This window comes from Pan troglodytes, chromosome 9 (genome assembly GCF_028858775.2).
Source record: "Pan troglodytes isolate AG18354 chromosome 9, NHGRI_mPanTro3-v2.0_pri, whole genome shotgun sequence".
In the NCBI taxonomy this organism is placed as follows: domain Eukaryota; kingdom Metazoa; phylum Chordata; class Mammalia; order Primates; family Hominidae; genus Pan; species Pan troglodytes.
This window is the reverse complement of record NC_072407.2, coordinates 49,075,833-49,364,190: the sequence shown is the minus strand read 5'-3', so window position 1 is coordinate 49,364,190 and position 288,358 is coordinate 49,075,833. Positions and strand designations below refer to the sequence as shown.

The following is a 288,358-nucleotide window of genomic DNA, read 5'->3' as shown; positions in this document are numbered from 1 at the left end:
AAAGTGGAACAAGAGGCCAGCTTTAAAAATGCATCAGGGCTTCTGCTTCCAGGAAAATGGAGTAAATGTACTTTCTCTTCTTCCTCCCACAAAGTGCAACTAAAACCCCTGGGCATTATACAAAAAACAAACATAAGACTTAGAAAGGTGGAATGACTAGGAACCTTGTGATCTAAGGAGCACCATGCTGGCAAATTTTCTGGGTTTTCCTTTGCCTCATATATTCCAAACCTAGAGCTGAGGAAGCCAGTGACCCAGTAATGCTAACGGCATCAGACAAAAAAAAAAAAAAAAAAAAAAAAAGAAGTCCCAAGAAAAGCCACCTTTCTTAAGATAAAGGACTAAGAATGGGGCAACTTAGCAAGACAGAAGGCTTTTGGACAATAACTGCTTGACTCCAGCCAAAGACCACCAACAAAACAAACAAAAAAGTACTTCCCCTGTATCTGCTGATATCTATCTAAATGTTTGTAGAGGAAATATTTGAGACAATTATAAGTGGGAGAAGGTAAAGGGATATAGAGGATGGTAAAAATTTCTCCACTGCATTCAAATTGGTAAAATGATGACCCCAGAGAATGCGATATTATGTATATATTAAATGAAATACCTAGAGCAACCACTAAAAAGAATATACAGAAAGACACTCAAAAACACTAGATAAATAAAAATGAGATTCAACAAAAAAGTTAAAATAACTCACAGGAAGGCAAGAAAGAGAAAACAGAAATGAGAATAGAAAATACAAAATGGTAGACTTAAACCTTAACATATCAATAATTACATTAAATGTCAATGGTCTAAATACACCAATTAAAACACACAGATTGGCAGAGTAGATGAAAATGATGACCTAGCTACATGCCACCTGTAAGAAATTCTCACTTCAAATTTAACAATATAGGCAGATTGAAAGTGAAAGGATGGAAAAAATATATCATGCAAACAATCAAAGTGGGAGTAGCTATATTAGCATCAGATAAGGTAAATTTCAGGGCAAAGAAAATTACCAGAGATAGAGAGCAATGTGACAAAATGATAAAAGGGTCAATCCATCAAGAAGAAATATCAACCCTAAATGTGTACACACCAAATAACAGCTGCAAAATATGTGAAGCAAAAAATAGATACGTTAAAAGGAGAACTGGACAAACCCACACCCCTCTCTCAATAATTAATGGGACAACTAGACAGAAAATCAGCAAGGATATAGAAAAATTCAGCAACACTATCAATCAAAATGATCTTATCAGCATTCATAGAATGCTCCACCTGACAACAGAAGGTATGTTCTTTTTAAGTGCCCAGGGAACATACTCCAAAAATAGACCACATTCTGGGCTATGAAACAGACTTTAACGCATTTGAAAGAGTTAAAATCATACCAAGTGTGTTCTCTGACCACTGTGGAATCAAATTAGAGAACGGCAACAGAAAGATGACAGTAAACTCACCCAAACAGGTGGAAACTAAGCAACACATTTCTAAATATTCCGTGGGTCAAAGTGGAAGTCTCAAGGGAAACAAAAGAATATGCTGTACTGGATGAAAATGAAAATAAGCATATCAAAATTTGTAGAAGAGAGCTAAGCAGTGCTGAGGGAAATTTATAGCACTAAATGCATAGCATACATTAGAATAAAGGACAACTCTCATCAACAATCTTAGCTCCCAACTACAGTACCTAGAAAAAGAAAAGCAAATTAAACCCATAACAAGCTGAAAGAAAGAAATAATAAAGAGCAAAGTCAAGAAATAGAAAGCAATAAAACTATTAAAGCAACTAAAAAAAAAGAGCTGGTTTTTTGAAAATATTTTTTAAAGGATAAAACTCTAGCAAGACAGACAAAAAAGAAGAATATTAGGTAACATTCTAATATCACCAATATTAGGAATGAAACAGAGGATATTACTACAGGTTCTCCAGAATAAGCAAGATAATAAAGGAATACAGTTGACCCTCTTCAGGAGGATGAAGGCACACACTCTCAAGTCAGGCTGCCAGATGAGCCATTACAACATGGCATGTTGTAATGAGGTAACATTTGGGAATGATGGATATATTCATTATCTGGATTATGGTAATGGTTTCATGAGAGTATACATATGCCAAAACTTATTAAATTGTATGTTTTTAAATGTTCAGCTTATTGTAGGTCACTTAAATAAAGGTTAAAAGAAAGCATTATCAAATCTTAATCTTTGCCATATGTATTTATTTCAGATTCTCCACTTACAAACACAGATCATTTTTTTATCCCAAACCTATTTTCCCCCATTTCCTATATATAAGCACTAGGAAATTGAATTTGGTGTTTTTGATCCCCACGCATAATTTTCTATATTACTGCAGAAGTCTTTATAAACATTATATAACATAGTTTTGTATTACTTAATATTGTACATAAATGAAGTATCTATCATTCTGTAATTTGCTTTCTTTGTTTCACATATTTATGAATAAATTACATAACTTTAACAAAAACTTAAGGGAGGTATTATTACCATTTTACAGATGGAGAGAGAAACTGAGGTTCACCCTGATTAGGTGAACCATTTCTTGCCAAAGGTGATTATGAAGCCAGGACTGAGCCAGGTCTGACCTGGGTCAAAGCCAGAGCTTTAAACAGTGACCACAGGTACTTTGGGGGAGATTTCCCTCAAGGGCTCTCTTGTTTGTGCTTCCTGGGATTGTCGTGAGCAGCACCCTTCCAGGAAATTTGCTCTTCTAGACTGTTCTAGACCACACTGGTTTGTCTGGCTACCTGGCATTCAGGTTGGGTCAGGCATTGCCTTGCCATATCCAGCTGTACTTTGCCGGGATCAAAGCATAGTACCTTTGCCCTGCCTTGCTCCTTCTATTAATACTTCTCCCTGGTCTAAATAAGGCCTGCCTTTTTGTGTCTAGATAGGGCTTCTTAACCTCTTTCATGTCAGGGATACTCTGGCAGGGAAGCCTAGGGGCACCTTGGAATAAAACTTTTTAAATGCTGAAGACACATATGATTACAGCCTTATTGAAATACAAAATATATTTTTAAATGGTGATTGAATCATACATATGCTCCTTTTTTTTTTTTTTTTTTTGAGATGGAGTCTCCCTCTGTCACCCAAGCTGGAGTGCAGTGTTGCGATCTCAGCTCACTGCAACCTCTGCCTCCTGGGTTCAAGTGATTCTCCTGCTTCAGCCTCCAGAGTAGCTGTGATTACAGGTTCCTGCCACCATGTCTGGCTAATTTTTGTATTTTTAGTTGAGACAGGGTTTCACCATGTTGACTAGACTGGTCTCGAACTCCTGACCTCAAGTGATCTGCCTGCTTCAGCATCCCAAAATGCTGGGACTACAGGCGTGAGCCACCACACCTGGCCGATATATGCTTCTTTATTTATGCTTTTATGTTACAAGGTCTAATAGTGGATCTAATTGCCAATTTTGCTGCACAGATGAGCCTGAGCTTGATTTCAACATATCTGTAGCAACTGTAATACATGAAAATGTTGGTGATTTCTATTGGTGACAATGAGGACTGATAACATTACTATGGTTTGTTGCCTGCTTTCCAAACCAAAGTGCTATATTTCGGTTGGAAGTTAGCAAACATAGATATATTTTTCCTCATTTGAGTTCACAGACCCCTGAATTCCCTCCACAAACATGTTAGGGGTCCGTGGACCCCTGGATAAAAGTCACTGGACTAGCACCTTCCCAGAGAACCAGGAATTAGAGGGGCTTGGAAGCAGCTGGTTTTTGGGGCAGACAGAAAGCTGGTCCCAGGGTTCCATGTTTTATGTTAATGACAATCATCTCTCCATTTTCCTGATTAAGAGCTGCTGTGGAGCCTCATGCACTATTTGACTTAGCCAGGAACTTCAAAAGCAGATGCCTGACAAGAATAACTCTTTACTCTTAGATTTAGGGCAGAGCATGATAACAAAGTCCTGAGCAAAGCTTTGCAAATGTTCAGTTTTCAGTGATGTAGTATAATTCTGCGGGGCATTTGTTACAAACACATTTTTTTCCAAAGAAAATTGTTTTATGGCTTAATGTGAAAGCAACTCTCCTAGCGGACTCTCGCCTGCCTCACCAAAGCCCCTTGCAGGGCCCCTCTGGTTCCCGACCTCAAAGAATGCCCTGCAGTTTGTGAGGAGCCCACGAGATCTGCTTTAAAAAGGTCAGGCACTATATTTTGTCATTTGTGAAGCTTACCATGTTTGCAATCCTGCTCTCAGCCTCCCTGTGGCTCAATTAACTGCTGATGATACCTTCCAGTGTGGCAAGGCCCAAGGCCTTCTCTCTGCCTCATTATTTTATACATTTTGAAACGCTGGCTTTTTAAGTTAGAGATTAATTTTCCTGCACCGAGGGGGGTGTTAGTGGAAGGAAGCATGCTTGTACTTGGCAGGAAAAAAAAATCCTCCAACATGGTCATACCAATTTATATCATACTAGCGATATGTAAGAATTTCAGTTGTTTCATCTTTGTCAGCATTTGATATTTTTCCATCATTTTCATTTCAGCCATTATGTTTTAATTTGCATGTAATGTATTCATTGGCCATTTGGACACCTTGTTTTCTAAAATGCCTGTTCAAATATTTCACATATTTTTCTATTGAGTTTTATTCCTTTTTTAAAAAATTGATTCACAGGAATTTGTTATATATCCTAAATATAAGTCCACTGTTTGGCTATATGAATTGCAAATATCTTTTCCAAATCTGTAGTTTGCTGTTTTACCCTATTAGTAGTGTCTTTTGATAGGCAAAAGAGCTAATTTTAATAAAGTTCAGTTTACTTATTTCCTTTGTGGGTGGTGCTACTGTTAAGATTTTTTTTTTTAAGAAGTTGGGTAGCCTCGCTGACGTTAAGATGCATTGGTGCAGTGTTTTCGCTGCTTAGCCTGTCCTGTGGAGGGCTTGTGTTCACACGCCAGACCTGTGTACCCCTGGGAAGGCACCATGCTTAGAGTAGCACTGTACAAGAAATATATGATGCAAGCCATGTGTGTTATTCAGATTTTTCTAGTAGCCACATTTACAAAAGCAAAAAGTAAAACATGAAATTAATTTTGATAGTATATTTTGTTTAACTAAACATATCTAGTACTCAGGCCATTTCAATGCTTAAAAATTCACTCTGCTCTTTGGGAGACCAAGGCGGGCGGATCATGAGGTCAAGAGATCAAGACCATCCTGGTCAACATGATGAAACCCCATCTCTACTGAAAATACAAAAAATTAGCCCAGCGTGGTGGTGCAAGCCTGTAGTCACCGCTACTCAGGAGGCTGAAGCAGGGGAGGGGGGCTTGAACCTGGGAGGCGGAGATAGCAGTGAGCCGAGATCGTGCCACTGCACTCCAGCCTGGTGACAGAGGGAGACTCCATCTCAAACAAACAAACAAACAAATTACTGTGCTTTGGTTTTGAAATGAGATTTAAGTTTTAGTCACACTAGCCACGTACACATGGTAAGTAGTCACATCTCTCTGACTGTTATCATATTGGACAGTACAGGTTTAAAAGTTGACAATCAGCTCTGGAGGCAAATGACCTGGGTTCTAATATGGCTGTGTCCCTTTATAACAATAGCTAACACCTATGGACTGCTTCCTCCTTAGCAGGCTCTGTCCATAAGAAAATAAAGACACTGAGGGCCTCAGGCATACCAAGTACTGTGCATGATTTATATTATTTAATCCTTCCAAACCATGCGAGGTAGGTAATGTTCTTACCCCCAGTCGTGGTTAATTTTATGTGTCAATGTGGTAGATTGTAGCACCCAGTTGCTAGGTCAAGCACCAGTCCAGATGTTGCTGGGAAGGTATTTTTTTTAGGTGATTTTAGGTGATTAACATTTGAATCAGTAGACTTTGAGTAAAGTACATTACCCTCTTTAATGTGAGTAGGTCTCCTCCAATCAGTTGAAGGCCTTAAGAAAAAAGATTGAGGTCCCGCCAGGAGGACAGTACTCTGCCTCCAGACTGCCTTTGGACTCAAAACTGCAACAATCAACTTCTGCTGGAATTTCCAGACTGCCAGTCACCACTGCAAAGTTTGCATTTTCCAGCCCCCACAATTGCATGAACCAATTCCCTAACATAAAGTCTCTCTCTCTCCCACACTGCTTCCCCTCAGCGCCCCCACACCCACATCCTATTAGTTCTATTTCTCTAGAGAACACTGTCAAATACACTACCCATCCCAATTTCCCTCAATAGGGAAACTGAGGCAGCTTGGCTCCAGAGCTCATGCTTTTAACCTCTGTGCTGCCTCCAGCCATTTGGAAAACTCCTTAACTTATTTAGGTCTCAATTTTGTTATTGGCAAACTAAGATGAGTAGTGCCTACGCAATAGGTTTGTTGTGAGGACTGTTTGAGATGACATAAAGCACCTGGCATGTAGTAAGTACTCAATGCAAAGTATTGTTGCTTGTTGATGTTTTCCATCTTAAGACACTCAAAGCAGAACATATTACTGGTTATACTGTAGATATCAAAGAATTAAAGAGAAGGAAGGGCAAAGTTTAGAAAAGTCTATTGTATGAGATTCACTGATGATCTTTATCACAGGCACTTTAAATTTTTGCCATGCCCATGTCAATAATAATGGCTATTTTTAAGTGAGTCCCTGCCATCTGCACAACATTTGAATTCCATCATCTCATGAAATCCTCACATGAATCCTACTGGGGAATCATCATTGTCATTTCCCAATTCCCAGTTTAAAGATGAGAAACTGAGGCCGCAAGTGAATCAGAAACTTATCCAGCTTCTAAATGACAATCTCTCAGGGAAATAATTTCCCAGTACCTTCATGTTGTCAAACCATCAGATTATTTGTTTTCTTTATTAATCCTTTACAAAGAGGCTTGTAAGTGAATTGAAATTAACATCAAGTCATTGTAGGGAAATTGAAAACTTAATCATTCCCGTATTCTCCTTCATTTTTATCTGCTGCTGGGTGCATACATTTGTAATTCAGCTTTGAAACTGTCATATAATCTTACAATTTTTTTTTCTTTTGCAATTTTGTGCAGGTAATCCTGAGGGGGATTTTTCATATATTGTAGATGATTAAAATTGAATGTAGCTTATAAAAAAATGAATTGTTAATGACTGAGAAAGCCTTGTGTTCTTTGAAAATATTTGTTGTTAAATGAAAAGAGACTTCAGAATGTCAATATATTTCGCTTTGTTTGTTTTCCCCCTCTTCCTACTTGTATTCTTCCCATACATTTTAAATTGGTGTAATCCACAGATTAATTTTTAGGTATTTCTTTGAGTTATGTTCATAAATGTCAGGTTTTATAGAAAGATTATTTTTTGCAAGTTTTAATACTTTTTTTCTCCTTCATTCTCCTTTCTTTGATGTCAGGGATGAATAAATCCAGTTTAATATGATTTTCATTTGTGAGGCTTAACATAGAAACCATTGTAAGGCTAAACCAAACCTCCTTCTGTTTTTCAATGATTATCTTTCTCTGTCAAAATGAACCAAGCCCTCTAGTCTGAGGATTTGAAAGAAACAAGTCCTAAGAATAGTCAGAAATCAAAGCTTGCAGGGTGAGCTCAGATTGTAACTAAGTGTTCCTTTATCTTCACCCACACTTCTTTGAAGTGCTTTCCCTAAGCTGGTTACGTTGGATATTGAAGGGAGGGTGTGGATTCCCAAGGGGCAATTCCATCATGTTTATTGGGAGGTTGGATATTATGATAATTATTTTCTCCATGGTCTTTTACCTCTAAGCCATGATACTTCTATGTACACGACTTTTGCCTGGTATGGTTACATTGGGATGGTTTAAATAATTTAGACTCTAATTTATGTTGGAGTAGAAATGTTCATAAGTGGGCCATTAACACCTATATTTCAGTGAAAGTGCTGTGTAATGACCTAGGGTATTATTAAATGGCACACTCCCCTGAGATATTGTTCCACTTTCTTTTCATCATCCCTTACCTTTCTCTCATTTTTATGAACAATTCTTTACTCTGTCTCTTGGAGGGCTAACAGCAGACAGAAGAACTGCAGATAGTGTGCTTGAAAGAGTCTGGATTTATTATGCTCAAATTACAATCTATGCATATTTAATCAGCTCCTATTATATGCAATGCTTTGCTCTAGACCCTGCATATAAAGATCAGCATTGTCCCTGGGGACAATAGCCATCCCTGGGGTATAATTTATCACTACTTTTCCTGAGGTTAGTGAAGCAATGTGCATCAAAGCCTTAAAAATGTGCATATCCTTTGATGAGGTAATCCTACCTTTGGAAATGTAACCCAGGTAAGAAAATGAGAATGTGGATAAGTAATTATGCAAAAGGATGTTCGTCACAGTTGTTTAGAATAGTGAAAATTGGAAAACAGCCTAAATGTCCAATAGTAAGGGATTGGTAAATTAAAGTACTTGCATGCCCATACAATGGAATATTACATAATCATTAAAACCCAGATTGTAGAGTATTGACATGAAAAGATATTAATGATATAATGCCAATTGAGTTTTTAAAAGGTTATATAGGTATGTGGTATAAAATTTAATTTTATTAAATGATGCTATAAATATATTGCACTCCTAGGAAAAAGCCGGATGGACACTGAACAAGTATAAAGAGCAGTTACTGGCTGGGTGCGGTGGCTCACACCTGAAATCCTAGCACTTTGGGAGGCCAAGGAAGGTGGATTGCCTGAGGTCAGGAGTTTGAGACCAGCCTGGGCAACATGGTGAAACCCTGTCTCTACTAAAATACAAAAAATTAGCAGGGTATGATGGTGTGCACCTGTAGTCCTAGCTACTTGGGAGGCTGAGGCAGAAGAATCGCTTGAACCCGGGAGGCAGAGGTTGCAGTGAGCCTAGATCAGCGACAGAATGAGACTTCATCTCCAAAAAAGAAAAAAGAGTAGTTATTGCTCGGGATTAGGATAGTGGATGTATTTTTATTTTCTTCTCTTTGCTTTGCTTGTCTACATTTTCTAATTTTTCTCCAGAGACCAGATATTGCTTTTAAAATCAAAACATTCTATAAAAGTCATTTTTAATGAAAAATAAACTAGAGAGCCTGTCCCTGGACCACTACAGGGCAGCAGGCTGTGCAAGAGAACACAACCCAGTGCACAGTCAGTGTTCATGGGGTCAGCTCCGGGAGCCCTGCCTGTGCCTGCCTTGCTGTGACCCTCTGACCTCCCTCATCTGGACCCTTCCTGCCTTGGCCGTGGCTTTATTTCCTGGCTTCAGAAAGCCATCCTTCCCTCTTGCTCAGTGCAAATAACAGAAGAGCCAGCTCAACATGGGCTCAAACAAATCTGGGTTTGTTTTTCCTCTTGCAACAAGAATTCCAGAACCTCATAACTGATTCTAGATTCCTGGACCCGGTCTTACGGTGAAACCTCAGCTAAGCAGGATTCAAGATGAAAGGCAGCCCCCGAGCCCTAGAAACTCAGAGGACACGGGGACATAGACAGCATCAACAACTCTGGAATATAAAGTCATGGTTCTCTCACCTGCAGCGCAACTCCCCTTCCAGCTCCTTAATGTGCACTAGGGCAGGGCGCGGTGGCTCATGCCTGTAATCCCAGCACTTTGGGAGGCCGAGGTGGGTGGATCACCTGAGGTCAGGAGCTCGAGACCAGCCTGCCCAACATGGCGAAACCCCATCTCTACTAAAAAAAAAAAAAAAAAAAAAAAAAAAAAAAAATTAGCCAGGCATGTTGGCAGACGCCTGCAATCCCAGTTACTCGGGAGGCTGAGGCAGGAGAATCGCCTGAACCCGGGAGGCGGAGGTTGCAGTGAGCTGAGATCGTGCCACTGCACTCCAGCCTGGGCGACAAGAGCAAAACTCCATCTCAAAAAAAATAAACTATGCACGGGTTCGTGTTCAGCATTGTCCTGGCAGGCCTTCCCTCCAGCAACACCCTCTTTCCCATCCTGGTAATAAAAATTGCTAGCATGTATCAACTTCTTTCTGTGTATGAATCACTATTACAAGCACTTAACAGGTCTTTTCTCATGTAATCTTCACAACTCTTTGAAGCTGATTGCTTACGATTCCATTTTCATGTGAGAAAATGCAGGCACAGCAAGGTTATCTAGCTTACCCAAGGTTAGCTAGAAAATGGCAGAGCCAGAACGTAAACCCAGACTGTGACATGCCGAGGCCCTCGCCATAACCACCAGGTGTCCTACCCCACAAGCGACAGCCCTGCCCAGCTGCTTGCATCTATTCAGTTCTCCCGCTAACCCCTGGCAACCATTGATCTTTTTGCTGTTTGTATAGTTTTGCCTCTTCCAGAATGTCATGTAGTTGGAATCATACAGTATGTAGCCATTTCAGACTGGCTTCTTTCACTCAGTAATATGCATTTAAAGTTCTTCCATGTCTTTTTAGCACTGAATAATATTCCATTGTCTGAATATATCACAGTTTGCCCATTTACTCATTGAAGGACATCAATTGTTTCCATGTTTTGATCGTTATGAATAAAGCTGCTATAAATATTTGCATGCAGGCTTTGTGTGCACAAGTTTTTAACTCCTTTGGATAAATACAAGGAGGGAGATTGCTGAATCATATGGTAGGGGTATGTTTAAGAAACCACCAAACTGTCTTCTAAAATGGCAGTACCACTTTGCATTCCCATCAGCAATACATGAAAGTTCCTGTTGCTCCACATCCTCACTAGCATTCGGTTTTGTCAGCGTTTTGGATTTTAGGCATAGAATGTTTCTTATTGTTGCTTTTAATTTGCAATTAATTTGCAATGACATACAATGTTGAGCATCTTTTCATATAGTTAATTCCCATCTATATATCTTCTTTGGTGAGGTGTCTGTCCAGATCTTTTGCTCATTTTTAATTGGGTTGTTTGTTTTCTTATCGTTGAGTTTTAAGGCTTCTTTGTATGTTTTAGATACCAATTCTTTATCCAACGTGCTTTGCAACTATTTTTTCCCCAGTCTGTGGCTTGTCTTTTCATTCTTTTAACAGGGAAATTCAAATTTTATTGTCCATAAATAAACTTTTAGTGGAACACAGACATGCTTATTCATTTACAGATCGTCTGTGGCTAATTGCACGCTATTTCAGCAGTTTCAACAGGGCCTGAGAACCCGCAAAGCATAAAATATGTGCTAGCTGTCCCTTTACAGATAAGTTTGCCGACCCTTGATTTAGGACATCGTCTCTCTTCCCTCCTTAATGAGCCTGTCATTCCCAGAAAACCAATTCTCATGGGCAGCAATTACTGATCAAAAATTCCCTTCTGGGGTCGCTGAGTTGAAGTGTCTAATTCTGGCCCAGCAAGGTTCTTTTTTTACGGTTCCTCTTCCAAGGCTTGGTTTCCACTCCAGCTGGCCTTGCTCAAGTCCTGCTGAGTGAAGGGAGCGCCTCTTGGGGCAGCCTGAGCGGGTCCGGAGCTGCCCCTCCGGTGTGGCTGGATTTCTCTTCTCCTTCCTCTGAATGGGGCCAGCCCTGTGCCTCTCATTTTGCCCCGCCCCTCCCTACAGCCACGTCTTCCTGGTGCGAGACGTTGGTCGCCCCCTGGTGGCGCGTGTTGTCATTACAGGGCTATCAACGAGAGGCTATCAACGAGAGGCTATCAACGAGAGGCGAGGCTGGCTTTCTCTCCCACGAGGGCATCTCCCAGCCCTTCCCTCACTTCGGTGTTTGGGATTGAATTTCCCTCTGAAGTCTGCATGATCACACTTTGCCGATCCATTTTCTCCTCCCAACAGCAGTAATCAATTCCAGTTCGGGGGTGTCAGATCATTAAAACAGGCTGCACGTCATTTGCATGTTTCCGTTCCCACGGAGCTGCCAGTCTGATTCCCCTCCCCCTCAAATTTCTTGCTTTTTAATTTTTTTTTCATGCTTTTAACATTTGGTCCTATTTTTTTTCACTTTCCAATAAGTGAAAAGGATGTAAATCTAGAAATCCGTGGGCAGACGTATGCTCTTTTTCTTGTGAAGTGTTCACTCTTTAACTGTAATAGTGTGACAACAAGCGAAGGGAATCAGAGATACATGCTCTGCCTGGTCTCTCCTCTCCTGCCAGTTATTTTTGACGGCTTGGCATCTGATGTGGATCAATTTTTTTCCAACTCGCATATTCTGCCTCCCACAGGGCATGGGCGCGCAGGAGGGACATAACCTGCCTGGTCCCTGGATATTAATAAAATGTATTATTGTTATGCATTGAGCACCTACTATGTGCCAGCACTTTGCTAAGTGCTTTCACATTTAGAGGCATTGAAAAGAAGACATGCTAGGTGGTTTTCTTTCCTGCCTGTATTCCCTTGCCATCCCTGGAATAGGTGATTGATAAGCCTGGCCTCTGACATCATATACCCTGGGTTCAAATCCTGTCTCTGCTGCCTATGAGCTATGTGACCTTCGGCCTGCCCCCTCATCTTTTGGAATCTCAGTTTCCCTACCTGTAAAATGAGGATTTATAATAGCACTTATTTCCTAGGGCTGTTCTGAGGATTACGTGTGTTAATATTGGTAGGCCACTTTGAACAGCATGTGGCACATGGCAAGGACCCTGTAAGTGCAGATGTTAGCAAACAGTATAATGGGTGAGCCTATGCCGATTTGGCCAGAGATGAGTACTACTCCACCCCTCTGCTCCCTGCTCAACCTGCTGGGCACTGGAACATTCTAGTGAGAGAGGATGAGAGTAGGTGAATCTGCTAGCTGAAAAAACACACACACGCATGTGAAGAGCACACACACAGCACACAGGAAGCACACACAGGGCTTTTATATAGGAAGTGCATTTGGGCTAATGTCTAAGTGTTGCCACTTCTGTAGAACTGGCTCAGTCATTCCAGACAGTATGCAGGGGTTTAAGCTTCCTCAGCCTCTCCTGCCTCTGCATCTCACCACTGCCTAATCAGCCCAGCAGCAGTCCCTTCAATCCTTCCCCTACAATGTATCCAGAATGGTCCACATCTCACCATCTTTACCCTCTAAGTTCGGGCTACCCTCATCACCCGTGTGGACTCCTAGAGTTACCTTTTCCCTGCTCGCCCGTGCTTTTTTGCCCTCTTATAATCAACCATTTTTCTATAATTAAAATGATTTTCTTAAAATGCAAATAACTTCTCTACTTCAATCTTCTAGGGTTTAACAAAACAATCCACAGCTTCCATGCATGCTAAAAGGGTGCTGCGAAATCTGGCCCAGTGACCCATTGAGGTCATCTTTGCTCACTCTCTTTTCACCATTCAATAAACCCGCTGGCCTTCTTTCTTATCTGTGACCAAGGCCAAGCTCATTTCTTTCTCGGGGCTCTTGCTCTTGCTGTTCCATTTGGAGGCATTGACCTGATCCCTCTCCGGGGGATTCTTCTTGGCACTTAGATCAGGGTTCAAATGTCTACCAGGCCTTCCTGGATATCTGACTCAATGCAGCACTACTGCAAGACCATTCTCTGGATGGCTGTGGACCGACCCAGTTCTCCCCCTTTTCTCTCATAGCTCCCAAGAATCGCTGTGTAATGTGCTGGAAATGCAACATCTGGAATAGGGCGGGACTGGTCTGAGCAGCCCAGGCTCTGTTTCAGTCACTATTAGAAACAAGGTGTCCTTCAATGCTTTGACCCAGCAAGTCCTGTACCCCGTGGTCTAAAACCCAGGGCTGGTTGCCTTCAGGGCTCCGCAGCTGTGGTGCAAGTGGGGCATGTGCAGACAAGACTCCATCTGGGCAGCTTTCCTGAGGCTTGGAGACTGATACTCATGAATTCTAGGCTGCTGCTGTCCCTTGCTGACTATCTATAAGTAATAAACTCTCTTCATGTAACTTGTGTATTTCAGTGTTCTGTTTCACAGAACTTGGGCAAGTAGTGAACGTGCAACCCAAGATCGAGTGGGTTGAAGTGGTAACTAGCGCACAGTGAGTCTGTTTCATAACTACCCCTTCCCGCTGCCCAGCGCTCTGTCTCTTTACCCCTTTTTATACTCAGTATAAAATTGATACTCAGAATTTTATACTCAATATAAAATACTTTGCTGGAATATTGAATATAAAGTATACTTTATACTTAATACTCCAGCAAAGCATTCGCTCTATTGAAAATAAATAGGTGGCTGGGCACCACAGCTCACACGTGTAATACCAGCACTTTGGGAGGCCAAGGCTAAAGAATCACTTGAGGTTAGGAGTTTGAGACCAGCCTGGGCAACAGAACAAGACCCCATCTCTACACAATATAAAATAAAATAAGATAAAATAAAATAAAATAAAATAAAAGTTATCCAAGTGTGGTGGCACATACCTGTAGTCCTAGCTGATTGGGAGGCTGAGGGAGGAGGATGGCTTGAGCCCAGGAGTTCAAGGCTATGAGTGAACTATATGATGATGCCATTCCCTGTACTCCAGCCTGGGTGAAGGAGTGAGACCCTGTCTCAAAAAAAAAAAAAAAAAAAAAAAGAAAAGAAAGAAAAGAATTAGGCAATTGATGGCCGTCTGTAATCCCAGCACTTTGGTAGGCCAAGGCGGGCAGATCACGAGGTCAGGAGATCAAGACCATCCTGGCTAACACGGTGAAACCTTGTCTCTACTAAAAAAAATACAAAAAATTAGCCAGGCGTGTTGGCGGGCACCTGTAGTCCCAGCTACTCAGGAGGCTGAGGCAGGAGAATGGCATGAACCCGGGAGGCGGAACTTGTAGTGAGCCGAGATAGCGCCACTGCACTACAGCCTGGGCGGCAGAGCGAGACTCTGTCTCAAAAAAAAAAAAAAAAAAAAAAAGAAATTAGGCGATTGACTTTTGCATGTGATTATCGCCCATCTCCCCAACTAGAAGGCAACTGTCTGTCTGTCCGTACAACCCAGAGAGTGTCTGCCCCCCAGCAAGTGTTCCAACAATATTTGGTGAAGAAATTCTTGAATACATTTAGAAAAAGCCAGGACTTTGTTCTTGAGAAGAAAACATGTTTTTTAAGGTAAAAAGGTAGTCTGGGGGACTGACAGCATAGATTTTATACCACACCATAGAGTAGGAAAGAATATTCAATAGTAAATGAATAAAGTTCCTACTCAAAAGGAGACGAAAGTTCAGTTTTGGGAAGTGGAAGAAGGAGGATCGAAGGGTTGGAACTAGAACCCACAGGTGCCAGGGACCTGTGACAAAGCCTGGGATGCGGGTGGGTGGGAGACAGTGAAGCAGAGGAGACCTGCTCCTCTCTGCCCAGGAAAAGCTGTGGTGGACACTGTGCCACCACACTGTGCCAGGTGAGGACTCCTGTGATGGACCTGTTACTGAGAGGGCCTCAAACACTCACATCCCCAAATCCTCAGGGAGGGATAGAAATGGCAGAAAGCTGGTGGGTGAACTTGGAGAGGTCTAGCAATGGGACGCAGGGGGTGCAGACGCTTAGGTACCTGATAAGGGAAGACAGAGTGGCAGTGGCTGTGACAGCAGTGAATGCAGATGATATCAGACATCAACACACAGGCCTGGCAAATTACATCAACCTCGGACGCTCCGTAGGAGGGAACTAGATGAGGGGAAGGGGAGTGCCCCTCACACCACCAATGCCTGGAGAGGACAGAGGGGAAGGAGCCTTAATTGACAGAGCTTGAGAGCACCTGACAGTGACAGTTTACCTTGAGTTGGCAGGATTGAGTTTTGCGCTCCCAGGGGAGAGTAATGTGCGCGTTCACTTCCTTTTGAAAGAAATTTATGAACTCTAACACCTGTGCTTGCTAAATAAGAGCAGATGTACCATCTCTTTGTAGAGCATTCAAATAATACAGAATGGTAGCTAATGTATAGTGAGGATTTGCCACGTGCCAGGAACTGATCTAATGCTTTATGTGTGGTTAAGGCCAAGGTCCTTGGTTGCAGGCAACAGAGTCCACATTAGCAAGTTCATGCTGACAGAGATCTATTAAAATGTATTTATTAAATACTTAAAGGACTTTTTTGGGGGACCAACAGAATCAAGCTTAAATGGTACTCAGACCAGGACAGACCTGGACAACAGAGTCAGCCAAGCCCTTAAAATGCCCCCACTCTCTGCAGAGCTGTTCACAGAGAGCCCTCTGCTGCTTCCACCTGTTAACTGACACTCATGATGTTTGGGACTGAAGTCAAAACTCCTCCCAATTTCCCAGAACACCCAGCACCCCTGCCTCTGTGCCTTCCAGCAGGTCCAGGCTCCCAGCCTTCTTGCACCACTCACTTCCACATTCAAGTCCTGAATGAGTGTAACTGGTTGGTGGAAAGCAGGCCATGTGCCTGCACTCTAGCTGCAAAGGAGTTTCAAATTTGGTTTTCAGTTTTGCAGTTTCTAGAGTGCAGGAAGGTAGTCTAGAAGGAATTGGAATGTGTGCCCAACTGAGTCACACAGGCACTAATTTCTCTTTTACAGATGCAGAAACTAAGGTACAGAGGGTTGCATCTTTTCATTCTCTTTGAATCTTGATTGTTAGGAATGAGCGACCCCACTCTGGTTTAGGGGAACTCGAATTCATTTTCCTATTTTTCCTTAGCACAAAAAAAGACCTCAGGTACAGAATGTTCAAAAAGCACCCTCCATCAGGAAATCCACCCCAAAATTAAGAAGAGGTCATAATTCAAGGACAGTCCTTTCCAGAAACACTGTGGCCTGCCATCTCTTTCCGCATTTTCCTTCTAAGCTGCCATCTGCTTCTCGGATAGAGGATGTGTATTAGGATTTTGCTTCTCTCTTGGGGCCTCTGATCCTGTATTAAATTTTCTGCGTGGGCCCTTTTGGCTTTCCTTCCATTTTTGTGCTGTTTTCCTTTGTGTCTGTAACTGCAACTCCCTCACTTTCTAACAACAAGGAGGCTATGATTTCGGATTTAAGTCCTTATTAAATTTCTTTTCAAGTCATCTACAAAATTATTTCCATTTGGCACTTGAAGCTCTGCTCCCTCTTCTATTAACTCAAGCGAACAGTAGCTGCATTGCTGGATGCATTTCCACATTTCCTCCAATGCCTTTCAGACTGGTACATGACTGAAAAACAGTCCACGAGGTTGCCTCCTCAGCTTTCAGTGCCCAAACAGGATTTCAGTCTAACCGTCCCGGTGAATGCCTCATCTGTTTTGCCACTGCCAGGAGCAGGCCCGGCTGTGCTGAAGCCCTGGAACGTTCTACCACCTCCCGCCTCCTACTCAACCTTCTCACACATGGAGGCAGAGGTGAGGTCAAAATTAAGGACTGGTATGGAGAAACATCATGAACAGCAACATCTCAAATCAAACAACTTAAGGAAGGGGCCGGGCGCGGTGGTTCATGCCTGTAATTCTAGCACTTTGGGAGGCCGAGGTGGGTGGATCACCTGAGGTCAGGAGTTCAAGAACCAGACTGGCCAACATGGTGAAACCCCGTCTCTACTAAAAATACAAAAATTAGCTGGGCATGGTGGTGGGTGCCTGTAATCTCAGCTACTCGGGAGGCTGAGGCAGGAGAATTGCTTGAACCCGGGGCTGGTGATTGCCGTGAGCCGAGATCGCACCACTGCACTCCAGCCTGGGCAAAAGAGCAAGATTCCATCTCAAAAAAATGAACAAATAAATAAATATAAATAAGGAAGCCCAAATAAAAAAAATTATAAATGAAGAAAATCGCTCAGAAATACATCCTGAGTTCCAGAGAGAGGATTGAAGTGGAGAAAATATGTCAACGAAAAGCTTTCAAATTTAAGTTCTGAAAAGGCTCATGCAACTGGAACCTGGAGATGCTATTAGGCAAGGGGTCTTAATGATTTTGGTCGGCACGTGCCCCCTGCCCCCTTTCTTTCATGCTAACAGAGCCCTGGTTTTTGTTTCTGTTAAAAGGCCAGATCCCTTCATCTCAGGAAGGGTAGGTCCTTTGCAGGCATTGGTCCAGGGTCCACCATGTGACCTCATTCCGGCCAATGAGATAGGAGAAGCCTCCTGCAGGGCTTCGGGGAAATATTTTCTTTCTGGGCACAGGAATCACGGCAGGAGAACGTCTTTTCTCTCCCCCTGCTCCTTACTTCCTGTCTTAAATGTAGGCTGTGTGTAGATGTGACTCATGGAATCGAGGCTGCCATCTTGTGATCAGGAGAGAAGACCAAGAGAACAGCGGGAATGTTATGGTTATGTGAGACAACTAAATATCTTTATTAGTGAAGTCGGAGGTCAGCAAACTTGTTCTATAAATGGCCACATAGTAAATATTTTCAGCTTTCCAAGCCGCAACCACTCAACTCTGACATTGTCACGGGAAAAGAGCCCTAGATAAGTACATAAACAAATGAGTGTGGCTGGGTTCCAACAGAACTTTATTTATAGAAACTGAAATTTGAATTTCATATAATGTTCATGTGTCACAAAATATTATTTATTCTTTTGATTTTTTTCAACAATTTAAATTGTAAAAATCATTCTTAGCCCACAGGCAGCACGAAAACAGATTTGGCAAGTGGGTTGTCGTTTGCCGACCCTGGATCTAGTCACCGTCAGTTGTGTTTTCTGTTTCCTGAAGCTGAGTGCCTTCTGGATGATGCTGTCATTTAACCTTCTGTTTCCCAGATGACAACGCTGAGGTCCAGAGAGGCGACAGACAGAACGTTCCCAGGGTCACAGAGCTTGTTAGTGTCAGAGCTCATAAATCTAAATCTCAAAGCTCCTAACATCAAGTCAAGGATGTTTCCCCGGTACATAAACCCGTTTCCTACTCATTTACACACATTTCTTGATTTTTCTTCTAGGTTATAACATTTTCCTTTGTGTCTGTGACTGCGTTTCATTCATACAAAGTGTATAGAGAGCCAAGAGGCTACCAACCTTGATTAAGGACCTACCACATGCCAGACACTTTACATTACTTAATCCTACAACAGTTGTGAGGTAGATGTTATTATGCCCACTGCACAGATGGGGAAATAGAGGCTCCGAGAGGACAGAACCACGCCCAACTTCACCCAGGGAGTAGGTGGTGGTCCCAGTCCCACCAGTGCCCTTTCTGCTGAATCTAGCTGTCTCCCACGCTTCACTGCTCGACTCTGGGTGTACCCTAATGAAGAAGACATGGCTCCTTTTCTCTGGCCACTGAATATTTTCCTTTCTGAAGTGGTTCTTGGCAGGGCTAATTTATTAGAAACAGTGGCGGGAGAGTGGGGGCGGCGGTGGGGATGATAAAGTGCCATTCACCATCTCGTCCACTAGAGGGCAGAAAGAGGCCATGTTTCTGTAGCAATTCTGCACCTTAACTCCCTGGTTCCGTTGAATTCATTCACAGGTTCATGGGAAACTTAGGGGAAATAATATGTTTCAGCCTTTTATTCCAACCTCCTCATTTTTCTGATGAGAAAAACGGAATCCCACAAGTGTCGTGTTGTTTACCCAGGGTCAGACATCGCGACTCATTAAATCAACAAATGTTAATTGAATGTTCATTGAGTCAATCCATGTCACTGCACAATCACTCATGGGTGATGGAGACACAAGAGTGGCAGGAGAGACGTGGCCCCTTCCCACACCAAGCCTGCAGGTGAGTGGAGCACAGGGACAATGAGAAGTGATCAGATCAACACAATTATCAGCAATTGTGGGGAGGGGGTTAAGAGATGGAGGGACAGGGACAAGAGCTGTGTGGAGGTGGCATTTCCCCCGAGCCTGAAGATGAAGAGCAGCCAGGCTTTCAAGGAGCTGGGGGCCAAGAATTCCAGGAATAAGGAAGCACAAGAGGGAGACTTCTTGGCTTGTGCTAGAGCCTGGCAGACAAGGACCAGCAGCGTGACTTGGTTGAGTCAGGGAAGGAAGGGGGTGTAAGAGACCTAATGTCATGATAATCATCAGCACTGAAGCTTCACTATGTACCGAGCTCTACGGAGCCGGTGCATTTGCTCATGCATCCTCCTCACAAATCTCTGCTTTGCAAACACAATTACTCCCATTTTACAGCCTCAGAGGGGTTGAGCCACTTGGCCAAGGCCATGCAGCCTGAAAGTGGTCTAGCTGGGACTTGAACCTGCACCTGTCTGACTCCAGCACCCAAACTCATCCTCACTATTCCAATTAAAGGCAGAGCTAATACTAAACCCCTGAGATCCCGTCTCGTGGCCAGGACTCTCTCCATAACCCTGTCCTTCTCTTGCCTTTGAGGAAAGCATACTTCACTGTCAGTTCTTCAGCCTGGGTGGCAGGGATGAAGGCAGAAGTTAAATCATAAAGAGGAAAAGTTTTTTTTCTAGAAATGAATGACTAAAGACTGGGAAGAGAATTCCTAAAACTCAAGTCAAGGACTGTCTCCTTTCAAAAACAGTGTGTACGAGAACATACGGCTCTCTGACCATCCACACAGACTCATGAGAAGGAGAGGAAGGACACCTCTCACTTCTGAACACTGCCTTAAAGCTTAGAGAAGTCAGATGTGACTCCCGAAGCTGAGCCGACATTCCAGGGCTCCTGGGAAATGTATCAAATTGTGTGCAGTAGCATGGCTGCCCCACTATCTTCTGACTTTTGATGCATGGCCTGCCATTAGGGCACAGGCCTGTAGTGTTATCATTGGGGGCTGGGGTTTGGGGTACATGGAGAGCTTCAGGAAGAGGGAGGATGAAGAGCAAATCTGGGTTTCCTTCCTTAGCCTTGGTTCCCAGCCTCCCTCCTGCCTCTAGACCCTGGCATCCCCATGCTGGGTGTCAGTTTATCTCTTCTGTCCTGTTTCCTTCACCTGTCCAAACCCTTCTAGTCATCAAGGCATACCACCCCCAACCCCAGTCTCAAAGCTGCCACCAACATTCTCTCCAGGCCTCACAGTGTCTCTCTGCCCTCCACCCATTTGCTCATATAGTCTGGAGATAACAGAGGTCAGCATTTGTTCAGCAGAGGGAAAACACAGGCTTTGGCATTAGAAAACCCAGGCTTGAGTCCCTGGTCTCATGTTGGCAGGCTGCATGATCTTGGATGAATGACCACGCCTCCCTGAGCTACCTCAGCCAGGCTCAGGGCTAGCTCAGGGTAGCAATGGTGAACAGTCCCTCCCTCAAAGAGCTACTGTTTTATTCTTCCCATCTGGAAGATGGACGTTGTAACAACCACTTCTCTGGCTGGTTGTGAGCATGAAGAAAAGAGGCATACAAGGAACTACTTTTGAATTTCAATGTTCCATCCCAGTTTTATTTTCCCCAACAGTTCCTTCACGGTTGCCTTGTTTTTCTCATCTGCAAAATGGGGACAAATGCCTACTTATTTTAGGCACATTCCAGCAGTCTAGCAGAGCAGGAGGCATCACAGACTGTAGCTGGGAGGATGGTCTCTGGGGTCATTCTAACTGGTTTTTCATCTTGGTGCTGCTTTTTCCTGCCTTTGGGACCCTGGACAAGTTATCCAAGCCCTGTGCCTCAGTTTCCTAATCTATAAAATGGAAGATGACTGTGTCTATTTTCCAGAGTTGATGGGAGACTCCTCTGTTTCCTTTGGGTGGTGTAACAAATTACTATAAACTGGGTGGCTTATAACAACAGAAAATTACACACTCACAGTTCTAGAGGCTAGAAGTCTGAAATCAGGGTGTCGGCAGGGCTGCACTCCCTCCAAACGCTATAGAGAAAATCTAGGCTGGGTGTGGTGGCTCACACCTGTGATCCCAGCACATTGAGAGGCCAAGGCGGGTGGATCACCTGAGGTCAGGGGTTCGAGACCAGCCTGACCAATATGGGGAAACCCCATCCCTACTAAAAATACAAAAATTAACTGGGCGTGGTGACGTGCACCTGTAGTCCCAGCTACTTGGGATGCTGAGACAGCAGAATTGCTTGAACCCGGGAGGCGGAGGTTGCAGTGAGCTGAGATCGTGCCGCTGCATTCCAGCGTGGGCGACACGCTGTCTCGAAAAAGCAGCGAGACTCTGTCTTGAAAAAGCAGCGAGACTCTGTCTCGAAAAAAAAAAAAGAAAAAGAGAAAAGAAAATCTATTCTTGCCTCTTTGTTTTCCTTGGGTTGTGGCTGCAGAACTCCAATCTTTGTCCCTCTGTCTCTTCTTCATGGATCCCTTATAAAGGCACTTGTCATTGGATAGAGAGCCCACCTAGATAACACAGGATGACTCCAACCCAGGATTCTTAATTATATCACCAAAGATCAATTTTCCAAATATGATCATATTCACAGGTTCTGGGCATTAGGACACAGATGTATCTTTTGGGGGCCACCATTCTACCCACTCTAGAAGCCAAATAATGAATCCATGTAATAGGGTCAGCACAGAGCCAGGCACACTGGAAGTGCTCCATTGATAAGAGCTACTACTGTTGCACATCTAGAAATTGTGCCTGAAATTTAACTCTAGAAATTGGACCCACACAAGAACAGAAACCCAAGTGTAGAAAGATTGGGTCCTTCTGTCCCTGTGGGCCTCTAGGGCTGTTGGCCCGACTTGTAGCACTGCATTTCCCAACTTAACCAGACTGATTTCAGCTTTGAGATTCCTCAAATTCTCTCTCTGTTCTGAACAGGCTTTTGTTGAAGCCCCTTATTATTGCAAAGCTTGCGTTTTGCTCCATTAAAAGCAGTCTGAAGGTGACAGCCAGTCAGAGGTTGAGAACAGGGTACCTGGCAGGAGGGAGAGAAATGTCCAGCCAAGGCAGTCCTGATGGCTCAGCCTCATGTTGGATCTCAGGCTGAAGTCAGTTTGGTTGCATCAGGGAATGCCAAGCATCAGGTTTAAGGGTCAAGGTAGGTTTTCACTGAAAAGAAAGGAGACTGCTTTCATCCTGAGTGGGAGTCAGTTCTGTGGCCGAGCTGGATGGGGTGTGTACAGGTGTTGGGGTGACGTCTGGTTGGAGAAAGGATAGGAAAAAGAATGGCCTGGGTCAAGGAGAAGGGCAAGGAGGCTGCAAAGGTGGAGAGAGACCGAGGGAGCCCAGACTTTTCTTCAGACTTTACAGCAGCTTTGTGGAAGAGAAGGACCACAGGACTGCTCAGAGCCTCAGTTTTCTCAGCTGTGAAATGGGATCACAGTGGGACCTGTGCCTTCAGGACTTAGCACATTGCAAGTACACAGGCAGTGCTAAGTGATACCTATTGATACTCCCACCAGCACCAAAAGGAACAAAAGGGCAGCCAAGGCCCTTTAGGGGTGACTGGTTCAGATCTAGGCAGCAGAAGGACCTGATCTCCAAGCTTGACCTGCCTGTGTCTGGGCTGGAAATGAAGCCAGAGGGGCAAACTTACGGTGTGCGGAAAGCAGAGAGGGGAGGTCTTTGTGCTGATGGAGAGTTGGTTCTTAAACCCCACAAAGCGTGTTCTGTTCCACAGTTTAAGGGCTGGCAGTATAATTAGAAGGGTAATATTTTATAACTGTTTTGTGACCCTGTTTTTACCCCCAGAGAATCCCAGAAATAACTAGTGGTCAGGTCCTTGCCAGAAGCAACATCAATATGGTGTCATTGTCCCTGGACTGATGGAGCTGGGTGGTCACCCTGGGATGGAGCACTTTTCCCCAGTATTCCCCAGCTCTGCACAAAACTGACCCGACAGAGAGGAAAGTCCACACCACCTTCCCCAGGCTGGAGGCCATTACCACACCAGCTTCTGAGACTCTCCTCCCCTTGAGGCCAATCTTGGCTGGTCTGGGCTTTATTTTTCAACAAAGCTGTTTGCTCACCAAGATGAAGAAAGAATCCTTGAGTTAAGAAGCAAGTATAATTTTAACAGCTCTTCCTCTTGTTCCATGAGTTCAGAATGACTTTGGTAGCTCCCTTTTCTGGAAAACTTCCCGCTTGATCCAGTGTAATTATCTTTTTTTTTTTAAGTTGAGAGGCTCAGATCACTCTCACAGCAACCTCTTAGTTCAATCACAGTGAACCTGCAGAACTCAAAACACAAAGAGAATGTCTTAAAGCAATCAGGGAGAATAGAAGATCATTTTAAAGGAATGACAATTCGATTGGGACCTAACCTTTCTCAAACCCTAATGGAAGCCTGAAGACAATAGCATGGTGTCTTAAAAGTGCTAAAAGAACATAACTGTCCAACTAGAATTCTACAGCCAGTGAAACTGTCAAGCACAAATGCATAAAACAAGAGAGAACACTCATTATCAACAGGCCCCCAGCACAAGCATAGAGATAGTTTTACATCTTCTTTTCTGATTTGGATGCCTTTGATTTTTTCTAGCCAAACTAATTACTCTGGCTGGAAATTCCAGTGCAGTGTTGAAAGTGGCAAAAGCGGGAACTCTTTTCTTGTTCTTGGTCTCAGGGGGCAAGCTTTCAGTGTCTCCTTAAATATCATGTTAGCTGTGAGTTTTACATACATGCTCCTTATCAGTTTCAGGAATTCCCTCATATTCCTAGTTGCTGAGTTTTTTTTAAATCATGAAATGTGTTGGATTTTGCCAATTTTTCTTTGGCACCAATGGAGACAACAATGTGGCTTTCTTTCTTTATTATTTTAATGTATTACCCTGATCAGTTTTCACGTGTTGAACCAACCTTGCATTCCTGAGATAAATCCCCCCTGGATAATAGTGTGTATTACTTTTAATATGCTACTGGATTTGGCTTGCTATATTTTGTTGAGGATTTTTTCATCTATATTCATAAGGAATATTGCTCTGTAGTTTCTTTTCTTGTGATGTCTGTGCCTGGCTCTAGTTTCAGGTTAATATTAGCCTTATGGAAAAGTTAAGACGTGTTCACTCCTCTTCTAATTTTTGGAATTGGACTGAGATTGCTGAAAGATATTAAAGGAGAATTAAATGAATGGAAGGCTCTCCGTGTTCATGGATTGGAAGACTTAACATTGTTAAGATGGCAATAATCTCCAAAGTGACCTACAGATTCTATGCAATTGCTATCAAAATTTCAGCTGCCTTTTTTTTTTTTTTTTACAGAAATAGGAAACCTTATTCTGAAACTCAAATGAAATTCCAGAAGTTCTCATATAGGCAGAAAAATTTGAAAAAGAACAAGATAGGAGGACTCACATTTCCCGGTTCCCAAAGTTATTACCAAGTTATGTTAGTCAAAAAGTCGAAACGGTGTGATATTGGCATAGGGATAGACATATAGATCAATGTAATAGAATTGAGAGTATAGAAATAAACTAATGTATCTATGATAAGTCGATTTTCCACAAGGGTGGTCAAAACCATTTATGGAGAAAAAAAGCATTTCTTCAACAAGTGCTGCTGAGACAACTGGATGTCTGCATGCAAAAGAGTGAAGCTGGACTCTTACCTCACATCATATACAAAAATTAACTCAAAATGGATCAATGACCTAAATATACAAGTTAAAACTATAAATCTCCTAACAGAAATCATATGAGTAAACCTTCATGACCTTGGATTTGGCAATGGTTTCTTGGATATGACACCTAATGCACAAGCAACAAAAGAATGTATGAATTGGACTCTATCAAAATTAAAAACTTGTGTGGATCAAAGGACACTTTCAAAAAGAGAGTGAAAAGATGGCCTCCAGAATGGGAAAAATATTTACAAATCATATAGTATCCAGCATATGTACAGAACTCTTACAGCATAACAAAATAAATTAGAAAATGGGTGAAAGACTTAATAGACATGTGCCCAAGGAAGACATACAAATGGCCAGTAAGCTCATGAAAAGATATTCAATGTCATTAGTCATTAGGGAAATGCAAATCAAAATCACAATGAGATGCCATTTCATGCCCACTAGGATGGTATAATAAAAACAAAACAGAAAATAACAAGTGCTGGTGAAGATGTGGAGAAACTGGAACATTTATACATTACTGGTAGGAATGTAAAATGGTGCAGTCGCTGTGGAAAATGGATTAGTGGTTCCTCAATAAATTAAAAATAGAATACCATATGACCCAGCAATCCCACTCCTAGATATATAACCAAAACATTGATAACAGATGTTCAAACAAAAACCTGTACATGAATATTTATAGCCACACTATTCACAATAGCCAAAAGGTGAAAACAACTCAAGTATCCATCAATAGATGAATGAATTTGTTTAAAAGGTGGGGTATCTATACAAGGGGACATTATTTAGCCATGAAAAGAGAAGTACCGATCCATGCCTTGACATGGAGGAGCCCTGAAGATGTTATGTTAAGTGAAAGAAGCCAGGCCAAAGGCCACATGTTGTATAATTCCGTTCATATGAAATGTCCAGAATAGGAAAATCCATAGAGATGGAAAGCAGCTTAGTGGTTGCCAGGGGCTGGGGGGAGCGAGGAGTGGGAAGTAACTACTTCATGGGCACAGAGTTTCCTTGATAGATGAAGGTAAAGTCCTGGAACCAGGTAGTTGTGATGATTGCACAATGCTGGGAATGTATTTAATGCCACTGAATTGTATGCTTTAAAAAATGGTAAATTTTATTACTTTTTTACCACCAAAAATTTCCAATAACTTAATTGAGTACTTATTTTTTTCTTTAATATATGCATCTACGTTGACATAACTGGTTCATGTTTTTTAGAAGAATGATTTGGCTTTGAAATAAAATCATAAAGGTTTCAAATGATGTCCAAGATAAGTAAATTCATTAACTCTTGTGACAACTCAATATATTAACATTGAATTCTAAGAAATATGGCAAACTCTAAATTTGTCAATGTCAACAAGGTATTCTTAATATTTTTCTTGTGCAACCCTAACTACCCCTACAGCTATTTTAGATGAGAAAGTTCTGTGTAAGCCACATCTCGGGGTGGGGTGTACTGGATTTTCTAACTTTGACTAACCTATTAGTGTTTTTAATACTAATTTTAGCTTTTGTATGTTTTTCAATGACTCTTATGAAAAATTTAAGTGTTTTTTGTTTTTTGTTTTTGTTTGTTTGTTTGTTTTTGAGACCGAGCATCGCTCTGTTGCCCAGGCTGGAGTGCAGTGGTGCGATCTTGGCTCACTGCAACCTCCACCTCCTGGGTTCAAGGGATTTTTGTGCCTCAGCCTCCTGAGGAGCTGAGATTACAGGCACGTGCCACCACGACTGGCTAATTCTTGTATTTTTAGTAGGGATGGGGTTTTGCCATTTTGGCCAGGCTGATTTCAAACTCCTGACCTCGAGTGATCCACCCATCTTGGCCTCCCAAAGTTCTGGGATTATGGGCGTGAGCCACTGTATCTGGCCCAGTGTTTTTAAAATAGGACATATGAGTAGGTGCAAATGAAGGAAATCACAAAAGTGGTTAGGTGTGAAACCTCTCTCCATGAACTCAGCCATTTTTTTAGAAGCCAAAGCAGGCACTCAGTAAGAGCTGAAGCTGGCTCTGACTTCCTCTAAGCTCAAGCCCCTCGGATACTATAAACCTATGTTCCAAACACAGCACAGATGGAAGACACCACTCTCCTATGAGAAGAAAACAGCTGCATGGGGAAGAATCTCTATGTTTCATTCTGAGAAAGAGAGGCCACCCTCTTCAGAGGATGCGTGATGGCATGAGACTTGCAGATCTTCTCTAAATAGATTGATACTTTTCCTTTGAAACTTTCTTCCTAGAAGAGGATGGAGGAGGACATTCTTGCTGAGTAGAAGACATGCCGCCTGACAGACAGAGCCTGTGGCAGTAGATGGAGTGGCCAGAGGTTCTTGGCATCCTTGGCCCATGCTATTGGGTGCAGGCTGGGGACACAGGCTCCCTGGTGGACTTGAAACGAGGAATCCAGACACAGTTGCTGCCCTTTGCACCTCTCAGATTTCCAGGCATGTCTGTCCTGGTCGGGGCCTGATCCACCCATCCCTGCTGGGGCAACTCAAGCCCTCTGAGCCTGCTAGGCAGCTGCAGGATGAGGCGCTTGTCTCAATCCTTGCTCAGGGTAGCACGGAGCCCTGTTGTTGCAGGAATGCTCATCTGCAGGCTCTGCCCAGACCTTGAGTTCTTCCTCTTGCTGACTTCCCTCCCATACACCAAGTCCCTACCTAAGGCTCAGGTTCTCTAGGAGGAGGCTGAGGGTTGCATGTCCACCTGCACCCCAGGGTACCCACCGCCCAGGAAGACAGCTCTGGTTTCCATTGGCCTGGGATCTGCCCAGAGGCTGACACTGACTTGGCTTTTCCAGAAGCCCCATGTCTGTCTCATCCAAAACCATATCCTACAGACTTCTCACACCTGCCCAGGGCCTGGATCAAGGAAGGAAAACTCCCACGAGGGAGGCAGGTGACGTTCCTGAGCACCAAGGGCACCAAGCTTCCAGCTTCCAAGTGCATCATGAGTAGTGGGCAGGGACTCAGCCCGGATCAACTTGCCCCAGCTTTGTTTTCCAGTTGCTTCTGGAACTGGAGTGAGCCTTTTGATGAATCCTTCTCCGAGTTGCTCACCAAATCCCTTTTTGTCTCCTTCTCAGAGTCAGCTGCCAGGCCCTGTGTGGGAAACTTTCCAAGGCCCTTGGAAAATGAGCTCAGCTGCCAGGCCCTGCATGGGAAACTTTCTGAGGCCCCTGGAAAGTGAGCTCTAGGGCCCTCCTCAGAGTGTCCCCCAGGCCCTTCCCTGGATCCCACCCTAACAGAAACTTAGCTGGACCCCTTCATGAAGCCTCCTGGTCCCTCAATGCAATCTTCCCTTGATTCTTTCTCCTTGGCCTGTAAACACAGAGGGCCACCCGAGGCCATGTTCACCCTTTGGCTGGGATGTCCCGGGTTGTGTCTTGAGGTTGCATCGTGGCAGAGGCTCCTGGATCCTGTGTTGGATAACTCTGTTTTGAAGGTGGTGCCCCAGGTGCTTCGAGATGTCATTCTGGATAGAAGGTTCTCCAGGAGGGATGGAGACTGGCACCTAGAACAGGGACGCCAGGCTCGCTGGGGAAGGTAGGGGCTGGAGGGCTACAGGTTTGCTGAACTCTTGAGACCACAGAGGGTGAACCTCACAAACTTTCCAGCTGCTTCTCCAGCCAGTGCCATTGCAGGTATTGAATGTATTGAATGTCAGCCAAGGTGCGAGACTGAACCTCACTCTGGACTCTAAGGGAAGGCATCCCACTGGCCTTAGTCTAGGGTGAAGGAGAGGGCAGTGGGAATGGGAGAGAGAACTGAAGGGGGTCTGGGGCTGCACTTGGGCCTGCAGTAGAGCTGCAATTGGCACAAGGCTCCAGGAAAGGATTGGGGCTGGGTCTTGGGGTATGCCAGAGCCTGGGGTGGAGGATTCTTTAGCTTGAAATTGGATCTGGAGAAATAAAGGAAAACTCTAGTGGGAACTACTACCAGAAACTAGGACAGTAGCCACCAGGACTTGCTTTTTAGAAAGAGGAGACCCCAAAAGAGCTGGCTCCATTTCCACTGCAAACAGTCCCACAAGATGGCATGGTGTGGGGGCTGCCAAGGACAGTGCCCTTCTCTGGTTTGCCCTTGGTGCTCCAGAAGCACTGAGGGACTCTGGGACCCTGTTGGTCAGCAAAGGACTCCAAGGATGTCCCAGAATCTAGCTTGCAGTCTGGCTTCAGTTTTTTGGGAAATGGTCCTGCCCTCTCTTCTTTCTTCTCCCAAATCTGGAGATCCACTCTTTCTCTGACTCATATCTCCAGGAGCTCCTGGATATCAGGACTGAGGAAGAAGATGTCACCGGCCTCCAAATGCCTGGCTGCAGAATGTCCAAGAGAGAGGCTTCTTGTGGACAGGGAAGGAAGCACGTTGAGAGGCAGACAGGAATGCGCCCTTAGCAGACGTCTACACTGAGAAGGCCAACATGAGCAGGTGCTTTCAAACGTGCCTGGGATTTGTTTTAATCAGGTGTGGTAAAACACATAGACCTAGAAATGACTGTCACAAAGGGAGATGTTTTTATATTCAGAGATCCCTAGAACAGGAGGCACTGCACACCACACAGAGCCACGTGGGGAAGCACCAGTTGCAGTCAGGAGATAGAAGGAGAGAGGAGGGCATGGACTGGAGCCCTTGCTGGAGTTTTGTGGACAGACATGGGCACAGCAGGGTCATCAGGCTCAGCAGGTTCGGAGTTGACTAGTTGGAATCATTTCGGTGGACTCCAGGGTATAGGGGCTGTCCTGAGTTGTTTGGTACCTGGCCCTGGGGTGACGAGGACAGGGGAATATTGGCTTAACCCATGAGAGCTCGATTAAGGAGGCAGGGGGCAGGTATGGGCTGTGGATTGGATGGTTTGTATATGAAAAGGGTGCTCACAGGCAATCATGTGCTACCTCTAAGAACTGGCTAGCCCTGACCAGTGAGGCTAGAGCATCAGGAATACAGAAAGTGAGAAAATATAGTTAATACTACAGGAGGGAGTGGTCCCTGCCTGGGGGTCCAGCGAGAAGGTGGAGGCCAGAGACAAAGAGGGTCTGGCCGGGGAATAGACTCTAGGATCTGAGTGTGCTCCAAGGGAGGAGGGGGGAAGTCAAGTCACGGGGGTGAAGAATGTGGGGTCCTGAGCTAGAAGGGCTCTGGCGGAAGAGAGGCATCAAGGGGTAGGAGAGAACAAAACAGAGTGGAAGCTGGCTGGGCCCGGGGAGGGGGTGGAACCTGGAGGAAAAGAGGACAGCGCTTGTGCAGGCTCAGGCCAAGGAGCAGCGGAAGCCACCAGGGACCCAGGAGGAGCAGCCTCATCCCAGGCTCCCCCAACAGCAGACAGTCACATATCATAACCTGCAGCAGTGAGCTTGCTGCAACTGTTGCAAAAAGCCGCCCTCCCAAAGGAGCTTGCCTTATGCCTGCAGGAGACAGGCCTCACACTAAGTTGGGGCCAGGATCAGCATGGGGTCCAGCAGGGGATGGGCAGGGCCACATCCCACATCCCTGGCTCTTCAGCAACCCTTATATCCCTCACCCCTAGATTTTCCTTCACATCACCTTTCCTGTGGGTTTCACCTCCCACATCGCCCTGTCTTGGACCCTAGACTTGCATAGATCATGCTAGGAAGAAGGACCAGGAAAGAAGGAGAAATACACCACCTTTTCCTAAGAGAAAGCAGGTGCCATGCTGCCTCAGCTTCTCCAGACCAGCTATGCAAGCCAGAGCCTGGGTTAGGCATGGGTAGGAAACTGAGGAGAATGTTCCTTTCAGGGGAGACCCTTTAAGATTAGGCCCTAAGAACACTAGGAATTAGGGAGTATAATGGCCAGTGACAATAATGGTAAGGCTCTTGCATGTATAGCACTGTGTCATTTACAAAGTGTGTTTCCATGCAGTATCCCTGGGAGCCTGGTAGGGGATGCAGACCAGATGCCACCTCAAAGGGGAAGTTGAGATGTGTCCTCCAAAACCAACCACTAGTCCTTCCTCCACCTCTCACAGTGCCACCCCGCTGCAAGGCCCCCTGCCAGCTCTGTGGTTCTTTCACCCCTCTGGATGGGCAGAGCAGAGTCTAGAGTCACTTCTTGGGAACCTCCCCTTTGAAGGTGTTGCTAGAGCATCTAATGAGAGGCTTTCACAGGTCCAGCATTGTCTCCAGATCAGTCTTAATGCAAAAGAAAGGCTCGACACAGACACACCTGAGATGCAAAGGTGATTATGAGCAAGAGTGGTGGGACTCTGTCCCATGCAGGTGTCCTAAACTCTCTTAATAATCCAATCTATGGTCTGGGGGTGGTGGCTCACACCTGTAATCCAGCACTTTGGGAGGCCGAGGTGAGCAGATCACTTGAGATCAGGAGTTCGAGGCCAGCCTGGCCAACATGGCAAAACCCCATCTCTACTAAAAATACAAAATTAGTCGAGCATGGTGCTGTGTGCCTGTAATCCCAGCTACTCGGGAGGCTGAGGCAAGAGAATCGCTTGAGCTTGGGAAGCAAAGGTTACAGTGAGTCAAGATTGTGCCACTGCACTGCAGCCTGGGTGACAGAGCAAGATTCTGACTAATAATAATAATAATAATAAAATAATAATAATAATAATCCAATCTATGATCACTGAATCACCCATTTTGGCGTCTTACCCTGGGGCTTTCTGCCATCCTCAGATGTAGTCTGTGAGACTCAGTAGAAGCTCACAGCTTCTATTGCCAACCCCTGCCCTGCCCTGCCCTGCCTGTTCCTTAGAATATTGTTCTGTTCTTTCCTGAGAGTTCCAATCCCAGATGTTTCTCTGCACCAAATAATTTCAAAAAGTAGGAAGAAAAATGAAATCACCTCTGCAAAACTATGACACTAAGGGAAATCTGACATAGCTGACTCCAGCTTGCTTCTAACATCTAAGCCATCCCTGTTCGTTCCTGGGTGTAGGCCAAGCTAACTTCGGGAGGAATTTAGTTTATAGTTTACCCTTAAAGTAAGGATGAAAATGGCCCTTCCCAAAACTACCCCCTCCTCGTTCAGGGATGAAAACTGCCTTTATAAAAACTAATAAAAAGTCTATAAGATTAGGATCATGAGAGGGGCCTGAATTCTGCTAAGATGTAGGCATATTAAACCAGCCTTTGTTCCAGAGGTCACAAGATTTGTAACTTTCCCAATTACTTCTACAAATAACACACTATTGTAGAACCTAAGATTGGTCTTTTGAGATGTTTTTCAGACTTTTGCATTTCTGGTGACTAGCTGACTCTCACCTGGACCCGTGACTTGTGACTCATCTGGTCCTGTGGCCCTACCCAGAGGCTGACTCAGTGCACAAGGACTGCTCTCCATGCCCCCATGGTTTCAGCCCCAATCAATCAGCAGCACCTGTTCCCTAGTCCCCTGCACACCAAATTATCCTTAACCCCAGTCTCTGAATATTCAGGGGAGGCTGATTTGAGAAATAAACTCCTGTCCTTTATGTAGCTAGCTTTGCATTAATTAAACCCTTTCTTTACTGCAATACAGCTATCTCAGTGAATCAGCTGTATCTGTGCAGTGGGCAAGAAGAGCCCATTGGCTGATTACAAGGACAAGATTCATTCTTTGCTGGGATTGGACCTTGGCTTTCTATGTCTCCAATTTTCTTCAATAGTGATCGAAATAGATTCCTCTGTAGGACGTAGAGAAACAGAAGGAGGAGTTCACCCCATAAGAAGTAAAAGATAGAATTGGTGCTCCGGGAAGTCAGACTTGACCTCAGCATGAGACTCTAGGCCTCTTCAGAAAAAGAGAGAGATTCCTCCCATCACTTCAAGCCCACTCCTCCCTCAGGCAGCTGGGCCCCGGGCATGTACACTGGAGACTAGAGTTGTGGCCAGCATCGCAGAGCTGTGGCCCAGCTACAAAGGGTTCTCATGAGGGCTGGGAGTGGCAGAAGAGACACAGAGAGGAGGTGAGCCCACAGCTCCTACCACCACCATCCAGCCTAGCAGATCCTACTAAGTAAGCCCAGGGCTTCCTGGGCTTACTGCATCCCTCCATTCATCTCTGGGCGGCCGTATTTGACAAAGCCATCATGATTTTCTATTTATTTCACATATAACCCCCATATTAACTGTGCTCACCTCTCAACCTGCCCTGGCTCAGAAAGAATGGTCTATGTAATTGAAAAGAGCCTAGATTCAGAGTCAGGATTCCTGCTCTGGCCATCAGTGAATAGGGAACCTTAAGCAAGTCCTTCCTTGCTCGAGGCTCAGATCTTTCGTCTGTAAAATAAGAGGGTTGGGCTGGAAAAAGTTTTCCAAATTGAGTCCTATGGAACACGGAAGATGGTAAACCCAAAAGTCCCAGAGTCAAAGAGATTCTGATTGCAACCCTCTCTGTGCCATTTAAAGACACATGCCAAATAAAATCAGGGTATTCAGAGCCCTGGAAAGTCCTGTGGTCAAGAAGCCTCTTCAATTTTCTTTAATCTGGCATTCCTGAACTGTCTTAACCACAGAACCTTCCCCTCCTTTTTCAGTGGAAAATCAGTTAAGATCTTGAGGCATATAATCTTCAATGGATTAATCTCAGAAATGATGAATGAGCTATTGCTAAAATCCCCTCCTGTTAAACTCATCACATTTTGAAAAAAAAAAAGAAGACTTAAATTAGGAGATAAAATCTCCATTAAAAATTAACTCTCTAAAAGAGAAATGAGCCAGTTGATAAAACAGAACAAGCATCAGTGAAGACCCCAGACTAGAGCAGTCCAACAGGTGGTAAAAGGAGCCCAGCCCATCTGAGGCAGAACCGGAACAAGCCCACGTCATTCCCAGTTCCTTTCCCAGGACCCTCCCCCAGAACAGTGTCCTCATCTCAAGCAGGATCTGGACAAGGCAAATGAGAATGAGAGAAAGAGCTGCTTTCATTTCTGCCCAGTGCCCCAGAATGTGACCTCCTTTCATCATCACAAGAATATTGTTATAAAAGACACCTCCTTTATTTCAAAGGTGATTTTACAGAAAGGACCTCAGTTGGGCATGTACTTAGTTGCATTTCTTTTCCCAATGGAGACAGCTATTCTCCATGGATGTGTAAAATAAACTTCTGTCATTCCATTTGTCCCGTAGCCTCTTGTGTTGTTGATTCTATTTATTTCTTCCTTCTGCAAGCAGATGCTACACCTGCCAGGCTTTGGGCCTGAGGCCTGAACAGACACCAGAGAGACTAGTCTAGAGTTGGATGTTTTAGTCTGTGCTTTAGTCTTTCCCTCTCTATGTGCATTTATAGCTCTTCAAATATATTGTAAGCTCATTGGAGCAAAGCCTGGTTCTCTGATCTCTGACAGTGGCTCCACAGTGACATATGAAGACCAACACTGGGCACCCCACACATACCTGCTGGCTGAGTGAAAGAATGAATGAATGACCAGGCTCTAGCAGACAGGTGGGCTGGGCTTTGAGATGAAATCCGTGTTCCAAGAGATGCCAAAGCAAATCTTCTATTTTAAGCAGAGTGAAGATTTGACTATTACTTATTTAACAGTAGTCTTAAAGACTCAAAAAAAAAAGTGAGGCTGAGAAGGGATCCAAAATAATAGGAAATGGGTTCTCAGATTCCCACATGACCTTATGGGCATGGCACATGGAAGACCAGGGATAAAACGGCTGGCTGCTCTGAACTTGTGATCTTGGGCACGATATTTCATTTTGCTATCCTTCTCTTCCTTAACCGACAATGAAGATATCAATAATCCCTTCCTAGAGCTTGTTGTGAGAATTAAAGAAAATCGTATACGGAGGACTTAGCATATTGCTTGTAAAGAAGCATATTCATTCTGCAATTTCAACTACATGTGCATAGAAAAAATATTTTTAGACTGGGCGCGGTGGCTCATGTCTGTAATTCCAGCACTTTGGGAGGTCTACTAAAAATGTGAAAAAAAAAATAGCTGGGCATAGTGGCGGGCGCCTGTAGTCCCACCTACTCAGGAGGCTGAGGCAGGCAAATCGCTTGAACCCGGGAGGTTGAGGTTGCAGTGAGCCGAGATCTTGCCACTGCTCTCCAGCCTGCGCTACAAGAGCGAGACTCCATCTCAAAAAGAAAAAATATTTTTAAAAGAGAAGATTAAAAGAAAAATCCTTCTTAAATTAGCATGAAGTATAATGTAAAAATGTAACAATATGATATAATTCTCCTTGGAATAGGAAAAATAATTTTAAAATTCAGATGGAAGAATAAATATTCAAGAATTGCCAAGAAAATTTTTGAAAAGTATTAGTGAGGAGAAACTTGCCCCAGAAAATAATTAAAACTTTGGTCTAAAGGTATTAGAAGAAAAATAAGTCTAATTTTGACACCAAAATACACAAATATATCTTTGGCCCAAGAAAGAGAGTCCAAAAATAGACCTAAAATATGTGAGAATGTAATCATAACAAAGGTGATGTTTCAGCTCAGTGGGTTGAGCCGTTTATTTACTAAATTGGCTCTGCATCTGGATTGAATAAAGTTAGATCTTTTCTATACAGTGTGCACATTAACAATTTTCAGATGTTTTAAAGACTTAATATAACAACTAAAACTCTAAAAAGATAAAATGTAGAAGTGGGAAATACCTTATTAGGTAAGGTATGACACACAAGCCATAAAGACAAAATGGACAGATTTAATTTCATAAGTATTAACATTTTCTCTCTAAAAATGACACCACAAACAAAGTCAAAAGACAAAGTCCATTCGAGGAGGACATAGTATAAAACAAATGATGAGTAAATGGGTAATATCCCTAAGAGAAAGAGATCTTATCAATATAAATTGATAAGAATATGACAAACAGCCCAGCTGGGGAACGGACAAAGAAGAGGCTTCCATTTTCAGAAATATTTTGGAATGAGTTTTCCAAGAAACTCTTCTCCATACAGAAAGATCTAAAAATGCTTAAGAGAGTAGAAGTAAAATATTTTTCAAAAGCCCGATTGAGCTGGCATGAAAGTCAGGGAAACAATCATAGGGCAGAAATGACAAGAGATGCTGACTAGAAGGGCAAGAAATTGCTGGAGTTGATGTTTGCTCTAAAGACATCTTTTCATCCCTGGTGGCCAATTGGGTTTTAACAGCGCAGGAGGTGTCCAAGACAGGACATAGAGCCTGGGACCAGGGCAGTAGGGAGGTCACCCTAAAGATACTCACATGAAGCCAGAATTTTAAAAGGGAGTTTGTGATCTAGGATATACTTTAAACATAAGAAGAAACCTTAAATGAATTGAAAAGGTTACATTTTGCAAATACAAACCAAATAAACACTGAGGTAACCATATATCTAAGACTACATGTCAGACAAAGTGTACTTTGCAGAAAGAAGCATTACTAGAGAGAGGGGAAATAAATAAGGATGCAGGTGTGTAAATGCACCAGAAAGATATCACAGTTCTAAATCTGCATGCCCCCAGTATCATAATGTGAAAATATTTAAAGCACAAATTGGTAAGACTTAAAAAATAAAAGAAAGATGCAAAGCCTCAATCATAGCAGGGGACTTTAATGTGACTTATTTAATTGCTGATAGAACAATCAGACAAAAAACATGCAGAATATAGACATGCAAAAAAACCTTAAACTTGACCCAGTTAATGTATATTCACACACACACACACACACACACAACATTGCAAATTGCCAGGTGTGGTGGCTCATGCCTGTAATCCCAGCACTTCAGGAAGCCGAAGTGGGAGGATCACTTGAGCTCAGGAGTTGGAGGCCAGCCTGGACAACATAATGAGAACACATCTCTACAAAAAAAAAATATTAGCCAGTCATGGTGGCACTCACCTGTAGTCCCAGCTACTCAGGAGACTGAGGAGGGAGGATTGCTTGAGCCTCGGAAGCAGAAGTTGCAGTGAGCTGAGATCATGCCACGCACTCCAGCCTTGGCAGTGGAGTGAGGTCCTGTCTCAAAAACAAAACAAAACAAAACAAAAAACACCACTGCAACTGACAACTGTGTATGAGATAGAAAAAAACTAAACTTTTGTTTCTACTTTTAACACAGCACAAAGCACTTCTGGTTACCAAAATGTGCTTGGGGTTTTCCCCACACACTAACCGGTTCTCCAGTGAACACCAACACGGTGTCCTACAATGTAACCAGATTCTGACACCATCTACCTGGAGTTACAGTGAGATCCCACAGGTGAAGGGCTCAGTTTCACAAGACTGCCCCTCACTTCAGATATCACTTCCGAGTGGTAGGTTACCCACAACTTCTGTTCAACTTGGCTACAAACTGGAGGTTTCCCAGACCCCCTTCTCAGGTTCAATTACTTTTCAAGACCAACTCACAGCAGTCAGAGAAACACATTTGCTGGTTTATTATATTATTAATGGATATGATAAAGATTTCTAATGAACAGACAGTTGAAGGGATACAAAGGATGAAGTCTGGAAGGATCCCAAGTGCAGGAGCCTCTGTCCCCAGGGAGCTGGCACGCACCACTCTCTTGCCACATGGATGTGCTTATTTAGAAGCTCTCCAAACCCCAGAGTGAAGAGATTGTGATGGAGGCTTCATCACTTGGGCATGATGGGTTATTAACTCAATCTCCAGCCCCTCTCCCAATCCCAGAGAATGTGAGGTGGGCCTGGAAGCTCCAAGCTTCTAATCATGGCTTCTATCTCTGGTGACCAGCTCCCATTCAGGAACCAGCAAGAGACAAGTCGTTAGAGCAAAAGATGCAAAAGACTTCACAAATTCCAGGGAATTAAAAGCTGTGTGTTAGGAACCAGGGTAAAAGACCAAATAGTAGAGCAAAAGAGGCTCCTGGCACCCCTACTGCTCAGGAAATTACAAGGGTTTTAGGAGTTCTGTGCCAAGAACCAGGGACAAAGACTGAAATAGATATTTTTTATTGTAAATCACAGTATCACAGTGACAAAATCCACACATTTTTCAAGTGCACATGGCATGTTTACCAAATTTACCACATGCCAGTCTATTTTTAAAAGTCTCAAAAAAGAATTCAGCAGATTAGAAGCATTCAGAGTATATTCTCTGATAACTAGAATTAAGCTAGCAATTAATATCAAAAAGACAACTAGAAGATTACCAACTGCCTGGAAGTTAAACAATGTATGTTTAAAAATCCATATGTCAAAAAAAGAAATTACAATAGAAATTAGAAAACAATTTGAAATAAATGACAATAAAGATAAGACATATAAAATATGTGGGATAAAGCCAAAGCATTGCTTAGGGAAAAACTTACAGTCTTTGGTACATACACTAGAAATAAAAAAAAAAAGAAGTCAATAGTTTAAATTCCTATCTCAATAAGATCAAAAAAATCCTAAGCTAATTAAATCCAATGAAAGTAGAAAGAGGAAAATAATAAAGATAAAAATCAGAAATCAGTGCAATACAAAGCATGCAATAGAGACAAATCAATAAAGCCTAATGTTAGTTCTTTGAAAAGATTAGTAAAATAAACCTCTGTCAATACTGACCAAGAACAAAGAGATAAAACTCAAATTATTAATATAAGGAGGACGTCACTACAGATCTTAGACAGAAGTGTATAAGAAGAAGACATTATAAACAATTTTATTTTAAAAAATTTAAAAATTTTGATAAAATGGACAACTTTCTTTTAAAAAGAAATAGACTTGGCAAATGATGAAGGAAAATATAGTAAATTTAAATTTTCTTACACCTGTTAAGTAAATTGAATCTGTTTATAAAAATATTCCCACAAAGAAAATTTTGGGCTCAAATGGCTTCACTGGAGAATTCTTCCGTACATTTAAGGAAGAAATAATACAAATTTGCATAAATTCTTCCAAAGAGTGGAAAAAGAGAGGATACTTCCCAACTCATTTGATGAGACCAGTATAGCTTGCATATCAGAACTTGAAAAGAACATTATAGGGAAAAATTATAGATAATTCTTTTTGTAAATATTTATACAAAAATCTTCAAGTAGTAGGAGATCAAGTACAGCAATATATAAAGGAATATCACATCACAACACAAAAAGTTAATCAATGTAGATCACCACATTGATAGATGAAAGGAGAAAAAACCATATGATTACTTTGACACATTAAAATTCATTTGACAAAAATTAATAACCATTTATAATAAAAAAGAAAACTCTTAGCAAGCTAGGACTGGAAGGGAACTGCCTAAATTTGATAAAGAATAGCTACAAAAAAACCCTACAGCAAACATTATACTTAATGCTGAATTGTTAAAATCTTTTCCCTCTGAGATTGGGAATAAGACAAGGATGGCTACTATAATGACACTTATTAACATCATATTGAAGGTTCTAGCCAATGGCATAAGGCAAGTAAATGAAATAAATAGTGTTAGTATGAGGAAAGAAATAAAACTGCCATTATTTGTAAAAGATGTGATTGTGTATGTAGAGAATTCCAAAGAATCTACAGAGAAACTATTGGAATTTCTAAGCAAGTTTAGCAAGGCCACTAGATTCAAAGCTAACATAAAAACTTAATTGTATTTCTATGTTCCAGCAACAATACATAGAAAACAAAAATTTTAAAATGAATCCTTTTACTGTACCACGGACCATCAAACATCTAGGGATAAACTTAATGAAAGTTGGGCAAGACCTCATCACTTAAAAATGTAAAATATTATTGGAATAGATTAAAGAAGACCTAAATATTGCAAAGATGTAAATTTTTCCCAACTTGATCATAGACATGTGAAAAGGTGTTCAACTATTTTTTTTTTTTTTTTTTTTTTTGAGACAGGTTCTTGCTCTGTAATCCTGGCTGGAGTACAATGGTGTGTGATCTCGGCTCATTGCAACAGCGGCCTCCCCAGCTCAAGCAATTCTCCCACCTCAGCCTCCTGAGTAGCTGGAACTACAGGCATGCGCCACCATGCCCAGCTACTTTTTGGCCTATTTTGTAGAGTCGGGATTTTGCTGTGTTGCTCAGGCTGGTCTTAAACTCCCAGGCTCAGGCAATCCACCCACTTTGGCCTCCCAAAGTGCTGGGATTATAGGCGTGAGCCATTGTGCCAGGCCAGATATTTGACTTTTATTCATTACTAGGGAATGCAAAATAAAAGCACAATAAGAAACCATAACTAACCTACCAGAATGGACAGAATTTAAAAGATTCAATACCCATTGGAGCAAACAGAACATTTATACATTGCTAGTGGGAGAATACATTGGTAGAAATACTTTGAAAAGCTCTGTCTCTAATAAAGCCAAACATGTGCCCATCCAATAACCCAGTGATGATGCCCCATTTGGGTAAATACATGTGTTCACCAGGAGATGTACACAAGAATATTATTATCAGCACTATTAATAACAACAAAATACTAGAGATTACCCAACTGCTCACCAAGAGTAGAAAAAGTAAATAAATTGTAATGGGTTCACACACCATAAAATATTATACTGCAATGAGAATAAATGAACTCTTGTTACATGTTGTTAGTATGGATGAAATTCTTAATATAATGTTTATTTGAAAGAAGCTAAATCAAACACAAAAGAAGATGGGGGAAACTGTTCTAAATTGGAGGAGATCAAAGACACATAAGGGCATATGTTTGGAAGATAACTGAGGAAATTTGTACATAGACCATATGTTGGATAAAGTAATTGAATTATTGGCCTAGATATGGTAATGATAATGAGTTTGTGTGGGGAAATGCTTCCATTCGTAGGGGAAGCATACTGAAGTGTTTAGGGGTGAATATCATGATAATTGTAGATTATTTTGAATGATTTGATGAGAGGAAAGTGTGTGTATTTAAAAAGAGAGAGACAGAACCAACATGGCAAAATATTAAAGGTTGGTGAATATAGGTGAGGAGGTACACTTTCTACTTTTCTAGGAGCTTAAAATTTTTTTCTAAAGAAAATTAAAGGGACAGACACATGAAAAAATGCTCATCATCACTGGCCATCAGAGAAATGCAAATCAAAACCACAATGAGATACCATCTCACACCAGTTAGAACGGCGATCATTAAAAAGTCAGGAAACAACAGGTGCTGGAGAAGATGTGGAGAAATAGGAACACTTTTACACTGTTAGTAGGACTGTAAACTGGTTCAACCATTTGTGGAAGACAGTGTGGCAATTCCTCAAGGATCTAGAACTAGAAATACCATTTGACCCAGCCATCCCAGTACTGGGTATACACCCAAAGGATTATAAATCATGCTGCTATAAAGACACTTGCACCCGTATGTTTATTGCGGCCCTATTCACAATAGCAAAGACTTGGAACCAACCCAAATGTCCATCAATGATAGACAGGATTAAGAAAATGTGGCACATATGCACCATGGAATACTATGCAGCCATAAAAAAGGATGGGTTCATGTCCTTTGTAGGGACGTGAATGAAGCTGGAAACCATCATTCTCAGCAAACTATCACAGGGACAAAAAACCAAACACTGTATGTTCTCACTCATAGGTGGGAATTGAACAATGAGAACACTTGGACACAGGGTGGGGAACATCACACACCAGGGCCTGTTGTGGGGTGGGGTGAAGGGGGAGGGACAGCATTAGGAGATATACCTAATGTAAATGATGAGTTAATGGGTGCAGCAAACCACCATGGCACATGTATACATATTTAACAAACCTGCACGTTGTGCACATGTACCCTTGAATTTAAAGTATAATAAAATAATAATAATAATAATAAAGAAAATAAAAGGGAAAATAAAAGTAATGCACACCAATTAGAGAAAATTTGTAAAATAAAATATAAAGAAGAGGAAAAAGATATAGAAAATCCAAATAGATTCTCCTTTAAAAAACATTGACTCCATTGAGAATATCTGCTATTTCTGCTTTTATTCAATATTGATTTGGAGCTCCTGGTAGCACAGTAATAAAAGAAAAAGAAATGAGTAAGGATGGAACAGAAAGAAAAAATTATCCACATGGAAGACCCAAGAGTATCTACAGACAGATTATAACTAAGAGAGTTTGCAAGGTTGCTGCATATAAAATAAATAAGCAAAGATAAGGCTGGCGAGGTGGCTCATGCTTCTAATCCCAATACTTTGGGAGGCCGAGGTGGGTGGAACACTTGAGGTCAGGAGTTCGAGACCAGCCTAGTCAACATGGTGAAACTCCGTCTCTACTAAAAATACAAAAATTAGCTGGACGTGGTAAGGCTGAGGCAGGGAGAATCGCTTGAACCTGGGAGGCAGAGGTTGCAGTGAGCCAAGATTGTGCCACTGCACTCCAGCCTGGGCGACAGAGTGAGATTCCATCTCAAAACAAAAGAAAAAAATAAAAGACAAATAAACAAAGATAAAATTCACTTTTTACATTCTAGCATCATAGAGCTAGTAAAGGTAATTTTTAAAAGATTTCATTTAAATATAACAACAAAATAATTAAAGACTACAAAAGATATACAAGATCTTTAGGTAGCAAACAATAAAACTTAATTGAAAGACATTCAAGAAGGCCACAGTGATGGAGAGATAAGCTATGTTCATAGTCGGGAAGATTTAACCACATAAATATATCAATTCACCCCAAATCAATTTCTAAATTCAATTCCAGTCCAAATCCCCAAGATGCTTTTTATTGAACTTGACAAATGGATTCTAAATATATAGAGATATGAAAAAGCAAGAATAGCCAAGACAATTTTGCAGTTAGTGAAGCTTGTCTTGGCAGGTATTAGGATTTTAATAGAAACCCAGTGTGATCGAGAACAAGGAAGGACATATGGATTAACGGAACAGAATAGGGAGTCCAGAAACACAGATGAAAATATTATATTCCCACATGAATAAGGAAACTTTATACTTGCCAAAGATGGCATTGCAAATCAATGTGAAAAGGATGGACTCGTCAATCAACCACGTACAGAAGACTGATTATGGAAAAAGTAAAATTAGCTCCCTACCTCCAACCGAACACAGAAAAAATTCCCACACAGATTAATGACTTAATGTGAAAAACAGAAGTTTAAAACTTTCAGAATAAAATATAGAATATTTTTATTATTTCAAATAGAGAAGAATTGTTTAAAACACAAAAAGCACAGCTATGAAAGAAAAAATGGATAGATTTGATTATCTTCACACTAAAAGTGTTTGTGTAGCAAAAGTCACCATAAACAATGAGAAGACATGAGTCACTAATTGGGAGAGGAAATCTTCCGTATAAATGACAAAGAACTAGGATCAGTGTTATATAAAGAATTTCTACGAAGCAAAGAAGAAAAAGATAACAGTAAAATTTGGCAAAAACCATAAAAAGACGTTTCTCAGAAGCAGCAGTATGAAACGTATCTATGAAAAGATGATCAGTATCCTTCATAATTAGGGAAATACAAATCAATCTCATTATGAGTTTTTATTTTACCCCCATTATTGGCAAAAGTTAAAAGTCAGATAACACCAAGTGATGGTAAAGATAAGGAACAGTGAAAACTCTCTCTTTCAATGCTAGAGGGTGCAGCTTGGTTTATGATAACTTAAGGTGTGCATCTCTTACAACCTTGCCATCCACTCCTGGGTACATTCTAGAGCAAACTCTGGCACAGAAAGAGGACATATAAGAATACTCAATTCAACATTGTTTATGACAGTAAAAATTGGAAACAACTTTTATTACCCATCAGCAGGAGAACAAATAACTACTTATGGTATATCTGAATAATATTAATAACATACTATATACCACTGGGAGTGAGTAAACTAGAGCTATAGACATGACATGGATAAATCCCACCAACATAAAATTGGAAAGACTGCATACAATAAAGAATGCATACAATTAATATATAGAATTTAAAAATATGAAAAACACAGTATATAAAAACACACATATGTGTTTAAAACACAAAACACACATGAAAATAAATAACCGGCAAATTCCAGACTTCCCAGGTTACCTCTAGAGAGAAGAAAAAGATGGCAGAGAGGAGGGGCTTTAAGCTATATCTATAATGGTTTCTTTCTTATCCTGGGTGGTGGGAGCCCAGATACCCACTGTATTAAATATTATCCTCTCTACTGTTTTTTTGCTATGTCAAAATATTTCATAATTTAAAAAGGAGGAACATAAAATAAAATACAAAGCATGATAGAAAACAAGCAGAGCTACTTGTAAATACCAGAGACTGGGCCCACCAGGAAGGAAATGGAGAGGGTGCTCCTGGATGACTGGCCCCACCTCAAGTAGCATGGGGGCTCCAGGAAGTGGTGTTGAGCTCACACCCTTTATCTGATGTGGGTGTTTGATGGGTGTGACAATGGCTGACCAGAGTCCTGGGGACTGTGGAAAACTTGTCCTACACCATAGTTCAGACACCTGCCAGAGATCATGGAAAGACCGAAGTCTTCCCTGGACCATCCCAGCCACAGAGAATCTCCACCAGTCAGTTATTCAAGATTATGACAAGTATTTATTGACTACTCACTATGTGCTAAAGAAACTAGAGAAACAATAGTGAATGAAATGGACTTGGTTCCTGCCATCATCGAGATGACAAGCTGGAGGAGGAGATGGGCCTTAATCTCATGATCACAGAGAGAAGTATGTGTCTCCAGGTTGTGACAAGTGCTGTGAAGGAAAACCACAGGGTGCTAAGGGAAGATGCAAGTCACCCAGCTGGAGTTTGGAGTCAGGAAAGTTGGTGGAGGGAGAAGCATTGAAGTTTGTAGGTTGAGAAGGGGGCTACCCAGCAAAGAGCAGAGTCAGAGGGGAGGAGAAACCTCGCACTTTCCCCCAGGATCCTGGGGGTCCTGGGGTTGGGGTGATGGGGCTGGGGCATAGTCACAAAGGGGCATAGCAAGACTGTGCCGGGCCTCCTGGCACACCGAAAGAGCCTCAGCCTGAGAGCAATAAAAAGGCATTGAATCATTCTGACTTAAGCAGATTGCATCTTTAGAAGTTCACTCTGTTGACAACACCAAGCACTGACCAGGCTGCAGAGCACCTAGAACACTCCTCCACTGATGGTGGGAATGCAAAACACTACAGCCACTCTGGAAAACAGCTCGACACTTTCTTATAAAGTTAAACATGCATACGACCCAGCAGGAATGAAAGCTTATGTTCACACAAAATCCTGGACGTTATTGTTTTGTTCATAATCACTAAGCACTGGAAGCAATCCAGATGTCCTTGGATTGGTGAATAGATAAACAATCTGGGTACATACACATAGAGCAAATAAAATACAATAAAAAATCAGTCTCCTGCTCTAGACAACAACATGAATATATCTCACACATTTTGCTAGATTAAAGAAATGGGATGCATAGGGCTTCCTTCTGTTTGACTCCATTCGTGTGACATTGTGGAAAAGGCAGAAAACAGACCAGTGGTTTCCAGGGGCTGAGGCTGTGGGGAAGAGGTGATTACAAAGGGGCACTGGGGAATATTTTGGAGCTGTTCTCTATCTCGACTGTGGTAGGAACTACCTGGTAGTATGCATTTATTGAAACTTACAGAACCGCATGCCCCAAAGGGTGAATTTTACTGTTTATGAATCATGCCTCAATTTAAAAAAAGAAATAAATTTAAAAAATCACTTTGGCTGCTCAAGGAGAAGTGATTAGAGACAGCTCTGGTCAATATGGTGGCCTGAATTCCCATTTGGAACTCTGCTCCCACATCAAACACCTAGAGTGCTAGATAAAGACATCCTCTTCCCATCTCTGAGGAATACAGAGCTGAAATTGAGAGCAAGAAAGGAAGAGTCTCAGGTGTCTGAGTTAAAGGTGTTGGAAGTCGGGGAGGTTACCAAGAGCTGATGCTGTGGGTCTCATGGGGATACCTAAAGACATCCCAGCGTTTCTCACTGCTAGTTACCAGACCTGCAGGGGCTGCTGGTTCAATCCTAGCCACTCGAGAGGCAGAGATTTAGGGTCTTCCCAGAACCACCTTGGGACCTATGCTTGGTGAAAGAATGTGTGTGCAAAGAAAGCCTGCCCTGAACAACTTGCTTTCTTGTCGGGAAAAGGCTATCTGGACACCTTGGTGAGATGCCATGAGATACACTCAACATGCATTACTTCCAAGTAGCAGGAATAGTCGCATACCAGTTCACAAGACTCACAAATGCAGCTTGAGAGGCTGGGTGCACGACAAGGATAGGAGAATGTGTCCTGGCATGGCCACCTGTTTGTCTGTAGATGGAAATTACCCATCGAACACATCAGCCTTGTAAAAAAGCCCACCCACTTGCCAGAATGAGGGTCCAAGAAAGACAATGAAAGAGAATGAGTCCACTGATTTTGCCATTGTTGGCTATAGAGCATAAGAGAGGCCCCTGGGGCCCCACAGGAGTCACCTTGACTGGCTTTGAGAATGAAACCAAAAGCTGGGGTTCTAGAGAGCAGGGCTGTTGCATGTGGTGGAGGCAGGCTCTGAACTTCAGGCACAGCTCCTTTCAAACCCTGTGATGTGGGTGGTACCCTTGGAGCAATGTTGGGGCCCTGCACCTGCGGGTACCTCTGCTTCTGCAGAGCTCCTGGCTCCTCTGGACTGGGTGTACAACTCGTGGCAGGCACACACTGACCTCTGCGGACTTCATGTCTCACTGCTGTGAAGACCCGTAGGGTTTCAGGTGGAACTGCCTCACCAGTCCCTGGGCTTCCTGCCTCCCCAGTCCCTGAGCTTCCTGCCTCCCCTCTGGCTATGACACAAGCACAGCCATCTGGCCATCCATTTATCCACAAAACCCCGAGGTGCCCTTAGTCCCTGGGGTGACAGGGCAGATGCAGGGCAGTTGTGCCCACACCTGAGTCCCACATGTGAAGTCGGGAGGCCTGACTCTGCAAGCAGTTCTAGACTGCAAGTGATGAAAGGGGGCTTAAGCCTGTCAAGGCCAACCTCTCTCCTGGAAGAAACCCTGGTGCAGCTTCCTCACAGGTGCTTATGGTTGTGTCTGCTGCTCCCGTCTGCTCGCCACTCCTTGTCCCTTCTGACTAGTGAAGACAAAAAACATGGGTTTGGTTCTGCCACCAGCCCGCGTCTTTCATGAGGAGGCCAACTGCACCTCTGCCTCCCTCAGGCCCCTGTGATCAGTCCAAGGGGCAGATGCACCACCCAAGCTGGGCCAATCGGGCACCCCCCCAGAATTTTATATTTATCAATGTTGGAAAAGAGGAGAACTTTCTCTCTAGTTAAACCATAAGCTTCAGGATAGGCCCCAGGAGCTGCCGGAGGATACTGAAAGAACAAGAGGTCAAGATGAAACCTACAGAGACGGAGAGAAAGGAACTTGGCCAAGCTTGAGTCCTGCATCCAGCGGACCTTGGGATCATCTGGCCCTCACCTTTCCTTGGTTTGGGTGGGTGTGCTAACAATTTTTCTGGATTGCTTAAACTAGGTTAAGTTGGGTTTCTGTCCCTTGTCTCGTAAAACAACAGGGAACTCACTGCCCACAGGTAGACAGTGTCCTGTTAGATGGCTGCTCAGATTGTAGGAAATTTCCTCAGGCTGAATGAGGCAGAATCTGCCTCCCTCATCACTTTCTCCCAACCCCTCTGGAGGCGAATGGAGAAAATCTTATCTATCTCTCACCCTCGGGAAAGGCTGACACAGACAGCTGCAGGAGCATCCCGGTGGACACAGGGACCCTGAAAGTCCACGTGGCTCCAACTGTCTGGACCACTAGGCCCCCAGCTTCCTCTTCTTCCCACTCTGCAAGCCTAATTCTCAACGTTCCTCATGTCCTCTGGCTTCCGCTACCTGCCTTCTCATTACTGTCAGGACACTGGCTGGTGCTATGTGTGCAAAAAGATATTGGTGGCAGGTCTCCGAGGGTCTGCAAGAATTCAAAGATGATTTTGCTCATCCCAGCTGCCCAGGTAGGAGGCTCTATAGGCCTATCACACACCTACTGCCCCATTCCCCTACATTGTCCAGTTATCTCTACTGCTAGTATTACTGGCTACTACTGTTTGAGTGCTAACCACAGGATACGTCATGGGCTAAGAGTTTTTCATACATTTTCTCCTTTGATCCTGACAACAATTTTGTGAAATAGATATTATTCCATTCTATAGATGAGGAAACTGAGGTTCAAAGAAAAGCTTCTTGCTAGGGTCCCACAGCTGGTAAGGGGTGGAGATGGACTTAATCCAGGTCTGCCTGACTCCAAAGCCAAAGTGCTCCAAACTGCTCCACTGGGCTCTGGGCAGTGATGGGATGAGGGCCATCTCCAGGTTCAGAAACCTTTCCAGTTCAGACTCTTCCCTGCTTCTCTTCCTCCTTGTCTTTTGTCCTTTCTCCATCTGTTTCTTCCTCAGAAAGGCACGGAGCCCTTGGTCCAGGCCTGGCCCTGTGTGAGGTACACAGAGGTGCAGAGATGAACATGACATGCTCACCGCCTGTAAGGTACCCTCCATCCAGCAGCAGGAGACAGGTAAACCACGGGAACCTAAATCAGGCCTCTGGTGAGGCAGGAATATAGGGTCTGGAGGCAGGGAACCTAAGGCCGATTCACACCTTCCTAGAACTAAATCGAAGGGAAAACCCCAACGTTCCACACCTAAGTAACGAAAGGACTGGAGGCTACTCTCTGTGCAAACCACCCCCTAACCTTTTCTGCGTTGCAGATGGAAAACTGAAAGGACCTCTAATTGGTTGCTTTCCTCAGCCAGTCAGACTGATTGCGGGCCAAATCTTTCTTTGCATGGAAGTGCAACGTTGTAATTTCACTTTAGCCTCTGATTGGTTGCTTCCCACAACCAATCAAAGGCTAAATACGCTGGTATAGGGTGTAACCTTTGTAACTTCACTTCAGCCTCTGATTGGTTGCAGGCCAACTAATCGGACTGATTGTGAGCCACTACTTCATTTACATAGGGTGTACACCAAGTGGCCAATGGGAAACCTCTAAAGGGTATTTAAACCCCAGAAAATTTTATAACAGGGCTCTTGAGGCTCTATGTTCAGCCCGAAAGTGGAGGCCCAGCTTCTGAGCCCTTTCACCGCAATGGCAATGGGCCCTCCTAGACTGAGGCCGTCAGCTGCAGCCTCGGCAAGGCCTAGTCCATTGGGAGGAGGTGTTTACTGGGGTTGGGGCTCCTGCTCTCCCTTTGCCCTGAGATGGGCCCCTTGAGCTTCGTGTGCTCAGGGGAGAAGATTGATGCTCCACTTTTAGGGCCAGGCACATCAGGCCTTTGGGACCACTGGCTCCCAGCCCAGACCCTTTGCCTTTCGTGGGGTACAGGGCTGCTGCTCCAGCCATTGCTCAGTGGCAAAGCCAGGCCTTTGGAGGCGCCAGGTGGGGAGCAGGTCAGAGGAACTAGTGAGGCAAAAAGGAGGGGAGGAAAGAACTGTCCAGGAGGCCTTGGCTTCATGCTTATTAACCAGCTCCACAGGTGCTGCGAATGGAGCCTGGTGACCAGGGGGTGTTTATGGGCTGCTGCAAATGGTTATTTTATGGCTGGGGGTGCAGGCAGGAAATTGGGGTTTTATGGCTTACTAAACATCAATAACAAGCTCAGTTAGAGACTCCACCGCCCTCCATAGGCCAAAGCACTAAACAAATATTAGGTAAGGAAGTCATCCATTTCCCCTGCCTCCCAGAGAAGTGTCTCCACCACACGCTCTGACCTAAGTCCCTTCCTGATTGCAGGAGTGGCAAAGCCTAAGTTAGGTTCATTTGGTTTTGTTAGTTTTTGCTTTCCAAGGAAACGAGGATTTAGTGATTCTTTTGCTCAGGAAAAAAAGATGAGGAAAGATATGCCCTACTAAAGGGGTTAAATAAAAGAATGGATTATTACAATATCAATTGTTTAAATTTTATAGGTACATGGGAAGGGATTTATTAGGGGAATTGGCTCATATGATTATGGAGACTGAGAAGACCCACGACAGGCCACTTGCAAGCTGGAGAACCAGGGAAGGCAGCAGGGTGGTTCTGTCCAAGACCAAAGGCCTCAGAACCAGGGAAGCCAATGGATGTGGGGCCAGAGTCAGGGAGTTGCTGGAATTTGCTGATGTGGACCTTCTTCTGAAAATTGCAGAAATGCTGGGACTGGGACATAGCATTTTCCAGGGCAGGGAATGATCACCTTAAAAAAGGAGATGCAAGGGAATTGCATTATTGGCCCTGAAATAACAATTATTTTGTTGTCAACAGACCCTCAAAGGATTTACTCTAAGTGCTTTGCAGCCCCCACCAAAATGACTCAAAATCGCTGATGACAAACTATCCTGGCTGAGTCAGGTACAAACAAAGTACCTGACTCCCAGATACCTGTGGTCCGGAGGGCTCCCATGGTCTCTGACTCCAAGAGACATTGAGGGGAGTATCCACTCTTGACGGCTGCTGGCCGAGTTTTCTGATTGCTTTCCTGGAATGGTATGCCTGGTGTGTACTGCATGATCCTGCAATCCACCATCCAGCCCCCAGAGAGGCCCTGTATCCTGGATCTCACCCAGCCTTGGGAACCTCTCTCCAAGGTTCAGTGATTCTTCAGGCAGGGAAACAGATCCACAGCCAAACCCTGTGCTCACCCAGCTCCACGGATGTCTCTACCTTTGAAGAATCTTGATTATCACTCATTCATGTCAATCACTCATTCATTCAGCAAGTATTTCTTGAGGACCAAGCACTCTGCTATGGTCAGGGGATACAGCAGTGAACAGAAGAATAATGCACACTGCTCTCGTGGAGCTTCTTTTCTAACCAGGGTAGACTTTCTTAACCTTGGCACTACTGACATTTGGGGGTGGATGATTCTGTGCTGGTTTGAAGACACTGTCTTGTGCACTGTAGAATGTTTAGCAGCATCTCTGTCCTTCGCCAACTAGATGCCAGTGATAACTCCCCCTCTCTTAGTTTTGGCAATCAAAATTCTTTCCAGATGTTGCCAAATGTCCCCTGGAGAGCAGCATTATCCCTAGGTGAGAACCTCTGAACCGGGAGACACACGCATGCACACACACACCCCTTAACATACAGTTAACAGGGAGCTCACTGAAGGGAGTGCCTTGGACAAGCTCTGGGCTCTTGTATTTGCCATCAGGACCCCACCTAACTAGGGCCAATATTATTTTGTTGCCAGGCAAGTTAGATGACCTAACTTATTCCTTATAACATAGCTATTCCCTTCTGCCCCCCTCCCATAGTACAGATGAGGAAACTGAGACTTAAAAGAAATCCAGCAAATTGCCATGGCTATTAAGTGGAGTGGCTGGCATTGGAACCCAGGCAGTCGGAAGCCAGACTCAGCCCTATTAGCCAGGATGCACGCTATAACTCTGTAGGTGTGTTTGCCTCACCTGTGCCTCCAGAATGCCAATCAAGAAGATGTAATGAGATGCTTCATTGGGAAGCATGGGGAGCTGTCTAGAGAGATATGCAATTTAAAGCCGAGCATCTCAAACAGGGGTGCTGGGCCTGCAACAGGAACCTTAGAAACAAACCTAGGACCAATTTTTGTTTTTCCTCCTTGTGTGACTTAAAACACTTTATTTCAGGGCTGATAAAATCTATGGTGGAAGCCGGGCGCGATGGCTCACGCCTGTAATCCCAGCACTCTGGGAGGCCGAGGCGGGTGGATCACGAAGTCAAGATATCAAGACCATCCTGGCCAACATGGTGAAACCCTGTCTCTATTAAAAATACAAAAATTAGAATTAAAAGGAATATTAAATAATGACACGTGCTAAGGGTTTGAAAAAGTAAGGCGATGGGGAACAGGGAGTTATGGGGCAATGGGTGGAGAGCTGGTAATTTTACATAAAGGGCAAAGAAGGCCTCACAGGGAGAGGTAAAGATCTGGGAGTCAGCCAGGCATGGTGGCTCATGCCTGTAATCCCAGCAGCTTGGGAGGCCAAGGTGGGTGGATCACCTGAGGTCAGGAGTTCAAGGTCAACCTGGCCAATATGGTGAAACCCTGTCTCTACTATAAAAATACAAAATTAGCTGGGGGTTGTGGCAGGCGCCTGTAATCCCAGCTACTCGGGAGGCTGAGGCAGGAGAATCACTTGAACCGTGGAGACAGAGGTTGCAGTGAGCCGAGATTGCGCCACTGCACTCCAGCCTGGCGACAGAGCGAGAAGCTGTCTCGAAAAAAAAATCTATGGTGGAGGAGAATACAAAATCAGACTCATTTTGTTAAAATGGTAAAACTATAGAGACTTACAAGAAAGTGCATGTTCACTACTATCACTTCGTGCCCTCAGGCCCTTACTAGATATGGTGGGAAAGGCGGAAAAACTCTGATTAACAACCACAATAACAAGTATTCATAGGCCCTTTCACATGCAATGGCTGCTGTTCTAAGCACTTTGCCTGTGTTAACACAATCCTTACAAAAGCCCTATGGGGTTAATTAAGGCAACCGGGGCCCCTAGAGGGGAAGTAACTTTGCTGAGGTCCCATGGGAGGCTTGTCTGCAGAGCCAGGGCTGGTTCAGGGTCACCTGCACACCACAGAGCCTCGGAGTTCAGTCGGGAGAGTTTCTGCAGGGCAGGTAGGTGTCGCTAGAAAGTTGGTTCGGGGGAAGCAAAAAAAGAACTCAGGGCCCTGCCCTCCTCTTGAGGCACAGCCAAATTATTGATGCTTCTCAAACTGTGCTCCATGGCCCATCCACACCAGCAGCATGTGGGAAGTTTGTTAAAAAACGTCGATTTCCCATCTTAATTTAAAGACAAAACAAAAAGCAAAAAAAACCCTCCTCATTTATTTATTAAAATAAGAAGTCTAACAGAGCCAAAGGCTTTTCTCCCTGATCATGTATGTGAAAGAAGAGAGTCCAATAGTCCTGCCCTGATTTGACAGAGCATCTTACTATATATATCTATATCTATATATCTATATATCTATATAATGAGACGGAGTTTTGCTCTTGTAGTCTGGGCTGGAGTGCAATGGCACGATCTTGGCTCACTGCAACCTCCCACCTCCTGGGTTCAAGTGATTCTCCTGCCTCAGCCTCCTGAGTAGCTGGGAGTACAGGTGCCTGCCACCATGCCCAACTAATTTTTGTATTTTTAGTAGAGACGGGGTTTCACCACATTGGCCAGACTGGTCTTGAACTCCTGACCTCAGGTGATCTGCCTGCTTCAGCCTCCCAAAGTGTTGGGGTTACAGACGTGAGCCACCACGCCCATCCAATATTTATACTTTTTAAGAATACCAAGATGTCCTTTATAGCATTATTGCTAGGGAAATGGCTGGTCAGAATTGCAGGTTTTTCTTTGAGGGTTATTTTCCCAGGACATAGCAATAATCTCTAAAGTCTTAGGAATTTTACAAGACCCTTTCATTCAGATTATTTTCCTGCAGATAGATTTATATCAACAGAAGACAGAATAAACTGGCAACAGGGACATAAATATTGACACGTTTTGGTAATGGATGTATTGACTGTCCCAAAACTTAGTGGTTTACAACTATAATGTGTAATTACCTCATGATTTTGAGGATTGACTGGGCTCATCCAGGCAGTTTTCATTTGGAGTCTCTCAGACAGTTGTATTCAAATAGTGGCAGGGGTTGGTGTCATCTGAAGGCTAGAGTGGGCTGTATGTACCAGATGGCTCATTCATAAGGCAGTTAGTGGGGGCTGTTGGCTAGAAGTTCAGCTGAGGCTGTCAACTGAAGCTTCTATACAAGACCTCACCATGTACTTGGCCTTCTGAGAACATAGAAGCTGAGTTCCTGCAATCAACAAAATGAAGACACAACCCACAGAATGGGAGAAGATAGTTGCAAACTACCCATCTGACAAGGGGTTAATAACCAGAATATATAAGGAGCTCAAACAACTCTGTAGGAAAAAAACAAAAAACAAAAAACAAAACAAAACAAAACACCAAAAGCCTAATAATCTGATCAAACAATGGGCAAAAATTTGAATAGACATTTTAGACATTTTTCAAAAGAAGGCATACAAATGGCATTCAGGCATATGAAAAGGCACTCAACATCACTGATCATCAGAGAAATGCAAACCAAAACTACAATGGGATATCATCTCACCCCAGTTACAATGGCTTATATCCAAAAGACAGGCAATAACAAATGCTGGTGAGGATGTGGAGAAAGGGAACCCTTCTACACTGTTGATGGGGATGTAAATTAGTACAACCACTATGGAGAACAGTTTGGAGGTGTCTTAAAAAACTAAAAATTGAGCTATCATATGATCCAGCAATCCCACTGCTGGGTATATATCCAAAAGAAAGGAAATTAGTATATGGAAGAGATATCTGCACTCCTATGTTTGTTGCAGCACTGTTCACAGCACTAAGATTTGGAAGCAACCTAAGGATCCATCAACAGATGAATGGATAAAGAAAATGTGGTACATATACACAATGCAGTACTATTCAGCCATAAAAAAGAATGAGATCCTGTCATTTACATGGATGGAACTGGAGATCATTATGGTTAAGTGAAATAAACCAGGCACAGAAAGACAAACATGGCATGTTTTCATTTATTTGTGGTATCCAAAAATCAAAACAATTGAACTCATGGAGACAGAGTAAAAGGATTGTTACCAGAGGCTGGGAAGGGTAGTGGGGGATTAAGGAGATGGGGATGGTTAATGGGTACATAAAAAGTAGAAAGAATGAATAAGACCTACTATCTGATAGCACAACAGGGTGAGTATAGTGAATAATAACTTAATAGCACATTTTAAAATAACTTACGGAACATAATTGGATTGTTTCTAACTGAAAGCATAAATGCTTGATGGGATGAATACCCCATTCTCCATGATGTTCTTATTTCATATTGCATGCTTGTATTCTATCAAAACATCTTATTTACTCCATAAATATATACACCTAATATTTACCCACAAAAAATAAAAATAAAAATAAAAATTTTTAAAAAGAAGCTGAACTCTGAGAAAGAACACACAGAGTGAGGGTGCCAGTGGGGTCAGGCAGGCAGAAGCTGAGAGGCTTCCTATGAACTAGTTTAGAAAGTTTCAGAACGTCACTTCTACCACACTCTGTTGGCCAAGCAAATCACCAAGGCCAGTTCACACCAAAAGTGAGGGAAATTGGGCACTGCCTCTCCATGTAAAGGGAGTGAAGGAATCCACGGTCATCCCTGAAGACAGTCAGCCACATTCCACATGTCTCTATCTTGCACAGAAACTAAGATGGATGTTCTCACAAATGATCTCAGTTTTATACTGCATCTAATCAGATTGTTTGCAAAAATAAAAAATGAAAAGACCTTACTCTCACTGTAGCTGTCAAAGAGAGGGAATGTTGCCTTTGTTCATTCCTGAGACACTTATGTTAATTATGAACACTTGAAAGTTTGAGGCCAAGACTTGAAATGTAGTTAGTGTTATGAGCAATAAATAAATAACTCAGTTTTTATGACAGAACTGGAGCAAAGGATGAAGGTTCAGATTTTATTAATCTTCAACACTAGACCCATGGGTGATCCCTGAATCAGCCTCTCTTGAGTTGGGGCCCGGAAATCAGCATTTTGCGGACCACTCCAGGTAATGTTTATTCATGGTGTTGAATCTCTTCCTAATTAGAATTAACTTCCAGGCCGGTTGATTAACATAAAGTGTAATGATGATATGGATTACAATAAACATCTTGTCATTTATCTAGCACTTAAGCAATCTTCAAAGTACTTTTCACTGATTATTTGATTCTGTTTTCACAATAATTCCCCAACTGCCTCTGGTATCTGCTCCATGACACCACATTGGCCCTGGCTTTGCCTATAAGGTTCCACAAATTCACCAGTTTGATTTTGGCTCCGAGATTCCTTCTCCAACATGCTATTAAGTCTTTGTCAAAAGTCTCCCAAATTCCTCCTGCTCCATCTGGAAGCCCACCCTGATTTGAGTAAGGTGAAAAGAGCTCACTTTCCCCTTGGGCCCTTCACTAACCAGCTAAGAAATAAACCCATGAATGGCTTGGGAAGTAGCAGAGAGCCTGAAGTGAACCCTAGACAGAGTCAGGAGGCCTGGGAGCCAGCTCAGCAATCTCCTCTCTTGACCTTGGTGTTCTCATCTGTAAAACGAGGCTGTAGATCACCATCGGTGGTCTCACACTGCTTTGGGGGTGGCTCTGACTGTCCCTAGAGGCTGATGGTGTGTACAATGGGGAGGAGGGCTCGGGGATGCAGTGATCCCAGGGGATTCTTTCCCCCACCTTCTTTCCATCACAGCACCCTGTCTTTTATTCTGAATTCCCACATAAAACTATAGCGGAGTTTTCAAATAACAATGAAAAGTGCCTCTCCTGGACTATAGGACCTTGAGGTTTCCTTTCAGCCCTAACCCTTCAAAATAGTGGTAATCATTTCCAATAGTACAGTGCCAACCACATGCCAGGCATTGTGTGAACCACATCATGCCCATTGTATCACTTCATTCTCTCCATTTAATGGATGGCAAAACTGAGCCTCACCAAGATAAAGTGCGTTGTCAGAGGCCACCCAGCTGGTTCCTTTGTGGAACTCGAATTCACTGGAGGGTAGACTGATCTGGCTTAACCACGACACGGTGAGACTTTCCAGCTTGCCTGCCACTAGCTCAGGCTATGACACAGGATAGAGTGGCCAGGGGCTCTGGCCACGGCTCCTCCCATTTCAGCCCTGGAGCAGTTTACACAGTGCCAGGGGTTTCTGGACTCTCCCTTTGCCCCCCACCCCACCACCACAAGGTATGGGGAGAAGGGGAGCAGTGGTGTGAGCTTGCAAAGGGGCTATGCGTGAAGGTGCAGTGAAGCCTCAGGGTTTGGGTTAGGGCCCACAGGGCAGGGCTGTGGGTCAGGGACAGGGCTCCTGTCTGTCCACTTGACATATGTATTGAAGTGCTGTGATGTGCCAGGCACTGCTCTAGGGCTGGAGATACACTGCTAGACAACTCAGGCCCTACGCCTGCCTTCCTAGGGCCTCTGTTCCAGAAGAGGAACTCAGATCATCAGCAAGATAAATTAGACACGTAAGGAGAATTAGAAGGAATATTAAATAATGACACGTGCTAAGGGTTTGAAAAAGTAAGGCGATGGGGAACAGGGAGCGATGGGACAATGGGTGGAGAGCTGGTAATTTTACATAAAGGGCAAAGAAGGCCTCATAGGGAGAGGTAAAGGTCTGGGAGTCGTCCGGGCATGGTGGCTCACGCCTATAATCCCAGCAGTTTGGGAGGCCAAGGTGGGTGGATCACCTGAGGTCAGGAGTTCAAGGTCAACCTGGCCAATATGGTGAAACCCTGTCTCTACTGAAAATACAAAATTAGCTGGGGGTGGTGGCGGGCGCCTGTAATCCCAGTTACTTGGGAGGCTGAGGCAGGAGGTTTGCTTGAACCCAGGAGGTGGAGGTTGCAGTGAGCCAAGATCGTGCCACTGCACTCACTCCAGCCTGGGCAATAAAGCCAGACTCCGTCTCAAAAAAAAAAAAAAAAAAAAAAAAAAAAGGGACTGGGAGTCAAGACCTAGGGGAGGATTCATTTCCCTCTACATCCTCCGGGTGGCAGCATCTTCCAATTCGTGGGGCAGTGCTGGTGGTTCCTCCTCCCCGCCATAGAGTATTCTTGCTCAGTCTATCTAAAAATGCCGTTTAAAATGGGGGAATCCTAGAAACAAAACATGGAGAATTTGGGGGATGTGATTATTATTATATTTTTTGATCTGGGCGCTGGGTAAACAGATGAGTTCACATTTTGAAAATCCACCATGCTATGCTTATGACCTATGCACTTTTCATCTGTAGGTTATACTTCTGTAAGTTCAAAATGACACACACTTTAAACATTGTATTTTAATCTAAATCATAGTTTGCATTAGTTTCCCCAAATTTTGATGATTAGACTCTGTGTCAAACCGTTTTAAATTTTTAAATACATTAGTACAGACAAAATGCTCAGAGCCAAGCCTGATGTGTAGGAAGCACTTAATAAACGTTAGCACTGTTACCTTGTGTGCATAGCCATGATGCCTCATTTATGATTTCCAGTCCTGCATTCTCTGCAGTAGAGGAAGAACTTGGAGACACTTTCCTGGCAATCTGATGGCAGCGTCCTTCTAGAATTTTGTGAGTTGTCCCAACCTTTTACAGATAACTTGCTCATATCTATTTTAACAGCAGTTCTAAAAGCAACTTACCCTAATGGGTCTTTGCAAAGCACTCACCTTAGTTCTCACAGAACTAACTTTCCTTTATACTTCTATGTCATTAGTTTACATATCAGTTAATTAAAATTTATAAATCAATAATGAGATCAACTGGCATAAAAAGATACTGAGACAAACACAACTAACTCTTTGAGTGAGTAGACGACTCCATTGGAGGGGGAAAAAGAGCAATGAGAGAAGAGGCTGTGGGCATCAGGCAGCAAGTTCTCCAGAAGGAGTGGATAGCTTGGGCCAATCTGGAAAGTTGGTTGAGTGGAGGTTGGTTCAGAGAACTAATTTTGTACCCTTCTCAAGTGTTGGAGTCTATAAGATTGATTCTTGTACAATTGTTAATGAGCTGGTGTATCTATTAGGCATTGCTGGAAGTACTGCCTTTGGGAACCACGAATGATAATCCAAGCCATTTGTTGTGCAGCTTCCATGTGCCAGGCCCTATGCTTACAGAAATTAGCGCTACGTATTTTCACAGCAATCCTGTCAAGGAGACTATCATCTCCCCATTTGTATCAGCTCTTGACACATAACACTCTAAAATTTAGTGGCTTAAAACGACTTATAATTTTAATTTAGCTCATTTTTCTGTGGGTTGGCTCTTTGGCTGGGCTCAGCGGGGTGGCTTTTCTAGTTTTATCTGGATTCAGTCATGAGCTCTGATTCCGGGAACTGGCTTGCGTTGGGGTCATGGGAATAACAAGCTCACTTAATCTCTCATCCTCCTACAAGATAGTTTGGGCTTCTTTACATGGTGGCTGGGCAGGATTCTATGACGGAGAATGGAATCTTCCAGGATCTCTCAAGACCTAGGCTTAGAATTTGGCACAATGTGACTTCCACCACAGTCAATTAGCCAAAACAAATCACAAGGCCAGCCCAGATTAAGAAGTGGATCAATAGACTCAACCTCTTTGCAAAGTCACATTGCAAAAGGGTGTGGACACAGGAAAGGGAATAATTGCAACCACATTTCCAAATCATTTATCACCCACTTTCTGCAAATAAATGAAAGTTTAATCAGTTTAAGCTAATTGGTCCATCCAGAGACTCCCAGCTAATAAGCAATAGAGCTAGAATAACACATACCTGTGGGACTTCAATACCCACTATTTTCACTAAGCCAAGATGCTTTATTAAGAAATTAGAGGGTCAGGAACAAATGAGATCATTTGAATTTTAAAATTAACATTAATTGAGAATCCTCTGTTATTTGTACAGCACTACGCTTTAGGCCATCCTCACAACATCCCTATAAAGTAGAGATGACTGCCCCTATTTTACCAATAAGAAAAGTAAGGCTCCAAAATATCGAGGTTACTTTGCCAATGAATCACACCGCTTAGTACACACAGAGACAAAGGATTTGAACCCATTTCTTCTTATTTCAAGTCCACTCTTCTTTCAACCACTCTAGAGACTTCTAATCTGCGGTTCAAGGCATCATATGATCCTTGAACAATTTAGAGTTACATACGAAATTATATATATATAATATTCAGACATTCTTCTGGAAAAGAGAATTGCTTTTATTATATTCACATGAGCCCCACCAGGTTAAGCACCTCATTTCTGAAAAAAAAAAAAAAATGCTAACCTTCCTTCTCATATGGCAGGCAAAATCCTTCAGACGATGTCTTGTAATTGTTGTACACTCCAGAAGCCTAGAACCAACGGGAGCCTTTAGATTAGCTTCAGAATAAATGGAAGGGAATCAAGGAGCCATGCCCATGAGCACTAGAACGTGTGGCTTTATCTTGTGCTGAGATGGAATTAGGATTTGAAAGAATCCTGCATTGTTGAAAAGTCCATGCCAGGGCAGCTGGTTACCTAGTGGTTAATACAGTAACACTGTAATTTGCTCCAACACCAGAAGAGTTTCCTGCTATTCAAAGACTTGAATTTCTGGATCTGGCCCCCCCAGTCCCTTTCTCCCCTTTCTCCTTTGTGCCTTAAGATACAGCCCAGAATTGCTCAGAGTCAGCAACAGGAGTCCTGGGAGCGGACCTCACACCTGGGTCTGGACTGAGCTGTGCTACTTACTCTCCTCACTGTCAGTATCTCTTTTCTCCTGGGCTCTGCAAGACCTGCTGTGGGGCTCAGAATTTCCACCCCTTATCCCAGGCAACTTCCTCCTGCACATCTCACCTTTAGCAAGGGACTTGGGCTTGGGGAACACCCAGTCAGTCATGGTCCAGCTTGGAGAACCTGCAAAGTCATCAAATGAGAGAGCTAGCAGCACAGAGATGAAAACTGGGGGCCAGAGAGGAGAAGTAACTTGCCCACACTGTACCTGCCCTCTCCTTCTGCTGTCAACAATTTCAGCCTGCCATGAACTCCTCATTCCTGAAGGGAAGCATGGCCTCTCTCCCTGGGTGCCTGCTATGCCTTCCTCTTTAGTCCACCAGCACCCACTTTGTCACTTTGTTCCTCCCCAATCCTTCCAACACTTTAGCCAGAGGAATCTTTTTTTTTTTTTTTTTTAGAGACAGGGTTTCCCCATGTTACCCAGGGTGATACTGAACTCCTGGACTCAAGCAATCTGCCCACCTCAGCCTCCCAAAGTGCTGGGATTATAGACGTGAGCCACTGCACCTGGCCAGGAATCTTTTAAAAACACAATTCTGATTATATCACACTCCTTTGCCTAAAAACATGCAATGGCTTTCCACTATGGCCTCTGAGCCCTGTTGTCTGGCCCCTGTTTCTTCCTTCAGGCTCAGTCACACTCTCCTAGTTGTGTGCTGAAACTGGCTCCTCCAAGCTCACAAGAGCCAATGGGAAATATTCAGGAATTTGTTGGTAGCTGGAAATCGACCATGGTGGGGTTACTTTATACCAGAAAAATCAACAAATGCTAAAAATCCTATTTTTTTTTTCTGGAGAGCTGATTGGTCAGTCCACCGCTGCTCCATCCCCACTGTGCTGTTCCATCACAGGACCGCTGAAGATGCTGTTGTTCTGCCTGGCACGCTCTCCCCTCTTTCTTTGCTGAGTTAACTCTATTCTTCAACACCTCAGCTCAATTCTTACTTCTTCCAGGAAGCCTTCTGTGATATTTCTGAACAAGTCAAGTCTCTAACATTCACCTTTTCTTCTTAGCCTGTATCACATTTGTAATTTGACATGTGTGATGAATGATGAGCACCCGTCTTCCCCATGGGAATATAAACTTTCCATGGCAAGAGAGACCATGCCTGGTTTTACTCACTCTCTTTGCTGTATCACCCGGCACAGTACCTGGTCATAGAAACTCACATCTGCTGAATGAGTGAATAAATTAGAGAAATATACACTAGACAAGGCTCTGGCTTCTGTGGCAGGAGTACTTTTGCTCACACATCTCCACATTCTCCTCTGCATTTCCCAGCCTCTCTTGCTGTTACGTTTGTCCTGTTACCAAATTCTGGCCAGTGGAATGGGGTGCTCTGTGTCCTCCATTTCCAGCCATGTCCTCTAGAATGCCACAAGTAGTCCTCAAGTCTCTTTCTCTTCCCTGCATGGCTGGAAGTGAAGGAATCACAAGACAGAAGCAGCCCAGATTCCTGAGTCACCAACTGGAGAAGAGCTGACCAAATGAGTCATCTGACCCTCCTTCAATTGAGAAAGGAGGGAGATGTATGCTTTTATTGAGTTCATCTCTGACATTTTGAGTTATTTGTTACTGCAGCAGAATCCAGTTTACCCTGACCTAAAACACCATCCCAGTTGTCATTAACTCCTACTCTTTGGGCAAGCCATGATGTCTCTGAATCTCCATTTCCTTATTGGTAAAATAAAAGGATTCCTCAGGTGATATCTGAAATCGTTGCAATGTTAAAATTCAGTTATTCCGCTGGTATATTTTCGTCCCTCCTGCATAGCACCATATGTAGACACCACAAATGTTTGCTAAATAAGAGAACCTCCTATATTTGAAATTCTTTTCTCCAGATAAAAGCATTTTAGTACCTTAGAAGTTCAGAGTGATTATTCAGAATATTTAAACATCTAACATGTACAATATTGATCAAAATAACAATGGGAACATTTCATCAAGAGGCTGGGGAACCTTCAAAGATCCATCCCTCAGCCTCGTAGATGCCTCCTAAGCATCTTGTTCTGGCTGCTCTTAGAAATGTGGCCTCAGCACTTCCAATTATTTGTGGGTCCCAGCCTCAGACTGTCTTAACTGATCCACTCAGCTGACTCAGTTAACTGCCTTTCCCAATAGGCATACTCTCATTTTTCAAAGGAATCTAGTGATGCCTTTTTTCTGTGGGTTGTCATTAAAGGCCACTGTCTGCATATCAGTAGCCAAGAAGCAAACATCATATCTTTGATGAGATATATGAGGGTGACTGGTTGGGTAGCAAAGGTAGCCCAGAGTCCTGATCACTCAACTGGGCTTCAGATCCCCTGGGGTCTATTCCTAGCTCTGCCATAGGTTCACTATGTGTGAAAGAGGCACAAGGCAAGCTCTTCTTCTTGGGCTGGGGTCCCTCTTCCTGTTATAAATGAAGGCCACTGCAGCTGCTGTCATCCCAGTAACCATAGTAACAATGGATCACGTGACAGGTGTCTAATTCCCCATCAGACATTTTCTGATATTAAGTGTTCTTCATCCTTCCCCTTTAACCCCACCCCAGATCCTGTTATGAGTAGTGGCATTGATGGTCTCCCAGGGCAGCCGTTTGAGCATGGGAGACCTGGAGCTGACAGCATTAATTAAACCTCTATTTCCACAAAACATTTTGCATTGCCAGGCCCCGGAGCCAAGAAAACCTCCCAGGGCAGCTCTTATGTGAGAGATTGCTAAGGCTGTCACCAGGGACTGCAGTGCTTCAGCTCTACAGTTTGCAGCAAATGGGGATCAGTAGGAAAATGTGCCTGGCATACAGCAGGCACACAATAAATACTTGTGGAAAAGTCAGTTTACTAAAATGGAGCTCATATCACAAACAGGATTCCTTCAAAACACTGGAAATTCTGCATAAGATGATCATATGAATTATTCCACGGTTACTGAGTGCCTGCTATATGCACCCATGGGTGATAACATGGAGACTCTAAAGATGTTAGCTTGTTGAAGGAATCCCAAGTCCATGGGGTGGCTGAGGCTCAGGGGCACATTGGGAAGTGTGTAGAGAGGAGTCTGGAAGGCTTAGCAGGGGCCACATCACAAAGGGATTTGGATAAAGGTTGAGTCTCTTGGGTTTATTCTTGGAGAACCTTTGAGAGCTGTGAGTGACATGATCAGCTTTGTATTTTGGACACCTCCTTTTGATGTCACTGAAGGAAAGAACTAGAGGGAGACTATTGTTTTGATCAAATAGTGTTCTAGAATTTCTGAACCCAGGCCTTAAGACAACTGGCAGCTTCTGCTTCATTCCTCTTAGAATCCAGCCAGCATGCTGTGAGCAGCTCCAGCACCATGGAGAGGTGACATAGAGGACAACCAAAATGCACCAGCTGACAGCCCCATTGTGATCCCAGTGGCAGCCAGCACCTACTGCTCACCACGTGAGTTCACCATTGCACCATCTGCAATGGTGTCTGGAGAGCTGATGTCCTAGTCCAGCTGAACCCCTAGATGACTGCAGTCCCAGAAGACAACATGTTGAGCAGGAAAACCACCCAACTGAGCCCAGCCAACCCATGAAATCATGACAAGTAACACAATAACTGGTCTAAGCCAGTAAGTCATCGGTGGGTTTTTATGCAAGTGTAGATAGCTGAAAAACTGGAGGACGGGTGGGTTCCCAGGTGGTGGTCACAGCTACAGCTCAGAAGAAAAGATCTGGCTGGAAAGGCTATAGATTTAGGAGACATTGGCTCATAGAAATGTGAAAGCTCTGTTGTGGATGAAATCACCTACATCCCTTTTCACACATGCCCAGCACACCTAGAGCACAGCCAACCCACAGCAAATATCTGCTGAATTAAATTCAACACTCCATATAATGAAGAACACTAAAAAGCCACTGTTTTCTTGAGCTAAGACAGTCCTCATGCCCGGAATTCTAATTTCCCCTTGTTCTAAGCATAGTTTTATGCTCACCCTCTCTGAATCAAGTGTGTACTCCTAGCTGCTGCGTTTTATCTTCTTTATCCTCCTAAGACAAGTCCGTTTGAGTGTGGACTTGGAATCTGCAAACATAAGCTTGGGTTCAGGGTGATGATTTTTCTACCTGTGCACCTCTCTTCTGAGCCTCGGCTTCCTCAACTATATATAAAGGTGAGAATACCTGCTGATTAGGTAATAAAGGTGAACTCTTGGGCAACCCTAAGGGGATACAGCTGTATTGTCCATCTTCAGCAGGACACAGGTACAGCCTCAACCCAAACATCCCATCTGTTCCCTCTACCTGTGGCCTGTTCCTCTTCCCTGTAAGAACCATCTCCCAGGTTGGGGAGCTGGGAAATCTCCAGCTTTGTGTTTGAAAAAGCTCCCGGAAGACCCAATTTTACAGCCAGCTTGGCCAGCTGCTGGGGTAGAAGGGTGAGCAAGGAGCTAGTAGTCTGGGGTAGTGACTCCTAGAGTCGCAGATCTGGTTGGAGCCCAGGTTTGTCCTCTAACACAGTGTGACCTCCGCAAGCTCCAGCACTTCTTGGGCCCAGTTGTCCCCTGTTGTACACAAAGCATTAAGAATGGCCTGAAACAACCCCAAGGCTCCTTCCACCTGGAAGGCTCCGGCTCCTGTTGGGGTGGGGGTCCGGTCACGTGTTGGCGGGGAGGGGGTTGCCGGTTGACGTGGCTGCGGGTCCAGCCTCCTCTGACGTCCTCGCAGCCGTCCTCCCTCCCTCCGTCCCCGCCCCTCTGGCGGCGGGAGAGCTGCTGGCTCGCCCGGATCCCGGGAGCTGCCTGGAGGCGGGCCCGGCCCGGGGAAGGTGAGCTGCTGCCGGACCCAGCCCCTCGCCAGGAGCGGGCACCATGGTGCTGTCGGTGCCTGTGATCGCGCTGGGCGCCACGCTGGGCACGGCCACCAGCATCCTCGCCTTGTGCGGGGTCACCTGCCTGTGTCGGCACATGCACCCCAAGAAGGGGCTGCTGCCGCGGGACCAGGACCCCGACCTGGAGAAGGCGAAGCCCAGCTTGCTCGGGTCTGCACAACAGGTGAGCGGGGGCGGCGCGCGGGCCCTTCCCGGGCAAGGCGGGGTTGCCGGGCAGCTGCAGAGGGGGAAATGGGGTGGGAGGCGGTCGTGGATCTTTGCGCGACAAAGCTTGGCGGGGAGGGGACAGCAGACGAGTTGGAGGACAGGTCAAGGAGTCAAAAAGGTAGGGGGATGGGGGAGGCTAGGGGATGGGGGAGACGAGACGTGAAGGAGAATTAGGGAGCGGCGAGCTTGTGGGGACTGAGAGAAGAATGGGGGCCAGCAGCGAGACCTAAAGGGAGGGGACAGGAAAGGGGACCTGGATAAGAATTAGGGCTGGGAAGGGTAAGAGGAGAGGGAGGCTGGGAGGGGAATCGCCAGGGTTAGGGAAGACCCTGAGAGGTACCAGACAATGAGGAGTTTGCAGAATTGGGAAGAGGACTGGGGTCTGTGAGAGGGAGGTGGGTGGTGTTTGTGGAGCCAGGGTAGGGCAAGTCCTGCCAGAGCTGAGAAGAGGTAATGCCTGCAAAGCCAGAGGGGAGGTGGCCGCGGTCCCGCAGGAGCTGGGAAGCTAGCGGGGTCTAGAGAGCTGAATCCCGGAGGAACCTGAAGGACTCTTCCCCACCCCCTAGCAGCTCTGAGCTCCAGCCAGTCAGAGGGGGTTGGTATGGCCTCCCCCAAGATGTCTCTGCAGATGTCCCTGGAGACAGGAGGGCTTTTATCCCATGCATTTGCTCATGGCCAGAGCCCCTTCGTGCAGGAAATAGCCGGTGCTCCCATTGTAAAGAGCAGAAGGGGTCTGGGGAAGCAGTTTGGAAGGATTTCCCTGCATAGGCTGTGACCTCCAGGATGCATTTCCAAAGTACAGAATGCAGAATGTTCTCTGGAGAACCAGGAGGCAAAGAGTCCTGCTAGAGTGATTTGAGGAAGGATGGCCCTGGGGCAGGGGCATGACTTAAAGGACCTCCTAAAGGCCCTCTAGATCCCTTATAGACTGTATGGTTCCAGGAGTGGCACTAAAATGCTGTGACTCCATCTTCCTTTTTCCAATCAATAATTCAAAAGCTCAGAGGACGCAGTTGTGTGGGGCCTGTGTCAGTCACTGTACAGTGAGAGTGGAAAGGAAATGGCTGCTGTCCTTGAGGCACTTATAATCCAAGAACAGTGACATTGACAGTGGCTAAATAGGAGCCAGCTGCACAGCAGAATGTGGGACTTGGGACGATCTGGAAAAGGGGAATAGTGGGCTTTCCACTGGCCAGGGGTTGGGAGTCCTTCTCCACAAGTCGTGGTCGGCCGCCTCTCAACCTTCTTTCCTGCCCAACACACTTGAGGAACAGCCACTCTTCTGCCTTTCAGTGATGTCTCTCCAGGCACCGCCCCCTCCCCTTCCTAGAGAGAACCACTGGGAAACTAGTTGGTGTAAATGACCTCTAGGGTCTCTTCCAACTCTTTGTCTTATTGATGACCAGTAGCCCACAGAACGGCTGATCATCTGTTAAAGAAAAACCAGGTTGTGTCTCTCCCCTGCTTCAAATCCTCCACAACTTCTCACTGAGCTTGGAAGAGGTCATAGCAAACCATGACATAGCATACACTGTGTGCCAGGTGCACTGTTCAGAGTACACTAATTAATGTGTTTCTTGACCCAGTGAGGGAGCCATAGAATGATCCTAACTTAAAGATGAGGAAACTGAGGCTTAGAGAAGGTAACTGACTTGCCTAGAACTGCACAGCTAGAGAAGTTTTAGAGCCAGACTCTAGCTGAGCTTGTCTGATTCTGGAGGCCACACTATTAGCCACTCCTCTCCACCCACTCACCTGCTTTAACAAGGAAGGTGCCTGCCTCTCCAGCCAAGCTCATGCCAGTTTCTTTCTTCATCAGCAGTCTTGGCCTCCCTGGATTTACGATCATTCTTTTAAAACACCAAGCCCTTTTCTGCCCCTTCATTTTTCTCTGACCTTTCATACAAATGGCTCCTTCTCATCCTTCAGGTCTTTTTCCATTTGAAGTCTCAGGGAGGATTTTGCCTACTGACACATAAAACAAAACACCCTCTTCCTGTTATTCTCTCCCATATTGTTTCTAACAAATCCTTTTATGGCACTCTTTACATTAGGATGCAATCTTTCATATTCATTTACTGGTGTAATATTTATTCCCAGACCCTCTCAGTGCCTGGAAAGTAGTAGGTGTCCAATAAGAAATTGTAGATGAATAAAGTCATCTCAGGGGTCATCCAATGGGGACTATCACCTTCAAATACTGGTGCATGCACCATGTCTTTGTAACCAAGTGCAAGCTCAATAGGGGCACAATAAATATTTGTTGATACATGATACCTGCCCATCCACATTCCCTTACCTGGTTCCCTCAGTGACAAAGATGTGGGCAACTTGGGGCTGAATCTATGGGTGTGAATGTGTTGAAGCTGAGATCTCACAATGACTTGGTTGCCGTTGTTCTCAGATTCATTCAGCCACTGGCCCAGAAGAAGTAAATAGAGAAAAGACAACCAATTGACATTTCAAAGCAAGTAAAGAGGGTGGCAACCATTAGCGGTGACAGATGACAGGAGGGTGATGTACATGGCACCTATTGACAAGTAGGACAAGAGCCAGGGAAGCTCTCTGAGGATGTTCCTTGAGGAAAGAAGGTATGGGGGCTGGAAAATAGGGGTCTAGATGACTGTAATCACAACAGAGGTGTCCAAGGCCTAATAGCCAGTGTCTCTGTAACTCACTAGTTTTGGCTGCTGAAAAAATTCTTTGGGTTTGGAGGCTATTCCTAGAAATATGATTTCTGACCCTGAATGGCTGGATGAAGTTGAAGTTTGTAGTGATTTTGAAAAGAAATTTGGAGTTTTCCCAGGGGTTTTGTTTATTTTTTACATAGGGTCTGACTCCATCACACAGGCTGGAGTGCAGTGGTGTGATCACAGCTCACTGAAGTCTCGACTTCCTGGGCTCAGGTGATCCTCCCACCTCAGCCTCCCATGTAGCTGGGAATACAGGCACGTGCCACCACGCCTGACTAATTTTTTTTATGTTTTGTAGAGACAAGGCTCAACATGTTGCCTAGGCTGGTCTCAAACTCCTGGGTTCAAGCAATTTGCCTGCCTCAGCCTCTCAAACTGTTAGGGTTACAGGCATGAACCACTGTGCTTTGCCCCCAGGGATTCTTAATCTGGGTCCACAAACCTCCCACCAAAGGGTCTGTAGATAGCATTAAAAGGTTCGTGGTCTTGGATAGGAAAAAAATGACATCATTATTTTCACTTACCTCTAACTGAAGCAGTATTTTCTGTAATTAGGAATAGCAACAAAAACCATAGTGTATCATCCATACCTGTGACTTTGTCCCCAAGGGAAATCACAGATAGCTTGGTAGCACATTACAGCTGTTGCAGATGGTTCACATTAGATTTACGCTCATCTCTCATTCTAAATTATGGTACTTATTAAATCTCCTGCTAGACTCTGTTATTTAATGAATTAATAAAGAAGCAAACATATAGCTACTTCACAATTTGGTTTTATTAGACAGTCCTTTGCAGCCCTGTGTCTTTTATTTTCTGCTTTTTCCAACAATTCAGAGGAAGTGTCCCTAGGCAGCCCTCGGCCATTCATTACCTCTCATGCTTCCAGCTGTTTTCAAGTCACAGTTCTTTGCTTTTCTGAAATATACACTCTGGACCCTTTATCCTGCCTTCTTAGACAGTGCCTCACTCTTAATGTGCAGCCCTTCCAGGCATGCAAGGAATTCAGTTTTACTATGCCGCCCACTCCTGGCCTGGCAGGTCACCTGGGACCTCTCTGTCATCAGCCTACCTCTAGAAGCTTGATCATTAGGCAGTGACCTGGCAGCTTGAGCAAGGAGAAAGAGCCAGGGAAGCAAAGCGAGAATGATGGTTTCTCCTTCACCATTACTTCTGAATCTATTAGTGAGCGGCGGCCAGACCCATGGGTTCCTGCCTCTGAATTTCCTCATCACCCTTGTCCGCACAGGCTGCCACTCAGCCCACTTCTGGGTCCTTTCATAGAAAGTCCTCCTTTCGCCCAACCTAAAGAATTGGGAGTAAGAAAGGAGAGCTGCTCTTTTCCCCTTGCCCCACGGCTCAGTCCTGTACCCCTACCACTTGGCAGGCACCCGCCTCCTGTTTTCAGAAAGCCTTCTTTTTCATGGCCTAGTTTTCTCCCAACACAGTGTCTACCTTGCTGTGCACTTAAGTGAGTCTTTTCAAATGCCAGAGAGGTCCCCTGCGTGACCCCAGTGCTGTACCTTTGAAGCTAACACATGGCCAAAGGCTTTATTGAAATTGCTTGGCCCTCAGCAGGAGTTCCCACACCAATTTTTTTTTTTTTTTTTTTTTTTTGAGGCAGAGTCTCACTCTGTCGCCCAGGATGGAGTACAGTGGCATGATCTCGGCTCACTGCAACCTCCACCTCCTGGGCTCAAGTGATTCTCCTGCCTCAGCCTCCTGAGTAGCTGAGATTATAGGTGTGCACCACAACGCCTAGCAATTTTTTTGTATTTTTGGTAGAGGCGAGGCTTTGCCATGTTGGCTAGGCTGGTCTCAAATTCCTGAGCTCATGTAATCTTCCCACCTCGGCCTCCCAAAGTGCTGGGGTTACAGGTGTGAGCCACTGCGTCTGGCCCCAAGCCCCTTCTGTCCATATCCCCAGCCACCCACTGTCACATGTGATCAAACTCTACAATCCCATCCTCTTTCCAGCAGAGTCGGGATCACTGAAGTGGCTTTCAGTGGAACCCTAGTAGATTAGTTCTAAGGTTTTACAAAATAATATAAATAAGTGCTGAATTTCTTTCTTTTTTTTTTTTGAGACAGAGTCTTGCTCTGTCATCCAGAATGGAGTGCAATGGTGCAATCTCAGCTGACTGCAACCTCTGCCTCCTGGGTTCAAGCAATTCTCTTGCCTCAGCCTTCCAAGTAGCTGGGATTACAGGCACCTACCACCATGCCCGGCTAATCTTTTGTATTTTTAGTAGAGATGGGGTTTCACCATGTTGGCCAGGCTGGTCTCAAACTCCTGACCTCAGGTGATCCGCCCATCTCGGCCTCTCAAAATGCTAGGATTACAGGCGTGAGCCAGCCCTCATGGCCTGAATTTCTATCAAACAATATATGTGTAGTGGAGCCTTCTCCTTAAGATCAGAGAATTTTTCCTTCATTTTCCTTGTATTCTTGACAATGTCTGGTATGGTGCTGAGCACATGGCAGTGTTTTGAATTAAATCATTATCTTGTAACCTAACACTGAATAAGAGAGGGAAGACACAAAGGAGTGCATATTCTTAGGGCTCCACTGACACAGGATTTGAAGCCAGCACAGTTTATTTATGGTGTTATCCTGGGGGACAGGAAATGACTGCAGCGGGTAGGAGAGCTTCTGGGCTTTGTTCATGCTCTGCCTCTTGACGTGGGTGCTGGTTACAGAGGTGTGTTTACTTTGTGAAGATGCATCCAGCTGTACATTTATGATTTATATACTTTTCTGTCTGCAGTTATACGTCAGTAAGGTTTTTATTAAAAAGTGTCATATTGTGACATGTTTGTGAACATTAATTGAGTACCAGGCCAGTATTTTTTTATTGCCAGGAGGACTTTGGGGCCATATTCAAGAGACATGAGCCTCCTTTTTGTGTTTTTTTAAATAAATTGCTTCTTCGGCCCTGTTTGCTTTCTGCTGTTTCTCCCATGGCCACCTCCTGTGTGCTGCATAAAGGATTCCCCCTGGGGATTGGGACCTTAAGACCATCAGTGTGGTCCTATTAGGCCTCCTACCTCTTCTCCTCTTCCTTAGTCCTCTAGAGCAACGCCTTCTCTGATTGTTTGTTTTAATTCACACATGTAAGAGTGAGGATGGACAGATGCTGCATTTCATTAGTTAAATAGTTCATTCATCAAAGATTAATGAGCACATGCTAGGCCTTGGGATATGGCAATGGAAAGACAGACATATGCTTTTCTTGATAAATGGGGAGACAGACAATAAAACAAGCAATTGCCATGATCAGGGAAGCACAGGGTGCCATGGGAAACCCAGGGTGGGGGGTATTACTTCCGTCTTCAGCCTAAAGTAGAATTTTCTCCAGTGCAGGTTGTTTTTTCTCCTGAAGTCTCCCCTGTACCTTAATGATGATAGGATGCCCCATGAATTGCTAACCCCACTCCTGGAACTGATTCAACTCTGGAAGGCTGTAAGGTCTGACCTCCATGGATTCTCAGACTTTTACAGGACTCATTTTCTAGCTTACTATTAGCTCATCTCTTGCCTGGTGAACTCACCCATTCATATAAACCACCACCACCACAATGAAGTATTTCCATAGAGTAATAAATAACAGTGATAGAATAGCTAACATTTATCAAGTTCTTTATATGTGCCAATCACTGTTCTAAGCATTTTAACCATATTAAAATGTTTTTTGAGACAGAGTCTCACTTTGCCACCCAGGCTGGAGTGCGGTGGCATGGTCATGGCTCACTGCTGCCTCGATCTTCTGAGCTCAAGTGATCCTCCCACCTCAGCCTCCCAAGTAGCTGGGAATACAGTCATGTGCCACCGTACCTGGCTAATTTCTTTTAAATTTATTTTTTGTAGAGAGGGTCTCACTATGTTGCCCAGGCTGGTCTTGCACTCTTGGGCTCAGGCCATCCTCCTGACTTGTCCTCCTAAAGTGCTAGAATTACAGGTGTGATCCACTGCACCTGGCCATAACCATATTAATTTTAATTATCACAATAGCCCTATGAAATATGCATAATTATTATTTTTCATTTTGCAGAAGAAAAGTAAGACACAGAAAGCTTAAGTAACATATTCAGTGGGAGAGCTGGGAATCAAATTTACAAAATTTGGCTTCAGAGCCCACACTTTTGACGACTAGGTTGAAGATTAGCAGAAAAAAAGTAGTCAAAATTTTATTTGAGCCATTGTGTTTCCCCAGATATGGCATAAAAGTGTCTATAAATACACATCTTTGTAGATCAACTTCAGAAACCTTTCCCAATGCTTTTGATTGCTTTGCTGCCGCCATCACACTTCAGGCATTGGGTGCAGCCCGGGGCCCTCCACAGAAATTTTACACAGTAAACATGTTTGGGCTGGTTGCTTAGCAACGTGGAAGACAGTATGAATTTTTCATCAAGAAATTAGCATAGATTCTTTCAGGGAGATGAGCACATACCCGCTGGAAATACTCTTCAAAGCACTCACATGTGGACCCCTAAGCCTGTGTCCCTCAGTCTTTTTTCCAGTGACAGGTCTGACCTGTCCCATCTCCCTTCCTCCCCTAGTTCCTTCTTTGGGTACAGTTTGTAGATAATTCAGATACATGGCTCTTCTCTTCATGGAATTGACGATTCACTAGCACCTTTTGTTAATTCTAGCAGAAAACAGTGCTGCATCCTTTCCAGATTTTCAGATACTAGTCAAGTTGTGAGGAGGTACCTGGGGCACAGGAGGAGGGATAGAGAGGCCATTGGATTATGACGAAGGAAACACCTGAAAGACAAACCAGAGGGGGCCCAAGCAAAGGCAGAAGGAAGAGAAGAGACCAGCAGGAGAGGGAAGCATCAGACCCAGAAGACAAAGAGGAGAAAAAATAAGACACAACCATTCCACGATCAAAGACCTACGAGAGCAATCCGAATATGTGGAGACAGTCCCTTTGTTGTCCACACTGACCTACAATCTCCCAATAACCAGCAGCACTTCACCTCCTGCTTCCACCTTCTTCTTACTGTATTCAGTACTCCCAGGGCTTATTTCTTGCTAAGAAACAATGGGAAAATCTGCTTTGAGGATGGAGGAGAATAGCTTCATAGAAGCAAGTTTTAAGAACTAAGAGATTCTATACGTATGTATCAGAATCAACACACGTGCACACAAAGGGTCCCCTATAACTAATTTGATAAGAAATAATGGAACTAATAGAGTTATAAAGGAAAACAGGTGAAAAAGGTGGGTTCCTCCCTCTTTTTCTTCCTTGGTTGTGTTTATTGAACAACTGTGTGCCAGGTACTGTGCTAGGAAGTGAGGATACAGTGGTAACTACCCTCTTCCCAATGACACAGTGACCCATCTTCAGCCCTCACAAAGCTTATGGTATAATGGGGCAAACCAGAGTTTATAGAAGAAGAGGGCAAATAAATGAAAATGTGTGCTGGTGGTAGGTAACCTGAACAGAAGGTTCTGGTGCTTTGTAAGTGTAAGATGAAGAGCTTTTACAAGAGTACCTTACAAGATGAAAGCTTTCCTAAAGAGTGATGGCCAAACTGCGAGCTAGAGTTGGAGAAGATCTTAACCAGGGCAAAAGGGAAGGATGTTGGGGGCTCCACACAGAGAAATGAGCCTGTGCAAAGGTCCTGTGGCAGGAGGAAGCCTAACATTTACGAGGGCCTGGGGAAAAGCCAGTGTGGCTGAAGAGTAGAGAGAAAGGGAGATCCTGGTGAACAATGAGGCTGGGGAAATAGGAAGGGACCTGGATGAGCAGGGCATTGTAGACCATGGACAGATTTATTTATTCATGCATTCATAAATCAAACTTTTATTAATGTCTCCAGGAGGGGCATTGAGCTACCTACTGATAAGGTGAAGGTTACCATTATTTTCAAAGCTTTTTTTATTCAGGTGAAATTCACATGACATTAATCACTTTAAAGTGTAGGATCAATGCCATTTAGTATATTCACATTGTTGTGCAGCCACTACCTCCACCTAGTTCTAAAACATTTTCCTCACCTCAGAAGAAAACCCCTCATCCATTAAACAGTCACTATTCCGCCCTCCTCCAATCTGTTTTCTGTCTTTATGGATTTGCCTATTCTGGACACTGCATATAAATAAAATCATATGATATGTGGTCTTTTGTGACTGGCTTCTTTCACTTAGCATCATGTTTTCAAGGTTCATCCACATCATAGAATGTATCAGTACTTTATTTTTTTATGGCTGAAAAATATTCTGTTGTATGGGTACATGGCATTTTGTTTATCCATTCACCCATTGATGGACATTTGGATTGGTTCTACCTTTTGGCCATTGTGAATAGTACTGCTAAGTACATTCCTGTAGAAATATTTGAGTAACTGTTTTCAATTCTTTCAAGTATATACCTAGGAGTGAGATTGCTGGGTCATATGGTACTTCTATATTTAACATTTTGAGGAACCGCTAAACTGCTTTCCACAACAACTGCACCATTTTAATCTCCACCAGCAATGTATGACAGTTCCCATTTCTCCACCTCCTTGCTAGCAGTTGGTATTTTCATTTTTATTTATTTTATTTTATTTTTTTTAAAAAAAGTCATCCTACTGGGTGCAAAGTAGTATCTCTTTGCGGTATTTTCTGAGCTTTTAATATCTAAAAAAAACCCCAAATTCTCACTTTTAAAATATTCATCAGTAGCTGGCAAGTTTTTTTTAAAAAATTTTTATTATAAGTTCTGGGATACATGTGCAGAACGTGCAGGTTTGTTACATAGATATACATGTGCCATGATGGTTTGCTGCACTCATCAACCTGTCATCTACCTTGGGTATTTCTCCTAATGGTATCCCTCCCCTAGTCCCCCACCCACTGACAGGCCCCGGTGTGTAATGTTCCTCTCTCTGTGTCCATGTGTTCTCATTGTTCAACTCTCACTTATGAGTGAGAACATGTGGTGTTTGGTTTTCAGTTCCTGTGTTAGTTTGCTGAGAGTGATAGTTTCCAGCTTCATCCATATCCCTGCAAAGGACATGAACTCATCCTTTTTTATGGCTACATAGTATTCCATGGTGTATATGTGCCACATATTCTTTATTCAGTCTATCATTGCTGAGCATTGGGTTGGTTCCAAGTCTTTGCTATTGTGAACAGTGCTGCAATAAACATACATGTGCATGTGTCTTTATAGAAGAATGATTTACAATCCTTTCGGTATATATCCAAAAACCACAGTAGTTGGCGAGTTTTTAACAAACATTTGCTGTCTGTATTGAGCAACTATTAAAATGAGTCCACATGGGCAACCCGTAAAAACATTTCATTGTTCATGAGTCTCGTGAGAGGAATGGAGTGTGTGTGCAGTAGTCCTGGCTGCCCTGTTCTTCCAGCAAGTTTGCACCTGCTGCTCTGTCCTTCAAATATGTTATTATTGTCATCTTTCCCATTCTGTTCCCCCAAGCTTTAGCCCCTCATGGGTCCCACTCAAATTCCCCCCAATACCCAGGCCCTGCAAACCCCGTCTAATTGAGGCATTATTTAGGGTCTTTCAATATTTCCTTACCAGGCCAGTGTGATGCCTGGAGGAGCCTTGCCCCTCTCCAGGGCCAGTTGCTGCCCACACAATGAACCTTCAGGAGGAGTTCAATAAGTCCCAATGCATTAGATAAAGGGTGCTGTAATTGCCTTATGTTATAGAAAAGTCCTGGGAGATTTTTGCACACTGCTTAAGAATGTTACAATGATATTTGGGGAAGTTGATTGTGGTTTTGGGGTAGACTTGGAATGCATTATAATTTTTCCCTTAAAATAATGGAGTACCAGTGCCTACTTTCTGAAATCCGCTAATCAGCATGTTTTTAGGAACACATCAGAGTCAAATAATGAGGGCGAGTTGCATAAATGAATATGAATGAAAACAAGCGTAAAGGAGAGAGGGGTCCTGTGAGAATTCTGCGAAATTGAGTCAGTCCATCTGGCATAGACCCTAGAGTATTTTGACATATTTCATTGATTCCTCTCCCTATCCCCACCTCCACTCATTAAGTCCAAGACATGCTTTTTCTCTCACAGAAAGTTGAGCAGGACTTAGCATATGGCAAAGAGAAGTGAGGAGACATGTTGAATGACTGAATACATTGATGAATGGATGGGTAGACAAATGAGGAGGTAGGGATCTGTGGGGCTGCCACCTCTGCTTGTAGCCAAAATGAAAACCACAGGCACAGAGAAGCAGGGGAGGGTGCTGAGTTCACCGAAGGATCTCTATGCTTGCCTTTAGTGATATATCAAGAAATCAAGACCAGCAGGAAGCATGTGGCAACTTCACTTTTTACAGATTTCTCTCCTTTCAGGTCTCTGTTCATCTGGCTAACGTTAGAGAGAGTTTTTTAAATCTTCACCTGCAAGGCCAATGAGGTAATACCCAGGGAGATGTTTTATTTGGAAGAGCATTATAAACCACACAGGTTGGACTCTCTGGTAAGAACAGCACGATGTAAAGGCTGTAGGTTTATTGAGGCAGGATTGCAAAGACTTTGCTTTTCAAATAGAATTAAGAAGGATGTTTTGGAAAAGATGGTGTTTGAAGATGCAGATAAGGTTGGGTAAAAGCGGTTTGGTAAGGCAACTGGAAGAGTTGATTGAAACAGCTGCAAGTGTAGAATATCTTCTGTTTGCTTTAAGCTTATTCTGCATTTCTGAATGCCCCCTGCACTCTGCTTCTCAGAGCATATCGTGGAGCATCTTAAAATACACTTTCATTTCCAGCACAGTCACTTCACATAGAGGAAAGGGGAAGCTATCAGAGAGGAATACAGTGAAGGCAGTGATGTGACATGAGGAGAAAATATTCACATGATTTGGAGGGTTTCTTTGCACATTCTTTGCAATGCATCATCTAATGATCTCGTCTCTTACTTACTAACAAATGGAGCAGATTCTTTAAGTGGCAAAATGACTATCACCCTTTGCAAAACAGCCTCCATACAAAACACATAGAGACAAAGAACAGAAAGGAATGAACGTGAGGTTAGGTGCCTAGCCTAATCCCACCACATTGTAGCCTTGCATTTGATTTTTGGGTACCCATTGGAGTTAATTTTAGGTAACAATCTTTGAGACTACTCGAAAGAAAAAATTAACTCAGAATGAAAATGTTCACTTTTATAATCAAGATGCTGAGCTAAAATGGGAATCAAATGAGACTCAAAAACCTGAGTTTGAATTCAGACTCCACGATCTCCTAGCCAAATCACCACGGCCATTCTGAATCCCACTTTGCTCATTCATGAAACAGGGATTCTACAAGGTTCTCTAAGGTCATATGGAAGAATGAATGAGATGACACGTATGAAAGCACCCAACAGATTCAGCACTTGCTGTTGATCAAAGGATATTTTTAAGAATCTGTGAATTATTTTCTTATTTATCCTTTACCAAAGCAATGACTTGTCTATTCACCATGCGGGAAAGAAAAAATTCATTAACAGTATTCCAGACGTGATAAATGAAACGTGTCTGTTAGAATGAAAAGGGGAACATGAACATTCCACTTCTAGGATGATTATTCATTCAATAAATATGTCTTGCATACCTGCTATGTGCAAGGCACTGAGTTAGTCCTCGGGACAGTGCAGTGACAAGGCAGAACCCATCCCTGACCTCATGTCGTTAATATTCTAGAGGGAGAGATGTTCATCACACAGTTATACACAGAATGTAGTAAGTGCTAGAAGTCATCTCCTTGTGCCTCCAGAACCCCCTAAATGCTCCCCCGTCAACCCCAAACCTACTTCTTCCCCACCCCCTGCTCCAAGCCTATCCCCATTTTCTCCCCCTCCACACCCTGGCCCCAGAAGGCCCCCACCTATCAGCTGCATTGACCAACTCCTCTGCCTTTTGGCATCAGGTGGAGTTGGCCCAAAGGAGATCTGAGGACAAGAGGAGTGTGAGGGGCCTTCATAACCCCTGCTCCCTCCCTGCTAGGTGCCTGGGGGCTGGCTACATCCTCAGCTGAAGGGCTCAGATCCTGTCAGGCCACTGTCTCCCTTTGGCACCCTGTCCTGTTTCCAGTGACCTCTCCTGCTTCTTGCCCCTTCAGGCCTAGGGATGGTAAGAGTGCCCAGCTCTCCCAGCCCCTACATACTCGCCATTCCTTGTTGCTTTCCTTAACCCTCCATACATTTGTAAATACCTGCTTTATGAAACTCTCCTCAATTACCCAGTTATAATGTGCCATCTCTTCCTGCAAAAACCCTTATTGATAGCATACTCAAACCAAGTTAGCTATTATTACCAACCCTAATGATTAATAATAATAAAGGAAGAGTCTGTGAGTCAGAGGAAGTGTGCCAATGAAATTGGCAAAACTCAGGACCAACAGTGATAACACCCTCTATTTGCACAAGGTTCTATTGTTTAGAAGCCACTTTCATTTTCCCATTTGATTCAGCATCTAGCCTGATGCTTTGTGCGTCTTGAAGCCTTTAATATCTGCTTGCCAAACAGACACACCTGCAGGTAGGAAGCTCTGGGGCTGTTATTCTCATTTCAAAAAGCCTGGAGTGAGCTGAGGAAAAATAGTTCTCATTTATAGTAATTTGGAGCCAGGTACTCTGATATCACTGACCTTCCATGATCAAATCATATTTTGGGACATTTTGTAGACTGTTTGATTGTCAGCCCATGTAACACAGAAGGAAATCTATTAGGTTTGCATCTCATTTAAAATAAGGAACAGCTAGATCTATGGATGATACTGACTGGCTTTGAATCTGCCAAAATGTCAGCTGGTGGAAGAATGTTAGAAGCAGCACCTTAATGGCCATCCCTTGAAATCTGCTTCCTGACTAGTCATGAAATTCACACAGAAGAATCACTTTGTCGCCCAAACATGGCAGAGACTGCAGACATCCAGTGACACACAGGGGTTCTGCATTTTTCTTTCTTTCTTTCTTTTTTGTTATACTTTAATTTCTGGGATACATGCGCAGGACATGCAGGTTTGTTACATAGGTATACACATGCCACAGTGGTTTGCTGCACCCATCAACTCATCACCTATATTAGATATTTCTCCTAATGCTATCCCTCCCCAACCACCCCACCCCTGACAGGCCCTGGTGTGTGATGTTCCCCTCCCTGTGTCCATGTGTCCTCATTGTTCAACTTCCACTTATGGGTGAGAACATGCAGTGTTTGGTTTTCTGTTCTTGTGTTAGTTTGCTGAGAATGATGGTTCCCAGCTTCATCCATGTCCCTGCAAAGGACATGATCTCATTCCTTTTTTATGGCTGCATAGTATTCCATGCTGTATATGTGCCACATATTCTTTATTCAGTCTATCATTCATGGGCACTTGGGTTAATTCCAAGTCTTTGCTATTGTGAACAGTGCTGCAATAAACATACGTGTGCAGGTGTCTTTTTTGGAAAGGGAAGCCTGAGAAGTTATAGTTGAAGTGTATTTTTCTTGAGGCAGCTCTCACTCTTGGATTCCTCCCTTTCCCCAGCACGTGGTTCCCCCAACCTGGGTTACCCTCACTGTGTCTCTGTGTCTCCAGGTTGGTTTTCTCACCTAGTTTCCTCCACATCTGTCCATCCCTCCTGTATGTACCTGCTGGTTTCATTTACTGAAAACACTGTTTTGCTCATGTCATTCTCCTACTCACAAACTGTCAACGTTTCTCCATTGTTTATAAGATAGAATTTAAGATTTTTTTGCTTGGCATTCAAGGCCCTTTATGACCTAGCCTCACCATTCCTTTCCAACTCCATTTCTCCAACCCCAGCCTTCCTCTCCAGCTGACTCACCATGTCCTAAGCATGCTCCCCTCTGGATGCACACTGCTGCTGTCCTCCCCATTTGAGATGCCTCTCTCTCTCACACATTGTTAATCATCCTTGAATGCTGCATTGAAGCCCCTCGTCCAGGAAGCCTTCTCTGATCACATCAACAATGAAGAGTTCCTCCTTAGGTCTTATGTAGCCTACAGTCCAGGTATTTGGCTTTTTAAGACTGTCTTCTATTTTTATCTATCTTTTCATAAGTTTGAATCAGGAATAGCAAATGTCTTTCATCTTCCATATCAATTCCTATTAATGGATAGTAGCTTCCTGGAGCCCTAAGCTGAACAAACACCCTGTGTCTGAGCTCAGCAGGAAAGAATGCTTCGATCAATTAGCTGAATCTGCCTTGAGCACAGGGTAGGAGAATTGTAGCATAAGCACCTAGTATCTCCTCTTTATGGAATATCTCATCTCTACCATGGGATGGTAAACTCTCTGAGGGTGGGGACTTACTCCTGTGTCTCCCATGGTATGTAGGGTGGGTGAACAGGTGATTGGCAGGCAACAAGTATGTTCTGATTTCTGTTTGACAGCAATATAATGTGGAGCGGTTTGACTTAAAACCAATATATAAGGAGAATCTAGTTAAAACAGCCTCTGTCTTGGTTTTGAAATTGCACTTTATAACTCGGCTGTTTTTTCAACTTCCAGGTTAGAGACTGATGTGCTTTTCAAGTGTCTGCATATAAGTGGATGGATGTCTTAGATTAGTGGTTCCCTGCACTTTTTTTCTACACTGCATCACCTCTAACGGGTGATAGTCACATGGGTTTGATGGTTTTGTAGATTTACCTCCTTTCTCTTCCATGAAGAAAAGCTTATCAAAATGCGAAAGTGTGAAAGAGGTCTTATTATAAGGATAACCTTGAATATATGTTAATCAATTTTTAAATGGGTACAAACTCAAATTTTTGTACTTTATTATTTATAATATATTGGCACAATAATGGTTATAGCAGTTGCCCTAGTTAATGGTTTCATCAATTGTCTGAACACCATAGAATCATGTAATCATATAGCTTCTCTGAAAGAACACCCTAATTTCAATGCCAAGGAAACTGACATAAAAACAAACTTTTCAGCCTTTAATACAAAAGTGACTGTCTTGGGAAAAGAACATTAAATTAGAAACACAAATTAGAAACTAAGAAAAAAAAGTCTAAAGGATTCAAATGAACCAATATTAAACAATTATGTTCCTATCTGACAGAAGTTTTCAATTATGCAGAGCTGAGATGCTTCTATACACAGACTCAGTTTAACAGGAAAAATGTGAGCCCCTAGTAAACCAGTACAGTGGGACAGGAGAGGGGGCAGAAGTGGAAATTTTGGAAAGGAAACTCAAATTTTGGGAGTCACAGAGACCATGCTCTGAGGTGAAACACATTGCTGACAGCCTTGTTGTGGCCACTGGAGATGGGAAAATAAGGGTAGGGTGGCTGGAGTGAAAAGGCTGTGTTCAAGTCCAGATTACTGACCTTTTAAAATATATCAGTTTATGAGTGTTGATGAGATTACAACATGGTCTTGACATTGCCTTTGTTCAGGGCACAAATGAAACACATTTCCCACACAAAGAATGTCAAACCCAGATTCAGAGCTAAGAACAATACCAAAGCTGATGCCCAAACATCCAGGCAGTCATGAAAACAACCAGACCACTGGCAGGGGAAAGAGGGAGTGGATGGGGCCACCAGCCTCATGATGTGACACCTGCCAGAAAAGCAAAAGCAATGATTCAAACTTTTCCATTTTCAACTGTGTAGTTGTTATCCAGAGACACAACCCCAAGAAACCACACACAGTATAGTATACAGGTTAGTAGCACTGGCTTTGGGGTGGACAAAGGTTCAAAGCCCAATGTTTTCATATATTAGCTATGTGACCTTGGATATGTTTCAATCTCTCTGAGCCTCAGTTTCCTTCTCTGTAGTAAAAATAATTAGGTTATTTTTTATTTGTTAATATTAGGGTATATAGAATAGAGAAAATATTAGGCACTTATCTATAGTTGCGTGAAGATTAAATACAATAAAGTTTGTGTTGTGCATTGCAGAGCATCTGTTACATAGGAAGTTTACAGAGGTGGTGGCCAAAGGGCTTTGTGATGTGACTGCTGAAATAATGCAGGGGCCACCTACAAGAAGGAAATCTCTAGGTAGGATCTTGCCATCTTGGGGTTTCCAGTCCCACGGAGTTTTTTGTTTGTTTGTTTTGTTTTTTTGTTTGTTTTTTTTTAATAATTCTGTTTTTAAATTTAGTTTCCGCCAGAAATGTTGGGATTGCAGCAACATTCACCCTCCTCCTCTCATTGGGTTTTAGCTGTATTGCACCCGCGGACTGACTGTACTCTGGACACAGTGCAAACTTTCCTTCTGCCATCTTGGCGGAATGCCCCTCTCCAATTTCTCTACCTGTCAGACTTCAGGGGTGCCCAACCCAAAGTCAGCGTCTCTATGAAACCTCCTGCAGCTCTCCCTTTTTCCCTTCCTTCTCCTACCACCCTCCCCTTCTCCAGGCAAAGCTTGGTTTGCTTCTACAGACTCTGCCTGGTGTTTTACTGTTCTCCATCATAGTTATTACTCTAATAATCCCCCTCCTCCCCACTCCCTGCAACCAGCACACATACAGACTGTGCGTGGGGGTAGCAATCAGTGTTGGCCATGCCTCTTATCCCATAAAAGGCTCTTAATGTTGAATGATGATTGATGGAGTGAATGAGTGAATGGCTAGGCTAGGAGGGTAGAGATGGGACATCCTTCCTCCAGCCCCACTGGCTTCTCCTTATATCTACTCAAGACCTGGGAATGACAACAGACCATTGTGTCTTCCCAGGAAGGGAAGGATGGGGCCAAGCTGGAAAGCCTGCGGGCTCCACAGTCATGTGCCTGGGTTCAATTCCCAGTTCTGCATCTTATTAACCATGTGACTTCAGACTTAACCCTTCTGTGCCTCAGTTTCTTCCTCTAAGTGGGGATGACAATAATGCCTCCTCATGAGGCTGTGAAGTTTAAATGAAACCGAATGGGTAAAATGCTCAGACTTGTATCTGATACATGGTAAAGCTACATATGATGGGTTTTCTTTTTCTTCAAATTTTAGCTCAGGGACTTTTCCCTGACCCTCAAATTCTTAGTAGAAACAACTCCTGCGCCCCACCCCCACCCCCCACCACTCAACCGACCTCATTACCATCTGTCCCGGTCTCGACAGCACTTATTCCTAAGGGAAATAGCTTTTTGGGTCCCCTGGCTTCTTGCTGTCTACCCCACTGGAAATGTCCACTCCATAAGGACAGTGATCAGACAGTGTTGTTCGGGCAGTTGGCCATTGTTGAGAGGCTTAATCATTGTTGAATGACAAACAGCAGATAAAACGTTTGCGTTAGGGCTGGCTGGTATTCCTGTTGTGTCTCGTCCTGGCCGGGTTGGGAGGGGCAGCTGCCAGCAGGGCTTACCCACCAACAAATCTCCAAGTTGGTCACATCAAGTACCGGCTGGAGGCAGTGAGTGCCCTGGGCCAACCACAAACTGGCTTTTTTAGATTTCAAAATAATCACAAGGGAAAAGGAGAATAGGAGGAGGTGAGCTACGAGGGAGGCGGATTTGAGAAAGGATTGGGGGCACAGACTCGGAACAAACAGGAGAGGAGGTGTTGGAAGGGATAACAAAAGATGGTACAAGGGTAATGTCGCCATGGAAACACTGCGCCGCCTGGACTGGAAGCCAAGCCTCCTCTTCAAGGTGGATTTCCCCTTTGCAGCGTGAACTGTGTCACCTCTCTCCCACTCCCAGAAATAACTGTGGATTTGCCTAAGGGCACATGGCTTCACAATTCTTGAAGCAGGCAAGACATAGAGGACCCTGGTGCTGGCAGCTTCCTAGGAGATGGAGGCCTAGCAAGCAAATCAGTGTTGCAGGGGGGAGCTGAGCGGACTCTGAGACAGGAGGCCGTGCCTGTGAGCAGCTTAACATGAGAGAGGGGGTGTCTACCTCTACCCTACCTGGATGTTTGGGGCTCCCCCAAATCAGGGTGTTCCCAAGCGAGGCGTCCTTAGGCTCCACCTAGAACCCACCAAGTCAAACCTCTGGGGGGCCTGGGAATCTGAACTGTGCACTCCCCAAATGAAGCTGATGCACGTCAAAGTGTGGGAATTGGCGCTGACAGTCCCGTTTCCCTGACTGATGGGCATGAAGGGGCAGCATAGTGGGTGGTGGGACCAGGCAGCGTCCTGGGCATCCGCCTTAGGGGCACAGAAACGTGGAGGAATGGTCAAGGCTCACTAGAAATGGGAGGCGGTGGCTGAAGTGGCGGGAAGGCAGCAGGGCCTGGTGGTTCCGCAGGGGATTCTGGGGCGAGTCAGCCTGGGTCTGAATGCACCCTCTACCGCCCCCTAGCGGGCCAAGACTTTTGGCACAGAACTGAACTCTACGGACTCAGGGTCCTCGTCTGTAAAATGAGGTTGACAATATTTGTACTTCCTATAAGGTTATTATGAGGATTTAAGAAGTTTATGTTTGAACAGTGCAGGGCACAGGTAAACAAGGCCACAAGGTGGAAGAGGCTGGGACCCTGAGTTTGAAAATAAACGGCCCTTTTCAGACTGTGAGAAATCAACTTTTATTGTGTTCAGCCTTGAGGTTTAGCAGTTGGCCTTCCTTGATGAATACAAGTCTGTTAATAAGTGACTGGCTAGCCATGAAGGTTCAGTTAGTTGTCAGTATCTGCTAGGACACAATTGGTTGGGTGTGCCTTCCTCTACAGAAGGAATGGGCACAGATCAAACCTTTGGACTGGTTAAGAGCTGCGCCCCACATTTTCTCCAGGAAAATTTTCTCTGCAGTTGGAAGTGAAATTTTGATAAACTTCTAAGCTATCTTCAAAGGATAGCGAGGCTGTTCCCACTCAGCCTCTAGGAGTTGGTCCTTCTCTGGAGGCAAAATGAGCAAAATGAGGATCTCTCTCAGTTTCTTACAGCTTGATGTAACGGACTTAATGCCTGTTGTCCAGACATTAGGATGTGTGTGTGTGTGTGTGTGTGTGTTTGAGAGGGAGTGGAAGGATTATGGTACCAGACCTAGAAGTCATAAAATAAACAAAAGAAACTTTTCCTTGCTGGTAGTAATTTAAAACATTTTAATACTAAAACAATCATATGGAATCAAATACAAAGACTCATCTGAATTTGTAAGATAGAATTGGAGATTTGGAGAAAGATCCCCAATTGCTCCTGACTGCTTCCTCTTCCCTAGAGTACATGTCAGCTTCTGCCTCTGAGGCTTTTTGGAAAGAAAGTTTGAGAAATACTGGTTTAGAGACCAGTGGATCCTAAATGTAGGTCCACAGCCAAGTTCTGGGCTGGTTGTGTGCAGGAATCACTCAGCAAACTTGCTGAGCATACAGATTCTTCTACCACCCCAGAAAGCCCAATTCAGCATGTTACTCAGAGGTGCATGTGTGTACAAGTATCTATCTCTCTATTTTTATTGTGATGTAATTTGCATACAGTGAAATATACACATCCTAAGTTTACAGCTTAATGAATTTTGACAAATATGTATCCCTCAGGCTGTAATCCATACCCCTCACATGCCTCTTCCCAGTCCATTCTCCCCAAAAGCAGTCACTGTTCTGATGTCTATTACCACTGATGAGTTCCACCTGTCATAGAACTTCATCTAAATCAGGGTTTCCCAACTTCAGCCCTAATGACATTTTAGGTTGATAATTCTTTGTTGTGGGGGAATTAGGGAACGAATGTGTGCCCTCGAATTCATATGTTGGAATTCTCACCCCAAAGGCTATGATATTAGGAAGTGGGCCCTTTGAGGGGTGATCAGGTCATGAGGGTAAAGCCCTCATGATGGGATTAGTGCCCTTGAAGAAGACATGTGAGAGAGATGCTGTCTGCTCTCAACCATGTGAGGATGCAACAAAATGGCTCTCTGCAAACCGGGAAGTGGGCTTTCCCCAGATACCAGATTCACCAGCTCATTGATCTTGGACTTCCAGCCTCTAGAACTGTGAGAAATAAACATTTGTTGTCGAAGCTACCCAGTTTATGGTAAGTTTTATAGCTATCCAAACTGAGATAGGGGTTGACGTTGTGGCATGCTTAGCAGCATTCCTGGCCTCCAGGAACAGCTCCCAACCCCCATGGTGACTGTGGTCAGTAACAGCTCCACTGCCTCCAGTTGTGGCAACCAAAAATGTCTCCAGACACTGCAAATGTCCTCTGAGCAGCCAAATTGTCCCTGGCTGAGATCCAGCACTGTCAATGGAATCATGCAGTATGTATGCGTAGACAGCTGTCTTCTTTTCCTCAGCATGTTTTGGTAATTCTTCTCTATTGTTGAGTGTACCTGAAACTCATTCCTTTTGTTGGTCGAGGAATATTCCATTGTAAGAATATGCCCCAATGGACTTCTCCATTGTCCTGTTGGTGGAAGGCTGGGCTGCTTTCAGCGTTTGGCTAGGATGAGTCACGTTGCTCTCAGTAGCCATGTCTAAGTCTTCTTGCAGATTCATGTTTTCCTTTCTCTTGGATAAATACGTGGGAGTGGATAAAAACTGTTGAGTCATAGGGTAGATTTATGTTTAACTTTTAAGAAACTTCCAGTTTTCCAACGTGGCTTGCCATTTTCCCTTCCACCGGCACTAGTGACCATCCCAAATGTCTCACATCCTTGTCCACACTGGTGCTGTCAGTCTTTTTGATTTTAGCCATTTTAGTGGGTGTGTAGTGGTGTCTACATTTTTTTTAACATCTTCCTGGGTAATTCTCACAAACAGCTGTATTAGTTATCTATTGCTGTGTAACAAACTACCCCAAAACACAATGGCTTAAAACAACAATGCTTATTATCTCAGTTTCTGTGGGGTCAGAAATCCAGTCATGGCTTACCTGGGTCCTTTGGCTCAGAATCTCTGCCAGGCTGTGGTCAAGGTGTCCTCTGGGGCTGTGCTCATCTCAGGGTTTGACTGGGGCAACCTCTACCTCCAAGCTTGCTCTTGTGGTTGTTGGCAGGATTCAGTTCTTCCTGCGGTGCCCTCGGGTCTTTGCACATGGGGCTCTCTATAGGAAAGCTTTCAACATTGCAGTGTGTTTTATCAGAGGGAGTGGGTGAGAGAGAGCAAGGAAAATGGAATGTCATTTTTTTTGGTAATCTAATCTTAGAAGCATTGTCTTCTCACATTTGCATATTCTGTTCATTCGAAGCAAGTCACTAGGTCCAGCCCATACTCAAGGACAGGGGATTATACAAGGGCGTGGACACCAAGGGACGGGACCCTGAGAGGTCTCATCATAGAGGCACCTACCATGGTGGCTCTGATGTGAGAATGCTTGATCTAGACCAGAGCTTCTCTAACCATCTGTGAGAGAGGATCCAGTTTAGCTTAGTTTAGTTTTGTTGTAATGCTCACACTTAATGTCTATATTTATCACAAATGAGTAAAAAAGTAACAACAACAAAAAATAGTTCATCAACTGGTCCCTACACACAAACCCCACTTTTTGTAGCACCTGACTAGACCCTAGGGTCACATAAATACTGCCGACATTTGTCGAGGGTTGGCTGGGCTAGCCTCTGTCCTAAGAGCTCTGCGTGAGTTATCTTATCTAAGCCTCAATCCAACCCCAGGAGATAGATGCTATTGTTAGCATCCCCATTTTACAGATGAAGAAACTGGGCACAGAGAAGTTAATTAATCAGACCCAAGGTCACACAGCAAGTAATTGACAGAGCCCAGACTCCAACTAAGCTGTCTTGTTTTAGAGCCTGAATACCTGACCAGCAGGATATATTTCATTATATACACGTTAGTGTGCATAATCGCCAGTATTAGAGGCCAGAGTGACAGACTCTTGCAGGTCCCTTTGCCCTGGCCTCACTACCCCCTTGGCAGGGGCTTAGCTATACTATAGACCCCAGCAGCAGCAGTGGCCCATGGTTGGCATCATCTGAATACTGGATGCTCAACTGGATGCTTCTTCTCTGCCCTCCCCTTTTTTAAAGTTCAAGTTTAAGGAGCAAAGATGACCTCTTTTTCAGCTGGATCTGCTTCCCCCACCTGCAACCTCCTGGGTGGTGCAGTGCTACTGTAAGAGGGATGTCCCAGCATGAAACCCCAAATTAATAAACAGCCCTAAGGTGAAAAATTAATCATGTCACAAAAGGGGTCACCTAGCATCTTTGGTAAGGTTAAATGTTTGTTTACAGATCATTAACTACATAATTAAGTTTTGGTTTTCCAACATAAGCCCCATAAGGGAAGGACAGCATCTGTCCTGTTTACTCCCATATTCCGAACACTTAGCATAGGACCTGGCCTGTAGTGGGGCTCAGTAAATATTTGTTCATTAAATGAAGGTTCAGGTTCCACCCCCCGTGCCATCTGTCTCTGCCTGGATTATTACCGGAGGCAGAACCGGAGGCAGAACCGGAGGCGTCTGTGCTGCCCTTCATGAGGAAGCAGGAGCCAGGGAATGGTGGGCGGGGCCTGGGAGGAGAGAGGAGAAGCACAGGGGCATTACTGAGCCACTGCCACTTGGCATCCAGGGTGACTGCTGGATTTCCAGGGGTCATCTTCCAAAAGGCGGCTGAAGGCACTTCTGGGAATAGTGAGGAGGAGGAAGGAGAATTCATTGCCTGTCTTCCTGCTCACAGGGCTCGAGTTCCTCCCATGGAGATGTTTGGGGTTTTTTCTCTCTTTTTTTTTATTATGGTAAAAGAACATAACATAAAATTTACCACCTTCACCATTTTTAAGTGTACAGTTCAATGTGTGTGTGTGTGTGTGTGTGTGATAGGATCTCCCTCTTTGCCCAGGTTGGAGGGCAACAGTGCAATCTCGGCTCACTACAGCCTTCACCTCCCGGGTTCAAGTGATCCTCCCACCTCAGCCCCCTGAGTAGCTGGGACTACAGGCGTGCACTACCATACCCAACTAATTTTTGTATTTTTTGTAGAAATGGGGTCTCACTATGTTGTCCATGCTTGTCTCTATCTCCTGGGCTCAAGCCATCCTCCTGCTTCAGCCTCCCAAAGTACTGAGAGTACAGGCATGAGCCACCGCGCCCAGCCTCAGTTCAGTGGTATTAATTCATTCAGGATGTTGTACAAACATCACCACCATCCATCTCCATAACACTTTTTGTGCTGTAAAACTAAAAATCTATACCCATTGAATAATAACTTCCCATTTTCCCCTGCCCCAGCCTCTGGCATCCACCATTCTACTTTCTGTCTCTATGATTTTGAGGACTCTAAGTATTTCATTTGAGTGGAATCATACAATATGTGTCTTTTTGTGACTGGTTGATTTCACTTGGCATCATGTCCTCAAGGATCATCCATGTTGTAGCATGTGTCAGAACATTCCTTCTTTCTATGGCAGAATAATACTCCGTTATATAGATATACCACATTTTGTTTATGTATTCATCTGTTCATAGATATTTGGATTGCTTCACCTTTTAGTGATTGTGAATAATGCTGCAATGAACATGGGTGTAAATATCTCTTCAAAGACCCTGCTTTCGAATATTTTGAGTGTATACCCAGAAGTGGAATTGCTGGATCAGACAGCAATTTTAATCTTTTTTTTTTTTTTTTTTTGAGACAAGGTCTTGCTCTGTCACCCAGGCTGGAGTGCAGTGGCATGATCTTGGCTCACTGCAACCTCCGCCTCCCGGGTTCAAGCGATTCTCCTGCCTCAGTCTCCCAAGTAGCTGTGATACAGGTGTGCACCACCAGGCCCGGGCTGATTTTTGTATTTTTGGTAGAGATGGGATTTTGCCATGTTGGCCAGGCTGGTCTGGAACTCCTGACCTCAAGTGAGTCACCCGATTTGGCCTCCCAAAGTGCTGGGATTATAGGCATGAGTCACCGTGCCTGGCTATTTTTCTTTTCTTTTCTTTTCTTTTTTTAGATGGAGTCTCGCTCTACACCCAGGCTGGAGTGCAGTGGCGCGATCTCGGCTCACTGCAAGCTTCGCCTTCTGGGTTCACGCCATTCTTCTGCCTTAGCCTCCCAAGTAGCTGGGATTACAGGCGCCTGCCACCACGCCCAGCTAATTTTTCTTTTTTTTTTTTGTATTTTTAGTAGAGAAGGGGTTTCACCGTGTTAGCCAGGATGGTCTCGATCTCCTGACCTCGTGATCTACCCGCCTCAGCTTCCCAAAGTGCTGGGATTACAGGCTATTTTTCATTTTTTAAGAAAATACTATACTGTTTTCCACAGCAGCGATATATTTTACATTCCCACCAGCAGTGCACAGAATTCCGATTTCTTCACATCCTCACCAATGTTATTTTCTGTTTTGTTGATAGTAGCCATCCTAATGGGTGTGAGGTAGTATCTCACTGTAGTTTTAATGGCATTTCTCTGGTGATTAGTGATGATGAGCATCTTTTCATGTGCTTATTGGCCATTTGCATATCTTCTTTGGAGAAGTGTCTATTTAAATCCTTTGCTCATTTTGAATCAGGTTGTTTGGGTTTTTGTTGCTGAGTTCCCCTATGGAGCTTTAACTCTCTGCACATCTCGGTTGCTTCTGAGTGGACACAGTGTCCCTGGTGTTTCACAACTCAGCAGGCATGGAGAAGTCCCAGGGCAGAAGGCAAGAAGGGCATGGCTTGAGCCCAGTGTGAGAACCTGTGTGGCTGTGCCCATGGACAGCTGGTTGGACACAGTTGGGGGAGCAAGCAGCCAAAGGTCCCAGGGACAGGTGAGGCGGAGAATCTAAGGAGGCATTTGAGGGGTCTGATGCACATCTGAGGGTGTGATTCTTCTATCCAGATGTGCATGCAATGCCAAGAACAGCTGTGCACCCATCCCCTAATTGTTGAATGCCTGTCTCCACTGGAAATCTTCCCTCATTCATCCTGCAGATATACTTCCCAGGCTCTATTCCTGGGCTTCAAGGGACATGTAGACAGAGAATATCTGATTCTAAGTCCTGCCCCTCCTGCACCCATGGTGGAAGGCTGGAGCAAGGTCTCTCTCTAGGGCCCTGCTACCCTGAGCACCTCCTTCCCCCAGACATTCTTGTTCTTCACCTAGAACCCTCTCCCAGGCTCCCTCTCTCAACCCCTGAACCTATTTTCTGTTTCTCTGGCACTGAAGTTTCAGCTATTTAAATGCAAATATAGATGCATTTGAAAGATGTGATGGAACCAGGTTTGAAATGCAATAAATAAGATTGTACAAGAGAAGGAGATAGGTAATCAGCTGCTGCTTTTGCTCCTTGAAAAGACTCATGTAGCTGTCATCAGACTCTGCTCTTGGCCTGGGCAAAGGCTATAAGTCATTCCCAGCTAAAGCCAGCCATTTGCCACACAGGATAAAGTGGGATAAGAATAAACAGCAAATGAGGATGCCTTGGGCTGGATGCAGAGATTCAAGAGGGTTTCTTTCTACCCTAGGCCCAGTTTCTCTACACCAGGGTCATGATCTCCTGTGATGCCTGAAAAAGGCAATGCATCAGTTTGGGATGCTCTTGGCTGCAAGGCACAAAAATCCCAATTCAAACTGGCTTAAACAATAAGAACAGTACTACTCACGTAACTTGAAATGCAGAGGCAAGACAGATTGCTGGATTGGTTGGCTGAGCAGCTTAATGACATTGCCATCAAGGACACAGGTTCCTTCTGTCTCTCCACTCTGCTGCCCCAAGGCTGACTCACCTTGCAGTCACAAGGCAGGGCCACCCACTTCCTGTCCAGGGAGGAGGGGACTTCTACTACTGTGGAATCCAAGTCCCTCCCTTCCATCTGGGTTGGCTTCCCCAGGACTGGTGCCAACCCCTGGGAATCAGTCATCAAGATAATGCCAAGAAATGGAAGGATCTGACCTCTTCCTGGGAGCTGGGGATGGGATGGAACCTAGACAACCTGGTGTTGTGTAGGGCGGGTAGATGGGAGAGGGAATGGATATTGGTAGACAACAAAGAAATGCCCAATCTTTTGCTCTAGGAGTGCGTTTTAAGCTCTGGTAACAAGCTCCTGAGGTTATCAGGGACACACAAATTGAGATCACTGAGGAGGGAGGAAGGCAGTGCCAGACTGTCAAGACTTGAGGCAACACAGAGTGAACTTCATTCAGAGCTGAGCCCAATGATTATTTCCCCCTTGAAAATGCAAAATCATCCAAATTGCATCAAACTGGGAATGAAGCCCAGCCCTTTTCTCAGACGATTGAATTGGGATGAAACCAAATATAAACACAAAAATGTTTCCCAGACCACCCAAACAGTCTTAGTTCTGGTCCCAACGAAGTGACAGTAGAGGGTGACTTTAAGTCAGGTGTGTGCTGCGGCCCAGCAGCCTCTGGGAACGCTTTTGTGCCGATGAATGGGAGGGAGTGGCAGTGAGTGGGCCCCTGAGATGCTGTGATTGCCATTTAGAATCCAGTGGCAAGACCGACAGGGATTTTGCAGGGGGCAAGTGGGTGGTGTAGAGAAGCAGCTGCAGGGCAATGGAAATGACATGAAATTTGAAGTGAAAACATCTGGAGGCTCGATGATACATACCACTTGTCAGTTGTATGATCGCGAGCTTCCCTGAGCCTCAGTTTCCTCATTGTGAAACAGTAGGATGAAGGTAATACAGAGTTATATGAGATATTGAAGGTGGAGGTGACTTTGTGTAGGATAGAAAGATGGGGACATTAGTCATCGCTCTGTGTGTCTCCTCCAAGGACCCTGAGCATCTGCTGTCAGAAGCACAGACTTTTACTCCCCCAAGCCCGGTCTTCGCCTCTGCCTTCCAAATCCCCCTCTCTTTCAAGGTCTCAGTCATGCCCTGGCTCCTCCCTGAAGGCCAGCTCGGCCTCCCAGGCACCTCTGATTGTGCCATGCATGTACTGTGCACTGGCCATCATGTGTTATTTACACATATTGCCTCCTGTCTGCTTCTGTATTGTGGTCCTGAGTGGCCAAATATACTTATTTATTTCACCTGTTTGTGATCATCCCTAACTCACCTATACCTGAAAATAAAGCAATGGTGTCTCTCATCTCTTTGCAGCCTAAAAAAGCAACTCAGAATGTGGAGTGGGATAGCCTGCAAATCACTTGTCACTTAAGGTGACGGCCCAGAGAGGTGAAATGACCTGCCCAAAGTGACCCAGCTCCAGCGGCAGGGTTGGTACTGGAAGCCAGCCTCCTTGATGCCAGTGACACTCTCAGTGGGGGTGGAGGTGCAAAGGGGACCTGATTTTGTAAATCATACATGTCCCTCCCAGGGTGACTGGTTGCTGTGTGTAACAAGATAATGATAAATGTTTTTGATGGGGACTGCTGTGCTGGGGAAAGATTTGGAGGCAGGAAAAATGTCGAAAGCCATGGGGGCAGTGGGCTTTGGGCCAGGCTGATCTAGGCTTACTCTGCTTCTGCCCTCACCAGCTGCATGATTCCAAGTGACTTCACTCCACCGAAGTCAGAAATGCTTTTAGAGCCTATGCGTGCCAGGCACTTTCAGTGGTGATCAGGCTAGAATCAGGTCCTCGCTTGGGTTGCATTATAATCTACTGTGCAGTGTTTCTGAGAGAAGAACTGAGGGTTTCTTATCTCCTCCGAGCCTCAGTTTCCTTATCTGTACAAGAGGGATAATCTCTACCTTTTAGGGAAGTTCAGAAGAAAACACTTGGAAATGCAGGGGCAGGAAGTGGTTGTCCAAGAGGTCCCCGAGAGTCCGGCTCCTGCTTCCTGCCCCTTTGGGCCCTGCTGCAGCTTCTTATGCACATCCCCTCTGTCTGTCCAATGGATGAAACTAATTAAGGAATGCCCCTGTCACCTAGGTCCAGTCTCCTTCAGGAATGGTTGGGGACAGAGTCTCAACCAGGGCAGAATATCCAGGATTCATCCTGGGATAATTAAATAAAGAGGGTACAAAAATTAGAAACACAACTTTTTGAAATAGTGTAAACTGTTAACTGCCTCTCCTGCCAGACCACGTCCACTCCCTCCCCTACACAGTGCAGGATCACTGCTGCCACTGGGTAGGGCAGCCTGAGTCCTGCTGCCAGCCATCTGCACCCACTACTCGCTTCAGCCATGGAGATGGGAGGGCCAGGAGGGCTAGCATGGAGGGCAGGAGGCTTCTTGGGAGACTCAGTCATAGATCTCAGTCTTCAGATCTGCCTGTCTTAACCTGAGGGCCTTTTTATGGGCTGCCCACCCAGAGTGCCAGCAGTTTAAGCTCTAGACCTGGTCTTCAATCCTGAGGACCAGGAAGGCTCCTATTGCTACCTGTCATACAACTTTGAGTCTCTCAAATAGGAGGGAAAGACAGAAGATCCCTGTCAATGTCTCTGTAGATGCTGTGTGAGGAGCCCCATGTACTTAAGGGTTGACAAGCAGGTGGGTCTTTTTGAAAAGAAAGATTCCCCTTTGTTCCAAGAGAAAAAGGCCTAGCCTAGAGCACACAATTGGGCAAGTGGTACACAGGCTACATTTTGGCTTCTACTCTGTCCTCATCCAGAGACTTTTGTGCAGTGCACAAACCATTCAACATGGCAGCCCTAGTCACAGGTATTGATTGCATGCTCCCTATGAGCTGACACCATGCTAGGCACAAGGGACACAGCAACTTGATGCCCGGTGACACTCTTAGTGGGGGTGGAGGTGCAAAGGGAAATTGATTTTGCAAGTCATACATGTCTCTCCTAGGGTGACTAGTTGCTGTGTGTAACAAGATGATAAATATTTCCGATGGGGACTGCTCTGCTGGGGAAAGATTTGAAGGCAGGACAAACATTGAGAGCCATAGGGGCAGTGGGCTTTGGACCAGGCTGATCTAGGCAGGAGCAAGACAAGACATAATTCCTGTGCTCATAGATCTCACATGCTAGTGGGAGAGTCTTAATACAAAGAGGCCAGCCTATGACCAAAACAATATAGGGTGAGATCGATGCTGTGAAGCAAAGAGTGGGATGTGGTGATAGGGAGGGACAGGCTTGGGGGAGGGATTTAATTTAGATTGTAAGGTTAGAGATGGACTCCTTGGTTCAGACTTCAGGTGTGAGATGGAGCCAGCCATGCAAAAACAGGTGGAGGTAGGGGTGGGCGGTTTGGGAGGAAAAGTTAGGGGCTGGAAGCTGGACCAAGGAAAGAGCCCAAGCTGTTTGAGAAGCAGGGAGCTCAGTGACTGGAGGTGAGCAAAGGAAGGATTGGGGGCGATATCAGAGAGATGAGCAGGATCAAGCTAGGCAAGCTGCAAGGAGTCTGGATTTTGTTCCAAGTGTGGTGGGAGCCACTGGCATTTCTGAGCCATTAGGTGGAGAAGAGGAGGGAGGAAGGGAGAAGGGAGAAGGAAGAGGCAAGGGGAGCAGACGAGAGCAGCAGAGTGGGGACCACCTGCAGCAGGTCCAGGCAATATCCATGGGCGCAGCCATAGGATGGATGGGCCGATGGATGGAGGAGGTATGGATGAACAGGGCCCACATCTCAGTGGATTGTGGATTTGAGTGGGTTTGGAGATGATGTTAGACCTTCCTAGGTTGTGCTCTTCAGAGCAGAATGGAACCACAACTCTCCCTCTGCATCCTACAACAGGTCAGTTCACCGTTTCTCCCTTCCATTGGGGGAAACAGACAGGAGGGCTCCTTTGTGGACTAATCACAGTAATTTGTGTTTGCAGTTCAACGTTAAAAAGTCCACGGAACCTGTTCAGCCCCGCGCCCTCCTCAAGTTCCCAGACATCTATGGACCCAGGCCAGCTGTGACGGCTCCAGAGGTCATCAACTATGCAGACTACTCACTGAGGTCTACGGAGGAGCCCACTGCACCTGCCAGCCCCCAACCCCCGAATGACAGTCGCCTCAAGAGGCAGGTCACAGAGGAGCTGTTCATCCTCCCTCAGAATGGTAGGGGTCTCCTGCCCCCTGCACTTCCATGGGCAGCACTCCAGTGGGGCTTGTCAATGTCTCTGTAGATGCTGTGTGTGGCCTGATGAGGAGGCCGAGTGCCCCGGCATTTGACGCTGGCCAAGCAGATGGGCACTGGGCCTCAGAATTATGGTCCTTTCTTCCTGACAACATGTTGCCATAGCACTTCTCCCCCAGACCGCCAACTTTCCACTGGAAAATGGAGTCCCTTTCAAGTCATATGTGTGCAACTATGAGAGAGGATAAAGAGCCATGGTTAAAACCATGGGCTTTAGAGTCAAGGGTTTAATTTGCTGCCCTTTCATACACTTATTGTGTGGCATGGGTCATGCTGTAACTCCGTGAACCTCGGTTTCTTCATCTATAAAATGAGACTAGACTATTATCTGTCTGGTAGGGGAGTTGTAAAGTGTAGGTAAAATAACACACATAGAATGCTTAATTCAGAGCCTGGCACAAAGGAGGTAACAAAAAACATATTGGGTTTTTGGTTGTTTTTTGAGATAAGGTCCCAGGCACTTTTTTTTTGAGATGGGGTCTTGCTCTGTCTCCCAGGCTGGAGTTCAGTGGCATGATCATGGGCCACTGCAGCCTCAATCTCCCAGGCTCTAGTGATCCTCTCACCTCGGCCTCCTGAGTAGCTAGGACTACAGGTGCATGCCACCATGCCCAGATAATTTTTGCTTATTTTTTGTAGACATGAGATCTCACTATGTGGCCCAGGCTGGTCTCAAATTCCTGGGCTCAAGTGGTCTTCTTGCCTTGGCCTCTCAAAGTGCTGGGTTTACAGGCATGAGCCACCATGCCCAGTCGAAACATATTGTTATTATTTCTACTCTCCTTTTCATCAGCATCCATATCAAGAGTGCAGCACCTTTAGGTGTACCATGCTGCTGCTGGGCACTGGGGAAGATACGGGAAGAAGAGACATGATCGTCCCTGACCCAAAGAATATGTAGGCCTTTTAGAAAGACAAAACATAAAGCAGCGAGAGTAGATTGTTGTGTAGTCTCTGTTTTGTTTTGTGTGGTTGATGAGGGAGCCAGTGGACACAGATGCAGCCTAATGGGCTGTGACATTGACCCCACCTGTTGTCTTGGTGTGGCCACTGTGATTCTGCACACCGCTGGGAAGACTTGGGTTTGGGTTCCTGGCATAGGTGATAGAGATGGGAAAGGTGTAATCAGGAAAGCAGAACCCTAGTGTGGGTGGCAGTGACGATTTCGACTTTCTTAACAGGTGTGGTGGAGGATGTCTGTGTCATGGAGACCTGGAACCCAGAGAAGGCTGCCAGTTGGAACCAGGCCCCCAAACTCCACTACTGCCTGGACTATGACTGTCAGAAGGCTGAATTGTTTGTGACTCGCCTGGAAGGTACGGCTCTTATTTGACTCTCGTGGGCTTCTGTGTGTCTATCTCCCCTGGAGGAGCTGTGCAGGCAGGATGGGATCATCCGCAGCTGGAGAGAGCACTGGATTAGGACTCTAACAACCAGACCCTGGAAAACATGGAGCTTAGACACAAAGATTTCCCACACTCCCAACCCCAACAGTCCAAAGTGGGGATTCCTGGTTGACAAACGTTTTTTCTCCAAATGGTGATTCAAGGACCAGACTCCTTCCAGCTGTGGCTCCATAACCCTCCCCCCCCTTGTCATTTGTATCCTTGCCATCTGTATCTGGCAGATGGAAGGAGAAAGAGAAGGAGAGGGCATAATCATTCCTTAACAGCCTTTACCTGGACTTGGTGGACGTCACTTCCGCTTGCATCCCATTGGCCGTAGCTCAGTCACATGAGCACACTCAACTGCAAAGTGGGCTGGGAAATGTGGGCCGACAGGTGCCCAGGAAGGAAAGGCAATGAGTTTGGGGTGAAGAGCTAGCCGTCTCTGCCATAGATGAATTTGAAATTGGACAGGGCTTTGTGCTGGACACACAGCGTGTTCCGAATGGTCAGAAAAGTTTCTACAATCTAAGAGCCAAGCGGCCTGAGGGTGGCAGGATGTCCTTGGTTTCTCTGCCCTGACAATTCACTTTAAAGTCAGCAACTAAAGCTAAGACTTTGCAAAGGAATCAGGGCTAGCAATGGGGTCAGATAAATTGGAATTTTGTATATAATTCTATTTTCTGAGGCTTTTTCCTTGTATTATCTTTTAATATTTTAAAGCACCTTCCTCCTATACTTTATTATGTTTGGTCTTCACACTAGCGCATTTTACAGATTAGGAAACTGAGGTCTGGCAAGTCATATGACTTTGTCAAAGATCACTGCATCTAACTGGTGACAGAACCAGGACTAAGCAGTCCCTTGAAGTTCAGTGGAAAGCTCTTGCTGTTAAGACACATAGCCTCAGTTCTTCATCTTCTCTTCTTGTGAAATGTCAGCTACCACTTTCCAAACGATCCCTGAAGAGCCAGTCAGAAAAGTACCCAAGGTGTACATTTCTGGGCAGAGCCACACATTGTGAAGCATTGAAAACACCAAGGTTCAGAACATAAAGCCACACTCACTCATGAGGTAAGAGCCAAGTGATTCTCATGGAAAATGGTTACGTGGTGACTATTTAAAGTTCAGAACAAATGGTTACATGTCAGCAGCACCACTAATAAAGGCCCCCAGCAGCAAGCCCTGGCACCTTGGCAAAATTTCAGAATCCGGAGTTCAGAGGGCTCCAGGAAATGCCAAGTCTTGTCCCTGCTCTCCAAGAAAGAGAATCGGCATGTGCTGAGGCCAGCCCCCTCAAATGATCTATTTCTAAATGTCTCACTGAAAGGCGATTCCCTGGTGCCCGGGGTGGTCAGCCTTTCGGACACCCAAGGTCACGTCGTTAAGCTGGATTCCACAGCCCTAAGCAAGGCGTGCTTCTGCCCCCTCCACTTGTCCTCGGAAAGTCCCACGCCTGTGTTGTTCTCCTTGCCTGCAGCTGTGACCAGCAACCACGACGGAGGCTGTGACTGCTACGTCCAAGGGAGTGTGGCCAATAGGACCGGCTCTGTGGAGGCTCAGACAGCCCTAAAGAAGCGGCAGCTGCACACCACCTGGGAGGAGGGCCTGGTGCTCCCCCTGGCAGAGGAGGAGCTCCCCACAGCCACCCTGACGCTGACCTTGAGGACCTGCGACCGCTTCTCCCGCCACAGCGTGGCCGGGGAGCTCCGCCTGGGCCTGGACGGGACATCTGTGCCTCTAGGGGCTGCCCAGTGGGGCGAGCTGAAGACTTCAGCGAAGGTAGGGTAACCCCTGGGTTAGAAAGGTAAAACCTGCCCCTGCAGCATGGGATGGCAGAACCTGGTGTCCTCCCAGCAACTCGGTCTTAGGGAACAAGCCTCAGAGACCTCCCTGGCTTGGGGCTGGAAGGGAGGTTGGAATCTTGAATGGGGCAGAGGGCTAGAGGAGACCCATAGCCCAGGATCTGGGATTCCTAGTGTCTGCTCCTAGTCTTGGCTCTAACTTGCCATGCAAAGACTCTCTCTGCCGTCATGGAAAATGCCATGCTGTGTGTATTACCTTTACTGCTATGAAGTACTGTCCCCATTTCAATCCAGTTATACTCTGTGTGCTCCTACGATGTGGCAGACACTGCAGGACACTCTACCTTCCTCCGTTTGTGTAGGTGAGCATGAAGGGTGGAGCCCCACCACTCAGGAGTGTACAGACTAGGGGACAAATTGGCACAGACAAATGATGATGATATTTGATGTGTTCCATCCTGAGCCATGTAAGAGCGACCTAACCAATGTGCTCTGATAAAGAATTCTAGAAGGCCCCGTGTGCTAGGCTCTGAAGGAGCAATCAGGGCTGGGGGCAGGCCCAGAGCCCGGTGGTCCATGCAATCCCCAGACTCAAGATGATTTCCCCATATCTGCTGTTGGGGGGCCACAAGTGGGAAAGAAGGGTCTTCTGAGATGCCACAGCCCTCAAGAGAGGGTACCCTTGGGGAGCAAATCATTGTTTCCCATGCGCCAGGACAGCAAGGGGATCTGGGAAGGTCAGGGCTACAAGACGGTATGTAGTTACTTAGGCCCCTGGGTCAAAGCTCATCTAAGGGCCTGCACTGTGGTTCCTTGAGGAAACCTTCTGGGTGACTAGTCTCTCAACCAGATCGGCAGTGCTATACTGATCTAAAGACTGTATAACCTGCATAGCCCCAAATAGGTGTTATTATATTAGCCCCTTTCCAGAAAATGTTTGACAACCCTCATGCTAAAGCAAAAAGAAAAATACTGATTAGGGCACTATTTTTTTTTTTTTTTTTTAGACAGAGTCTCGCTCTGTTGCCAGGCTGGAGTGCAGTGGCGCGATCTCGGCTCACCGCAACCTCTGCCTCCTGGGTTCAAGCAATTCTCGTGCCTCAGCCTCCCGAGTAGCTGGGATTACAGCCACACGCCACCACGCCCAGCTAATTTTTGTATTTTTAGTGGAGACAGGGTTTCACCATGTTGGCCAGGATGGTCTTGATCTCCTGACCTTGTGATCTACCCCACCTCAGCCTCCCAAAGTCCTAGGATTACAGGCATGAGTCACTGCGCCCGGCCAAGGGTACTATTTTTTAATGCTCACCATCAGTTACTATGCTTAGGACTCTACCTGAGTGCTGCCACTCTCCAAATCAACCAGATGAGAGAGACACCATGACTATCCCCCTTACAGATGAGGAAACAGGGTCATAGCAGTTCAGGAATCCACACAGGGTCCCACAGCCAGGAAATGGCAGACCTTGAGGCCGGGTTGGTCTGACTCGAAATCCTGTGCTATCTCATAACCTGCCATGAAAGCCACCTGACAAATATGAGGTGTGACCAGCAGGCACCTTTCCTAATAGACACCCAGACTGCAGGAGGGAAGAGTACGTTTCACCCGCCGCCTGCTCCTCTTTTTGCTATGATTTCCTCCTTGCTCCATTTTTTCCTCTTTCCCAGGCTCAGAAAATTGTTAGAAAAATCACAGCCACTCTCAGATGGAACTCAGCTGTTCCAAAGCCCACTCTCTAATTAGTGCGTGATTTGGGACTTCTGTGGAATCACAGATGGGGATCCTGGGAGAAGGAATCAATACTTAGGATTATTAAACTAGTAAACTAGCTTTCTCTCGAGATGCAGAGACTCCCCTGCTGGGCTCTGAGACTTGGTACGGCCCCAAAGGGCAGAAATCCAGCCAATCTAGGCAGAAGTCTCAGGCACCTAACAGCTTCTCTCACTGCCCCCTAGAAGAGCAGCCATCATTCACTCATTCATTCATTCTGCAAATAGCTTGCCCAGTTTCTACCATGTGCCAGGCGCTGTGCCAAGAGCTGGGGACATAGCAACAGTAATTAAGATGAAGCCCTGACCTTGCAGCTCATCCATCCTAATATGAAAATAATTATCATACTTTCTGTAGCTGTTTCTGTTCTGCAAATATGTACTCACAACCACTTTGATCACTGACCTGTTTACTACAAATGTGAACAACCTCAGAGGGTGGCATGGAGTCAGAAGTAGGAGGTGACTTTCTGGGTGTATAGGGCAGGAGAAAGCTGGAAGTCCAGGCCAGGCAGCCCCTCGCCCCAGCTAGAGGGTGTGGGCTGATTTGAACAAGGTGAGTGGAGCCCTCAGTCATTGCAGCCCAGATGTTTTTCTTCTCTAGGCCAGATGGGTTAACAGACTTGCCCACGGTGCCCAGTTCTAGCTGGAAGATACTCAGCCAAAAGTGCCATGTGCATCAAGAGTGACTCACAGGGCAACCCACTCCAAGGGCAGTCTTTTATTATTATTATTATATTTTAAGTTCTAGGATACATGTGCAGAACGTGTAGGTTTGTTACATAGGTATACATGTGCCATGTTGGTTTGCTGCGCTCATCAACTAGTCATCTACATTAGGTATTTCTCCTAATGCTATCCCTCCCCCAGCCCCCCACCCCTGACACGCCCTGGTGGGTGATGTTCCCCTCCCTGTGTCCAAGTGATCTCATTGTTCAATTGCCGCCTATGAGTGAGAACATGTGGTGTTTGGTTTTCAGTTCCTGTATTAGTTTGCTGAGAAGGATAGTTTCCATCTTCATCCATATTCCTGCAAAGGACATGATCTCATTCCTTTTTTATGGCTGCATAGTATTCCATGCTGTATATGTGCCACATATTCTTTATTCAGCCTATCATTGATAGACATTTGGGTTGGTTCCAAGTCTGCTATTGTGAATAGTGCTGCAATAAACATATGTGTGTATGTGTCTTTATAGTAGCATGATTTATAATCCTTTGGGTATACACCCAGTAATGGGATGGCTGGGTCAAATGGTATTTCTAGTTCTAGATCCTTGAGGAATTGCCACACTGTCTTCCACAATGGTTGAACTAGTTTACAGTCCCACCAACAGTGTAAAAGCATTCCTATTTCTCTACATCCTCTCCAGCTTCTGTTGTTTCCTGACTTTAATGATCACCATTCTAACTGGTGTGAGATGTTATCTCATTGTGGTTTTGATTTGCATTTCTCTGATAAGTAGTGATGATGAGCATTTTTTCATATGTGTGTTGGCTGCATAAATGTCTTCTTTTGAGAAGTGTCTGTTCATATCCTTTGCCCACTTTTTGATGAGGCTGTTTGTTTTTTTTCTTGTAAATTTGTTTAAGTTCTTTGTAGATTCTGGATATTAGCCTCCAAGGGCAGTCTTGCATGGTTCACTAAGACCTGAGAGAAAGAGAGGGGCAGGGAAAACCAGGGAAAGGAAGAAGAAAGAAAGGATTACTTTAGTCTGCAGGTACTTTCAGCAGCAGTGCCCAGGGAGCAGGTGTTGTTGAAATTGTCTGGCTATGGTGCAGCCGGCTAGGCTAGTTAGACCTCACCCTATGCAAAGGTGAAGAGCCCTGCAGAGGCTGACAGGTGCTGACTCCTCTCACCTGGTCTGCAGGTAGCAGAGGACTCAAGTCTGGTAACCCTGTGGCTATAGCCCAGGCTACCTGTGGCCCTCTAATAATCGGCCATGAGCCAGGAGGCTGGTGCCCATCCCAACTCTGCAGACACCTCTCTGGGTGCCTGGTACAAGTCCCTGGGCCTCAGTTCCTTCACTGTGAAATGAGAGGGTTAGGGAGGGCTGTCAACTGAGAAAGCTGGAGAGCCATGGATTCAGGACTTAAGTTTTGCTATCAGACTGGACATCCTTTCCAAGGCTTGGTTTTGCCACTTCCTGCCTACATGACCTCTGGCAATGATGTTCCTTTCTGAATCTGAGGTTCTTGTGCTTAAAATGGGAACGAAATCAGTAGCCCTCTTGGGGTTGTCATCAAGATTATAAATGGAATGTGTTACCCTTTTTTCACAAATGTTTATTGTGTGCCCACTGTGTCCCAGGTGCTGGAGTTGCATAGTGTGAATGGAGGCCACAGTGGAGCTTACTTTCTAGTGGGATGGACAATGTAATTGCACTTCACACACAGTGTTTAATAAATGTTAGCTGCTATCATTCATTTCATTGCCAAGATCCTTTGAGGCTCCCAAATCATTTCTTCATATGACCAGTCCCTCAAGACTTGTGGAATCATTGGGGTCATGCAGAAATGGAGGCTTAGAAAAGTTAGGTAACTTACCCAAGGTCATAGAGGTAGTAAATGGTAGGATTGGAACTCAGACACAGTTAATCTGGTTTAGAGTCTATGCTGTCAGCATTACTCTTATTCTGGGTTATTAATAATTGTTGTTTTGACTGTTGTCATTAGAATTGTAATTTATGACCTTTACTAAGAACTTGCTATATGCATTTTCTCACTTCATCCTCTGATATCTATATTTCTTCATAGCATTTAATGCTGCCCGATGTTATATATTTAATCACTTCCTTTCTGTCTTCCCCATGTGACTGCAAGCTTCCTTGAGACTGATTCTGTTTAGTTCATGGCTTTAATTATGGCATCTGGAATATAGTAGGTGCATTGCATATGCTTGCTGAATGAATGAATCCACGAGAGGCCACAGTGAGCAAAGAAAAACTGATTTCAACCCTTCTGAGTGCCTGGTCCAGGATGGATGAACAGACATCCTGGGTGTGACAGAAGGGGAGGAAGCTTAGGGAGCCACGGTGGCTGTTAGCCAGGGCTCCAGCCTGGTACCAGACCTCATTGAATTACCCTCATTGCACAGCTGGGAAAGAGGGACAAAGCTGGAGGGAAGGGGCACAGGACTGAAAGCTGTGACATCTGGAGGGACAAGCTTCCATGGGGCCTTCCCCCACTCCCACTCCCCACTCCATCTTGGGACAGCAGGCCACACATCTGCCTCTTCCTTGGGATTTCGAGGGAAGGGCATCTTCTTCCTGCTCAACAGAGGAGACTTCTGACCTTCAGCTGATCCCTGCCCACACACTCCCTTCTCTTTCCTGCCAGGTCTCCCCAGAGCTTGGATTGCAACCAAACACCCACCTCCTAGGAGGGGTCTTTCGGTCATTCTTGTCCCTTGACGGATTTGTTGAAATTCCAAATAAACTCCTATACGAATTTCAGGAGAGTTACTCTAAAGCTGCATGCAGGGATAGATGTGTTTGTTTGGATGCCTCACAGGGGCATCAGCACCTCCTTCAAGGTGTGGTTATTGCCAGTTGCCTCTGGGCATGATCTACCATCATACACCCCAGCACTTCATTGACATTACTTGTCGTTCTGTTGATGAAGCAACCTCCTGGAGCTGGAAAGAACTATCTTTTCAAACATAGTAATGAATTACAATTCTCCCGCTGCCCCAGGAACCTGATGGGTCCATGCAGGGATTCTGAAACGGTTCTCTGAGGCCCTAGAGGACAAGGTGTCCCAGGAGCTTGGGGGTGGCAGAAGGTGAAGGGTAATGGGGAATTCTGGCCTCCTCCCCCCTGCTGCATTCTGAGTAGCCTTTCTTTGTTCTGTTTTGTATGTTGGATTTGAGTATATGGTATATGAAAAATCACATTTTGAGGCAAACAAAGAAACTGCTATTGAAGCGCATGCCACATGGAATTCCTCTGTGCCTTGCTCTCTTCTGCAAGGGTGGAGACCCCAGCATTGATGGGTAAATGGTTTCAAGGATGCGTGTTGGATGCAAATCCAGCATGGTTCCAGCTTCAGCATTTGTTGATGGGTTGGAAGGCGTCCCCAGGTGAGACTCCCCTCCTGCGTCTCCTTTTCTGCTTCAGGAGCCATCTGCAGGAGCTGGAGAGGTCCTACTATCCATCAGCTACCTCCCGGCTGCCAACCGCCTCCTGGTGGTGCTGATTAAAGCCAAGAACCTCCACTCTAACCAGTCCAAGGAGCTCCTGGGGAAGGGTGAGTGAGATGTGAGAGGATGGCCAAGGCCCCTCCAGCTACCGGGAGTGTGTGCTGAGGGAGGTGGTGCCTGGGAGGAAATGGTCACAGGTAAGCAGGGAGGTGGAATATGAGCACATCTACGGAGCCATGCTCAGCTGTGTTCTTCACCCTAAGTTCACAAATTGATTTTCGAGGACACACTCATTTCTTTGAGTTCCCATCCATTTACTCTTGGACCAATCCCATCCATTAGGACCCCAGTGTGAGCTACCTGGGGTTCTCTACCTTGGAGATCCACTATGAGAACCATCAGCCCTAACCACAGATCACAAGAAGCCAAGGGTCAGACTATAGCCGTGGAGTGAAGGGCCTGGGCTGTCGGGAAAACTTGGCCCAGCCCTTGTCACCCACACCTGGCTGGACCCACCTTTCAGGCAGATGTCAGGAAGGCCAGGTTATTCCCCTCCTGTCTGAACTCACCACCACTGCACTCCCGCCACCCACCCCAGTCTCTTCTCTCTTCTCAGCCTTTGCCAACTGCCACCCTCACACCAGCTGAGTGTGGGTGATGGCAGAAGGTGTGTGGGTACATGGGCTGAGGCCTGAGGCTTCAGGCGTCTGTGCCCCATATACCCAAATAAGCTTTTCTGCAACACCCTGGAAGCCTCAGTTTTTCCTTCTGGATACCCCAGCCCAGGTCCAGCATCTCGGAGACCAAAACAAGCTCTCCTATATGAGCAGGAAAGCATCCTCAGCTAGCCAGATAATACCTGGACTGGAAGCCACATGCGCCTAGCAAGATATAAATAAGTCTCTATTTATAGCAGGGTACAAATAAAGAATTGCCACTGCATTCTGAATTTCGAGCAAAAGACTTGGGGCTAATGGAATCAGAAGAGTTGGTCTTGCTGGCAGGTTCCTGAGTCAAAGGTCAAAGTTCAATGCTTTTATCTCATTCCCTTTAGACAATTCTTTGCTTCTTGCTCTCTTTTATAGCTCCTGTCAGGACAATTACAGTACAACACTTCGTCTCTCAACTCTCTCTGCAGAAATAACAAACTAACCTCCCAGAGGTGATAATTACAGCAATAAATACAAAGTAACAATTATTCTCACATTAGCTTTGGAAACCTTGACTAAGTAATCCAGTCCAGCCTTGTAATGTGACATGAAAGCTCACCTGGTGACCTGTTTGTGGATTTCCTTGGGGCCAGCTCTCTTGGTGCAGTGCCCTGGGTTTGGGGGAGCGTGCAGGAACAGGCAGTCTGCCTTCATCCCTCTTCCACATGAAGTTGGGGGTCTTCAAATAAAACTTTAAAAAGTATGGATGAGAAGAACTCAACCAACCAGCAGGGGATCTCTTATTTTGATAACAGACAAACATGCTTACACCAAGAATCAAGGGGACGAAGACTTGGGAGCTGGCTTCATTTTTCTGGTCTGAGTTTAAAATCCAGCTGCAGGACCCCTGAGCTATTGTCATGGACCTGGTTTGATATGAGGATATGAAGTCATGTAGCAAAGGTGGTTCCCTCTTGGTACTCTAACATGCCCCAATCACAGGCCACCCAGTGGCCAGCCTTCTATATCATGGTATTGGCCGTTTCCTACACTTTAGTGTCAGTTCTATGGAGGCAAGAACTTCTGCTGCATCCCCACATCTAGACCAGTGCCTGCCATAGGGTAGGCACTTAATATTTGTTGAATGAATGCATGGCCTAGTGGGGGAGTGGAGAATAATCCCCAATGCAAGGAAATGAAAGTATCCTGGATCGACTCCTAGAGTTATAGATTGTCCGGGTGGGATGCTTTCCTGCTCATATAGCAGAGCCTTCTATGGTCACATAGACTTGGGACCTGTGCTGGGGTATCCAGAAGGAAAAACTGAGGCCTCTAAGATGTTTGGGTATATGGGGCACAGATGTCCGAACTCTTGAGCATCTTTCCAGCACCAGGAGGGAGCTTTGTCCTGGGCCCTGCCAGATCCCAGAAACTCACTCTTGTCCCTTCTCTCTGTCTCTTTTTCCCCTCTGCCCCTCCCCAGATGTCTCTGTCAAGGTGACCTTGAAGCACCAGGCTCAGAAGCTGAAGAAGAAGCAGACTAAACGAGCTAAGCACAAGATCAACCCCGTGTGGAACGAGATGATCATGTTTGAGCTGCCCGACGACCTGCTGCAGGCCTCCAGTGTGGAGCTGGAAGTGCTGGGCCAGGACGAGTCAGGGCAGAGCTGTGCGCTTGGCCACTGCAGCCTGGGCCTGCACACCTCGGGCTCTGAGCGCAGCCACTGGGAGGAGATGCTCAAAAACCCTCGCCGGCAGATTGCCATGTGGCACCAGCTGCACCTGTAACCAGCTGCCCAGCTGCCTCCCTTCTTGGACAGCCCTAACCCGTCCTCTGCAACCTCCTTTCTGTGCCCCTTTCCTCATTCTGACACCCAGAAGACAGTGACAGATGTGTTTGCAAGGCTGGGATGGCTCTCTCATCATACTCTTGTTTCTTAGAAATAAGCAAGACAGAGCAGGAAATGGAATATGCGGGTCACACTGAGGAATGCATTTTGCTCATCTGTGTTATTGAAGGAGATGCTTATCAATACAGTTCCTATGCCTGTTTTATAGGTGGGGTTAGGCCAGATGCAGAGAAAGCTAAATGTGGGAATCATGGATGCAAAGAAGAATTTGGCTTTTTGAAAAACAAGCATTTCAAAAATGATGAAGGAAGTGAAAGTATCCTGGATCAACTCCTAGAGTTAGAGGTTGTTCAGGTGGAAAGAAACCTTAGCCAGCGTTCAATCAAGCTCACCATGCAGGGCAGTCACCCGGCAGTTCTCAAACTTTAGCATGTGAAGAGTCACCAGCAGATTGCTGGGCTCGCCTGGAGACATTCCTAGTCGGTATTCCTGGTCGAAGCCCAGGAGCCTTCCTTTTTAACAAGCTGATGTAGAGGGTGGAGCACTGTACGTGGAGAAATTCCTTCTACAATATTCCACACAGGTTTTCGGCCACAGTCCTTGATGGAGTCCCAAAACCATGGTGCAGCCAGTTCCAATGCTGGACACCTCAACCATCAGTGTGAAATCTGGGGCCTCAGCTTTTTAATTTAATTATTTTAATTCTTAATACTTTAATTCGTGCATTTCATAAGCCCCCTGTTCTTGGACTGAATTTTGTGCTTTTTATTGAAGAATTTTATGTTTTTATCTTAAAATCAGTTTCTATTATCCTTGGGGAGACCATCCCTAACAAAGTACAGGTGGGGTCTCCTGTGAGTCATTGGCTGGGTTCTGATTGCTAGATGTCACACCCACCAGCATCACCAAAGTGACTCTGAGATAGACCGGTCCCTTCTCAGCCTTCCAGTCACTTCAGGAGGAATTTAGTTATTGACTTAGTCTATGACATCTGGCTACATGTAGGTAGAGAAGAAAGACAATTTTAAAAAGGAAATCAGATCTTTTGCAACTGTGCCTCCCTCTGTCTATTTTCACTTGAATGGGTAAATAACCAGCAGCTAGGTTTTGAATTCCTACCTTGTTATTCTAAACAGATGTCCACATTGTTAATTAAATCTAAATTATGAGCCTTGCTGAGTGGATACGGTACTTACACCTGAACCAGGATTCCTGGATTCTGTTGTTGACATTGCCCTTCAGAACCTGTTTGGCCAGCTGTATAAGATAGGACTAATGACTAGGAAGCCTACCCCAATGAATGATATACTAGATGAAATAGTGTTCAAAACCTGTAGGCACTCTCTGGCTAAAAACAAACTCTGAGGCCACCAGCAGATAATCTTTAAGCTAAGTTACTATTTTTCACCTTTTTTTTTAGACGGAGTTTTGCTCTTTGTTGCCCAGACTGGAGTGCAGTGGCACGATCTCGGCTCACTGCAACCTCCGCCTCCCAAGTTCAAGCAATTCTCCTGTCTCAGCCTCCTGGGTAGCTGGGATTACAGGTGCCCACCAACATGCCTGGCTAATTTTTGTACTTTTAGTAGAGATGGGGTTTCACCATGTTGGCCAGGCTGGTCTTCAACTCCAGACCTCAGGTGATCTACCCGCCTCGGCCTCCCAAAGTACTGGGATTACAGGCCTGAGCCACCGTGCCCGGCCTATTTTTCACTTTAATTTGGCAGCTGAGAATGCCCAGAAAGTGCCAGAAGCATTGTGGCATTTCCAGAACCATGGATTCTGCCTTTGGACACCTCTCTATTAATATTAAAACTCTGGGCCTTCAGATGTCACCCTAATCCACTGCCCTAAGACAGAATTTCTGGACAAGATGGGTAAGGGCTTCATTCCTTTAACAAGTCAAGTCATACTTGGCCTCTCCCTGAGAATCTGAGCAGTAGCCTTATAACCTGTGGTCATTATTTTTTCTTTCTGTACAGAAATAGAAAAGCATTAGAAATAACTTCTAACCATCCTCTGAAAAAACAGAAAAAATATTGAATCCCTCTTTCATGTGAAGTCTTTTGGATCATTGGAAACCTTCATCATTGAGGTTGGCCAGCCCCTGCCAAGTGTTGTGTAGGCAAAGCACTTGTTAGTGGCTTCCTATGAAATGTTTTAGAGATCTCTTCACCATACTGGTTTCTTCTCTTTCGTTGGTATGGGTAAAAGAAAACAAAACATTTCCTATAAGCTGAAAGCTGACCAGCATTCTCTTCTTGGTAACATCTACTACTCCAATCTAGAAAATTTGGATTCTAGACTAAAAATCAGGAAACATGGCTCCTTATAAATCTGTGCAGCTGCCTTATAGTACCATCAAAGGAATTTCAGGTGGGCTGGGCGGGGCCCCTGATCCCAGAATTATCAACTCCACCCATCATCATTTGGTCATGAAGCATCCTTTCATTCTTCTTCTTCTTCTTTTTTTTTGGGGGGCGGGGCGGGGGAGGGATCTCAAAGTTTTAGTCTTCCAGAATCCAAATTAAAGGTTGCCCCGGATGGGAGCCAGGTTCCGCCACAGAACATCTTAGATGTCAGCCTTGACCTCACTTAGCAGGGATTACAGAAATGAGATACATTTTGAAGGACAGTTGTCTGTTATGTTCACTGTATTCTAAGTGCCTGGGATAAAGCTGTCTCATGGGTGCTCCATATATATTTGTTGAGTGAATTAATGAATTAAGAGTGGCTGGTGGAGTAGGCAGAAAAAGACACTGCAAATGGCATAAAAATTAGAGTCCTAGCTGAGTTCTCAATGGTAAAGGCATCAGATGTCTTAGTAGTCAAGCTAGAAATTCATGACAATGAGTATTACTATTTGCCTAATGACAATTCATTGCTCTCCACGTAAATGTAATCAACAGATGAAGAGAATATAATTGCTCTGCTTTTCCACTAAAACTCCATCTTAGTGAATTTTAAATTATCCAGAGATGTCAAACTGCCAAATCAAAATATTTCAGTAGTCTTTGCATCAGCTTACCTTGTACCAGAAACATTTCCAATTTACTATCAAATTATAGTAACTGAGCCTGTGTGAAGTATCTCATCATTTTCGAAAGGAACACCTTGTGTGATGCCAGTGAGCATTTCTAAAAAGGGTGTGAGGTAGAGGTAAAAATAAGGTGAGAGACCATTTCAGAATGCACTGTTGCTCAAAAAGATGATCTGGTTCTTTCTTCAGAGATTTCTACGGGGATAGAAAATCAGGAGTCCGCCCTCATTAATCTGTGACTCCACCTCTTGCATCAAATCAATATCTATTTGTTGAGCACTTATTGATTAAGACCTTGCATATGTCTGTCCATTTTGATTTGAGATACAACTTTTTGTGTGGGTTGAATGACAAGTCACTCCAAACAAAGCTGGGCACAGAGAGTCAGCTAGGAGACCAGTTATTCAGGGTCCATTTCTCTTGGATGTAAAGGAGTCCTGGGTAAAATGTGGCTGTAGCCTAAACCAACTAGTCCTTGTGATTTGTTTCTGCCCTCTGTGTTTCCTGTTGTCAAATGCTAAGTGTGTGTTTTGCAGTCATGAACTAAAGCACAAAAAGATGCATGAGACATTGTAGTCATATGTCTGGTGTGACACTTTGGAGCAAAAACCTTGCAGTGGTAAATAAAAAATTTCCAACAGGGTCAGCTGCCTGGTGTTTTCTTTTTTTCCGTTTTACCTAATATTTTGGCATATAAAATGCAGAAGAAATCATCTGGTAAGCACTTATGAGCCACTGCCATGTTTAATAAAACTTGACAACTACAATTGAAGTACCCTCAGTGCCCATTACTCAGAAGACCATGACCTTGGATTTGGGGTTTATCATCCCAGGCATTCCCTCATACTTTTATTACATGTCTCTGTAAGCCCTGAGTTCCATAAAGTGTTTTTAAACTTCATTTAAATTGTATCACACTATTTTCGCTCAACATTAAATATTTCAGTTTCATCTGTGCAGACATATGCAGCTCCAGTTTATTTCTTTTTCACTGATGTATGATATTCCATTGTATGGATATGCCACAGTCCTATGCAGTTGATGTATATCTACATGTTTCTTTTTCTTTTTCTTTTTTTTTTTTTACTGTTACAAGAAATGCTGCTATGACATTCCCCTGCATGTTTCCTTGTGCGCTTGTGTGAGTTTCTCTAAGATATATACCCAGGAGTGAGTCATAGAGTACTCTGTGCATGTGCATGTGTGTGTACCTTGGTGGCCTTGCTTGAGTACTGAATCAAAGAGGCTACATACAATTAGGAATGCCAAGGTTGGGTGAAGCTTTTCAGGGATTTGGCTTCATTGCTGGGGAGAAAAATTTGGTGGAAACTAGTAACTTCTCTTTCTTTAACATTCTCCAAAGAAATACTCCATCAATGGAAGGGTCTAGTAGCAGCCAGTGGTACTCATGAACTCCTGGTGGCAAGCAGGGACAAGGGGACTCCTGGAGTCCTGTCATCCTAAGCCTTCCTGGTGGCCACTACAGCCCTGGCCTCTGGAGGAAGAGGGATTAAGCAAGGGGCAGAGCCTGAATTTTCAAGCTAGTAGAAAATTAGCCAGGTCACACAGAATTAAAATAGAAGGTTCTTAAATAGGATAAACAATCCATAAAGAAAGCCATGAGATGTCGTTGCTTTCCAAGTCTGCATATAATTCCGTATTTTATATTATGTATACACATACATTCTATTGTAATGGCAACTAGCATTTAAATTTTCATAATAAAGTAGGATCAGTTGGTTTTATCCCACATAGTCGAATGTTATGCAGACTATGTTTCACAGGTAACTATGAATATGGCCCACCTGAACCCAAAACTCATACTTAAGAGTCTGGATTGATATAAAAGAGAAATGGAAGAGGGAAGCAGAGTTCATGAGTCACTTTATACAAGGACTTTCCATTGAAATGCTTCGAATAACAAGCACTGTTCCTGCGTATAAAATTGACTCATGTCTAGAGCATTGCCTCAGAAGCTGGGAATCTGCAACCCGGCTTGGCTTTGTGACTGACCACTGTAAAATGAATTTGGAGCAAATGATCACTAAGGCTCCTTCCAGCTTTAACATTTTGTGATTCTATGACCTAGACTGTCAACAGCTTTTTTTTTTTTTAAGACAAGGTCTGGCTCTGTCACCCAGGTCAGAGTACAGTGGCACAATCTAGGCTCACTGCATCCTTGACTTCCCAGGCTCAAGCAATCCTCCCACCTTAGGCTCCTTAGTAGCTGGGACCACAGGCACATGCCACCACACCCGGCTAATTTTTTGTATTTTTTGTAGAGATGGGATTTTGCTACGTTTTGCCCAGGCTGATCTCAAACTCCTGGACTCAGGCGATCTGCTCACTTTGGCCTCCCAAAGTACTGGGATTACAGGTGTGAATCACCACACCCAGCCAACAACTTACTTTTTACACATACCTTTAGCCTTCTATCTTGTGCATAAAACAAATTAAACCCACATACATGTGTACTTGCCCTCCCTGCCCCATGCCTGCCTGGCAACGTCCCCCAGTATCTCCTGACAGTCCCTCCTGACAGCTACCCACTCCTCTAGACAACCTGAAATGGCACCTGAGGCTTCAAGTCAGCCTCTTCTCATTTGCTTAATTGCTAATGGAGCTGGTGGTAATTTTCCATCCAAGAGTTTCTTTTTTTTTTTTTTTTTTTTTTTTTTTTAGAGCCAGTTGGAAGCATCACCATTTCAGGAGCTCTGAACTCTAGCATCTGTTCTGTCTCCCTCCTGAGGCAGACGCCTGGCAAGGATAAAGCCACAGGATGTGGCTGTGGATGGATTTAGGGAGCTGGGCATTTTCTTAGTCCAAGTGTTGGAGAACTGTCCCCTTGCTCCACTTCCTCATCTCCTGCAGGTGAGCCAGCATAGATGGCCCCTGGCAGGGACCTCAGCAGCTTCCTCAAGCCAGAGAAGAAGACCCCTACCTTGGAGGAGGATGGGAGGAAGCCAGACTTTCTCCCAGATAGGCGCCTCCATCTCTAGAAGCCAGACGTTACCATGGAAACTGAGCTACTGGTGGCCACTGTGTGATTTGGCCCCTGTGCTCGCTCATCCCCAGCCAGGTTTGGTCTCCTGTCAGTGCAGCCTATCCATGCTAGGGTATATAGTTCCCCAGCTCAGTTTCCCAGTGCCCTTTCTTGGTGTTTCAGGACAGCCTGTTGGCAAGTGAGCAATGGCAGAAATCCTGTTTCAGAAACCTAGGGATTCCAACCAGGGACAAGCAAGGAGGAACCTGCTTTTCTAGCCAGAACAAACAGAACCTCTCTGCAGTCCCTTTCTCGAAGGCCAGGTGAGATGAGCTGCAGGAAGCAGAACAAGGTGCCCTGAGGATCTCTCTGAGAGGGGAATGGTGATTCCCATTTAGGTAGAGGCATCCACGCCAGTTGAAGATGTAAGTGGCTCTGTATTAAAAGTCACCCCGGACAGCCCCAGGGATTCTGGATGAAAGAGGATGGCAGCAGGAAACCTTGACGCTTCCTAGCACCTCATTCACCCTGATCTTAGCGGTCGCAATGAGGATGATAATGATAATCAGCACCTAGTAAACCATGGCTCTGGGCTAAGCGCTGAAGAGATAGAATAGGATAAGTGACTCATCCAAGGTCCCATAGGTTGAAAGAGGCACAGGAGGATTTGAGTCTGGGACGGTCTAACCCTAAAAGGTCTAGGCTCTGGGGTACGGACAGTAGCCCAGGGCCTTTATTGGAAGATCACTTACATGCATAGGCAGTAGCTTAAAAATGCTACTTGGAAGCATGAACTCTGAGAATCACCAAGCTGGAAGGAGCTGGAAAAGTTCTCTTTCCTATAGGAACTAGGAGGCACCTGGCTGGATTGGGCAGAACATTGTCCAAGGGGCAAGAGCAAGTTGGAATGGAGGGGAACTCAAGTGAGTCCCATGGGAACAACCTCCAGCTTTGTAGAGTAGGGGCCGGGTCAAGGTTAGATGCAACCAGAGGTCAGGCGCAGGGTCTTTCTGATCAAGGAAGGAAACCAAGATAGAGACAGGCAACATGGAAGAACCTAGGACCTCAGCTGTGACCAAGACAGCATTGCAGGAGTTGCACTTCTATCAGGAGCGGCTTAAGTTCATTCACCCCTTCAATACCCACTGATTAAATGCCCACTATGTAGCTTTTCCCTTGTGGGTGTTACCATATGGAAGGGGAAGATGGACATAAAACAATCTCTGTCTTTCTCTCTCTCTCTCTGTCTCTCTCTGTCACACACACACACACACACACACACACACACACACACACACACAGAGTAATTATACAGTTTAGATAGGCTGGCCAGGAAAGACCCCTTTGAGGCTGCATTTTAGATGAGACCTAAAAGAGGAGAAGAGTTCAGTCATGTAACCATCTGGGAAAGCTATCCCAGGCAGGGGGCTCATGGTATCAGAGGATCCCGAGGTAGAAAAGAGCTTAGTGAGTTGAAGGCAGTGTGGCTGGAGCCCAATGCAGGGGAGGACAAGATGAGGCTGGGAGGTAGGCAGGGCTGCACTGTGTGGGGCTGATGGGTCATAATTAGGAGTTTGGATTGAATTATAAGGGCAATGGGAAACCAGTGGAAGGTGTTAGGCAGAGCAGATGCCATGACTGAATCTAAGTTTTAAAAGATCATTCTAGAAATTGTTGCATGGTAGCCTTTCAGGTCTTCAGGCAGCTGGTCATTCTCCTAAGTCCTCTCTGGGTTGGACTCAACTTGCCCTTGAATCTTGGGGAAGGAGGGACAGGAGAAGCTGGGGAAAAGAGGGAGGAAGGGAATGGAATAGACCGCACCCCCTTATCATTTCCTACAAGCCCCACTTTGGGGAGACCAACTTCATGGTAAAGTGCAAATGGGGAGTCTTTCCTTCCCTTGCTTCCTGGTGATGAAATCATTAACATGTTCCAGATACTGCTGCAAAGGTGGGTCAAATCTGTGTAGCCCAGCATGGGGGCGGGCCTGAGCCTGGTTCACTTGGGCTGATTGGGTGTGGACAGCTATGTCTCTTTGCTCCTTCTTTCCCTACACCTCCTCTGGGAAGAAGAAAACTAGACTGTTCCATGGGGTCTGTAGAGTGGCTTTCACAACAGGAGGCCTCTGAGTGATCAACCACGGGAAAGAAGCCTTCAAGGGCTGGGAGGAAAATGGCAGAAGACAGAGGTTAAGAAAAAGGAACTAGGAAGGCTCCTAGAAGGAAGACAAATGGGCAGGGCAGGGAAACTGGGAGTAGGAGGACCGAGCAGCTCAGGAGGAAAAAATTAAACATATTATGTGTCTTCACTGGATTTATACTAATTTTTGTAAAACAATGTGGGGAAAGCATCACTCATCACCCCTATACCAGTGCCAATGACAAACCATTGAGGAAAGACCCTTCTCCAGGGACAGGTCTGCAAGTAGAGAACCATGCCAGGCAGCTTGAGGGAGAATGAGAACAACAGTTTATCTGCAACAGCCCTTGTGTGCTGCCTCCAGGAGATTCTTGTGGGATGAATGCATATGGGGGCAGAGAGATTTATTTTAAACGGTTTCGGTCACACCTCTTTTGGCCTGCCTGGTGGGCGAGGCACGTAGGTTACTTGCTGGAAAGAGACTCTAATGGGGGAACAATGAGAGCAGCAAGAAGGGGCTAGTGGCCTCTTCTAGTTCCTTCCAACCTGGCAGCAGGCAGGCTCCTATTCTGACACCTGAGCCCTTGCGGTGGGGCCCGTTCTGAGTCAACCAGAGCACAGGCCGGGGATAGAGGCAAGGAGGCAGCAATTCAACAGTGGTGAGTAAATTTAAATGCTTTTATTAACAATCTTCTTACATTACAAGGATAATATGACAAAAAGAAAGTTTCTGCGTACATATTATGATAAACCAACATAGCTCTATTTGTATCCAGTGTTCTAGGTCCCGTCACACAGGTACTATAAAGCGTAGTCTGCAAAATAATAACATCAAGAGGTTTTTTTTAAAGAAAGAAAGTATTAACATATTAATATGTATGTGATAATAGACTCCTAGGTATTTCCCCCCATCCCCACTTATTTTTCCTTTGTGATTGACATGAAAACGGTTCAGCAGCGTGGGGGTGGAGAGGAGAGAGACGGGGGCTGAAATAGACGGAATCAGACTGCTGGTTCTTCCGGAGAGACAAAAGTGAAGACTGAGAGGTGCCCGAGGGCAGCCTGGCCTTTGTCTTTTGGTGAGCAGTATTGTGACCGCTGTCCCCCTCTGGACAGAGGGCTCGGTCCCTTGGTGCCCCTGGCGTGCTCTCTCTCTGAGGTACAGTGCATTGTGGGATTGCTACCTGGGGATGCCCATCCCCTGGCCGTGGGTCTAGTCCACTGCAGTGGGAAGAAGGCTCGGCCCGGCCTGGTCTCTCTTGAGCCAGGTACTGGAGGGTGTTCCAAGACCCAGTTGGCAGCTAACTGTGGCTCAAGGAGGTGGGCATTGGCAGAACAGACCCGCCCTGGGCTGCAGGTGGAGGGGTGGGCCTGCTGGAGACTGAGGTACTTGTAGGATGGTGGGGAAGAGCAAGACAGGGGCAGAGGAGGCTCAGGATGGGAGCAAATGCCCCTTCGGACCCCAAAAGCGGAAGGCTGGTCTGGAGAGAGGGAGCATGTAGCTGCCCTTGCTCCATCATCCGGTGCCTGGTCAGGCCCTCTCTCCTACCTCCAGGAGGAAAAAAAATGAGAGAGGAAACTGGGAGCAAATGGGCTTCTGGGTCCCGTCAGGGCTGCACAAGCCGTCTGTCATGCTGCCAGCTTGCACCGGTGCCCCCGCGTGGCCCCCAGACATCCCCGCCCGGCCCGGGCTAGGAGCTGGTGATAAACCCAGGGAGGGGCCCTCCCCAACGAAAGTGGATGAGCTTGGGGTATCCCAGCTCAGCCTCTGCCTCAAGTCACAGAATGCGAACAGTGTATGTGAACTAAACCTGCCTGTTACGGCGGGAGTGGGGTAGGGGCCACGGGGCCTCTGTGAGGGAGGGGGAACAGCGTTGTCCTGAGTACAGCCAGCAGCAGCTGCTGCGCGGAGCGGGCTGGGCCAAAGCCCTACTTCTGGACTGGAGTAGCCATTGAATTTATGAGTGTGCAGATATGTCTCTCCCACCGTTTCCTGCTAGCTGATGCCCCCTGCCCTGGCCAGAAAGCCTGTGGATGGTGGGCAGCGCTGCCTGGCGATGCTCACGCTGCCCACATCCTCTCCTCCTGACAGTGGTTGAGCAAGTGAGGGAGGCCAGGATGGCTGCACTTCAGGGGCTTGGCCTCTAGGGGCAGCAGAAGCATCTAACAGGGCAGGGGCGGTATCTTTCCTGGACCAGCTCTTGATCCAGTTTGCACCTTTCCTATTGCCACTGACGCTGCTCAGTCCTGGTGGGGGAGGGTTTTGAAGGAGTTTGTGCAGTGGTCCCTCCACCAGGAGTCAGAGACCACGTCCTACTGCCAAGCAGCAGTGACCGCCTAAGCGTAGGCTGTGGGGGTGGGGAGAGGTAGGGGGCACCTCAGCTGGAGCTCAGGGGGTATCTCCTTCCAACCTCAGACCAAGCCTGTGGAAAAGGAGAGAAAGTGCATGGAGCAAGCCGGGACCCAGCCACTCTCCTCTCCAACACTCCGGGTAGGAGGCCCCCTTGCCAGCCAACCCTGCCTCCTGGCCTTCCCCGGCTCCCTCTCCGAAGGCTGTGCTCCCTTCCCCTTTGCACAACACAGCGCCAGGCTTCCCACTGCTCTCCCAGCTCTATAGACTCTATTTTTATATCTATTTAAAACATAGAAATGTATAAATATATAGGATATTATTTATAGATATATAGACGTGATTTACTCTCTTACTCTGTGTGTATACGTACTGTATATGTCCATATATACAACATATATGCTGTAGCATCTGTATTCTACACTGCACATACCCCTGCTTCCATGCACTCTCTCCTAGGGAGACTGGATTGCATAGGTATTTCCAGGGTGATACCACTTGAGGGGGTGGGGGGGAAGGGAGTGCCAGATGGAAGTGGAGGGGCGTACCATTTTCCTCCCAAAAGGGCACTTTTTCTCCCTCTGGCTAACATGCAAAGATTGCCTGAAAGGCTCCTTAAAAATATCACAGCACCATCCACTCAGCTCAAGCACCCTAACCAACAGATGGCAAGAGAAGGGCCCCCACCAAGTGGGAGATGGGTTTCCCTCCAAGCAGGAGAAGGGCCATGCCAGTCTCTTGGGTCCTCCTGAGGACTGAGGAAGAGGCCAGACTAGAACCCATGACACGGCACCACCTCCCCAGAAGACTGGTGTCTGGAATGGGCACACCACTGCCCTCTGAAAACCACTTTCTTGTCTGAGGAGGACTGGCCTGCCTGTTTCAGCTGTTTCAGCCTGGCCTGGCTAGATCTGCCTCTTGAAGCAGGGAGGGGGCACAAGTCCAATGCCTTCTGCCAAAATTGGACCTATGGGCCAAGAAAAAGCATGAATTTGACTTGGAAATCAACCCAGACTGAAAGCCAAAAGCAGACCTAGGTGTAGAACTCCCATTCCTAGAGGGGGTACAAGGAAAATGAAAGGGGGGATCCAGAAGAGGGAAGTTATACTTCAACCCCTCAGGCCACCTCCTGGGTCCCATCAGGCTCCAGGTGATCAAGTAACATGGCACCAGCCCCTCAGTGCCGGCTGGGCCAGGGCTGTGGGCCCACAGTAGGGTCTCAGCTATTGTTTCCAGCCTTCTGCCTGCTCTCCCCCCTGTTGGCACCACCTCCAAATGAATGGAAAACATTTAAACATTACCTTAAGTAATTACAAGGTACTTTTCCTAAATTAAAGGGTTGGCATAAGCAACTCAAGGGGAGGACCACCTCAGCAAAACAACTCAACTTGGAAACATGTGGCAGAGGCTGAGGTCAGAGACCCCCAAGTGCCATAAGATTCCAGGGCCCAGCACTGAACCTTGCCATCCAGGGACCCTGGAACTTGAGCCTGCTCTCAGTCCCAAGTGAGGATGGGGAAATGAGGATGTGCCTAGCATCACAAGGTGTCATAGGCCAGTCATCAAAAAAATTAAATTAAATAAGGCTGCTGTTTCTGATGCCTGGACTCTCATATTCAACCAGGCAGGCAAAACTTGGGGATTCTGACATGGCAAGAGTTACAGACTTGACTGGGCTGTCCTCATGTTTCACAGATACTAGATGGCAGTGGATTTTTTCTTTGTCCTCCATGAAGGAAAAGCAGATCATGTTAATCATAAGGGCTCTGGCTCCCAGGCTCTGCCAGTATTGCCTTGGCACAGTTGGCCACAAACCTGGGCCTCAAGGTTGATCTCACTTCCCACCAACCCTACGAGCCAAAGAAAGTCACTAATCAGCCAGCCCAGTTATGCCAAGTCTCAGCCCCAGAGACACACTTCATTCTAAGCCGGTAGTCATCACTCCTAAGCCAGAGGCTGAGTTAAAGGGCTCTGTCTTGTCTGAAGTAACAACATTTGGGATGCACCAACTGCTTTTCCACAGTTCTGTATACACATCAAGGGGAGATTAGGTTAGCCAAGCGTATGCTCCCTGGGCTAGACCCTGAGTGTCCCATCAGTCCAAGTCCTTCTCAAGCAAGCAGAAGAGTGGGAAATGCCTATGACAGAAATCATGGGTAATCACACGCAGAATTCACAGGACAGAAGCACTGGGCCTCCCAGGGAGCATCCAAGCTGAGAAGAGACCCCGTGTAAATTGCAGTGGTGTATCACCCAAATTATTCCCTGTCCCATGGCAATGTGGCCTACAGAGTGTCTGCCACAGCCCTGGCATGGCTAAATTCAGCAGAAGCCACAAGCACCCAGAGTTTTAGGGATGCCCTAACCTAACTTCAAGACCACCTGAGAGGTTAGCTTTTCCAAGGTCTGGTGGCCAGCTCAGGAGGTGACCCCTGCAGCTGCATGCTGTGCATAGCAGCTCATTCTGCTAGGCCAGAAGTGGGTCACCTGCTCTCAGCTTTCTCAGGAACTACAGGGTAGGCACTGGCACTGGCCCATAAGCTTTTCCCCTTCTAGCTGAAGATTTTAGCTCATTTTGGCCATGATCTCTTGAGAGGAAAAAGAGTAGCTCCAACTGACCAGGTGCTCAGGAAGACACTGGTTCTCTCTTCCTGGTTTTCAAATGAGCGGGAGCCTTAGCCTGCTCCTCCCTACCCATTACCCAATGTAAGGTGTAAGGCAACTGTTGGCTAGAAGAAAGGATCCCAACCTACTGTTTCTGCCCTCACCAAGCCCTGTCTTGCTAGCCATCTCTGCCCTCAACCCTTCTTAGTCTCTGCAATGTTCAGTGAAAACTCCCCAGACACAGCAGTTTGCATATGTGAGGGGAGAGGAAGTCCCAAGGCTGGGGCTGGGCCAGGTGGGACCTGGTGCTTTGCAACAGCATCCCATTTGACCACAGTTAGGTTTTGACCCTGATGGGAGGAGCAGATGGAGGGAGACATCAGTTTAAAGTGGGGAAGTGGAATGGGGCTGGGAATCTCAAAGCCTCAGAAGGAGGCTTTCAGCCTTTCCTTGCTAGTTCCTGCTAACTGTCTTCTTGCTCAGAGGAGGGTGGGGAAGCATGTGTGCAACTGGGGTGGGAGGTGGGGTGGATGTCACCAGGCAGGGGTGCATTGATTTGTTGAAGAAGGCAGCATATGAGGCCTGGCAGTGGGACAGTTGGAGGAACCCATTTTTTTTTGTTTTTTGTTTTTTAACATGCTACATCACTGTTGAAAACAAACAAAAATGTTTCAAAAATAATATATAATATATATAATATATTTATATAATGAAAAGCTATTGACTAGCAGCAATGATTCTAAAGTTATCTTAGCACCAAGACCATGGAGGTGAAGGGGAAGGGATTGGTAGGGGATGAAGGGACTGGTGGGACCAAGAAAGGGCTATAACATGTTCAGTGTTGATGACATTTCCACTATGGTTCTCAACGGTGGCATGAGGCCTCAGAGACAACATAAACCAAGAAGGAAGGAAGCCACCACAGTTTTATAATGTCTGAACCAAGCAGGCTGAAGACATTGGGGCCTTGCCTGTGGCCAGATAACATCACTCTCTGCCAACCAAGAGATGAAGCTCTCAGCAGAACTGACCACATGTATATAATTCAGATCTTCCTCCCTCCCCCAAAATGACCTGCATCCACGTGATAGGATCTCTGCATATAAAATATGCATAAATCAGATGTAGGAACATGAACAGAAGTTTTTAACAGCTCACGCACATTTTTTAAAACTCCCTTGCGAGGTATACCGGTAGTTAAATGAATGAAAGAGCATTGATCAGACTCCTCTAGTTTAAACCACTACTTGCCCCAGGGAATAGGCAAGTGGCTATTTCTAAAGCTTATATTGTATATTGTGATTGTGTGTGTGTGTGTGTGTGTGTGTGTGTGTGTGTGTGTGTGTGTCTGTGTAGGCTGATGCCTTGAGAGTCCTCTCTTCTTTTCTCCATTTCTTTAGGACATCTCTACCCTGTTCAAAAAAGGAAGAGTTTACAGGCAGAGACACATTCCCCAGTTTCCTATGACCATGTAGCATGTTATCAGCCTTGCTGCAAAAGGAGGACCACATCTCTACAGACTCTCATTTGAGTTATGCATAACTTAGGGCACAATTTGCATTGACACCACCTGCCACTGAACTATAGCAGGCATTTCTTGATTATTAAAGGAAAAAAAAATACCCTCAACATGATATGATTATAAAGAAAAAGTATAAATAATCCATGTAACTCGAATATGTACTTTTCATTTTCCTTGTTTTTTAGCCAAAAATCACTCCCCTGTTGGGGTCTGGACTTCTTGGCTCTTCATCTCCCCAAAAGCCCTGGATTGGAATGGAATTATATTGTTTTATCCTCCACCTCGTAAAAACAGGAATGCTAAAAGCTTACCCCAGGCCAGGCGCGGTGGCTCACGCCTGTAATCCCAGCACTTTGGGAGGCCGAGGCGGGCGGATCACAAGGTCAGGAGATCGAGACCATCCTGGCTAACACGGTGAAACCCCGTCTCTACTAAAACTACAAAAAATTAGCCGGGCGTGGTGGCGGGCGCCTGTGGTCCCAGCTACTTGGGAGGCTGAGGCAGGAGAATGGCGTGAACCCGGGAGCAGAGCTTGCAGTGAGCCAAGATCGTGCCACTACACTCCAGCCTGGGTGACAGAGCAAGACTCCGTCTCAAAAAAAAAAAAAAAAAAAGCTTACCCCTTCTCCCTTCCCCAGGATTTCAAGCTCGGCGGTGAGGCAATGTTGTCTTCAGTATAATGGGTAATATTGTGAGTTTCCAGGGGGGCTGGAAGGAAGGGATCCACAACCCAGGGATGGACGAGGCAACAGAGGTGAGGTGTGGCAGTGTCACAGTTTGACCGACACTTTTGTTTGTAGGACAGTGAAGGAACCCTCATCAGAAAATGAATAAAAAAAGATCTCAAGCTGAAGTCAGGTGGGGAGGGAGAAAGGTCAACCCCCCCGCCTCCCAAATGCAGACAGACAACCCACCCTGACTTAAGTCAGAGATCTGATTCAGCCGGACCAGAATGTCAATGAGGAGGCCGAAGAGCTCCCTCCCATCATAAAACCAAATGAAAAAAGAAAAGGCAAGAACATAAACCCAAACCCAGAGCCCCGCCACCCGCAAATGAAAACATAAACAAAATGAGCTACCTAAAGGTGATGACAGAGACCTGTCATTTTAGCTTATGCTGTTGGTGGACAGTAAGGTGGGAACACAGGAGGCCCCAGCACGTGCTTCTGTGAGTGAAAATGAGTTGCCATGTATGTTGCAGCTGCCAAATTTTGTAGACAAGAGTCAGTTTCCAACATTTTTCCTTTCTGAAAGCTCCCAGTGGCTTCTGGCGGACGCGTCACCTTGGTTTTTAAAAATTTTCAGTGTGAGTTTATATATATATAATATAATATAATATAATATATATTTATATAATATATCAAAGCTTATGAGTATAGATTAAAAAAATATTCAACAGCTTAGTGAACTCTGCAGCGCCAGCTCCCTAAATGTCGGGGTAAAACTCCGTCCCGTGGTCCATGGTCTGTAGTGCTGGCTTCTGCTCCAGCGCAGACATCCTACTGAGGACTTCTGCAGACAGCGAGTAACTGTTCCCAGACTTCTCCTCAAACCAGCTGTCCAGGGCTCGCTTGGCATCAAAGTTGGTGATTGGCGGTCCGTTTACAGCGATTGTCAACAGGTCGCTAAGCTGCTCCAGGGTCAGGCGGGAGCGGTGGTTTTTGCGAACTCGCTGGAGGGCATTGCGGCCTTTCTCACAGCAAGCGGTGGAAGTGGGGAGGACTTTAAGAACCTGGATGATCTTGTTCAAGAGTGGAAACCTCTGTTTGTACTTGCAAATGTGGCTGATCAGGTCTTTGAAGCCATTTTTGGTGTAGTAATCGGCCTTGAGTTCTCGCCACTCCATCAACAGACTACCCCGGGGGTCCAGCCCTTCCCTACAGACATCCCGGGAAAAGGTCGGGATGGCCTCCAGGTGATCAAATATTTGCACCATATCCTCCTTGCCATAGCTCATCAGCTCCTCACTGCTCCTGGGCCAGGCAGCCAGGTCAAACACCTGGCAGGCCTTCACAAAGATCCGGCTGCGGGAGTCGAACCTCTGAGCCAGGATGACCTGGGTCTTCTGGCAGATCTTCTCCCTGATGGACTGGAACTTGGCTTCAGCCACCCTGAGGTTCTTCATGGCGATCCCGTTGAAGCTCTCTCGGAAATTCTCCTCGAACTCCTGCAGGTATTCTCCCGGGGAGTCAGCCAGCCGGCTGATCTCCTGGATGGCCTCCTCGATCTTGTCATCCACCTGGGACACCAGCAGGTACTCGCCCTGGAAGATGTAGGCCAGACGCGAGAGCACAGCGATCACGTCCAGCAGGAAGTAGATGAGCTTGATGGACTGGTAGTCCATGAGGAACTGCAGCAGGGCCAGTGCGATGGCCGAGGCGTCTGCCCGCTGGGTCTGGCTGCTGACCTCCTTGAGATGGGCCACCACCTCCAGGTAGTCCTTGATGAGAGCATTGAGGACATTCTGCTCGCCGATGATCCACCGCACTGCCCGGATATCGCCCAGGAACTCTGTCTCCTCACAGAGGGTGGCCGCTGTGGACCGCAGCTCGCACATGAGGCGCGGTGAGTAGCGGTAGAAGCTCAGCAGCTGCTTCAGGTTGTTCTCCAGCTCCTCCAGGCATGGGAGCTCCTTCCCGCTGATGGCATCCAGGATCTCCAGGTGGGGCCGGTGCACCATGAAGGGCAGGCACAGCAGCCAGGGCAGCGTCTTGCGGATGGTCATGAACATGCTGGCACGGAGGCTGGCTGTGATGTTGGCTCCGTCTACACCCAAGCCAACAGTTGGCTTTTCATCCTGCAACCGGATGCCCAAGGCCGAGAAGGCCCGGTCAAGTGCCTGGAGATAGCTTTCTGTGCTAGAGAATCCCAGCTCCTGCAGGGACAGGAACTCTGTGGCCGGGGGCCCATCACTGCTGGTGTACTGAACATAGACAGCCACCGTGTCAGCCAGCAGGTCGTCGCTCTGCCCATCCAGGATGACGCTGAGGCAAGGTGACTGGCGGATGCGCTCCACCAGGTCTTCCCGCAGGGCCCGGGCGATGTGATGGATGAGGATCTGGCAGTCCCCCTCATTCATGTACTGGTCCACCACCTTGAGCTCACACTTCCTCAGCAGCTCCGCCAGGGGCCGGAAGTCCAGGTAGGGCCTGCCCTCCAAGGCCAGGTGGTAGGCGGTGTTGAAGAGCAGGGTCATGTTGCGACACATCTCCTCTGTCTTCTCCGGGTGCATGCGGAGTTTGTACAGTTGCAGGCACTTCTTGTGCAGGTTGCTCTGGCTGTGCAGTTTGATGGTGTGAATCTTAAACTGCTTGGAGCCAATGATGAAGGCCGAGGTGCGTGAGGACTGCACCGTGTACTGGCGGCAGACGTGGCACCACATCTCATTGAGGGTTGGGGAGTACCGCAGGAACCAGAACTTCTTCAGCCATTCCTGCTTAAAGCGCCGGATTCGGCGCCCGGTGGCCGATGACATCTTGGAGGGCTCATCTGTCGCTGTCATCATATCATTGGAGACAGATTCATCTGCTGAATCGACTTCCTGGTCATCGTCCTCCATGATGGCGGGGCCGGAGACCATGCTCTCTGAGGCTGAAAAACAAATGGGAAAGAAACATTTATACCTGGTGGAGAAAACAGGCTTTTCCAAAATCCACAGGAAACACTCCTGGAAGGTAGGTGCCACACCGTGGGAAACAGAAGTCCGTGGAAGCCTATGATGGATTGAATCCCAGCCCAGAATTAGTTTATGAGCACTCCTGCTTGCCCATGTGACTTTTACTCTCCCTGTGATTGTCCACGGTTGCCTTGTCACACCCACCAGATTCCAGGCTGCCTGCCCTTGCCCTCCATGTGTGGGTGTTTGAGGGATTTAAATGCCCCCTATCAACTGGACAGCACAAGCTAGGAGAGTAGATCTAATGGAGGAGGAAAAGCACATCACACATTCCAAAGTTATATAGCAAGGACTTGGGATTCATTTGCCCTTCATTAATGTGAACAAAGGCATCTTGGATATGGCCCCAAGTGATTTCAGGATCAAAATGCAGTTTAGTTCAGACGCATGCTTTGAATACAAGAAACACCTCATTCTGAGCTAAGGGATGTGGTTAAAAGAGTAAGTGCTAGGTAAACAGTCTCCCTCAGCTGCAGATATGAACTAGAAAACCTGCCTAGTTGTCGACCAACTCTAGAAATCCAGGTAGCCAACAGAATAGGGCAAAGCCATGCAGGTGAATGGCCTGGATCCCCTCACTCTCCATCCTTCTAGAACTCCAGGCTAGGGAACTGGGACCATGTGTGGCAGGACAGAGATTCAGGAAGAGAAGAACAAGGCTGTGTTCCTGGACTAAGTTAGGGAAGCCAAGAGATCTCTCCAGTGGGACACCCTGCTTGAGACTGGGGACAAAGAAAGACTGGGTTTAGAAATTGGGCTTTGGGGTAAGACACCAGTACCAGAGAAAGGCAACGGGTCAAGAACACAGCACACACCCCTTCTGCAGCGGAACTTCCTTTATTGACAAGGAGGATACAAGGGCAACACACGGAGCACCTGGCAGAGCTGCCGATGGGCCTGCCAGAGACACTGAGGACCTGGGCTCCCACCCACGGAGGTAGCCGCCTCCACGTTACACTCCTCAGGTCTCCCGGAAGGTGGTTTCCACAGAGAGCTTTAGGCTACCCTCCACACAGCCCACTGCGTGCTCTGCCCTCCGACAATAATCTCATCCAAACCAACTTACCTGCAGGGTCCGAGAACTCTGGGAGCTCCAGTACCTGTGGTGGCAATACGGGGGGCTCAGGAAGTTTCCCAGACTTAAGCATGTCTAATTCTGCCTGGAGCTCCCGAACCTTCTTCTTTAGGCGAATACAGTTAGGGCAAAAAGAGGTGGTGGGAAGTTCATGAGGGTCAGATGCAAGGGAGGCCTCGGCAGGACTGTCGGCCTTGAATGATGAAGGCTCCTCTTCTTCATCCTCCAATTGGCCTGGCTCCTTGGAGACCCCCTGGGGGACCTTCCAGTCCCCCTCCCCCTGGGTCCGGCCTATATTCTGCACACCATGGGTCATTGTTGTTGCACACCGACTGTAGGCGTCATCCCGGTATTTGGGGACTTTCCTGATGACCAGTGAGGTGCTCAGGGCCAACTGATGGGCTTCCACCTTCGCAGATTCCAGTGAGGCCTCCAGAACATCCTTGAAAATCAGGTCAATTTTCTTCTTCTTGGCTTGGGGGTGTACATCCCCCTCATCAAAGCCACGCTTGTAGGGACTTTTGCCCTGTCTCAGCACAGGGAGATGAATGGGACCCCTCAGGTCTTCTGGGTTATCCAGAACCTGCTCAGACTTCTCCCTCTGCAACCTCTTCTCTCCTAGGAAGGAAAACCAGGGTGTAAGGAAATGGGGAAAACCCCCAAATTGGAGAAACCAACAGAAAACAAAGCAGGCCTCCTGTTAGGTCACCTGACACATCCCTCTAGATCTGGGCTTTTGGGGCAAGTGTTGCAAAGGGGAGACACGAATCACTCAGTGGTCCATCAGAGCTAGACTCATAGGACCTGAACGGTGGAAAGACCTTTTATAAAGAGACAGTTTCCAAGAAGCCTCATGTCTACAAGCTCTACGGTTATAAGTTAAGAGAAATCTATAAGGGAGAGTAATTGAACATTCTTTCCTATGACCCTAGAAAACAACATCCCACTTAATCACACTGGGTGGTGGGAACATACCTCAGAGCCAAGTGAGTATCAACTCCCCCAACCTTTGCAGCTTCCCCTCAGCCCTAGCAATGACAAGATGGCTGCTTCGACTTGGTAAAAGGTACACATGAAATACCATAGGCCTCATTCCTTCCTCCTCCTTCGTTGCTCTGGAGACAGCCTACTTAAGGCAAAGTCCATCCTATGGCAACTGTCTTTTCTAATTCTCCCAGCAATCAGCAGACTAGGAACATGTGAGAAAGCATGATCTGAACTTGTGTTGTTCTCACTGACGACTAAGGGCAGAAGAAAGGGGAAGACAAGGAGACCTATGGCGCTGAGGGCTCCAACATGGCAGCCTCCAACAAGATAAAGGACAAGGTAGCCATAATGACCCAAAGCAGTCAGGAAATATAGCCATGTCTCCTTACTTGGCAATTCAAAGGACGTTTCCTTGCCTATTTCTTTCTATCATGTGAATTACTTCAATTCACTTTGAATTACTTTCAATTGTTTCAAAGACTTTGGTGAGCTCCTCAACCATAAATTATTTTAGACTGATTCCTTGTTTTTAATTTTTATTTTTTGAGACAGAGACCCACTCTGTTGTCCAGGCTGAAGTGCAGTGGTGCTCACGCAGCCTCCACCTTCCAGGCTCAAGTGATCCTCCCACTTCAGCCTCCCAAGTAGCTGGGACTACAGACACAAGCCATCAAACCCTAATTTTTGTACTTTTTGTGGAGATAGGGTTTCGCCATGTTGCCCAGGCTGGTCTCAAACTCCTAGGCTCAAGCCATCTGCCCACCTTGGCCTCCCAAAGTGCTGGGATTACAGGCACGAGCCATGGCACCCAGCTAGCCCGATTCTTTAAAAATTACCAACATAGTTTCATAAACTGCTACAGAAGTGCTGATGCTTCCTGGTGAGAGATGCTAAAAAGGCAGAGGAATCTCTTCAGCCCTTAGAGGGTCCTGAAAGTAGCCTATGGAACTCAGAAATCTCAAAGGTTTCCTAGACCAGGTGCAGGGGCCCTAGGTGATGTGCCGCTGAACAATGACTTGAACTAAAATGTACTTAGGCTTCTGATGGCTCCATTTGCAAAAGACTTCTGATTGAAGGCCAAGGGTTTGCCATAAGCAGTCCAGATGTTCCACGCCTGGTTTCCCATAGCTGGTATGGGTGCTGTGCCCTGCCCCATGTTTGACTTCAGGTTTCCTTTAGGTTACAGCACAAAAGGGAGTTATCTATTCAGGATGCACCTTTTCTGTCCTCACATGAATACCTAAGGAACAACTTTATCTCCAAGGCTTCTGGAACCCAGGCAGCGTCCCACAGCCTGCACTTCTGTATCAGCTGAGCTACAGAAAGGGGAGAGATGGAGATAACTTGAAAATGCAACCTGTATGTCTTACAGATCAGATGCAGCACTTGCCCATTGAAAATCTCTAAAAATCAAGAGCCACATTTTCCTTTCCTCATGGGACAATCAGGCAGCAAACAACTGAGGACATCGGGAAGTCAAGCCTAGAAATCACCAGAGATTCCTCGTCATTGTTTGAAAACAACGTTGTTCAAATTTCTTAGTATGATCTTTGTGGACTTAAGGCTTTCAGAAAAATCTACGGGCCAAAAGAGACCTTTAAGCATCATGAAATTGGTTCCAAAGCCTCCATACAACATGGAAAACAAAAACAAAGAAAACCTCAAAGTAAATTAGTGAATCAAAGTAGGTCAAATAACATAAATTGTTTGAATGCGAGCTTTAGATGCAATCTATTCTTAAAAGGTAACCACAAAGGAATAGTTTACACTCTCTTCAGGAAGACTTCTGGCAACAACCAATATCCCTACTTAATAAGAACTAATAATTCATGCTCTGGCCTCCATCAGGGTGCCAACCTCCAATTACAAAGAAACCTCCTTCTATATAAGACCAAGAGTGATTGGGCATAGGGGATCTCCCTTTCAGAGCAGCAATGGCACACCCATCTGGGACACCACTAACCAGAGTTCGCTGAAGCTACAGGCTATAGAGGCACACATTTAAAAGCCACTGAGCTCCATGACCATTCCCAAGGGCTTCAGGATCACCCACAGCTGTGGAACTGCCCCACTGTGGCTTTCAATTTCCTTCCTATTTCTTACTGCTCAGCCTGACCAGGAATAGACCCTCTTCCCTCCTGTATCTTCATATGTCTTGGTGTATCTCCTTTCAAGTCTGTCTGACACGCCTCCTTTGAACCACTCCAGAAAGCTCACACCCTTCTCTGAGCAATCCCCTGTGGTCTTGGGGCTCATGGAGGATGATGCAGCTTCAGGTGCTCTGGAGAAGACCACTGGGGGGAAGAAAAGGACATCACAAATCCAGAAGAATGCAAGAAGGTTATGACCAAGGGATGAAATCTGTGTTCTCAGATATGATTTCTCTGGGTTTTCTTTTCTTCTAGTGGTATGATTCTTTGGAAAGCTTCTTGGCTGTCTTCATTCATTTCTTCTTTTATCCATTCAACAAAGACTTATTGAGTCCCTACTATGTATCAGGCACTTTTACATGAGGCATCTCCAGAGGTCACATGGAAACCACTGCAGCCTCATCATGGAAGCACGCCTTGCCAAGTGAAACCAACATGTGCCAAACCCTGAGATCCAAAGAAGACAAGAAATGAGTATGTTTATGGGGTCTCCTTTTACTGCCCATCATCTCCAGATACCTTTTACCAAGTCAGGCAGCAGCTGTGCACTCAATGTCCACAATTTGCTTTGTTCTGTTTTGCTTTTAAAGATAGCTTAATTTGAATAAGTCACTCCCACCCCCTTTTCATCTTCTCCCCTCATATTCCAAGTGAAGATTTATTTCCAATTAGTAAGTTGGTCAGGAACACGATATGGTGAGGCTTGGGAACAGCCTTGGTTCCTGGCACCAGATAGACTCTAGGTGTTTGGATGCGTGGTTTTAGTGGGGAAAAAAACAAACAAACAAACAAAAAAACACCCTTGAAAGAAGGGCCTGGACTCACCAGTCTACCCTGGTCAGGATGAGGATGGAATAAAAGGGTAAAGGACTAGGGGCTGAGAGTAGTTAAAACTGCTTCTGGATGGACACCCAACCCACCCGGCTTCCCACACCTAAGTCACCATCCCACCTCCTGCCAACCTTCTTCTTTTGATAGAGATTGTTCTTTCACCTCATCTCATTAGGACTGCAGTACAGACACCAGGAGGAACCCAGGAGGGGACTGGTTTTGTCTGGGACATCAGGTAACATTGCAGGTCAGAACTTAGACCTTGAAGTCAGACCAATATGGATTAGAAACCTAGTTCTGTCCTTCCTAGCCAGGTGACCCTGGATGAATCACTGTATTCATTTGATATTCGGTTTGCACATCTGTAAGATGGGTAAAAGAATGCACGTGGGATCATGAGTATTAAAAGTTTATATCTGAGGACTTCTGATGATGGAGGTGGGCATTGTCCTAAATGCCACATGTCCATGACTCCATCTACTTCTCGGGGTGCACTGACAGGGTAGGGATGGCTGCTATGATGATTACATGGGAACATGCAGAAAATCTGCTCACAGGCTATGGAAAATATATCAACACCAGATACTGCAGGTAACTGAAAAAATGAAAGGTCATTTCTTCTACTCTTCACAAACTTTTAACCACAGGGGTTCCCAGATACCCAACAGGCCTCTGACAGTGGTAGAGTGGGGTCCTTGGACTGTTGTCAGTATTTCACATATTGAGTATTTAGTAAATGTTACCTATTATTACGATCATTATTGAGGCAGTGGCAGTTTGTAACATCTTTTCATCAACTGGAGTTGGGGAAATAGGGTACATTTTGATCAAACATATTTGCTCGGTTTTGGGGGCGTCTCTCTCATGAATACTCTGAAATGTGTGTGGTAAGGATTTCTGAGACCATTTCTAGGGGAAGATAACATGCTGGGGTGGCCCCTGCTTGGCCCAGAGCTGCTGCTCAGACCTCAACCATCTGTTCCCCCGAATCACTCTGGGTCTTCCCATTGCTGGGAACCGTATTTCTCAGGAAGCTCCAAAACAAGCTATCCAGGCCTCCCCTGGGGCTCAGTGGTGGGCGCAGCTCATGTGGAGCATGGCACTCACCTCTGGCCAGGTTGCGGTGAATGGTTTCCTGGGACATGCTGTGCAGGCGCTTCATGTAGTCCTCGCTGTACCAGACCCGCAGCCACTCCCCAGGCCGGATGTCCCTGCACGCCCGGAAGTAGATGCGCTCACTGTGCTGGAACGCCAGCAGGTTCTGCTCCCTCTCCTCCCGGGAGATGACCACGTACCTGGTGGGGAGGGGAGACAGGTGAGAACGTACGGGACACCCTTTGTTGAGTGCCCGCTGGTGCCGGCACAGTGCTGGGCAAGTGTGGATGGTTAGAAGTCCACAGGCACGTGGGCCCATGTGAACATCAGCAGAGCAGCTGCCCTGTCCGGAGAAGCAGCACCAGCCAGAACCCATCCCTGTCCCAACGTCACCGTGTTGTGGGACCTCAAGCAGATCTCCAAACCTCTAAGAATCTCTGTTTTCTGAGACTGGATATGACACCTGCCCTGCCTGCCTCACACCATATGGAAAATATATCAACTAAATATTATAAGTGATTGAAAAACTGAAAGGTTATCTCTTCTACTCTTCACTAACTTTTAACCACTGGGGTTCCCAGATACCCACAGGCCTCTGAAGGTGTTAAGGCTGGGGTCCTTCAACTGTTTCCAGTATTTCACAAAGCCTTGCTGAAATAGCCCATGTGACAAGGTGTCCAAGAGATCAATTAATAAATGCTAAAGATCAAAATCTTTTTAAAAATGGGGGCTCCAGTGGGGACAGGGGAGGAAGGTAAATAACAGACTACAAAAGGTTGACAACCACTGGTTAATCTTACTAAATGATTTTAAGATAAGGAGACTGAGGCTCAGAGAGGCCAAGCGACTTGCCCAAAGTCACACAGCTAATAAATGGGAGATGGAGCTTTGAGTCCTATGCACGTTTCCCACTGTAACTCATGGCTCATATGTGGGCATGTAAAGCACCAACTCGGCAATGCCCAGAAAACCTTTAAAGTTCTGTCAAACCCTCAGAATCTATGGCCCTCGCCCATTCTCACTGAAACAACATGTGCGACATCCAGCCCACCACCCTACCCACCTCCAAAAGGTGGGATGAGGGAACACCTGCCGAGGAGTGAAGGTGTACAGATCAGAGGGCAAGAGGAAATTAGTTGACGTTTTAGGGTTCTGAGCTACACAAGCACCTAGGAAATTTGTAGTAAAAAATAAACTTCTTTATGTTATGGTTTGTCTCAAAAACCAGGGACAAAAATCGAAGTCTGTCTGATTGGTGTAGCCCAATGAATTATATCTGGAAAAGTCCAGGGGAAACAAAAATTCACAGAAGAATTCAGATGGATAATAAACAAATGAAAAGTATTCAGCATCACTAATAAAAGAAACACAGCGCAGTACATTGTCTCATTGGCACAGATTTCTAAAAGATGATAATATCTCTATTGGTAAAGGTGGTAAGAAAGGTGTCTCCTGTACTGATGATGCAGAATTAACAGGTGCAACCCTTTAGGAAACAATTTGGCAATATGGCTCAAGAAACATAAGTTATGGATGAAGTATGCAAACCCGGCATACCAATATGCTGACTTGTATCATTGTGTATAGCAGTACAAAGGCAAAACATTTAAATGTCTAATACTAGATAAGATTTCGTAAATGATGTTACATTTATATAATGGAATGCTATTCATCTATAGAAAAATGTTTTCAAAGAATCTTTTATGACATGGAAAAATGGTGTTGAAATAAGATAGTGTGAGAACAATACGACTGGAAGTAGACTATGGTTCCAATAATGCTTTAAAAACAAGCCCCAGTAAACGACTTGAAGGAAATATACCAATGTTTGAACAGTGACAACCCCTTACAGGTGGATCATCTTTGTAATTTTGCATACTTTCAAAGTTTCCCTCAATAAGCAACTATTACTGTCACCCACCTCACTCCTGACACACACATAAAGAAAAGAAATATACGAATGCCAATTCCAGTATGAGGTGACAGTGGTGGCAGCTAGCAGCATGGAGAATCTACATTCTAGAGGTCCCAGGGATGGCACCAGCTGCCCCTCATCTATATCCTGCCTTGCTCATCTGGAGAGCCTGGGAGGAGGCTGTTGCCTTCCAAGGAGGATCACTGGAGTCCAGGGAACAATCCATTCTGGCAACAGGATGCTGCAAGACCTCAGAAGGAGTAAGACCAAGGCAGATGGGAGAGCAAATGCTGGCTTTGGCTGCTTCAACCTTTTGAGAGAAGCAAGCCACAGGCTCCACCATGGAGGTGTAGAACTTGCAAGATTTACAGTGCTTAGATCCGCCAGAATTTGCATCTTGTCCTAGGTCTGTGTTCTCTGTTAGCCCCAACACATCGGTGTTCTTATCACATCGGATATAAGCATCGCTATCCCTGAGTAGTGAAGACCACAGGGTGATTTCCACGCACCCAGCCAGGATGTTATTAACAAAGGACTTAAGAGAAAGGAAAAGAGCCCCTTTTCCTTTAATTTGGAGTGAGAGAAGTCACTCCAAATTAATAATTCCCAATCTCAATTCTACAACTGTGAGTCAGTCTTTTCTCCATAGCTGAGATTTCTTCTGAATATGCAAAATATTTCCAGTCCCCAATTTAGTGAGAGTCTAGGATTTGACATCCAAAAATAATCAACCTTGCGGTTAGCACAGAATAGAAGTTGTTCCAAACTTTCCTGCTCCCAGATACAAAAGGGAAACCATTCATTCATCTTTTTTCTCACAAGACTCACTTGAATCATAGCACTATGATTGGAGAATACTGTCTTCTCCTTTTTTTCTTCCAGTTTCTAAACAACCACCAAGCTCTAAAAGCTAGAATTATTTCTCTGACACTTGACATCAAGAGAAAAAGCTAGATGAGAAATACATTCCTATCAGGGATTTATTTATTCAAAAGAGCAACTTCTAGGGTGTGTCAAAAGGTTTAGAAAGACTCAAGTCAATTTAACTTTCCATCTTCTGGTCTTTTTCTATCCATCAAGAATCAATATTTGGAAAGCTAACCTCAAGGCGTTGTATAAATCACAAAGTATTTTCAAAGGCAGATCAATGCTTATTCAGATTTTGTTGTATTTGTTGTTCTGAAACTTAGCATTTGAAATACAATATATATGGCAACTCTTGGTGAATCACAACCCATTCCCCTGACAAGATGTTTATGTTATACCATTTAAGAGGTAAAGCTAAATGAAGCCAGCTAGGTCCCCAGACCTGTTACCTCTGATTAGATCTCCTGCTTTTAAGTGTTTTGCCTTAACACCTGCTGGCTCGACCACCCCCCAGAACCCTTCTGTCCCCATTCACAACAACCCCTTTATGAAGAACTGTGCCTGTTCCATTCATTACATGGCTGCAGAAATCAGAAGCCCTCCCCAAGGAGTGGAAGGCTACCAGGAGGGGCAAAATCTATCCACTGTGGCTGAGCAGCTCTTTGCAAGGAGGTTTGAAGAGTTACCAGGTCACTACCTCTTGAGAGAAGGCACAGAGAATGCCTGGCTGAGATTGTTCTGCAAATGCTAGTGCTTATTGAGGCATTTCAACTCCAACCCACAGAATTTGGGACCTTTGGAGCAACCAAGGGGAAGGTGGTGGTGCTGCTGATGGCGGTGGAGAGCTCTGGGCTAAACCTGTCATGATGATCCTGGATTGTTTTTATTCCAACCTCCCAGCTGACCTTGGGGACTGGATAGGTAAGTACTAAGACAACAATTCTCAGACCTCACCCACTGTGTCTTATCAAGTGCATCATATTTTCTAGCTGGGTCAGCACATGACTATTGTTTCTAACGCAAAGAAAACATAACACAGGGCATCCATTTTGCTGGAGGGAATTGACTAGGCCAGGCTCAGACACTATTGCATAGTGGGTATCTTCAATACAAAGGAAGCTGCCCCAGTTAGGGAGGCAGAACTAGGAAAAGACCGACTGAGAAGAGGCTGGGCTCTGTGTTCTCACATGCATAGGTCTCTGGGCTAGGAGGGGCTTTGGGTCACACATCCACCCACCAGATGGTCACCTGGTCATGGCTAGAGGCCTCCCTCTTCCAATTCATTTCTGTCTCTCACCCAAGTTTCCTCTTCCTGTTTTAATGTGCTAGCCCAACAATCCCCACTGAAGCCAAGAAACAGAAACTGAAAATCTTTTCCATCCCAAGTTGACAAGTCCTCACTGTCCCTTTTGCTCTGACTTCCGTTTCAGTTTTACAGCTTCCAATTTGGCTCCTTCCCTCCCCAGGAAGAGAGAGAGCAGCCAGCCAGTCACTGCTTCATACATTGACCTTGGGAGAGAAGGCCCTGGGAATGGTTTCACGGCATCTTTGCATCTCTCGGAAATTGGGTAGTCCTCCATTTCTATGGCCATGCTTTTTGGCCAAGAACTGTGGAGGATGGCAAGTTAGAACCTTCTAGAAAGGGGATCTGTGGGCAAGACTAGGGGATTTCCTGCCTGAGAGAAGCTCTCTGAGACTGGTATTAAGCCAGGGCAATGCACAGGTGAGGAGGCTTCCTCTTGGCAGAGGAGGCAGCTTTGGTTACTTTGAGAAGCCTCAGATCTAGGTGGGCAGAGCCTTGCCAGTGCCAGACACACAGACACCTGGATTGGTGGGGAGGGTCATGCCTCCAGGTGGCCCCTAAAGTGCACTGGCACATGGACAGCCCCTGACCCTTCTAGAGCCTCCTGTCTGAAACGGTGATTGTTTTTCCAGAACTTCTCGCTTACTTTTAGGGAACAAAAGGTAAAATTGACTTAGCAACACCTCACTTTTGAGCAGAGAAATGAAATATAACTGAGTGGTTTCGTGCATGCATGCCCTTCCTTTCCTCCGAGGGCCTGGCATGGTGCTGGATACAGGGAATCTGGCAGTTTATAGAATCAGGGAAATCAAGGGGCACTTGAGCCCTTCTCACCAACTTGCTTTTCCTTAAACATCTAACCCCTGCTTTGGGGTCCTCGAGGTTTTCACAGGAAACGAAGAAAAAGAATACACACCAAAGAAAGATCCTGGACACTGGGTGTGTTCAAAGAGTGAGATTGATTTCTTTTTATTGCCATCTTAACAAAAATACTTCGGAAGGCAATCTTTGATTCCAGCATCGGAGGCCGGGCAATTCCAGGCAATAATTAAGCCATTGGGCTGTTGGACAGGAGAGTGTTCAGTTTGAGGGAAGCAGGAACCCCCAAAGAACCACAGAATGGGGAGATGGAGCCAAAGGCACAGGGACATTGCAGTCACCTTCCATTCTCCCTACGTGGGACAAAGCTTGGCTTGGGTTTACAAGCAGCGCTCCAGGAACAGCCTTGGAAGGCACTGGATGCTGCAATCCTCCCAGCTCCCACTATGGCTGGGGGCAGGATGGGAGGGTGGGGGGTTGTTGGGTGGAGGGGTTGGCTGGGGGACTTCTGCTGGGGTCAGCTTCAGGTCAGGGAAAAAAAAGGACACAGAGCTGAGGTGCACCCAGGTCAGAGCTAAGCTTGTATCTGCCACCTGCCACTTCCCTCTCTAATGCTAAGAACCCAGTTTTCTCCCCACACTCCAACATGAAACATGAAGCTAGAGGTGTATGTAGCTAGTGCGTAGGCAGCCCGAGCAAGCAGAGGCAAGGCATGCTGGAACCTGGAATGGGACATGAGCCCCACTGGGCTCTGGATTCTTTTAGAAGCCAGGGAAGAGGTTGCCCTCCACTCCTGAGATCTGGCCCTGCCTCTCCAAGCCACTGGCTATGAGCCATAGAGCCAGGGCAGGGTGGGAGAATCACCTGCTAAATGCTAGGTGCCTCCCACCTCACCCAGGACAGCTGAGGCAGAAGCAGAGATACAGGGGGCAGAGGCCTGGCAAGGGGCAGAGGCCTGGCAAGGGGCAAGACCTGCCCCCTGCCTCCTCTTCCCACTACTCCAGATCTGGCCTCTGACAGGGGAGCTGGGAAAACCGATACCCTGGCTTCTAGTCCTGGCCCTCTCACTAACTGGCTGTGTCATTTGTCTTATACAGATGATGATGATAAAAATGATCATAATAATACCTGACTTGGCTGTCTTGAGCTGACTGTCCTGAGCCCCCACTGAGACCACCCAGACTCTGCAAGGGCGAGGAAAAGCATAAAGTGCTCTCTATGAATGCAAGACAGTCTTTTCCTTCCTCCGACGTCATCCCATTCTTCTCCCCACTCCAAAAAAGGCAAGCACAGCAGCTGAGCACGCGCACAAGGGCAAGCGGAGGGCCAAGGCGGGCACCACCCCCGGGCAAGGGAGGGTAGACCCCTCCCTGAAGGACCGACTTGACCTGCCCATCAGGCCTCACCCCCTTCAAAAGCAGCAGCATCAGGGCCTGGCAGGTCACATGTGGGAGGCCGATGCAGCAGCCCCAAGGTTGGAAAGTGGGACTCCATTCGGATGCTCCCCACTGTTGCCCCCCTCCCTGCAAGGCCTGCCACCACGGGACACAGACCAAGAGGAGAACGATCTCCAGGCCAAGCAAGCATCAAGCAGGTGGCTTTTCTTGCATCTTCAGCATCCGCCAAAGATGAGGGTGCGGGTCTGAATACATGCTCTGTTAGACCACAGGACAGCGACCTGCGCTCGGTGAGGAGGTAACAGCGCCCCCAGTGTCCTACAAGGGTCATCGATCCTGTTCCTGGACACGAAAGACTGGCCCCTGTTGTGGGGCCAGACATCCCTCCTCCATGACTCTTCCTCCTAGTGCAGACTAGCTGGGTTAGAAATTGTGCTTTCTCTTCCGAGACCTGGTAGTCCGTGTGGGGGCTGATGCTGGGGAAGCTGGTGGGGGCTCTGGCAGGGGGGCTTGGGCCTGGGTGGCCTGGGGAGTGGAGCCCGTAGGGGCTGCCCCTTCTGGCCCCCGCTGAGATGCCTGAACCCCATCCCGGATCTCTGTCAGCGTCTGGCACATCTGACCGACACGGCTGGTCAGCTCGGCCATGGCCTGGCCGATGACGTGCATGCTGTTGGCCATGTCCCGGTGCACGGTCACCAGCTCCTGGCAGAACTGCCGGAACACCTCGGTCTGCTGGGCATGGACGTGGAGGAGCTGCCAGTCAAGGCCCGTGGTGGGTGGGCTGGGGTGCGGCCGAGGGGTCCTGCAGGCAGCCTGGGCCTGGGGCGAGGGATGGGGCAGGGCCTCTGGCTTGGGGCCCACCGTCTCAGACTGGTCTGAGGAGGAGGATGAACGGAGCAGGGCGGGCCTGGCCAGGTGGGCCTCTTCCTCCGGAGACCGCTGCAGAGGCACCCGAAGAGGCTGCCTTGAGGGCCCAGGCGCCTCCTCATCTTCATCATCTTGGGGGACAGAAACAAAGATGGAAAAGTGGTTACAAAAGGGAGAAGGAGGGAGGCCCAGGGGTTGGCCCTGCCCCTGAAAAACACCTGAGTATCCCCCTGCCCTGCCACCCTGCGGTCTAGTTTGGCCCCCGCCCATAGAGAAATCCATGTTCCCCAAATCCCTGAGGTGCGTGGGCCCAGCATCCCTGGGGGGAAGTTCCTCTTCCTCTCAACGGAACAGCTCCATTCTAGTGGGGAAGAGCCCAGGCCAGGGGACTTGGAGACCGTGGCCCAGCGGCTGCATGCCAACCCAGCAGCTCCTGACCTCAGCAGTCAGTTCATCTCTCTGCACCTCACTTTCTGCAATGATAACGACTGCCCTGTCTACACATCGAACCGCTTGGCTACCTAATTGGGTTGTTAAGAAGAGTCATAAACAAGATGACAAACATGAAGGCGCTCTGTAACGCTGAAGGAGCGGCACCTGCCTAAAGGTACTAAGACGCTCTCGGCCCTCTGAGCACCAGACTTTCTGAGGCCACGTCTGCATTGCTTGGGGCCATCTTGTGGCCTTGCTGGAATCTGCACACTTTTTTTTTCCATAAGTTACTGGGGTACAGGTGGTGTTTGGTTACATGAGGAAGTTCTTCAGTGGTGACTTGTGAGATTTTGGTGCACCCATGACCCAAGCAGTATACACTGTGCCATATGACGCAAAGGCATAAGAATGATACAACGGACTTTGCGGACTTGGGGGAAAGAGTGGGAAGGGGGTGAGGGATAAAAGACTACTAATACGGAATCTGCATCTTTAAATCACTGCAGCAGATGCTGACAGGCTGAAGAAACTGGCAGGACAGTGCAGAGCAGGAGAGCCACCTCTGCAACCAGCCCTGCTGTCCCCGTCCCCCAAGGCAGGCTTCCAGTTCAGTCACATCGTGCTCCCATCCAGGAGCATCTGACCGCACAGGGGCCATCGGACAGACTGCTCCTTGCAGCCGGACACAGGGAGGGGGCCCAGCCTCTGCACATGTGGGTCCTGCTTTCTGGTGACCAAGGGTATGGGCTGATCCCTGTGGCAGGATTAAATGATGTATGGGCTGACCCTACTGACAGGCAAGCCCTCCCTGCCTGGATCTGCGGACTCAACTCAGAACCACCCCCCAGGAAGGTGATGGGGAGGACAGACAGGTTTATCTTACAGTTACCTCATGCCTCCCAGGGGTCCTGGGGGCTCACTTGGGCCAGCTTGGTAAGAGTCCTGTGTCTCTTGGCAGTGTTTGGTGGGACAGCAGCCATCCCCTGAGATCCCAGAGACCTGTCTAGCATGGCCAGTGTTGGAAGGAGTGAGACCCGGCGAGGTGATGCTGCTCCTTCCCTCCCAGGTCCCCGTTCTGCCAAGCCCCTGGCCGAGTGCTGCCGCAGCTGGCCACTGCCAAGAAAAGGAGGGCTGTGAGCCTGCCATGGGGGTGAGCGGGCTCTGCCTGATGGCACACTCGGGCTCCCTGCCAGCCCAGGTTACCTTTGGTGGCCTCATTACATTCAGTCTCAGGGAGATGGAGGGGTGAGTGGAGCAGGATGCAGGGAACAGGCTTTACTGGATGCTGACCCCCCCCATTTTTTCTTATCACGGGGTGGAATCCTCTTAAGACTTAGGAAAACACTGATTCACAGGAAGCCAGCAGACCCGGGTCCAAGTCCTGCTTCTGAATCGAGCTCAGGGCCACCTTGGTTTTCAGAGCTTACTTTCTGCATTGCAAGGAAGTTGAACTAAATGGTCTCCATGTTCTTTTCCAGTCCTAAACATCTGACTCTGTGAACTGCCACCTGTCAGGAGCCCCAGCCAAACAGGAAGCAAGTGGATCACAATGGCAGGGGGCCCGGGAAGGGAAGGTGCAAGTGAGTCTTTGCGAAGCACCTTCCCATGGGCTGAGCCACGGCTGCTTCCCCGGGGCCCCTCCTGCCTGGCTCCCACCACTCACGAGCCGGTCAGGCAGACGGCCTCTAGTGGGGACTGCAGCTGGCGGGGCACGGGGGAGATGTGCAGAAGTGGAAAGGAAGGGTTGCAGTCCCTGCGGAGGCCTCGAGTGCTCCCCCTTCTGCTGAGCCCCAACTAGAACTCCAGCCCCAAGGGACACCCGCCTCGGCCGCTGGGGCCCTGGCTTCAAAGTGCATGTGAGACACAGGAAGTAGAGAGGAAAGGCAGGGACAAGTACAGAGGGAGAAGAGGGGTGGGGAGCGGGTGGCGGAGCAGCCAGGAGGATGGAGAGGGAGCTGAGAGGCAGCACACAGAAAAGTGGGGGCAGGCAGCGTGGCTCAGGCAGGGGAGTAAGGAGAATAATAGAGGAACAAAGCAGTCAGGACCAGACACAGAAAGGAACTGATCTTTCCATGGCCCGGCCCGGGCCTTCACAGCTTGGCCGCCTCGTCTCCAGCCCCCTCCCCCGCGCTGCTACACTTGGGCTTTCCTGGCTTCTCACTGTTCCTGGAACGTGCCAAGCGCCTTCCTGATGCGGGGCCTCATACATGCTGTTCTCTGCCTGCGCGCCTCCCCTCCCCTTCTCCGCGCCCCACGCTGCTGCCTGGCCTGGTTAACTCTTACTCTTCACATCCCAGTCCGCTGGACTTCTTCAGGGAGCCCTCCCCAGTCCCCAGTGGAGCCAGTTTTACCCACTCCTTAACTCTCAGACAGAGCTGCTACATAACCTGCAGGGTCAAATGCAAAATGAAAACGTGGGGCCCTTGGCTCAAAAACTATGAAGAATGTCCAGATGGCGACAGCAGAGCCTGAAACCCCGCGGCTCCTGTGACTGTTCAGGTTGCATGCTCATGAAGTCAGCCCTGCTCTCGGGACCTCCTGGACTCCTGTGTCCTCCATCCCTTCGTTTCCAGTTTACTCGTGCAATTATTTAACGTTGGTTTATTCCTAGGAGTCCAGGGTCTCCCCAAGAGCAGGGCCTGCCTGGGGTTTACACACAGCTGTCTTCCCAGCTCCTAGCACGGCTCTGGCACGGAGATGCTCAGTAAATATTCGAGAATGAATGCAAAAAGGGATGGAGAGGAGAAGAGTGGGAGAAGGAGGGGAGGATGGAAAGAGTGGGCTGGACAGAGAGGGACAGGAGAGAACCAGAGGGAAAGTCGGTGGGAGACTGTGGACTGTAAGCTGGGGGGCAGGCAGCCGGCTGGGCGGCAGGGGGGACTGGTGATACTCACAGCTGGTCGAAGGGCTGTCGGTGCCATCCAGTTCCGCCCTGGGGAAGCCGCGCCCTGCACGGGCCGTGAGCAGCGCCGACTCGATGGCCCTCTCGTGGGCCGTGAGCACGATGGTGGGGGCCCGGCCCCCGGCCCCAGGGCCCGACAGGGACTGCTGCATGAAGGCCAGCTTGTCCTTGGTCCTCCGTTTCATGTCATCCCATCTGTGCTTAATGTCCTTGACGGAGCGGGGCACCTGGCTGACGGAGGTGATTTTCCGGGCTATGCCTTCCCAAATCTTGTCCCTGTCAGCATGGGACAGCCGCATGGTCTCCCTCCCAAAGAGCACTGCTTCGTGGTGGGTCACCTCTGTGACAAGAATGTCCAGCTCCTCCTTGGAGAACTTGGGCTTCCTCTTACGCTCGGCCAGGTGTGCCACATTCCTTGGGTTGAATATCCCACAAAGCACAATTGGGTAAATGACCGTCAACGCAGGTGGTTCTCCTTCCTAATTGCTGGCCCCCAGCTGGGGAGCCAGGAGGCACCTGGGGCAACCTGGCCCCCACCACACCCTCCTCCTACTGAGAGGTCCCTTCCACTACTCCTCGGAGGGGAGGGTGGAAAGAAGAGACGGCGTTACATGGGAGGGAGCACTGAACTCAGAGTCGAAGGCCTTGGTTTCAGGGCCTGCTTTAGCTCTTACTAGCGGTGAGAGCTAGGGCAGTTCATGTTCAACCTTTCACACCTTATTCTCCCTGTCCAGAATAACAACCACAACTCTTCGGGTTTATTACTAAGGAGGGAAAAACATCATGATGTAAGGGGCTTAAAATCTCTTAAAGATAGCAATAAAGGATCTTATTGAAATTAGGATTAGCCCATTGCCTCTATAAAGCGATATTTACCTACAGCCCTACAGCTGAATGAATGGCTCGGAAGAATACGTAACCAGGGAAACTATTTACACTGGCTACCGTTGGGTGTAGCAGTGACAATGCCATGATTAGGGTGTGGCCACAGAAAGCTTATTCTGCCTAGTGGCTCTCTTCCCCTTCCCCGTCCCGGCCAGTTCTCCAAGCCCCCACCTTTGCATATGTGCAGGCAAACAGGTTTCCTTCCCATGGGAGTGCTTTCTTCGGGGGTGGGCTGCTGTGACTTTTTGATAGAATTTGAGAAGCCCACGACTGTCCTGAGGGAGTCAAGTTCCACTTTGGTGGACACCAGGGGGACCTGGGATTCCCTCTCAACTGAGCAGCCAGAGGCCCTGGGCAAGGGGCACAGCATGGCCCTTCCATCCCACTTGGCTCCTGCTCTGGCTTTGGAACTTGATTTCTCCACATCGTGGCTCTGTCACCCTTTTAACTAGTGATAAAAGGTTAAAAAATCCACCCAAGAGAGGACATGAGGGTATGGAGGAAAGCTCAGAGCGCATTCACTCCTTGGTTTCCTTCTGAAACCAAGAGGGGAAGGCCGGCGGCACCAACATCCTTCAGCCCTCACCTTCCTACTCAAGCACCCAAAACACCAGGGCCCAGAAGATGGGAAGAAGACTGGGGGCCTCATTACCCAGTCCAAGATGGTGGCAGGAATATGGGACTAGACCTGGAACTAGAGACTGAGTCTCCTTGGGCCAAGCCATGGGATTCGTGTGAACCCAGTCTCCTTCTCCATAAAACTAGGGTGACAATTCTAGTGTCACTGTCCAGGGCTATCAGGAGGACTTAATGTGGGTGTCTCAATCTTGCCACTATTGGCAGTTGGGGCTAGATAATTTTTTGTTGGGGGGAAGGGGTGTCCTGTGTAATGCAGGATTTTATCAACATCCTTGGCTTCTATCTGATAGCATCCAACCATCAAACATGTCTCCAGGCCTTGCCAAATGCCCCCAGGGGCACAAAATAGTGCTCGGTTGAGAACCACCTCAGACAGATCACCTAGACGGGGCTGTCATAAAGATAAGCTCAACACGACAGTGCCCATTCGCCTCCTGGCCCACCATTAATTTTGTTAAGAAACTAACTGAGTCCATTCAATCATCCCCAAGCGGTGCCATGACAGTGCAAAGGAGAGCATCTGCAAGTCAGAAAGAGCCACACCACGGAAGCTGGACATGAAGGGAAAGGAGGATTCCCAGGATTAACAGCTTTCCCGTCACTCCAACAGCAACAGGAGGGGCGTCTCCGTGGCAACAAACTGCATCCCTAACCCAAACCTGCTCTTTGAGTGGTCATAAGATGAGAGCCCACCAGCTGTGACTACCCAGATGCCATCTTGAATCAGGACAGGCTGGGAGCAGAACAGGACAGAAACCATGCTAGCAAGGTGGCAGTAGCAGAAACCCCCAAACCCCTGCTCACCAGTGCCCATCCAGGCCCAGGAAGCCACGCTTCACCTGGTCCCTTGTGCACAAGCAGGAAGAACACCGACCTAGGATTACAGAGCCAGGAGTTCAAATCCTGATTCTGCTACCCTGACTGTATGCTCTTAAGCAAGACCTTGCCCTGCTCTCAGCTTGACCACTGTGGCATGAAGATCTGTACAGAGCAGTGGTTCTCAATGCTAGTGGCACATCAGAATCACTAGCTTTAAAAATACCAAGGCCCAAGGCCAATCCCCAGCCCAATTAAGTCACAATCTGCGGGGTGCCAGAGGATAGATAAGTTAGTTTGGATGATAGCTCCCCTTTTTTGGGGTTTTGAGAAGGCCTTGTCCCCAGGAGGAAAGATCAGAGATGGGTGAAAGAGTGGAACAGATTCGGTTCTATGGGCAAAGCTCCCGGCGCCTTAAAAGCAATAGCACAGAAAGCCTGATTCCCAAGTGGACACACGCACGGTCTCCCCTGCTTGCCTAGAGCCAGGCTGCAGCCACAGGGCAGGCAGCACAGCAGCACAGGCTTGGGGTCCAAACTGAGCAGCCGCCCAACAGCCTGACTAGACACCACAACCCAGTGTCCCCAGACACAATCCTGGCCCCTTTGAAGGCCCATGTCAACGAACCCCTCCTCTTTCATCTGGGCCTCTGCAGCACATTGTGCCTCGGTGCAAAAACTACACTGGAAAGTCACCTCTGTGGTAGGAGGTGTGAGCCCGGGAAGGGCCAGCGGGGGTGGGGCATGGGGTGTGGTGGGGCAGGGCTGGGTGATCCACCCTGGTACCCATTTCACAGTCTGACTCAAACTAGGTGCTCAGTACACAGGTGATGAACTGTAAGTGCTCAGCTGACCTGGACCCCGTGGCAGTGAGAAGAGAAGGCAGTCGGGGTGTCAAGCCACCTCCCTGGGGCCACTTTCAGGGCAGTGTCGGATCAGCTGTGTGCAAGGAGGTTGGGGGCAGTCGATGCTATTCTCCACACTGCAAGGCAGGGGGCCCGCTGGTCTCTGGAGCCTCTGTTCTGCACCCATCAAACAGCAATGAGAACACCTGCCCTAACCCATAAGAGGGCGAACGCTAAAGTACTCTGGGAGGTGTGAACTGCTGCTCAGCCACTCTCTGATAGGAGTACAGGTGGGCAGTGGAGCCACTGGGAAGGACACAGGAGCCCTCATCACATACTCTGCGCCTCAAACCTGCTTCTCTTCATTTGCTTAGAAAGTCTCCGAGTTTAAGACAGCACACTCCTTTTTAGGAAGTTGCCCTCTCTCCAAGTACAATCCCACCACCAGCCTCAAGGCCCCATGGGTCAGAAAACTGTGCAAATGCCGGCAGAGGGCCCCAGGCCCATGGTGTGGCTGTGCCCCTGACTCCAGACATCTGAGGCTTCCTTCCCCTCCCACCCAGATCCAAATCTCCAGCCAGTGCTCCTAGGTCCCAGAGAGAGGCCACCAAGCAGGCAACAAGGCATGTCAGATCTCCCACCCCTGTCCACAAACCCCACCAGGCAGAGTCCCTCGCACACGGCACAGACCATCAGCATCACGCTGGACCCATGGTTCTGGGCTCAGCTCAGCCATCCCTGGGTGACCCTGCCTGGGGCCAGTCTCCTGCCTCCTCTGGCTGGCATTTAAGAAAACTTCTGGTGCAAACTTCTGTCCCAAACACCGGAACAGGGTAAAGTTGACACTTCAAAGTACTCAAACGTAGGCAGCAACACTGTCAAAAACTGAGCTGAAGACTTTGTCAGAGCCCTTTCTTCCATGGAGGCTGTTTAAACAACTGCTGGGGCTGCACTGGGACGATTCTCACACCACCCCTGCAGGAGCCTGCTCTGAGGTGTCACAGTCCTAGGTGGGGGACAGTCTCCTCCTCCTCCCTAGGAATGCTGCCAGGAGCCTGGGGCCCAGGTCCTCCAGACACACTGGCAAGTGAGCAGCCGGAGGGGTCCCTGCATCCCAACGGCCTGACCACACGCCGTCCTCTAGAGCACCCTGATGGAGGCCTAGGGGAAAAGGTGGGTCCTTCAGAGCTAGATGCATCCAAACCCTGCAAACGGCAGCCTCCAGAAGTCTCCACCACTGGAGCTCCCACAGGCCCAACACACTCCCTTGGCTCCTTTCCAGAGGCCAGGCAAGACCCCCGGGACATCAGCAGAGCAGGGCTCACCTCATCCAGTTGGCTTTGGTCTCGTCTGAGCCATCTATGGACTTATAGCGGTTGTTCTTGTCCACAATCTGGAAGAAAGAGAAAGAGTCTAGGATGGGCCATTCTAGAGGGGTTCTCATGTCCCTGGGCTCCTTCCCAACCAGGGCCCAGGGCCTGGTCCCACCTGCTCCCTCCCCCTCCCCCTGAAATGTCACCACTGCTACAGAACTGAAATGCAGGCTGGGTTCAGAATCTCTGCTACCTACCCTCCACCCATTCCCATTCTTCTAGAGACACTGGAGATCCTATTCTCCTAGACACACAAAGCCCTTCACAGGTGTTTTGAATTCCTGGAAGATGGGAAGCAGATGGGACCATCTCCCTCCTCTGTCTTGATGGAATACTCAGCAACATGGCTGACAAGGGGCTTTTCCACTGGCCTCGCATTGCAACTACAAAGGCTAAACCAATCCTTCTCTCCTTACAGTTTCTGTGGGAGACAGAGGCCACTGCTGGATGACTGAACATATGTGATTTGAGAGGGTTCCTCCTCTCCCCAACCTCTAAATGTTCAAGAGCCTCAGGGTTTGAAGCTGGCTGGTTTCTCTTTCATTTCATCATCACTCTTTAATCAGAGTTCAGCTGGGTATGAAATTCTAGGCTAAGTTTTATTTTCTTTCAGCACTCTGAAGACTGCTAAAAAGACTGCCATCGGTGCAAAAGCAACAGCTGTCAGTCTAATGTTGTTCTTTTGTGGATAATCTGTCTGTGGTAAATTTTAAGACTTTCCTTTTACTCTTGATTTTCTGCAGTTTTGCTATGTGGTTTTGAAGTGAAGATTTACTTTCCTGAAATTCTCCTTACTACTTGATGAACACCTTTCAACTCCAAGACTCATATCCTTTTCAATTCTGGAAAATTCTCAGTCATTAGGCTTTTGAATACAGCTTCTCGGTCATTTTCTCCATTCTCTTTCAGTACAATTTCTGTTAAACACGTATGGCAAAAAAAATTAGCTGGGTGTGGTGGCGGGCACCTGTAGTCCCAGCTACTTGGGAGGCTGAGGCAGGAGAATGGTGTGAACCCGGGAGGTGGAGCTTGCAGTGAGTCAAGATGGCACCACTGCACTCCAGCCTGGGTGACACAGCAAGACTCCATCTCAAAAAAAAAAAAAAAAAAATTATGGGAGTAGCTCAATATATCCTTCATGTCTTTTAACTACTCTTCCATATTTTTCTCTTTATTATTCTGGGCACTCTCTGGAAAAATATCTCAGAGCTCTCTTCCAGTCCACTAATTATCTCTTTGGCTGTGTCTAATCCGGGGTTTCTCCCATCTACTGAGGTTTTTCCAACTTTCTTTGTTTTCTTTTTTAATGAGTATCTTTATTTTGATGAATATTTTTCATTCCCAGAATTTTTAATTAGTTTTTTTTTCAGGTCCACCCTTTTATACATCCTGCCTCTTTCTGTTTCATAGTGACATGTTCCTTCTTTTTCCTTTCTAACAGCTTTATTGAGGCATCATTGACATATAAGGTACAACTTGATAAGTTTTGACACATGAGCTAGATCAGGGTTGGTCCCCTGAAGACTTGGTGAAGCAGAGCCTGGGAGAACTCCTGGGAGATGGGAAACAGATGGATAGTCACCATGCCTAGACTCCTACCTAACCTAGTGCCCTTCATAAGCCTCCAGTTCTCTTCAAAGCAGCAGAGAAGCCCTTTATCAATGTAAATCAGATCATGTCCCGCACCAGCTCAAAATGGCATCCACTGCACTTACAATAAAACTCATATTTATGGCCACAGCCTTCATACCCTACAGGCCTGCCCCCCAACTTACCCTGGGCCTCTCACTTCCTTTTCACTTTTCTGCAGCCTTGATGCCCTGAGGGTGAGCCTAGAGCCTCTTTTATCTACCCTTAAAAATAACAATAATCATGAAATATTTCAAGCATTCAGAAATTATAAAGAAGAATGCAGCTGACAACCCTGTGCCCATCAGCTAAAGCCAAGAAAAATTAACACGAGTTATATTTGTCTCAGGCCTCTCTCTCCTTTTGCTTCAAGAAAATGCTGAGATGCAGTGGAAGACCCTCTCTGCCTCCAACTTCTTCTCTTTCCTTTCCTCCCTCCAAGAGTAACCACCATCCTAGAGATGGTGGGAAGCCTTCCCATTTTTATGACACAAGGACTTTTCAAAGAGCAACATACAGGACTGTTTGCATGTGTGTAAAGTTTACAGAAATGGCACCCAAGTGAACATATCCTTTTTCAATTTTTTCCCACTAAGCTTTGAATATGTGGTCCCTTCTTAGCTTTTGGGTCTCAGATTATGTGAGTTTGACAGAAGAAGCCTCTCCTAGCCTTGACCCTAAAGGAAGTTCTTCCTGGCCATACCTCATCCCTGGTCTATCATGGCATTATCTCTGTTACATCATCCTGTAACTTCCCTTAAGAGCCCTAATTGCAGTGAGCATTTTGTTGATATCTATTTGTCGATTTGGTAACTGACTGCCTCCCTGGCTAGACCGTAAGCTAATGAGTGCAAAGCACGTGGCTGCCCTGATCACAATGGTGGCCCTGGTTCCTAACGCAGGGAGGGCATGGCATATGGTGGAATACTGGTTGAATGAAAGAATGATGGGAAAAAGAGCCTTTTAAGTAAAAAGCAAGTTAAAGAGAAAAAAATTGGTTAAGTGTGATGCTCACACCTGTACTCCCATCACTTTGGGAGGCTGAGGCCAGAGAATTGCTTGAGGCCAGGAGTTTGAGACAAGCCTGGGCGACATAGCGAGACCCTGTCTCTACAAAGAATTTTTTTTTTTTGAGACAGAATCTCGCTCCATCACCCAGGCTGGAGTGCAGTGGTGCACCTCGGCTCACTGCAAGCTCCGCCTCCCAGGTTCACGCCATTCTCCTGACTCAGCCTCCCAAGTAGCTGGGACTATAGGTGCCTGCCACCATGCCCGACTAATTTTTTTTGTGTTTTTTTTAGTAGAGACAGCGTTTCACCATGTTAGCCAGGATGGTCTTGATCTCCTGACCTCGTGATCCGCCCGCCTCGGCCTCCCAAAGTGCTGGGATTACAGGCATGAGCCACCGCGCCCGGCCTCTCTACAAAGAATTTTTTAAAAAATTAGCCAAGTGTGGTAGTGCACGCCTGTGGTCCCAGATACTCAGGAGGCTGAGGCAGGAGGATTGCTTAAGCCCAAGAGTTTGAGGCTGCAGTAACCCATGATTGTGCCACTGTACTCAAGCCCGGGTGACAAAGCAAGATCCTGTTTCTAAAAGAAAAGAAAAGAAGAAAGAAAGAAGGAAAGAAGGAAGGAAGGAAACAAGAAAGGAAGGAAGGCAGGAAGGAAGAAAGAAGAAAAAATTATAAAATGTTAAGATTTTAGTAAAAATGAAATGAGTGCTATGCTGGAGCCAGCTTATGTTGACTGAGAGCCAACTGTTAAATTTTCAGGAATTTTGTGAACCAGTTGTCAAACACAGTCATTATTGAAAAACTAAACGATATAAACTTACAATTCAATAAATGATATATTTTTAAAAGGCAATAAATACTCAAAACTTAACCATTCCCAATTATTTTACTACATTTGACTGATGATTTTCTATGCTCTCTAGGGTACTGGCCTCTACTGTAGCTGCAGAGTAGAAATACCATACAATAGTTGCGATTGCATATTTCTTCCCAATTGCACATTCAGTGATTTCATGCTAGTAGCTTGAAATCAGCCATGGGGGGAGCATTTACACCATGGAAATTGGCACATTGCCTCACCATCACCATCACCATCACCATCAGTTGTAAACATCTACCAGCACACCACTATGCATGTTTACATGAGCATAGATAGTCTAGGAGATACACATCAAAATCTCAACTCTCATTACTCTGGAGGGGAGGAAAGAGGGAAGCAGGGATGCTTTTGCTTAATTTGTCTATAAGACTGTACTGCCTTTGTGTTTTAAAAATCTCAGAAAACTAAAAAGAGAAAACATGCAACTCAAGCTTCCCCTTCCATGGCAGTTTCCCCAAGTGATGCTCCAGTCTGCAGGGCCCCTCCCCTGGAATCTCAGAGAACCCTGGATTTTATCGTAACACTACTACCCCTACATTATCATTTCTGATTGCTCCCCTGTCTCCTGGGGGAAAAGAGAAGCATCTCTAGTTCCTACAGCCAGTAGTAGGAGCACATGGAGGGTAGTAAGAGCCATGGAGCCAGAGGAATTGGCTAGAATTTCAGCTTCACTGCACACAAGCTGAGTGGCCTTGGGCAGATCTTTGCTGACCATGCCTCAGTTTCCTCATCTATAAAACTGGATAAAAACCAACCTTGTAGCACTGCTGTCATAATGGAAGTGGAAGACACTCAGTGAACAGTCATTGTTAGCACTGTGATCATAATCAGGATTATTAAGAGTTCAAATACTAATTACTAATTTGGGGTGGTGGGAGGCCTGTGGTTCAACACTGAGTTGTAATCAGTCTTGGCAGTTTCATCTGGACAGAGAGGACTGGGTGAGGGCTGTGAAGGACATAGGAACCGCCTGAGACCACTGTCTGCTGGGTTCAGGTCTAGAGCTTTTCTGACAGGTGTTTTTGGCTTATCTTTCCCACCAATTAGGATTGTCTCATATCAAGCATTTATTCACTCATTCATTCATTCAACCAACAAACGTCATGGAGGGAGAGGCCACAGTGACAGGCTCTGGGGATAAAATGTTGACCCAGGCAGAGAGTGTCTTTGCTCTTAGAAAGCTCACAGCCTAGCGGGACACAGAAGAGAGGCCACTGTGATATGGCATGGCCAGTCCCATGGTGGAGAATTATGTGGGATTATGAGATCTCTGAGCTGCAGCCCTGGACCTGGGAATCTATTGAGGACCTTTTCTGGGGACATGGAGTCTAAGCTGAGATCTTAGAGAAGAGAGAGATGGTGCCCCAGGCAGAGGGTGCAGGGCAGGCAGGATCTCGCAGGGCCTGTGGACCACGTTACATGCCACTGATGAGCCCAGGCCATCCTGAGTAGAGAGCAGGCTGTGGGCTTCCTATTCTGGGACTGACATGGGTCCAGGAATGACAGCAGGGCCAGATGCTCAGGACCAGCCCCCCAGAAGACTGGTCTCCCAGTGACTTCCCTTGCCTTATCCCTCAAGGTCAACTCCTTGGTCCCTCTGAACTCAGCACTTTGGACCAGCCCAGAAGCTCTGAGCATTGTGATACAAGGCCTTTGATAACCCGGAACCAGGCTGATAACCTGGGGAACCTGCATGGTGAGAGGCTCCCTTAGCCTGGAGAAGAAGAGGCCTGAGAAAGCAGAGCCATCATCATCAGATGTGGGAAGGACGACCATGTCGTGGGGACAGGATGGTTAGAACACGCATGCATCTAGAGGGATACAGGCCTGAACTCAGCACAAAAAGTGATGGTCTAACATGCAGAAGAGTCCTAAGACAGGACAAGAACCCTGTGAGGTGGTGAGCTTCCTGTTAATGGGAGTGTTCAACCAGGGGATGATTTGCTAGCAGGGAGGCTGAAAAAAGGACTTCCTCACTCAGTGGAAATCTGTCCTAAATGACCTCAAAGTTCTGTCTAAAATGAAGACTGAGAGATGCTCATAAAAATAACATAAAAGCATGGAGTTTGGCCCCCTGAGCCAAGCATGGTCCAGGTGGATCCACATGCTATTTTAGACCATGGTAATAATTAATAAAGACAATAAAAATAAAGCCTCATTAACAGCTACCACTTATGGAGTACCTTCACTATGTCAAGTGCTTTGACACACTATTAATTCTCACAGCTACTATGATTATCCTCCTTTTACAGATTGGAAAACCGAGGCTGAGGGCTGTTGGTAACCTGCCTGAGGCCACAAAGGAATTTTCCACATGGGAAGCTGGAGTTAAACTTGGGTCTCTGACAGTACAGTCCATGCTTTAACCACTTTGTAGAGCAATGGATGTTAGCCCCAAGATTTTCCTAATGACTCCATTAACCACCCTCAACCATTCCTGAAACCCAGAATCAACCAGGACTCTTCTGGGCCCCTCTCTGAACTTCCAGCTTTGCCTCTGAGCAAATCTGCTATCTGCAGGTTGGCATTTTGATAGGGAAGAATGCTCTGCTTTGCAACAGAATGTCTGTCTGCTCTAGTCGAAGATTCACTGTTGGGCTCCTCTAAATGGTGTCATGACCAGATGCTGCAGAGATGGATTTTCAAAAACCTGATTTGTTTGCAACTTTCCAGGAATTCATTGAATCCATAAAGCAATCATAATTCAATCCTGCATTTCTTCATAGAGCAAAGTAGTTACAAGAATGACTGGTGAAGCCATTCACAGTTGATGAAGCGCTTTGGCATACCTCAAATGCTCCTCTCCCAAGCCCCAGGAGACAGATGGCATCACTTCTTTTCTCTAGCTACTCCCCAGCCCAGCCAACTGAAGACCTGAGAGATAGAGATAACCTGAACTTGAACTTGAACTCTGGCCTCTGCTATGGCCACAGACATGGAGTGAAGAATACTTAAGCTAGATGAGGGCATCTGAGATTATCCAGGCTCTAGGTTTCTAACCTGGTGTCTGGGAAAGGGGGCATCCCTTAAAATGTGTGCAACATTTTGTGAACATTGGCACGTGAGTATAACTTCCTAGGTGATTCAAAAAAGCTCAAGAACCATGATTTAACCCATCCGCCCTAATTTAACTGATAAGGAAATGAGAACTTCCTTTTATTAATCCAAAACTTCCTTTTATTATTATTATTATACTTTAAGTTCTAGGGTACATGTGCACAACATGCAGGTTTGTTACATATGTATACATGTGCCATGTTGGTTTGCTGCACCCGTTAACTCGTCATTTACATTAGGTATATCTCCTAATGCTATCCCTCCCCCTTCCCCGCACCCCACGACAGGCCCTGGTGTGTGATGTTCCCCACCCCGTGTCCAAGTGTTCTCATTGTTCAATTCCCACCTATGAGTGAGAACATGCGGTGTCTGGTTTTCTGTCCTTGCGATAGTTTGCTCAGAATGATGGTTTCCAGCTTCATCCATGTCCCTACAAAGGACATGAACTCATCCTTTTTTCAAATTTCTTTTCGGTTTAGACCGCTTTTTGAGGTATGACTAGCATACAAAAAGCTGTATGTATTTAACATATCTAACTTGATGAGTTTGAAAATAAGTGTACACCTGTCAAACCGTCGCCACAAACTATGATATAAACATATCCATTACCTCCAAAAGATTCCTCCTCCTCTTATTATTATTATTATTGTGATAATACTTAACATAAGATCTACCCTTTTAGCAAATTTTTAAGCATGCAATACAGTAAACTATAGGCTCTATGCTGTACAGTAGATCTCTGGGACTTACTCATCTTGCATAACTGAAACTTTATACCCTTGGACTAATATCTCCCTATTTCCCTCTTTCCCAGCCACTGGAAACCACCATTCTACTCTCTGTCTCTATGAATTTGACTATTTCAGATTCCTCCTATAACTGGTATCAGGTAGTATTTGTCCCGTGTCTGGCTTACTTCACTTAGCCTAACGTACTCCAGGTTTACCCATGTTGTTGCAAATGGCAGAATTTCCTTCTTTTTAATGCTTAAAAAGACTCTGGAGACCTGGTTAATGAGGCATGTTGACAAACAATCCTAAATTCCACATCCAGGTTTTATATACTTTGATTTCACCTCCCACCCTCAACCATTCCTGAAACCCATCTGATGATAACTGTGGATACTAAAGCTGGCTGTGATCTGCTCATCACATGCTAAGTACTAGGCATGCAACAAGCATTAGTATTTACAACAACTCATAGGGGTGTGTTCCATTAGACTGTGCATCCTCATTTTATGGATAAAACCACTGGAGCTCCGAGAGAATAGGTGAGCAGCCCAAAGACACATTTCTCGCAGGTGGTAGAGCCAGGATCGGAATCCAGGAACAGAGTCTATAACCAACTCAGACAGCTCTTCCCTTCACAAGTCCTTCTTTTCTGCCTGTAAAAGGTGCCACGACTATGGACCAGCCTCAGGACCAACCACCCGTTACCCTGACCACACACAGCCTTGCTCTCCTTGGTAAGGAGGCAGGCTCCTGGTGAAAGGCAATAGCATTCTGAGTACTAGTTTGGACCCTTGGGGAAGAACTAGAGAAGCAGCTGTCAAGCAGACTGGCCTCAATCCCATCTCTTAGTTATGCCTTTTTATGAATGGTCTTGGGCAAGGGTGAGAGAGAGATCCAGGAGTATCTGGATCAGGAGTTTGCTGCCTATCTAGGGGGCAGCAAAAATGTAAACTGGAATGAGCCAGAGAGAAATCAGATAGAAATACACTTTAATTATCATGCTGCAGATTGGAAGAGTCTTCCAAGTTAACCTGGCAGAAGAACGTAGTTAACAGGGCTGACATGAAAAGCACCCCATGGAGCTGTTAAGTACACAACCCGCGCATCCATCCTGGGTAGCTCTCCCCAAATAACCACTGAAATGAACAAGAGATAGAAAAAAAGCAGAGCAAAACCCTCATGCTTCACAATGAGGTATCACTTCACATCCACTAGGATGGCTAGAATAAAAAAGTCAGAGAAAAACAAGGGTTGACAAGAATGTGGAGAAATCAGAGCCCTCATATACAACTGGTGGGAAAGCAAAATTGATCAGCTGCTTTGGAAAACAGCCTGGCAGATCTTCAAATGATGAAACCTTGAGTTACCATTCCACTCCTAGGTATTATGCCCGAAAGAAATAAAAACACGTGTCCGCATGGAAACCTGTACACAAATGTTTACAGCAGCATTATTCATAATAGCCAAAAGGCAGAGACTGTCCATCAATGGATGAAGAGATCAACAATATATGGAACATTTTTAGGCCATAAAAGGGAATGATACGGCCAGGTGTGGTGTCTCATGCCTGTAACCCCAGCACTTTGGGAGGCCAAGGTGGGTGGATCACTTGAGGCTAGGAGTTCAAGACCAGCCTGGCCAACATGCAAAACCTCATCTCTACTAAAGTACAAAAAAAAAAAAAAAAAAAAAAGAGCTGGGCATAGTGGCATACACCTGTAATCCCAGCTACTTGGGAGGCTGAGGCAGGAGGATCACTTGAACCCGGGAGACAGAGGCTGCAGTGAGCCAAGATCGAGCTACTGCATTCTAGCCTGGGCGACAGAGAGAGATGCTGTCCCAGATTAAAAAAAAAAAAAGAAAGAAAGAAAAAGGGAATGATACATGCTGCCACACAGATGAACCTTGAAAACATGAAGCGAAGTGAAAGAAGCTTGTCACAAAGACCACATACTACATAATCTCATTTATATGAAAGGCCAGAATAGAAAAATCCATAGAGTCAGAAAATAGATTAGTGGTTGCCTAGGGATGGGTGGGGGTGAGGGGTGGAAGATGTAGGTTAAGGGGATTGGAAGAGGGGAACGACAGCCAGAGGATACAGGATTTGATGAAACTGACTGTGATGATGGTTGCACATACCTGTGAATATAGTCAAAATCATTGAATCATACATTTTAAATGGGTGAATTATATAGTATGTGAATTACATCTCAATAAAGCTGTTAAAAAATAAAATCTGCCAAAGGTTCATTGTTACCAATCAAACAAGGAGAAGGGAACGATCTTACGTCCTACATATCCTATGCTTGAACAGTGACCCCTAAAGAAACAGGTTTCCATGCGAGTGGGAAGACCAGCAATGGGATGCCAGGAAGGCATTCTAGATATTCACATCTGAGGCCTGGAGATGATGAACTGGAGATCTAGTTAAAAGTCCTGGCCCCATAAATGACCTGTATAACCTTAGATAAGTAACATGGCCTTTTAAGCCCCAGTTTCCCAATCTTTAAAAAGAAGATAATAACTATCCCACAGTACTGTTGTGAGATATACAAATCATTTAGTACTCAGTGAACAGCAGCTATTATTGTTGCTACTATTATTGTTGTTATTGTTGTTCATCAACCCTAACTAGCATCTTTGGAGGATCCACTGGGGTTTGGAGTGCTGAATTAGGTTCAGAGAGCCTAGTTCAACAAGAGCTCTCCTTGGGGAATTTTCAAACACCAAGAAACCCCAAATCCTCTGCTGCAAAGCCAGGAAGTTTACTAAAAATTAGTGTCTCTCAAACTAGGGTCTTTGGATATATTCTCAGGATCTGAATGTTTTCTCTAAGAATTTTTAATTCCATGTTTTCATTTAAAAAAATCAATATGCGGGAATCCTCATGAGATTTCTGCACCCGCAAGAGTACTGCATTTATGGCTGAGGTGGCATCCGTGTCAGATTGAATCCCTGGCCCCAGCTCTTCAGCCATCCGTACCACCTTTTGCCACAGGATTCTGAACTAGACTGTTTAACAGGCAGCCTGCACTTCTTTGCTCCTTGACCTTACGTTCAACTGTGAAATTGATGTAGCCAATGAGATATTAGCAAACATGATATGAGCAAAGTCTCGAAATGTAGAAAAGCTCCCCCAGGGAGCCCTTGCTCCTTCAGCTGGGGCCCAGAACAGACATGCTCCAAGTGTCTGGAGCAGACCTGGCTCCAGAGAGAGAAGCCAAGAACCCCCAGCAGCTGGAGTCCGGGCAGCCCAGCAAGCCCAGCTATGTCAGCCAAACTGCAGCCAACCAGCAGATACACAAGTAGAAATGAGGAACGGCAGCTGACCAGCAGATACGTGAGCAAGAGTAAATGATTGTTGTTCTATGTCAGGGCTCAGCAAACTACGGCTTGTGGGCTAATTCCAGCCCACCACCTGTTTCTGCATGGCCCACCAGGCTAAGAATGATTTTTAAATTGTTGAAAATAAATCAAGAGAAAAACAATATTTCATGACGTGAAAATTATATGGAATTCAAACTTCAGTATATATAAATAAACTTTTATTGGAACATGGCACACTGATGGCTGCTTTTGCACCATGATGGCAGAATTGAGTCATTGAGACAGACACTGTATAGTCTGCAAAACCTAAAATATTCACTATCTAGCCCTTTACAGAGAACACTTGCTGACCCTTGTTCTATGCCACTGGGCTTTGAGGTAGCTTGTTTTACCCCAACAGTTGACCATACAACCCCAATTATGACTACTTGCTATGAGCCAACAAAAAAAGAACAGATATAAACTTAATATGTGAATGTTGCACTCCGGCAAAGCAAAGGCCAAGACACATCATGGCAGTTGCAATAACAACGATAGATGGGTGTGATGGCACACTCCTGTGATCGCAGCTACTCTGGAGGCTGAGGCAGGAGGATGGCTTAAGTCCAGGAGTTTGAGGTTATAGTGAGCTATGATCTTGCCATTGCACTCAGCCTGGGCAATAGAGTAAGTTCCCATTTCTAAATAAATAAATAGATACATAAATAAAAGATTTCCCAGTGTTTCAAATAGAGACAAATAGTAGGAAAGTAAAGATATCACACTGAACACAAAAGTACAGGCATTCCAAACTCCAAAGACTCTTGCTGTGTCTCAGTAGTCACTACGATATTCGCCTTATAAATAGCAATTTTGTTTCAGTGACACATCATCAACTATCCCATTAGAATGACTTTGTTAATGTGTATTATGTTGAGGTTTTTGTAGTTAATTTTATATGTGTAAACTTGTTTTGGCTTTACAGTTGTTTAAAAGTTATAAGTACAAGACACTTTGTGTTTACCAAGCTATATGTTTATACCTTTTTAAGTAACATGAAAATAAAAATAATGTAACATGAAGACTCCAGGAACATTAAAAATCACCTGAACTTAACACTGTTCAGGTGTGAGAAACACAGCTACAGTAGAATGGACTGGAAAGCCAAGAAATAGAGGAGGTCAGGTTAGGAGCTGGTCTGTACTGGAAATATTATACAGGTTCAGAATAATTTTTCATGTTCTACTTTTGCTCTGATACAATAGATGTACAGACTTGGCTCCAGCCAGAACTGGTTCATGAGCATATTACATTTTCCTGGGGAAATCTTTGGTTTGGTTTGTGATTCAATAACTAAACTACCAGCACTTATAAAACAGCTACACAAGCTGAGCCCATTTAATGCTTCTGATATTCAGAATCTTTGGATTGAGGTATTCATTTTTACTCCTGGAAAAGCTGATATTGAATCAATAGTGTTTTATGATCCATTGCATCTGAGAACACAAGAAAAGTGACTTTCACTCTAGTCTCATCTTCCACTTTTCCTTCTAAGCACACTTGGTACCTCTGTTATACCCTAATATTAATACCATCCCCACCTGACTGTTACGTGTGTGCCCCAGGGCCTTTGTAAATTCCATGACCACTGCTATGCTGCATTCCCTCAGTTTCTGACATGGTAGGACATTTGCATCAACTCATCCATCCCTCCCTCAAAACCTAGTTCGGCTAATGAGAACACATGGACACAGGGAGGGGAACGTCACACATGGGGGCCTGTTGTGGGGGTGGGAGGTGAGGGGAGGGAGAGCATTAGGACAAATACCTAATGCATGGGAGGCTTAAAACCTAGATGACGGGTTGTTAGGTACAGCAAACCACCATGGCACATGTCTACCTATGTAATAAACCTGCAGGTTCTGCACATGTATCCCAGAACTCAAAGTAAAATAAAATAATAATAATAGTAATAATAATAATAATAAAACCTAGTTTGGCTTAGAAGCAAGGACACCCCAGTAGCAATTGCACACCTACCATTCAGAGATTTTGGCTCCTAAACACCATTTCCCACTGAAAGGAATCACAGCTCCTACGAGAGACAGTGGGAATATCTTTTTGTGCCAGAAAGTAAGGAAAAAGTGCTAAAATAATGATGGGGATGTGTCGAAAGAACAAGGAGCCAGTTTGAAAGCGTTCCCACTGGCCAAATCTAGGGCAATTTAAACATCAAAATGAATAATGACAGACATGGATTCCAACACATTGAATAAAAAAAGAATTCATGTTCATACGAATGCTAAAAATAGCTTTAAATGAGGATTGAGTGGGGGTGAAGGTTGAGCACTATTTTTTTTAAACAGAAGAATGTCAAATAATAAATGTAGAAGAGAAAAAATAGAAAAATCATTTTAACCATGAATAATAATTGATACAGACAAGAATCATCAATAGTTGTTAAAACCATTGAGTAAAAGACAAGACAAACTGCCACCAGGTGCCTCCTGATGGCACACCGTGAGAAAGACCTAACATTGCTTGTGCCAAAAAGCTGTAATCGGAATCCACCATGAAGAAACAATCAGACAAATCTAAACTGTGGAACATTATGCAAACAACTAGCCTGAACTTTTCAAAAGTATCAATATCATGAAGAGAAAAAACAATACAGGGGAGACTTTTCTAGAATAAAGGAGACTAATGAGATGTGACAATTAAATGCAATGTGTGATACCTGCATGGGTCCTGGATGGGGAAAAAACCACAAAGGATGTTACTAATGGCAATTAGGGAAATCTGAATATGAACTATAGCTGAGACAGTATTGTATCCATGTCAAATTTCCTGGGTGTAATCATTATATGGTGGTTAAATAGCTCAGGGGTCAGCCAACTATGGCTGTAGTTCAAATCCAGCCCCCATTGTCTGTTTTTATACAGCCTGCAAGCTAAGAATCATGTTGCATTTTTTTAATGACTAAAAAATTATTTTTATGTAATTTTATTTCTATGACTTTCAAATTTCATTTGAAATAATATGCAATTCAAATTTCAGTGTTCATATAAAGTTTTATTGAAACATAGCAACACTCATTCATTCATGTATCATCTATGACTGCTTTTGCAGTGCAAAGGCAGAGTGGAGTAGTAATGACAGAGGCTGCACAGTCCATAAAGCCGAAAGTATTTACCAGGTAGCCTTTAAAAAAAAAAAGTTTGCTCACCCTGGTATAGAAGAACACCTTGCTCTTAGGAATTTGGCTGAAGTGTTTCGAGGTAAAGTGTCATGATGTCTCTGTAACTATATCTCAAACAGTTCAGAAAAAAAAAAAAAAAAAGAATGTGTGGCCGGGCGCGGTGGCTCATGCCTGTAATCCCAGTACTTTGGGAAGCCGAGGCGGGCAGATTGCCTGAGCTCAGGAGTTTGCGACCAGCCTGGGTAACACAGTAAAACCCCATCTCTACTAAAATACAAAAAAATTAACCAGGCATGGTGGTGTGCGCCTGTAGTCCCAGCTACTTGGGAGGCTGGGGTGGTAAAATTGCTTGAACCTGTGAGGTGGAGATTGCAGTGAGCTGAGATCATGTCACTGCACTCCAGCCTGGGTGATAGAGTGAGACTCCATCTCAAGAAAAAAAAAAAAGTGTGTGTGTGTGTGCACGTGTGTGTGTAGGTGGTGTAAGTGTAGAAAGAGAGATAAAGCAATGGGTATAAAGTGTTAGCAATAGATGAATCTACAGGCAGGTGTGAGGGTATTCATTACACTATTCTTGCAACTTTTCAACCGAGTTTGCAACTTTCAAAATAAAGAGTAGAAATTAACAAGCAAGCATGAAAAGCACCTGCTCATGCATGCTCACACACTGCACGACTACCCTGTCTCAAACGCCCCTTTTCTTTCTTCTCGAACAAACCTGTTACTCCTCACTTCTCTGAGCATCCCCGAACTTGGTAACACCTGCCTGTCCCCACCACATGTCATGGCACTGCAACTGGCTGCTTATTTCAACTAGCTAAGCACTCAGGGTCTCTCAGAGGCTATTCTGGAGGATGTGCCATGAGCTCTGGCACGTCCACTTTCAAGTTTTAAAAGAAATTGTCAATTTACTATAAAAGCTGAAATGGGAAACACTAAAACACCATTTCATATCTGCTTCTCCCCAGAACAGTAGCAGTCTGGCAGGTGGGGAGGCTGCCTCGCATGGAGTGGACAATTCCATCACACAGTGTCCTCTTTATAAGGGCCCCTGGGAAACCTATCCAGTATCAGCACCCAGAAGGGCGGACCTCCTCAGGAGCTCCCTGGTCCTTTTCACATTATGGACAGAATGTACCAGCTACTCTCCCAGTGGCTGCCAGATTTGGAGCCTGTATAGCTAAAAGTGCAGATAGAGGTCATTATAGTATGCATTTTTAGCTTCATTCCTGGCTTCACTTAGGGTCTCCACCCTTGTTTTCCTTTCTTCTTTCTCTCTCCCAGTTTTAATATGCTATTGTGGTATATTTTATGTATACTGCTAGGCTACCCTAAATCCCTTCTGGAACAAGCCAAGGTCTGAACGAAAAACTTACATAGAAACCCTGTGCTCGCGGCCGGGTGTGGTGGCTCAAAGCCTGTAATCCCAGCACTTTGGGAGGCTGAAGTGGGCGGATCACTTGAGGTCGGGAGTTCAAGACCAGCCTGGCCAACATGGAGAAACCCCGTCTCTACTAAAAATACAAAATTAGCTGGATGTGGTGGCGCATGCCTGTAATCCCAGCTACTAGGGAGGCTGAGGCAGGAGAATTGCTTGAACCCAGGAGGCAGAGGTTGTGGTGAGCTGAGATCGTACCACTGCACTCCAGCCTGGGCAACGAGAGCAAAACTCCATCTCAAACAAACAAAAAAACAAACAAAAAATCCCATGTTGGCTTCCTCTGTCTTCTGCCTCTTTACCAAACCACATGGCTCAGCACCCCCAAATGCCTCGTGCCAGCAGCATGGTTCCTGGCCTGCAGTGTCTGAGGGTAGCCTGGGTGATCTTGGCAATGAATTACAGCATTTATAATTTCCAATAGGATGAAAAAGCAGAGGAAGGGGCATGTCTTTCCTAGACAGGCAGAGGTGAGTGTCCAACTCCTGCCAAGTCAGCCAGGCCACGAAGGAGAGTTGTGGAGTGGAAATGGCCATTCGGTCCATTATGACCCAGGCCCATGCCTTGTACCACTCTGCCCAAAGTCAGGCCAGCTTTCCTCCAGGTTAAACGAAGACAAAGAGGGAACTTGTGCTGGGCAGGAAGAATGAGTAGAATAGAGTCTACCTAGGCAAGGAGGTAAGAAGAGGTATGCTAAGTAAGGGAGGCTAGAGGGCCAAGAGGCAGAATGAGAGGGTAGGTTCTGGAGTCAGACTGCACAGGTTTGAACCCCAGCTCAGTGACTCACCAGCTGTTTAGCTTTGTGCAGAATGACTCATCCTCTCCAGGCCTCAGTTTTCTCAGCTGTGCAATGGATGGAATAATACCTATGTCACAGGAGCGTTGTTAGGATCAGATGAGATTATGCTATAAAGCACTGAGCACAGACCCAGACACATAGTAAGTGCTCAATAAACATTAACAGCTATGCTTGTCATGACCACCACCATCATTTCTACAGAGTAGAGTGCATATACTGAGGGAGTGTGGAGGGAATTGTGTTGTGCTGAATGGGGGCCAGAGCTTTTGCAGGCAGGCAGAGGGTCCAAAGAAGATGATATCCAGTATGGCTTTGGGACAGGACTTGACAAATGAGGGCAGTTTATTTAGGATATGGGGCTTCTAGATCTTGGTCCAAAAATCAGCACCACTGTTCACCCCACCTTCCCCGTACTCTCCCACCATTTGGCCTATCCATCAGCAGAGCAGGCAGAGCCATTCCTCACGCCTGCTTTTCCCCAGTGGAGGCCAAAAACCCATGCCCAACACACACATACACACACACACACACACACACACACACACACGAACTTTTCTTGAGCCACTTTAAGCATCTGGTGGCTCTAGGCCTTCAATGTCTCTCACCTCTTGGGTTCCCAAAGGTCAAAGCCCCCATACGGCCTTGCAGCCTCTAACCACTGCCTCCCTGTGCCCATCTGCTGGCTGCTGGCTGCTGGCTGCAGCTAAGGCCCTAGGAAGAAACCTCAGAGGGAATAACCTCCAGGCCGCCAGTCCCACCGCCTGAACTGGGGCCACGCCTACTCGTGACTGGTGGAGCTAGTCTAGAACCAGGTTGCAAACACCAGGGCCTTCTATTCCTCCTTTCCTCTCACCGTAGACCTGTGCCAGGCAGCCAACCTGGGAAAGTTCATCTGCTTTAAAGATTCTCAACTTTCCATGGCTGGGCTGTCCCAAGGTACAGACTCTAGCAGCTGCAGAAAGGGATCCTAATAGCCATTCCTTGGGCACAGTCCTAGATTTTTTCTCCTGCAATTTTCCAATAGGCTGTGAAGCCATAGGCTTCCTCTGTTGAACATCTATCCATCCTTCAAGACAAGATCCATCTCCAATCTGCCCTGTTGAAACCAATCCCCCTCTCCCTACTGCTACAGCCCTCTGCAGCACTGCGATCACCAAGCAATACTCTGTCTCTGTATTACTTGGTTGGGAATAAGCTTCCTCCCCTCCTATCCACCATGGCCCCTGCTCCTCATAACTGAACCACAGGCTCCACAAGAACAGAGAGCAAACCTCACGCATCCCTGTTATCCCCAGAGCTCTCTGCTCAGGACCTAGTGCTCTGGAGTTGCTCTGTGTATGTGAGGTTGGGTTGAACCTGGACACATAACCAAAACTGGCTCAGGGTAGCTATTAACTGCTCCACCCCATTAGCAATGTCTCCCAATAAGGGAAGTCCTCACATGGTGGAGGGACACTATCTTTGAAGGAACCCAAGGTCTACTGTGGACCAGCTGTGGGAGTCCTGTGTTTCCTCATCAGAACAAGAGGGGCAGCAACCCCCACCCTATGGACTGTTTCGAGGAAGAGTATGAGATGCCAGAGGTGTCCAGTATGTACCTGGCATATAATAATTGCTCAGTGGGCAACCAGACTTTTAAAACAAGCCATGCACCCTTGCTAGTTCCCTCTCCTCACCTCCCACTGACACCTTAATCCACGGCAATCTGGCTTCCGCCCATGAGACTGCTCCTGCCAAGGGGGCCAAGGAGACTTCCTCCTGTCTCCTCCTACTGCTCCATGCCTCCTCAACTCCTCTCCCTCCAAGGATTCCTTAAACTCATATTCCAAAGGAAATGCCTCTTCTCTCCTCCCCAAGCACCTTTTCTGTAGGAAATGCCCTCCCTTCTCCGGGCTTCAGCTGCATTAATTTATATACTTAGTTTTCCCTGTCATCCCAGCATCTCTCTACTGCAGAGCCACACACACCAGAGTGCTCTGGAAAGCTCCCCTGAGCATCTCATGGGCACCAGGAACTCTACTCATCCCAAGCAGAACTCACCTTCTCTGATCTCCTCGATTTCAGGCCACCTCACTCCACCTCCCTGCATATTTTAGTAGATGTCCCCCCACAAACATAAAAGCCTCCTATATGAGTTCCCTGTTTCTCCTGTAATAAATTGCCAATAAACTGCCAAAACCACAGTGGCTTAAAACAACACACATGTATTACCTTATAGTTCTAGAGGTCAGAAGTCCTACAATCAAGGTGTTGGCAGGGCCACATTCTTTCAGGAAGCTCTGGGAATTAATGTGTTTCTTTGACTTTTCTGGCTTCCAGAAGCTGCCTGCATCCCTTGACTCCCGGCTCCTTACTCTATCTCGAAGGCCAGCAGAGCAGCATCCTCCAATCCCTTTCTCTCTGACTCTGAGCCTCCCACCTCCCTCTTATTAAGATGCCTGTGATTACACTGGGCCCACCCAGATAATCCAAGATCATTGTTCCCATCTCAAGATCCTTAACTTAATCACATGTGCAAAAAATCCCTTCTGCCATGAAGATAGTATATTTACAAGTTCTAGGGATTAGGACAGGGACATTTTTGGGGGGACATTATGTGGCCTACTATACCTAACTATCTCTATCTGCTCTAATCCTCTGGGCTAATCCTGTAGGGACAGAAATGATGCTGATCCACCCCCTTTTTTGTCCAGTATCTCCATGTGAACCCTCTGAGGTGATGTAAAAGGTTAGGAATCATGCCTTATCTCTACTCTACACTCAAGCACTTCAGCAGAACCCCTCCCTTGGCTTTTTGAGGATGCTAAAGTCTTTCTAATGAACAACTCTCTTGACCACACACCCTCCCACCTCACTCTTATCTTTCTCCTCCACTTCTGATCTTATCTGTAACCAAACTTCTAGGAAATGACTATGCCTGGTCACCTCCATGCTAATCAGGTTCCACCCCCATCACTTTCCAGCAGGGTTTCTGCAGATAACTCTTTGTTATGAGGGACTATTCTGTCCATTGTAAAATGTTTACAGTAATCCTGGTCTCCAACTGCTAGATGCCAGCAGCTTACCCCTATGCTGAGCTGTGACAACCAAAAGGTCTCCAGACATTGCCCAATGTCTGGGGACAGGAGGCTGGGCTGCAAAATTGCCTCAGGTTCAGACCCACTGCTTTCTACAATAGCTCTTGCTAAAGTCACCCATGGCTTCCCTGGTAGTAAATCCACGGGACACTTTTCAGTCTTTCTGGCTGGTTTCTCAGCAGCACTTGGCACTGACAGCCATTGTGGCCTGGAGAACCTCTCTTCTCCCCTGACTTCCAGGTCACCCACTCTCCTGGTTTCCCTCCTACCTCTCTGGCTGCAAACCTTCTCTGTCTCCTTTGCAGGATCAAGCTCCCCTTCTAGACCATGAACTGCTAAAGTCCCTCAAAGCTTGCTCACAGGCCTTTCCACCTTTCACTCAGCACATTCTCCCTAGGTTCTGCGCTCCACACCCACTCCCCCACTGACCACCCATGCACAGGTGACTCACTAAGCAACATCTCCAAGCCTCCTCTCCAAGCTTCGGACCCATATATCCAACTGCCTACTTGACATCACCACTTGGATATCTTGTTGTTACTCCAAACTCAACAAGTCCCAAACCCAAATCATGATTTTTCCCTCAACCCAGTCCCCTTCCAGCCTCCTCCATTTCTCAGAGAAAGACACCATTAACAACCTGTTGGGAGACTGCAGATGTCCTTGATACCTCCTGCTCCCTTCCTTAGGCCAGTTAGTCTATGTCTAAGTCAGAGCTCTCCTCTCTGATACAGTTCACAAAGCAGTTCGTTTGGCTCCAAGTCTTTGCCCCAACCCTAGCCCAGTCTTCCACCATTGCCGACTACAGAACTCCCACACGCTCTACCTGGGGAAAGGGGTGTGGGTACCCATTCTTGACCAGCACCCCTGAGCTCAATCAGTTCTCCAGGCTGTAGCCAAAGTCATCTTTTCAAAACATAAATGTGACCAAGTCACTCCCCCAACTCCTACATTATTAAAAGGATGGAAGTCCTAATTTGGTCCACTGGGCCCTACAAAATCAAGTCTCCATCATCTCCAGGCCCCTGTGTGTGCTGCACTCCAGGCACACTGACCTTCATCCAGTAGCTCAGATGTACCATGCTCTCCTGCCACAGGGCCTTTGCTCTTGCTGTCCAAGGCATCTGGATGCACCTCTCCAATCTTCACCTGGTAGGCATTCACCTCCTTCAATCACAGCTCAACTAGCAGGAAGCCTTCTCTGACCTCTACCCATATTACCTCCCCTGGTTGTTCACTTTTTCCCAGTCTCACTGTTTCTCCATCACCCTCAGAGTTATTATTTTACATGGATTTGTCTTAGTCTTTGATTAATTCTATCTTTCCCACAGAGAACTCCATGAAGGCAGGATTTATCTGATTGCCTTATCTGGCCCACCACTGTATTTCCAGGGCCAGCCCAGTGCCTGGCACAAAGGAGATACTCAAGAAGTGTTTTTGTAGTGAATAAGGATCTTCTTACCCTCTAGAATGCTTTTCTCTATTACCCCACACTCCCCTATCTCTGTCTAGTAGCTCAAGCATGATTCCTTAAAGTTGCTTTGGTAACCCTTCCTCCTCATACCCTTGAAAACCCGTCTTCCTCATCTTTGCAACCCATCTATTGATAGTACCCTGTGTTGCAACTGATATCACATGTGTACCTGCTTGTTCAATGCCTGTCTTCCTACCAGATCGTCTGCTTCCTGAGGGCAGGAACCATGTCTGTCTTGTTGAAGGGTTTACCCCCAGCACCTAGCCCAGAGCCTGATATTACTGGTTTGGAAGTGGGAAGTCATGCTCTGCATCCCCAAAGGCCAGCTCCGAGTCACCCACTCTAGAAGATCGGTTGGTTCAATACTGCCCAATGGTCCACCAGACACACACATGAGGATTCATGGGGAAATTGCCCTGACTTCTGCTTGGTGATTTCCTGATCTGCTGACTACTGCCAGGTGGGTGCTCTCAGCATTGCCCTTGGACACCAAGCGTTGCAGCCACTCAGCCGGGGCCAGGGGACAGCAAGATCCATCATCGACAGGTCCAGAAGCGATGGTAGAAAAGTTCTGGGGCCAAGCTGGGCCAGTATGGCTCCCCCTGGTGGTTTCCTTCCATGTTCCTTGGCAACCTCTCCCATGAACAGCCCAGGGCACACTCACCAGCCAGGAGAAGAAGCCAGCTGATTTGTCCTGGGTGGAGATCTGCCCCTCATAGGGGCCGAAGATGTGGCCCTTGGGGATGACCTCGTTTACACATCGCACGTCACTCTCTCCACTAGTGTCCTTGACCACCTCCATGCCCTGTGGGATGGTGAGCGCCGCCCGGTCTGGGATGCCCACGGGCACCGGTGTGTCAGACACAAACACCGGGGGGCCATGGTTTGGGCATTCATCCACGAAGTACTCCTGGCAGGACTCACAGACTGGAGGGATGGAAAGAGAAGGGAGGGCCTCAGTTGTTGCAGGGAGGTAAGACCCCCATGGGGGAGGCAGAGGGGCTGACAGGAGGCCCACTCGTGGACAGCCAGCTGCAGGCCCCAGGGTCATCAGTAGCAATAACCCATACTCTCCCTGGGGGCTCCAAGAACAGGCCTGCCTACGTCAAGGAGGCCAGCAGCTCCCTTTGTCTCAAGTTTTAAAAAACTGGAAGAAAGAGCATGGCTTTGGAGTCCAAGTGCAACTGTACCCCTTTGGGCCAGAGGACTCGAGGCGTGGGATACTTAACCCTCACCAAGACTCAGTGTGCTATCTGGAAAATGGGGCCAACAATAGCCATTTGGATGGCTAATGATGATGACGAACCAAGGCCTGGACCTGGGCCTGGTATATTGCAGGTGAGGACCTATCTTAGTAGCATTGTTGTGAATTCCCTAGCCAGGAATGGGGCGATGGGGGTGAAGGGAGGAGCAGCCCAGAGCCCCAAGCTCCACTTACACCAGAAGTCCACTTGCTGGAAGCTTTTGGGCACGATGAGGTCGCGCTTCCCCTTCAGTTTCTTGGGCTCAACTTCCATGGCCGAGGAGTCCGGTCTCCTAGAGCTGGCCAGGGCAGAGGCCCGCAAAGAAAGCAAAGAAGTCATCAGAGAGTGAGAGCCCAGTGGGGACAAAAGCTGGGGACCTGGCCAGGAGACCGAGAAGATGTGGGGTGGGCAGAGGAGTCCCAGCCAGCCTGCTGTTCAGTGCAGGAGGTGGTGGAAAAACTGGAGGATTGAGATGCGAGCACAGACCTCCCTAGGCCACTGCTTGGATTTTTCTAGAGCCTGCGCCCAGGAGCTGCCGGGAGCAGGGTTAGGGAAGGTGGGCAAGGAGTGAGAACGTTTCCCAGGGTTCCCAACCAACCGAGCCCAGGCACCTCCCACTCCCACTTCTCCCTCTCCAGTTCCCACACAGGGGCCTCACCAGGGCTGGCCATACTCCTGGTCTCGGAGTGGTGAGCAGACCTCCGTCTTCACCACCGTCACCATATCCCCCACGGCTGCATTGGTCTGGGCCAAGCACTCCTTCATGTTCTCGGTCATTCTGTCCTGGGACGCAGGAGGTGGGACCAGCACAGGAAGAGGATCAAAGAAACAGGGGAAGAGGAGTGAGCGGCGGAGAGGGCAAGTGGGGGTCTCGCGGAGTCTGGTTACCCTCCCTGCCATCCCCAGAGGAAGCACTTGAGAACACAGACAACAAAAACAGCTGTAGCCCGGCCAAGAGGAAATGCCGTTTCTATCCCGGGCTGGTCCTGGGGACGACTGGAGCCACCAGCCCCATGGGGTCAGGAGCCTAGAGCAGCTCAGGCCAGGAGGCCGCGCTGGGAAGCATAGCCTGGACCCCTAGACCAAAGGGCAAAGGGCAGGAGGATCCCACATGAGCCTGGGCGCAAAACTGCAAAGGGGAGAAGGGAGGGTTCACAACTCAAGCCCAACTTGGGCCAAGGGGTAGTGGGCGGACCGAATGGGCCCTCAGCGCCTGGCAGGGCAGCCCCTCACCCTGGGACTGCCGGGAGCGCAGCCAGGCCCCCTTGCCAGCTCAGAGCAGGTACAGGCAGGGCCTGGGGGCGCTGGCGAGGGCCAGCCAGGGCTCCAGCCCCACCCGACTCTCTCAAGGGGACACTCCCCAGCCCGCCGCTTACCGCCCTCCACCACCGCGCCGGGCTTCAGCCCCTCCCTCGGCACCCCGGGGTCCTCATGCCAAGCCCGGGGACACTCTTCGGGGCCAGGGTGGCACGCAGCTGGGGCTGGGACCGCGCTGGGCCCCGGGACTGGGCGAGCGGCGTGTGTGACTCACTACCCGGGGCCCCGCTGGCCACACCCCTGCTCCTCGGCTAATCAGCCCCCTGCTCCCCACCGGGGCCCCAAAGCCGGCGGCGGCGACTGGGAGGGGTGCGGGGAAACGTGACGGCCTGCCCCCTCCTCCGAGCCAGCAGGGCCAGGGGCGCGCGGTGGGGAAGGGGAGGGCTGCCCAGGCCGGGCGCACCGCCCCCTGCCCCGTGGCCGCCCCGTCTCGGGCCGGTGTGCGCTGCGGCCGGGGCGGGCGCGGGCGGGCTCTCCCCCTCTCGCCAGCCTTCCCGGCGGGGAGCTCCCTGCCCGGCCCGGCCCGCCCGGCCCTGCCCAGCGCCCGCCCCCGGCCCGCCAGGCCCGGCATTCCTTGCGGGGGCATGTGGCTTCTTGCCGGCCCTGGGGGCACGCAGTTGGCTGGCGGCCGGGAGGGGGGCGCGCAGGGAGCGGGAGGAAGCGGGCGCCCGGGCGGGGCGGCGGGAGAGGGCGCCGCGGGGGGTCGCTCCGGGTTGGGCGGTGGACGCATTCCAGGGCCTCCCACGGGGCCCGACGCGCACTCGGCCCGGGGGGTGCCAGGGCTGGGCGACAGCGCCGCGGAGGCCGGGCGGGTGTCCCCAGCCTCCGAGCTGCCTTGGTGTGGCGGCGACGACAGGGCCTGCGCTGCCACCCGTGCGGACACCGGACACCCGCTCGCTCAGCCGCGGCCGCACCTGCACCGCCTGGGGCGCCTGCCACTCTACTGCCTCCTGGCTGCGTTATGCCAGGGACTCCCCGCTGGGTGCTCAACCGACCTCAAAGCCTGTGGGATGGCCCCCTGCCTCCTGTGAGGGCGCAGGAATTGGGGCCTGGAAGATGTCAAGCGACTTGCCCAAGGTCATGCAGACCACGCCCGATGGCTGCTTAGTAAATTGGAAACTGGCTGAACCCGCAGATTCAAGTGTTTCAAGTTGGCTTCACCATGCAGTATCCTCAGTCCAGTCCTCTACCGAACAATCGCTGGGATCACCCTTAAGTGGGTTCAGGTCCCAGCTCAGAAGTCCAGCTGCCAGGTGGGAGCAAGGGCCTGTGGATTTGTGAAGGATCCCTGAACACCTGCTGCCCTGAGGAACTCTCACTGGGATGGGCAGTACCCCCCACCATACATCCTGGGGCGGAGCCTCAGTGGTTAGGTGCCTGGGCACTGGACAGGCAGTGCCTGAGTTCAAATCCCACTGATGGGCGGTGTGATCCTGGGCAGGTGTTATGGACCCCACTCCCCTTCATATGTTGAAGCCCTCAGCCCCAGAGTATCTGTATTTGCAGATGGGGCTGTGAGGAGGTGATCAAGATTAATTGAGGTCATAAGGGTTAGATGCCCTTATAAGGAGAGGAAGACACACCAGGGCCCTCTCCACCATGAGGACACATCCAGAAGGCAGCCATCCACAAGGCGGAGTGCCACCACCAGGAACCAATAGGCTGGCATTCTGATCTTGGACTTCCTAGGCTCTAAAACCGTGAGAAATAAATGGCTGTTGTTTAAGCACCCCCATCTACGGTATTTTGTCATGGCAGCCTGAGATGACTAATACAGCAGGTTATCTAACTTCTCTGTGTTCTCATTTCTTCATCTAGAAAATGTGGCTAATAATAGATTCTATCACAGACATAGCTGTATTCCGTGGACACAGACGAGTGTGGAGGGGCCAGTCTCTGCACATCCCACTAAAGAATGCTGATCAGGAAGATGAGTGCTAGTGACATCATCAAGGGGTGGCTTCGAATTCTCTCCATTGGCTGGGATTTATTTTTTTTAAGTCAGTCATTTGGAAACTCTGACGCTTTATTGGAACGGACTGCTGAGGACTGCTTTGCATGGGGCTCCCTTGCTCTGGCCCCTCTGCCCTCCACAAGCCCCACCTGTATGCCATTCTCCATCCTGCCATGGGGCCTGTGAACTTGCTGCGTCCTAGCCTGCAGAACACCTGGGGAACTCCTATCCAGACTTCAGACCTCACTGCCCCCCTCCAACTGCCACCAAAAACACCCTCTCCTAGCCCCATGTCACACTTCATGGCAGTGTGACATGTATAACCGTCTTTTGTTAGCAGGATTACTTGATTAATATCTGTTTCCCTTAATAGACTGTAAGCTCCCCGAGGACAGGGTGCAGGCCACCATTGAACTGCCAGCACCTGTAACAGTGCCTGGCACCAGGGCCAAGACTAGGGAAAGACAAGCCAGGTACTAGGAGGCTTTCACTCTGAGGGTCATACGCTTGCAGGACTGGCACCTGAGAGTGAGAACCTCTTTCAATTTTGCACCCTGAGAACCTTGCTTGGCTGACTCTCCACTTTGCCCAGCACACAGCATATTCTCAGTAAATATTCACCAAATGTTCCCATTCATATCTCACTGGTCCCTCTGATGTGTCCCACTGGTCTCATTGGGTATCTCAACTCTGAAAGAGACGTCAGCAGGAAAAACAGGGTGGGGGTTTGATTCCCTATGGAGCTCTCTTCCAGTGATCTCCGCCAGGCAGAGCAGGTAGTGAGAGATGCTGGCAGGGTGGGCACTGAAGGGTGCAGAGGTGCACTGGGGGGTAGGATGGAGCACTAGGGGGTAGGATGGAATTAGACTCATGAGACTCAGAGCCGGATTCTGACGATCAGTTGGGGAGGATAATCAGTGTGGCCATGGCACGTCACTTACACTTTCTAGGGCCTTAGTGTCTTCTTTTGCAAAATGGAAATACTGATACTTGCCAGGTGGAGGTGGTCCCCATTAGGAATAAACGAGGAGGCACAGAGGGATGCGGGAGGGGTTTGGAGGGAGGACAGGCAATAGTAAGAGAATAAAGGACGGCAGGTAAGACAGGGAGAGAAGGAGGAGAGAAGGGAGAAAAGAGAAGATGAGGAGGGGAAGGGAGACTGAAAGAGAAGGACCGAGGCATATAAACGTTTTCCTGTCTTAAATCATTCCCAGCAAACCACCCCCTGTGGGCAAAGCATTACTTTGTATCTCAAAGTAGAGACATCTGTGGGCCATTTGCATTTATGTCCTATCTCTCACATCCCACCTTCACCACACAAAAGATTTGCAATGTTTTATAAAACAAACACATACTAAACAGGACAGTTAAGAAACAACCAGAGATAGTGTTAGAGGCCTCATGGAGAAAGAGGGGTGTTGGTTATGCCGGGAATCTGTTGTAAAAGGGTTAGTGATTGAGTTCTTCATTCAATTCTGAGCCTCCTGGCAGCCAAAGCATAAAGGGAAACATAATGAGTTACCGAGTGCTTATTATCTGACACCTATTTATTGACTATCTGCACATATAATTTCTTTCTACTCTTGGAGCTGGCTGCCCGGAGAACCAGGATCAAGCCTCAAAGGACTAATGTGCATTCCAACTCTCAAGTGGCCCATAGACATCTCTACTTTGAAATAGACAGACTTTTGTGCTTGTGATAAAGGCCATAGGGACAGGGAGGGAGAAGATGGGATGTGACAGGACCAAATGAACTTCCACTGGGGAGAGAGAGAGGGAGAACATGCGCTGGTGTCCTTCACTGAGTCCATCTCAGCAGACACTCTAAGGCCTGGCCCAGGTAAAGCCCCTGTTGCCTTTTCTGAAGAATGCTCTAGTCCTACCTGCCCAGCAAAAGGCTTGGGGGAAGGGGGGTCGGCAGGCTTCATGGAGGATTCCAAGCTGCTGGCAATGCTCCCTCTCAGCTGGCTCCTCTAAGTCTGCACATGCAGAGATTAGGCTTGTTGCAAACCCAGCAGTGAGCTGCAAACCCAAAAGAAGGGGGCAGAATGCAGCCCAGGAGTCTGCAGCTCTGTTTTCACCCTTGGCAGGGTGCCAGGATCCTGGAATGCCCAGGAGCCAGTGTAGCCAGGGGACTGGGGATCTGTGCCCACTTGGTTTCCCTAGAGGCTGGCACCATGAGAATCTAGAAGGTTTACTCTGGTACCTACCACAGCATCTCTGTTGTTCCCATTGATACCAAAAGGACATGAGGTTAGGGTGCTGGCCCAAGCCACATGCTGACCTTGACTTGGGCTGGGAATCCTAAGCCCTGGGTCTCAGTTCTGGCTGTGCTGTCAATTTTTTAGGTGACCCTGATAAAGTTCCTGCCTTGCCCTCAGTTTCTCTTTCCTGTAAAATAAAAGGTCCAACTCATAGTCCTTAACAGTATACCACGTGAGAGGTGGGCAAGGGCTTGGAATTATTATAGGGAGTTATTGAATTTATATTCTCAGCAAGCATGCCTATAGAGAACATAAATATATGCCTTAAACTTACATGTATGAGACAGATTTGCAAATGAATACTTTTGTGATGAATACAAAAGATAAATGTATTTAAAAGTGTTATTGAATTCATAGAAACCTTATGTCACCATGTATTTTGTTAATCAATTGACACCAGCACAGCCACTCACAAACTGTGTAACCTTGAGAAACTGCATTAACCACGCCTACCTGGTTTCCCCATCTGTCCTGTGGCACTGATATCAGAACCTATCTCACAGGGCTGTTTAACACAGCATAATGCCTAACCTATTGTAAGTACCCTATAAATATTATCATTCATTTTATTAATATTTAAAAGTATAACAGACATCAGATGTGCACATGGTGGTGAAATTTCTTTTTTTTTTAGATTGAGTCTCGCTCTGTCGATCAGGCTGGAGTACAATGGCACGATCTCGGCTCATTGCAACTTCTGCCTCCTGGGTTCAAGCGATTCTCCTGTCTCAGCCTCCCCAATAACTGGGATTACAGGTACCTGCCACCACACCTGCCTAATTTTTTGTATTTTTTTTAGTAGAGACAGGGTTTCACCATGTTGGCCACACTGGTCTCAAACTCCTGACCTCAGGTGATCTGCCCTGGGATCCGTGCTGGGATTACAGGCATGAGCTACCACACCCGGCCAAAAATTGTTTGACATTAGAAGAGGGCCTTTACAAGCAGTGAATACCCCTAATAAACACTTTTTATAAATATATGCTCTGAAGATGCTTACCTCAATAGAAAAAAAAAATGGATAAAAAGAAAACATGAACAAGCAATCTGCAAAGACCAATAGATGGCTAATATGCTTTAAGGAAAACCATGAAGACATTAATACCCAAATAAATACAAATTAAAACAAATAAACATCATTTCTCCTCTAATAAATTGGCAAAGATGAAAAATCTTGATGTTATTCAGAGTTGGCAAGAGTGTAGGGGAAATTAGTACTTCATATCCCACTGGTTGGAGTGTAAATTGGTGTAACCTTTCTGGAGGGTAATTTGGCACATGTATCAAAATCCTCAAAGTAAGTAAACCCTTTGTAGGAGCAAGCCCACATCCAGGAATGGATCCTAAGGATGTATTTAAATTGCGTGCAAAGATTTACCTACAAAGCTGTCCTCTGCAATATTATTTTTAAAAGCAAAAAATAGGAAAGAATTTAAACCTCCAAAATGGGGGAAATTGCTATGCTATATCACAATGAAATATTAGCATACAATGAAATAATAGACAGCAATTAACAATGCTGTAGAGGAATATTTATTGACATGAAAACACACGTTCAACATATTGCTAAATGATAATGCAAGTTATTATGTGAAAGATGCCAACCTGAAAAGGCTACATACTGTATGATTCCAACTATATGACATTCTGGAAAAGGCAAAATCACGAAGGCTGTAAAAAGATCAGAGGTTGGCAGGGGTTGCGGGGAGAGAGGAACAAATAGGTGGAATATAGGGGATTTTTAGGCAGTAAAATTACTCTGTATGATACTACAATGGAAGGCACATGTCATTGTACATTTGTCAAAACCCACAGAAGGTACAACACCATGAGTGAACCCTAATGTAAACTATGGACTTTGGTTGATAACGATGTTTCAATGGAGGTTGATCAATTGTAACAAATGTTCCACTTTGGTGTGGGATGTTAATAACCGGGAAGCTGGATGTGTGTGGGGGCAGGGTGTATGGGGAACTCTAGTTTCTGCTCAGTTTTGCTGTGAACCTAAAACTGCTCTAAAAAACAAGGATTTCGTTAATGAAAGCTATGAAAAGATAGATACAAAATAATTCCATTAAAACACTTTTAATTTCCCATACTACACAGGTGTACAAAATAATTCCACTTAAAGTCTCTACATAATGATGCAGATCTGTACACATGGGTCTGGGAGGATATATTTTAAGGTATCACTAGTGGTTAGTTCAGGAGGAGGGTTGTGTATTTCTGTTTTCTTCTTTTTGCTTCTGAAAAATAGTCACTTAAATATTCTTTAGAGGACCTCTTCATAATCATTTAGTTTAGAAATTGCTAAAGAAGATAATTCCAATGACCTTTACCCACTTGTCATTAGATGCTGAGATCCTGCCAATTGGTTAGGAGAAAGGAGGAATCCAGATTAGAGACTGAGTATCAGGCACACAAGTGGCGCTTGATGCATATTTGATGAACGAATGAATCAATGACTCAATGAATCAATCAATCGGTAAGGACCCCCATATCTCTACCCGAAGCATACCTGTTTTTATTTTTGTTTAGGATTCCCATTTTGGAAGATCATGTCTACTAAAAAGACTGCATGCATTAGGTAATAATTAATTCATCTTCCTAGTTCTTCGTATACACACAGGGTACATGATAAGCAGAGTTAATACACTGGTTAGCGGCCGTCATCCTAAGCAAAAGCAAAGAAATTTGACATGTTTGTTCACTTGTCCTACCTGATCATAAGATACTGTACAATATTCACTAAATTCAGTGGATAGAATACTATGCAGAAATGAGAATAGACAAACTACAACTACATGCTATAATCTGGATGAGTGATAATGCCAAGAAAAGAAAGGAGACCCCCAAAGAGTACAGACTTATACTGTATGATTCCATTTAAATAGAGTTACCAAAAAAAACCAACCAGCCACAACTATGGTGTTAGAGGTGAAGTTTGTGGTTATTCTTGGGAATAACTGGAAAAAGGCAGGAAAGGGAGTTCTAAGATTCTGGCCATGTTCTATTTCTTCATCTGGGTGCTCATCCCATGGGTATAATAAGTTTGTGGAAATATACTCAGCCAGCTTTTACAATATGTGCACTTTTCTGAATGTATATATGTTAATAAACATAAAGAAAAACCATCTGCTGGAGCCCCCTGAGGGCAAGGAACTCCCATATGGGGACCTCTAACCCTGTCCAGTCCCTAATTTTGCAGCCACAGGAACTGGGGTCCAGCCAGTGGAGGCTCCTGCTGGGGTCATGGAAAATGAGGTTTTGAGCTTTTACCCACAGGGCAGTCGCCACTAAGCATCATGGGTATAGCTGGCCAGGGCTGGTGGAACACATTCTCCCAAGGCGGTCCCTCCCGCAGAACTTTTTTTTTTTTTTTTTGATGCGGTGTTTCTCTCTTGTTGTCCAGGCTGGAATGCAGTGGCGTGATCTCGGCTCACTGCAACCTCCGCCTCCCGGGTTCAAGCGATTCTCCTGCCTCAGCCTCCCGAGTAGCTGGGATTACAGCCGTGCGCCACCACGCCCAGCTAATTTTTGGATTTTTAGTAGAGACAGGGTTTCATCATGTTGACCAGGTTGGTCTTGAACTCCTGACCTCAGGTGATTCACCTGCCTCAGCCTCCTAAAGTGCTGGGATTACAGGCGTGAGCTACTGCGCCCAGCCAGAACTTTTTTATGTGTTTGCTTCTCACAGTGGATCCTGCTGGTGGCTTCTATGGTATCCGTTACCTCATTACTCCCCACTGGAAGCTGGACTTTGTTCAGGTGCCACACCTCCCTTACAGGACCAACTAAGTGAGATTCAGAGACACCAAGCCTTTGCCCAGCACCAGGGCTGGGCTCAGGTTCATCTAAGCCAATTCTAGCAATGCCACCTCCCTCCCCAATGACTGGATCAGGAACCTGGCCTTTAATCAGCACATGACATTTCCCTCCAAGATCAGACATTTGACTTATTTTGACCAAATCAAAGGGAAGGGGAGGGCTTTTATTTCATGACTAGAAGGAGAAAGCACACAGCCATTGTTGCAAATGGGAGCCATGTCCTGCAGAGGACCCCAGCAGGAAGCATCTTCAGCACGAAGCGAGTTCCTCAGAGCAGGGGGACAGGGTGGTAGGACAAGAAACACACATTCATTTGCACCCTGGTATCTGAGGGGAATTGGTTCCAGGACCCTCTCTGATACCAAAGTCCAAGGATGCTCAAGTCCTGGATATAAAATAGCATAGTATATGCACATAACCTTTGGATATCCTCCCATATACTTTAAATCATCTCTTGATTACTTATAATGCCTTATACAATGTTAATGCTATGTAAATCACTGCTATACTGTATCGTTTAGGGAATAATCACAAGGAGAAAGTCTGTCGAGCCATGGCTGGTTGAATCCATGGATGCCCATGGATAGGAAGGGTTGACTGTATTTGGTCTTTGTCCCTGGTTCCTGGCTAATAAAACAGAGCTCCTAAAACCCTTGGAATTTCCTGGGTTATAGGAGTGTCTTTGGTGCTTCATAAGGAGTCCCACCGGATCATACCTGAGTTTATGCTAATGAGATGACTGAGGGTGGGACCCCCCCAGATAGCTTCAGGATGAGGCTGAGTCACCAGAAAGAACACGTGATTGGAAGGTTGGAACTTTCAATCCCAACCACTGGCCTCTGGCAACAAGAAGAAGGGCTGGAGGTGAAGCTCTGTGAAGACTCTTGAAGGAGATTTAGAAAACTTCTGGATTAGTGAACACAGCAAGGTGCTGGAAGGGTGGAGGTCCAGCGAGAACATGGAAGCTCCAGGTCCCTTCCTCTACACCTTGCCCTGCACAGCTCTTCCATCTGGCCGTTCCTGAGTTGTAGCCTTTATGTAAACCAGTAATAGTAAGTAAATCACTTTCCTGAGCTTTGTGAGTTATTCAAGTGAATTATCACACCTGAGAAAGGGGTTTGTAGGAGCCCTGGATTTATGTTGGTCAGAGGTACAAGTCCCCTGGGACTTATGACCAGTGTCTGAACTGAGGGCAGTCTTGTGTAACTGAGCTCTTATCTTGTGGGGTCTGCACCAGCTCTAGATAGTTACGGAATTGAATTGAATTGAATTGTCGGACACCCAGTTGGGTTGGAGAATCCAAGAAGGGGCTGGTGTTGGGAACCATCTCAGAGACAGAAACTGTAACTGACACGGTTGAGGTGCTGAACCAACAGGTCCTGAAATCCACGCTACCTCTGCACTTCCTCTTACACTGCTTTATTGCCTGGGCCTGTCTGCAACAAGGTTTCTGTCACCTGCAGCCATGAGCCATCCTCACTGGGACACTGCCCTATCAAAGGGGCAGATCCCCTCTATCCCCAGGCCCATTCCAGCTGGGCCCAGCATTCTGCCTGTGCCTCTGTAAAGCATCTGCCTTGATGGTGCCTCAGCCTACAAAGGGGCAAACAGGGTGGGGCCACAGCATCTCACCACCAGCCACCCCTCTCCCTTAAGCCCAAGATCTGCACTGAAGTGACATCCTGGGCTTTCTCTCCAAAGCATTGCTGGTGGGAGTGTAAACTAGTAGCACCAGGGAGAGCAATTTGGCACTGGGGAACTTTAAAAAATCCACATAACCGGCTGGGCACGGTGGCTCACGCCTGTAATCCCAGCACTTTGGGAGGCCGAGGTGGGTGAATCACCTGAGGTCAGGAGTTCAAGACCAACCTGGCTAACATGGCAAAACCCTGTTTCTACTAAAAATACAACAATTAGCTGGGCGTGGTGGTGGGTGCCTGTAATTCCAGCTACCCAGGAGGCTGAGGCATGAGAATTGCTTGAACCCAGGAGGTGGAGGTTGCAGTGAGCCTAGATTGCACCATTGCACTTGAGCCTGGGTGACAGAGCAAAACTCCATCTCAAAAAAAAAAAACAAAACAACAAAACAACAACAACAACAACAACAAAAAACCCATAACCTTCAATCCTACAACTTCTAGGAATTTCTCCAAGACATCTGTGCAACAGTATTCCTTGCAGCACTGTCTGGGATAGCAAAAGACTGGAAACAACCAATGTACCCATGGAGGGGGATGGGGTGGTTGGTTAAATACCACACAGCACAGCCACACAACAGAGAGTGAGCAGTTTCAAAGAAGGAAGCCATGGAACAGACCTAACCCCTCCTCCATGGCTGCCACCCTGCTCTAAGCCACTACTCCCTCTTCCCGAAATGGCTTCAGAGACAGCCTGACTCGTGTCCCTCCTTCCACTCTACCCCTACTGTCCATTCCCCACCCACAGTCAGGGTGTACCTGTTATAACATAAGGCAGGTCAAGTGCCCCCTGCCCTCCACTCAAAACCCCCATGGTGCCCCATTTCATGCAATGCAAACACCAAAGCTCTTCAGCAGTGTGCTAGCCTGACACAGTTTGTTCCACTCCCTCTGAGATTTCCTCCCTTCCTACTCCCCACCCCACATCACAGCCACAGGGGCTGCCCTGCTCTGCCTCCAACATGAGCCTTAGCACTGGCTGTTCCCTCTGCCTGAGATGCTCTTCCGTCTTATACCCATGTGGCTTGCTCCCCTACTCCCTCTAGGCATTCACTCAATGTTACTTTCTCTGGCTTCCCTATATAATATTGCAACTCCCTGATGCTTGCTACCACTCCTTCTTTGCTGGATTTTTTTCTTTTTTTTTTTTGAGACAGTGTCTTGTTCTGTCACCCAGGCTGGAGTGCAGTGGTGTGATCTCACCTCACTGCAACCTCTGCCTCCTGGATTCAAGTGATTCTCCTGCCTCAGCCTTCCTAGTAGCTGGGATTACAGGTGCCTGTCACCACGCCTGGCTAATTTTTGTTTTTAGTAGAGACGGAGTTTCGCCATGTTGGCCAGGTTAGTCTCGAACTCCTGATCTCAGGTGATTTGCCCGCCTCAGCCTCCCAAAGTGCTGGCATTACAGGCATGAGCCACCCTGCCTGGCCCCTTGCTTTATTTTTCTCCAGAGTGTGTGTCACCATCAAACTTAAGCAGCACTTCTATCTGCCTCCCCAAATAGAATGTCAACTCCAGGAAGGTAGAGATATTTCTCTGTTTTGTTCACTGCTATATCCCCTGAAACTAGAGCAGTGCCTGGTGCAAGATAGGTACATGATAAACATTTATCGAATGGATTACTCATTTGGTGGTGAAACAAAACCAAAGTTAGGAAGAGAACGCGTCATGGGAGAGACAGCAGAAAATGGACTCTGGTGCTGGGCTGCCTGGATTCAACTTCCAGCTGCATTATTTACCATCTGTGTGACACTGGGGGAGTTCCTTAACTTCTCTGGGCCTGGGGATATCAAAACCCATTTATGCCTAGTGTTCTATTATTGGAAAGCTAAGCATGTGGGAGTTATTTACATCCTACTGCTCAAGGTCATTGCCAAGGTCTGATTGCAAAAATTCAAAAACTTGCAACCTCAGGCATAAATGGGTTAATAGCACCTACTTGGTAAGGTTGTTATGAGAAATAAATGAATTAACATGTGTAATACACTTGGAACATTATCTGGCACAAAGCCAGTAAGCGGTAAGTGTGTTACATAAAACAAACAAGCCCCAGTTGCATAAAGTGTTAAAGGACATACACATTTAGATGTGCTCATATATTCTCAAAACAGCTCTAGGCTGTGACAGTTGATGCTCCTAGACTGAGGGCTAGAGGAGGAGAGGTAGTTACTGCTTACTGAATTTTATACCAGATGCATGCATTTCTGATTTTAAAAATATACTAGTGATGCCTAGGGGCTATTAATTGTTGAGGTTGGGTGATAGGTATGTGGAAGTTTATTATACTTTTCTATCTACTTTTTTTTTGCACAATAAAAAGTAACAAATACTTATCAGTATTACTAGAATTAAAATACAAGTCCCAGGTTGCCTCTCCCCCACCCCCACCCCAAGCATGTCAGTGATTCGGGGTGAGGCAGGCAGAGGGGGCTCCTCCCAACCACTGCTGTACCTGTGGAAGAGGGCCCTGAAGTCCTAACAGTTCCCTGAGGCCAACCTGGCTCCACAACTCCAAGCACCCAGTCAGCCACAGCCAAATAAGAATTGGGGAGAAGGGGATGTGGCCTGTGGAGGGCCAGGGTCAGGCTGCCAGGAGTGCAGTCTCTGGGCTGAAGCCACACTTTCAGATGGCAAAGTGGCGGCTGGGAAGATCACGACTGAAAGAGGCCTGGATGTGTAGATTCCTCTAAGGAGAATCAGAGCTGTCCTGCATTGACCACTTGCCGGGTGCTGGAGACCCAGTGTGTCCTCGTCTAGCCAGCTCCCTAACCCCATGATGTAGTGAGGAAGCCAGAGAGTGTTAAGTGATCTCCCCGCACATTACACCTGTGGCTCTTAGTGGGCAGGGCTGGGATTCCAACCTGGGTAGAGCTGAAAGGATGCCCAGAGATGCCCTGACTCAAGCCCCACCTTTCTAGACAAGGAAAGTGAGACCCAGAGGGGAGGAAACCTCAAGGCCACCGGAGGAGGCAGAGGGAGACAGGAACCCACCGCCAGCCACTCGGCGCAGGCAGCCCCTACCCTTCTGAACATTGTGCAAGGCCCTCATACCTACACTCCTCCCAATTCGTGGAGTTGGGGGTCTCTATTTGGGGATGTAGGACCTGAGGAAACACCATGAGGTTGTTTTTCAGTGTTTGGGTTACAAGGAAAGGGGTCCCCCTGTCTGGACCACAGGACCCAGAGGAGAAGGCTTGTAGATGGAGGGGCTGCAGGGGCATAAGGAGTCCAGGGAACCTGACCACGGCCCACAGCTCCTGCCCCCATCAACCTTTACTTCTCCCCCATCCCCTTCTCCTCCCTCCCTCGCTGTTCCATCCTGCCCTCCTATTCTCACCGGCTATTTGCCCAATCTTGCCCAGAATCTCAGAATTAAAGACACCTCAACAGTCATCTAAATCCTTGCTTCTCAAGCTATGGTCTGTGGACTGGCAGCCTCGGCATCTCCTGAAACTTGTCTGAAATGCAGAATCCTGAGTTCTGCACCGCAGTCCTCCTGAATCAGTTGGCCTAAGGTGATTTGTCCAGGTGATCTGTACGCACATCGAAGTTGGAGATGCACTAGTCTAAATCAGAAGATGCTTGAAACCACAGTATACATCATCCCGAAGCATGCATGAGTACCTCCAGCAACAGGGAACTCACTATCAGGCAGCCAGCTCACCATTCCAATGGACGAGTATGGCATGTGTGTGTGTGTGTGTGTGTGTGTGTGTGTGTGTGTGTGGTGTGAAATGAGAGAGGCAGTCCTCCTTGGGTCCTAAGCATCCCTAAACATCCTTGCTGAGTATATCCACCTGGAAGGCCTCACTATCCTCTGACTCTGAATCATTTCTGCTGCTAGTGATATAGGTAATTAAGTTGGTCAAGGAGACATTGGTGTGAACACTGTGCAACTGCTCACTCCCTGGAGAAGGGAAACTTAGTTGTTTATGGCTTGCTACAAAAGCTGCTGAGCCCTCAGCCCTGAGTTCTTCTGGTGCAACACAGCCCACTGTGTGAATAGTTGCCATCTGGGCCAACCCATGGGACTCGGGAGTAGGGTAATCCCTACTGATGATCCTGATGTTTGCTGTGAGTAATAAACTGTCTTGCTGATCCATTGACTCTTGGCCACTTTTAGCACCTACACTATGTGACCTAGGGTTCTTCCATGATTGTGATAGTGTGTATGTGTGTGTGTATGTGTGCACGTGTGTGTCATTAGTGGTCATTACTGAGAATTAAGAACCTTCTCATGTATTCATGGAAAGGCTCATACATGTAAGCTCCAATGAGACCTTGACTTAAAAGAATTCAAAGGGAATCTGACCTTTCTTGGGCACCTACTTTGTGCCAGGCTTTGTGAAAGTGAATTCCATTTTTGTATGATCTCACTTAATCCTCTCTATAACCCTGCAGGGTGAATTATACCCCCTTCCTACATTTGATGAAATTGAAGCTGAGTGCAGCTCAGTCTCACAAGAGTAACAAACAATATGAATGAGCTGGGCTGAGCAATAAAGAAGTAAACAAAGAATGAGATGATTTCAGAGAATAATATCTGTGAATTCAAAGTGATGTGATCACTAGTGATTATAATTACTGTATGTCAAGTTTGCCAAAACAAACGGGCATACTTGGGCTTCTCTGGCTGATCCAGCAAGTGGAGGAGGAGGCACTGTGGAGCTGTGACACTTGACCAGAAAGGCAGGTGCAGCTCAGAAGGCGGAAGTCCTCCAGGAAGGAGGTGGAAGGGGCATGGATGTGGCTGATGCCCAGCTCTGTGTCGGGTGTTTTACATACTCTGTGAAGCATTATCTGTTCACTCACTCTTCTGTGTTCACATCCTACCAGGCACTGTCCTAGGTGCTAGGAACCATGGGTGAACAAGGTCGCCACCCTCAGGGGGCTTGCAGCCCAGTTAGAATATTTATGCATTTGCCTGCTGGCATCCAGGCCCCCTGGTGTCCCTGGGGAGCCCCCATCTCCAATGCTCCACTCCATGGGTAAGAGTGCCACTGAGGACTGACCGACCAGTGCTCGTATCTGCAGGCCAGCCACAGTGATTGGTGCAAGAGAGGATACAGGGTCTAGCCAATTTGTGAGCTACAATTCTGGGGCTCTGGGGGACTCTGCTGGAAAGAGAAGGGCCCTTTCATTGCAGGGATTGCTGAAAGGATAGAAGGGTGAATCTGCTGTGGGCAGGGGCACAGCCAACCACTGTGCCACCTCATACAACAGCCTGCCCATGAATGGAGCCATACCTAAGAAAGCAGGGCAGGATGGACAGAACAAGTCCTGAGGACAGTGTAAGCCCCTGGATCCAACTGTACCTGAAGCTCTCAAGATCCTCCTAGAGCTTCTGCTGAGCCCATAAATTCCATTTTTTGACTACTCTTGTTTGACTTGAGTTTCAGTCAGTTTGTATTTAGTCCTGTCCACAACCTAGTAAGCAGTTTTACTTTGTTTTTCAGATAGGAATGAAGGCTCAGAGAGGTTAAGTGGCTTGAACAAGGCTGCACAGCAGCTGTCTGGAGTCTGTGCAATGCAAAGCCCACACTCTTTTCTCTACTCCCAGGTGGCAGTGTAGCATGGCGGGGAGACAGGCTGCAATGGGAGGGGGTCTTCCACGGCAGGGAGTGAAGGACCCATTAACTAGAAGGAAAGCCTGCTCCCTCCTAGACAGGCCTGCAGAGAGGCAACGGCAGAAAGGAAGCACAGGCTGCAAACTGGTGACTGTTCTTTTTTTCCATTTTTATTTTTGCCAACTTCGAAGAAACAGAAGATTCCATGTAAAAACGTGGATGTTCAGCTTTTCTGGGAAATCCGAAGGGCTGGCAACACCACGCGGGCAGTCCCACATGGCAACGATTCACTGGAGCTGGGTGGTGGCCCTGCTCAGATGGGCAAGGGCAAGGCACTCACTCTCCAGGTCTCCAGTCAGCCTGTGTCATTCACATGTGCCCCCCGCCTGGGCTGGGCATCTGAGTGTGCGGCCTGCGTGGCAGAGACCACAGTGCTGTGCAGATGCCACCCCCTGAGAACCCAGCCTCAGAGGAGATGAGGGTGCTGGGCTGGAGACTCACCAGCTCCCCAGCCCCTCCCATTCTGGCTGCTTCCAAATCCCCAGCACCCAGAACGGTTGCTGGCACCGGCAGGGCTCAATACATATTTGGTGAATGGATGAAGACAATGGGAGGGCATCAGTTGGAGATTTCCAGGAGTACCCCATTAGCAGCCCTGTAAATCCACTCCCAAGGGGCATGGGAGAGGCGAGGAGGGCAGGAACAAGGGCAGCCCTGCAGTCCACTGGCAAGAGGCAGCTTGGTGAAGAAGCTGGGAACATGGGCTCTGGAACAGGACTCCCTGGATGAGAATCCCAGCTCTACGACTTACTAACTATGCGATCTGGAGAAGTTATTTCACCTTCTGTGCCTTTAGTTACCCCCGCCCCCTGCCACATAAAATGGGGATGAGAGTGAAATCAGGTTGTTGTGAGTGAAGTTATAAGCAGACGGTAAATAACTGTTACTCCAACCTTGTCCACAGAGGCATCGACCTTGGATAAATCCCTTTCCCTCTCTGAGCCTCAGTTTACCCATCTGCACAATGAGGCCTTTGGGATTAATTTTCCTTTAGGATCTGCTGGCTCTGGCATTCTGTGAAACTCAGGGTCATGCAATTCCAGAAGCTGGGCCCCCAAGAAGCATTCAAGCAGGTCTCAGGGGTCTCTCTGCCAAGCCGTTCCCACCATCGAGGTCAAAATAGACCCGAAGGACCATCACAGTGAAACCACTGATTCGAAATCCCTTTAGATTTAGCCCAAGTTCCAGCCTCAGGATCTGCTGTGACTCATTTACCCCATATAATGATAACCCAAAGGCACAGGGACATGGCTGGAAGGAGCCAGCCCTGGTGGCTGTCCTGAGGACGGCCCTCCCAAGAACCTGCAAGAGGGGCTCACCACAGCCCTCACGGTGGCTGGCGCCCTGGCAGCCAGCTGGCAGAGCCATTTCCATTTCTCTCGCACGCCCCCAGATGGGAAATGATTCATGAAAACCAAGAAGGTAAAATTAGCCCAAAGGCTGCCGAGTAATTTATGCAGCCAACAGCCCCAGGAGGGAGGGGAGGCCCGCACTGCCAGCTCAGGCTGGCCTCCCAGGGGCTGGCAGAGCGCAGCCTGGCCATCTGGAGCCTCTGTCTCCGGGGTCTTCTATTTCTGGACTCAGCTTCCCAGGCTGTTGGCAAGGCTTCTGGCGCTTTCCCTGACCTTACCCTGCCCACTCACCAGACCTAAAGGATGCTGGATACACTCCACCGGGGACCCGCGGGGTGCTGGGGAGTCACACATACCCACCTGTTCTATCCTCACCTCAATCTCAGGAGGAAAGTTTCAGATCCCCCATCTTTCAGGTGCAGAAACTGAGTGAGGTTCAGAGGGGTTAAGTGGGTAGCCAAGGGTAAGTGGCAAAGCCAGGATTCAAACCTGGATCTCATGAGCTCCGTGAGCTGCGTCTTCCCTGCATGCTGGCTGCTGGCTGCCAAACCTCAGGTTCTCCATGGGGTGAGGGGAGTGGATCCTGGCGAGCCCCACCACACCCTGTCATGTGCTTTTCACAGTCTCAGGACCATCCAATACCAGAATCTGACCCTCAACTCCAAGCCCAGTTGTTCCAATGGACAAGGTATTCAATATCCCAATCTCTTAAAGAGGGGCTGAGGAAGTATTGGTCTGCAGCTCCTTCTTATGGGAGGGACAGAATAACAGGTATCAGCAAGCTCCATAGTCTCACTTTACAGGGTGGTGCACCAAGGCCCAGAGAGGGAAAGGGACTTACTCAAAGCCAAACAGCAAGCGTGGTTGAGCCTAGGCTAGAACTGAGTCCTCCTGCAGAGATCCTGCTGTCAGAGCTATTTACGAAGAGTGCAAATCTGAGTGGAGGTGGGGGAATTCCCTACGATCAGGAGCAGGTGAGGTGGGAGTTACTTCCTGGGACCACTGGGTACCCCCCCATCCTCAAGCACCTGCTCCCACCTTTGGGACACACAGGGGCCACCTGAGCAGCAGAGGAGGGCTCCTCAGAAGGCAGTAGGTGAGGCACACTGAATCCCGCTCCATGCCTGTGGGACCTTGGCCAAGATCTTGGTTAAAGATGGGCTCATTATTGAAAAGAAATGAAATCGAAATGAAAAATGTGTGCATTTAAATCACCCAGTAGGCTGGGAGTGATCCATAGGAACTTGAAGGGTCAGCACGCATGCTGGCCCACTGCGTGTCTTCAGACCCTCTGGCTCCCCTGGTTTTGCCCAGAGGAAGACCAAGACCAGCCACAGGTGACACACACAGCTACCCATGGAGAGGGTATTTGCCTCTGTTCCCCGGGAGCACACAGCTGAGCTCCAGTGTGGACAGCTGGGAGCAGTACCACCCACTCCTTGGGACACAGTTGAGAGCATCCCAGTTCAGGCACCGTCTCCTCACCAGAGTGACTGCAACTGCCAGGGCCCAAGCCCTGAGCTCAGCACTTCCAAATATCACCACACTGGACCCTCCCCATCAGTGCTGAAGGAAAGGTGAGAAAACCGACATGCAGAGAACCTGAGTTGCTTGCCCAAAGCTTTCCATTCATTCAGAGATTATTTATTCGACACATTTACCAAGCACCTGCCATGTGTCAGGCATGGTGCCAGGAGTGAGAAAGGCGCACTGCCACCTTAGTGACCCCCCGACCATCAGAGGCTTTATAGCATCGTGGCTCCCACACATCCTCTGAAGCTACACTGTCATGATTCAAATCTCAGCTTCCTCCAATATGATCTTGGGAAGTCACTTAGCTTCCCTGTGCCTCAGTTTCCTCGGCTGTATCTACCTCATGATGCTACCCTGAAGATTAAGTGAAATGTCACAGATAGTGCCTGCCACAAAGTGCTCAGTAAATATGAGTGGTTATTGCTGAGCCAGAACCCAAAGCCTGTGTCCCTCTGACACTATGTTCTTAAAACTAGACCAGGTCAGTTTCTTTGGTGTGACCCAGCAGCAGGCTCTGTGAGGACCTACATCTACAATGAGAAGGTGGGTTTGAGGTTTCCTACTGCATCCACTAGCTCAGAGAGGCCCTTTCCAGCCTAAAAATGGGTCCAATGATGGCTGCTCACCTGCCTCCCTGGGAGAAGCACTGGAGCCCCCAGGGCTGCTGCAACCCCTGCCCACACCACAGGACAGGTGTAGAGAGCGATACCTCACCCCAGACGGGTAGACAGGCCTCAGCTGAAGCAGCCACCCTCTGCTGCCTGCCCCCTCTAGGTACCCAGAGGGTCCAGGGCTGGTGCTGGGGAAGGGCAGGGCCCAGGGCAAGCCATGGTGCTTCTCACCTCTTAGGAAATAATCCCAAACCTCTGTGCTTAATGAACACACACGCCACTGCCCAGAGGGCAGGAGGCCAAGCTGTGTGGCCAGGAACCTTTTGCCAAGACTGTCACATTAGGTCGCCTCATGAAAAAGAACCGGACAGGGAACCAGATGGCCTGGCTACCATTCCCAGCCCTGCCGGTGGTGACCTATGTGGCTTTGGGAGAGTCGCATAACCTCCTGGAGCCTCAGTGTCTGCATCTGTGAAATGACCTTGGCCAAGCTGCCTGTTTTTCCAGCGTGGCTGCAAGGAGCTGCTTAGGCAGCAGCATCAGTGTGGTTTGGAGCCTGAAAGGGGGTTGTGAGGAAAACAGCAAACACACCATGCTTTCCAGCACTAAATAAATCATCAGCTGCACCGATTTGACCCCGGGGCTGCGAGGCAAACCCTGACCTGGATCAGCCAGTGTGGCCCAGAGCCGTCCCGGGACTCTCAGGGGAAAGGCTGGCCCCAGACTGCTTTCTTCTCCTGCCCACCCTGCAGGCCAAGGGAGATCAAATCCGCAGCCACAACGAACCTCATTGACAGCCGGGAAACCTGCCTGAAGGATGGGGTTACGGCATGAGGCTCCTGGCCACCGGTGCCAAGCAAGGGGTCAGGGTGACCTTCTTCCCTCCCTGTAGGCTCTGGTCCAGACCCTTCGGGGCCAAGCCAGGATGAAATCCGATTGCCCGCTGCATTCCCAGGCAGCAGCCTCCACCAGGATGTTAGCGGACAGCGGGACAAAGCCGTCACCAAGGCCGGAGCCACGCAGACTGCCCTCTGGGAGCACAGGCCCCCAGCCCATGGAGGTGGGATCCAGGGCTCATTCAGAGAAGACACCCTGGGAGAGTAACATTACTGGGCATTTACTGTGTGTCTGCACGGCACATGGTAAACACTTCACATGTGTTAGCTCACTCGGTCCTCAGCAGTGCCAGGATGTAGGTGCTGCTGTTATCTCTATTGGACAGAGGATAGAACTAAGGCACAGAGAGGTTATGTGGCATTCCCAGAGTACCCAGTTGGTAAGGAGCTGAGCCAGGATTTGAAATGCGGCATTATGACTCCAGAGCTCACTTCCTACAACAGCTGCCCAAGAGAGACGTCACCCAAAGCCATGCCTTTGAATGAGGGCAGAAAACCCTGAATGTGAAGGAAAGAAGGCTCCAGGGGCCACAGCCACTGTCTTCAACTCTCTGAGGGCTAGCAGGGGCCAGGAGAGCTGACTTTCTCTCTGGCTCTAAAACGGAGAACCAGCAATAGTGAAGGACTCACAGGGAAACATTTGGTTCTATGCAGTCTCAACAGACAGATTTTAAACATTGTACAATAAACTTTAAAAAGTGCAAAAGGTTCCCCAGACCCAGCAGTAGCTGCTCTAGATATGTGCAAGGAGGCACTAGAATAAAATCAGAATTTACCCAAATGTCAGTGGTGGGGGGATGGTTAAATGACGATCCTTTCTAAAACCTACTGTGTGGCTAGATTTCCCAGATACAATGTTAAGTGAGAAAAGCAATTTGCAGAATAATCTGTACTACATGAAACCATTTGTTTAAACACATACACACACACCCACACACTCTGCAGTGGTACGTATTCCTATAAATTATGTGTGTTGACATATAGAAAAAGATCTAGAAGGATATATACTAGAGTCATGACCATGACAGTCAACGCTCCAGAGAAATCTGGAATGTTGTGATCATCAAGAAAGACTTTAGTATATTTGCTAATATTTGATTTTTTTTCAAAGTAAAAATGTATTTGTATATTCCTTATATAATCGAAATGTAGTAAAACAAAAATTAAAAGATCCAATGAGCTGCCTTGGGAACCAGTGCGCTACCAGTCCCTGGAGTCATGCCAGCAGCTCTCTTGGGGTGGAGGGAATTAGAAGAAATTTAAACACCACAAGGTATCTAAAGGGGTGAACACCCATTCTGAACCTCAGGAGCCCCAGCAGGGAAGTCAGAGCAAAAGCCTTTACTCTCTCTACTCGCATCAAGAGGTGCTATAAGGAAGCACAGAGCATCGGACCCTGCAGAAGGGAGAGGTTGGAGTTGTGGATCTTCAATGTGACTCAAGAAGAAATGGGTTGGGCAGTCAGAGGCGCACAGGCCAACTCTTCAGAGTCTACCTTCCCCCAGCCATCTTCCCCCAGTGACTCCTAGCCCATTCTGTTTCAGCAGCCCCCAGCCCTGGCCAATTGTGACCAGCTTCAGGGATGCTTCAGGGATAAAGGCTGTGTCCCTAAGAGGATCTGACACTGGTGTCAACAGTTCAGGAAGGAAGGAGGAGAAGAAAGCAGTTATAAATGCTCACAGAGCTGACTGCCACTGACGGTGACTAGTACTAAGCCCAGGCAAAGGCCCAGGCAGGCCAATAAGCCCCGACCCCAAACACAGACTGAGCCTGTGAGCCCTGGCCAGACCCTGACAATACAGCAAGCAGAGGCCAATGAGGCCATTACCTCCAAGACAGCTATGTGGTCACGAGGAGAGTCAGGACATGTGGGTCTAAGTCCCTGATGTCCCACAAGACCTTGACAAAGTTGCTGAACCCTCTGGGGCCTCAACTCCTTCATCCGCAAACTGGGCGAACAGTAGCTACTCCCAAGCTTGCTGCACAGATGAAATGAGACCAGGCCCACTTAGCCTCTTTACGAACCACAGGGACTCCCACAACATGTGAGGCCCACCCACGCCTCAGACACTGGGCTCTGAGAAAAGGGGGTAGCAACAATTGAGCTCCAGAAGCAGCCAGATTGCTGCCAGGCCAGGAGCCCAGGGCAGCCAGGAAGGAGGCCACTGCTGGGCCCAGGAGGCAGCAGGCAGAGGGTTCTCCAGGATGGAAGGGTCCAGGAAGAAATGAGAGTGAGTCTAAAAGGGCAGAGGAGACTTTCTTGGCCACTGTCCTGGGCCTGGGGCCAGGGTGCTCAGGGAGGGCAGGGGAGCCACTGGCAGGTGCCAGGGAGGAGTCTGGTTTCTAACCGAAGCCCGGGGAGCAGACCCCTGGGAGCTGGGCCAGTGGGTCCTTTCCTCACCGGTAGCCCAGGGAACTGGGACAGAGCAGGCCACAGAACAAGGAAGGGGGGGCTCAAGGAGAGGGAGGGCGGAGCACAGTCCCCGGGAGAAGCCAAGACAGGCTGCGATGAGCAAAGGGGCCAGACTGTGCCCCTGGACCCAGGCACGGACAACCTTGGAGGATTTGATTGGGAGGTCTTGCTGAGAAGTGGCAGAAGCCATGCAGAACAGGCTCAGGGTGTCTGTCCTTAGAGAAGGGGGGGCACGGAGAAGCAAGGAGGTCTCAGCAGGCCTGCACAGTGAAAGGATCAGCTTTGGGGAAGGGTGGAGCAGAAAGACGAAGCCTGAGTTAGGCTCAGCTGTCCCAGGGCCTGCTCCCCAGCTCCCGTCAGGGAGGCCCTCACTCTATGGCAAGTCGTGAGTTCAGTGTGGGACCAACCAAGTCGGGTACAGCAGACAGGGTGAGGACTCTAATCCTAAGCCTCCACACATGACCAAGACCACTGTTAAAACTAAGGCACCTCAACAACTCCTGCCTTCCTGGCCCTGAAGCCAGAGCCTGGACAGAGAAGAATGCCTGCCCAGCCCCGTTCTGTAGGACCCCAGGCAGCTGGACTCCCTGTTGAACAGCAGCCAGACAGCCCGGCCTGCTGCTGGGGCCCAGCCTGTCTGGGAGCTGCAGGGAGGGAGGCAGGGGCTGGGCCACCCTGAACTGGGGCCCCAGAGGAGGGTGGAGGTGGGGCAGGCAGGAGAGGCGCTTCCAACAGTTCCTTCCCAGGCAGGCCCTCCGTGGGCTTGTGGCCACATGCAGGCCCAGGCACACCTTGGTCTGTTCCCAGCAGCCCTGGGACAGGGCAGGTCAGTTACTCTAGGGACAGGAGGCTGTGACAGAGTTGAAGACCAGCAACTCCCTGACACTGCACTGTCTGCTTTGAGCTGGGCTGGGTTGGGACTGACTTTAACTTTCCCTCACTACCTCAACCAGATGTTTGCTCCTCAGGCCACAGAGGCAGGTCTCAGCCCTGGCCCATCAGAGGATCCATGCAGGAAGCCACTTCAGCCTGCTGCCCACTGCTCACCTCCTGCACAGACCCCATGCCATCAGAGACCAGGTACCCAGGGCCTGGGCAATGGCCCAACCTCAGCTCAAACTTCAGCCCTCCCTTCTGACAGCTTTCCCTGAACACGGCTCTGGACTGTACCCCAAACTGTACCCAGCACCCATTTGACAGCCCACCAGTCCACGTTCCTGCAGCTCTAGTAGGACAGGCAGTGTGGACAAGAGAGTTCTGCCATGGCCAGCCCATGACCCCAGGTGTGACCCCACCAACCAGGCCAGCCTGGAAAGGCCATGTTGCTCACACCCAAGGGCTGCCTGCCCATCAGCCAGGACCGACTCAGGGGACAAAGAGAGGCCTGTGCATCAGCAACCTACTCCACAAGACACAATCGAGGAACAGCCTTCTGGGAGGTTGGCGGTGGAAAGGAAGCACACACCTGGATGGCCTCTTTGGTCCTCTAAGGCATAGGTCCCCAACCCCTGGACCACAGATGGGTACTGATCCATAACCTGTTAGGAACCAGGCTGCAGAGCAGGAGACGAGTGGCAGGCGAGCTAGCAGGCATTACCGCCTGAGCTCTGCCTCCTGTCAGATCAGAGGCAGCATTAGATTATCATAGGACATGAACCCTACCGTGAACTGCGCATGCGAGGGCTCTAGGAGTGTGCTCCTTTGAGAATTGAACGAATGCCTGATGATCCGAGGTGGAACAGTTGATGATCTGAAGTGGAATACTTTCATCCCCAAACCATCCTCCCCGACCCCGTCCATGGAAAAATTGTCCTTCATGAAACGGTCCCTTGTGCCCCAAAGGTTGGAGACCACTGCTCTAAGCCACCTACTCAGCCGTGGCCACCTCAAGTCCACTGCCACCTGGACAGAGTTTCTGTAGCGCAAAGCTAACCACTTCTCTCCCCTGCTTACAAACCACCGACAGCTCCCCCGTGCCTCCAGGGCAAAGTCTCAATTCCTTCACACGGCATTCAAGGCCCTCCCGGCCTGGCCCTCACCTGCCTCTCCCCAGCCATCTCCACTGCTTCTCTAAACACCCATGACCGCTTGCCATTCCTGAGCCATGGGGTCCTCCTGTTCCTGCCTTTGCACATACTGTTCCCAGTGCCTAAAATGCCCTTCCCTCTCCCTCCGCCTGGCAAACCCCCGCTCCTCCCTCAAGGTCCAGCTCATCGTCACCTCCTCTGGGAAGCCTAAACAGATCCTCCCTCTCGACCTCCAGGGCGAAATGACTTGCTCTCCTCTGCCCCATATCCATGAGCAAGCCAGGCGCATCCTACCTTCAATCCCAAGACCCAGGCAAGAGCTGCTCAAGAAATTTGAGGTGAAGTGACTTCTTTACTTTTTAAGTTTTCCAATCTGATGCCAACAGATATTTTTGTGAAATAAAATTAAAAATGATGTGGCAATGTCAAGTTGCCAAACAAGTTTCTCAAGGCTTTCTCTCAAAGTCTGCATGTCTCTCACCATACACCCATCCAGCACAGCTCAGGATGGGCAGAGGTCTGCGGACCACGGTCTCCATTGCCTGGCAGAGCCACTGTGCTCCCAGTGTTCCAAGAGGAACCTGGTGCAGGGCCCATCAAGAGTCAGGTGTGTATGTCTGGACCCCAGAGCACAAGGGGCTGCTCCATGAACATCTGCTGACCCAGACAATGGATGGGAAGGTCTGAAAATGCTGTAACATGGCCGGTCCTTATGCTAGGCCTCCCCATTCTTCAAGTGGCCGCATAAAGGCACAGAGAGGGTGACCTGCCTGAGCCACAGTGGCTCATATGCTGTACTTTCTTTACACTGCCCATCATCTCAGGGGAAGGAACTTGGAATCTGTAAGTTAGCCATCCAAACTCCTGCCCAGCATGGATGGCTGACCTTATCTCCCACTGCAGTCCCAGCAAGCCAGTCCCATGCTGTGATAAAGAGCTCAGACTCTGGAATAGACAGACCTAGGTTCATATCCTGGCTCAGTCTTTCATAGCTGTGTGACCTTAGGTGAGTCACCTCACTTCTCTGGGCCTCAATGTTACCTCTGTAAACTGCACCTAATAACACTAGCATCATGGGACAGCTATGAGGGTTGAATGGAACATGCCCGTCCACACTCATTTGGGCTCGGCTGTCGCTGATGTTTATAAAAGGTCCGGGGTCTGGCAGCCAGACACTCTGCCCTGGATCCTCCTTTTCTGCTTGCTCTTCTGGAGACCCAATATCTCCTCTTTGGGGTCAAGAGAGACTGCCGGTTTCCCTGGCTGCTAAGCTTGCTGATTTCCCTTGAGGACTTCACCTCCCTGCCCTCTGCCTCCCTCAGGCTAAGGGGCTTTTCCTTCCTCCCTCTCCACCCCTCCTTGAGGCACCACTGCACCCTCTCTCCAAATGCAAACCCCCTCTGGCTGGTCTTTCTTTCTCTTGGAACACAGCCGGCCTAAAGAGGTGCACCCCTGGGCCCTGGGAAAATGCCACTCTGTTTGGGTTGGAACAGTAAAGGGCTGTGAGGTCAGGGACAAGCCCCAGCCAACCACCTCCCGGCAACCCCCAGAGCCCGCCCTCTCTGTACCTTGGGCCATGATGGTGCTGAGTCCGCCCTGGCTGGGTCCCAGTCGGCTGCTCCCACGAGAAGCTCACTTCCTTCTGGGGCTGAGGGTCTGGTGGGCTCCTCCCCATGCCCCTCGGCCGTCCTGGAGCCTCCCAAGCTGGCCATCTCCATCCCCTGGCATCGGGCAGCCAGATCCTTTCCTGGCCCTCACCCCTTTCCCTTGGGGAAAGTGAGAGATAGTGGGAGAAGCCACTCCGGGAAAGCTGACATTGTGGGGGCGGTTCCATATTTACTTGCTCAGTGACGTCCATACCAGCCCAGCTCAGTGCCCTAGTCAAAGTGATCCTCCTGCCTGCTGGGCCCACTCTCGCCCTCAACTCTGACACAAGCCTGGGGGAAGGCGCCCACCAGCCACTACCCCCCTTTCTACCCCAAGCTCCTTCCAGCCACAGTCCCTGCAGTAGCTGGACAATCTCTCTGTTTGGAAAGCAGAGTACAGAGGCTACAACAACACTCTCTGGGGTCCCCATTCTGCTCTGATTCCAGAAGGACTGGGGTGCAGAGGAAGGGGTGCTAGATTTGGGGTTAGAATGTTAGCTTGGTTACTTCCTAAACTGTATGAGCTCTAAGTCACTTCCCCTCTCTGAGCCTCAGTTTTCTGAGCTGTAAAATGGGGGTTTTAAGAGCCAACCTGCCTGGGCTAGTGATCGGGGATCGGGAGAAGGTGCAGTTGGGAGGAGGAGAGTTCTGGTTGCTCTTATGGATCAGATGAGGTAGGGGAGACAGGACTGGAAGGGAAAGCTCTAGAAGGCACTGAAGGCTCGAGAGGCCTGGGGTGCCTCACTTTGCAAGCAGGGACCCCCCCTACCACTAGCACCAACCCCTGATCTAAGGCTGCTGCTTGGGAGCAGGATGGGCAGCAGCTATATGCCCCCACCCCTACTCCACTTCCCGTTCCCAGTATCATTTCAGCGGAGGCTCCTGGTCTGTTTGAATATGTCTGCAACTTCTGGCCTGTGAAGTTCCTGGGATGGGGAGAAGGTCTGAAACCAACACTCTATAAATCAAATCCTACTTTTATTGATTTATTATTTTTTGAGACAGAGTCTCACTCTGTCTCCCAGGCAGGAGTACAGTGGTGCGATCTCAGCTCATCACAGCCTCGATCTCCCAGGGTCCAGTGATCTTCCCGCCTCAGCCTCCCAAGTTGCTGGGACTACAGGCACACATCACCAAGCCCAGGTAATTTTGTTCATTTTTTTTAAATACAGGGTCTCACTATGTTGCCCAGGCTGGTCTCAAACTCCTGGACTCAAGCGATCCTCCCACCTCAGCCTCCCAAAGTGCTGGGATTATAGGCATGAGCCACTGTGCCCAGCCCAAATCCTATTTTTAAATCACCCAAGAAACCTTCTGGGAATTATTATGTAATACAAATAGGCAACCTCAAAGGCTTCCTTTATCAATGTGGTCTTCTTAAGAAGATTGGAAAAATGAGATGATAGCTGTGTGATCTTCAGTTGGTCATGTAACCTCTCTGAGCCCCAAGGTTCCTCATCCATATGTGGATGCGGGAGTAACCTCACGGGGCTGTTGTCAGTGTCCTGGTGCTCCATACATGTTCCTTCTAGCTGTTTACTGCCCCAGAGATAACAGTACCTTAAACTCAGTCCTGCAAACACAGAGGAAAAAATCTTCCACAGAATGTAGGGCAGGACTGATATTACTGAGTCCATTTACAGAAAGGAAACTGAGGCGCAGTTAAATATTTGACCTTGAACACAAGACAGTGGGGCACCATGAGTGTCTGAGGCTGTGGCCAGATCACCTTTAAGTACAGATATGCTCACTGTCTCGTATTCAGGCACTGCTGTCCCATCCCCAGCAAGAGGCATGAGAGGACCCCCACGCCTCCCCCATGTCCACTGGCCTCACACCCAGGAGATGGCCCAAGACTGGCCCTAAGCCATTCACTGGCGCTCCGTCTTTCTCCGGAGCTGTCCATGCAGCTCTTGGAGGCCAGTAGTGGCATCGCCCCCGTTCTGCAGATGAGAAAATGGGTAACTCCAAGAGGGACAGCCTCCTGCTCAGATCTCACCGCTATCTGGTGCCAGAAGCAGGACTGAACCTGGGGCCCACGCCCTCTCCAGGGAACAGTGTGGACCCCACCAGCTGGCTCCCTGGCTCCTTCTCAGTTCCCTTTCCCTGCCAAGGGACCAGCCTAAGGCACTTTGCTGGATTTTATCTGTGGGTCCCCTCGCTACTCAGAAGCAGAAGTCAGGCACTGTCGGGGAAACAACTGGCCTCCAGAACCAAGCCCCAACCCATCTGCTCTGACCTTCACTGTAGAGGGCCAAATTCCCCTACTTTTCCCTGGGAATGGTCACTCTCAGCTCTCACCTTCATCCTCTCCTACCTCAATTACTACGACAGCCTCTTATTTGGCCTCCCTGCCTCCAGGCTTATGCCCAAGCCGCTGCTGTTTTTCGGAACATGGATCTGATCACCATGTCAGCTTCCTCCTCATAAAACCCTCTGAGGCTCCCTGTGGCCCAACAGACAGAGTGTAAACTCCTCAGCACAGCAGTCAGGACCTGTTACAGCCTAGTCAAGGCCAAGTATCCGGGTTAGGCCGGAGGGCTCAGGAATCAGGTGCCCTGAGTTTGAATTTCATCACCAACCGTGAAACCGTGGGCAAGTGATGCTACCTCTCTGAGTCTCAGTTTCCTAAACTGTAGAATGGGGAAATAACAATACCATGATCAGGGCATCGCTGTGAAGATTTAAAAAGACGAAGCAGATAAAGCACTTTGAACACAGTAAGTGCTCAATTAATTCACTCATTCCACAAGTATTTGAGGCTCTAGTTACCATGTGGCATATACTATTCATACAGCAGTGAACAAAAGTAACAAAAATCCCAGCTCTCTGGGAACTTGCATTAAAATGATGGGAGGCAGACAGAAAACAAAATAAAAAAGTAAAACATGGGGCATGGGATAAGTGCTATGCACTAAAGAGAAAAAAGCAGGAAGCAGAGAGAGGGTGTTGGGGTGGGTTGCAATTTTAAACAAGAAAGTACCCATGGCCAGGCCCGGTAGTTCACACCTGTAATCCCAACACTTTGGGAGACTGAGGCAGGTGGATCACTTGAGGTCGGGAGTTCAAGACCAGCCTGGCCAACCGGTGAGACCCCAGTCTCTACTGAAAATACAAAAAATAGTCAAGTGTGGTGGTATGTGCCTGTAGTCCCAGCTACTCGGGGGCTGAGGCAGGAGAATCACTTGAACCCAGGAGGCGGAGGTTGCAATGAGCTGAGATCATGCCATTGCATTCTAGCTTGGGTGACAGAGTAAGACCCTGTCTCAAATAAATAAATAAATAAATGTGCCCATGAGAAGGTAGTATTTGAGCAGAAGTCCTGGGGGAGGCAAGGGGGCATGCCATGAGATAACTGGGGTAAGAGTGATCAAGGACCAGGATTAGTGTTACTCATACTATTATTGTTATTTTCCTTCCAGCCTCATCCACCTCCATCTCCTCCCCTTACACTTACTCTCTACCCGAATGAACTACTCAAGCCTCCCCAGTCCCTTACATACATCCATGCTTCTGGACAAGCCATGCCCTGGGCCTGAAGCCTCTCCCCTCCTGTGCTATCCAAATCCTACTCACTCCAAAGGCCAGCCTAAAGGCCTCCTCCTCAGTGAAGCTTTCCCTGACTTATAGTCAGTGGTTGTCTCCTTTGCATCCTTCTGCTATAAGCTGCAACTGCCTGGTTATTTGCCTATCTCCCAGGCTGATCTGTGAGCTCTGGAAGGGCAAGGACTAACTTGCACGTGGTACCCCCTAGGCCCAGCACAGTGCCTGGCACAGCAATGGCATACATGTCCTGACCACCTGGTCAATGAATGAAGGACCGAATGATACCCAGATGGGGGTCCAGACCTCCCCACTTACAGAGCCACAGTCTGGGGACACCACCAGCAATGTGGCTGCATTAAGTGAACATTGGCCTTTTCAACACAGATACAAATCTGCAGTAGGAAACAGGCTTTTAAGAAAACAACAGCACAATTTTCTTTCTTCTTTCCGCACAGCTTGTTTTTCCAGCACAGCTCCAGGGTCAGCTGTCGAGAAGCCCATCCCAGGCCTCACTCTTGAGAACATGGGGCTCTGTGGCCTCCAAGGAGTCTCAGCCTCCAGCAGGAGGTAGAGATGCACCAGGCAGTTTTAGACCAGCCCTGGCACCAGGGCCACCAGTCACCTCTGAGCCAAGAACCCCATGCTCAAACCCCGATGTTAGGTAGGTGTTACCCCACTGGAGGCCCGCTCTCCCATGACAGCTTTATAACCCCACATGATGCTTCCAAATGGGTTTGGGGTTCTCTGCCCTCACTCCAAGAAGGCATACCAAGGAGATGGCCTCAGACTGCCAGGGTTCTAATCCTGGCCACACCATTAACCCTGGGTCCCTTACCTCATCTTTCATAGCCATAGTCTCTCAATCTGTGAAACAGAAATAATATCTACCTTGTGGAGCTGTTTTCAGTGCAGGGTATGTGACATACTTAGAACCACAGATAGCACACAATAAGCCCTCAAGAAACATTAGCTGCCATCATCAACATCTTCTTCTTCCTCTTCATCTTCCCCAGATCTCCTGTTCTGCAGCCCCTTCACTGAATCATATACTATCCAGATGAGCAGGGACCTCGAGTCAATGTTGAATCTCATCCTCTTGCTTTCCTAGAATATCCTATGCTACATCCCTGGCACACAGTCCCCCTGGGCCATGGACACCAGTAAGGATGGGGAACGTACCATCTGTACTCTACAAGCCAGTCATTTTGCCAGCTATGCCTAACACCTCCCTCCAGCTGGACCCACCAGCCCGCAGCTCAGGGAAGTGGTGTTCCCTCATCCTGTCCCCAGCCCTCAGCACACAGTGGGCCTTCTATCTATGCTTAAGGATTCAACAGAAGGTGTTTGGTGAGCAACTCTCAAGTGCAAACCCAACAGCACACTCAAAGCAACCCTGGTAGAGTCTGATGGAAGAGCAAGGCTGCAACGAAATCATTACACCAGTAAGTGGGAAATTGCTATGGATGTGAGTGCTCCAAAGGAGAGGTAGGTGGGCCAAGAAAGCTATAAAGAAGGGAATTCAGCCTAATCAGGGAGGGCTTCCCTGAAGAGGGGATGTGAAGATGGAGGAGGAAGGATGAGGAGGCCTCATCGGGAGAGGGGGTGGAATGCAAGGTCAGGGCAGAAGGAACAGCATGAGGAAGGCCCATGTGAGGCAGAACACGACAAATGGGAGGGACAAAAGATGGTGTCCCTGCAGAGACTGGAGGGCAGCTGGATTTCTGTCATTCTCCTCACAGCAGGGGGAGTCCCTGAAGGTCTTTCAGGCAGGGGTTTATAAGCTCAGATATGCATGTCGAAAAGATCACCCTAGCTGCTTTCCAAGTCAGGGTCCTCTCTCTGTGCATTAACTGCACATGCACTACTTGTCTCTCTGCCTAAAATGCCTCTCTAGTCCCTGCATCGGTCAGCACAGGCTAAGTTATGCTGCAGTAACAAACAGCCCCAACAGCTCAGCAGTTTAAAACAGCAAAGGTTTAGTTATCACTCATGTTGCATGTCCATCATGGGTCACCAAGGGCTTCACGCACGGAGTGACACAGGGACTCAGGCTGGCAGCAGCCACCACCATCCCGCCTTACTACCAGTTGCCATGCCACAGGGAAAGTGCACTGTGGAGGGTCTCACACCAGCAATTAAATGCTGTGGCCCAGAAGTGACATGTATCACTGTCATTTATAATTCACCAGCCAGTCATGGGGCCCCCACCCAAGCGCAGGTAGAGCTCCAGTCAACCTACTGTGGAACTGGAAGAACCGGAAATAGTAAGAGGAAAGCACTAAGGACCACCAGACACTCCCATCCCACTGTGCCCTTTGCTAACCTTAATTCATTCATTAGATGACAACAGCTCAAGGATTTGAGGAGGAAAGGCCAGCCTATGTAGGAGAGATCGGGGTATGGAGTTCAGAGAGATCTAGGAGAGGATAGAAGATGAGGTCAAGGGCAGGGGCCAGATCATTCGGAAGCTTTTAGGTCACTACACCAATTTGGTTCTTTATCCCCAACACACTGGAAAGACTTCTAGGTGTTTAAAGCAGGAAATGGAATGCCTGACATGATCCTATTTGTAATGGATCACTCTGACTGCCATGAGGGGGAGGTTGCAGGTAGACATTAGGAGGCTCTTGCTGTTGTCCTGGGGAGAGACAGTGATGGCTTGACTACAACACTGGGGAAGAGGGGATGGAGAGAAGTGGATGGGTTCATTTGAGAGGATAAAGTTATCTGGGTCTGGAGACGGAGTAGATTGGGGTGACAGAGACAGAGCCACCAAGGCTTCTGCCTTAAAGAGTAGTGGGACAGTGTGCTCTTGGCCAAGATCAGAGCCCTAGAGGAGGTTTAGAGAGGAAGATTATGGACACCTTTGGCCACTGTGGGTTTGTCATGCCTATGAGACAGCCAAGAGAGCAGGCCAAGAAGGCAGCTGAATCCACAGGCAGGACTCCCGACTCCTACCCCAGTGTCCTTTACTTCATACTTGCCAACAACCTGGAACCAGGGAAACTCCCTGTAAGTCCAGGAGAGGGCAGATCCAAATAGGAGAAATCCTACTGGACACCAAGGAGAAGAAATTGATGGAACACATCAACCCAAGAAGTCTAGACGACAGAACTGTAACTCAGGTCAAATGAGTCCGTAAGTGCAGAGGTGATGGCTATCATGACCAATCTAGGACTCCTGGGACAAGTGAGGGGAGTCCCTCATCTTTGAGAACGTTACCAGGGAAGGAAACGAGACCCTGCCACCAGCTGTTCCTTGGGGCCCTGTCAGTTTGAGACTGGATGGACCACGGTGGGGTCTGTGGGGGCAATTCTGATATTCCCAGGTCAGTACCTTCTGCCGTGATTCTGGGGGAGAACACTTCTTAAACAGTATGCCAGGCCCTGGAACAGGCATTTCATCTTTGCTATCTCTTTTAATTTCACAACTGCCTTGCCAGGCAGGTTTTGTTGGACTCAGGGATGGAGACACAAGGCTCAGAGAGGCCAAAGACAACGATGTGAAGTCCAAAGTCAGACAGTGACTATGAGGAGGAGGTAGAATTCAAAGAGAGAAAGCCTTTCCATTAAACTGAATACAGCAAGAGGTCTGGGCTCTATTCCCAGAAGGGGAGGTTTCTACACGTGCCCTATAGAACTCTGCTTGTCCACCTTTCAGAGAGTCGGCGGGCAAAGACTGTGCCCTGCTCCCCAACCATGACCCTACACCTCCAACAATGACCCTAGGAAAGCCCGAAGCTTCCTCCCTCCCAAGAGGAAATGTGGGCAAGGACATTTCCTTCCTGTAGCTTGGGTGCTACAGGCATCATGCTCCACAGAAAATTCTTCTGTCCCCAAACCCCCAAAGTTTATAGGGTTTCCAGGTACCAAGAGCAATCTCTCATCATTGCCTCCTGGCCCCACGCACAAAGGGCTGGGTGTGTTTCCTTACAGCCACTCTAAATTATACAGCACAGCCTTTCTCCACACGAAGCAAACGTCTAGGAAAGAGGAGAGGTTTCACATTTTTCTCCCCTAAATCCCAGCCCAGCCTGGGGGGTTCTAAGCCCCCATCTCCCAACTGGGCTCTAGACACACACCAGCAATTTTTCACCAGCATCGCCCAAGACATTGGTATTCTCTTTGCAGCGACTCGCCTAGAGCACGCTGGCCTTGACCGGAGAGAGGTCATTGGCCGCTAAGTTTCTGCAGTTTCTGCATAGGAGAGTACCTTGGGGACTGCGAGTGGGGGGTGGAGGCTACGCTCCGGAGAGGTTTCCCGAAGAGTCTACACCGCAACTGACACTTAAAACGCATTCCAGAAATGCCCTCCGGCTCGGCCACGCTTCGCGGGCAATCGCGAACCGCGATGGAGAAGGCTTCGTCGCATCCCAAAGGACGCCTCCCACCTTCATCCCCGAGCCCCCCGCAACAGCCCCGGCGCGGGGCCGAGGGCGTCCGCGAGAACTAGGCCGGCGGCCGCGGCGAGCCCTCTGGCGTCGGCGTCGGCGTCCGCGCCCCGCCCCGCCCGTGTCACCGCGTTCTCATTCCGAGCGCTCGGCCCGGGCCGCCACTCCCATTGGTCGGTGGCCACGTCCGTCAGCGGGCGCGCCGCTTGCGGAGAGAAAAGGCTACATTGTAACAAGGCGAGGAGCGAGCGAGCTGGGAGGAAGGAGGCGGAGGGCGGCCCCCGGCTCCCGCGGCGGCGGCAGCTACCTGCCGAGGGTTCACCCACCTCGCGGCCACGGCGGGCCGCCCCCCACCCCGCGCCGGCGCCGTCCGGACCCCCGCCCCGCGCCCGCGCCGAGACCCCCGGCCGCCCGCGCCCCCAGCCGCCGCTCCCGGCCCCCGCACCGGCGGCCCCCGCGCTCGCTGGCAAACTGCCGAGCGCTCTCCGAAGCCATTTTCAATGGCCACATTGGCTACCGGGGCTGACTCACCTTCCCGGGAATGCTGCGGCAGCCGCGGGGCCCGGGCGGCGAGGGCGGCCCGGCGGGCGGCTCGGCGGAGGCGGCGCGGCCTCGGCTGGCGGCCCCCGCGGCGGGAGCGGCCGCGCTGCGGGCGCGCTGGTCCCCGGCGAGGCAAAGTTTCAGCGCCAGCCTCGGCGCGGCGGCGGCGGCGACTCGCTGCTGCTCTCCTCCCCTGCTTTGACCACCATCTTATTAGTACAGGAAATGACATGGAAAACGGAAGAAAGCGGCGTTTGGGGCAGACGCGGACCCCCCAATTCAGGGGCCGGAGCCGGGACTCACCAGCCGCGTCCCGACCCGGCCCCGGAGAAAACTCCCGGGGCCCCTTAGGCCCGCGCCCTGCCCGGAGGGGGGAACCCGGCTCTCCAAACCCAAAGGGAGAGGGAGCGTTTTATAATCCAGCCCGTGGAGAAATCGAGAAAAAAATAGATGAAAAAAAGAAAAGGTTAAGAGAGAACTTTCGAACTGGGATACTTTTTTGGGGTCAGAAGTAAAAGTTCTCAAATTTTAATAAAGTCATTGCGAGGGGGGCTCTCTGGCTCTCCCGGTCGCGTGGCTGTCCATTTGGAACCAAATAGTCGGGGGGAGTCGACGCGTTTGGATTTTTAACCCTTTCAGGGCTCCGCGGCTGGCCCCCTCCCGGTCCCACTTAACCCTTTGAATGCTCAGCAGTTTGGAGATACAAACTGAAGTTGCGAAACGCAGGCGTCCCGCGAAGGCTGAGGGTGAGGGGCTTGGGGTTCGTTAAAAATATTAACTCTTTATGTGGGGTTGCGGTTTTGTAGTCACGAATCGCACATGTTCTTCAAGTCAAAAGATGTTACAGAGGGAGAGAGATTCTGAGAACTGAAGGGGCTGGTCCCTGGCTGGCTTGGAAAAGATGTTTAAGCGGTATTCACTTACTCGATTCCTCAGTTTCTCCATCTGTGAAATGGGATTCGACATCACAGAGAGGGGGTGAAGAGGGAAAGACTGGGCCGGGGGTGGAATTGTCACAGAGTGCTTGAGTGCTTGACATGCTTTCCTGAGAGCCTGGAAAACTGACAGGTTGTGATGGGGCTGGAAGCCTTGGAGGAGGGCAAGGGACACTGCAGGGTGGCGTAACCAGGACAACCATTCCCCAATCAACCCCTTTCTCGTGGCGTCCTCTACAAGTCCTGTGGCCCAATGGCGACGTCTCTCCTACCAAGGGAGGATGCTCTGTGCAAGCTCCAAAATTGGGGCAGTAAACCCCAGTTGGTGATTCCCAGGAAGGCACCTGGGCGAGGCGCTGTCCAATGCTTCCCCCAAACATCCACGAAGCCCTGCAAGAGTTGCCTAGACGGCCCCCAGAGGGTACTACCCCAGGGAAGCCTCCTCCCAAGGCGGAAGGAGTTCCGTGTCAACCTGCTGGTGATCCGCAGATGGGCGTTCATGGTCGGATGGGCGTTCATGGTCAGATGGGGGTGCTCATGGCTTTTGGAATCTGGATGTGGAGCTGGAGGCGGTGGGGGTGAGGAGGGAGGGAGCACTGTGGGTACCACATCATTTGTTTCCCTTGACTCTGGCGTCACAAACACAGCTTCTTGGAATCTCATGCCTGTTACTGGCTGTGTGATCTGGAGCAACTGGGTTCACCTCTCTGAGCCTTTATTTCCCACATCTGCAAAGTGGTGCACAGTAATACCCACGTTCCTGGCTCTGTGTAAGGAGCCATGAGAATGCATTTAAAGGGCCCAGCACCCAGCTGCTCTCAGTAGATGCTCAAGAGACAGTAACAACCCTATCATTATATGAGGTTCATTGCAACTGTAAGTTTCCTGAGTATTTATCTGCTTGGTGCCAGGCAGAGTATCGGGTACTGGGGGACGGGGGTTGGGGGAGGGGTTCCACGATTAGAATGACAAGATCCTTCAGGCAGGTCTTGGTCTGCCCAAGAGATGAAGGCACTCGCAGATAACTTCAATTAATTCAGAACTGAATGCACCTCCAGTTGCACTGAGCATGGTTTTGGATGCCAAGTGCCCGGCCGGGAAAAGAGCACTGAGGAAGGAGCCATTTGTTGTTCCTTTTGAGGAGAAAGATTCACCAAGGAAATGATGTCAGAGGTAGGCCTGGAATTTCCACCAATGGTAGGATGGCATTGCCAGGAAGGCAAAGAGCAGAAGCAAAGACCTCGAGGCGTCAACGTACCCAGGGTGTTGGACATGTGTCCTGCAGTGACTGGGGTAGAGGGTGAGGCAGAGATATCGGAGATGAGGGCAAAAAGAGAAGTAGATAAAGGAGGAGTGTGGTCCCAGCCTCCAGAGAGCAAAAAGATCTTTAAGAGAATGAGCTGGCAAGTTGGAAGTGAGGTAAGGAGGGAATTTCTTGTGGCATTGGTTTTCCATTTAAGTCTCCCCATCCATTTCTATCCTGGCTTCCTTTGCTGGGAAGCCATAGGTCCTCAGCTGCATCTGTAGGGTGAGACTGGGTCCTCAGGCATTGCAGGCTGGGGAGTCAGCGCTTCAGGCGTCACACTGGGACTTGTCCAGGGGCTGTGGGGAGCAAAGAGATGCGGTGTGATCCAGAGACCCAGGTCTGAGTCCCAACCTGTCGCCTGAAGCATTTGACTTGTCCTCTTTGGGGGCCAGTGTTTTCCTGCATGGCATGAAGAGTTGGGACCAGGGGTTCTATATTTTGCCCTCAAGAAACTGCCCCTGTAGTTACATAGTCAAGGCCAAGGCACAGGAAGGAATCTGAAACAAGGCTGGGGGAATTGTTGGAAACATCTCAGAAGGGAAGCCCTAGGCAGTTGGAGGGTTGACACATGTGCTCTGGGTCAATGTGGGCAGAAAGTGGGCAGAAAGTGGTCCCAGACCCTGAATGTGATCACCACGGACAAGCAGTCTAGACAAAGCACGCCTTGTGAGGCAGTGCCTCAGTTTCCCTCTGTGGGCTGAGTTGGGCCTGAAACTCAGAAGTAGGGATGAGATGAGAGCTCCACTGGCATTTCCTGAGAACTTACGGGAAGGGGAAGGAGAACAGGATTGAAGCGAATAGGGCATATGGTACACACCTTCTGGGTTATTACCATCTATACTCAATAATCTCAATAATCCAAGAAGGATATCATCATCACTATTTTTTGCAGGCAGAGAAACCATGTTCAGAGAGGTTAAGAGACTTGCCCAAGGTCACACAGCTAGTTTGAGGCAGGGTGAGATTCAAACCTAGGTCTGCCTGACTCCATTGCTCAGTGTCGTCTGCTCTTAGTCATTTCTGGTTCATTGTCCTTTTCCATAATGCAGCTTTTCAGCCTAATGGGTGGTGAAATATTTCCTTAATTTCTCCCTTGAGCGTATCTCACAAAAAGGAGCTGACCAGAACTTTGTGATTCAAGGCCAGGTACATTATGACCTCTTCTTGCAAAAAATGTACTAACAATCCCAGTCACCTCCAGGTCCCTGTGAAGGCTACTGAGATACTCTAAATGAATAGAGTTCACCCCTTTAGAAGGAAAAGTCCACCTAAGGCCTTCCCTCTACCCCCTACTAATAATAATGACACCAAGCAAAATACTTCCGGTTAGCTCCAAGGTAAATGCCCTCTGGATCCTAGAAGGAAGAGTCACTGGGGATTCACTTCCACATTTGTTGTAAAACAAGGACATTGTTTATTGCACATATGACCTTTCCTGAAAGCACAAGGGCAAAATTTCAATAAGGATTTAGTACCTGGAAAAAACTAAGGCTGAAACACACTGCATCTTCCCCAAGGAACTGGCAAGCATCTTCCTTGCTAATAAGAAGAGCTCCATAACTGATCAGCCTTCCCTTCTTGCACAGGTTGCCAGGAAGCTCAGAGCCAAATTCCACCTTCATTTCTAACAGCTTTGGCAGTTGCATCCTTATTACTGCTTTACTACTTCTAATCCTACTGGCTCAGCCTTGTTTTCTCTGCCTTTTATTAAAGATGTTCCCCTTTTTAATGGTAAGAGATAAATGCTTTAAATAAATCCACATTTGGAAGAGCTGCTGAAGGGACCTGGATTCCACAGGCCTCATGTTAAGCCAGGCACAGTTCTGTTCTGATCTTGTGCATTCACCCAAAAGCTGAGGGATCCCTCTCTTGGAAGGAAGGAGGGACTGGCTTAAGCCCAAGGAATTGCTCATCCAGCTGCTGACAGTGGCTAAGATCAAAATGCCTTGGGTCAGATCATCGTTGCCATTTTTTGCTCTACTGACAAGCAGCTTGCCTTGCTCCTACCAGCTCCCTGGGAGGCCCAAATCACTATCCCCTACCTGTGCTCCAGAAAATCTCCCCCATTAGTCCCTCCTGTTGAGGCATGGAAAGGTGGAGAGGTATGGGAATAGTGGCGTGGGAGTGAGGGGCATCCCTAGATCATGAGGACAGGGAAGGCGTCTCTGAGGAGGTGGCATTTCAGTGGGGGTCTTGCTAGATACAAAGGAGCCAGCTCCACCAAGAGTTGAGTAGCAGAATTCCTGGGAAGGGGACACAGCCAGTGCAAAGGCCCTGAGCAGGATGGAATTGGCTTGTTCTATGAAGTGGCAGAAGGCTAGTGTGCCCAGGGTGCAGTGTGGCAAGAAGGACAAGAAGCAGATGTGGGGAGAAGTGGGTGGGATCTCTGCCAGGGTTTTCCAGTTTGGCTTTCTTTGAAGTGCAGTGGAAGCCACTGGTAATTTTAAGCTGGGGAGACCCAGAACTTGATTTGTTTTCATGAGATTACCTTGGTTGCCATCTGGATGATAAACATTTACTGAGTCCCAGTGAGTTTGTAGGCATGCTCATAAACCATCTCATTGAATTATCCCTGAATTCTAGATGAGATTGAAGCAAACATGTGTCTTTTTTTCTGGCTTCCCAGCATCTGATTCCCCTTCCAGTGGCTGGAGAACATCCCACCTTCTGACCCTTGGGGAGAAGCAGAGTGTGCCCTTTCCCTGCCCACTGGAGAAGCTGAAACAACAAAAACTCCCTTCCCTGGCCTCCCTGCAGGTAAGGCACTGGTCCATGACCCAGGCTGTCAATCAGATGCATCTTCCTGACTTTGAATTGGGAGCTAGAGATAATAGAAGCATGGATCATGGACAGTCCTTTCAGGCATGGGTGGGGTGCAGTGCAGTCCGTTCTCAGGAGCAGTAATGTCAGTGGCTGGGCCCAACAGAGCTGTGGGCTAGGGCTGGTGGTGCAGGCTTTGGCATCTGTTGGTCAGGTTGGGGAGCAATGTCTTTACCACATCAGGTCTCTAGCATGATCTTGGCTGTGGCTCTGGCTGTGTGCACCCCACACCTGTTTCTCCAGCCTTCCAGAGGATCATGAGCTACCTGAAATCCTTTCACTGTGTTCCTTTTCAATTTACAAGTTGTCTACTGCTGCATAACCAATAGCCCGAAACTTAGCAGCTGAAGACAGTAAACATTTATTATCACACAGTTTCTTACAGGCCAGGAAAGCCACAGCCCTTTATAAACTAATTTCAGAAGTGACATGCCATCACTGCTGCCATATTCTGTGGTCACACAGACCAACCCTGGTACAGTGTGGGAGAGGACTACACGAGGGTGCAGCCACCAGGAGGAGGGATCCTTGGTGGTCACCTTGGAGGCTGGTGACCAAAATCAGCCAGAGCAATTTCTGTTGCTTGCAACATTAAAACCAAGACTTTATGGAGCTTGTAGATGATCATGCAGTTATTCACCAAAATTTCTTAACAGTGTGTCTAGCCAGGAGAATAGGCAAAGGAAACCCCCAGATATCAGCTGAGAGCCAGTGGTAGAGCTTGCCTTGTTAGACAGGACCTTGGCAGACTGGTAAAATCAAAGAGGTTGAAATCACTGATTGGAGTACAAGTTGTGGAGTACTCTTTCCAAACTTGAGACTCTGGGCAATTCTCTCCATTTTGGAAGGCCTCAATGGTGTTGAGTATTGGAATTGATGGTTTCTACAGCACTCGTTCAGTCTCCTTGTCTGTAAATAGGGCTGGGAATGTTGGATTCAATCATCATTCAAGAGATGAAGTATGTTCTCAGTCTTGTAGAGGGATGCTAGAGAAAGGGATGGGGACTGGGGCATTAGAGAGGTTGTTTTTTTTTTTTGTCCCAGGAGACTCCAGGAAGACTCCTGAATGCCACACACTCCTAAACCTGAGAGACCTTCATGCAGATTGGGGAGCAGCTTTAGGACTGCTGGGTGGAGCCACAGTGAGACAGATAAGCTCCAGGAAAATAAGAACTGCCAAAACAATAGAGCCACCCAACAAAAAAAGGGGCTGCTACTGCAAGTGGTAAGCTTCCTGTTACTGGAGGTGTGTAAGCCAAGGCTGGGGGCTCTTCTGAAGATAATTTATGCCCAGGTAGATGTTATGTTTAATGATCTCCAAAGTCCCACCATAGGGGAATATTCTTGATACCAGAAATGGTGCAGCCACATTGCTGGTGGAGAGCACTGTCATGAAAGAATAGAGCTCTGGGCCTGGAGCCAAGAGATGTGGGTTCTAGTCCCACCCCTGTTATTTGACTCCTGGGGGACTACAGTCAGATCCTGTATCTGCTCAGAGCTTCACTGGTTTTCTGTCAATTTGTAAAGTGAGGGACCAGTTTCCACATGTCAATCCATACAGCCACCCTTGTCAGAGAACATTTCCCTTGTCCTTGAGAAGATGAAAACCATAAAGCAGTGTAGCATTATTTTCATAAAGCTAAAGCTATTCAATTTAAAGGATGATCTTCATTTTGAGATAATATATTTCCTACTATTTTTGGTGTTCAAATGTCCTTTTTCTTTTATGCAAGGGTAATAATAGCATGTGTAGAAGATGAAAATGGTGTTATTGTTTTTCTGAGGGACCCTACCTGGCAAAATAAAAGGTTGACAAACCTACGGTAGTTCCCTCCAGTTATGAAAGTAAGAAATATAGGAATCACTGGGCTTAATGATTCCAAATAACCTTCAACATTGTTTCTCTCTCTTTCCCTGAACTCATCCCTCCATTTCTAAAACACTGATTGACACGTCAGACACGAGAGCCACTAAGATGAGTGAGACACCTACAGTCCCTTCCTATGTGAAGCTCAGAGTATCCCAAGGAAGACCAACACATAGGCACATAAACGAATGGATATTTAGGTTAGATCATATTTTTTATCATAAAAATACGGCAGTACACATCCTTAGTTGTATCTTTTGTTTGCTTCTCTGGTTATTCCCTTAAGATGAGTTCCCAAAATGAAATTTCAGGGTCAAAGGATATGCCCTGCTTTACATCCTAAAAACTTTTTTTTTTTTTTTTTTTTTTTTGTGAGTTGGAGTCTCGCCCTGTCACCCAGGCTGGAGTGCAGTGGTGCAATCTCTGCTCACTGCAACCTCCGTCTCCTGGGTTCAAACGATTCTCCTGCCTCAGCCTCCCAAGTAGCTGGGATTAGAGAAGCCTGCCACCATGCCCAGCTAATTTTTGTGTTTTTAGTAGAGATGGAGTTTCACCATGTTGGCCAGGCTGGTCTTGAACTCCTGACCTCGTGATCCATCTGCCTCGGCCTCCCAAAGTGCTGGAATTACAGGCGTGAGCCACTGCATAAAACATTTTGCCCAGTTGTCCTAAAACATTTTGCCCAGTTGTCCTGCAAAGTGTTCGTGCCTGTGTCAGTTCTCATTGATTTTGTATGAGCGTGCTTGTTTCCCCGACACCCTTATGCTGAACACCATCAATCTGCTTAATCTTCAGTGGTTTGCTCTGCAACTGATGTATCTCATTGTTGTTTTAAATTATATGACACCACTAGCAAGATGAGCTTATTTGAATATGTTTACTCATCTTTCATGCCTCTTTTGCAAATTGCTTATGTCCTTTGTCCATTTAAAATTGGGGCCCTTATTTTTCTTATTGATTTAGAAATGTAGTTTACATATTAAGGATAGCAAAATGCTTTGTTTGAAATATGTAATGCAGTTTTCTCAATGCAAACAATTTTTGTAACTTTATTTGTGATGTCTTTTGCTGTATGGAAATTTAGATGTTTTCTGTTTTTCCTTTATAATTTTGTGAACATAGTTAGAAAGGCCTTCTTCAGTAAATTGTAAAAAAAAAAATCTTAGATTTTCTTCTGATTGCTCTTTTTGTTTGTTTGTTTAAATATCTGACACAGCTGGAATTTACTTTGGTGTAGAGTATAGCATAGGGATGTGACTTTATGTTTTCCTTAGTGGAGAGTTGCCCCAACACCAATTATAGAATAATCCATCTATTCCTCATTCTTTTGTAGTGCCATGTGTATCATGCACTAAATTTATTTATTTTTGAGACAGAGTCTCGCTCTGTCACCCAGGCCGGAGTTCAGTGGCATGGTCATGGCTCCCTGCAGCCTCAACTTCTTAGGCTCAAGCGATCCTTCCACCTCAGTCTCCTAAGTAGCTGGGACTACAGGCACATGCCGCCATGCCTGTCTAATTTCTAAAAGTTTTTTATAGAGATGGGGTCTCACTATGTTCCCCAGGCTGGTCTTGCACTCCTGAGTGTAAGTGATCCTCCCTCCTCAGCTGCCCAAGATACTAGGATTATAGGCGGGAGCACCACACCCAGCCTCCTTCCATTATTTTGAATGAATGCAATGTTTTCTCTTCTCTAAGAATATCTTTTTTTCCTTCTGTTCTCTGTATTACCTGCTTCTTCAAGTTTTTCCCCCCTGTTCATTGGGCTCCCTTTCAGGCAGTGGCTTTCTTCAAATATCTGGTGATCCTTGGCTGCCTTTTCATTTTTGAGAGCAAGTTACTCAACAAGCTTGGTACACCCAGGCGGTTGGGATTCACAGACTGAATGCTTTACTGGAGGGTGAAGCTGTGTTTTCCCCGTGTGGTGTAGGTCTTCCTTTCTTTAACAATGAATGACCCTCCACTTTCTCACGTATGTGTGTGTGTGTGTGCGTGTGTGTATGTGTGCACGCAGAGGGAGGACACAAGGGTTGAGAGTCATAAGTCTAGTCCTGCTCTGACTTCAAGGTAATGCTGGGTCAGAAGGGATCTCTAATTTTGGACCCGAGTGGGGAAGGAACTGGAGGGCTCAAACAGCTCCTTACCCATCTGTTTGCTTGCTTGCTTGTTTTCTCTCTTTCTTTACAGGGTCTTACTGTGTCACCCAGGCTGGATTGGAGTTCAGTTGCACCATCTCAGCTCACTGTAACCTTGCTGGGTTCAAGCAGTCCTCCCATCTCAGCCTCCTGAGTAGCCAGGGCTACAGATGCACGCCACCATGCCTGGCTAATTTTATTTTTTGTAGAGAGGAGGTCTCGCCATGTTGCCCAGGTTGGTCTGGAACTCTTGGGCTCAAGCAATTCTCCTGCCTTGGCCTCCTAAAGTGTTGGGATTACAGGCATGAGCCGCCACACCCAGCCTCCCATCTGTGTTTTCTTTTCTTTTTTCTTTTTTGAGACGGAGTCTCTGTCACTCAGGCTGGAGTGCAGTGCTGCGATCTCAGCTCACTGCAACCTCCGCCTCCCGGATTCAAGAAATTCTCCTGCCTCAGCCTCCCGAGTAGCTGGGGTTACAGGCGTGTGCCACCAAGCCTGGCTAATTTTTATATTTTTAGTAGAGACGGGGTTTCACCATGTTGGCGAGGCTGGTCTCAAATTCCTGACCTCAAGTGATCTGCCTGCCTCGGCCCCATCTGTTTGTTTGTTTGTTTGTTTGTTTGTTTTTGAGACAGAGTCTCACTCCCTCGCCCAGGCTGAAGTGCAGTGGTGCAATCTCAGCTCACTGCAACCTCCACCTCCCAGGTTCAAGCAATTCTCCTGCCTCAGCCTCCCGAGTGGCTGGAATTACAGGTGTCTGCCACCACACCCAGCTAATTTTTTTTCTTTTTTTGTATTTTTAGTAGAGATGGGAGTTTCACCATGTTGGCCAGGCTCGTCTTGAACTCCTGACCTCAAGTGATCCACCCGCCTCGGCCTCCCAAAGTGCTGGGATTACAGGCAGGAGCCGCTGTTCCCGGCCCCCATCTGTTTTTGATTCAGCAGTTTCCCACCCTCCTCAGTGCCTGGTGAAAACAACTTAGAAGTCTGTCTGTGACCATCGCTCTAGGAAAGGACTATGGTGGTCCACAGGGACAGCAAGGGAACTGCCTTGGGTGGTGTTGGGATGGGCAATCTGGGGGTCTCAGTGCTTCTTTAATAAGGTTTGGAAAATGATCCTTCTATTTTCAGCCGCAGCCCTCACCTCGGCCTTCTAAGGGACCTGGTTCTTGCCATTTCTAAGCCTTTCCTGTGATTCCTTGTGGGCAAATTGGCTTTCTGTGTTCCAGTGCCCCGCATTGGGTACTCAGATTTGATTCCATCTTCTCTACTAAGGCAGCCCTTCCTCCAGCTGTCTTCCACCTGCCTATGTTGCAATCTGGTAATACTTTAGATGCCTCCTTGTTTTATCCAAGGTGGATTTTGTGTTGTGTTTTTTGTTCTGCTTGTTCCAGGATGGTTTTTCAAGAGGAGAAGGAGATGGACACCTTTTCACTTCACCTTGGCTTACTAGGCACACATTAATTTTAAAATGGGAATTCTGTCCTGTTATCACTCTGTTATCATTTCAGGTAACATTTAAAATAAAAATGGAAACATTTTCTCTTCTTCCCCTTCAAAATCCATTGGAACTTTTAAAAACTAGATATTATGTTTTAAAACAATTTTAGGTTTACAGAAAAATGGCAAAGCTATTACAAAGAGTTCTCATATACCCTGTACCCAGTTCCCCCTATTACTAACACCTTCCATTGGTACAATACATTGGCCACAAGTAATGAACCAAAATCCTACATTAAGTTCATAGATTGTTCCAATTTCCTTAGCTTTTTACTTAAACTACTTTTTTCTGTTCTAGGATCTCATCCACATTATATTTACTCATCCTGTTTTCTTAGGCCCCTCTTGGCTGGGACAGTTTCTTATACTTCCCTTGTTTTTGATAGCTCATTTTTGAGGCGTCCTGGGCAGGCCTTTTGTGGAAGAATCCTCTATTGTAGTTTGTCTGATGTTTTTCTCATCGTTAGACTCGGGTTATGGGTTTTGGAGAGGAAGCCATTGGGATTTTGATGAGAATGCCATTAAATTTATAGGTTAATTTGAGGAGAATTGACATTCCCATAATATTGAGTTTTCCTTCAGGGACCTGGTGCATTTTCCCATCGTATTTAAGTCTTCTTTTATGATCTCCAGTGAAGTTTTATAGTTTGCGTCTTATAAACCTAACATATTTCTGTTTAGGTTTATTTCTAGGTACATGATAGTTTTTGCTGCTATTGTGAGTAGGATCTTTTTCAACTACATTTATTTTCTAAATTGTCCTTGCTGTTGGAAAGCTAGGATTTGGAAAGCTATTGATTTTTATAAATGTATATTCTGACCAGCTATCTTACTAAATTCACATATTGTTTTCATTAGTTCTGAGTTGATTCTCTGGGACTTTTTTGATAGACAAGAGTATCTCATGCAAATAATTACTTTGTGCCTTCCTTTTAAAAAATATTTATGAATCTTGGTTAATTTTCTTATATTATTGCATTAGCTAGAAGCTCCAAAACGATGATTAGGAATGGTGACAGCAAGCATTCTTGTTTGCTAAGGCAGGTTTTCTCCTGTTTTCATGATGTTTCCTGCAGCCTTCTGATAATCTCATCACATTCTAGAAATGTCTTTTTATTCCTATTTTAGTAGGAGAGAGAGAGAGAGTATAATTAAAATTGGATTCTTCTTTTTAGAGATGGGGTCTCACTATGTTGCCCAGGCTGGGCTCAAACTACCCTCCTGCCTCAGCCTCCCTAGTAGGTGGGACTACAACTGTGTGCCACTGTGCCCAGCTAAAATGGAATTTTTACTAATGCCTTTTTTTGTATCTATCAGTATCAGCACCTATTTTTCCATATTAACCTCTAGATGTAATGATTATTGCTCTGCAATAATTTGCAAACATGGAAAACATTATAGGATTTGATAATTATTAAGTCATCTTTGAATTTCTAGGATAAAATATGTCAAGTTCTTCCTTAATATGCTACTGCATCAAATTGCTATTATACATTTTTTAAAAATTAAAAAAAATGTATGGCTAATTATAATGTTGAAATACTATTCTTTTTTTTTTTTTCGTGAGACAGGGTCTCACTCTGTTGCTCAGGCTGGAGTGCAGTGGTGCAATCTCAGCTCACTGCAGCCTCGACCTCCCAGGCTCAAGTGATTCTCCCACCTCAGCCTCCCAAGTAGCTGGGACTACAGGCACGTGCCACGACATCCAGCTAATTTTTGTATTTTTTGTAGAGACAGGGTTTTGCTGTGTTACCCAGGCTGGTCTCAATCTCCTGAGTCAAGCGATCTGCCCACCTCAGCCTCCCAAAGTGCTGGAATTACAGGCTTGTGCCTCCACACCTGTCTGCTATTCTAAATTTTTGTGTGAGTGGGCTTTGTTAGTTTTGAACTCAAGTTTATGCTAGTCTCTATAACTTTTTTTTGTAACTGCCTGAGATTATTTTGTCGGGGAGTACGCTTATGAGTCTCAAGGAACATGATCGTAAGACTAAAGTTTTCTTCTATATCTCCTGCATTAACCCTATTTCAGCATGAGCTATTTGGTCCGAGTATTCAGTTCAGGCCACTGACTCTCCTTGCATGTCCAGAAAATTTTCACTGTCTCTTCCCATTTTTAAACAAAGGACTTGCCTAATCACCATTGGTAGCTGATGTGAGCTTTCCCAGCAATTGTGTAGGTGAGTCATTGATTTCCCATGTGTGCCTTGCCCTCTGGGGGTGTATAGAGATGTAGGGTAGTCTTAGATGAGCTTCACCCAGCTGCAGAGGGCAAAGGCTGGCAGAGAGATTGCCCTTCAGGGTTCCTGTGCCAGGAAGCAGATTGGCATTTGGGGGCCCATCTCAAACAGTGCTGATGGTTGTGGCAGTGCTTAGCTGGCAAAATCCATTTGGTTTAGCCTGCTCTCTGCATCAAATGAGACCCGTGAGCTGGGGTGTATGTTGAGGCAAGCTGCTCTGTTTGGAGGATCCAAATTTGCCATTCTTGAGTTACTCCTCCCTAACTGTATGTCTAGCCTCCACTATATGCCCGTTGGGGATCTGTGTCTAGTTAGTACTATCATTAGTGCTGCACATGCCAGTAGAGGAAGGGAAGGAGTTACCAAGGGAGAGGATTCCACTGCGTGCTGAGCTCCACTGGCCAGTGCCCGAAACTCAGCGAACACTGGTTTGAGCAAAAAGAATAACGTGTTGGCTCCTATAACTAAAAAAATCTGGGTCGGGCTTCAGGCATGGCTGGATCAAGCTGTTAAAACAATATCATCAGAAATATGTCTTTATCCATCTTCCCACCTATGAAGAAAAAGTTATGGCCAGAAAGTTATGAGAGTTGGGGAAAGCAAGATATCTTGGGAACCAAGAGAGCAGAGCATTCAGAAAGAGAAAGTGGACAATAGGGTTAAATGCAACAGGGAGGTCCAGTAAGATAAGAACTTAAGGATTTCCTCAGATTTCATGATAGGAGTCACTTATGTCCTTAACAAGAACAATTTTAGTGGTATTACCCCATGGAAGTGGTATAGCAGATTGGAATGAATTGAGGAGAAAATGAGAGGTAAGGAATTAGAAAAAGAAAGCACAGATGATCTTTTTGAGCTATTTGGATGAAAAGTGTTAGAAAGAGAAGGCAGAGTTAAATATTTTTATTGTTTAAAGGTTGGGAGAAAATTGGACGTGTTTCCAGCCTATGGGAATGGAGCTGGCAGAGAAGGCAAGGTTAACAGCAGAGAGGTAACACTAGAAAGAGGACTTTTACTTTAATTTGGGGATGGGGATGGGGATGGGGTATGTGTGGCACATTCTTAAGCAGGGTGTTGCTCCTCTCTCCACAGCAAGATGGCTGAGCCATCAGTATTTTCTTGGGTTTTGCTCAATCTTTGCTGCCCCTGGGCTGGCTTTAGGAATTGGAGAAATATACTCATCAGAGGATTCCTAAAGCGCCAATTACTATCTTTGGGTCTTCTCCCTAGGTAGCTGGGTGACCTTGAGTAAGCTGCTCTCATTCTGGGTTTCCTGTAAGAGGTTGACTTCGATGTCCTTAGAGGTCCCTTCCATCTAGCATCACTTTGAAGTCAGACTTTGAGTAGCTCAGAGGCAGATTGTGAAAGGATGGAGGAATAGAATGGAAACAGAAGTAGAAAGGAAATGACTGTGGCTTCATAAGCATTACTCTACCTTTCAGGAACATGTCTTTTCAATTTGCAAAGTGCTGGGGATGTGCTTAATGATCCGCAAGCTCCCTTTTATTTTTAAATTATTGTTTTAAAAATAACATTTAAGACTTTTTAATTATAACATAATACATGTCCAGTGACGAAAACCATGAGCAAAACACTAAAATAAATCAACCACAGTTTTACTACCCAGAGGTGAGGCTTATGAGCAAGTTCAGAGCTTGGTTTATGCCTTTTTGGTGTGTATTTGATGGGGTGAACACTGTGGGTTGCCTATTCAGTGGCAGTCTGTCTTCACTTCTGCTCACTTCTTCTTGGCTGGCAAAGCTCTTGTTTTGTAGAAGTGTTCAAGCTCCTTGTTGTCATGGGCTCAGAGAAAGTGACCCCCTACACAGCGCAGCTCCAGGGAATCCAATCATGATTGGTTTAAGATAATGACAGTGATCCCATTTCCCTTTTCTGTGAATAGTTTAGACATTGGACATGTGATACAGTTCTGGCCAGTGAGATGCACAAGAATGACTTTGGGGGAATGTTTTCCTTGCTCTTAGAGGTCCACAGAAGATGATGGTCCTCTTTCTGTTGCTCAGCTTGGCTCTATAAGGTGGAGATTCACGGAACTGCTGCAGCCATCCAGCAAGCAAGGAAGAACTAAGCTGAAAACAAAAACCAACACCAAAGAAAAAATCTAGATCCCGGATAACATTTTTGAGCAACTTCATTAGCCAACCCCGAAATTGCCCTATCTTTGGACTCCTGTTATTTGAGATAATAATCTGCCCTTATTTTAGAAAGGTATTTCATTATTTGCAGCTAAAAGCATTCTAACTGTTGCAAATAGGATCATATTGCTTGTATTATTTTGAGCATGCTCTTTCATTTCATAATATACCATGAACATTTTCAAAAGTCAATAACTTTCTCCTGTAATAGGATTTTGAATGGCTGCACTGTATTCAACATGTTGTGAGACATTTAGGTGTTGCCAGTTTTTGCCATTATACATAATGGTGTGACAACACCCTGCACAAATCTTTGCATATTTGTTTGGTTTCAGGGGTAATTTTCTAGAAACAAAATATTGGGTAATGGTTGTATATATTATCAAGGCTTTTCCTTAAATTTCCCTCCAAAACTTTGCATTGATTTGTAATCTGCCATTGTTACCAACTTTCCTTGTTAGCATTCTGTTTTTAACTTTGCATTGAAGTATAACGTATATACAGAAAATTACACAAATCATGCTTAATTCTCACAACCTGAAAACCCTCATATAACCAACACCCAAATCAAGAAACAGAGCATTTCGAGTCCTGGGGGAATCATTTGTTCCTCCACCCAGCCAGTACCCACAGAAGTAACCATTACTCAGATTCTATCACCACAAGTGAGTTTTGCCAATTCTTGAACTTCACATAAATGAAATTACATGTATGTTGACTTTTACACCTACTCCTTGTGCTCATCATTGTATCTGTGTGATTCATTCATGTTGTTGAGAATAGTAGGTTTGTTCCATTTTTTGCTGTGTGGTATCCCCATTATATGACTATACCAATGATCCATTTTACTGTTGATGGACATTTGAGTTGTGTCTAACTCTTGGCTATTTTAAACAAAGCTGCTGTAAAGTTTCATACATGCTTTTTTGATGGACATGTGTACTCTAATGTATCTTGGGTAGTTACCTACAATTCAAATTGCTTAAATTTTTAATTCAAACTGGCAACACCTAAACGTCTCATAACACGTTGAATACAGTGCAGCCATTAAAAATCCTATTATGGAAAAAGTTATTGACAGATGAAAATGTTCATGGTATATTGTAAAATGAAAGCACATGCTCAAAATAATATAAGCAATATGACCCTATTTGCAACAGTTAGAATGCTTTTAGCTGTAAATATCAAAATTTGGTGTACACTTAATACGAAATTTCCAAACAGTTCTCCAAAGTAATTGTATCAATTTACACTCTCAAAAACAATACATGAGTGAGTTCCAGGTGTGCCACGTTCTTGCCAACACTTAATATTCACAATCTTTTTCTTTTTACTCATTCTAGAAAGTTTGTAGTGATGTTCATTGTGGTTTCAATTGACTTTTTCCTGATGAGTGATAATGTTGAACACCTTCTCATGTGTTGATTGGCCATCCTTTCTTGTGAAGTGCTTAAGTTTTATGCCCAAAGTTTAATTGTTTTTTGTTTTATTGATTTCTCAGATATATGTATTGCCAATATCTTATCCCAGTATATATTTTGCCTTTTCACGCTCCTGATGTCTTTTAATGAACAGAAGTTCTTAATTTTAATGAGGCCTATTTTATGGGTAATGGCTTTGGTGTTCTAACAACTTTTTGACTATCCCAATATCATAATGATATGATTCTGCATTTTCTTTTGGAAGCTTTATTGTTTTGTTTTTCACATGTAGATCTAGAATCCATTTCAAATTAATTTTGGTGTGAGGTAGGGATCAAGCTTCATTTTTTTCCCCATATGAATATCCAATTGATCTAAGACATTAGGCCATTTATTTAAAAGGCATTCTCTACCCACTGGATTGCAGTGGCACCACTGTCAAAAATCAATTGACCATGTAAGTGTGGGTCTGTTGTTGGACTCTATCCTACTTCATTCTTCTATTTATCTGTCTTTGCACCAAACCCACATAGTCTTCTTAACTACTGTAGATTTACAATAAGTATATCTGATGGTACGAGTCCTCCAACTTTATTCTTCTTCAACATCATTTTGGCTATTCTGGGTTTTTTTGCATTTTTATATGTATATTTTAGAATCAGCTTTTCAATTTACTTCCAGTATTTTGATTGAGATGTCACAAAATCTGTAGATCAATTTGGAGAGAGACTGCTATTTGGAGAGAAACAATATTGATTCTTCCAATCTGTAAACATGAAGTGTTTATGTAAATCCATGTATTTAGGTCTTATTTAATTTCTCTAAACACAGTTTTATAGGGTGGATATCTTGGAATTTTTCATTGTATGTATTCTTATTTGATTTTAAAAATTCAGTTGTAAATGGTGGTTTTTAAGGTTCTATTTCCAATTTGTTTTACTAGTATATAAATATACAATTGATTTCTGAAAAGTCAGCTTGTTTAAATGACCTTTCCAAATTTGCTTATTAATTCTAATGTTTGTTTATAGACCCTTTTGAATTTTTTGCATACATCACCATGTATGTGAGCAAATAATAGTTTTATTCTTTCCTTTTAAGTCTCATACTTTTCAATTTGTTTTCTTGCCATATTGCACTGGCTAGGATCTTCAGTACGATGATGAATAGAAGCAATGATAGTAGCCTTGTCTTGTTCCTAACCTCAGAGGAAAAGCATTCACTAGTTTATGTTAAAAGATGTTAGCTAAGGGTTTTTGTAGATATCCTTCATTAGATTTAAAAAGTTCCTTTCTATTCCTGTTTTCTGGTAGTTTAATTTGAAAAAGTGTTGAATTTGTCAAATAATGTTTCTATATCTATCAAGACAATTATATACTTTTTCTCCTTTATTCTGTTAATGTGGTGAATTACATTAAAATAATGTTAAAGTAACTGCATTCTTAGAATAAACACCATGTGGTCATGATATATAATTTTTATATGTCACTACATTTGATTTGCTAATATTTTAGTTAGGATTTTCACATTTATGCTTATGAGTGATATTGGCCTGTAATTTTTTCTTTCCTTTCTTATAAAATATAACAATAAAATGTCAGATTTTTAAAATCAGCTTTATATTGGTCTTGTAAAGCAAGTTTGGAGGTGTTTTTTATTTCTCTTTTTTCTGAAATAGTTTAAATAAGATTAGCACTGTTTCTGCCTTAAATATTTGTGGAAATTCTCCAGTGAAGCTATCTGGCCCTGGAAGCTTCTTTGTAGGAAAATTTTCAATTACAGATTCAGTTTTTAAATGAATATTAGACTACAGTATTTTTTACTTTTTTTATATGGTAAGTTGTGTTTTCAAAGAATTTGTTCATTTAATCTAAGTTGCCAAATGTATCGACAAAAAGTTGTTAATACCATAATATCGGGGGAGGGGGGGCGCGGGGTGGAGCCAAGATGGCCGAATAGGAAGAGCTCCGGTCTACAGCTTCCAGCGTGAGTGACGCACAAGATGGGTGATTTCTGCATTTCCATCTGAGGTACCGGGTTCATCTCACTAGGGAGTGCCAGACAGTGGGTGCAGGACAGTGGGTGCAGTGCACTGTGTGCGAGCCAAAGCAGGGCGAGGCATTGCCTCACTCAGGAAGTGCAAGGGGTCAGGGAGTTCCCTTTCCTAGTCAAAGAAAGGGGCGACAGACAGCACGTGGAAAATCGGGTCACTCCCACCCTAATACTGCGCTTTGCCAACGGGCTTAAAAAACGGCACACCAGGAGATTATATCCCGCACATGGCTCGGAGGGTCCTACACCCACAGAGTCTCACTGATTGCTAGCACAGCAGTCTGAGATCAAACTGCAAGGCGGCAGCGAGGCTGGGGGAGGGGCGCCTGCCATTGCCCAGGCTTGCATAGGTAAACAAAGCAGCCAGGAAGCTCGAACTGGGTGGAGCCCACCACAGCTCAAGGAGGCCTGCCTGCCTCTGTAGGCTCCACCTCTGGGGGCAGGGCGCAGACAAAAAGACAGCAGTAACCTCTGCAGACTTAAACGTCCCTATCTGACAGCTTTGAAGAGAGTAGTGGTTCTCCCAGCACGCAGCTGGAGATCTGAGAACGGGCAGACTGCCTCGTCAAGTGGGTCCCTGACCCCTGAGCTGCCTAACTGGGAGGCACCCCCAAGTAGGGGCAGACTGACACCTCACAGGGCTGGGTACTCCTCTGAGACAAAACTTCCAGAGGAACGATCAGGCAGCAGCATTTGCGGTTCATGAAAATCCGCTGTTCTACAGCCACCGCTGTTCTGCAGCCACCGCTGCTGATACCCAGGCAAACAGGGTCTGGAGTAGACTTCTAGCAAACTCCAACAGACCTGCAGCTGAGGGTCCTGTCTGTTAGAAGGAAAACTAACAAACAGAAAGGACATCCACACCAAAAACCCATCTGTACATCACCATCATCAAAGACCAAAAGTAGATAAAACTACAAAGATGGGGAAAAAACAGAGCAGAAAAACTGGAAACTCTAAAAAGCAGAGCACCTCTCCTCCAAAGGAACGCAGCTCCTCACCAGCAATGGAACAAAGCTGGACGGAGAATGACTTTGACGAGTTGGGAGAAGAAGGCTTCAGATGATCAAACTACTCCGAGCTACAGGAGGAAATTCAAACCAATGGCAAAGAAGTTAAAAACTTTGAAAAAAATTTAGATGAATGTATAACTAGAATAACCAATGCAGAGAAGTGCTTAAAGGAGCTGATGGAGCTGAAAGCCAAGGCTGCAGAACTATGTGAAGAATGCAGAAGCCTCAGGAGCCGATGTGATTAACTGGAAGAAAGGGTTTCAGTGATGGAAGATGAAATGAATGAAATGAACCGAGAAGGGAAGTTTAGAGAAAAATGAATAAAAAGAAATGAACAAAGTCTCCAAGAAATATGGGACTATGTGAAAAGACCAAATCTACGTCTGATTGGTGTACCTGAAAGTGATGGGGAGAATGGAACCAAGTTGGAAAACACTCTGCAGGATATTATCCCGGAGAACTTCCCCAATCTAGCAAGGCAGGCCAACATTCAGATTCAGGAAATACAGAGAACGCCACAAAGATACTCCTCGAAAAGAGCAACTCCAAGACACATAATTGTCAGATTCACCAAAGTTGAAATGAAGGAAAAAATGTTAAGGGCAGCCAGAGAGAAAGGTCGGGTTACCCACAAAGGGAAGCCCATCAGACTAACAGCGGATCTCTCGGCAGAAACTCTACAAGCCAGAAGAGAGTGGGGGCCAATATTCAACATTCTTAAAGAAAATAATTTTCAACCCAGGATTTCATATCCAGCCAAACTAAGCTTCATAAGCGAAGGAGAAATAAAATACTTTACAGACAAGCAAATGCTGAGAGATTTTGTCACCACCAGGCCTTCCCTAAAAGAGCTCCTGAAGGAAGTGGTAAACATGGAAAGGAACAACCGGTACCAGCCACTGCAAAAACATGCCAAATTGTAAAGACCATCAAGGCTAGGAAGAAACTGCATCAACTAACGAGCAAAATAACCAGCTAACATCATAATGACAGGATCAAATTCACACATAACAATATTAACTTTAAATGTAAATGGGCTAAATGCTCCAATTAAAAGACACAGACTGGCAAATTGGATAAAGAGTCAAGACTCATCAGTGTGCTGTATTCAGGAAACCCATCTCACATGCAGAGACACACATAGGCTCAAAATAAAGGGATGGAGGAAGATCTACCAAGCAAATGGAAAACAAAAAAAGGCAGTGGTTGCTATCCTAGTCTCTGATAAAACAGACTTTAAACCAACAAAGATCCAAAGAGACAAGGCCATTACATAATGGTAAAAGGATCAATTCAACAAGAAGAGCTAACTATCCTAAATATATATGCACCCAATACAGGAGCACCCAGATTCATAAAGCAAGTCCTGAGTGACCTACAAAGAGACTTAGACTCCGAAACAATAATAATGGGAGACTTTAACACCCCACTGTCAACATTAGACAGATCAACGAGACAGAAAGTTAACAAGGATACCCAGGAATTGAACTCAGCTCTGGACCAAGCAGACCTAATAGACATCTACAGAACTCTCCACCCCAAATCAACAGAATATACATTTTTTTCAGCACCACACCACACCTATTCCAAAATTGACCACATAGTTGGAAGTAAAGCACTCCTCAGCAAATGTAAAAGAACAGAAATTATAACAAACTGTCTCTCAAACCACAGTGCAATCAAACTAGAACTCAGGATTAAGAAACTCACTCAAAACCGCTCAACTACATGGAAACTGACCAACCTGCTCCTGAAAGACTACTGGGTACATAACGAAATGAAGGCAGAAATAAAGATGTTCTTTGAAACCAATGAGAACAAAGACACAACATACCAGAATCTCTGGGACACATTCAAAGCAGTGTGTAGAGGGAAATTTATAGCACTAAATGCCCACAAGAGAAAACAGGAAAGATCCAAAATTGACACCCTAACATCACAATGAAAAGAACTGGAAAAGAAAGAGCAAACACATTCAAAAGCTAGCAGAAGGCAAGAAATAACTAAAATCAGAGCAGAACTTAAGGAAATAGAGACACAAAAAACCTTTCAAAAAATTAATGAATCCAGGAGCTGGTTTTTTGAAAAGATCAACAAAATTGATAGACCGCTAGCAAGACTAATAAAGAAGAAAAGAGAGAAGAATCAAATAGATGCAATAAAAAATGATAAAGGGGATATCACCACCGATCCCACAGAAATACAAACTACCATCAGAGAATACTACAAACACCTCTATGCAAATAAACTAGAAAATCTAGAAGAAATGGATAAATTCCTCAACACATACACCCTCTCAAGACCAAATCAGGAAGAAGTTGAATCTCTGAATAGACCAATATCAGGCTCTGAAATTGTGGCAATAATCAATAGCTTACCAACCAAAAAAAGTCCAGGACCAGATGGATTCACAGCCAAATTCTACCAGAGGTACAAGGAGGAGCTGGTACCATTCCTTCTGAAACTATTCCAACCAATAGAAAAAGAAGGAATCCTCCCTAACTCATTTTATGAGGCCAGCATCATCCTGATATGAAAGCCTGGCAGAGACACAACCAAAACAGAGAATTTTAGACCAATATCCTTGATGAACATTGATGCAAAAATCCTCAATAAAATACTGGCAAACCGAATCCAGCAGCACATCAAAAAGCTTATCCACCATGATCAAGTGGGCTTCATCCCTGGGATGCAAGGCTGGTTCAACATACACAAATCAATAAATGTAATCCAGCATATAAACAGAACTAAAGACAAAAACCACATGATTATCTCAATAGATGCAGAAAAGGCCTTTGACAAAATTCAACAACCCTTCATGCTAAAAACTCTCAATTGGGTATTGATGGGATGTATCTCAAAATAATGAGAGCTATTTATGACAAACCCACAGCCAATATCATACTGAATGGGCAAAAACTGGAAGCATTCCCTTTGAAAACTGGCACAAGACAGGGATGCCCTCTCTCACCACTCCTATTCAACATAGTGTTGGAAGTTCTGGCCAGGGCAATTAGGCAGGAGAAGAAAATAAAGGGTATTCAATTAGGAAAAGAGGAAGTCAAATTGTCCCTGTTTGAAGATGACATGATTGTATATCTAGAAAACCCCATTGTCTCAGCCCAAAATCTCCTTAAGCTGATAAGCAACTTCAGCAAAATCTCAGGATACAAAATCAATGTACAAAAATCACAAGAATTCTTATACACCAATCACAGACAAACAGAGAGCCAAATCATGAGTGAACTCCCATTCACAATTGCTTCAAAGAGAATAAAATACCTAGGAATCCAACTTACAAGGGACGTGAAGGACCTCTTCAAGGAGAACTACAAACCACTGCTCAATGAAATAAAAGAGGATACAAACAAATGGAAGAACATTCCATGCTCATGGGTAGGAAGAATCAATATCGTGAAAATGGCCATACTGCCCAAGGTAATTTACAGATTCAATGCCATCCCCATCAAGCTACCAATGACTTTCTTCACAGAATTGGAAAAAACTACTTTAAAGTTCATATGGAACCAAAAAAGAGCCCACATCACCAAGTCAATCCTAAGCCAAAAGAACAAAGCTGGAGGCATCACGCTACCTGACTTCAAACTATACTGCAAGACTACAGTAACCAAAACAGCATGGTACTGGTACCAAAACAGAGATATAGATCAATGGAACAGAACAGAGCCCTCAGAAATAATGCTGCATATCTACAACTATCTGATCTTTGACAAACCTGACAAAAACAAGCAATGGGGAAAGGATTCCCTATTTAATAAATGGTGCTGGGAAAACTGGCTAGCCACATGTAGAAAGCTGAAACTGGATCCCTTTCTTACACCTTATACAAAAATTAATTCAAGATGGATTAAAGACTTAAATGTTAGACCTAAAACCATAAAAACCCTAGAAGAAAACCTAGGCAATACCATTCAGGACATAGGCATGGGCAAGGACTTCATGTCTAAAACACCAAAAGCAATGGCAACCAAAGCCAAAATTGACAAATGGGATCTAACTAAACTAAAGAGCTTCTGCACAGCAGAAGAAACCACCATCACAGTGAACAGGCAACCTACAAAATGGGAGAAAATTTTTGCAATCTACTCATCTGACAAAGGGCTAATATCCAGAATCTACAATTAACTCAAACAAATTTACAAGAAAAAAACAAACAACCCTATCAAAAAGTGGGGGAAGGATATGAACAGACACTTCTCAAAAGAAGACATTTATGCAGCCAAAAAACACATGAAAAAATGCTCATCATCACTGGCCATCAGAGAAATGCAAATCAAAACCACAATGAGATACCATCTCACACCAGTTAGAATGGTGATCATTAAAAAGTCAGGAAACAACAGGTGCTGGAGAGGATGTGGAGAAATAGGAACACTTTTACACTGTTGGTGGGACTGTAAACTAGTTCAACCATTGTGGAAGTCAGTGTGGCGATTCCTCAGGGATCTAGAACTAGAAATACCATTTGACCCAGCCATCCCATTACTGGATATATATGCAAAGGACTATAAACCATGCTGCTATAAAGACACATGCACATGTATGTTTACTGTGGCACTATTCACAATAGCAAAGACTTGGAACCAACCCAAATGTCCAACAACAATAGGCTGGATTAAGAAAATGTGGCACATATACACCATGGAATACTATGCAGCCATAAAAAATGAGTTCATCTCCTTTGTAGGAACATGGATGAAACTGGAAATCATCATTCTCAGCAAACTATTGCAAGGACAAAAAAACCAAACACTGCATGTTCTCACTCATAGGTGGGAATTGAACAATGAGAACACATGGACACAGGAAGGGGAACATCACACTCCGGGGACTGTTGTGCGGTGGAGGTAGTGGGGAGGGATAGCATTAGGAGATATACCTAATGCTAAATGAGGAGTTAATGGGTGCAGTACACCAACATGGCGTATGTATACCGTGTATACATGTATACCGTGTATACATGGTATACATATGTAACGAACCTTCACATTGTGCACATGTACCCTAAGACTTCAAGTATAATAATAATATAAAAAAACCATGATATCTTTTAAATGTCTCTAGAACCTGTACTGATAGCCCACTTTCTTAGCTGATATTCTGTTTCTCTCTCTCTCTCTCTCTCTCTGTGTGTGTGTGTGTGTGTGTGTGTGTGTATGTGTGTGTCTGTCTGTGTCTCTCTTCTTAGTAGGGGTTTATACATTTTATTTACTTGTTTAAAGGCCTAACTTTTATCTTTGCTCATTTTCTCCATTGTGTATTTTTTTTCCTATTTGATTTCTGCTTTCATCTTTACTATTTCTTTCCTTCCACTTTCTTGAGGTTTAATTTGCTGTTGTTTATCTATCTTCCTGAGATGGAAGCTTAGATTCATTAATTTTCCGTATATCTTTTTCTCTAAGAATTGCATTTAAGGCTATAAATGTTTCTGTAACCACAGCCTTTAGATGCAGCTCACAATTTTCATTATCCCACTCTAAATATTTGCTGTTGTAATGTTTCCTTTGGCCCAGGGACTATTTAGCAGTGTGTTGCTTAATTTTCAAGCATTTAGAGATTTTCTAGTTGCCTTTTTATATAGATTTCTAACTAACTCCACTCCAGTTAGAGAGCATATTCTGTATAATTTCAGTTCTTTGAAATTTGTGTTAATTGCTTTGTGACCCATTGTGTAGTCTATTGTGGTAAATGTTCCACAAGCACTTCAAAATAATATTCATTCTGCAGTTATTCAATATAATGTTGTATATACATTAACTAGATAAAATTGCTTAATTGTGTTGTTTAAATATTCAGTATTTCACTGTTTTTTGTCTGCTTGCTTGTTTTAGCATTTTCTGAGAGAAGTGTGTTAAATCTGTAACTCTGATTTTGAATTTGCCCATTTCTTTTTTAAAAATTCTGTTATTTTTGCTTTACATATTTGAAGCTTTGAAATGAGGAGCATACTAATATGGGGAAGTTACTTCTTTAAGTCTACTTTATCAGATAGTAATATAACCACACCAGCTTTTTGTTAATGGTTTCCAGCAATATCTTTTCATTCTTTTCCTTTCAACTTGTGTCCTCCTATATTGTGTGTATCTCTTACAAACAACTAATATTTGCATCTTGTTTTTTTAGTTCAATCTGACAATTATTTCGTATTATACTATTTATCCATTTATAATTAATGTAATTGCTGATATAGTTGGTACTATCAAACTACCATCGTGTGATTTGATTTTTATTTGAACCATCTATTCTTCGTTTTTTAATTCCTCCTTTCATGCCTTTCTTGACTTATCAACTATTTTTGTCACTTCTGTTAGCTTCGTGGTTATATGTTCTTTTTTTCTTTCAGTGGACCTAAACTGCATCCCTGAATTATTACAGTCTACCTTAAGGTTGCACTGTTACTTCTTCTTGAACAATGCAAGAACCTTACAACAGTTTAACTCAACTTTATCCGCTCTTGCCCTTTGTGCTATTATTGTCATATATTGGTACTCATACATATACTATGAGCTGAAGATACATTGTCATTATTGCTGGTTTAAGTAATCAATATTGTTTTATGTTTACCTACATACTTACTGTCTTGGGTACTATTCACTCCTTCCTGTGGTCTGTTCTCTCTGGGCTCATTTTCCTTCACCATGAAGGATAGACTCTCGTTTGATTTATTGTGATACTGGTCTGCTGGTGATGATTCTGTATGTGGTTTTTTTTTAATGAAAATATATTTCACCTTTAATTTTAAAGAACATTTTAGTGGATATAGAATTCTAAGTTGGCAATATTCTTTTTCTAGCTTCCATAGATTCTAGTGAAGACCAGTGATCAGTTTTACTGTTACTTCTTTTAAGGTAATGGTTCCTTTTTCCTCTAGCAGCTTTTTACTGTTTGTCTTTGTCTTTCAGCAGTTTATTATAAGCCTGCATGTGGTTTTACATTGTATCTATCCTGCTTGGGTTTTGCCTTGCTTTATAAAACTAAATCTGTGGTATTTGGAAAATTCTCAGGCATGATTTATTCAAATACTGGTTATGCCTCATTCCTCTCTCCTTTCTTTCTGATACTCCACATATGTGTATGTTAGAGCTTTTGTTAGTACCTCACATGCCTTTATGCTCTGTTCTGTTCCCCATCCCTCCCCAGCTTTATTTCTGTGTGCTTCAGTGTGGATAATTTCTATTGAGTTCCAGTTCACTATCCAGTCATACACTGTGTTCAGTCTCCTGTTAAATACATTCAACAAATTCTTAAAATTCTGATATATTTTCAATTCTAGAATGGCCATTGGATTTTTAAGAGATATTCTAACTATTTTAATTCTCCACTTTTTAATCCATCTTGTGCATCTTTTCCTGTATTTATTTTCACATGCTGATCATGGCTGTTTTTATGTCCTTACTGCTAACTCCAGTAACTGGGTCAGCAGTGGCTCTGCTATTTTTTGTTCACATTTTCCCCCTTCCTTGCTCATCTCCTACTTTGTCACTGTCACTCTCACTGCCAGATGCTGCTCATAGAAGGACCATAGAGGCTATAGATAATATCTTTCAGTAATTAGGGTTTAGTCTTTTATTCTGTTAAGAAAATGGGGTAAGGGACTGATAATCTTGTGGCTGCATTACAGTATTAGTAAGACTCAGTCCGCCACTGGTACCTGCCTATTCTTCCTGGTATGGCCTTACCAGGTTTTTTTTTTTTTTTTTTTTTTTTTTTTTGAAACAGAATCTCGCTGTCACCCAGGTTGGAGTGCAGTGGCACTCACTGCAGGCTCCGCCCACCGGGGGTTCACGCCATTCTCCTGCCTCAGCCTCCCGCGTAGCTGGGACTACAGGCGCCCTCCACCTCGCCCGGCTAATTTTTTGTATTTTTTATAGTAGAGACAGGGTTTCACCGTGTTAGTCAGAATGGTCTCGATCTCCTGACCTCGTGATCCGCCCGCCTCGGCCTCCCAAAGTGCTGGGATTACAGGTGTGAGCCACCGCGCCCGGCCGCCTTACCAGGTTTTTCATTGAGAATCTGAAAGTTCCGTCTGACCTTGGAATGTTTTGAGCTTCGCTCTTTCATTTGCCTACTCACACAAGTTCACAAGTTCAAAATCTGACAGATGTTTCAGGAAGGAAACTAGTTTGTGATTCTTGCAGGTGGGTCCCTGGTCTAGTGTGATTTGGTCTCCTAACCACCTATGCAAGAGTTTCTCCTCTGTCATTATAGATCAGAGCCTCAGCTTGCTGTAGCTCCAGAACACAGAAAACTTCTGTGGAAGAATATGGTCTTGTGTTTGGACCTCTTTTAGGTTATAAATCATTGCAGCTGACCCAGCAACCACCAAAAGGAATTATAATTTTTCTCTCCCTCAGTGGAGTTTCTCTGCCTGGGCCAAGGCAGACTGCCAGTCCATGCCCAAAACGGACTATTTCAACCCCATACAAACTCTGACAGCTCTTTTCCTTCCTTTTCAATTTCATGCATTTTTTCTTCTTTCCTAATTGCCCTAGCTAGAACTATCAGTGCTATGCTGAGTAGAAATAACAAGAGTGAGTATTCATGTCTTATTGCTGATTTTGGAGGAAAAACATTTTGTCATTCATACTTAACCCAATATGAAATGAGTTACAGTATTTTATTATATCTACATAGATTTCATTTATCAAATGGAGGAAGTTCCCATCTGCTGCTAATTTGCTGAATGCTTTTATCACAAATGAGTGTTAAATTCTGTCAAATCCTTTTTCTCTGCATCTGTTGAGATAATTGTATGATATTTCCTCTTTATTCCATTAACAGGTGAATTGGTTTTGGAATGTTAAAACAAACTTGCATTCCTGGGAGGAAACTCACTTAGTCATGATGTATCATCATTTTTATATGTTGATGAATTTAATTTGCTAGCATTTTTTATTTTTGGTAGATTTTATTTTTTGAAGTTTTAGATTTACAGAAAAATTGGGAAAACAGTACAGAGTTCCTATGCACCCCTCACCAATTTCTCCTATTACTATTATCCTACATAACTATATTTGTTACAGTTAATCAAACAATATTTTGATACATTATGATTAACTAAAGTCCATAGTTCATTCATATTTCCTTAGGTTTCACCTAGTTTTTTGTTTTGTTGTTTTTCTCCTTTTCTAGGATTTTATCCAGGATACCACATTGCATTTAACTGTCAAGTCTCTTTAAGATCCTCTTGGTTATGGCAATTTCAAAGACTTCTTTTCCTTCTCTTTTTTTCATGATCTTGATAGTTTTGAGGTGTTCTGGCCAGGCATTTTGTAGGATGTCCCACTGTTGGAATTTGTTCAATTTTTTTTTAATGTCATGACTGTGGTTATGGTTTATTGGGTGGAAAATCACAGGTAAAGTGCCATTTTCACCACATCATATCAAGTATATATATTGTCAACATTATCTATAACTGTTAATGTTGGCCTTAGAGACCTGGCTGAGTTAGTGTTGGTCAGGTTTTCCCACAGTACAGTTACTCTTTTTCCCTTCTTTCCATACTGTACTCGTCGGAAGGAAGTCACTATTTGCAGCCAATACCTAAAGAGTGGGGAGCTATGCTCCTCCTCTTTTTAAATTAACTTTTTTTTTTTTTTTTGAGATGGCATCTTGCTCTATCACCCAGGCTGGAGTGCAGTGCTGTGATCATGAATCACTGAAGCCTTGGACTCCTGGGTTCAAGTGATCCTCCAGCCTCAGCCTCTTGAGTAGCTGGGTGTACAGGTGCACGCCACCACACCAGTCTAATTATATTTTTTCTTGTAGAGGAGGGTTCTTGCTATGTTGTTCAGGCTAGTCTCAAAGTTCTGGCCTCAGGCAGTCCTGCAGCCTCAGCTTCCTAAAGTGCTAGGATGACAGGCATTAGCGCCACACTCAAACTGCTTCTCCTTTTTGAGGGCTGAGCATCTTTAAATAAATTATTTGGAATTCTTCTGCATGAGAGATTTATCTGCCTTCTCCCATTTATGAATTTATTGCATCAGTGACTTATATCAGTATGGACTTATGGATATTTATTTTATGCTTTGGGTTATCATCTAATGGAACTTTATTAATTTTATTGTTCAAATTATTTCCACATTGGCCACTGGGAACTCTTTTTTTTTTTTTTTTTGAGACGGAGTCTCGTCTTGCTCTGTTGCCCAGGCTGGAGTGCAGTGGTATTATCTCAGCTCATTGCAACCTGCCTCCCAGGTTCAAGCAATTCTTCTGTCTCAGCCTCCCAAGTAGCTGGGACTATAGACGCATACCACCACACCCAGCTAATTTTTGTATTTTTAGTAGAGACAGGGTTTCACCATATTGGTGAGGCTGGTCTCGAACTCCTGACCTCAGGTAATCCTCCCACCTTGGCCTCCCAAAGTGCTGGGATTACAGGAGTGAGCCATTGCAACCGGCTGCATTGGGAACTCTTTAAGTGGACTCCTGTTCTCCTTTGACAGCTCATCAATTTGTGAGTATTTTTTTCTTTCTTGCATTTGAGCCTTTCCCTACTTTCTAGAGCTACAAGATGTTCCAGGCTCATGTCATATATTTCCTTCCCCAGTTCTAGAATCAGCCATTTGTTCAAGGAGCCCTGATTCTTATTGAAGTGTGATACATCATATTAGTTTTCTAGGACTGCCATAACAAAGTACAACAGACTGGGTGGCTTAAACAACAAAAATTTATTTTCTCACATTTCTAGCTATAAATTTCTAAGCACTTTTAGCTGCACTGCACTCATTTTGAGATATATTTTCGTTATTATTCAGTCCAAAATATTTTATAATTTTCTGTCTGATTTCTACTTTCACCAAGCAGTTATTTAAAGATATGTTAATATCTAATTATCTGAGGATTTTCTCGATACCTTATTGTCATTGCTATCCAACTTAATTCCATTGTTGACAGAGAACATACTCTGTAAAGTTTCAATCTTTTGAAAAATTTTAAGGCTTATTTTGTAGCTTAGTATGTGGTATGTCTTGGTGAATGTTCTATATGTACTTGCAAAGAATATGTACTCTGGAGATGTTTGACGTGGTGTTCTATAAATGGTGGTAAATCAAAGCACTTTATAGTGTTATTCATAATCTTCTATACCTTAACTGATTTCTGGTCAGTTAGTTCTGTTAATTTCTGAGACAGGGGTTGTAGCGTCTCCAAACATGACTGTACATTTTGTCTATTTCTCCCTTTAGTCTAGTCAGGATTGCTTTTTTATGTATATTGAAGGTGCTTTATTAGGCACATACACATTTGTATGTAATTGTTACACCTTTCTGATATTTGTAATTGTTTGTAATTGTCATGCCTTTCTGATAAAGTGTTCTTCATCTCAGCTGATACTGATTGTTTTAAAACATGTTTAACCTGATAATAATATCACTGCTCTAGCTTTTTTTTTTTTTTTTTTTTTTTTTGAGATGGAGTTTCACTCATCACCCAGGCTGGAGTACAATGGCATGATCTTGGCTCACTGCAAACTCCGCCACCCAGGTTCAAGTGAGTCTCCTACCTCAGCCTCCCAAGTAGCTGGAATTACAGGCACCTGCCACCACACCCAGCTGATTTTTCTATTTTTAGTAGAGACAGGGTTTCACCATGTTGGCCAGGCTGATCTCGAACTCCTGACGTCAGGTGATCCACCCCCGTCAGCCTCCCAAAGTGCTGGGATTACAGGCATGAGCCACCACACTTGGCCTGCTCTAGCTTTCTAATGCTTGCATGATATATCTTTTTGTCTCCTTATACCTTCAACCTAACTATATATTTCTGTTGAAAGAGTGCCTCTTATAGAGAACACAATTGGTTCTTTCTCTTTTAGCTCAGTCTGATAAACTCTGCTTTTTAACTAGAGTGTTTAATCCATTTATATTTAATATAATTATTGACATAGTTGAGTATAGGCCTATCAATTTTGCTGTTGATTTTCTATTTGTCACCTGAATCTTTTGTTCCTGTCTTCCTCCTTTTTTGTTTTCTTTTGAGTTAAACATTTTTTAAAGAACCTTTTCTCTATTACTTTTTATCAAAACCTCTTTGCATTAGCAAAACCTCTTTGCATTTGTAATATTTCCTCTAGCAATTTTAATATGAGTCCTTACCTTATCATAGATATTTTGTCACTTCACATCAAAGTAAGAACCTTTGCTTTGTGTTAATTTTATTTTATATATATATAGACATACACACACACACACATGCTATATACATTATGAGCTCCATAATACCATGTTATAATTTTTGCTCCAAATAATTATATCTTTTTTAGATTAAGGAAATAAAGTTTTTTCCTTTATAACGATTTACATGTGTACTATTTCTAATGTTCTTCATTCCTTCCTGTAAATCTGAGTATCCTTCAGTGTAATCTCCCTTCAGCCTGAAGAACTTCTTTTTGTATTTCTTGTGAAACACGTCTACTGGCAGTGAGTTTTCTCAGTTTTCATTTATTTGAAATATCTTTGTTTCCCCATGTTTACGGATTTTTTTCTGGATATATAATTCTAAGTTTTTTTTTCCCTTTCAGCACATTAAAGATGGTATTTCATTATGTTCTGGCTTCTATTGTCTCTGATGATAACTCATTCATTATTCATGCAAGTGTTCCTCTATGTGTGATATGGTTTTTTTGTGTGTTTGGTTGTTTTGGTTTGGTTTTTGTTTTCATTGGCTACTTTCAAGATTTTCTCTCTCTTTGATCTTTAGACTATGATGTGCCTAGGAACTGCTTCCTTTTATTTTTATCTTTCTTGGGGTTCAGTGAGCTTATTGAGTATATAAGTTGTGTTTTTCACCAAGTTTGGGACAGTTTATCAAATAATTTTTCTGCTCTGGTATCAATTTTCTCTCCTTCTAAGACTTTAATGACATGTGTTAAGGAAACTAATATTATCTTACAGATTTCTGAGGCCCTGTTTAGTTTATTTCAAACCTTTTTCCACTTCAGATTAGATACTTTCTATTTATCAAGCTTCAAGTTCATTGACCCTTCTGCCAGTTTGTTTGTTGTTATGCATATCAGTGAATTTTTTAAATTTCATATATGGTACTTTTCAAGTCTAGAATTTCTATTTGGTTCTTGTTTAGAGTTTCAACTTCTTTGCTGTGATTTTCCCTCTATTCATTCATTATAAACATTTTTGTTCTTTAAGTCCTTGAGCATATTTATAAAGTCTGCTTTAAAATCCCTGTGCTAATTCTAACATCTTTGACATATGAGTGGTTCTATTGCACTTCCCCTGAGAATTGGGACAAGGATGCCCACTTTTACCACTTCTATTCAACATAGTACTGGAAGTCCTGGCCAGAGCAACCAGACAAGAGGAAGAAATAAAGGGCATCCAGATTGAAAAAGAGGAAGTCAAACTTTCACTATTCACTGATGATATGACTGTATACCTAGAAACCTCTAAAGACTTATCCAAAAAGCTCCTAGATCTGATAAACAAATCCAGTAGAGCCTCAGGATACAAAATCAATGTGATTTTTTGGAAAAAAAAAAAAACAGAAAACACACACACGCACACACAAATCAGTAGCACTCTTATACACCAACAACAACCAAGCTGAAATTCAATCATGAACTCACTCCCTTTTACAACAGCTGCAAAATAATAAATAAATAAATAATTTAGGAATATACTTAACCAAAGAGGTGAAAGATCTCTACAAGGAAAATTACAAAACACTGCTGAAAGAAATAATAGATAACACAAACAAATGGAAACACATCCCATGCTCATGGATGGGAAGAATCAATATTGTGAAAATGACCATACTGCCCAAAGCAATCTACAGATTCAATGCAATTCCCATCAAAATACCATCATCATTCTTCACAGAACTAGAAAAAACAATCCTAAAATTGTGGAACCCAAAAAATCCTGTATAACCAAAGCAATACTAAGCAAAAAGAACAAATCTGGAAGCATCACATTACTCGACTTCAAACTATATTATAAGGCTATAGTTACCAAAACAGCGTAGTACTGGTATAAAAACACACATGTAGACCAATGGAACAGAATAGAGAACCCGGAAATAAAGCCAAATAAGTACAGCCAACTGCTCTTTGACAAAGCATACAAAAACGTAAACTGGGGACAAGATGCTCTATTCAATAAATGGTGCTGGGAAAACTGGCAAGCCACATATAGAAGAATGAAACTGGATTCCCATTTCTCACCTTATACAAAAATCAATTCATGATGGATCAAAGACTTAAATCCAAGACCTGAAACCATAACATCTCTAGAAGATAACATCAGAAAAACTCTTCTAGACATTGGCTTAGGCAAAGAATTCATGACTAAGACCCCCAAAACAAATGCAACAAAAACAAAAATAAATGAATGGGACCTAATTTAACTAAAAAGCTTCTGCACAGCAAAAGAAATAATCAGCAGAGTAAACAGACCACCCACAGTGGGAGAAAATATTCATAAACTATGCATCCAGCAAAGGACTCATATCCAGAATCTACAAGGCACTCAAATTAGCAAGAAAAACACACACACACACACAAATAATCCCACCAAAAAGTGGGCAAAGGACATGAATACACAGTTCTCAAAGGAATATATACAAAGAGCCAACAAACATACGAAAAAATGCTCAACATCACTAATCATCGGGGAAATGCAAATCAAAACCACAATGAGATACCACCTTACTCTTCCAAGAATGGCCATCATTAAAAAGTCAAAAAACAATAGGTGTTGGCATGGATGTCATGAAAAGGGAACACTTTTATGTTGCTGGTGAGAACGTAAATTAGTACAACCACTATGGAAAACACTATGGAGATTCCTTAAAGAGCTAAATGTAGAACTACCATTTGATCTAGCAATCCCACTACTGGGTGTCTACCCAAAGAAAAATACATCATTATATGAAAAAAAACCTGTACACCCATTTATGCCTCACAATTTGCGATTGCAAAGTTATGGAGCCAACCTAAGTGCCCATCAACCAACCAGTGGATAAGAAAATGTGTTATATATACACCATGGAATATTACTCAGCCATAAGAATGAAGTAATGTCTTTTGCAGCAACTTGGTTGGAGCTGGAGGCCATTATTCTAAGTGAAGTAACTTGGGAATGGAGAGCCAAATATTGTATGTTCTCACTTGTAAGTGGGAGCTAAGCTATGAGGATGCAAAGCCATTAGAATGATATAAGGGACTTTGGGGACTTGTGGGGGAAGGTTGGGAGGGTAATGGATAAAAGACTACATATTGGGCACAGTGTACACTGCTTGGGTGACCGGTGCACTAAAATCTCAGAAATCACTGCTAAAGAAGTTATTCATGTAATCAAAGACCACCTGTACCCCAAAAACTATTACAATAAAAATTAAAGCTAAAAAAAGAGGTACTCTCAGAAAGTCGTCTGGGTGTTAGACATAGTCTCCCATTGTACAGTATCAGCCTGATTTGATCACCAGGATCAACTGTGCCACACAGCAGAGTGACTTCCTCCCATGTTGCCAGTTCAGTGGCAGGAGGCACCCATAGTGTCCAGTCTCATGGACCAACTCAATGGGCCCCTGGTTGTGTTCCGCGATGGAAGCATTTCTCCCTCGGGAACAAAACCTTTCAAATCGACAGAGCCCAGAGGGTTCGAGTGCATGTGGTTATTAGGTGTAATAGTGAGGAAAGCCACTCCCACTCTCTGATTTGGGGCCCTGTTATTGTGGATGTGGGAGGAACCATACCTTCTACTGGTCACCTCATCAAAGCATATTCTTCATCCTGTAAGACAGAACTTTAACCTTTCAGGCCATTGTCTCTCAAGCAGAACCTTAACTGAGTGTTCACATGGCCATTCCACCCTTCAGTTAGGCCAGCTGCTTCCAGATGAGAGAGAGTCCATGATTAGACTAGCGATTTCCACGGGCCCAAGGTCCCTGTTGTCCTGTCGCTGTGAAATGGGTTCGTTGGTCCGAAGCAATGTTGGGTGGAATGCCGTGTGGCATAGAGGGCACCCCGTAAGTCCAGAGATGGCAAAGAAGATGAGTAAATATCAAGAACACTGACTTAACCAAAAATAGGGAGACAATTATGCTGGGAGAGAGACGGGAGGGGAAGTGGTGGAGGGACAGGGTGGGATGGACTGTAAGAAAGATAAATCTTCATCTTCCATCACAGTAAGTCAAAGATGGTGTCGAAAATGGTGAAATCAAGAACTAGTGCTTAGAATTACGGAGATTTAAAAACAGAAGAGACACCTCCCAGAGTTGCAAGTGGTCGCCTGTCCCAGAGAGCTGGTGAGATGAGGTGGGGAGGCGGCAGCTGAGTTTTATGGTAAGTCTCGGGGAACCATTGGACGTCGAAAACTGTAAACCTTTTATTAAAAATAGTTGTGGAAGTAGAAAAAAAAAGGGGGTGGGGGGGGGAATCTGACTCTTAGATTGGAATCTGGAGAGCTGATTGTCTTCTCCAAGTTTTCTGCCACCCAGGAGCAGAACCAGTGGTTTCTGGGCAACTCAAAGAAAGGCGCCTCTTGTTTGGGATACTTTACTGCCATCTGCTGGACAATTAAAGTAATACCTTTACAAATGAGTGAGGGAATGGGATGTGAAGCTCCTTGCACCCCGCACCTGGATTATGTCCTGCACAACCTGTATAGAGCAAGCGAGGCCTTGCAATTCGTGGCCACCGGTCCAGGACACTCCTGAAGGGGCCTTGTTTGGTGAGGTCGTTGCGCCGGGGAGGCCAGAGCAGCGGCCTGTCCTCCTTCTGGGCACTTTAGCCCCCAGGTCAGAGGAGAGCCCCTTGGCGGTTCCAGCTCACAGATAGTTGGGTCCAGCTGCATGTTGCTTTCAGGGTATTTCTCCTACCTGGCCCCATCAGTGACTGGCTTAGAAGAAATTCCTCAAACTCCTACCTCGCCCTTTAGAAAAATTGTAATGCTATCTAAATCCCCCACCTCTCATCCCCACCCGCCTTTTACGTTTTCCTGGTGAGTTCAATTAGGGTTGGGGGTGACATGTGGGCAAGCCAGATCTCTGTAAGGGCATTGTACTCAGGGCTCTCATTTTTCTGGCTCCGAAGCTTAGCTGCCACTTCTTGGGTCTGCATAAGGACTAGTCGTTCTTGGAAGAAAAATAAAAGCCACCCCCGATCCAAGAAAGGAGATGAAAAATTCTTTGTGTGAAGCTTAGCATTGCCAAAGGTGTAGGTACTGTCCCTCCCAGGGGCGTTTGCACGCAAAGTGTATAAACTACAGAAATAAAGGAGAGGTTTGGATGAAGGTCACTTTGGGTCACTGAGTTTTCCTAGTCAGAATCCTGACATATAGAGGGCTGATAACCACGTCTATGCTATCAGCAGGTCACACAGGGCACAGATGCCCACCTGCTCACTGCTGCAGTGCCTCCAGCTTTGAAAGGAGTGGTGACTGTGAGCAACCCTGGACACTGGAATGGGGAGGAAACATCCCTGAACAGGGCTTAGAGAGTATCATGGAACCAGAGACTCAGAAAGGGAAGGAATTTTAGAGGCAAAAGCCCACCCTTCCCCATCTAGTGCTTCAATCTTTCTACCTTTTTGCTACCAGAAGGTTATCAGCTTACACTTACATACCCCTAGGGACAGGAGCTCACTACCTGATAAGCAGGCCCTGCTTTCCCTGGAAAGATCTGACTCAGAAAGCACTTCCTCCCACCATCCTAAATCTGCCCTGTTCCATCTCCCACATCTCAGTCTTGGTTGTGGCCCAGTGGAGCCACAGAGAACAGATACTCTCCCTCCTCCCCAGGATAGCCTCTGAATATTTTGAGAATGAGCAGGGCTCCTCTGAGTGGTCTCCTTTCTAGGGAGAGTTGATTAATTAGGACTCTTTTCATCTGTGCATGGTAGAGACAGGGCCTCACCATGTTTAGGGGCAACATGAGGAATTTCTGGTCACATAGCCCTGCGACATCCAAGGTGATGCTGGGTCAAGGAGAGTGAGTGATGTTGTCAGGGCACTGCTGTCTCTGGGTGTCCCTTTTCTTGAGCTGTGCTATTTTCCTTTCAAGGCAGGGGTGGGTAGAACCATGGCCACTGGCATTGCCAAGCCTGCATCCTACCTGTAGTAGCAAGAGACCGCCACTCCTCACCACTCTGGGTCAGGGCCAACTGCAGTTTCAGAGGGACAGAAATAGGAGGTGACCCAAAGAGGGTGCCTAAGCACAGGTCAGAGGTGAAAAGTCAGACTCAACCTTTCCTGAGGGGCGGGGACAACATTTTTCGGTTTCTAGCCTTGAGTGTCCAGAGGCCCGTGGCCAGGGGTGTTGACAGTCTCACAGGCTAAGCTCCGACATCTTCCTGGAGAGGCAACTTTCTTCACTGGAAGTCATTTAAAGCCCTATTTTTAGATTTAAACAAAAATGGAAACATTATGGAGCAGAATGCAGAATCTGCGTGTATTTTTTTGAGACAAAACCCAAGACTTCAAAGAAATTTCACACTTGTGTCAGCTGCTTCAGGCAGGCTGCCTGGCCTGCGGGTGCATGTGTTAATTCTTGGTTGGCATTAGTGGGTATTTCAGGGGCAGGCTGAGAAAGTCTGAGTGGCACTGGGCCTGGGTCCCCACATAGCTACAGGCAGGGCTGGGGAGAGATGGGTCCAAGGACTTCAAAGACAGCTGCCACTGAGAGGCCCCTGGTGCCTCTGGGCACCACATTCCCTGAAAGGAGGCAGCTCGTCCTCACTCGGGAGTGAGGCCCCACCGTGAGGACACACCTGCCTCTGGAATCCTGTCCAAGGGCAGGAGCCAGAGCCCAGGCTGAGCAAGGGATCCATGGGCCCCAGCAGGAAATGCCAGCCGAGAGTGCAGGAGGCAGTGCCTGGCTGCTGCTTCCAGCTTTTCACAGAGCAGTGGGCACATGGGCAAGAGTGATCTTTGAAATATTTAACCCCAGAAGCTCATGGGACCAACAGTCAGAACAGGCCTGGCCTGGTACTTGAGCAGGTCCCAGGGGCCCAATTGGACCAAGGCCGCCCCTCAAGCTGCTGCATCATGGGGAGACACGGGGATCCCACGTAAGAGGCCAGGGCAGCAGGGCAGCGGGTCACACTCATGGGGAATTAGACAGCAGCTATTTACCAACTGGAGCGGACACATGCTGATATTTTAACAACCAGGATGGCAGCACTGGCTGAAAACGAGCCACGTGCATGGGTCTGATCAAGCGAGATTAAGATGAATCCAGGGCGGGGTGCAGTGGCTCACGCTTGTAATCCCAGCACTTTGGGAGGCCAAGGCCAGGAGTTTGAGACCAGCCTAGTCAACATGGTGAGACCCTGTCTCTACTAAAAATACAAAATACACACACAAAATAAGTTAGCCAGGCATGGTGGTGTAGACCTGTAGTCCCAGCTACTTGGGGGTTGAGACATGAGAATCACTTGTACCCTGGAGGTGGAGGTTGCGATGAGTTGAGCTCTCACCACTGCACTCCAGCCTGGGTGACAGAGCGAGACTCTGTCTCACAAAAAAAAAAAAAAAAAAAAAAAAAAATCCAACCCACATTTATTGAGCACTTATTATATGCCAGGAACTGTGCTGGAGCCTTTATGTATATTAACTAGTTTAATTTGTACAATGCCACGCAAATCTATCAGTTCATTTAACACTATAGAGGATTGGTGTGAAAGCAACACGGAAAAGCCAGTCAGCAGACCCAGCAAACCTGACAGGCTTAGAGGGACCCCACCCCTACCCCTGCCCTGTCCCCCACTCAACTAGAGATGGGCATTTTCTTAAAGGCAGATGGCACAGAAGTCCAGACCTCCCTCTTGGCTTTCCCACTGCACCCCATCCGCCCTCTGTTCTGCTTCATCAGTTGTCCACATTTGACATTCATTAGACTTACTCTTCACAACTGTATACACAAAACCATGTGTATCCATGCTGGTGGGGAGCATAAGAGGTTCTCAAGGGTCGTTTTGTGTGTACCTAATTTTTGCCTTACTGATTTAGAACTTGCCCCTGAAATGGGCTATGACTCATTGAACTATAATTAGCCCCGTTTTGCAAGTGAGAAAGTGGAGTTCGAAGATGTCATCAGCCCAGGTCACACAGATGGTGGAGACCAGTGTGGAGCCTGGGAGTGGGCTGAGCAGAGCATCTGGACTTTGAGCTTCCATCAGACCCCGAGATAGTCACCTGTCCTGGCTGCCTGGTGACCCTGGTGTGCTAACTTGGCACTTATCTTGCTCTATGAAGGCCCCTGAGCCCCCTAAACACCAGATGGGTGGCTTCAGCCAGCCCCATACTGACCTGTGAAGCCCAGGTATTGCTGGCCAACCCACCCCACTCACAGACAGAAGCAGTTCTCCGTCTTTTGGCTTTAGCAGATCTGCTTCATTTCTCCTCCCCACAAAGCCTGGACTTTGTTCTGGGGGTATCCCTGTTTGCAGTGAAGCTTTTTCACTCAGTGCTCAATCTGATCCCAACTCCACCCCACATCTCTGACTGCATAGACCTTTGTGACTGCCTTGACCAGTAGAGTATGGCAGAAGATGCTCTGTAACTTCCCAGGCTAGATCTAGAAAATGCCACGCATTTCTGCCTTGCTCTCCTGGGACATCCACTCTTAGAACCCAGCTGCCGTGCTAAAAAGAACTCACAGACCACGTGGAGTGGAGCAGACGGGTCAGTGTCCCAGGTGGCAGCCCGTGTCAGCCTCAGACCTGCACGTGAGGATGCCCACCAGAGGGTTCCTGCCACCACCGTCAAGTCACCCCAGGCTTCATCTTCCAGCCGGCGCCTCAGGCATTATGGGCAGAGGTAAACTGTCTCCATGATGCCCTTTCCAAATTTCTGACCCACAGAATCCATGACTATAATAAAATGGCTGTTTTATGTGCTCAATTTTGGGGTGGTTTGTAGCATAGCAGTATAACTAGAACATCTAGCTCGTGAGAGAACCAGCAAAGAAAGCAAAAATCACCCCAGCCTATAAAGGGCCCTGAGGGTGGTGGGACCCATGGGTGACAGGAAACCAATCCCTGCCCCCCAAGAGATGGCAGGGCCTCCAACGAGAACAGCTGTGTGGCTTGCGAGGGAGCCTGCACCCTAAGCTGGGGCTGCCAACCGGGTGTAAACTGCTGAGCCCCTGAAAGTGCAGGAGCTTGGGACCTCCTACCTCCACAGACATGGCCAGCCTGGGCTAGAGGCCAGAGGGATTGCAGTGACCCCAGAGGCCCTTTCCTTCCCTCTGGGGCCACGGACACTTGCTGTCATCTGTGCTCTCTCAGGTGGGGGAAGTTCAGGTGTGGGTGAGCCCAGGAGGAGGAACTGGAGAGAAAATTTGAAAGCAAATGTGAAAACGAATGATTTCTTGCACATTTGAGTTTGCAAAGTAAAAGCCTTCTCGGTGCCAGGAACTCTTTGTTGCCCAAAGGAAATCATGTTAGAAGGGTCGGTCCAGCCTGACTTCATGGTCTCAGAGATGTGTGACCCTCACCCCTGGAGAGGCCTCTGTGGCCCTGGGGCTTAGCACCAAGCACTTTGTAGGGGTCTCAGAAATGCTGCCCACTGGAGCAGAGGGCTTCTGGGAAGAGCCATGGGCTCCTCCACTGCCTTGTAGCAGAGGCTGCCCCCAGGGAGAGGGAGGTGGGATCAGAGCCTGAGGCTACGTCCTGGCAATTGTTGTTGTGGCCACCAGGTGGCGGGCCAGGGCCATGCCAAGCTGTTGGGAAGGGCAATCCCAGAGGGGCCTGGACTGGGAGGCCCAGCTGCTTCCATGGCTCTGCTGTCACCACGGCTGGAGGGAGGGGCTGCAGAGTCAGCTGTAGCAGTGGAGGCTGAGGCCCTCTCACAGTGATGAGGTGGCTTTCAGAAGGCTTGAGCACCTGTGGTTCCCCTCGAGGCCTGGTGTGCAGAGGTCTGGCTTCCAGTCCCAGCTCTGCTGTGCAGCCTTAGACAAGCCCTTTCCCTCTCTGATAGATGAGGGTTCTCACTAGATGAGCTCAAGGCTTTTGCAGCACCTGGTGGCTATGACCAGTTGGGTGACCTTAGGTAGGTCATGGGGTGCTATGGTCTGAATGTGTACTCCTCAAATTCCCACATTGAAACCTAATCACCGATGTGATGGTAGGAGGTGGGGCATTGAAGAGGCGATTAGGCCATGAGGACAGTTGACTGGGATTAGTGCCCTTATGAAATAGGTCTGAGGGAGCTCTTTCATCACTTATACTCTGTAAAGATACAGCAAGAAGGTGCCATCTGTACATGAGAAAGTGGGTCTTCACCAGACACCAAATCTGGGGCACCTTGATCTTGGACTTCCCAGCTCCCAGAACTATAAGAAATACATGTTTGCTCTTTGTAAACCACCTAGATTATGGTATTTTTGTTATAGCTGCCCAAGCAGACTAAGACATGGGGCCACTGGCCCCGTGATGGGAATGGGGTGGAATTACATGACCCCTGTCCAGGATGCAGGAGGAGGCCTGGGAAGCTGCTTGGACATCAGAAGGCATCGAGAACCCAACTCTGGGTCCCCGATCTGAATTAACCTCAGGGCTGGGATGATATTCCTATTGCTTTTCTAAAGTGCCCCACCCAGTCCCTTTAGCCGTATTGGTGGTTCTGTGTCATCTGCAGCACTGAGGTTTCTGGGCAGGTTTTAGGCCACCTCCCCCCAAAACCTTTGTTCCTCTTCCCTGGGCTGTGTTTCTGCCATGAGTCACCTTGGGGCTGAGGTCCCAGGTGGGAGATGGGTCATAGCTGGGTGGGGTCTGAAGTGTCTGTGCCTCAGTTTCCTCATCTGCAAAATGGAGAGGCTCTTGCCCATCCTGTAAGGTCAGTAGGAGGACCAGAGTCTTCACTCCATGATCTCACTCAGCTATCACAGCAACCTTGAGCGGCAGGAAGGGCACGTGTCCTCGTCCCCATTTTGCAGATGAGAAACCCAACCCCCATGGATGAGAAGCAGCTTGCCCCCTTTCATCCAGAGGAGCCTGAATTCAGACCCACATCTGCCTGTCCGGCCCTGTGCCCTGTGCTGCCCTGCTGCCTTCTTCTGCCCTTACTCCTTCTGGCCAGCTGATGCCTGCTTTCTTGAGAGAAGTCCCTCTGGTGCCTCATCACCTGTAAGAGCCAGGTCTCCTGGGAACAAGTGGACAACATTTTGGTCTTGTGCTTTGCCAGGTGCAGTGGCCCTTGAGGGCTAGCCTGTCCACACAGCTCTGTTGCCCTGGGCCCTGCTCAGCCTATCCTAGCTTGAGGGCTATGCCCAGGCGAAAAAGTCTAGGGCATGGAATTAGATCATCTAGAGCAAGTTTTCACCAAGCCTCAATCCCTCAGCTATAAAAAGTAAGTCAACTTACAGGGTCATTGCAAAATAAAGCACAGCTATATTTGAAAGTGCTGAGTGACAGCAGGGATAACCATCGCCCTCAATGCATCCTGACTTGGTGCCAGGCCCTGAGCTGAGCCCCTTTCTTACATGATTTCTCTTGGTTTTCACCGTTAAAGGTAGATTAGTGTTATTGCTTCCTTTCTTGTAGAGGTATAATTTATATATATATAATTTATATATAATATATATGTTATATATTATATGTTTATATTATATATACTATATATAGTATTACATATAATGTATATATTATATATACAGTAAAGTACACAAACCTTAAGTGTACAACTCAATGACTTTTTAAAACCGTGTGACCATCAAGACAGAAGTATTTCTGACACCCTCAAAGGCCCCCTCAAGCTCCCTCTCGGTCAATACCCTGCCAAAGGTTAACACTTAAGTTTGGGTTATTTTTCCTGGTCTTACAGATGGGGAAACTGAGGCTCAGGGAGGAACTGTGAACTGCTCGAAGTCACAAAGCTGCAAAACGGTAGGGCCTAGATTTTTCTGTCTCTACCAAAGCACATGGTGATCCATATAGGCTATACAAGTTATTTCCTCTTCCTCTTTCCTCATCTCCCTCTCCTCTTCCTCCTCTTCCTCCTCCAACTTTTCCTCCTTCACCCATCCCCCCATTTGCTGTAGTCTCATATGTCTACCACCAGATGGCGCCAAAGGCCCAACTGCAGAGTCCAGGTTGGGCTCTAAGGCCGGGGAGGAGGCAGGCCCGGCGGGGTGGTCAGGGTTTCTGGGCTTTGGGGAGGGTTGCAGGGGAAAGCTGCTGGTGACCATCCTGAGTCCTGTCCAGTAGACATGGCAGAGGCAACTGTCCAGTGATGACCAGACAAGAGAATGAAAATGCAAGGCTAGGGCTCACGATTAGATGAGCACTGGGCTGGGAGTAGAGAGACTTGGGTTCTCTGTTACTCTCATCACACTCTCTGAGTCAGCTTCCTGCCCACACAGTGAGTGGGCCTTCCCCCTCCAGGGTAAACAGTCCTGCCTGTCTCTCTGCATCTGCTCTTCTGTACATCAGGCCTGCTCTCCCTTCCTCGGTCGACCAGTTCACACTAATCAGCTTGGCAAGCCCAGCCCAATTGCTGCCATTCCCAGGAAGCCTTCCCTGACTGCTCTGGCATTGAACTGATTACCTCGGCTGCCCCTGTGCAATGGGCCAGGCACCACCTTCTGTGGCCAGAGGCTCGCCTGGCATTTCCAGCATCCACCAGGGCGGCCAGCGCAGGGCTGGGGGCCCAGGGTGTGTGTCACAGGTCATCTGGACCTAATGGACTGGGATGGCAGGGGGGAAGGAGGCTGTGACACGGTGCAAGGGGGGCTGGACCTAATGGACCGGGGTGGTATGGGGGAAGGAGGCTGTGGCACGGTGTGAAAGAGGCTCGCACAGGAGACGTTATTGCTCTTCTACTCCCTTCCTGGGAGTGCCTGGATTGCAGAGGGCAGTGTTGGGGCCCCAGCTGGGGTGCTTCCCCTCATGCCGGCCCCAGGGAGTGCTGCAAGGCTGAACTTTAGTCTTTCCTCATCTGTGTCCAGCTAGCATCTCCCCGGGAATACCAGCTTTGCAGAAACTAAGACAGGAAGAGCCTTTGGGGATCATTAAACACACATCGGCCCAGGTCACACAGGCTTTCGGCAAAGAGGCTGTGACTCTGCTCAGCCTCTAGCTCTGAGCCCTGAACACCTTCTTCTTCTTCTTCTTCTTCTTCTTTTTTTTTTTTTTTTTTTTGAGGCAGAGTGTCGCTCTGTCACCCAGGCTGGAGTGCAGTAGTGCAATCTCAGCTCACTGCAACCTCAGCCTCCTGGGTTCAAGCAATTCTCCTGCCTCAGCCTCCTGAGTGGCTGGGACTACAGGCGCAGACCACCATGCCCAGCTAATTTTTGTATTTTAAGTAGAGACAGGGTTTCACCATGTTGGCCAGGATGGTCTCAATCTCCTGACCTCATGATCTGCCCACCTCGGCCTCCCAAAGTGTTGGGATTACAGGCGTGAGCCCGTGCCTGGCCAAATACCTTCTTTTGACACTTGAAGGAGACCTCCCAGGTCTGAGGACTGGGCAAGTCTCTGCTCTGCAGCCTGACAGCACCCCCTCCCTAACTGGAAGTTCTCCTTAGCTCTCTCCTCTGATGGAACAGGCACACCTTTCAGCCCAGTAAGGTGACTAGGGTGCAAGAAGTGTGGGGAAAGGGAGAAGCTGCTTTCCCTGGCTAAAGTCCTATTAATCCCCCCCCCCCAACTTCCAACACACACACACAAAGCCACAGTACTTGTCCCTCTGTTGGAAGACTCTGGAGCTGGTTAAGAATCCAGCATTTGGATTAGATATCCCTGGGTGCAGATTCCATCTCTGCTACTTATTGTCTGCATGACCCTGGGCAAATACTTAAACTTTGTAAGTTTCTTCTCTGAGAAGTGGGACTAACCCAGTTCCTACCTCAAGCTGGTTATTGTGCACATCCAATGAGAGAAAATATGCAAAATATATAGCACAGGCCTGGCCCATAATAAGTGTTCAATAAAAGGCGGCTTCTGTTGTGGCTTATGAGCTCAGTACCAGTGAGAAGCCTCAGTTCCATAAAGAAAGGAACTGCCTGGTTGAGGATGGGAAGCTGTTGACTGGCTGATGGGTATGCAAATAACCTCTCTGATGTCAACATACCATGGACCTATGGAGGAGAGGGCTGCTGCTCAGGGTGATCTCACCAGCCAATCAGCAGCAGCAGATAATGATGAGCACCAGTGGGTGGGTGTGGCTTGAGAAGGGGAGGGAGGAAAGAAGCAGCAGACAGACAGAAGGACTGGGAGTTCAGGGCTGCCAATCAGGACATCTGGGCTCCCAGCTTGACTCTGAAAATGAAGAGCCATTTGTGTAGGCTGTGAAAGGCTGAGCATGAGTTTCTTCACCTATGACATGGGGTGGCCCCTCTGCCTATTTTTTTCTCATGGGGTGAGTGTGAGGATCACCCCATCACTCTGATGGATAGGACAAGGTTCTGAAAGGTACAAAGAGGTCTCAGTCACTCGGATTTTAAGGACAATTAGCGAATCAGTATGGCTGAGGGATTGCTCTTAATTACTCAAACTTTCAAATTTCATTTTAGCCTTTGGATGGAAATATTTTTAGAAATGTGAAGAGTTCCCGACTTTATTAAATAGTGTAATTGATGTAGGATGTGTTGATGCATTCAGAATCTGCCAAATGATGCCATTTTATGATGCTTAAAAAAAATAAAAAATCTTTGGTTTCCTGACATTAGCTAGCATCCCTCCCTGCTATCACTGCACCTCAATTCTTCTCCCTCTCAATTCTTCTCCCATCTCATAAAACTTTCTACTTCTAATCTGCTGTGAATTTGAGAATCAGACCCACAACTCTGTCAGAACAGTGGGTGAAGTAAGAGTAACTGGGTCCCGAGACAGGCTGAAGAGCTCACAAGTAAAGTGCATGAGCTTTAGAATTGGCAGTCTAAGCTAGAAAGAATGCATAAGACCTACTATTTGATAGCACAACAGGGTGACTACAGTAAATAATAACTTAATTGTACAGTTTAAAATAATGAAAACAATGTAATTGGATTGTTTATAACACAAAGAATAAATGCTTGAGGGGATGGATACCCCACTCTCCATGATGTGATTATGGCGCATTGCATGCCTGTATCAGAACATCTCATGTGCCCCATACATATATGCACCTGCTATGTAGCCACGGAAATTAAAAATAAAAAAAGTGAAAAAAAAGGCAGTGTAAGGCAGGTGCTTCCTCACTCCTGGTCTTGGCTGTGGACCCAGGAGATGTGGGGCCAGAGCCTGTGAATTTTTTTTTTTTTTTTTTTGAGATGGAGTCTCACTCTGTTACCCAGGCTGGAGTGCAGTGGCATGATCTTGGCTCACTGCAACCTCCACCTCCCGAGTTCAAGCAATTCTCCTGCCTTAGCCTCTGGAGTAGCCAGAACTACAGGCACACATCACCACACCTAATTTTTTTGTATTTTTAGTAGAGACAGGGTTTCACTGTGTTCAGGCTGCTCTCGAACTCCTGAGCTCAGGCAATCTGCCCACCTCAGCCTCCCAAAGTGCTAGGATTACAGGCGTGAGCCACCACACCCGGCCCAGAGCCTGTGATCTTAATCTCAAGGCCATCAGGCATCGTGTGCCATTCCTGCTGCTCCACTGCCCCTGCCCCAGTCTAGCCTTCCCTCCCTCCCTCAGCTGGCTTCCTGCAGTAGCCCTCTGGCTAGACATCCCTCCTGCCAATGATCCCTCTCCAGTCCACTTCAATACACTATCAGCCATTTTCCAGAATCTGATTACCTTCTTTTTTTGCTTGAAACACTCCATTGACTCTTTAGAGCTGCAGAATCCAGCTCAAACTCCCTTGCTTAGTACAACACTCCTCAGGAGCCCACCCTTGGGGGTCTTCTAGCCTCACCTTCGCCCGCCTTCCTGTTCCCACATCCTCTGTGTGGCCCTTTCCCATACCCACTATGGAGCACTACCTTTCTCAGGCTTCACAGTGCTATTCTTTCTGACCTCCCCCAACTTCCTCACCTGGGAAAATACAACCCAGGTGTCACTCCTTCCAGGAATTCTCCATTGCCCCTTTCTAGACTTAATTGAATTGTTCCCCACCACCACCCCATAGTCATGGTAGTGGTTAAAATCATGGATACTGGGACCTGACCACATGGATGCAAATCCCAGCTCTGCCTCCTCATAGCTGTGTGAGCCTGGACGAGTCACCTGGCCTGGTTTCCCACCTGTAAAGTGGAACTAGCATTAGTAGCAACCTCATTGACCTCATCTCGTGCCAAGCTCTATCTCGTAATGATTGGTTTCCAGTCTCCCCGACTAAGTCCAAGCTTTTCAAGAGCAAGCACAGTCTCCATTCATCTGTGGTCTTCCTTCCCTGGTGTCTGCTGCAGAGTCAGGTACACATCCCCTGCTCGATGGCCAAATGCAGGAATGGATGTCAAGGCCAACACTGGCCAGAGGGTCCTTCCTTAGCACGCAGGAACACCCAGCACTGTGTGAGTTTTCCTTGCATGTCAGTCTTCTTCCTGGCCCCAGATGATAAGTCCCTGGGGATGAGGGGAACGAGGCCATCCCCTCCATTGGCTGTGGTGCTAGTCACTGGGCCTGATACTCTGAGGCCTGGGTGGGTTCCCTGAAGGTGCCGCTAGGGCACTGTCCGTGGTGCTGAAGAGCTCTGTCACGTGACTAATTCCTCCTTCTGAGATGGAAGGTGGGGAGTGAAAGGATTTGCTTCAGGGCAGCCACGAATGGATTTTTCATCTCCAATCCCAGCCAGCACATTTTGTTCTGACATTTCTTTGGCACCTTTGCCAATGATGTGACGGTGCCTGTGCAGCTCTTTCCCCTGCCTTCCAAATTCCTTGGAGAACTGTCATATTCCCCACTCCCCACTTCCTCCTGCCACTGCAGGCACCTCCAAACATGAGTGTATCACCCAGAGATGTGGACTGAAGAGAGTGGAACACAGCCTGTGGCCCCAGTTGCCAACAAGGCGGCTCCATGCTTTCCGTAGCCTGCTTGTCTCACCTACAGGTGGTCCTAAGCCCTGGATGTGTCCCAATAGCTCCGTCCTCAAGGACGAGCTAAACAGGAAAAGCCTGGCCAGAAAAAATGGGGGTGAAAATAAATTCTGATTCTATGTGTGCAGTAGAGTTCAATGGTCTGAGCATCTAAGCGACACTTGAGTTTGAATCCCATTACCCCTGTGTGATCTCGAGTGATTTGTTCCACCCCTGAGCTTCAGTTTCCTCACCTGTTAAATGGGAGGGATGAAAGCTTTCCCACAGGATTGTGGTGAGAACAAAATTAGACAATGTAGGTAAATGTGCTGGCAATTCTGCCGGCACGTAACAAATGCTCACGTTTGGTAGCTACTATTCCTCAGATTTTACTTGATAGAGAAGCCTGTGAATTTCAGACTGGAAGGGAACCTAGTCCAGTGCCTTCAGTTTACATACAAGGAAATTGAGGCTCAGCCAGGTGAAGGACTTGTTTAAGGTCACATGGCCAGTAAGGGAGAGGACTCAGGAGAGCAGGGGAATCTTCAAACTTGTGAGCTATTGATGCATTAAGTCACCAGGATGCTGAAGTTGGAGGTATGGGGGCTGCCTACAGGATGAAGGTAAAGGTGCTTTCTATTTAGCTGCAGGAAATACCCTTGATTTGAACCTTAAAACCAAATTCCCTGGCCTCATCTTCATCCCATTTACCTCTCAGCCACATTTCCAGGCTGGTAGCCTCATTATCCCCGTTTGCCAGATGAGAAAAAGGAGGCTCAGAGGAGCAAGGAGACTGGTGCATGGCCACGCAGCTGCCTCCCTGCCAGGATTGGCATGAAGATCATGTGAGATGAGCAGGCAGGAGTTCCTGAAACAGGCCTGGCAGAGAACGTACTTGGAAATGACAACGTTCCCTTCTGCCTCCTGAAGGAGTCAGTCCTCACATTTCAGAGTAGAAAAAGGCATTTCTGTTCACGCCACCCAGTGCCTCTGTGATTCCACAGGCTTCTAGCACAATCTCCTCAGAAAATAATCAGAAAGACACTAAAAATCAAAGCCAGTGAAGAGGCTGCTTGGGAGGTGGTGCAGAGTTGCTTAGCAAGCAGGTGAGAGAATAAGCTGAATGGGAGGCTTTAGGAACATCTGAGGATGTCTTTTATCTTCGGAGAGCCTGGCCAGAATAATGAAAACCCATTGGGCTTGATTCAAGGCACCTGAGCTTACATCCCAGGACCCTGCCTGCACCCCCACAACCCTCCTGCTTAGATCTCTGGGATCTGAGATTATGTCACCTATAATCTCACAACTTCAGTTTCTAGATGTGAAAAAATGAGAGTAACAATTTGTACCTAAAAATGTTAAGACGTGTGAATGAAATGGTTTACCTAAAGCATCCAGCACGGTGCCTGCACACAATAGGTGCTCAATAAATGTCAATTCACTTCTAGTCCTTTCATTTCCACCTATATTTATTCACCAAGGATTTATTGAGCATTTACTATGTGCCAGGTGTTGTTCCGAGTCCTAGTGATCTGGCAGTGAACATGGCAGGTGCCTGCTCTCATGGAGCTTTCATTTTACTGGCAGAAGTCAGAAAGAGAAAGAAGCCAGTAACAAACAAGAAAATGGAGCTATCAGGGTGTGCTATAAAGAGTTTTCCACTTGACAGTGAGAAGGAGTGGAGGGTGGTAATGTTAGACAGAAAGGACAGCGCGGGCTTTAATGAGAAGATGACAACAAGCAGGGGCCTGAATAAAGATCTGGAGGAAGAGTATTCCAGGGAGAGGTAGTAGCAAGTGCAAGCATTTTGAGGAGCCCCCACATTAGCAGCTTAAACAACTTACTTTCTCTCTCTGGTAAAGGAAGAGAGATGAGCATCTCAGGCAGGCCCGACACTCCACGATCATCAGGGATGCAATTGGCTCTGCCATCTTCAACATTGAACCCTACCTTGTGACCCGAAATGGGTGCCCCAGCTGTAGCCATCGTATCTGCAGCCATCATAATCTGCATTCCAGAGCAGAAAGCAGAGGGGTTAAAAAGAGAATGCCTTTCCCCAAGAGGACATGTCCCAGGGGTTGCAGTTCTATTGCATTGGTCAGAACTTTGTCACATAGTGACATGTAATTGCAGAGGAGGCTGGGAAATGTGGCCTCTACTCTCAGCTGCCATGTGCCTGACACCAAATTAGGGGTGCGTTCATCAGGAAGAGGGGAGAATAGATGATGAGAGACGGCTGGCCATCTGTGCCACAGTGACAAAGGCGGGACTGAAACCCCACGTCCTGACTCCCCAGCACTGTCTCTACTGCCCTTTCCCATCTCCTGTCCTCAACATGATGAGCAGATAGCAGCGGGGAGCAAGGCCAAATGTCAGGGGACGCCTGGGGAGATCAGGCTGAGGGAGCTGAGGGCTGGAGGAAATAAAAGGAGGAGGTGGGTGTGGAGGGGTTCCAAGGGGGAGCTGTTACAGAGGGAGGCCCAGCTGTAGGTTCCTGTCCCCACGGCTTAGAAGGGCTGGCAGCTGGCTTTGAGGCCCATGGCAGGGAGACATCGCTGTCACCTTCTTTTGGGGGAGGCAGCCAGTGACACAGCTTCAGACAGCTCCCTATTGTTCCCAGCAGACAGGGTGGCAGGTTGGCGGGATCCCACTGTGGTGGCAGGTTGGGGAAGGGCGTTGTTAAGCAGTTGGCAAGGCCAGCCAGCCCAGTTCCCTGCCCCCATGCCTGTGCTGGTGGCTGGACAAGGGCAGTGGTGGCTCCAGACTCTGTTTATCTCCTTCTGCCAGGTACTGAGCTGCCAGTGTCTCCTCATCTCCCTCCCTTCCTTCCCTCCCTTCCTTCTTTCCTTTCCTTCCTTCCCTCCTCTCTTCCTTCCCTTCCTTCCCTCCTTCCTCCCTTCCTTCTCTCCCTCCTCCCTCCCTTCTTTCCCTCCCTTCCTTCCCTCCCTTCCTTCCCTCCCTTCCCTCCCTTCCTTCCCTCCCTTCCCTCCCTTCCTTCCCTCCCTTCCTTCCCTCCCTTTCTTCAATTCCTTCCCTCCTTCCCTCCCTCCTTCCGTCTTTTCCTCCCTCCCTCCCTTCCTTCCTTCCATCCTTCCATCCCTCCTTCCTTCCTTCTTTCCTCCCTCCCATTTTTTGCTCCCTCTACTTCCTCCCTTCAGTCCTCCCCTCCCCTCCCCTCCCTTTCCTTCTCCTTTCCCCTCCTCTCCTCTTTCCTCCCGTCATATCTGTCTCTCCCTCTTTTCTTCCTGCATGTTCTTCCTTCTTGCCTTTTCTCCTCTTCCGCACCATGACTCACTTCCTCCTCCTGCTCTCTCAGCCTCCCCCACCCCCTCCCAGCCCATGCCCCACTCTGGGGTCCCTCCATGCAGCTGGGGCAGCACTGGGCAGAGGACATTCAGGGGCAGCCTGGGTGGCAGGTCGCATCTGTCCCGGGCCTTTCCCAGAAGCCTCCCGTTTCCTGTCCAGCATCAGGTGTTAGGAGAGGTCATGGCACCCCATCGTCTCACCTCCTGCTACCTGCCACCCACTACCCTGTGATTCCAGCCCATCCCCAGAGGAGGACAAGGGACTCACATTCATTGAGCTGCAACTGCATGCTAGCTACTTGCACGGCACTTCAATTTACTTAAGCCTCCCACAGTCCATTGAGGTGGCTTACTCTTATTCCCATGTTATAGATGAAGAAACCGAGGCTCAGAGAGGCAGAGTAGTGTGAAGCCACACGGTATGCTGCCGGGAGAGATGGTCCTCAAGACAGCTGGAACAAGGTGGATCAGAGGCTCCTGCTGTCGGGGCCTCCCAGTGCCAGCCCTGATTTCAGCTCTGAGCCTGATGCTACTTTCTGGCCCTTGATCCCATGCTTGTTTGGTCACTCAGTCCTCATCTTCAGATAAATACAGGAGTAAGGAGAGAGAGAGACTGGGACCGCAGGAGGTACTCAATGATCTTTGCAGTAGGCCCAGATCTTTGCAACCAACTTCTTGGTTCCTCAGTGCTGCTCAGCCTGAAACTCTCTAAATAGCCTCTCTCCCTCCCCCCACAGCCACCCCGGCATACACAGATACACACCCCACACATGGAACAGCTAGAGCACATGTGGCCTCCCACACCGCCGCTTCTGTGGGTGTGAGGGCGTAGCTGTCGTGGTGATGGTGGCAGCAATGGAGGTGGTGGGGTTGTTGTAGTGGCAGTGGTGGGGTAGTGGTGGTGATGACAAACAGCATATCATTTAGCCACTCATAAATCTACAAGATACATACTATACATGCAAACTATAAAGAAAAGCAGCACAATGATTAACACTGAGTAATGACAAATTGTGCTCACAGATAGATAACGTTTCCAAGAAACCACAAACCACACTCATAGACACAGACCAAGCTAACTGTGAGACCCCACCAGTGAGTAAGCACCGGTGAAACACCCCTTCCTCTCCACTGCCTTTCTGAGTGACAGTGGCTTGCTCACCAGAGACAACGCCGGTGCGGTTTTAACCCTCCTGCCTCCAAGATCAAAATTATTAAGTGCCCAGGCACTCAGTCCAGAACTGGACTTGCTTTCCTGGTTTTCCTTGGAATCATCCAGCCAAGCCTAGATCTTCTCAGGGGCTTTCCAGATCCCTTTCCCTGAGACACCACCGAGGTTTCCCTGGGCTGTGCACTCCCTTGCAGCGACAAGCTTACGAAACCTCCCATTTTCTTACTACAAGCATGTTCTTGGGTCTCTGGGCCATGGGCTTCCACAGCACAACACGGAACCCAGTGGTTAACCTGGGCAGGGGGATATGGGGCAGCCACAGGGGCAGGGCAAGCGTGGGCTTGGAAAGCATTGGGAAGGTTTCTTAGGCTGGGTTTCTTAGTCTGGGCTTAAACAAGCCTTCATTTATTATTATTTTACGATTTAACATAGTCTTTTAAATGTGCGTATGTTATATAGATTATTTTATATGTATGTTTCACAGTAAAAAGTAAAAATAGGCTGGGCACATTGGCTCATGCCTATAATCCCAGCACTTTGGGAGGCCAAGGTGAGATGTTCGCTTGAGCCCAGGAATTCAAAACCAGCCTGGGCAACATAACGAGACTCCATCTCTACCAAAAAAAAAAAAAAAAAAAAATTAGGCAGGCATGGTGGCACATGCTTATAGTCCCAGCTACCGAGGAAGCTGAGGTGGGAGGATCACTTGAGCTTGGGAGGTGGAGACTGTGGTGAGCCATGATTGCACCACTATGCTCCAGTCTGGATGACAGAACGAGACCCTGTCTCTAAAAAAAGAAAAAAAGAAGTAAAAATGAAAAAGTTAATAAAAAAGAAAAAAACAACAACAACAGACGCCATGTTCTTGCCAGATGCCCAGGGAATGACTCTGGCCTTTTTCCTGGGCCCCATTGGCCTGGGACCAGCAGAGCAGCCCTGGGGTCCTGGAGGAGTCAGGGCTGGTTCTCAGGACTGGGGTGAGGCCCTCTGAGGGGAGGAGGTCTGACCAGCAACTTGCCTTCCCCTCCATTCAGGGCCTTCCCCACATGCCCGGAATTCCTGACCTGGCCCTGGTGCTGCCTCCCTTAGGGACAAGAGGTGGGGGCCTTTGACTGTTTGTTTAGAGGCATAGTTTCCTTAAATGGCTGGGTTTTTAAAGAATGTATGTGCCTGCAGCTAACTTCATCTCCCTGACAGCCAGGGCATCGGCTGCAGGAGGGCAGGCAAGAGACCGGAGGGGGCTGGGAGGAGTCCAGGGACGGGGGACAGAGGAGCCAGAAAGCTAGGCAAGGAGGCAGCTTCTAAAAAGCCTTGGGACCCCCCTTCCACTTCAGGAAGAAGACACAAGGCCCAGACAGGGAACATGAGAAGCACGCAGCAGGCGGGCATTCACACAGCAAATCAGGGACAACCGTGGGAATGCCAACCTGCTTATTTGTTTTTATTTCTATTAAGTCTTTTCCTGCCTCTGAGCCTTGGCACCTGCTGTTCCTTCTGCCTAGGCCCCCCTTCCTTTGGTTCTTCTAGTGACAAGCACCTTGTCGCTCTCCAGGTGTGAATGCTACTTCCTGACCACGCTTCCCCGATCCACAGGTACCTGAAGGACACACCAGCCCCTCCCACACCCCCGATTGTTATTTACATCATCCCGCCGAATGAATGAAGTCTGCAAGCTGTGGAATAGGTAGTTGTAGGTTTCCTTTGGAGAGGAATCTGCTATATCTTAAAACAGTGATTTCTTCTCTTTTTTCAGTTTACTTTCGTAGCCACATCGGAAAATCAAATGGTAATTTTAAAACTGTGTTTCCCTAAGCTATTTGATGTAGTCATTTATTTAACATGTGAACTATACCTCCTCCAATAGGCTCATTATAGCTATTGTGAACACTTGAGAACTGTTTCTGAGACATAGCCATGCTAGAAAATGTATTATTTAACCAAAAGAACAAACTTTGGCATTCTGGTTATTTTTTTTCAATGAAGCACAGTATTATTTTAACAGACATGGGCTTTGATTTCTGAACTTTTAACCTCATGGGTTACAAATATGAAATGGAGTCATATTTTAATGAAAAAGGAAATAGGACAATTTCAACTTGGTCAATGAGAAACGTTACATTTCAGGCTAAGAGGTTAATTCTGTTTTCATTTTCTTGGTTTTTCATCACCAAGAAAAGCAGTACAAGGTTTCCTGCTTTTAAATTCCCAGGTGATTTATAGATGTAGCGCAGTGTTATTTATGGGAAAACACCAGAAGAAAATAATCTTTCTGCATGAACAGAAGAAATTTTGATACACATTTTCCAACTAATAGTCTTCCTGCATTCATGTTTGACACCTTGCAAGGGATTCCTCCTGTTTTAGGACAGAGCCTTAACTCCTTTGGAGCCCACGAGGGCCTGAAAGATCTGGCTCCTGTCTTCCTCTTCTGCTTCATCTACTGTCCCCAGTGCTCCGTGCCCCTGATTGAACTTTGCTCCTTGCCCTTTACACACACTGTTCCCTCTGCCAGCCTCATGCACACTCCCTACCCTGTACTCATCAGTCCTGCCTTTCACAGTTTAGATGTCGCTTCTTCCAGGAAGCCTTCCCAGATGCTCTGGAATGAGTGATGCTCCAGGCAGCTTCCCACATGTTCTCTGTCATATTTTTTATCCCATTATATTATCTTGGTAATTCCTCAGTTTTTTTGTCTGACTCCTTCACTAGACTATAAGCTGTATGGGGACAGGGACCACGTTTAGATTCCTGGGGTCTACCATAATGTTTTACACATGGCAGGTGCTCCATTAATGCCAGGTGAATAAATGAACACATAGCCAGAATTTGACTGAGGTTCACCAAATTCTGGTAGCCCATCACCTATGGTCCATCATTCATAGTTCTTGGATGATTTCCTCTTAGTCATTAATTTGGTCATTCACTCCATCCATTCAACCAATTCTCCATCCATCCATCCATCCATCCTTCCATCCATCCATCTATCCATCCATCTGTCCATCCATCCATCCATCCATCCATCCATCCATCCATCCATCCATATATTTCTGTGACTAGCAGAAACAGTGAGGTTGAAGTCGCAGTTGGTTTTAGCGAAAGAAGAAAATCAGGATTTCTGATGTTAATGTCAGGTTTGGTGTAAGGTATAGATCAGGCTCAGAAAACCAGAACCACATTGTGGGCACACCCAAGCAGGGAGTGGCAGAGCTGATGGAGGAATGGCTTATGCATCAGAAGCTAAAGCAATTCAAGCCTCCCTCGCCCCCTGGCTGACACACATGGCCAGCACAGACACGTCTACTCTCACCTCCCCTCCCTCCCTTCCTTCCTTCTTCTATTAAGTCTTCATGGAGACCTCTCTCTGGGGCAGGCCTGTCCTGAAGACTGTAGAATCAGACCCAGATTTCTGCCCTAAAGCTGCTCTGAGTGTACACAGGGATTCTAGCATAGGCGTGGAGAACAATACAGGAGGCCCACTGTGGCCCCTGCCATAAGAGAGGCCCAGGTCATGTGCTCTGAGCACCTGGAGGGAAGAGAGGAAGGTAGGGCTGCATGTAGGAGGGGGCACTGGAACTGGATCTTGACGAGTGGGTAGGACTTGGGCATGTGAAAATGAGAGGAGAGTGTTCTAGGACACAATCAAATGAGCCAGGCAGAGAAATGGAATGAATCCAGGCAATTTCAGGGAATCCAGCCTGCTGGAGGGCAGGGAGTAGGACGTGAAAGAGGGCTGGGGAGAAAGCCAGGGAGGAACTGGGCCAGGTCACAGCCCTGGCCTTGGAGGCCAGCTGGGGAATGATGGATTGAGTAACTCACTCATCTAACAAATATTTTTAGCATTAATATGTTCCAGGCCACAGGCTGTGGGCTGGGTACAAAAAGGATGGAAATCTGCCCTCAGATGGCTCAAAGTCTGCGAGCCATTCCTATGCACTGAAGTGGTTCCAACTGAGGAGGGGCCTAGTCACTCTGGCTGGGTTCCCCGACCTCACCTTACCTCATCTCCCATATCCTGCATTCCCTCCATCTCACAGCCACTGCCATTTTAGGGCCCATTGGCTCTTCCCCAGTGCTTTGCAGTAGCATCCGGCCTGCTCTCCTTGCTTTAGCCTCATCCATCTTCCCCTCCCTGCAGGCAGTGGAATCTCCATAAAGGAACATATTATGGCCGGGTGTGATGGCTCACACCCGTAATCCCAGCACTTTGAGAAGCCAAGGTGGGTGGATCACATGAGCCCAGGAGTTCGAGACCAACCTGGGCAACATGGTGAAACTGGCTCTACAAAAAAATACAAAAATTAGCCGGGCATGGTGGTGTGCACCTGTAGTCCCAGCTACTCCGGAGGCTGAGGTGGGAGGATCGCCTGAGCCCAGGGAGGTTGAGGCTACAGTGAGGTGATGGTCACACGACTGCACTCCAGCCTGCAACACAGAGTGAGACCTTGTCTCAAACAAACAAACAAGAAAAAGGAGCACATCATGTTGCCCTCCCCTGCGTAAAACCCTTCCTGGCTCCCCAGTGCTCTGAGAATAACTTCCAAGACCTTGTCCTGGACAAAGCGCAGCCCTCACATTCTTCTCCCCCAACTCCTCCATGGCCTCATGGGAGTTCTCTCATTTTCCTGAGGGCTCCCTGTGTTTTCGTCTGATCAGGCTCATCTCCAGCCCTCACTGCCTACTCTGCGCAGGCTCCCCTTGCAGGCTCTGCAGGCTGGGGGCAGATATCAATTCCTTGAGCCCCCTTTCTGGACTCCCCAGGCTGTGCTTAGTGTGGCGAGGTGTGTTTTTTCTGCCTGTTTCTTTGCTTGGTTTTCCCCACAGCCTGTGAGCGCCTTGGGTGGGGGATGGCATTTGCTAAGCATACCATTGCCTCACCATTCTGTCTACAACCCGGGAGTATCCCGTATAGAGCAGGCCTTGGATTCCTGGGGACCTGAGGATGGATGAAAGCCAGGCTTAGACAGGGTGGGGTGGATGCCTCTCCCAGCACCCCCAGGCCACTTGGTGGGAAGGGGTCCAGAGATAGGAGGTGGGCGTCAACTTGGGAGGAAGCTCAGGACCTCTGGAATTCCAGAGAGGTCTGGCAGCCTCCAGGGTGTCCTCAGGTGAGATAAAGGGTTGGGCCAGGGTTGAGGATGAGGCAGGTCCACCCTGCCATGCGGCAGCCGGAGTCCAGCTTCCAGATCTGGGTGGGAAGGAGCTTCCCCCTCGATGGCCCGACTGTGACTTTGGCCTCTGCATTCATTTCGCCCGTTCTGTCTTTTTCTCTGTGCCTCTTTCCAGCTCGACCCGCCTGGGGCTATTTTTGCTTCCTTCTTGTTCAGTTGCCTGAGCAGCATTGTGGCTTTAATTGGTCCATTTTCTGCATGCTGGAAAGATGTTCCCTCCTTGTCCCCTGCCCACCCCCACCCGAGAGTGGGCCCAAGAGTAAAAGCTAGAAGTGAGGCTAATTATGGAGGGAAGGGTGGACAGAGACAGGCTCAGGCGAAGGAAAAAGATAAATGGAGGGAAAGGAACAGATAGAGACAGAGAGGGAGACAGAGAAAGAAAGAGAAAGAGAGAGAGAAGGCAAAGGCCAACACACAGAAGAAGAGTGGGAGCCCGGAGAGCTGGAGACAGAAATAAATAATTGAGGTAAGAGAGAAACACAAGAAGACAAAGAGAGACTCAGAGAAGCAACCAGATGGATTCAAATACACATTGCGTGACAAGAGAAAGACAGAGGCCCGCAGCCACCCCGAGAGGGAGGGAGGAAGGCAGCCTGCAGCTGGACAAGCAGCAGGGAGCAGTGTCTCCAGGGAGGCCATGGCTTGTGTAGAACTACACCACCTCCAGTCAGGGGCCTCTGGCCAGTCTCTGCTTCTCTGGGCCTCCTTAGCAACATACAGATAATAAATGACAGGTCTGCACTATTTGCAGGGGCTCGCTGGGGAGGGCTGCAAGGTGCTTTGTAAATGGTTAGACTTCTGCAAATAGGGGAAGAAGGGAATCACTGTTCCGCAGTGTGGGGCTTCACCTGTGTACATCTTCCTGCCTCTTGAACTTTAAATGAGTTAGGTGGAGTGGGGCAATGCCTAACACATTATTTGTTGTTTATTCCTACAGCAAAGGTGTACTGACCACCTGCTCACTATGTCCAGCCTCCTTTCTGGGCTCTGAAGACAAAAGGTGACCAGGGCAGGGCTACTGCCCTGCTGCTCAAGCTGTGGCCTCTATTAGGTGCTCATTGTTTAGGAGGAGGAGCTTACACACCTAACTCCACTATCACCTGGCACTTGTTCTAGCTGAGGGATGCCTCTGCCTCCACCCAGGGACAGTCAGGGACAGCTTCCCAGAGGAGGCAACGTGGGACAAGGCCTTGAAGGCTTTTCTGAGTGGAGAAGGCTGGGAAGGAATTCCAGGTGGGGGGATTAGTGTATGCAAAGGTACGGCCACCACACAGGATGGGGCTGCATGGGACGGGCGGCACTAAGGAAGTTGAGGGTGAAGGTGAGGGGAAATGGGAGATAAGGCCAGGAAGGTAGGCAGGGGCTGGCTTGGGAGGGGCCTTGAATGCCAAGTAAGGAGTTAGGGCAAATAGGTGGTGCTGTCCAGCAACAGAATAGCAGAATCCAATCTGAGTTTTTTAAGAGGAACCCTGATGAGACAGCACAGACTAGAGCAGGAGGTGCTGGGGGCGGAGAGAGCAGGAGGAGGCTGGGGCAAAATGCAGGTGGGAGATGCCACGAATCTGGACTGGGGAAGGAAGACCCTGGGTGAGTGGCCTGCACTGGATCAGTTGCCTGCAGTACCTGGCCTCTCAGCCCAGCCCAGTCATCTCTTTCTTGCCTGTCCCATGATCCAGAGCCACAGAAACCCAGAGACTCGCTTTATGGCACCTTTGAGACCAGTTAGTCCAGGGATCTCAAACTCAGATGCCCTCAGGTGCCATGTGGGGTGGCTAGTGTGAGACTGTAGGAAATGGCGGGCCCTGTTTATAGATGAGAAAACTGAGGCCTGGAGAGGGGAGTGGCTTGCCTGAGACCCACGGCTGGTTGGGGGAGGCGCGTGCTTCCTCAATCAACACTCCTTTCAGGAAAATGACTCCGCCCCTTCCACCAGCACAAACTGAGGGAAGGAGAAACCTCGGAGGAGGAGGCAAATGCTGGTTGCCAGAGGGAGAGATGATTGGCATGGAAGGGGGAGGTCAGCTTAATGAGAGGGCGACTGAGGGTAGGCACATCGTGGTAAAAAGCAGCAAGGGGAGGGTGAGGCATCCCCAAGGGGAGGCGCTGGCTCCTGGACTCAGCTGACCAGGCCCCCAGCTTGCCCACAGCTTCAGGCAGGGGACCGGGGCCAGGGCTGGGGGTGCGGTGAAAACCAGCAAGGGGAGGATGAGGCATCTCCAAGGGGAGGCGCTGGCTCCTGGATTCAGCTAACCAGGCACCCAGCTTGCCCACAGCTTCAGGCAGGGGACTGGGGCAAGGGCTGGGAGTCCCTCAGCCTCAAAGGCCCAAATTGCCCTGGGCTGGGCCTGCTGAGCTGCTGATTATCCGAGGCAGAAATCCTGCCAAGCTGGATTTTAGAGAATAATCATCACAGTCAATAATAATGCCTCCCACCTGCGCTGAGCTTTTAACTTGTTCAGCCACTAGCAAGCAGCTTTGTCTGATTCAGAAAGAAAGGCCAGGAGAATTTGTGGCAGCCCCAAGAGCAGGAAAGAGCCCAGTGGAAGAATAAGACATCCTCATTTACCTCCTTGAGCCTCAATTTTCTCCGCTGTAAAATGCAGATGTTGTTCTCTGCCTCTCATGATCTTTACAGCCTCATCTTCGACCCCAGATCCCCACTCTCACCTCCCTCCCTCCTGCAGTCACACACACTCACATGTGAAGTCCAGGCATAGAGAACTGTTGATGAACCCCTCTGAGGTCTCTGCTTTGGTTTTACATCAAATACCAAACTGCCCCATGTTTTTCGTGAACTCCCCCTTTATCCTACAAAGACCAGTGCTGCCTTCTCTGTGAAGGTCTCAGCTGTGGTCTGGATGTTTCTGTCCCTCTGAAATTCATGTGTTCAGATCAAATCCCCAACATGTTGGCATTAAGAGGTAGGGCCTTTGGAAGGTGATTAGGTGATGTGGCAGGTGGGGGGGGGGTGGTGAGGGGGGTGGGGGGTGCGGTCTGCCCTCATGAATGGGATTGGTGCTCTTATAAAGAGGTTGGAGGGAGCCATTTTGCCCTTCCACCATGTAGAACACATATTATAGAAGATGGAACTGTGAGGAACGTATCTATGAGGAACAGACCCTCAGCAGACACTGAATCTGCTGGCCCCCTGATCTCGGACTTCCTAGTTTCCGGAGCTATGAGCAATAAATTTCTGTAGTTTGTAAATTACCAAGTGTATGGTATTTTGTTATAACAGCCTGAACATACTAAGACACCCTTTCTGATTCTCTCCCCAAAGTTAATCACTCCCTTTTCTGGGCTGCCGCTGTAGTGTGTACATTACAGCACATATTCTACTTATATCTTTGCCTCTTTCCACTTCAGTCTGAAAGTTGCTCGAGGCTAGGGAGACTAGACCTTTACGTACTTCTGTATTCCCAAAGCCCAGCATGGATCTAGCACACAGTAGGTGCTCAAGAAATAGTTTTTGGCTGGGCACGGTGGCTCACATCTATAATCTCAGCACTTTGGGAGGCTGAGGTGGAGGAAGGTGGATCACCTGAGGTCAGGAGTTCAAGACCAGCCTGGCCAACATGGTGAAACCCCATCTCTACTAAAAATACAAAAATTAGCCTGGCGTGGTGGTGTGTGCCTGTAATCCCAGCTACTCGGGAGGCTGAGGCAGGAGAATCATTTGAACTTGGGAGGCAGAGGTTGCAGTGAGCCGAGATCACATCATCGCACTCCAGCTTGGGTGACAGAGTGAGAATTCATCTAAAAAAAAAAATTAGTTTTTGATTCGAGTGAAACAGCTTTTGATTTGAATGATCACACCAGATTATGTTTGTCGCTGTCTGTGTCTGTTTCCTCCACTAAACTAGAAACCTCCTGGAGGGTAGGGTCTGATTCCTATTCACCTTCCATGTGTTGCCTAGCACAGAGGATATCCTCAAAAAGGTTAGGGAAGTGAGTAAACAAAGGAAAGCACTTTGTGAATTGTAAAGCGAGATCCAGGGTAAAGGAAAGAAGCCTCTGGATGAAAGAGAAGATGAACACATGATTCAATGGCTGTGTTTTAAGGTATGTCTGTTTGCCTGTTGTGAATGTATGCCTGCATATATGTATATGAGTGCCACTTGTGAGGTTATGTGTGTGCACAAGTAGGTGTGTGTGTAGGCATGTAAGGATATAGGCATTGTTTGCTTTGTGCATGTGTATTATTGTGTTTAGTGTATGGGTATTATTGTATTATTGAGTGTAAGTGTTGTCTAGAGTCTATTGCTAGTTCTGAGCGTGTACAACTGTATGTGTCTGGGGTATGTGTGTAGGTGTGCACCTGTATGTGTATGCGTAGGTGTAGTGTTGTGTCAGGGGTTGAAAGATGAGGTAGCAAGCAGAAGAAAGAAAGGACTCACTTGTGACTGTGAGTCATTTGCACAAATGCCAGGTGCAAAGGGCAAGGACTCATAGGTGTTCCCAGCAGAGACCCACATACTTCACATCCCATCTCCAGCTTCCACTCCATTCATTCACATCTTCATTCACTGATGCGCAGATGCTGACTCAGCTAGGCCCTCTGCTGGCTGAGCCCGGGGACCATCATCTTACCTGGGATGGCTTCCATGGGCAGCCACAGTGTTGCTGAGGTCCCGGCTGCTCCAGGCTCTGGCTCAGCCTGGTGTTTTCAAATCCCACCTTTCCTGCCTCCCTACCCCACTGCCTCTGTCTATCCTCCCCAGCAAGGATCTGCAGAGAAGAAGACTGTTCTAACAAAGGGGAAGTGAGAAGAAAACCAGCAAGGGGAAAATGGAGAAGGCTCTTGGCTGCTTGGCAAGGTCTGCCCCAGATACTTCCTCTCTGCAGGGGCTGTGGACCGCATGCCCCTCTGCCACTGCAGCGTTGGCGGGCACACAGGTGTGGACTTATTTTGTGTGCCCAGCCTGTATGTTAGCCTGGAAGTTCCTGGAGGGCAGAGGAACATTATTTATAGTTTCTCCTCTTCCCTCAACCGTCGGGGAGGGGATGGCAGAAGGTTCACACCCTTGTGGCCTGACCTGCAAATTCTACAGCCTGATGTTGATAAACCGGATCTGGTTAACAAAGGAAACTGATCAGCAGCCCAGACCCTGGGAGAGAAAACAGTAGGCTCTTGTGACTGATGTGATTTTAAATCCTTATTTATAGGCAGGTATGGAATTCAGTTCTTTCTTTTTCAATTAAGGAAAAAAGCCTGATGGAATAAACGATTCAGTGAATGAGTCAGAACTCAGAAGGCTTTCATTTCCTTCTGGTGCCTCAATCCCCTACTAAGCGCTCAATCCCTTATGCGCCAGAACCCGTTGCTGGGCATGCAGAGCTGGGAAGCTGTGGCCTCTATTCTGCTGGTGGTGGGATGGGACCCTGGCCTGGGGCTCCAGAGAAAGGGCAGGCTCTGTTTGGTTGGAGGAGAATCTAGAAGAGCTTCTGCAGGAGGTGGCATTTGAGATGAAATTTGAAGAAAAGGAGATGTTTTTGAGGAAGACATCAGCATGTGCAAAGGTCCAGAGGTGGGAACGAGCTGAGATTTTTTGAGGAATGGTGAGCAGTGCCCTGTGGGTTTGGGCTCAAATGCTGGTCAGTCCAGGGGAGGCATGAAGTGGTGCGGTGAACTCAAATGGAAGAGTCCAGTCCCGCCTGGGCTCCAGTGCTCCCCGGCCCACTCTGATCTTGCTCCGTTTGCTTCTACTCTCTATGGGCTTGTTTATGGGTGGTAGAACCGCAGACTGGAAATGTGGTAGGAAAGGCTGATAAGAGGTTTGTGTACTCTTCTGTCCCTGCCATGCCGGGGGCAGACACCGGCCATTAAGTCATCATAATGAGCTTTTGTGTTGTTTTGGAGGAAGAATGAGGTGAGTAGAGGCACGGCCTAGAGCCAGACTACAGAGGTGCAGAATCCAGCTGTGCCATGTACTGGGAATCCCTGGGCAAGATCCTTAATCATCCTGTGCCTCAGTTTCCTCATCTGTAAAGTGGAGGTACTAATACCGACTTCATGGTGTTGTTGCTGCGGAATTAAATGAGCTTTTAAACAAGATTAAATTAAATTTTATATAAACATCTGTAAAGTGCTTACAGTGGTACTGGGCACGTGGTCTGTAAGTGTTTGGTTGTTTTTCTAGACCCACACTCAACCCCAGTGCTTCTCAAGACACTGCTCAGGGCAGCTGTATTAATCAGTTGTTGCTTCTCCTGTTTTAACCCAATCTCCTCATTGTAGATGGCAGGTGGTGGGGCCAGTGAATCCAGGTGGTGGGAAGTCTTTCCCAGGGTCTCAGTGACTCAATGGAGCTGGAGCTCACCATTTCCTGATACTGACACCAGAATCTGTTGCATTATACGATGATATGGTTTGGCTGTGTCCCCACCCGAATCTCATCTTGAATTATAGTTCCCATAATTCCCACGTGTTGTGGGAGGGACCTGGTGGGAGATAATTGAATCACGCGGTTTCCCTCATAGTGTACTAGTAGTGAATAAGTCTCTTGAGATCTGATGGTTTTATAAGGGGTTTCCCCTTCCACTTGGCTCTCATTCTCTCTTGCCTGCTGCCATGTAAGAAGTGCCTTTTGCCTTCTGCCATGATTGTGAGGCCTCCCCAGTCATGTGGAACTGTGAGTCCATTAAACCTCTTTTTCTTTATAAATTACCCAGTCTCGGGTATGTCTTTATCAGCAGCCTGAAAACGGACTAATACATATGACTTACAGCATAGGAAGGCGCTAGCAGGAAGGATCCCAGTGCTTAAGAGGGAAACTCCTGGAACCTTCATCTGCCCACTGTGAAGGGAAGAGCTGATATCCAGCCCTCCCAGCTCTGCACAACGTGAGGATCTCCCACAGGGCTGTCCCAGGGGAGTCAGCATCGGGGGTGGGGCATAGCCAGTCCCCCTGCTATCCTGTACGGTAACCCCTCTCCTGGGGGCCCAGTGCATCTCCAATCTCTGTGGCAGGTTCCTCCCCATCTTTCCAGGCCCCTTCCTTTCTTCTGTTCCTTCTTAGGAGATATAGCTACAGCCTGGGGTGGTGGCCATTCAGCTAGCCCTTGATGGGAGGGTCCCAGGAACCAGCTTCAGGCCCTAGATGGGTCCACTTCCAAAGTGACCAGCCTCCGCCTTCAGAGACACTGGAACCATATAACCTGCTGGCCGGCCTCCGGCAAGTGGATGGGACCTCAGCCTTCACAACTAGACCGCTTCTAGTTAAGCACAGGTGTTTCTAGCCCTTGGAGAAGAAAACTCAAGAAAGTGCTTCCAAAGTGTAGTTCAAAGACTACCTGTGCTGAATCACCTGGGGGTGGGGGTCAGGAGGCTCATTGATGAAAATACAAATTCCTGGGTCTTACACAAGACCTACTGGGTTAGACTCTGGAGCTGGGAGTGCAGGAACCGCAAGCTTCCCAAGCAACTCCTGCACACTCGAGTTAGTAAACTGTGGGACTCACGGGGCAACAGCAACGGGAAAGCCCTTAGGACCAGGAATCCTTAGTACCATCCCAACCCCATTGCCAGACTCCCTGAGGGACGCCAGGGATTCACAGTTTGTGCCAGTGAACGAGCCCAAGCCTGCGTCTTCACTCCTTTCTCTCCAGCTGCCCACACTACTCACACGTTCCCCGCAGTTTCTAAATTCAAAGTGGGGCAGTTTGAGCTGTTTACCAACTCCCTTTCCTGGGCACCAGGTCTTAGAAGCCTGCCACTGGAGAGGGGTCTGGGCTCACATCCTTCTAGGGCTTGGCAGGAGTTTCCCTGACTGTAGGCAGGGGGTGAGGATGGGACCCGAGGGCCCTGTTGCAAGCTGGGTGACTTCCTGGCCTGGAGCAAGCCTCTGACTTTCCAGACACAGCTTGGGCCTCTGAACCACTTCCTCCCGGAAGTCACAGTCTTTACAATCTCCCCCAAGTGGGACGGCAGCCTGAGTGCTGTCAGGCTCACCTGCAGAGGGACTCCCATCCTGGGCCCTGGAGCTGGCGCTGGGGTGGGGGTGGGAGCCTGACACCCACTCTGGCCCCCTACAGATGGTCCAATGCCTCGTTGGCAGAGCAAGTGTTCATTGAACACCTGCTGAGTGTGGCTTGCTGTACTGGGTGCTGGTGGGGGGAGGGTGAGGGATGGGGAAGCATTGGGGGCGAAGAAAGAAATAGAAGACTGGGGGAGTGGAGAAGCCCACACGCAGGTTTAGAACAATCACTAAGCAGCCTGCCAGGCAAAGCGAAACACACTCATCAGAATCCAGTCTGCGTGAGCTTATTCAGCAGGCCAGGCTGGTATCTCAGAGGTGTGGGGTGTGTGCTGGCATGGGAGGGGGGCAGGGAAGACACAGGGGCAGACAGGACTTATGTTCCAGTCCTGAGGCCACACACCATGGACAAGGCCATTGCTGTGTGGCCTTGGTAAGTTACTTACCCTCTCTGAGCCTCAGCCATTCCCCTTTCTGTGCTTCCCCCAGTGTATACGACCTGGAAAATTGCCAGCTTAAACCAAATTTTCTGACACTTAGCAAGGGATGTGGCTTCTTGGTCATCTGAGTGGTCTGTCAGCTAGAGGCCCATGTCACCCCAATAGGCAGTATAGGGTCATGATTAGAAACCTTGTGCTTTGGGGTCACAGACCTTCACTGAAAGCCACCTCTGCCACAGGCATATCAATGCCCTTGTCTATAGAATGAGCAGATCTGTCGGCATCTTTGCAGGGAGGATTCAGTGAAATTCACTTGTGGCTGGGGAGCGGGGTGTCTGGACAGCGTCTCGGAGAAGGGGCAGAGGACATGAGGTTCACAAAGCACTGCCTTCCTCCTTTGCTTTGATTCATTTTAGTTGCAGTAGTCACTTGTTGGAGATGTTAATGAATACAAAAGCCAGAGAGTGTTTCACTTTTTTCAAAGACTGCACGAGTTATGAGGTTTGAGGAGTGCCAGGGTACAGGATGGAAGGGGCCCAGCGCTGTGCCTGGCGCTTGGTGAGCTCTCCTGAGTGTTACAAGACAGACTTCTTCCCACTGCTTCCTCTCTTTAGTGTCTTCCGATGAAGACACTCCTCCCTTTTCTCCTTCTCAGCTGTGTTTGTTCCCTAGAGACAGCTGGAGCTCCACCCCACAACAGCCCCTAGGAGGAGGGGGGGGCCTCTCCCCTGCAGCAGCCTGGCTCTGGGCTAATCCTAAACCCTCTCCTAATTAAAGAGCATATAATTTAGGGATTAAGTGTGAAGTGCTTAAAATTAGAGACCTGTGTGCCAATCCTGGCTTACTATTCACTGGCTGTGTGACCTGGGGCAAAGTACTTAGCCTCTCTGTGCTTCAGCTTCCTCCTCCAAAAAAAAAAAAAATGGACTAAGGCACCCACGTCACAGGGCTGTTGTCAAGATGAATCGAGTAAGTGCATGTGAAACATTTAGCATGCACTAAGCAGTCAATGAACATGAAGCTGTTCTTCAGGTTAAAGCCACACTGGCTATTGGTTGCCTTCTGTTTTCTTTACTTTCGCAGAGCCACCTCCCGCCATGGGCCAGTCTGGCTGGAAACTGTAGGAGTGAATAAGAGAAGGATCCATGTGAGTGCGTGGTCAAAATAGAAGTTGCCGTGGAAAGGCGAGAGATGAGTCTGCCAGTGAGAGCCTGTCTGGATGTCGTCAGCTGTGATGGGCCTACAGGTTGTCACGGACTTGGCGGCTCTCCGACGCCTGCTGAGCAGTCTTCTATGTATAAGAATCCAGAGCCTGTCAGGATGAACCAGGGTGTAGGGAGTCAGTGTTAATGGCGCTTGGGAGCTGGGTTCAGCGGGGAGGTTCCTCAGAAGGGTCCGGACTCCATCACAATCATTGCAGATGGAGTTGGACTCTAGCCAGCAGAGAGGAGGAGTCACAGAAACTGTGGAGGCCAGAACAAGCTGATCTGAGCCCTAGGGGGTTAAAATTCTTTCTTCCCTCCCCACTCACCTCAGAAAAGTGACCTGGTACCTGGTAACCAAGCAGGTGAAAATTCAATTCATTATCTCATAAATGCCTTCAAGAGTTGGTAGACCTAAGAGTACAAAAGAATACAAGATTCCCCCCACTTCCAAAAATCCTAAGAGTTGAAAGGGTGAATACATGTGCATATGGTCAGAGTTGAAACCTACAAATGCAGGCACATGATCAACCCTGTGTAGGCATAGACAGGAATTAAGGAGTGTGTGGATTACCAGAATCCAGGGATTGGGCTGAAGAGCTGGGGAGACAAACCCTCATTTTTTTTTATGCCTGTGACATAGAACTTAGGGAGTCCCCCTAGGCCACCACATCCAGGAGAAATTCCCTATCCTAAGCAACCTCAACTGAAGGGCTCATAACGGCCTTCTTGGGAGCTAAGCCACCCCAGTTAACTGAGATAATGTTTTTTCTTTGTGGGTGTACATTTTTTTCACTCCAGGAGATTTGGGGTTATGTTAAGACAGGCTTATGGGAATTAAAACCATAGTATTTTATTTTTCTGTTATACACTTACTTGTAATGCTAAGATAATTTTGCCTATTAAAGTGAGAATCTAATCATCCTAATTTAAAATGTAATTGAGCAATTAGATGTGTGAGTTTACATTGAAATCTTACTAAACTTATGCTCAGTCCTAGAATATTTCAGAGCATTCTAGGTTCACAGTATATATACATTTAATTTACTAGCTGTAAATGAATTAGTTATGTCCCCAGGGAGATTTTGCTCAAAACAGGCAAACGAGTTTAAAAGGAAATCCAACAGATGACTTTAAAGATGTTATTGAAGTACATCATATACTCTGACAAGTCCTGAGATGACAAAGTGAACCAGTATCCATGTAACCAGCACCAGATCAAGATGCCTCACAATACTTGAACCTGGAAAACCTCTCAGCAGGTCCCTCCTGCAGTCAGTCCCCCTCCAAGGGAAACCACTCACTCCAAACATTACATTTATAAAGGCAATATAAATTGTTTGAGATGTCTTTAATTACGTTTGTAAACGTGATCAAATGTTCGAAGACTTCTTAGAAGCAGCTGCTAAAACCCGCTTGATATCAACAGAACAAAGATTTGTAAGCAGACTTAAACACTTAAGAGAGAATTAGGGTTGTGAATGTGTCAGTTTAGTAAATTGAACTCCAATTATTTAAACTCAAAGTAAATGTCTGAGTAATATTTTCTGGGCAAAACAACGGCCTATGGAGACACTAAAAAACTCAAATGAACATGCATATGAACAGTCATAGTCCAAAGGCATGAAGGAATGTTCATGAAATGACGCATCATGCCTGTATCTTTCCTTAGGCAGAAGGCACATTTCCAACTCCCAAGGCCACTTTCAATGCCTTGGGCTTTGCAGATCATGTTCTTTTCTTGAAACAGCATGCCTATATTGCCTATGATTTACTTTAAAATATTTCAAATAGGCAGTGGGACATATTTTGAGTCTATACTCTAGGATACTCTAGGATAGTTAGTTAACGTGAATAGAAACACTACATACTCCATGGATGGGTGTTTAGCATTGGAAAGACTCATGAGAAGCCCACAATGTACAGGGACAACTATAAGGGTTTCCATTGTCTTTATTTCCAATCAGCACAAGAGGGCTTGTTCATTTGCATAATGGGTATAAAACGATTTTTCATGGGTGATCCAGTAGGATAAACAATGCATAATTAGCTGGAGATACAATACGGGTACTGTCACTCTTGCCTGAACAAGGTCTTAGAATGCAATGGTCCAATAGCCTACAGAAGTGCTCCACATTCAGGACACCCTCTAGTCTTGTGCATGGCCAATTACTTGACTCCATAGAAGGTCAGATGAGTTCTGCACTGGAATACTGTTGCCTCTACCCTTCATTAACGGAACATCTAATAGGGAGATGGCTGGGACTTTGGATACATTTTTCATTACGGGAACATCTAACAGGGCATATGGCTGGAACTTTATGGAGTTCTGGACCGGGCGGATGTGGGGTCCACTTGCTAATAAATGTGTGCAAATTTGGAGTGGGACCTGCTTTCATTATACTTTACTGCCCTAGTGGCAGGCTTGTGGGAAGGACAACAGGTGCCCTCCTTTCCCTGTAGCTATGAGAAATTATGAGTATTAACTGAAGCGAGTCCAATGTCTGTGACCCAGTTGGTTGAGGTCAGTTGACAAAGCAGAGGCTCAGAGGAGTCTGATGGTCTGGGGCAGTGGGCAGTGCGATGCCATGGAGCAGGCTGGGAGACACATCTTTGGTGGGGCCATTCCAGGCACCCCCCCACCCCACAAACACACACACTTCCCCACTGACCGTCATCTTCTCCAGCTCTGGGTAAGTGTACCTCGGGCCTCAGCTCCCTCAGATCCTGTGATGGCCTGCCTAGGGGCTCTTCCCACAGCCAGGACCTAGAAGATTAGGGTAGGGATGAGGGTGGGTGGGAATTTCGCTTCCACAGAATATGGCCTTGGAGCTGACGTGGGATTCTTTTCTCTCCTCGACTTGATATCAAAGTGGTTGCTCTGTCAGCTGTTTTGACAGCATCCCACAGCCCTAGCTACCTGCAAGTGCACATCTTAGTGACAGAATCAGGTGGGCTTGAAGATACAATGCCTTCTCTTCCCTTGGAGGTCCTGTTGAAAATGGCTGTTTTGAAAACCAGACAGCAAGTATTATACTCAGTATGGTGCCTCCTCGCTCCTCTTCACCTCTTTTGTTCCTTCCTTCTCCCTCCCTTACTTTCTCTTTCATCCTCAGTATAGAGCACTCTAGGCCCAAATCACATACAAGCCAATCATACAAGCATTTTGTCACTTGATGCTCCCGGATCCATGCTCGGCCTTAAGGGACAGAGAGTTTTCTTTCTTTTTCTGCTGCTTCTCCTGCTTCTCCCTGCAGTGAAGCAGCTCAAACCAGAGCCCTGAAGAAGACACCCCCTTTTGGTGTGACTTCTCTACTTTAAACCCCGAAAGTCACGCCAGGCAGCCCCTGACCTTACAAACAGTAGAGCTCCCCTGGAGCCTCCAGAATATTCTAGACTGCAGTGGGAGTAGCCTTTCCTTGCGCAGCCCTGCCCATGGGACCCTTCCAGGGATCGCTCCAGGTGTTCTCATGGCTTCCTCCCGCTGCCCCCCCTGAGCCCAGGTGCCCAACAAGCAGGGAGGGCTGCACTGCCTTCCATGGTCTTCTTGTCCTTGAAGCCAGCCAGACCATCAAACAGTCACGACGCTGGCATTTGATTACTTGGAAGAAAACAGCATTGCCAATATGAGGAAGGTGGCTGGGTGTGGGGAGGAGAAGGGAGCTGAAGTGGGAGGTATTTGGGTGATGATTATTAGAGGTAATATGTAAATATCTGATGATTAGAATCCTTGTGAAAAGATGTTGAAGAAAGTGATGTTAAACAGCCCTGTCATCCGCAGAACCATCTGTGAGTGGTGGAGAGGGTGGTTAAAGGCCTTTGATTTTTGTCCAGTGCCTCTGCAGCTGGGGAAGCAGGTTCCTCTGCCCCCTCCCCTCGTTCTCCTTGATGTCAGATCCTGGCTCTGCACTGGGAGGTGAGAGTGGATGGCCCCTCTGCCCTGCCTCTCACACATGTAGCTTGGCAGGTTTTTCCTAACAAGGGGTTGAGGGGAATCATTTCACCTAGACATGCTCACCCTGGTGTCTCATTAGGAACTGGGCCATTTTAACAGATCCAGAGAGGGCCCAGACTCTTCACTTTGAAGTTTTTTGCTCCATCCAGGTACTATGAGACTTCCTTAATCCTTAAGGATGTTGCAGAACCCTGGATCCTGAAGAGAACATGGGTTTGGAGTCAGAGAGACCTGGGTTCCAATCTAGTTCCTTGAACTCACTAGCTGTGTGACTTTGGGCAAGTCACTTAACTTCTCTGAGCCTCTGTTTCCTCATCTTAAACATGGAGCTGTGTAGAGTTGTCCTGGGGATTATTACACCCATGGACCAAATCAATTCCCCGGCACACTCCAGTGCTCAAGAAATGGGGGTCTTCTATCCCTTCTCCTTCCTGGGTGTGGAGAAGAGAGAGGACCCCTGGGCTGCACGGTGAGGCTGGACCTGGCTGGCTGGCCCTGGTTCATGGGCTGCTTGGTGGAGCCCAGTTGAGGCCCTTGGGTCTGCTGCCGATGCGGCAGGCTATGTTTCTACAGCTTGCGAGGCCCTGGCCCCAGAGTGCAAAGAGGCCTCCAAGCCTCTTGCCTCTCTGTGGGAAGCAGCCCAACCCAGGGAGCTCTGGGGCGGGGGTGGGCTGAGAATCACAGTCGAGGCAATTCAGTTAAGCCTGGAGCTGTCATTAGTTGTTCTGGCCCATAATTGGGCTATAACCACCCTTTGGCCCCCAGTGAGGTTCGGGGACCATGATTAGCTGTGATTAGCCTCTTTGTGCCTCAGAATGCTGACTTGGCACTGTCCCCTCCTCTCCCACCCCTGCCCCTCCCTTAGGGCCCTGCCAGAAATAGACAAGCGCTTCCTGTGCAGAGAGACCCACACATGAGGCTCTTACCTCCGCTTTGCTCTGCCTGGGCAAGCCATAGCCTGATGCTAGGAAACAGACTCGAATGAATTGCCCTGGTTCTGAGCAGCAAATGCCAGCTTCCTTCTGGTCCGGCTAGTGAGGGAGGTTGCTTATCCCAAGTGAAACTCAGCCTAGGGCTTTGTGGCCTGGTGGTGAAGAGGGCAGACCTGGGCCTTGGGTAACTTAGGAAGCCTTTCTGGGCTTTCATCATTTGTACAATGAGGGCACTTGCCTTGTGAGGTTACAGTGAAGATGACATAAGTCAATAGGTCAGTCCTGCAGCTGATCAGCTGGTCACAGCATCTTCACCGAGACCCTCCTACATCCAGATGCACACCTGTAAACACAGGTGAGCAAGACAGACTGAGACCCCATCCTAGATACCTTTACATTTTGGAGAAACAGAAGGGCACCCAGCAGAGAAGGCTAAGGAGAAGCAGTATTGAGGTTGGAGATCCAGGTATGCTGGCTGCATGGATGCTGGAGGAGAAGGCCAACTCAGCAGATGTGAAGTGCAGAGGGCAGTGCTGGACACAGTAGCTACTCAATAAATCACAGCTCTTCTTATCATTATGGGCAATGAGTGACATTGTAGGGCTTCTCACATTGTGCCTTGGGAGCACAGGAGGAAACAATTCTACCTGATGGAGTCCAAGGAGACTTTCTCGAAGGAGTTAGCATTTGAGCTAGACTTTGAGGGATGAGTAGCTGTTCTATAAAAAGAGGAAGCAGTTCCCTTCCTTCCTCCCTCCATCCATCTCTCCCTCCCTTTTCATGTGCACTTTTTGATTGTAACTGTGTACTGGAATAGGGCCTTCCTCATCCCTCTCTAGCCTGGTCCAGCCCTCGGGGCAGAGCCTGTTGAGAGGGTTCAGGCTATAGTGCCTGCAGTTCCATTAATCCCTAACACCATCAACAGTTCACTGGCTCCCCTCTGCTCCCAAGTGAGGAGCAGAATCTCGAAACAGCCCCACCTGTGTCTTCTTCCATCTCCTCTTGCCCCTCCCCACCTGGTGCTCTGGGCACACTAGCCTTGGCCAGGCCCCATAGAATGATCTGGGTTCCCACCACCTGGGGACCTTTGTTCATGCTGTACCCTTTCCTCACCTCTCTGCCTAGTTACTCCCATTCATTAGATGGAATGTCATTTCTCTCTTTCTTTCTTTTTTTTTTTTTTTTTTGAGACAGAGTCTCACTCTATTGCCCACGCCGGAGTGCAGTGGCACAATCTCAGCTCACTGCAACCTCTGCCTCCCAGGGTCAAGCGATTCTCCTGCTTCAGCCTCCCAAGAAGCTGGGATTACAAGCATGCACCACCATGCCCAGCTAATTTTTGCATTTTTAGTAGAGACGGGGTTTCACTGTGTTGCCCAGGCTGGTCTCGAACTCCTGACCTCAGATGATCTGCTTTCCTTGACCTCCCAAAGTGTTGGGATTACAGGCATGAGCCACTGCCCCCAGTGGAATGTCACTTCTTTAGGGAAGACTTTGGTAACTCCATGGAGAAGATCAAGTCTGCCAACTACCTCCCTGGAGCTCCCAAACTCCTATTGTTCACAGCACCCACCATAATTCAACTCACACACTTGTGCTATTATTTGATCCGTGTCTACCTCCCCCGCTAGACTATGAGCCCTGTATGGGGCAGGATCTGCGTCTGCTTTAAACACCGCTGAAGCGCTAGAGTTAAGATTTTTTTGAGCACTTACTGTATGCCAAGTACAGTTCAAAATATTGTAGAGAAATTAACTCATTTAACCCAAGAAACGACCGTGTGAAGAAAATATTATAATCACCATTTTACCGGTGTGGAAACGAGGGACAGGAGAGTAAAGTAACTTGCCCAAGATTATCACACAGCTGTAAGAAGAGGCTGGGCAGTGGGGTCGAACCTCAGCAGCTCAGTTCCAGACCCTGTGTTCCCCCCCACCAGGCCATGCTGCCTAGCCCATGAAAAGTAGTTAGTACATGTTTCTCATTCATTTATTCCTTCCTTCATCCATTCAACAAGTGCTTTCGAGGGCCCACTAGGTGTCAGAGGCCCTGTTTTAGGTGCTGGGATGAAGTAGTGGAGAAACTCAAGTCTCTGTGTCTTGGAGGGTACATGTTAGTAGAGGCCAGACAATAAACAAATTAATATAGACCAGAATATCTGGTGGTGAAATATGCCAGGAGGAAAAGTGAAACTGGTTAAGGGGCAGAGAGTGGCTATTTTTGGACAGCAAGGTCAGAAGAAAGACCTGTGAGGCAGACAGCCCTGTGGATGTCCCAGAAATGTGTGTTCCAGGCTGAGGGAACTGCATGGGCAAAGATCCAGTGGTGGGAATGTGTGTGCTGTGATGGAGGCAGTGATGGGGGAGAATGGAAGCGGGGAGGTCAGAGATGGGGAGAGGTCATGGGGGTCTGGGATGCCAACCTAAAAGTTTGGTTTTATTTTAAATGCTGGGAAGCCATTGGAGGTGTCCACAAATGAATGAGTGAATGCATGGATGAATGAAATAGTGCAGCTGATTGCCCTGGCTTCTGTGGTGGGATCTGGAGATGGGCAGAGGTGCCAGCGACAAGGAACAGATCCTTTAAACCTCGCTGCTCTGGCCAGAGATGATGCTTTCTCAGCCAGGGCCAAGGTATGTAAAGTCCCAAGCCCAGGAGGGCCCTGGATGCCCAGGGAAAGAGCTGGTACTCCCCAGGTCTGGGTGCAGCCAGGCTTGGTTTCAGATGAGGCCGATTTTAAAATCTGTACCTTAAACGCTCTGCTATGTGACCTTCTGAAGGTCCTTGCAATTAGAGCATAGCAGCATAGGCTTTGGCTCAGAGTTTAAGCAGCCCTGGGTTTGAATCCCAACTTGGCCACTACGTCACTGTTTTGACATTGGGCTTGCTACACAGTCTCTCTGTGTAGAAACGCCATTTCTTCCTCTACGAAATGGATATCCTAATATCCTGGAAGCATTTTACCCACTTTGTCTCACTGTTCCTTACAATAGCCCTATGTGGGCAGTGCTATTAGGATGGATAGCATAGGACAGGGAAGAGCTGGCTTTCCTATCCTCCCCCAGTTCTCTTCCTGGGGCAGGTCCCCTGCCAAGCACTAGCTGGGCTATTCTGTTTTGTTTCTGAGATGGAGTTTCGCTCTTGTTGCCCAGGCTGGAGTGCAGTGGCGTTCACCATGACCTCCGCCTCTTGGGTTCAAATGATTCTCCTGCCTCAGCCTCCTGAGTAGCTGGGATTACAGACATGCACCACCGTGCCCGGCTAATTTTGTATTTATAGTAGAGATGGGGTTTCTCCATGTTAGTCAGGCTGGTCTCGAACTCCGACCTCAGGTGATCCACCCACCTCGGCCTCCCAAAGTGCTGAGATTACAGGCGTGAGCCACTGCGCCTGGGCCCTGGGCTATTCTTTATGTAGACATTGAAGTTCTAACCTGCATGGCTCTGGGCTGGGTCCTGTAGATGTGCAAAGGTGCCTGGGAAGGTGTTGGACCTATCGGGATGGCTAGCACTGCCCACATAGGGCTACTGTAAGGAACAGTAAGACAAAGTGTGCAAAATGCTTCCAGGACCACCACATATGGTTGTTCAAGCTCGGCACTGCACAACTCCAGGTTGCTGAGCAGTACACAATACCTGCAGCTGTGCTTCATCATTACCACCTGCTCTGTTTGCCTTTGGGAAAGTTACTCTGAGCTTCTGTCTCCTTTTCTGTAAAATGAGAGAGGTGACTTCTGCCTTGCAGAGCTGTCAGCAAGACTCAAAGAAATGCTACATGCCAGGGTACCTGGCAAGCCCAACTCTTGTTAAGAGGGAAAAAAATGGTGGCTTTAAAAACCACACTGTCCAGAAGGTCCATGGCAGGGTGGGGGCCATCCAGGAGCTGGATTTTCCAGGCACAGCACTGGACCTCCAACACCCACCAGCCTCGTAGATCAAAGCTGCCAGCCCCAGGCTCTACTGTTCCACTTGACTCTTCCCACCTCCGCCCTCACCCGGGACCACCATGGATTTCTTTTGGAAATGGCCAGTTTCAGGCAAGCAGCAGGACACTGCTATCTTGCCTGCAGCAAATTGCCTCCTGCACAGCAAGACAAGCTTCCTCCAAGGAAAGATGTAATCAGCGCTGAGTTTAGTGCCTACATTGTGAGAAAAAAGCTGGATTTGCTCCTTTGGGGCTGAGAGCTGGGTAAAGCAGAGCATCCAGGGATGGGTACAGGCTGTGGATTGAGGCTTCTCTGTGGCCTTGGAATTGCTGCCCAAAGGACCAAGCTGAAAACAGGGGATGCTGGATGGTCTCCCATTGAGAAGAGAGGGCCACAGACTTACTAAGAGCAGGCGAAACAGCCCCCACCCACATCACACACACAAATACAGACACCGTCAAGCTCATGTGAACCGAAGCCTTGGGAAGCAGGAGGAATTCTTCTGAGGAACGTCATCAGCCCAGGGATCGGGGGTGTGATATGGCTGTTCCATCCCCTTCCACGGGTGGTCCTTCCACTGAGCTAAATATGGTGGCTCCACTAGGGCATTGCAGAGGATGAGGAAGAGCTGACTTTCCTATCCTCCACGCATTCTCTTCCAGGGGCAGGTCCCCAGCCAAGCCTGAGCTGGGCTATTCTTTAAGTAGACACTGAAGTTCTAACCTGCGTGGCTCCGGGCTGGGCCCTATAGCTGTGCAAGGTGCCTGGGAAGGTGTCGGACCTGCCTGGATTACATTAAAGGTCTTGAGAGGAGAGTAGACAGAGCAGATCTGGGGCAGTGATGAGAGAAAAAGAAAATGGGTCATGACTGCATTTACTTGGTTCAGACTGTTTGATAGAACAAACAAGATAGAGGACTCTTCTTTTGGTCTGTCTTCTTTCTGGTTTTTTTTTGGTTTTGTTTGTTTTTTTTTTTTTTAGACGGAGTCTCGCTCTGTTGCCCAGGCTGGAGTGCAGCGGTGTGACCTCAGCTCGCTGCAGCCTCTGCCTCCCAGGTTCAAGCGATTCTCCTGCCTCAGCCTCCCAAGCAGCTGAAACTACAGGCACACACCACCGTGCTCAGCTAATTTTTGTATTTTTAGTAGAGACAGGGTTTCACCATATTGGCCAGGCTGGTCTCAAACTTCTGACCTTGTGTTCCACCCGCCTCGGCCTCCCAAAGTGCTGGGACTACAGGAGTGAGCCACTGCGCCTAGCTGATCTGTCTTCTTTCAAAGAGGCCGTGTTTGAAAGTATTTGAGTGTGTGTGTGTATGTGTGTGTGAGAAAGAGAGAGAGAGAGAAAGAGAGAGAGAGATACAAACTGAGAAAAAGAGAGAGAGAGAGAAAGAGAGAGAGAGAGATACAAACCGAGACAGAGAGCTTGAATCCTAATTCTTTGAGGTTAACCAAGGAAGGTCAGGGAACAGACCATGGATGAAGCTGGTTGAGCAAACAAGATTCACTGTGATGGGCTGAGGCAAAATCTGAATGATGGAAGGTGAAGAAAGGAAGAGGCAGGCCAGCTGTGTGTTTCAGAGCCTAGATTAGATTTGGGGTTATGCTCAGCCACCTGTAGTCCATGTGGCCTCTGCAAGGCACTCAGCCTCATGGGTTATCTGGGAAGCCTTTGTAAATTACAATTTACTTTCTAAAACAGTCACTGTGAGAATTCAGTAATATAATATGAGTACTTGCCTGAGTGCCCCAACAAGAAAATGCAAAAGAAACAAAAATAAAGGAGTGATACTTTGCCTTATAAAAATATATTTAAGAAAAGTCACTCCCACAGTTACAGTCCTTTACTATACATATGTTCCTTCACCTGTGATGGGGTCGTGTCCTGATAAATCCATCGTAAGTTGAAAATATTGTTAAGTTGAAAATGCACTTAATACAACTAACCTATTGAGCATCATGGCTTAGCCTAGCCTGCCTTAAACATGCTCAGAACACATGCATCGACCTACAGTTGGGTAAAATCATCTAACACAAAGCCTATTTTATAATAAAGTATTGAACATCTCATGTCATTTATCACTGTTCTTTTGAACTTGTTATAGCTTTTGCACCATTGCAGAGTTAAAAAATCCTAAGTCAAATCATCCAAGGGGACTCCAGGACTGCCTGTATATACCTCCTGTGCATTTGATGTCAGGCTGGTCCAACTTTGACTTACAAGCTCCTTTCCAGGAGCTTGTAGAAATGTGAACAGGGACTGAGCACTTGCTGGGTGCCAAGTTCTGTTCTCAGTGTTTTGCTTGTGTTGACTCGGTGGCCATGGCTCAGCATGAGGCCTACGTGGGTGGGGAGGGTCACTCTTCAATCCCACTATAGCTTCATCTGGACTTCTGAAGGGAGACCAGGAGACTTTGGATCCTGGGAAATGCTTGTTGGTGAGCGTGCTGTGTGCCAGGTGGCCTGACTACATAAGTGGGGATGAGTAAGTTCATGCATGTGGGCCCCGATACAGAAGGCCACCATCATGAGCAGTGAGCACAGATGTCCAAGGTGCTGTGGTATGCTTGCCAGAGCACCACACTACTACCTTGCTGTGTGACATTGGGCTCTTTGCTTATTATGACAAAAGGAACCCCCACTGATATCCTGCCTCCTGGTGTCCACACCTTTGTGATCTCTCCTCCCCTTGAGAATGCATGGGAACTTCAGCTTGCTACTAAGGAACAGAATATGGCAAAGGTATATAAGACTCCATCACATACTAGAGAGAGAGAAAGAGAAGAGAAAATGACTCTTGTTGGCTTGGAAGAAGTGAGTAAGCTGCCATGTGGTGAGGGGGCTTATGGAAAGGGCCACTTGGCAAAGAATGTTTCTGGCTTCTGGGACCTGAAAGTGGCCTGCAGCTGGCAGCCAGCAAGGATATGGTGATCACAGTCCTAGAGCTACAAATAGATGAATTCTGTTACCAAACTGAATGAGCTTGAAGCAGATCTCTCCCCAGTTGAGCCTCTGATGAGACTGCAGCCGTGGCTAACTAACACCTGGAGTACAGTCTGGTGAGCCCCTAAAGCAGACCCCACTAAGCCACATGCAGGCTTTTGACTTATAGAAACTGTGAGAGAATAAATGTGTGTGTAGTGTTAAGTCTCAAAATTCATGGTATTTTATTATGCAGCAATAGAAAACCTCTCTGTGTAAGTTTCACTTTTGGCAAGACAGAATTAAAAAACAAAAAACAGAAAACTGCTTTCATTCTTTCCCCCAGACTCCTACCCACCAGTCTCACAGGGATGCAGTGAGGTGAACTGGATAACTATCTATAAACTATTCTAATATCCTGGAGAAAATTGCTAATGAAGTATAGTGATTATATCATCAAAGTAATTTTTAAATTCATCCAAAAAGCCAATCTAATGAGTTGGATGAATAGAAGTTTTTGGGAAAGTTTGCAAATATAAAATATAAAGCACTTGATAAATGCTGGAAATTAGGAAGACTTCCATTAGAGATGCTCAGTTCTCATGATGGGTAATTATCGAGGCAGAACAGGCAAAGCAGCTCCTTCCTGGGTCCTAACAATAGACACAGAGAAATGAGGTTAATAATCCCTAAGGAGGAAGATAACTGAAGTTGGCATCTCAAAGAGTAATTGTCATCCCCAAGGACAGAGAAGTCTCATTATTAATGTTTAATCCTTCAACCAAAAGTTCAGATGGTGTGCCTTTTGAAGGTGGCACAGCATGAGACAGCCATTCTTATTGCTAGTGGGGGAAGTGGTGACTCCCACATCATTAGGTCTGGCTTTCTTCCCCTCACTTTCTTCAACTCAAAGCTTTGGGTATAAGCAAAATTTGGATGTAAATGGTAGAGTGCTGTGGTTAAGATCTTCAACTCTGGAATCAGGTCTGACAGACCCTAGTTCAAATCTTATCTGTATCTGTATCACTGTGTTGGTTAGCTCTTGCTGCATAACAAACAACCCCAAACTTAATTATGTAAAGCATTTATTTAGCTCACAAGTTTGCAGATTGGCTGGGTAGTTTGGCAGTTCTGGGCTCAGCTTGGCTGATCTTTGCTGGGCTGATTCACAAATCTGCAATCAGTGGGTCGGCTGGGGTATGGCTGGTCTGAGGTGGCTTCAGCAGGGAGAATTGGGCTGACTTGGGTCTCTTCCTCATGGTTTTTCATCCTTCAGCAAGCTGGTTTAGTCTTATTCACATGACAGCTGGCAGAGTTCAAAAGAAAGAGAAGCTTAGAATGGGTGCAACTCACTCCTACTGCATTCTGTTGATCCAAGAAAATTATAAAGCCAGCCCAGATTCAAGGAGTGGGGGAATCAACTCTACCTCTTGGTGGGAGAAACTTGGAAATCACATGCAAAAGAGGTGGTTACAGGAAGGATATTAATTAGGGTTATCAATGCTTCATCCCAAGGCAGCAGTACTCCAACAGCAGCAAGAAATAGCAAGATCCAATACACAAGCACTTTTCAAGCACCCTCTTGTTTACTAATGCCCATTGGCTAAAGCAAGTTGCATGGCCATCCCAGAATCAAAGGGTGCAGAAATAGACTCTACTTCTTGATGGGAGGGAAAGACTGCGTGGCCATTTTTGCAGTCCTCCATACTACCCATCCAAGTGTTATCTGGGAAAATCTTAACTATTGTCAAACAAATCAATGAATCCTGGATAAGACACAAATACAACAAAATCTTGATAACTGTTTAATCTGGAAGGACAGCAATCAGCAGGTTGGTGACCACACAGAGTCCAGCACTACCACAGTCATCTCTGTACCTCTTGTTTTCAACCCAGTCTTCTCTTCTCTAGTTCTGGGACTGGCCACCTTTATCAACTTTAGGGCTGCACAACTAAAGCCCCTGCCCTTGGATTCACACTTTTAGAGCATCTCTGTGAAATAGAAATAAAACATGGGTCACTTATGTAGTTTTAGATTTTCTAGCGGCCCTTTAAAAAAATTAAAAAGAGACAGGTGAAATTAATGCTAAAAATATTTTAAATGTAATATATTCAAATATTATCTCAACAAGTAATCAATGTAAAAATTATTACTGAGCCATATTTTTCACATACTAAGTCTTCAAAATGTATCTTATACTTACAGCCCATTTCTATTGGACAGCCTTGTCTGAAGTACTCAATGGCCTCCTGTGGCAACTGGCTACCATATTGGACAGCACAGCTTTAATTGGTCCTTCTCTGGTCCCCTCCAGCTGCATCTCTCTTGTGGAGTAAGGAATTCATGGAGCAAAAAGGATGTCACCATTTGTAGCTCCCACTACCTTTTTCTAGGCCAGACTCTAGGGGCCTAATGAATCCCAGGTGTTCTGAATACTCTGAACATCAGCTCCATGCCAGCTTCCATGGATTTCCTGGGCTTCTTCCCCAAGTCCAGCCTCCAGACATCTGTCCTGGTGCTCAATCCTAGGCCCAGGTTAGCCAGCCAAAGTGTGACTGTTTGCTGGGTGGTGTGTGTGGATATTGCTGGGATGTGATGTGTATGAGCCCCTTGCAATGAGAGACAAACCTGATGGTGGGAAGGGAAGGGGATTGGCCCTTGATCCAGTGGCTTCCACTGGTACTCTTGCCCCAGGCCCCCAAACGTGAGAGGTGAGCATGGGTATCACCACTGCCTGGCAAGCAGGCCAAGAATGTGGGGGACCTCTTTGGTTCTTCTTCCTCCCTCCACATTTAATTTTGTTGGCAAGTCCTTTTGACTTGACCTCCAAAATACAGTTAATCTCATCATTCACAGCACTTATCCTCTGTAAAGTTGCCGCAAACACTGAATTGGAGAATACTGAAACATTGCTCCTAGGGGAAATACAGGGTTAGGTTCCTGTGAGCTTTCGGTCACAACACTTTCATCAACCTATCTATATCTAACCTTGTTATATGTGTGTTTTCTGCTTAAAGACATCTTATTTAATACACATTGTTGATTCATTAACATTGAAATCATGGCCAACAGCACTATCATTCATGCCTGAAAGAAGCTTATCTAACACATGTATTTTCTCCATAAGCCATATGACACTTAGGAACTTGGGAATACTTGCACTAAGGAATGCTAGACAGCACTTCAGCACTACATGTGAGTACCATTTTAAACAGCTAAATTACCAATAAAAAGCACAGATGTGAAAAACAGGGCACTAAATATACAGTCATGCATTGCAGAAGGACATTTCAGAAAACAGCAGACCACATGTATGCCAATGGTTCCTTAAGATTATAATGAAGCTGAAATATGTCTATCACCTAATGATGCCATAGCTGTTGTAACGTTGCCATGGTGCAACACATTACTCATGTGATGCTGGTGTAAACAAACCGACTGTGCTGCCAATCTTATAAAAGTACAGCACATACGATTACATACAGTCCATAATACCTGATGATAAATGACTATGTTACTGGTTTATGTATTTACTGTACTACACTTTTTATGTTAGCCTGTACTCCTATTTATTTATTTTTTAAAGTTCACTGTGAAACTATGCTGTGTTATGCTGGCAGCCACCACATGCATCTCATGTTTTCTTGGTCTCTTGATTGCATCATTTTCTCTTGTGCCTGATTTAATCTTATGTTGTTCTCCTCATCACGGCTCCTAGGTGTACAAAATCCATAGCCAATGTTGCCAGTCAGTGGCCACATAAAGTGATTGAGCTGGAAACAAAATTGAAAGTGATTAAGGATTGTGAAGGTGGAAAACCAGTGATGGTTATTGCTCGACAGTCACGCATGTCTCATTTCACCCTAGCTATGATCTTGAAGAACAAGGACAAAGTGATGGAAGCTGTTAAAGAATCTGCTTTAGGGCCAGGCATGGTGGCTCATGCCTGTAATCCCAGCACTTTGGGAGGCCAAGGAGGGCGGATCACCTGAGGTCAGGAGTTCAAGAGCAGCCTGGCCAACATGGTGAAACCCCATCTCTACAAAAATACAAAAATTAGCCGGGCATGATGGCAGGTGCCTGTAATCCCAGCTACTCGGGAGGCTGAGGCAGGAGAGTCGCTTGAACTCAGGAGGTGGAGGTTGCAGTGAGCTGAGATCGTGCCATTGCACCCCAGCCTAGACGACAGAGCGAGACTCTCAAAAAAAAAAAAAAAAAAAAAAGAATCTGCTTCATTGAAGACAATGAAAATAACAAAACTTGAGAAGGGCCTATATCAGATATGGAGAAACTTCTAACAGCCTGAATTGAAGATCAGACACAGAAGCGTATCCCTCTCAGCATCCTAATGATCATGGCCAAAAAGAAAGTTTGCTGTTGAAAGACAAGGCTGGACCCAACTATGTTGTTGAATTTACTGCTAGCTCTGGATGGTTTAAACAATTCAAGAATTGTTACTCATTACATATGTGAAAGTTAGTGGTGAGTCTGTGAGTGCTGATGTGAAG

General features: G+C 46.7%; 2 protein-coding genes, 1 long non-coding RNA gene and 1 pseudogene across 14 annotated transcripts; 2 read left to right on the top strand and 2 right to left on the bottom strand.

Annotated features, from left to right (window-relative positions):
- The first annotated feature begins 65,069 nt into the window (after positions 1-65,069).
- Positions 65,070-111,177, top strand: SYT13 (synaptotagmin 13). Its single transcript, XM_521898.7, has 6 exons — positions 65,070-65,386; positions 95,592-95,817; positions 97,078-97,212; positions 98,762-99,063; positions 104,975-105,104; positions 107,131-111,177. The coding sequence occupies exons 1-6, from the start codon at positions 65,204-65,206 to the stop codon at positions 107,433-107,435; spliced, it is 1,281 nt and encodes a 426-aa protein (XP_521898.4). The 5' UTR covers positions 65,070-65,203; the 3' UTR covers positions 107,436-111,177.
- A 5,143-nt stretch (positions 111,178-116,320) lies between these two features.
- PRDM11 (PR/SET domain 11) lies at positions 116,321-204,617 on the bottom strand. Of its 12 annotated transcripts, XR_002938466.3 has the most exons (9): positions 195,943-203,772; positions 169,514-169,638; positions 169,050-169,153; positions 168,276-168,538; positions 146,958-147,025; positions 131,959-132,146; positions 126,875-127,501; positions 123,212-125,723; positions 116,321-116,471 (listed from the first exon to the last, which is right to left on the bottom strand). XR_002938466.3 is itself a non-coding variant. In XM_024347057.3 (8 exons), the coding sequence occupies exons 2-8, from the start codon at positions 169,630-169,632 to the stop codon at positions 123,559-123,561; spliced, it is 3,534 nt and encodes a 1,177-aa protein (XP_024202825.2). In that variant the 5' UTR covers positions 169,633-169,638; positions 204,488-204,571; the 3' UTR covers positions 116,321-123,558. The 12 variants fall into 12 exon arrangements, 11 of the variants coding, with proteins under 11 accessions (XP_024202825.2, XP_063640068.1, XP_063640067.1 ...); XM_024347057.3 differs by lacking the exon at positions 195,943-203,772 and adding an exon at positions 204,488-204,571 and having other exon boundaries at positions 116,321-125,723; XM_063783998.1 differs by lacking the exon at positions 195,943-203,772 and adding an exon at positions 204,488-204,571 and having other exon boundaries at positions 116,321-125,723; positions 169,514-169,633.
- On the bottom strand, positions 136,972-138,629 carry LOC129136418 (uncharacterized; annotated as a pseudogene).
- Positions 204,618-206,028: 1,411 nt separating the features above from the next.
- On the top strand, positions 206,029-244,842 carry LOC129136419 (uncharacterized). The gene is made up of 5 exons (XR_010147539.1): positions 206,029-206,307; positions 209,364-209,494; positions 210,602-210,782; positions 240,100-240,255; positions 243,920-244,842. It is a non-coding gene; the product is annotated as an uncharacterized LOC129136419 (long non-coding RNA).
- Positions 244,843-288,358: the final 43,516 nt, after the last annotated feature.

Coding starts and splice junctions, on each gene's coding strand:
- PRDM11 (XM_054662235.2), bottom strand. CDS start 196,092: ATGGAGATGGCCAGCTTGGGAGGCTCCAGGACGGCCGAGGGGCATGGG. Junction 169,154..169,513: donor CAGGAGTATGGCCAGCCCTG/GTGAGGCCCCTG, acceptor TGCCCTGGCCAG/CTCTAGGAGACCGGACTCCT. Junction 125,724..126,874: donor AGAGTTCTCGGACCCTGCAG/GTAAGTTGGTTT, acceptor TTTGTTTTTCAG/CCTCAGAGAGCATGGTCTCC.
- SYT13 (XM_521898.7), top strand. CDS start 65,204: ATGGTGCTGTCGGTGCCTGTGATCGCGCTGGGCGCCACGCTGGGCACG. Junction 97,213..98,761: donor GTTTGTGACTCGCCTGGAAG/GTACGGCTCTTA, acceptor CCTTGCCTGCAG/CTGTGACCAGCAACCACGAC. Junction 105,105..107,130: donor CAAGGAGCTCCTGGGGAAGG/GTGAGTGAGATG, acceptor GCCCCTCCCCAG/ATGTCTCTGTCAAGGTGACC.